Consider the following 288,358-nt stretch of genomic DNA (forward strand, 5'->3'; position numbering starts at 1 on the left):
GCTGTAAATCATAACATATCCATGTATTTCACTACAAATCAACTGTTTTGACTCAAGAAAATCACTGTTGCATAATTTTCAAATGGGAATTACAAGCTTTCAGTCAGCACAGTGGTCTAAAATAGCTAGGTGTCCAGAAACATATCCAAAATCTCTCCAAAATTGAATAAAATGCTTTTTGTCCATTATAAAGCATATAAATGAGCCCCTTATGAGGGTTTAAGATGAAACATTGCTATCAGATTTAAAAAATAATGCAAAAACATTGTCACACAATGCGGTACAGTACCTAAATGTGTAATAATTAACTCGTGTGTATTTCTATACTCTGTACTCTCGTATGTTTTCTTGTATGGGGATGAGACAACATGAAAACAATTTTCACCCGTCCACCACGTTTTGGCAATGTTCCAGCTATGACGTCATCACTGTTGCATGCTTCACAAAAACTATTACACTTCCGTCTAACGCTTACATTACAGTGTAAAATATTTACATTATATAACACCACTAACCTATTTAAAGATACTCAATTTCAAAAATAACGTATATAACCGAAATATTTTGAACGGTAATACTTACATAGCAATGATGAAATCTCCTCTATGTTCAGTAGATAGAGACAGAGACGGTATCAATAGCCGCGTTTCCACCAAAATTACCCGGAACTTTCAGTCCCAGGAACTACTTTACCAGGAACTAAAAGGTTCCTTCAGCCAATGGTTGTCTGCGTTTCCACCGGGGTCTAAAGTACCGCGAAGATTAGGCAAATTAGCCCACTGACGTTGTCGTCGGTCCATCTGTCATATTTCTTCTGTAACCCCATACTACCACCGAAGTAGCCTACATTATTTTCTAATAACCGGGACAGCCCGGAGGGGTTTATTCCACTTATATACAACGGGTTACCAACAATGACTATATATGGTTACTTTTGTATTTATTGATTTTCATATATCCTCTCAAACACATTCATTAACAGCAGAAAACATGCACACGTTGTAAACAATTTGCTGTTTTATTACTTTCTCGTCGTCAATTCCATATAGGCTAATCGCAAAATGACAAGAATAGAACGAAAACTCGGACTTGCGTGAAAATGTAAATTAGCAGTGGTACAGCCACCGTTTGCTTTCCTTCGAAGTTACTGCTAGCCGAGCAGCGAAGTGTGCCCTCCAGATGCGAACCATGCAGCATAAATGAGTCCATAGTCTTCCTGGTCTTTTCGTGGAATTGAAAAATGGCAGTAAAATTGAGTAAAATTACGGCAGTCTGAAAAAGCTAATGGGAAGATTACTAGAATTAACCTGTTATTTTACCCGGATAAAAAGTGCGGAAGGTGATTTCCAGTTTGCTTGTACTGTATCACCAATGTTAATTATGCAGAACTACCGCATACCTCACATAACTGTATCAAACGTTTTGAGTCAATTACAACGGGCTAACAAAGAAAATCCGGAAGAAAATATTCAGCAACCGAATTAATCCGTTTGAATGTTTTGGTAGCCTACGTAATATGCTGTCCCAGCACGAATGCTTAGCATTTTATAAAACGAATACTAAAGCAAGAAAAGAACAGAAGAGCACACGTTATAATTCCAAGACGTTGACAGGCTATAACCAAAAGTAGGGTCGCCGCATAACATACAAGTTTGATTTGAAGTTATTATGAAAATAAATTGGTTTGCCGCTGCATATTTTCAAACATGGCGGGTAATGGCGGAAAATAAATACAACACAAATGCTACGAGTACTCGACCAATCAGAAATGTTCAGCGCTGAAAGCTCCACCCAAAAGGTTCCTGTACTTTCGGAAAGTACTACCCCCCGAGCAGGAACGTTTTGGGGGGTAAAACAAAGCCCCCAGAACTAAATTTAGACCCTAGTTCCTGCGGTGGAAACGCACTGAGTTCCTCAAAAGGTTCCTAGTTCCGGGGTATAGTTCCTGCGGTGGAAACGCGGCTAATGATATTGTTCTATTCGCTTCTGTTTTGCTCCAGAAAACGATGTCAGCTAGGTCTATCAGCAAACATATGGTTTAGCTATGTTCAGAAGTCCTCAATAATAATAGTATTTTCCAAGAAATTACGAAATATCCTTGAACACGTTTCGTTAGGCGCATCGTATTTGTCTGCTAACAGAGTGATTGCGTAAGTGAATGCTATGCTAAGAATATTTTCTGTTACGCTGACCTATAAAACGCTATTCCAAAAGCAGAATTAGACATGTTATACATCGTTAGAAAGCTTATACTCTCGCCTACCGAATAAATGAATTGTAAATCAAGTCAGACTGTACTAAAAAGGACGACGACGCCGTAAACAACAGGTGTGGTGTTACGCACAGCTATTTTGGAAGATACCCAGGCGTCACAGATGCGCCTATATTTCCCAAACGGATTGTCCAAGACAATATATGACCACGCAGTCTCAAAAGGGACATCTCTACACGTAAAACCAACAGTAAGGTTTTATATTTATTCAATATTTAGTCCCAGATATTGACTGTAGAATGACATGGTATAATTTTTAAAAACTTTTTCTCGTTTATTTCGTTATTCAGTGAGCAGCGTTTTCACTGCTGTATAGGCATATCTTAGTGCTATTGTCGGGTTTATCTTGCTGCTATGACGGAATACGATTTTTTAGTGGTGAAAGAATATTTTTATTAATGCCAGGATAGACAATATTGTCCATTATGTCAAGGGTGGGGGTGTTTTTTAGATGAGACTGCAGGGAGGGGGTGCGTGTTAAATGAACGACCGGAGCGACAATGGTGGGGCTGCGAAACTCCGTTTTCGGCATAGTTGTCATGTATCGTCTACTAATGAAACTGAAACAACGCGTTTCTGTTTTCATCTCACACGTTGGTTGCAGTAGCACCGAATGTTTGACTTTAGTAATCTAGGCACACGGGCGTGCCCACCACTAGGGGCAATGCGCTAAGAGGTTAACGATGGAAATTCTATCGATGTTTCTCAAGGTTAGCACATTTTTGGAATTTACAATCGATTTTGTTCACTGGATTCTTGCTATGAAAAAGAAAAAGACTTTTCTGTGATTTCTGTTGTCTGTGGATTTCCATAATGCATAGAAGGTGAGGACCCCACAAGCTTGTTTTGCCAACCCACGTTACAAAATAAGGAACCATGGTTGCTAAAACACTGGCATAAAATAGTTTATGGAGATAGAACTGTGAGATTTAATGCTTTAAAATGTTATATCATGTGACCAGATTGATTGAAGATTTTCATGTAAAAAAAAATCTAAATGAATGCAAATAAACCCACTTGACTTTATGGGTTAAGTGCATTCTAACAGCCTCTTTTTGTAGAATAAGTACTATACTATTAGAATAGGCGTTTAATAAATGAATAATAAATAAATAAATAAATAAATAAAAACTGTGGACTCGTAATATACTATACATTCATTTCCAAATTTGGAATACCCCTTGCATGACATTTTTTTCTCAGCCATGTATCTCTCTGTCACACTCTTATGCAGTGAAAGGAAGGCCATTTCTACATCCATGTCCCAGAATTTTCCTTATTTGATAAGGATAAAGTACACATTTTAAGGTTCCTATAAAAAATGGAGGAAGCAAACAACCAGAGGACTAGTCCAGTCCTCCAAGGTATGTCTGGCTCAGTAAGCATAATAGAAAAAGAATACTATTGTCAAATATGATCTATGAGAGCTGTTTAATAAAGACGTATCTCCCAGACAGTGCAGGTGACGTTTGCAATAAATTGTGCTGATTCACAATATAAATGGAAACCACAAGGAAGCTGCAGTGACTGCCGTGCATCAGCACAGAAAAAAATAACAGCAAAGGTCATAACAGAACATAAAGTGCCCACTGCAGACGAGGTGAGGGGTGGGGAGTTTCAGTAGGTGACACAGGAAACTTTTCTTTTTGCTGAGTCAAGGTTGGACATTCCTTCAGCTGAACTCATTTTAACATGCCACATACATGCACACACACACACGCACGCATGCACACACGCACACACACACACACACACACACACACACAGATAACCCACACAGAAGAGGGATGTTTAAAAAAGAGGATGTTAGTGGAAGACTGCAGACCAGTGTTGTTTTCCTAATGCGGAGGCTTCTACAGCAGCATGTACACTACTGCACTAGTGACCACAGGACTGTTCTGTGCAATATTAACCTAGAAGCTTGTGAAAAACTTAATTTAATACATTTTACATAGTATAATCGTTCAGTTTGTGCTGCTGGCTAATATGCACCATACTACAGGTTGGATGCTTGAAATGCGCTCTGGATTTTCAGCTGATTGGCTTTTTGTGAACAGACTGTGGTGTGAAAGCACACATTAACAAATTGATTTCTTTTCATTTTTATTCAAATGTATTTTTTTAAGTATTGTGTGCCAAGCCATCAACTTTCCAGCTCCTCTCTGATGCTGTAAGTGCAACGCTGCTGGGACAAACTGACTGAACGGAGGTGGGAATGCTTTTGTAATGGCATATCATTAGCCATGAAATGATTGCAATTTTACTGATTGAACAAGTCTGTCTTTACTACCAGTTTATGACTGGTTTTGATGTGAATGTGTGGTGGCCACTTGTTCAGTGAGACCTCAAGACCAGTGAGGGGGCATATGACCAGCCACGATTTCAAAAGGAAAAAAAATGACATGGGGATCCATTGATTATTGACGGGGACAAATCAGGCAAGTTTCAGTTTTGTATGTGTGTACACACAAACACACACACAGACCCCGAGTGTAGTCCGCAAGTATTTAGACTAGGGATGCAAATTTTGTGCAATTCTTTTAATCGACTGTCGACACCCGTTAATCAATTAATAATGATTAACTGATAAGCTTAAAATCTAATATATGGCATATTAAAAAATGACTCAGACTAGGCCTACCAATTAATGAGTTGTATATATCAGAGGTTTTATTAATACATGCTCAGAAAATCATTAAAACAGGATTTGCATTGTTTATTAAGGCCATAACAGCAAGAAGCAAAATTATACAAACACGGATTCACGGACTAAGAAATATGCACAGGAGAGGAGGGACTGCTGACATTTTTATTACAGGCTGGGTGAACTGCCACTGCGATGGTGACAAAAGATATTGCTGCTTATTAATATTTAACTTTGTAAAAAAACAAATGAACCGTTTTAGTAGTTTTTTTTTTTTTGTCTTTCTGACACATGTAGCCGCTAACATGGTCTAATATGAAGAACATATTGATTTATTCAACTGTATAAATTGTATCCTATTGTGAAAGTGGTAGGCTATTAATTTGACAAAATATTAGCAAGTTCCCAGCTTTGAAAAGTAGACCTTTTGATGTACAACGAACAAAGAAGTTTAGTAATGGCGTAAAATAGAACGAAGTGCCATGAGATTGCTAATAGGCTATATGCCTGAAGGCTGTAACATGAACAACACAGCCTATATGTCATTATCTAACTTACCTAAGATTTTTTGTTGAGGAATATGAGCATGTACACTATGCTCTGGGGTTAGGCTGGTGTGCAGTCTGCTGAAGGTGAGCCCTGCAGCTGAGAAGACGCTCAGATGGCACCGATGTTCCAGGAATAACGTTTCGCTAATCCTGCCAGTTCGAGTTGCGTCACAAAATTACCGAAATTGAGTTAGCCAGTGCCTTGTGTTGCTTTTTGATGGTCCATAAGACAGAGAGAGAGCGAGAGCGAACACTTTAAAGCCGAATTGTTATTTATCACACCCGGATGTGGCTTTGTCAGTAAATCTGGTTTTATGTTTGACCATAAATAATTTAACATTTCTTGGGGCTGTGAAGTTAGGGAAGTCCAGAACTCTGCTCTGTTTAAACTGTGAGGAGCAAGAGGTCATGAGCAAGTGTTTTACTGCTCTGCGCATGGCTGAGGATCAGAGCAAATTAAAGTGTAGCCATTCGCATTCCTCAAGGCTGCTCTTCCTTTCCCACCGTAACAGGGTGGATAAAAACTGAGTAGAGGGGTTTAACGCAGAGGAGATACTCATGTGCGCACATGCTTTTCTGATTATATATTTAAATCATTTTAATGAATAAATCAGTATTTCTCTTTTCAAATTTGCATTCTCGCCAGCTGGCTTATTGAACTTGTGGTGAAGAATGGGCACTTGAACATCCATGCCTGGCAATTCAACCACATAATCAGCATGGACTGGAGGATTTTTTCAAGAGCTCTAAAGATCAGTGCAATGCTACTGGGAACATTCATGGTTTCTGAATAAAATTTGAACAGAAGTCAACTGAAGACGGGGGATTTTCAGGAATACAGGGCGGCAGGGAAGTATAATGGCTAAGGAGTTGGTCTTGTAATCTAAAGGTCGTAGGTTCGATTCCCCGGTAGGACACTGCCGTTGTACCCTTGAGGAAGGTACTTAACCTGCATTGCTCCAGTATGTATCCTGCTGTATAATTGGATACAATGTAAGTCGCTCTGGATACGACTGGATCGTCTACTAAATGCCTGTAATGTAATGGAATATTTGGGGGAATGGGCTACACTGCATCTATGTACCGGCCTACCCTCACTTCAGCTCATAAGTTATAAAATTGTGAGTTGCGTGCGTCGGTCACAGCTCAGCATCCTCTTATGTCAGTTGGATTTGATTATCCACAAAAGCATATCAAGTAGTTTGGCTGTTCTTTATTAAACCTTTATATACCACCAAGGGAGTGAAAGAAAATGCATTTTTTCCTTTCACTGAATTTATTTTGATATAGTTATTTGTTTTTTCAGTATATATCTCATTGCAGTATATCTTACAATGAAGAGTTAATTAAGGAATCTCAGATTGCTTTGAAATGCATCCATCTTCAGTCACACCATGCCTGCGGAGTAAAACAGGCCTCCGCTCTGCTACAATTACTTTGTTGTGAGCAATGTCAAAGGCAATTTGCTTGATTAATTGATTGATTGATTGGTTGACTGTCACACTATAGGGTATAATTTGCTCCTCAGTTTTCCCTCTCTCGGGCAAACAATGCGTAGCAGAATTCATCATCGCAGAAATAACAGGCCCTATCATTAATCCTGAGATGCGTGAGACACCCACTGTCCAATTCTATAGGGATTTTCTGCGCAGGACGTCTGCTCTGCGCCTGAAACACTTCACCGGCTTGTTCAAGAAGGGCTTTTGTAACACTTATTTGTCTGTGCAGCAGCCTGGTTCTGGGATACAGGAGTAGGTATGAAGGGTGCTCACAGTATGTTCTTGAAGTGTAGATCAATTTAAGATAATATCAGCCTTAGATAAAGAGCAAGCTTTCAAATGCTGCAAAACTGTCCTTCCGTAAAAGCTTTTCATACTGTTTTAACTCATATGATATCCCGCATGGTTTCTTGTGCATGATTTCCTAAGCAATTTTTTCCACAGTTGTTTCTTTTCATTGCTTTCTTCCTGCTTTTGAAAAGGCAAGTGTTTCTCAATAATATGTTTTTTTTCAAGTGGAAATTTTTTATTTTATTTATTTTTTACCACTGAGGGTGAGAGAGTGAGGCGTGTTGCTTTGAGAATTTTCTCTGTTGCTGGAACTTGTTCTTCTTTAATATGTGTGAGAAAACCAGCTTCAATGTGGTTGAGTGATCACTGCCTCTTCTTAGCTACAGGAAACAAAACCACTCTCTGACTACAGGGAACAAAACCACTCTCTGACTACAGGGAACAAAACCACTCTCCGACTACAGGGAACAAAATCACTTTCCAACTACAGGAAACAAAACCACTTTATGACTACAGGAAAACAAATACACTCTCTGACTACAGGGGACAAAACCACTCTCCAACTACAGGAAACAAATATTATTTCTTTGGTTTGCCTTATCATGAGAATTTTAAAATAATATAGTCCTTGATCATACCACAACTTAAGAATGCAGGATGTAGGAAAAAAATAAGCATTTGGTGTGTAAGGATAACAGAACTACAATTCCATACATTCCTCAGGAAATACTTCTACTTCATTTCAAAAGGCGTCAGACACTGCCCCAGATGCGATTTCCAGCACTGTAATTCTATACTGTGCGACGAAAATGTGTAGCTAGCAAAAAAAAAAAAAAAACATAAAAGGGGGCAAAAATGTGCTCCGCTCTCTCTCTACTTGCCACTCTCTTGTCTCACTCTTCCCACTCTTGTGTCTCCCTCTCGCATGCATCAAACACACCAGGAAGAACCTGCAAGGCCTGCTCAACCGAGCGACGCAAGCTCGCATACCCTCGACTTTCGGCCGCGGAACAACAGGCAATGTGTCCTGAGGCTACAGGAACGCTGACGGTGCTCCTTTAACACTAGAGGCGTTTGAACTTTAAAATGGAAATTACTTTAACACTTCAAATGTAATACCCTCCTCCCTCGACTTTTCCTAAATAGTTGGGCTTAAAATAACTGCGTTGTTAGAATTCAAAAAAATAATTTGAGTAATACAGGCATTTTGTGCCATTTGAATTACGCTATTCAGCAACAATTATTTGATATGAATTGCTGGGTCAAGCAATACCAAAACTAAATTTGCACATATTATCACACAAAATTAATTCCCTGCAATAGTTTGGTGAACCACGGGGCATCAGGCTTGGCGGTCTAAGGTAGTAAAAAAAATGTGTAAAAAAAAGTACCCTAAAGAAAGCCATGCATCACTATGAATCCTGCAGTGTCCAAGGTATACATGACTGCCCTGGTGTGGATGCAGCAATGAGGACGTTGTGGGCAACTTAGCTTCTCATGTACAAGGTAAAAGGGAGTAAAGCCAATGCTAGCATGGTTTGTTGTATTATATTATATTATCTGACCTGATGCAGTGTTCATACCACTCAATGCCCCTGTCAAATAATGCTTTTGCTATTTCACCTTTCAAGGTACGTTTGAGTCGCTCCACTGCTTCGTCACATTGAGGATGATTTGCTGATATCCAGAGCTTGCTGATTCCAAGATAGGCGCAGAGACTCTTCACTAAACCTGATTCAAATTGCCTCTGGTCTGAATGCAAGGCTTCAGGGACACCATATTGCCGAATGCAGCTGTTTGGTCTCTGTGAGACTCTTTGATTATGCCATGTTCTAGCAGCTTATGAACCTCAGCCAGAACTTTACAGGTGTGGCATCCCTGGTTCTGATTCTGTGTTCCACCAAGAGACTGTTCTGTTGACACTTTTCATGGGGGGACAAATGGGCACCATCAGTGCTTTCCGGAGGCTGAACCTGTTGTGAATCCGCAGTGGTGGTGGTTCCCACAATGTTTAATAGCACATGTCCAGTAATTTCAGCCTTAACAAGCTGTGTGGCCAGGGCTGATGGCTTTATCACTTGTACTGCCGCCAAACCGTTTTGTACTGTAGTAAGTATTCTTACTATAGCCAGACCAGGCTCACCTCGATACAGTTCTAAGAGGCCCACATATTAAATCAGAATCAGAATCAGAATCAGAATCAGGTTCTATTGCCAAGTAGGTCTACACATACGAGGAATTTGTTTTGGTCTGGTGATGCATACCAGTGAACATAAAATAAAATAAATAAAATGAAATAAAATAAAATAAACATGCAATAACATAACATAAACATAACATAAACATAGTGCAAACGGTAAACAGTAAACAATAAACAATAGTGCAAGGGGATAAAGTGTTGGAATAAGTACAGGTGCTGTCTGTTTGGTGTCCGTGGGGGTCAGGATAGCAGACAGTGTCAGTGGGGGTCCCGGGCCTTGTTGATGAGGCCAGCTGCAGTCGGGAAAAAACTGTTCTTGTGTCGTGAGGTTCTGGTCCTGATGGACCGCAGCCTCCTGCCGGAGGGGAGTGTTTGAAAGAGTTTGTGTCCAGGGTGGGAGGGGTCAGCCACAATCTTTTCTGCCCGCCTCAGGGCCCTGGAGGTGTGCAAGTCCTGGAGGGATGGCAGGTTGCAGCCAGTCACCCTCTCAGCAGCGCGAATGATACGCTGCAGTCTGCCCTTGTCCTTGGCAGTGGCAGCAGTGTACCAGATGGTGATGGCAGGCCCATTCACTACTCTGTTGTCCAGTGAGGCCATTTCTGTCATTTCTGAGAGTGGGGAATACAGTCACTGAGGTAAAATTGACAGTGGTGCATTGTTGTGGAATAATGTTATGTGAATGTAACAGGGGTACACTGGTTCCATAAAATGACAAATGTCTCTGGGCCAATTAAATGCATACCCCGACATGGTGCTGTAACAGGGAGTCCCAGCCACGAATGACAGGGGAACTAGCAGACCGAGCCACCTGAAACATATGCTGCACAGTGTGCCGTCTATTCACAGCTGCACTCTAAGACAACCAAGCATATCCAGAAGATGCCCTGTTGCGGATGATTTAAAAATAAAATATTTCACTAAGGCTTGTGAGGGCAAGGCCAGAATTGACTGGCGACATGTTTCAATAAGGAGAGAAATGCTAGAGCCTGTATCCACAAGGGCACGGACCTCTCTTCCTTGGAGTGCTAGGTGGATGACGGGCATGTGAGCTACATCAGCTGGAAACTCAGGTGCACGATGGTGGACCCTCTGGATTGGATTAGCTGACATTTGGTCCGCAATGTCAGCTAAATGTAGCTTCCCTGAAGGTCCCTTTCGTACCCCCTCTGGCGCTGATCTGAGGTGTCAAAATGCACTGAGCGTGATAGGGCGCTGTTCCATCGATGGGGTGGCTCTCCCCTGAAGTAGCAGTCCCGTGGCCTGACTGACTGCCCAGAGTGCTGCCGGGGTGGTGAATACGATGGGGGCTGCCCCAGTCATGAAGACTCAACCCGGTCTGAGCAACAACAGCGGCTGTGCCTGGCTGCTGTGGAAGAACTGTGACTTGCTTTGGTTATCCTGGGGCGGGGGGGGGGGGGGGGGGCATTGAATAATGAGGAGGGGGTTAGTGAGCTGGGGTTCTCATTGAGTCACTCCTCTCACACCTCTCACAATGCAGACAACAGAAATTATGGATAATAACAAGGGCTAACTTTGGCGGGAGTGTCTTTGTTTCCACTTCTCCAAATATACCTAACAGCCATTTTTCTCTCTTATTTTGCCCTTTTCCCCATTCGGGCTCTTCCTTCAAAACTTTATGAATAGGCAAATAGTGAACTAACTGCCACTCCAATGTTAAATGGTGACCTAACTTTTTAAAATGAACCCAGTAATATACTTTCAGCATTATTATTACTCTTGTGTTGAATTAAGCTACCCACAGCTAATCAAAAGAATTCTCAAAATGTCTTCACCTCTAAGCTCAGTCATTTATATTATGGTATGGTTTTATGATTTTGTTAAAATTAACCCCCCTCTGCAGCATTTTAACGCAAGACTGAAAATGATATGCCTAAAATAAAATGGTCACTATTCTTGAGCCCATCAGACTACAAGCATAATCCTGGTTTCTTCTGAAAGGTAACCGTTGCGAGTTTCTGGATATATACCCTGGACAGGCCACAAATCTATTGCAGGGCACACACACCATTCATTCACACACTCATACAGTACTTTTGTGCAATTTAGAGTCTACAATTAGCCTACCTGCATGTCTTTGGACTGTGGGAGGAAACCATATTACCCAGAGGAAACCCACCTGGACACAGTCAGAACATGCAAACTACACACAAAGGCCCAGGCTGGATTTGAACCCAGGACCTTTTTGCTGTGAGGCGACAGTGGTACCCACTACACCATCGTGCACCATTGCACGACCGTGCAGCCATATAGATGCATGCCGAATAATGCAAAATAATAAAAGTGTTTACTGAATGAATTTAGATTCTCACCGATATAAAGTCCTTCATTGAACAGAGGGAATCTCTGCTGTTTTCACTGTCCTCCACAGAATTATTCACTGAGATGAGTGATTTCTTCTAAGGCCTCCAAATTCTGAGTCTTATGTTTAGACTTAGGCATTGCAGGGATAATTTTTTTGTTGTAAAACAACAACCTTTTCATGCATAAAGTCTCAAGAACCTTTTTTGCTGGTGCATAATGTTTTCTGCGTGTGTACTGAAAAAGTTATGGTTTGTTTACTCATGAGAAACAATGCATGTTCTTTTATGTAAGACTAACAACCTATACAGAAACATAATGATAAAATGCTTCTCATCCGTCACTATAATAGTGGGCCATTGGCTGGCTGTGTACTGGGCAGAATTGATATTGTCGTTGCAGGTCCCATTGGCTATACTGAGCAACTTTTTGCCTGGTAATGGTCAGAGAAGCTTGTAGGTGGGCTCATTTTGTTCCAGAGAGTCTATACAAACCAGAGATAACACATCTGGTGTGTATACAATGGCGAAACTGACAACAATGATCATTTCTCTGGAGAATTGCTAAGTAAACATTGGACATTCTATCAATGTTTCTCCGAGTTAGCACATTTTTTAGACTAAAAATGACAATGGATTTTGTTCACTGGATCCCTACCGTGATAACGATACCGACTTTACTGTGATTTTAGTTTTTTTGTTGATTTCCAAAACGTACAGGGTGAGGACCCCCCAAGTTTGTTTTGCCTGACCACAAATTAAGTCTGATGTTCAAAACTGCACACACAATAAAATGTTCAATTTTAAATCAGCTCTAACACAGAAGATTTTTTTTTTAATGTGGTGGAGTTCATGTGCACCCCAGTGAACTCTCATCAACTCATTAGAGTTGAATGAACACTTTCCTTTTACAGTGCACAGTACCCTGTGTGGTCTGACAAAGGCGTATCACATCACTTTGCCATTCTTTGATTTATTTAGATACTCGAAAGCTGATGTGAACTGAAAAAGCACAGCATGCAGTTGACATCAGCAGCATTGGCTTTGAATGCTCCCTCCATGCTGTTTTGGAAGTTTATGTGCTGGTATTGACAGAGCATAATGACCCACAGTCCACCGTTCAACGTCAACTTAAATAATGAACACTGACAATGAACACAGGTCTTTCTCTCTCTCTCTCATGCTGTCTGCCCAAATGAGCACACAGGCGCACTCACTCAAACACACAACAACACACGCACACACAGTGTATAAACTCTGCTTAGAAACAAAGCTTAGAAACCCTTTTCCCATCACCCTGCTGGAAATCTGAGCCCCATCTCAAACAGTACGTTAAATTCTCAAGGGAAATGCACTCTGGCAACAATCCTTGAGTGGAATCCGCTTTTTTTTTCCCCTCTTAGACCACTGGAAATGCACCATGGGATGTAATATATTTGACAGGATTTGGTGAACAATCTCATTACTTTCTGTGGCCAGTGTCAGGTTAGGTGGAGATTAAAGCTTGGGGATTGGGGACCCCAACACACTGTCCGTCTCTAACTCCATAACTAACCCTAGACTCCTTAAAAGCCCATAATTCTCTCTGACTACCCACCTGCGCCTGCCATTCTTAATGTCTTTGAGAGCCAACTGCTTGTACAGTTGCACGGACCCCAGACACTCCCTTATTATCAGGGAGGTGGGGGATTATTTTTGTTCAGAATAGACGGAGAGGGCACAGGGGGGTTGCCAGATTAAAACTTGCCTGCAGGCGGGGCCGCTGAATGAAGTTCCTTTTATAATATAAGACACCCTCAGCTCATCTCACTCACCGGTCTGATGAAGGATTTCATCTTATTTGTGATGGGAATTTACCCTTGAAACGAAAACACAAAAGTCCATTCTGAGTTGCATAATAGAACCAGGACTGATTACAAGAAAAAACTTTCTATTTCTTTAAATCCTCTTTTGATCCACTTAGGTTTTTCCTCAAGAAGATTTCTGTAAGATTTCCTGCTTCTACAAAAGCTGAATTGTTCTCCTCCCACATTAATAAAACATTGTTGACCTTCTCCTTATATACCTCTACGTGCTGGGAATGCTCCTGAGATGTTCGTATTTGCGGGCTCTGTGAAGTTATCACCCACATCATTGCTGTTCTCATGTTCCCACGCCTCCCTCAGACCTCCTCTACCCTCCATCCTCCTCCTTCTTCATTTTCCACACATCATATCCCTCGTTACCTGACTTGCCCTTACATGCTCTATCATCACCTCCCTTTCATCTCCCAGCACCTCCCCTCGAACCCTTTCCCTCAACTTTTCCTTTCTGGTGCTGGTTATGATTAAAGGGGCTCCTCCTCATCCAGCAAACCCCCCCCTTCACCTCTGAACGGCCCTGCCTTAGTCTGTCTGTCTGTCTGTCTGTCTGTCCATAACCCAAAGCGGTCTCACCATGTACATTGCTGGTCCCTGACAAATGTGTAGAGTCAGCACTCAGTCTCTCAGTTCATTGCTGTCTTCTTGTGGTGCAGAGTATCTCAGAGTTCACCTCACAAACCATCTCCATATTCATATCTGGATTGGAAAGATGTGAATATTGTGGGGGTGGGTGGGGAACAGAGGTGGATATCATGCCAGTCTGGGGAGAGAAGAGTCATCAGATTAGAGAGATTATTTAATCCAGATATGAATATTGATACAGCTGCATAATTAAATATATACAAATGAAAAACAGGAGACTGCATCTAGCTGAGGTGGGGGGAGCTCCTCACATTAATAGATAAATTCTTTTTGAAGTTGATCTAATTCAACAGAACATTTTTCACTATAGTTTCTCCCTTGGACACACAAAGCCTTTGCTATCCTCCGTCAGAGAGAGTTCACCAGTAAGTTCATCTGTCAGCAACCAAAGTGATCCATCGCGAGAGAGGTTTAAATTTCCTGTTTGCCCGTTCAAACTGCAAAAGTCACACTCTGCTGATGTAATTAAATCACATTCTCTCTTCTTAAAAAAAAACAGCAGATCGATGAAGAGAATTTCAAGAGAAACAAAAACATACATCAAGCATAATCCATGTGTAACTGGAAACTCAATTACATGAGTCAGAATGTACTTATACTGTAACAGTGCTATATCAGCATGGAAAAAACAAGTTTGGAATTTTAAGACCTATTTTGTCATAAAAAAATAAAAAAATAAATGAACGCATAAAAAAAAAAAAAATCATCCACATACTCTACACTTGGATGAATAAATATTGGACAGAGCGTAGGAGGAACTGGGTCAGTGGGTTTAATTGCACATTACAGGAATAACCCGCCGCGCTGTGCACAGGTATAATAATCACAATAACAATCCAGGCCTTTTAGAATATTCCGGCTGTTTTTTAGGTTTGAGATCTTCACAAGCGCACCCGCGGCTCTCAGCCCGTACGCTTCCACGCTTGTGAACACTGTGTTCCGCGCCGATCAGGCCCGCGTGGGCCATCGCCGCCCGCAGAGCAGCGCTAACGGGAGGAAATCGAACTCCTGACTATTGCAGTTGCGCTTCGGCGTTTTCCCATGAGGGAAGCTCAGAACATCTGGCTGCAGGCCACTGGATTCATGTTTGCTTCTGCAGTTCATAACATTTGTTTTGTGCTTTTTTTTTTTTTTTTTTTTTTTTTTGAAGAGGAAGCCAATTATTTCCTGAATAATGAAGGGTACACAGCTGAGACAAAAAGAAAATGAAAAAAAAACTATACAATCTGCACCCCCTGCGAGAATAGAGTCAAACTGCACTATGATCATTTTTCTCTCTAACACATTTCTACCACCTGCAAATTCCTATTTAATAATTTATAGCATACCTTAATTTATATACCTTTCATACAATATTGCACCTAAACGAAAAAAAATCGGAAAGGAAGTACAATACAGTGATACTTGTCCTTGAAAATACCTATAATCATTAAAAATGACATCACTCAAAATGCTATGCTAAATGTATTAATCAATTTTTTATCAAACAGGAACTGATGCCAGTTCTATATATATTGAGGCAGTGATTGCTGCACAGAAACTAAAAACACGCCGTTCCCGCTCGTTAAACTACATATTTAGTAGACCTGAGGGTTCTATTTGATTGGTATGGGATAAAAATTACATTACATTTAAAATCCTGGTACAAGGGGCTTCTGGTTAGCTCACTTAGTAAAAGCACAGGTTTCAATGCATGAGTGAGCATCATAGAGTGTTGCTTGGAACCCTCACAGGGGTGTTGCATCATCCAAGGGGGATACATAGGAGGGATTCAGTCAGCATGGATAGTAGTGTTCATTGCTCAAGCAACTCCTGCTGGCTATCCGTGCCACACGTATGATTGGGTCTCCTTCACCCCTGCTCTCTGCATTACTTTTTTACCAAACTTATGCTGGTGTATTTATTTATTTATTTATTTATTTATTCTGTAAAGGCTTGGAAAAGTGTTGAACAGACACAGTTTGGTTACACTCTTAGTTTGTATTGCTGTCCTCTATATAATGTTTGGAGCTACAGTATTTAGAGATCTTACAGTAAGTAGAGATGGAAAAAAAAAATCATTCATATCACTATCATGATGCAAAAAAACCATTTCTGTTTGGAAGTAGCTCAGTCCAGCAACTAAGATTAGAACGCTTTAAGAGATGCTTCAATGGACTATCGAAAGTGTTACCAAAACGAGACCAGGTCAAAACCTAGCATATGGCTGGACCTAACACACTTCGTGCGGCCGACCAATGGTGTAACTTCATAACTCGGCCGACCAATGGTGTAACTTCATTACTCAGTCACTCAATCACAGACATTCACGTTTGTAGGGCTGGCCCTGCTGTTGCGGTCCAGCCAAAAAGTAAATGACAAACTCTGCAATTCCAACAGAGCTCAAATAGCCTAACACAGAGTGAAGGATGGACCTAGGAATATCAGCTCAATACTATGAGCGTGAGATGAATGAATGGCATGTATGAGAACTTGTGTCTCTGCGCATTTGGGAGTTGGGTGGATGGTGGTTAGTGGCATGTTGGTTGTGACGCATGTCTGTACATGTTATGAGCACCGTCCCTGGGTTGGTTGATCGGTCTCCCGCTATGTGCTGTGGATCTCTGCTTTCGGGGGTCCACGGCACCAGCAGCTTTCCAGTTCCATTGTTATTCTTTACTCTAATGTTTGAGCAAAAATATTAGGAATCTTCAAAAAAATAAAAACATTTTATAAATCAGTTATAATGTTTTAGTATGACCCCTTCAGTACGATTCCCTAGGATTGGGTCAATATCTAAATACTGTATCTAACAAAAAGGCTGACAAATAACCAAAGACTGTAATTTTAAAAAGTACAATACAAATACAAGTTTTGGCGTATTATACTTTGTATGATGCATTTTTGTATTGTAATTTTATAATTAACGAAACAAAGTTTTGTTTTTTAGTGACACAGGGTAGATGGATTGAGTCTGGAGCTTGCAGAAGGATAACATCAGGGAAACTGATGAGACAGACTCAAGTCTCCATTTGTTAATTACAATAATGATGATTACAGAGACTGTATCTAGGTGGGGGCTGATTGCATGACTTCAGGTTGAGAGAGAGAAAGAAAGAGAGAGAGAATGAGAGAGTGTGTGAGTGAGGGAGATATATTAATATTGGATTGGAGAGATATTGTATTAATGCAGTTAATGTTATTTTTACTTATGCATGAATGTGTGTGTGTGTTTGTGCATTGTGTCTGCAAATAACCCCTGTGACAGCTTTACCATAAACAGTAGCATATAGAAAGCAATAGTCTGCTTATAGCAGAAATGGTGACAGGCAGGTTGGGTGAACTAATGGCTTTAGCAACACAATGTACCATCCTCTGTTCAAGCAAATGAACAGGCAAGCAAGTTTGTTTCACATCAAGGGACCCCTGTCACACCCATCTGATGAAAACAGTTCCATGGCATTCCATAATAAGCTGCAACTGATGTATATATTTGACCTGTGTGATTTATCAGAGGAATATTAACAAGCCAGTTATAAATATTCATGGGGCTATTTGTGAGTGAGTGATGTGCCTGTCGCTTTCACTAAATAGCCGATGCTCAAATGCAAACGTGTCTCATGGTTTGCGTGCATGTATGCGCGCGCACGCATTTATGAGTGTATGCATGCGCCTGCGAGTACGTTTGTGTGTTCGTGAAAAACAGAAACGGCTGTTACTTTTTCTACTTAAGTCCTTTGCCCGTCCATGCTCACTTATCCAGGTCCAGGAAATTCATTTGGAAATGATTCGCGTCCTTGCCGCAGTTACAAACGGCATGCTTTGTGCGGACGCATTTCCTCCGTGTTCTTACAAAGCAGGTTTTTAGCCGCGGCGCGGGTAGATTAAGGCCAGCGGTTCTGCTGCCAAACAGGTGGAGGAGAGAGAGCGTTTGGCGCACTGAATTTTCGGCAGCCGCGTGTGGGGGGCGGAGGGGACCCGTACGGCGAAGCGAAGGACCCCACGGCGGGTGACAGCCGGAATGTTCCGCCAGGTCAGTATAGACCACGGGGGGAAGCGCTGTGACTGAATGTGACTGAATAGCAGCTGGATTTGGGACCGGTTCCCTAACAGGTGCAGCTGAATAAGAAAGTGTTCCCCTCAGCTGCGAGTTGATTGAGAGGCCATTGTGCCCACATCCTGGAGTGAAAAAATACGAAAGAAACGAGTCCATAAAAATCCCATGGCTGACTTCGCTCTGAGACGCTTATCAGAACAGGCCAGAGGGCAAGGGCCAGGAAGTGATCTCATTCTAAAATTTTCCAGATAACAGCACTTGTATTGAAATACCGATACCATGCGTGCACAAACACACACGTACATGCACACACACACATCATTTAACTCTTTCATATACACACACACTCTTTCTCTCATACACATACCCGCACACACATGTGCACACACACATTATTTAACTCCTTCATATGCACACACTCTCTCTCACACATATATACACACACACACACACACACACACACACAGGTTTATATTCATCAGATTGACATTAATGGCCAAAGACCAGTGTAGCACCCCCCCCCATTTATAAAAAACACAAAATCACAAACAAAGTGCTGCCCAAAAAAAAAAACATAAAATGTGATATTATTAAAGTGACCAACACATGCAAGGGCTTTCTTTCCTTTTTTCCCTTTAATAACAGAAAACAAGCAGGCCATCTATGGAAGAGAAACAGTTTGTGAGAGGCAAGGAGGAGCAAAAACATTTACTTAATAAATATCATACTGAGAACATAGCTACTTCAGAGCAGCAAATCTTTAAAAAAGTATCAGAAAAAAAACATTTAACTATTGTTTTCCAGATAAAAAAGGTGCCAGCCCCACTGAAGATATTGCCAGCCATTTTCCCACACACTGCTTGAGAAAATTGTGAGGTAATGGTCTGCTAATGACCATGTCTGCCACTCTGGGCAGCAGGGGAGTGTCTGAGCATGAGCAGGCAGGTCGGGCAGCAGTCATGTGACCTCATGTTCATGGTTCGTGCACTGTAGGGTCCCAGAAGCCCCTTTTACTGCGGTCAGGAACTCAAATTCAGACCAATTTTAAAAAGTATGCTCCACATATTATTAACTATTAGCAAAACTATTATTATAATTTTTTCAGTGATAGTAGTAATAATCTTCACTTGGAATCACAGGTCGTAGTATGTTTTCAGTTTTCCATTTTGAGGCATTTACTGCAGTATATTGTTCATGAATTGATCATATGGGTAATAAAAAAAATGCTCTGTGGTGCCTTTCAGAGGCGACTGCGAGGGCTGGCTTCAGATTTACTGAGCTGAAGTCTTCAAAGATCCATCGGGTCCCCAGGAGATGAAAGCAGCTCTTTAAAGCACAATAATAGTGCATGAAAGGAAGGATTTTTCAATAAGAATTCTCTGTCATGTTTAATGATCTCTTTTTCAGTGCGGCGCCAGACTCAGGGCCAAGTGATACATACCACTTTCAGATTTGAGGGCCAGTTACCGTCGTGTGAGGACAAAGAAACATCTTAACCGCTAGGCTCCTCAGAATGCTATTTTGTCCTAGCAGTCGTGGAACCTGCTGAGTGGCGGTGAGAGAATGAATCGAGGGTGAGGTCAGCCTGTTCGGAGAGGCCACACAATTCACTCACAGTGCATTAGAACACGTTTCTGTGAACAAATGATGGAGGTTAAGTGCCTCGCTTGACAGCACAACTGCAGTGTCATGTGGGAGGTGGGGGATTGGGGGTTTGGGAGCATGTGACTTGTACCCAAGCTTCAAGAACTGAAGCCTCATACAACAACTGCCAGAGTGTTTTTACTGCATTTTTACTTACATTCAATTGATATTATACGTTTAATACCGGTATCCAAGCTAACAAAGCAAATGTGTTACAAGATAAACATAAAACATTATGGCCTCTATTCATAAAGAATCTCAGGGGTCCCAGATCATAATACCAATACATAAACCAGGAGACCCTCTTGTACCCAGGACTGTGCATTTCCCAGATTAAACAGCCACCACATAGAATTCAGTAAGTAGCAAAAACCGTCTACTAAGATCTAAAAATAATTAGTAAATTATGATTTAGCTATGGTAAACAGCACAGTTACCTAGCACATAGTACTATGCCAAGTGAAAAGGTTGGCAGTTATAGTGAAAATCAAGGTAAACTATGATAAATAGATAAGTAACATGAAGAAGACTAAGAAGGAGAGGGATAAAAAATACTCTTTTTAGCAGAGTGATGTACTGCCCTTGCACAGATGCTTCAGAGACTCATCCATTTAAATGCATATGTACTTGAAAGAACTAATCAATAAACAGCAGACCTTCCAGTGAGGACAGTGTACATTGAGGATAATTAATCAACTTGTTCTCTTACTTTCCCTCATCTGACTTTTACATGACGCTTGTGTTGTCACGTGCCCTTCTTGGATTTATCTTAAATCTGTAATATCTACAATGTCTATGATGTCACAGCAGGTGAAGAGACAGAGCAAAGGTAAATGTGAAGTTGGAGGAGAGAGTGATATCCAGGGACAGTTTAATTTATTGTAGTTATTCACTCAAGGCACAACATCTGGCTAACTAAGATAGGAGAGAATCTTTGTCTGCAGCCTGCAGCTAAATCATAGAAACAAAATGACGCGAGTGGATCTCAGAATTTATGAGAAAAATATTATCTTTTTATTTTTTATTTTTTGAGAAAATGTCACAATACATTCTAAGGTAAAATATTATTCAACGCCAGGGCAGATCGCCATAGTGACACGTTTGGGAGTTTTCATGTCAACTTTTTTTCTGTGAAAAAGTGACATTTGGTATCACGTTTTATGCAATTCTGAATTCCAAAGTGCTCATAAAGTTAATCACCTCTTATGTCTTCCGTGCTAAGCTTATTTCTGAATGGAGGAAAGACTTCAGATTAAGTTTCTCAACCTTTAAAAAAGCATTTAAAATTCCCCTCATAATCGCTGATACTCTGATGTCCAGTGATGTTCAAATAAGATTTTTTTCCATCTTCTGCTATTTTAGGGATCCTTCATGGGTATGGGAAAAGTTAATGGTTGGATCTCAGTTCCTACTTAAATTCAAGAAAACTTATTTTAAGCCAATTTTATTTTCTTTTTTGTTTCCTCAAAGCCAAATTTTCAAAAGATAAACATGGATCTATAGGGGAATGAAATGCGCATAATACAGGCTTTATCCACCAAACCTAGTGAGAAGGGCACAATCATTTTGAAAGCCCTTCAGAATTTATTTGGAATTCAATAAAGAACAGTAATTTTCCCTGTCTGAACGATGAGGCTCACCACAGAGAACAAAGTGCTGGTATAATTGCTCTGGGTAGTAAACATGTCAGGAAGGCAATGTAATCATGTGTATGAGTCCTTGTGTGTGTATACTGCATGTGCATACACGATTATATATATATATATATATGTGTGTGTGTGTGTGTGAGTGTGTTCGTGTGTGGGGGCATGCAAGTGTGTATGTAGCTGTGCGGGTATCCAGAAGAGCATGGCTAAAATACAACAAGCAACCAAAAACCATGGTGACAGCCAAGTGCGCTGACTAGCTGTAGCATTGTGTCCTAACAATGCCTGACAAACTGGGCCGGTGTTTTAAAAGCAGGAAGTAGCTGAAGCAACTAAAGCAAACAGCAGCACAGTTTCCTCCTGCCCTGCCCTCATTGTTGAGTCATTAGTCATTTGGAAGCTCTCACAGCTGAACTGTCCAAACCTCAGCAGAACAAACCACCGTGTGGCTCTGCATCCATAGACACATTTAACTATTTAGGGACACAAAGGACATATGACCACATTGACTGTAATGGAGTTTTCCCCATGGTTTATCTGTATGGCACAAATTACAAACACAGCTGTTTTTTTTAGCAGAAAATGGTGGGAGAGTTCAAAAGAAGAAAATCCGAAAATTATTCACATCACAGAACCATTGTGCCACCAGTAGGTGTCAGTGGAATTGTGGGTAATTTCTCAGTTCTGTGAAATTTGAATCCTGGCAGTTCCAATTAACAGACTTTTTCAGATCACACTCCAGTGTGTCCCAAACACTCCTACTACAAGAAGGGAGGACAGGCTCCTCAGTTCATTGCAGAAACTTCAGGGGTGGCTTTTGTCATTTAGAGGCTGTTTGGGAATGAGGCTTTTCCCTCTGAGTGATTCACGCCCTTGTGATTAATGACTGTGGTCCTGTACTGGTGCCTGGACCCCCATGGGCTGTGAAATTTAACATGAAAAAACGAACAGATCTGCAAGATCAATGGAGCTGTGATGTGTTCATCCGCTGGGACAAAATGTCCTGTTGGAGGAAACTTACTCCATAAGGGACGACTGTGGTGTGTGGAGATGACAGAGTGGTCATGTGACTGAGTCCTGGACCAGTGTCCATGTCTGGACATTCCTGTTGAGTTGGCCTGCATGGTGAGACCCACAGTGCAGGTTCAACTGACTGCACATGCCTCTCAAGAACTGTTCTATGATGTCACAGTGCCCAATTCATCTCCATGGCAACAGATTATCAAATAACCCTCAAGTTCAAATCTTGCCTATGTTTGTTTGATAGGGTTTGTCCCACTTCATTCACCTCATTAGCCCTGGCTGATGTGGTGGGGTTGTGAGTCTGGTTTTGGCAGCAGCCTATCCTAAAGCTGCTCAGTTATATGGTTTCTGACTGGCAGGAACCCTGAAAGGCTGGTGTTTATGTCCTACAGCCATGTACAAACAGTGCTTCAAAGACTCATAAAAGTCTTCTCATTTTACAAGGGTTTCCTGATTGAAATGATGATTGCCATTTTGTTTATTTTTCAGACCAGACAAAATAACAACTATGGTACAAAATTGCAGCAATTTCTGTCTTTGTGAAGAAAGAATGTTAATAATCAGATTGGCCTTATCTCAAAACAAAAAACATTTTAGAGTTTCCCTTGGCAAGATTGTAGAATTCGATGAGTTTAGAGTCCATGTTTTCCCTTTCACTCACCCAAGCTGAACAAATAGCTTGGTAAAATGTCATTTTAAGGTCCTATTATCTATTGATGTATAGATTGATAAGACATTCTAAACAAGTACTGCAGTGGTCTCATTTTAATGTAGCCATTAAAAATGACTTTAGGCCTAATTTGAAGCAGAACAAGATTAAATAATTATCTGATATATAGTTAACCCTTTCAACATAAAATTATTATTCTTTCCCAAGATTGTATTTTTAGTGGGTGACAAAGTTGTAGAAATGTAATGGGATCAGCAGGATATTTCCCCACTATTTTTAGTGCTATCTAAATAATTGAAGTTTTTAAAGTAAGTATTTGACCCTAATTTGAACACAGGCCAAATATAATGTTTTACATGGTTAAAGTGTCTGAAGTTTGTGTTTGGTAAACATTTGTGATGGGTGAGTAGAGTTCTTTGCAGGAACAGCAAAGCAATTTGTCTTAATTATTGGCACTAAAAAACAGTATAAGCTGATAATATTACAAAATTCACTCTATTCAAGGCACATATGTGGAATGAATTCACATTCAAAAATGTTTCTTCCCTAATTAATATTGACACTACAAAACAATTAATTAATACTGATAACACCACTTCATGTTCATATATTTTCATGATTAATTAATTTTGACAGTACACAAAAAGATGCTCATAATGTTGCTGTTTTATTCATGGTTAATTCATACACTATGAAACAGTGAATGCCTTTTGATAGCATTCTTAAATGATAGTATGCTATTCAAGGTTAATTAACTTGACCCAGATAGGGAGCGTTCCAAACTGAGTTAGCGCTCTCCTGTGCAGAAGTTGAAGAACTGGAAAGTCTGCCCGGAGACCTCTTTCCCCTTGCCGTTAGAAACATGCATTACGGAGTTAGTCATCCGAGCTCAATGGCGGCAATTTACGGTGGCTGTGTTCAGAAGACAGGTCCCGAAAAAACAGCCGTTAGAGTTTGAGTTAGACAAGGGAAAAAACAACACTGTTAATCCAAAGACTATCAAATTATAGTTTCCCCCTGAAATAACACAGAGAGCCTCCGGGTTTGGGGGGGGGGGGGGACAGTGAATGATGTTCCGCAGTGAAGTTATTCTTTAATTTCCTCTGCGGTGTGCAATATGACGGGATGTGTCTTATAGGAAGCAGCTGGGTCAATACAGGCAGCGTATGCTGTGATAACTGGGCCCGCACTTCTTCCACACTGATGACCCCTACGGACTGTTTAAACCATCCCCTCAGATCCTTTCTCCTCCCCCCCGACGGCGACCTTTCAAACGCTGGGTCACACGGGCGGAGGAGGTGGAGGTTGGGGGGGGGGCAGTCGTTTCACACGCCTCCGCCCCGTGCGTCCCCGCGGCGACCCGCAAGCGCTTGCATCCGCTCACCTGCTGACTCACCTGAATGTGACTCTCTGAGAGAGGGCTACACACTGAGCTCTCGTGCTGAGTACAGCGGATCTGAGCGATGGATGCTAAATGGAGGCTCCCCTCTATGAAAACTGAAAGGAGGTAATTATCAAATCACTAATGAATGTTACACCTGCATACTATATAAAAGGCCTGGGAGAAACCAAAGAGCTTGGCAGAGAATTTATGTTCTCTACACAGTAAAATGTCCAGTGTTCAACTCTAACAATGTTAATTCACCTCTTAACAGATAACATTTGGTCCTACATTCTGTTAAGAGTTGAATTAACACTGTTAGAGTTTGATTAACACTGGACATTTTACTGTGTATGAGAATACAGGTACACACATACGCACACACACGCACACACACCCACACACACCACACAAATATCCACATACATGGTAAACGGTAAATGGACTGCATTTATATAGTGCTTTTATCCAAAGCGCTTTACAATTGATGCCTCTCATTCGCCAGAGCAGTTAGGGGTTAGGTGTCTTGCTCAAGGACACTTCGACACGCCCAGGGCAGGGTTTGAACCGGCAACCCTCCGACTGCCAGACAATCGGTCTTACCTCCTGAGCTATGTCGCCCCTATGCAGTGCATCCTATACATGCATCCAAGCATATAGGTATACACAACCCGATATACTTACACATGCAACCTAGTCTCAGAAGGAGGGGTGGAGGGATGTCATAACCCGTACACTGATATCTGGATATCTTTGTTTTGATTTTTGGTTTCGATGCCTGTGAAGCATGTAGTGACACTTTTCTTACTGATTTAATCTGATTTGAAATTTTACTCTGGGTGGCACAGTGGGACATTGCTTACCATCAGCCAGAGCATTCAGCTCTGAAAAGAATCCTTTGCTTTCACTCAAGGGTGACTAACGCTTTACACATGCCACACTTGTTTTTATTATTTCAATTTTTTGCCAGTTTGTCTCAGAATGGAACGCCACTTTTTGTCTCGTCTTTGTCCCTTTGGAGCCACTTACAATAGATGGAGTGAGTGCTAATGTAGCTAATGTAGCCCTTCCAGCTCAATCACCGGTGACTCATTTGCTCCCCCCCCCCCCCCACCGCTCCCCCACGACACGAACGGTTCTTTAAAGACACAGTGTGCTTTCCCTTCACCCACACAGCTTACCTGCCAGCACAGAACCCTGGACACACCGTGTGTCTGTCTGCTGGGGAGAAGCACAGAATTCAAATGTTTCTCTCTTTCTCAGACTGTTATATTCACAGCGCGTTGTGGCGTACAGACGGGAGGCAGAGGGAAGAGACGTGAGAATTGGAAGCGTTAGAACATGCCAAAAAGAATTTGAAGAACTCCCCACATCTTCTTTTTTCGTACGGGATCATCGCCTGACACCTTCGGCGTGATACCTGTCTCGCCTCCCCTCTCGACACTGCATTACACGCGTTTACAGGAAAAATATATGTGTAAAAGCAGCAGGTTGCCTTTTTTTAAAGGGTGTTAGGCTGCTAATAAACTGTTCCGTTATGACGTGTGAAACAATGGCAGCGTGATGATGTCGTATTTATAACTGGAGGCGAGGGGGCGAAGACAGCCTGCCGTGTGACGCTGATGCTCCCGTGAACTCCGACCTCCGTTTCTCTGCTCAGTAACTGGCTCTGTGGAAGCACTGGTGGAGCCTGTCGTAGTTTTTCTCACGTCTGTCCAGTACAGCTGCAACAGACATCTTCTTGGGAATCTTTGGGATTGTACTGTGCATTGTACTGAGAAATTTAGGACAGCTATCATCTATGCCCCTTTCCCTCACAGTCCAAATCCTTCCAAGTGCAATGCAGAACAGTGTCCAGCCCAAAAACAAGCAATGTAAAATCCATACCATAGAAACCACAGAAATTCTATACCCACCATAGCAACAACATTGTAACCTTGTATCTGTATCTGTTTCTGTTTGGCCCTCTTTCATGCTGCTCCTATTTTCATGTTAATTTATTCATATACTTTGTTTTAATGTGTCACTTAAGCTGTCGTCTACATCTTGTATTATTTTATTTCTTTTATGTGTGTAAAGCACTTTGTAACTTTGTTTTTGAAAAGTTCTATACAAATAAAGTTTATTATTATTTTTATTATTATTATCAGTAGTGCATCGGTCCCAGAAGCCACCAAAAAGGTTTACCCACCCTAAACCACCACAATGCTATATCCTTCCCAAAAACCACCGCAGCATTTAACAGTAATGTACCTGCAGTTCCCTTGTCATCCCAGCACCCACAACATTGCATTATGCACTTCAGTGTTACCACCACCTCAGCACCCAGCACGGTTTCTTATTAAAAACTGTACAGCTCGGTAACCGCCAATACTCTTTGCCTCTTCCCCCGGGGCCAGAATTACCTTTTAGAGGTGAACCAGGTGGTGCATTGCAACATTTATATCCTGCAGTTCCTGCCTGCTCTAATGAAAAAAGCAATATATGTTAAGATGCAGCGTCATAAAAAGGTCATATTTTACAAAATTACTTACACTGTGCATTGCCACTTTATATCCAACAAGACATGCCCAGCATTGAATGCATGGCATTGGCTGTTATTTATGTGTTTTTTAAAAATATATTACAGTTGGGCACCTTTCATTTTTTAAATCTAATATTTTACCATAAATTGTGCATATATCGTGTTGTTTTCATTTACAGGGCAGTTCTCAAAGACTCAAAGTCTCTGGCTGCGGTCCCACAAGGACAAATGAAAGGAACCATACACGGTTGTGTTAATCTCACGGTGTGGTCTTTACTGTTGCCTCCGCTGACGTCTGTAATTTATGGTCGCGAAAGAAGTCACATGCCAGATGCTACCCATGGTAGATCTGCTATGGTGTGAGTGATTTAAATGATTTGGCACTAATGCGTGCAAAAATAAATCTGTCCAAGCTCGAAATATAATGTTTTCACAGTCGTCGGGATTTTACTGAATAGCTCATAGTACGTCTTGTTGCTTAATACAAGTGCATGTTTGGACGGTTTACAAAAGCCACTCTCAAAGCATATTCCTTTATTGCAGGAGAGAGCATTGCTCTCATTCTTCTTTGTGTTTTCAGCAGATGAGACACAATGCCAAATAAAAATAAAAATCTAGAAATGCTATTTCCTTTTCAATGCCTTAAAGCCTAATAAATGAATAAAGGTAAAGAAGAAATGATGTGTTTACATGTCTTTACAGACTTAAGTGGATGGTGACACAGTGCAGGGATGGAAAAGGGCATTAATACCTACATTTACAGTCAACTAATCTGAAAAAGCAAACAGCAATAGAAGAAAAAATGATAAACACCACTATTTATTAGCATAATATCAAATAATGTTTAATATTATATTGTTCCTAATAGTCTACTCAATCCCTGAACAAAGTGACACATCAGAAACCAAAAGAAACATATTCTCTCTTGTTACATGCTTTAAATCACTTTATTAGCTATCTGTAATAACCCATTTACTCTTAGAGATTTTGGAATAAGATAGAGAGGAGCACATACACAAACTAATGCAAAAAATGTCATATATGAATCGCATGTACACTGTTTATTGAGGAGCGAAGCAGGCGCATGACCACTGGCAACACACGCTACATGAGAAACACACACTACACAATGGCGCTGCACACACAGCAGATGCTACTGCTAAGCCACCTCGCGGAGGGAAAACATCTAAAGATGAGCAGCAAGATAAACTGGTCCTTAGGGCGTTCTTTTCCAGCTGGCACGTGGAGTGTTGCGAGCGAGCTGTCGCACTGGAAAAGTGGTATTTTCCCCATGGATTTTGACTAGCCTGAGCCATTTTGTAATTTTATCTCTGGAAATGCTCCAAAGTGGGAGGAGAGCCACTGCTGGGGGGTGTCAGTCAAGATGGAGCAACGCACTGGAGTTTTGGGGCAGCTCATTGCAATTTTGGTATGCGATTCGAGGCCTCACCACCCACCTTCTCACTCAACAGCGCAAGTTGCAGCCCACCATAAAGCAAATAGAAAATTTTGGGGATTTCCATTGCAATGCACGCATGATCATAGCCTAATAAAAAGCCAATCAACAGTTTTTCAGGATCATATTCTGTCAAATTTGAATGTGATATAAATCCCACAAGCAGGAAACATGCATACTTTGTATTTAGTATTCATTGTCTTTTTTCTTTTTTTCTAATTTAAATTCCTGTATTTATTCCTGTTTTTATTTGTTTATAGCAGTTCTTATACTGCACTGTGGTCCCTAGGGTACTGTATTTCATTACTTGTCTTACATCCTTCTGTAATGAGAAGAATGACAATACAAACAACTTGAACAATCGTTTAATTAAGTGACAGTAGTTAAAATGATAGTTACAGTACTGGCACAAATTATGGATAGACTGCATTTATAAACAGTTTGATGATTAATGCCACATTTTGCAACAATTCCTCTTTTTGGCATAATAAATGTAATGTGTAATAAATGTAATATCAGCATAAAAGAAAAATGAATAAATAATAAGCATTTATGTTAAACAAGTTAATAATTACACCTTCCTATTGTATATTTATTAGTTCATACAAACATAATTGAGCTGTCCAATGTATCTTACTGCTGCAAATTTTATAATCAGCTTGAGCATGCATTTCTTTGTCCAATATCTTCGTCAAAATTGCAATGGAAGAAAATTCAAACAAATTCAAATTAATTTATCTTATTTGTGAGATTTGTTCAAAGTAAATTTTAAATAAAGTGATAGACAAACTCCCACAAAATAACATCTTGGGAGAAATGTTGGATTAGCATATCCTCATCCTCATTTTCCATTGCAGTGGTAGACTGGGGAAATTGGAAACACACAGCTCTTAAAGGGAATGAAAAGAGGTCATTTGATTGGCTATGAATGAATCCAACTGCATCACACCCACTGATAATATATTCAGCATAATCCAGCCCATTTTCCTGCTGCACCACACACTTTGAGCTGTGCACTCCTCACCTCTGGTTATGGAAATACCAACATTCACTAGCCACGCCCAGCAAACCCATGCACTGCAGCACTGACTATGGTATGTGTGTGTTGTTCGACATTGATTCCGAAAAATAGGGCTTTTAGATTGTAATCTCTCATGGGTGGAGGTCTGAGAACAGACTGGATGAGCAGGACTTTGGCATGTACAGATTTAGACACATTAAGTAGGTCTTTGCAATAAAAATGATGTAGTGTGCATGTAAACAATTTGAGTAACATTTATTTTATCGTATCTTACTGTATCTTTGCGAGGGAATTCTCCACTGTTGAAATAAACCAGTTATCTGGCTCTGAGCCCAAAGCTAAATTAATAAAAAAGATTATTCCTTCCTAAAACAATTGAGGAAAAAAATGAGAGTTTACTGTGGACTGGACAGAGGAAAATATCAGACAATAACACAGGCTTCAAGCAATCATTTAATCCAGGAAGCAGATAACTCCTCTCTCATCTGAAAATGCCATACAATGAAACTGCGTCTCTGGAGTGATCAAGCTTGCAGATGTGTTGTTTAATTACCTCCACACACACACACACACACACACACACACACACCAGCATGGGAGACACAGTACAAAGCACAAAGAACCCAAGATTCAAACTCCTGCCTTTGAGGACCAGATGGAAGAGACATTTTACACATCACACACAAATCCCCCCTTTTGAAGCTCAAAACCTGTCTCGCCTATGAAGACAGAGGATGCTCACAGCAGCCTGCGGAGGGGATATGAGGCTTGAGGTAAATGTTTAGATTTGGATGAATCCACAAGTGTCCGTTATTCACAGATGAATTGACTTTCTGTGTGGCTTTACTTTGGACACACGCTGGAATATTCTGGGAAAGGCTGCGCACTCAGGGCTCGATGCGCTCTGTGGCATAACTGGGAAAACTTCACGGCACTCCGGATGTGTTCAGGGATGAGGGGATTTCTCACACAGAGTGACTGAGGAAACACTGTCCTATTCTTTGTGCACATCTGGTCAGTTACTGAAGGTAGCCAGGATGGTCTGATGCTCTTCATTCAAACAATCTTTGTACAGCAGCTTCAGAAGTTGACTTTAAGGGTTACCATACTGGGTGGATTCCTGACCAATTGGACAATTCTTTTATGTTATTGTGCGGGGGAAAATAGCTTTGGGTGGCTTGTCATAATTGTTGTTATATTGGAAGTTTTTTTTTATGTTCCTCTTCCAGCTTTTCATTCACATTCGTTGGCACTGGTGCAGTTTGTCCCTTCTCCGTCTATTTCAATTCCAAGGATATCAATGTACCTGAAGACTGCCAATTAGTGGCTGCGTTCATCATCAGTTGGTGGCTATATCTGTACTTCACTGTTATATAAGTCAGAATGTCTTCGATCGTTGCATAATACCGAGCATGCAAACGATGATGGCCTATTACTGAATGCAACGCTGAGGTGGTGTTGACTGCCGTGTCTTACATAGGTTACACAGTTAGAGAACTTTGTAGTGGGTGGGAAAGGAGCAGCCTGTGTTTCTATGGAGCTAAACTTGTTGTTTGTGTTCACTAGCATGCTTGTGTACGAGTTATTCTGGCTGTCATAATGAACACGAAAACATTTAATTGGATGAAAATGACTAACTGAAATGCTTGTGCATGTGTCTGTTGTGTGCATTATAAGTAATATATATTTACACATACAAGTCAAATGCTGAAGAGAAAACTTAAGTCAACTAGCCCCAGAACAAACAAGAGCTGAAGATGGCTGCAGTACAGGCCTGGCAGAGCATCACCAGAGAAGATACTCAACTCCAGGTAATGTCTATGGGTCACAGTCTTCAAGCAGTCATTGCATGAAAAGGATATGCAACAAAGTACTGAGTATGACTACATTAATTTACATTATATTATTATGTCTCAAACGTTATGGTGCCCTGAAATCAGGGGACTATGCATAAACAGTGCTCTAATTGGTGAAAAATATTAATGCTATAAATTGAATTGCATTAACTCTAAGAAGTGGTATCACCTGGTAGGCTCTTACAATGCGGCATAATTGATCATTAATGGTTTAACATAGGTGCATTTCATTGTGTTTTGAGTTCTTTTATTTCACTTTTATCTCTGCTAAATTATACAAAATATAGCTAGTGTTAGACGTGTAACAATGTTTTTGTTACAAGCTTGCCTATATAGCTGTATTTGTGCTATAAAATGTTTAAGCTAACCATTATAAACTGTTCATTTTTAATCACGGGCAAGTTGAATTGTTAAGGTTAATCCAAGTTTGGGTTGATAGGATACAAGACCCTACCAGAGATGAAGCAGCTGACACCAGTGATTTCAATTGTCTGTTTGAAAGCAAGTGTAACTTTATTCTTTTTTGGGGAGTTAGTGATATAGGGACCCACTCCAAAACTTTTGCTTCCCTATTGTGTCACCCCTCCTCTGCCCTTGATAAAACACATTCACTAGCACATGCAATGAATGAAGGTTGTTATATCCTATTATACTGGGATATCCTTTTTTTCTTTCATTCAACAGGGGTGAATATATTGGCTCAATTGCTCTGAAATTCAAAACCGCTCCCTACTCACAGCATGTGCATACTTTCCATTGCCATGATGTACTGTAGCTGTAACACTGCTGTGTTGGCTCAAAGTCACTGCAACATTCATGGACGGTGCGTTGCATAGGCGCATTGTAAATAAGTAACTACGGATCCACCGAGAGGATGTCACTGATATATCTGATATTCAGTTTGGTGATTTGTCATCCCCTCCAGGCAGACAAATCTCCCGTTCGCACGGGAATTCGGCGACAGGAGAACCACGCCTCCGAAACTTTTCTATTTTTATTGATTCGATAGCAGAGGTGACCTTTCTGAGGATTGCATTATTTATAGCGCCACCTCTGACAGGAGCGTCGCGTGGCTGACGGCAGTACCTGTGGCGTCGACTGTGACCAAACAAATGAGGACGAACGCAGAGCAGAGCAGGCACGATATTTCACACACAACTGGACTCAAGCAGCATCTGGCCTTACCTGTCACTTTTACTTTGTCTTAACTGTGATGGTGGCTTAACTGGCCAAACTTTGAATTGGAATGAAGTAATAATGAATTAATTAAAATGTTTAATTACATAATATCAACATAAGACTTGGACAAATTACTATTCCGGGAGTGAATAACATTATTTTTTTTAGAAAAATGACAATGACATCCGCACACACACACACACACACACACACAAAAGCATAATGTGCCCAAAGCAAAATCTAAAATTACTCTTACGATACCAGATGAAGCAGGAAGGAAGATATAGCCCACAATGCTCACTCGCACAATGAAAATGTTCTTCCAGTAATGCAGAGTGTAGTAATGCTATTACAGTGCATTTAACTAATAACCAAACCACTGTACAGCATATAAACATTTTCCATAGATCAAACCGACATGGTCAGGTCCACAACAGCTGTTAACAGGGGCATGCATTATGCTTTTCGACAGAAAGAAAAAATCAGATGAGAGGACAACAGATTCCCATGGCAACATATTAGTCAAAAATTTCACAAAATATGGGACAAGTATAATGCCCTGCTGTACTGCATACTAAACAAAACACAATTGCAACTGTCAAACAGTGAGTAAAATATTCAAGTAAAAAAAAAAAAATTATATATATATATATATATATATATATATATATATATATATATATAATAAATTTGTGCCCAACATGGGGGAACATATTCAAATCCCACCACATCTACAGTTTGTCCCAAACATTGTAGAGGGCTATTTATTTGAGTTCCATAATGTTCGTGACAGAGTTTTTTTTTTTTTTTTAATTGGCTCTGTATGCCACAATTTTAGATTTGTAATTGAACAATTCACGTGTGGTTAAAGTGCAGATACTCCGCTTTTATTAAAGGGTGTTTTATACATTTTGGTTTTACCATGCAGACATTACGGCACTTTTTAAACACTCTGGAAAATTCTTGACTGGCCCAGTCAGTCAACCAATCTGTATCCAAAGCCGCGTTTCCACCGCAGGAACTATACCCCGGAACTAGGAACCTTTTGAGGAACTCAGTGCGTTTCCACCGCAGGAACTAGGGTCTAAATTTAGTTCTGGGGGCTTTGTTTTACCCCCCAAAACGTTCCTGCTCGGGGGGTAGTACTTTCCGAAAGTACAGGAACCTTTTGGGTGGAGCTTGCAGCGCTGAACATTTCTGATTGGTCGAGTACTCGTAGCATTTGTGTTGTATTTATTTTCCGCCATTACCCGCCATGTTTGAAAATATTCAGCGGCAAACCAATTTATTTTCATAATAACTTCAAATCAAACTTGTATATTATGCGGCGCAGTAGCCTACTTTTGGTTATAGCCTGTCAACGTCTTGGAATTATAACGTGTGCTCTTCTGTTCTTTTCTTGCTTTAGTATTCGTTTTATAAAATGCTAAGCATTCGTTCTGGGACAGCATATTACGTAGGCTACCAAAACATTCAAACGGATTCATTCGGTTGCTGAATATTTTCTTCCGGATTTTCTTTGTTAGCCCGTTGTAATTGACTCAAAACGTTTGATACAGTTATGTGAGGTATGCGGTAGTTCTGCATAATTAACATTGGTGATACAGTACAAGCAAACTGGAAATCACCTTCCGCACTTTTTATCCGGGTAAAATAACAGGTTAATTCTAGTAATCTTCCCTTTAGCTTTTTCAGACTGCCGTAATTTTACTCAATTTTACTGCCATTTTTCAATTCCACGAAAAGACCAGGAAGACTATGGACTAATTTATGGTGCATGGTTCGCATCTGGAGGGCACACTTCGCTGCTCGGCTAGCAGTAACTTCGAAGGAAAGCAAACGGTGGCTGTACCACTACTAATTTACATTTTCACGCAAGTCCGAGTTTTCGTTCTATTCTTGTCATTTTGCGATTAGCCTATATGGAATTGACGACGAGAAAGTAATAAAACAGCAAATTGTTTACAACGTGTGCATGTTTTCTGCTGTTACTGAATGTGTTTGAGAGGATATATGAAAATCAATAGGCTAAATACAAAAGTAACCATATATAGTCATTGTTGGTAACCCGTTGTATATAAGTGGAATAAACCCCTCCGGGCTGTCCCGGTTATTAGAAAATAATGTAGGCTACGTCGGTGGTAGTATGGGGTTACAGAAGAAATCATATGACAGATGGACCGACGACAACGTCAGTGGGCTAATTTGCCTAATCTTCGCGGTACTTTAGACCCCGGTGGAAACGCAGACAACCATTGGCTGAAGGAACATTTTAGTTCCTGGTAAAGTAGTTCCTGGGACTGAAAGTTCCGGGTAATTTTGGTGGAAACGCGGCTCAAGTGAACATGCTTTTCATATGCTGAGGAGAAAACTTAAGGCAACTAGCACCTGAAACAAGCAGGAGCTGAAGATGGCTGCAGTACAGGCCTGCCAGAACTTATTTATTTTAGGGTATTTACATCCATACATGGTCTATATAGGAATTATAGCCCTTTTTTACAAATAGTTCCCCCATTTTAGGGTACCAAAAGTAATTGTACAAACAAACATTATCTGGTGGGACTATATATATATATCAAGGGCTGCAATTCCTACATGTTTCACCAGATATGGATGTATATATGGATTTCTTGCAGTCATGTTCTTTGAAGATTCATATTTTGCTTGTGCAGTGAAGTATGCAATGCCCTCGTTTGTAGTACCCTGTGTCCAGCAATATCCCTCATTTCAGTAGTTATTGTGCTAAGTGTGAATTAACACCATGGAGGAGTTTGCTATGTGTGGAAATGACTGCCCTTGCATTGAGCTTAATAAAAGTACATCTCTTGCTTCTAAAAGAGCATGTCATTTTGAAAATGAAATAACTACAGTAAGCGAGAAAAAGAGCTGTACAGTTCCTTCTAAACTGTTGCAGTACGTGATAATTTGATAATTTGAATAATGTCGATGATGAAGTTAAACTAGCTTGCATTTTTGTGCAATGAGCAGTTTCTACCACACTATAGCATTTGCAACAAAAAACTGAATTAGTTAAACAAGACTTCCTTGGTTAGCTAAACATGATTTTTTTAATTGGCTGAATAAGAATTTTGGCATTTTATGAACAAACAAAAATCTCTTGCAGCATGGTGTTGCCATGATATTTTCAACTTTCTCAACATATCATTTTTACAGTGTTGAGACTCCTCTGTGTTCATGCCTGTGCAAGCTGAATTGGTGGACTGTGGTGTAAAAAGAAGCACTGGCTGAACATTGTGTTTCAGATGAAAGGGCATGCTTCCTCTATTGATGCACTCTCAGAAATAAAAGTAGAGGTACATTTTGTTCTTTAGTTTACAAGTATACCCTGGAAGTACAAGAACAGTGTTATATCTGGGTACTGATATGTACTTTGTACAAGCCAGAGAAGGTACAAATTAAGTATGTATTGCTGGCTAAGCACACAATTTTATGTGCTCATATGGTGCCAACCCAGTGATAAGCATTTGTACCTTTGTAGGCATTTTTCCATATCTTAGTAGTAGATGCTGTAGCAACCAACACAAATAGGGCATTCCAAATTGGGAGAAAAAAGGAGTATCATTTTAAAAAGAAGTGATGAGAGAGTTCCTGGATGAGATCATTCCCTTCTTTCATCAGAGGGGTTGAGGGCTAAGGGTCAGAGGTCAGAGTCAAAGGGTTAGGGGTTGAAGGGCTGGAAGTTAGGGCTCAAAGGTGAGAAGCAGACAAATGCCTCCATTTAAATAAGGAGACTCCACGCAGGTGACATCATGTGCCTATCGGGGAGACATTTTGCGTCTGCAGGGGAAATAGTGTGTGAGCAAAGTCTGTGTGGAGGAAAAGTTTTTTTTCTCTGGGGGAGGGGGAAGGGAGTGAGTCTGTGAGAGGGGGTATGTGCAGAACGAATGTTTTTTTTTTTAATGAAGAAAATACCAAAACACAAATAAAACATTGCGCTGCAAGAGGATTAGAGGATGGGGGAAATTTCTGAGAACACAGAAAATTACTTTATTAAAAATAATTTGTTTAAAAAAAGCATACAGCATTATTAGTTTTCTTATTCAGTATAGCCCCCCAGCTCTCTGTAATACTGTAACTAAAAGAATGTACACTAACACTGTGGAACAGAGAGGATTAAACCCTGGTACTGAAAGAGGACAGGAGACCTTGGGAAAGCCTGTAGTCGAGGATCATGATGTAAAATGACTTCCTGCTAAAGTATCCCAGCCAGCTGTCTTCGAGGTATCAACAGTGAGGTCGAGAAATCTGATAGCTTACAGAGACCCCTTCGCCCAGCCTGGTCTTCCAAAAGCCTCCTTGGAGAGAATCGAGGCCCTCTCGGAGACCACCCCAACCCCCACCCATCCACCCGCCTACCTCAGGGCCAGCCGCACACCTGCTTTCACTCAAGCCCGCGTGCTTTGAAGTGGACGTGCGGAGGACCGTTCCCCTGCGACGGCAGGCGGGCCCTGAGCCCCCTGTGTTTAGGCAGATTGTCTGAACTGCCCTTATGAAAACAGAGTGTGGATCTGAGCGCGTGCAATAGCCCTAATGGCCCCCGTGCTCCTCATAACGGGAGCTAAACAAATGCCCCGCTCTCTGATCCCGAACATGCTCCAGGGTCAGGTCATTAGTTAAAGGATTAACTGGGGATACACTGGATTTTTGGGATTTATAGGAAAGGAAACTGTTTCCAAAACACATCAGGATTCATCTCATCTTTAAGACCATAGTGACATCTGAAGAAGAAAAGTTTATTTTCCATGAGAAAATAAATAATCCGAAACAAGACAAGTAAAACTGACCTGTGGTTAGTGGCTATGTTGTTTTTTAATGCACATAAAGCTGATCAGAAATTTTTTATGTGCTTAATTCTGCACGTTGTGGCCTCTGTATGATACAAACTCACAGACCTGTGAAACTGACGGTCGTTTTCACAACTGACACAATTCAGAGAGGAGACCAGACCCGAGGAAGACAAATCATGATTCTGAGCAAGTAAGTGTGCAGTATGCCAGTTGGGGAGATTAAAGATATCACTTCTCCCTGAATCTGTTCCTCCCGGATGTAGTTCACGGGTTACAGTTGTGTCCTGTTAATGTGGCTCTTTTTAGCTCTCATAAATGTCAAATAGAAAGGACAAATTAATAAATGAATAAATCAACATTGTAAGTATATAGGTAAATGTGTGGGTAACTGTGGAAAGCATACCACTGCATAACTCATATGTATATATAATGTAAATGATTTCTGTAGTTTTCACGGCAATATTACTGTATAGTGATCACATCTTTACTATGGAACCTGTATACTGCATTCAGGTAAACATTTCATGGAGGGTGAAATTTACAGTAAATATATTGTTGCTGTAAATCATATATTTACAGCAAAAAATATATTTTGACTACCTATTTGACTGTCAAAGTTTTTCCAGTCGCACAAACCTAACTTTGCTGTCTTTAATTGCATTTGCAATTGCATTTTGTTTCCATTTGATGTGTGCAAAAGTCATGACATAATACAAATTCAAACACAAAAATCCAGTTTGCTTTTTAATTTTTTATGTCCTTTATCTGACAATTTGGAAATTTAAATGCAAAGTCTGTTTGACTTCTCTATTTCCATACCATACACAACACAACTCTAATACTATAATAATTAAAATGCAAATGTGAGCCAAATCTGTATGTCTGAAATAACATTTTCTTCTTGTAACCACATGATTGATGGCAAAACGAAAATGATAATTCAATTGATCATCTTAATTTCCTTGTCTGAAGGCCAACAAACTTCTCATGGTACAAGGCTGGCATAAATTAAAATCCACGGTAGTTATGCCATTTGTAATTTAGCCTTCATGTTGTCACACATCTACCCAGACAAAATTCTAATTATAATGCCAACCCTCCATTAAGTCACATTTTCATTTTCAAATTCATAAGACTTGTCAGTCAAAGGACAGGGGCATCACAGGGCTGGTTCAGATCCTACCAAGATGTCCCCCTTATAGACCAAAGATGGGTAGATTGTTTTTTTTTTGTTTTTTTATTGCGTATCATTAGGGGTTTGCATGTTCTCCCTGAGTTTGCATGAGTTTTCTACTGGTACTCCAGTTTCCACCCACGTCCAAAAACATGCAGGTTAGGCTAATTGGAGACTCTAAATTGTGGATGTGAGTAAATGGTGTTTGTGCAATGGATTCATGACCTGTCCAGGGTGTATTCCTCCCTCTCACCCAATGCATGCTGGGATATACTCCTACCCCCTGTGACCCTGACCATGAGTGGGTTAGATAATGGACAGATATAATTAGTCCTAAATATATATATATATATATATATATATATATATATAAATAATGATTTAGCTGCTACCAAGTTACTGTAAAAGAAATACTGCAAAATGCAAAGTAACTTGCTGGCAGCAATTACTTGGTAAGTTGCTTTAATACACTGTACGGTACCCATCTAAGAACTGTAATAGTTATAATTTTCACTGTTATTAGTATCTCACTGCACATATGTAGTTTGAATTGATTTATGATGCTTTGACAATATGTACGTATGTATTTCCTGCCAATAAAGCAATTTGAATTTGAATTTGAATTTGAATTTGAGAGATAGAGAGAGAGAGAGAAAATGAGTCAATAGGTGTCACTGAAGCTTAAAGTCATGGCTAGACAGTATGCATTTCCGTCCAAACTATGCAAAGCCATTATTAGGGCAAATCTGCGAATGCATGCAGTATCAGGATGGGTTTAAAGCCAGGGCTGTGTAACTGGGCTCAGTGCAGGGGAAGGCTAACCACATATAGAATCAGCCACATAGCCATCGTTATTTACAGAATCCACAATGCAAACATTTTTGAGATACCGCCCACAATCTTGGCCATTAAAGTGTTTCATGTCTTCTGTATTTTATTTTATTTTTTGTTTTCTTTTTTGGGACAGGGCATTCTGTGTCCTATAACTTACAATCAAATGCAAGTATTACTTAACAAACACAGTTTTATCTGTTTCATTTTGATAATGCCCCTTCTTCGCAAACTTACATAGAACTCATTTCTATTTGTAGGTCAAAGTTAAGGAAACATTTTTATTCAATCCATAATTGTTATTCCTGGAAGAGAATGTAAATTTCGCTGCCTATCATCTTAGTGTGGAAAGTTCCAGTAGAATCATTGCAGAGATGTGGTTGCAGATCTGGCCTTGTAACCTGAAGAACATAGGTTCAAATCTCTTGGGGCGGGGGGGGAGGGGGGGTATGGGGGGGTGCGGTTGTTGCACCCTTCAGCAAGGTCGAGCTGAATATGTTCAATAAATATCCCGCTGTGAACATGGATAACATAAAAAAGTGAGCTGTGTAAGTTGCTATGGATAAGCGCTTCTGCCAAGCAAATAAATAATGTAATGTAATCTGCTGCAGACCGTGTTTCTGAGGGAACCAAGATAAAGATGCACACATACTGTCTATCAGCCTCCCCAGAAAGACATGGCTAAATCCACACATCTGGTTCAGGCTCTGTGCAGGAAATAAAACTTAATAAGTTGTCCACTATTCACCAAAAGATAACTCTCAAAAGCTTTAACTGTGTACTGGCAATATGTGTCCACAAATATGACTATCCGTTGCCTTTTGAACATGAAGTAAAAAATAATAAAATCAGTGTGTAAAAAATGGCTACTCATGAGTTTTCCTCCATATAACCTTGAATATGACTGTATAAATGCATTGCATGTAGGCTACTTATAAACTGCACATCCATATTTTTGGGAGAAGGAGTTTGTGCTATTGGATTTATGCTTGGTGATGCTTTGTACAGATATCATGGATAGCCATATTTTTTCAAAGACCTGGGCAGTTTCCTCTCTGACGACTGCAGCATCGAAGGGGAGATACAAAACCGGATCAAACAGGCATCATCTTCATTTGGCAGACTCAGGAGAAGGGTCTTTCAAAATAAAGACCTCAACCTCCACACCACTTGGCAGTTGTCATCACGATACTCCTCTACAGCTGTGAGACGTGGACCCTGTACAGTCGCCACCTCAGGATGCTTGAGGCCTTCCATATCAGATGTCTACAATGCATCCTGAGGATAACCTGGCGTGAACGAGTGCCCCATAATGAAATACACCGCAAGACCAACTGCATCAGTATGGAGGCTACCGTCACCCAGCACCAACTTCGCTGGCTCCGTCACGTCATCAGGATGCCGAAAGAGCGCTTACCACGTAGAGTGCTGTATGGCCAGTTGCAACTTGGCCGTCGCTCGGCAGGGGGCCAGAAAAAGCGATATGAAGACCAACTGAAAGTTGTCCTGAGAAAGTGCGGCCTGAACCCGACCCAGCTGGAGGACACTGCCGCTCAACGCTCCATCTGGCGGCAGCTCTGCCAACACGGAGTGCATAAGCTCGAGGAGGACCGAGGTGATCGACGGACCAGGAAACGTCTAAAGAGACATGAAGCCAGTACCGCATCCACAGTCAGTGCTTTCACCTGTTCTGTTTGTGGCAGACAGTGTGGATTGCGGATTGGGCTCCACAGCCACAAGAAGACTCACAAGTAGCACAGGCAGGATTGTCATCGTCTGACACGACGAACAACCTAAAGGAAAAGGACAGATATCACATATTGCTCTCTCTCTCTCTCTCTCTATCTCTCACCTGCCCACCATTACATTCGGTGCACAGAAAGTGTATGCAGAAGTATGCAGTTGCCACAACGATGGTGAGGAGGCATCTCTAGTCCAAATGATAATATTCACCCTCTGCTGTGGTGAGGTCGCTGGGTTCACAGCAGAGCAGGTGAAAGAGATACTGGTGAGAGGCGGGTAGGGGAGGGGGCAGGAGAGCAATGGTGGTGGGTGGTGTCTTGCGAATACTGTCAACTAGGAACCCAGCTCAGTGATGATGTAACACAAACTGTCCCAGGGTGCCTACACGAATTAAATTATCATGGTGTAATTAGCGGTAATTACACTTCTTGATGACTGCATATCCTTTAAATAATTTCTAGCATGCAAAGACAACAGGAAGGAAAAAACAAGATGCACTATAATTATCCAAGGAAGTAGGAGAAAAATCATGTTTGTTTTTGTCATAGGGAGTTTTTTTTTCTTCAGGGATTCTTCATTTATGCTCAGTCTACATTGATTAAAAAGTGAATGAGTACCTTTAAAACTTGGCCGGAATGGGTGGATGGAATGTGACACTGGGAACAGTCTGCTTCAATAAATACAGGCCACTGTTTAATTAGCAATTAAAGGTGTACGTTATGAATGGGAACTTACATGGTCAAATATACACATTGGGCCTTGTCCACGAAACATGTGGATGATCAAATTTGGTCGTTAACTGTGCTTATGAACTGAGCTGTGTTTTGTCTTTTTTTTTTTTCTTATCAAAATTTGTTCTTTGGTAAGATCAAAATCTACATGTGTTTGGAAACATGCGTAAAGGCATACACAGAGGATGATTCAATTTAAATTATAGTAAAAATAGTCAATTTCAATTTGCTATTCATGTTGTTATAGCTTGGAGCAATCTGATTTTATTTCTGAGGAAATTTTGAAAAATACATTTTCAAACATGTAATTAGATCCCTTCCCTGTAAATAATCTGGGGGGAAAAAATCCAAACATCCAAACACTAGCACTTGAGAAACAGGGATCCCAGGGTTACATTCCTGTACTTTCTGTTTCATAGTGATACAGCAAACTCAGCATATTATTCTAGAGCCCCCATCAATCATTGATTAGAAGAGTCTGTGCATGCATTAAGACAGTAATCTTTATGAACCGGAGAAAAGTCTGCTTCTTTTGGTTTCCCAGCCAAGGTTTAAATGCAGCTCGTGAAATTCAGACAGCAACAGAAGGTTTTGGGTGGGGCTGAGCAAGTGGTGTGATGTGGATGCCCATCCCTAGAACTAAAAGGGCACCATTGATGGAGCCCTTAAGGATAGCCCTCCATTATATCCCCATATCGATATTTATCCCCATGCCAAGCAGTGCCATGATCCAAATGTGTGCAGGACAGTATGGAGGCAGTAGTACAAGAGGTGGTACAAATGGACCACACACCTTAAGAAGCAGTACTGTAGTTACCTCTTCCCTGAGGCACTGCCTTACTTGTGAGGTATCCCTTAAATAGGAGACTTTGGAAAGGAATATTTTTGTAATGGAAATGAAAGACATTTTAGAATGTTCCAGATACAAAAATAGTATACTCCTTAGCAGTGGTGTACACTTGACATTTGAAGTATGACGCATGTACACTGAGCACGTGTAGATAGCCCTTTTATTCTGTGTGGGTCTCAGCAGCTAAAGTTCCTTAATCATTTATGAGCAGCAAGTCATGTGCAAATTCTAGAAAATTAGAACCCACTTGAGGAATCATCTTTCAGAACTGTAGACTTGCAGAATGTAATTAGCAAGCAAAGACTCAGAGCCTGCTATAGTCCTTGTTTCTCCACCTCCTCCCCCTCTCTCTCTCTCGCACACGCATGAATTATCCCTGCCACGGACACGCATGATCTCTCTCTGTCTCTCTCTCACATACACACACACACACACACACCCTCGCATATGCATTATCTCTCTTACCGACAGATTATCTCCATGTCGCTCTTTCGTCCTCTGTCAAATTCCATGTATATCACTCTGTAGCAGAAACGCAGGGTTTTTATTACAGCACAAGTTGTACATGGAGATAAAGGTACAATCTGCAGTTCCCTCTCACGTTGGTTCGCCTTTTTTTCTTCCTCTGGAAGCTTCTTCCCTCCGCAGCGATTTATGTCTTGTGCTCCCAGGCTGCTCCTGTCCCCATTCTTATAAACGGCAATTTCCCACAACCCATTGTCTTTGCTTCAGATAAAGGGAAAATGCCACACAAACAAAACTTCCTGAAATCCATTCTTATTCGGAAATTTAAGACCGTTTGCCGAGGTGGAGGATTGAATTCCACACAAAGATATAAGTATCTGGTGTTTAAGCTTGCAGTATTCTAATAGATAGAAATGTGCAAGGTAAAAAATGAAAAAAGCAAAGAAAATACACCCAATTTCAAAGAATTCAGTTCGGCCATGATGAAAGAAACCACTGTTATGCCATGTTATCTGTCTTTCACTTTGAGTGTCAGTTTCTGGGTCTCTTGGCGGATATAAAGGTATAAAATAACCAGGTGAATGACTGGGGAGCCCAACCCTAAAGTATTTACCAACTGCAGCCTTATAATCTGCAGCTGGAAACCCACTGTTGGTGTCTTTAAAGCCCTGACCCATCAAGAACTGCTATCCCCACTATTTCCAATGAATGACTTTACAGAGACTTGGGAATTTCATTTTATTCAGTTTCAGGTATTATACAGGGAAAATTGAAATAGAAAAAAAAAAAAATGTAGTGTGTGCACTGTCATCACTGAGTTGGTCACCTAATAATCGTGCAACCTATCACGTGTAGTTAATGTTTGAAATCTGTGTTAGTGCAAGTATTCATATGAGATACTTTTTTTGTGGGATGCCATTTATATGCTCCTGTTGCTTTAGTAGGGGCTGCTGGGTGGGTTATTCTGTTAAAAGCACTGTTCCAGTGCATGTGTGGTTAGTCATTGCTCACTAGTGACCCCCACTGGTAGATCAGCCACCAGTTGAGTTGCATATGGCATCTCATCCTCCAGCTTATGTCTGTGTGTTTCTGACTCTGGTGTGATAAGCATTGTTGGTGCTACATGCTTCAGAGGAGACTATATGTGTACTTGTCTGTGCTCTTCGGTATGAACAACGGAGGTTGCAGAAGCGAACATAATATATCACAATATATAGGGCATTTCGAATCAGGGGGAAAATGGGGAAAATATTTTTTAAAACCTGCATTTCTACAGCCAGGGCAACCAGGTTGAACAGACCCCACCCTTGACCATGACCGGGGAGAACCAGAGGGCTTAGAAGAGCCTAAAGGCCAGGCCTGAGGCACAGGGAATCACCGCAGAAGCTTGGAAGTGGATGTGGAAGTGGAAGCAGCACTGGCATGCCCTGCGCACTCCTGGCATGCGTGTAGCTGTGGAAATATTTCAAGGGTGAATCTAGGCACCCAACATCTATTATCAAATGTTTTTCAACTGTCTCATTTAAAGGGGAACTCCAGCCAAATGCCATCATTTAATTTGTGGATCCTTTCCTTATCTATCTCATTGCCTCTTTAAATTTGTCTCACGTAGCTATTTAGCCCAAAACAAAGAAGGAAAAAAATGATGTATCCTGTATATAACACCTCCAATTTCTCCCATTGCAAATCAAAGATTCAGAAAATGTAATGGAGGCTGCAGTTCAGATTAACCTAAACCAAGACTCTAAACCATCAGTTATGCCTTTCTCCCATTCAAAAACACCTCCATTCACCTAAATGACAATACAATACAAAAAAACAAACAAAAAAAAAACTAAAAAACATTCATTTGTGACACATGAAATACAGTTCACACCAATTATTCTAAGGATAACATGGTATGAAGAGGGATTAGGCTGAATATTATTTGCAAATGTGTGTACTGCATCGTGATTCGTAAAAGAGACAAGTTTTTCACTATCCTCGAACAAATATCTTTCAGATTGTGTTAAGTAAATCCGTAAAAGCATTAACTCGCTTCACAAAGGTGTGTCAATAAAAAGTTCAAAGGTCTGGTTTATTTTAATGGTGAATTATGGTGACCAAAGCAACAGCATGTGTCTTTGACTTGTTTTAATGGTGTTTTTGATAACAACGGATGTCTATGACTATGGAGATATTGGCTAGGCTATATCTAATTTCCACATACATTTCCTTGTTTTACTGGCAGAATTCAACCCAATAAATATTTTAATGTTCACTTATTTTATCTTTTAAAGATTATGTTTAATAAACTCTAGACTTATTTTGCTAATGCTGAAATGATTCAGTGTATTCCCTTGTAACTGTTACAGCATAGACACGGGGTAAAATACTGATACAATACTTTCATCTTTTGAAATAAGGGTCTGGCATGGTTGCATCAGTTGCAGACAGACTCTTATCTTGTGTAGAAAAAGCACAGCAATGCCATTTATCATCACTGTTGAGTGTTGATACAGTTCAGTACTACTAAATGAAGGTATTATACCTGGCAACCTTTGGTGGCAAACCCATAGATCACTGGGGTGAACGCATCCAGTTATGGCACATGCAGTGCATTGATATTAATCATTATCGGAAGAGGGTTCTGGATAGAGGCTACACTGAAGCAGGAAATAAACCAGGTCTATCGTGAAGCGGCCATTTTAATATGTTCATCATTTGACACTGAAGGTATCACCATAATAAGAATGCCTGTATGTGAACATTCACCAACAGTGAACCTGTGGATGGAATCCATCTGGACCTACCTTTGAAGGCAACATTGATCCAGATTATGAGCAGTCCCGCCAAGGTGAAGTCTATATATGCTGGTGGTGATAGTGGAGATGCTGTAATAATAATAATATTAGAACCTATAGCTAATGTAGCCTCCACTGATAAAAATAGGTTCACTCTCTGGCCCTCTTACACTGCCAGTGGCAGCTCCACCCTCTCCACACACAGTGCTCTTATTGTTTTCCGTTCACTGCAGCCCTTGAGCTGGGACCAACGGGGATTACCCTCCCGCCAGGCTGACATGAGGCCATGACTTCATACTGCACACTGCAGCTCCCCCAGTCACATATGTCATTCCCCACCATGAAGAATCCAATTCCTGGCACATGCACGCACACATGCACTGTGCACACACTGTGGGCACACACATAAACACACATGCACACACTCTCTTTCCCTGTGAGCTTAATGTGGAATGAATCTGCCTATCTATCCTCATCAACTCTCCAACCCTGTTAATACCCTGTCTAGGACCTAGCACAATCGTACATTATTGATCATTCTGTGTGCCAGACCGCATGCCATGTTGTTTACGATTAAACCATAAATGCCCTTGTAAATGTAAATACATCACGTAAATTTCACTTCACTGAATGATATCTTAGGTCTTAGTTCCCCCAGCCACAAGGATGAGAAAAGTGAAAGTGAGAAAAACTCACTTTCCCACCACTAGCTACCACATTCTTCAAAATATTCTCTTCTTTGGATGTTTTTTTTGGTCAATATTGCTTCACTTACATTCCATCAAGGAGTTTTCAGACTGAACCCACTACAAAACAAGCTGCATTACCATAACGTATAAATGTCATCTGAGCCTGTTGTACTAATATACAATATGAATTTCAAATAACTAGTAAGGAACAGGGCTACCTTTTGCCTTAAGAACAGGTTCTGTCTTTCTTGGAATGCTGTCATTTTGAACTGTGTCTAGTGGGATATTGAACAATTCTTCAATAAGGAAAGCCTCAGTTCATTGAGGGATGAAGAAGGTGGAAATTTAATGTGCACTCTGCCTTCCTGAACTTTTCCATAAATGTTCAATACTGTTTCGATCTGGTGATTGTTGAGGATGTGGAAGGCATTGGACCTCATCCTGTTGTTCATGTATGGAATATACGGACATCATAATGGAACAGTATTTGCACATAAGGTGCACCTGGTTTTATACAATGGCTTCATATTCCTTGGCCATTACGCAGCCATGCAGAGAAATCACCAGACTCAATGACTCCCACGAGATGGCTGCTCACACCATGACAGATCCACCGCCATGTTTAACACTTGGCAACAGTCAGTGTGGGACGATGGCTTCCTTTGGATTTCTCCAAATGTAAACCCATCCAGATGTAGGAAAAAGATCTAGGAAACGACAACCACAGACCATAATGCTTTTTCCATTGTTCAGGGGTCCATGTTTTTGCTCCTAATACCAAATTAAGCATCTCTGTACATTAGCCTTGGACATTAGTTGTCTGCATGGTGGCGCTGCAAAAAAGTAAGAAAGAAATTCACTTTTTTTTGTCTCTTTAAACTGTGAATGTAGACTACAACAACCCTGCTATAATAAAGCAATGAGGCAAGAGAGGTCACGGTATATTGCCAATATAGTCACGGCTAAACAGTGTTGTTAGGCATGAGGTGTGTTGGGGTTGTGGAAATTTTTGAACATTAATTTGGAGTCACGTCAGAAAAACATTTGGGAACCCCTAGTTCAGAAAATATACTGTTAAATGTTTGTCCAACCTTGTCAATGAGATTTTACTTGCAACCACTGATCACACTTTACTGATGTAGTTGGTTCGTGTTTTCCATGTGTTGTCATACTTTTCGAAACTGTACTCCTTTGAGGTTATTGTGACTGATGCACCTGCAATTCAGGCTGTGACTATTTGACCACTTTGGAATTATATTGGTTGCCTCATGTTGCTTTAGAAACCTACATATGAAAAACTGTTGATTGTCAGAACTCTTCTAAAACTGACCCATACTGCTAATTTGCTTTCAATTTAATATGACTCATCATTGTGGCTGTCTCTGTACTGTAATTGTGATTTGGCTACTTCAAAGTTAAAGTCATTTTTAATGTGGTGTTTCCATTAAGTTGTCCAGACCAACCCTGAGCGAGTTGCAAGCATAAACACTCTAGGCAATTGTTGAATGCCACCACCATCCCTTGGCCTCACAATATAGTTGTATTTTATTATTATTTTTTTGAGATTTAAGTCAGAGCATTCTTGTTTAGGGCCACCACGACCTAGGGCCAGCTCTGGTCCTGCCTCTCTCAGGGATACTGGGGCAGATTAATGTACTGGGGCACTTGCATACAGGGGGCACTGTCCACAAAATAATAAAACAGGAGTCCTCCATTACAGGACACTATCTAACATAAAGTTATTTTTTGTGTGTGCGTGCGTGTGTGCGTCTGTGTGTGTTTGTGTGTGTGTGTGTGCTTGCGTGTGTGTGTGCATGCGAGTATGTGTGTGTGTGTGTGTGCATGTGTGTGTATGTGTGTGCATGTGTGTGTGTGTGTGTGTGTGTGTGTGTGCACATTAGCAGAATAAAAGTAAACTCCTATAAAAGAGGCCTCAAAAAGAGAATATCTGCATGGAACCTTGCAAGAAATTAGACATGGATGAGATACTCTCATGAGATGTCCTTTCAAAGACCAGGGATTATGATAATTATTGTCTTCTCAGTGTTTTAGAACTTAGTTACAATGCTTTTTTTGTGTCACTTTAAATGCCGCCCAAAATCCCCGTTAGCCACAGATTAGCTCATGTGAGAGGAATGCACTTTTTGGTGCCTTTTCATCACAAGCCACAACCATAAAAGAAATTGAATAACAGCAGTGTTCGCACATCTTTTTTTATTTACATTATCTTATCTCAGGGAGCAAGAGGGAGAGAGAAAGGTTGAGAGGGAGATAGAGGGAGGGAGAGAGAGAGAGAGAGAGAGGGAGAGAATGGTTGTGCAAATATATATTGTGGTTCATTATTACACACCTCATGTGGTAGCATGATCCTCAAAACAAATGTTTGGCTTGTAAGAATCAAAGGTGCAAAGAGACACACACACAGCTCTCTAGCTTAAATGGCTTGTGGCCACTTCACAGCCTAATATTTGTTCAGGAAAACATTACAACAGACAGAGGGATCTCTGGTATGTATCTATGTGTGTGTGTGTGTGTGTGGGATTGGAGTATGTGAGTGTAAAGAGTTTGTTACTGAGTGTATGTGTGTTGGGGGCAGCATGGCTCTGTTACTGTATTTGCGACAGGGTGTGTGACGCGTGTCTGACAGGGTGTGAGCCTGCACACTCATGCACAGCTGGCTTCTGGATTCAGCAGATTTGCCACCCCATTGGCAGCGAGGCAGGCGTCCCCCTGCCAATGCAATGGGAGTCTCCCACGGTTGCCTGTCGTAATGCTTCCTATAAATCAACATGCGTGGGAGTGTGACAGCACCCTACGTGTGGCGAGCCAGAGTCAAACCAGGACTGCGCTGTGTACATTCAAGCTGGCTGTCAATTCACATCCCGGGAAAAAGTCAAACAATCTATGACTGATCACCACAAACACATGCAGGCATAACAAGCACTACGCAAGTCATAGACACCCTTTATTTCATGTTTCAGGATTAAGGATGTCACAATGTGGTAAAAAAAAAAAAAAAAATTATATATTTTAAAAAGGTAACAGTGGTAGGCAAATTAAAAATTTACTCAGACATACAAAGTACAGTAAGTCATTAATGAAAACTCACAAAAGTTTTGCCTGCCGTTAAAAGTATTGATATCAAAATGAGGCCAAGTTACAACAAACAATACTGGCTATCTTATATAAATCTTACATGAATCAAACAAGCTGCATTCCAAAGCAATACTACCAAAAGTACCCTAAATTATTTAATGTAACTTGTATTCTTCCATCTTGCCTGAAGAGAATGGGATAGATGGGTAAAGGAGGAAGGAAAGTTGGACAAAAAAGAAGTTGATATTTTATAGGGTAAAAAGGATCAAAAACACTTATTTTATTAGATACAAATATATACATGATGCATTAGAAATATATATTTCAGATACATTTCACACTCTTACAACCTGACAGAAAACTTTAACGGCCATCAACATTTTCACAATACATTTTGGATATTATATATAACAGAGCTCATCATACCAACCGATTTGTCAGCTATTTTATGCAAAAACAAGAAATTTGTAAGTTATTTAATGCTCCACCCAAAACAATCGGGGGTGAGCTGGTGCAGCAGTGGACTGGTCAAGACTTTGAATCATACAAATCTACAATTTCTATAGATTTGACACGATGACTCTCCTGAACTTCTCCCATTTTCTATGGCTCCGTCTAGTTCCTGTTTAATCACTGTATATTTCATGTAATTATATAATAAAATGTAATTTAATAAAATAATAAAAACCTTTCCGCAACGTGCTGTTTTCCTGCGGCGGTGCCCCTGTTGGCTTCTGAGACTGGAAACAGCGCAGGCACTTGGGCTGATAGCCCTCTTGTAAATCTGCCCAAGTAGGCAGGGCACAGCAGTGCCACTACTGTTGATTTGCTCCCCGCTGGAAACGGTAGGCAGGCTTTTTCCACGAGGGCCTCCCCGCCCGCAAGTATTGATTTAGACGGCACTTCCTGTGGACACTTCCTGTGATCATCTCCTCAGAGCTTCAGCGAATGAAACCATTCGAAGAAATGACAATCAATCGAAATTTAGTTGTTATTGCACCATTTACGGTCATATGGCCAAACAAGACTTGCCACAAGACATTTTACAGACAGAATATACAATAATAATAATAAATACATTTCAGCCACTCATGGGAGAAATTGGTCAAACTATTCCCTAACCTTTCATTAAAATACAATTGAGTTTTACTCCTGTAAAATAGCTGGACCCTACATATTCCACAAATGTCCAGTATAAACACTCATCGCCAAGTCTGCACTTAGTTATCTTCAATGATGCTTTCAGCGTGCAGCCTCTGCCAGTCCTAGTGTTTACAGAAAGAAAAAAAAAACAGTAAATAAATGAATTTAATATGCAACCCCTGTTCTGTTTTCTGGTCTAATGACACCGGCAGAGAAGCTGTTTAATATTGCCGGCGTGTGGACACGCCACCAAGTCGGCCCCAACAAATTCCCACAGCAAATTATGCTCACTTGTGATCTCAATAAATTGATGTCAGAGAGCAGGAAGGAATTTGTGTTGTGTGAATGGAAAATAATGCACTAATGTGGCACGCTGGCTTGGCGCCAGATTAGGAACGGAGCGATCCCAAAGCAGGCCTCTGCCACGAACAGGGTGGCGCTTCTGTTTTTAGTTGTTCGTGTCCCACATGTCGATTATACTATGCGAATGGCGGTGCCCTGCGGCATCCTGGGATCTAAAAATTTGTTCATTCAGGAGAGCGCCGAGGTGACAGCAGAAATGGTCACGACTCACTTTTATGAATTTGACCACCTGTGATTCGGATAGAAGAGGTTTTGTTTTTGATGTGTTTTTGATGTGATGGAAAAGACTGTCCCATTGTTTTATGCTCTGATGAACACTTTTTTCCCATGACTCAGGCACATTTGATCCTCTTCTTTCCATTCCGTTTTTTTAATTCCTCTTTAGCTATGCCATTATAAGCAAAGGTTTATTAAAATATTAAAGCCTGCCTTGAATTCACGTAGACATTGAAGCTGTTATTTCTTTTTCCAGTACCTTTCATTCGTGTCAAAAGTTTTCTTTAGGACTGACGCAACGGCACGGCACCCTGATCCAAAAAAGGCCATTGTGGGTTTTCGGTTTTCGTTCTGACCAATCGATGAATGTATTATAATGCAAATCAAGGTTCTTGATTGGTCGATTTGCTGAATCAGGTGTTTTATTTCTGGACTAGAACAAAATCCTGCAGCCACATTGGAACTTTTCAGATAAGATTCTACAATATGCATTTGGCCATACATAATGTATTGGGAACTGCCCTTGTAACTGAGAGGTTGCAGGTTTGATTCCTAGGTGAGACACTGCCACTGCACCTTTATGCAATATATTTTACCTTAATTGTGGTCTGAATAAAAAGCAGTTTTCTTAAAGGCCTGCTAATATGCCAGCAGCACAAAACAACATAACTCCATGAATGTGAATCTAAGCAACAAGCCCGGTAGATGACAAGATTTATTACAGCACTTCCATGAATCACACCTCATTAAACTATGAGAGAGGGGACACACTCTGAAAACTCAACACTTTGAAAGCTCAGCATAGGTTTTTATGTTGTTTCAGCAGCTACTTTTCAAAAGAGCAAACAGACAAAAAAGCAAACAGGTGTTTTAAATCTGTTCTAACAGGCTATAATGCTGATTGCTAACATAGTTAAGCATAAATGATAATCATAATAAAATTAAAACAAGGCATCACCCAAGGAAAAAATGCATATTTTTTTCTGGAAAATTTATTCTGTCATATGTGAAAATACTATTAATATCAACATTAATAATAATAATTATACTATTTTTTATATTTATTATAATGCTTTCCCTGAATAGCATGTTGTCAGATTAACTCATAGATTAAGTCAGAGAATCCGTACCACAATACGCGCAAAGCAATGCAGAGAGAGAGAGTGTGTGTGTGTATGCAGCTGGTGTTGAGGGAGCGTTAACGGTGTTTTTCTCCCTCAGCGCTCCTAGGTGGCGCTGTTGAGCCGCGCTCGGATAAAGCCGGAGAGAGATAACCCCTCCTCCGGGGTCAGTTTACCTTAGCCGCCGGCTCATTGTGCGGCGGGTGTTGTTGTTGTGCTGCCGGGGGCCTGGGAGTGGGTCTTTCCCAGGGCCCGGGCCGCGGGGCCGAAGGCTCGGCCGTAGCGCAGGGCCGCTTCCTCCCATTCACGGCGGGGGCAGCTTCCTTCCTCTGCCCAAACAATCGCTCTGCGAGAAGCAGCCTCGCGGCGGCCCCGCTGCCATCCTCCCGCGCGCACTACCAGGGCAGGGAGGGCAGCCTGCTAAAACAGAGGCTCCCACATCGCCCCCCTTTTCTATTCTGGAAAAACAAAAATAGATTACAACATTTCCCATTTCTATTTCCACGTTACGTTAATGGTGGCACGTTTGAAATTAAATTAATCTGGATTTCAGAAGGAGTCATGTTTCTGCTAATGCTATAATGCATGCACTGAACACATGACTCGTATAGATCTGTAGTACGTAAGCGTGGGTTTGGGGGGTTTGGGGGGTTTTTTGGGGGGGGAGGGGGGAGTTTTTCCTTGCTATTCTCTGTCTGCTGCTCCGTTTCTGTCTGAGACTGACAGCACAGGTACGGCATATAACCCCTTTACTGTGGATACTTCACGGAGGCCTCTAAAACCACGTCACCATCAAAGGCCGGCAAATTGGTGCTCTCACTTATCTGTTCCTGCCAGCTGTACCCTCTGTAAACCTTGACTCAGCCTGGGCCACAGCTGCTTCTCTGCTTCTTAAAATAAAGAAGAATTTTTTTTTTTCTTTTACAGAAAACAATATAGACAGAGAAGAGTTTGCTTTGATCTGCATCAAGCCCATCTCTATGAATTTGAGTGTTCAAGAGTGTCCTACGCTTTTAAAATTCAACTGGTGAACTCACAAGCCTTTTGCTGAGTTCAGAAATAGCTTTCCTTCAAAAAAGGAAAATCTTTTTTTGTAATAAAGTAGAATGATTTACTTTCATTTTCCTTGCTTTTTTCTGCCTTGATAATATCCAGGCCAACACAACTTCCTGATTCTAATTATACCTCTGTGAAGAAAACAATTGTATTTGGTGAAGGATGTATGAGATAGACAGTGTTCTACGATACTGGCAGAGCTGCACGCTCAAATACACACGTGCAAGGGTACATACACACAAATACACACAAAAAGGACATACACACCACAAGCTCAGGTGCATGCACAAAAATGCAAACGGCCAGACACACACACACACACACACAAATACACATGCAAAAGACATACACAAATATGGTCTCACACACACATAGGTGTATACACAAACACACGGCCACGCACAAACATACACTAAAATACCCTCACACATGCATGCGGTCAAACACTCACACGCACACACAGACACACAGTTAAATAAAGAGGACATTCTGGCTCTTCTGAAGGACATTCTGTTACCACCACCACGGCATTCAGCAAGAGACTAAGAAAATAAAATCAAAGCAGGAATATTTTTATTGCAACACGGTCTATTATTTCCATGCATGCTGGTTTTGTACGCTCGGCCACTGATGGGGAATTCCTGGGGAGTATAAGGGGAGTGGAACCAGTTTGATATCTCACGCACACTGACACCCCTCAGGAAAACAGTTATGCATTTTGCATATTTATGAGTCATTCAAATGTACAGTTCTTTGGAAATTATTGCATGCAGGGATACGGTTGGAGTTGAGGAACGTAAAGGCTTAAAATGGCTGCTCAGAGATGAAGAGGAGTCTGAGTGAAACTGAGAAATAGGAAGGAGGAGAAGGTCTGAGGGGTGCCTGACCTCGGTCTCAAAATGGCTCAGGGCTGCGTCCCAAAACCCTAAAATCACATCCTTCCTTTGCTCCTTCCTTCCTTCCTTCTTTCCATCATCACCCGATCTATGAAAATGACACACAATCCACCAGCGTGGCCTCTGCAATCCACTGGTCAGTCGAAATCGAGATATTGGGCACCCCTGTATTGTAGTATGTTTCACGTCCATAACAGCTGTTTCTTGTAGGACATTTTATACACTAGTTTACAGTCTAGCATCCTTCACACGGGGTAGTGATTTGCCAAAATACTGCCAAAAATATGAAGGGGACATTAACTTTAGTCAATTGATTATTTATTTTCTGTCACTCACCTATGCCACTTGCCTAAACATGTGAATACATTCTGACAAAGTGCAAATGAGTGATGTGGTGTTTAGCAGAGACGTTTTAGGCACCATGGCATTTTTGTGCTGATAGGAAATCCTTGGACGGCTGAAATGAAGGCTTCTGCACAGGCCTTCCAGGAGTTCCCTTAGAGGAACCGTTGTCATTGACGAGCTTTAAATGTATTGCTGCTGAAGGCATGAAGTTAATTAAGAGAGTGCGATTATCGCATCTGTCACATTTCCAAGAGGCTATGAAAGGGGAAAAAAAAGTATTTATTCAATTTTCTGTGACCAACTTTGAGGATTAAAACTATATATTTTAAAATTCTGCAGTGCATTTTTTTTTAGTAAGAACATACTTTTCTTTAGATAGAATCTATATTGTCTTCACCGCTTCAAATTTAAGTTAGTTTCACTTTTTTACTTTTTGTGTTTTTGGCCAATCTATCGCTGCACATGTTATTTAAACTGTGACATACATACAAATATACATACATACATACAGTACAGTACTGACACACTAAAGTGCAGTACTGGCACACTTAATAGAATAATAAAATAATATTCATGCAAGCAAAACCATCTTTTTTGCCTTGTATACTTTATTTCATATAATTGATGACGATATAATGTCAGTGGTCAAGAAGATAACTGTTCCAAATGCATTTTTACAGACGAAAATGCTTCCAAGAAACAACAGAAGAAAGGGCACAGATAAAGAGTAGAGAAGAGTAAGCACAGTGTTTTCATAATGTGTGCCAGTACTGTACCCACGTATGGACGTATGTGCTTACATACATACGTATGAACATACAAACATGCATGCAGACATTGTTTAACCACTTAGTCCAAGTCAGGATCTCAGTGGCTACAGTGCAAGCAGAGCAGCCCAGACGTCTATCTTCCCAACAACTTCCTCCAACTCATCTCGGACAATCCCCAGGCGATCCCCGGCCATCTGGGAGATATAATCCCTCCCGTGGGTCTGCCCCTGGGTCTCCTCCCTGCTGGACGTGCCTGGTACACCTCCAAAGGGAGGCACCTTATCAGATATCCGAACCACTTCAGCCGACTCCTCTCGACGCGGAGGAGCAGCAGCTCTACTCTGAGGTCCTCCCGGAGAGCTCGGCTCCTCACCCTGTTAAGGAGAAACCCCATTTTGGCTGCTTGTATTCGAAATCTCACTCTTTTGGTTCCTACCTGCTGCTTGTGATCATATGTGAGAGTAGGAACAAAGATAGACTGGTAATTTAAGATATTTGCCTATTGGCTCAGCTCCTTCTTCGCCATCGCCGTCCGATACAATGACTGCATTACTGCGGCCACTGATATCCTGTCCATGAATCCCACGAACAGGTGAGGAGGCAACACACACTCACACAAATACACACCTATACCAATAAAATAAAAATAAATCATTGTTGGTAATGTGATGATTATTGACAAAGGTTTTTAAAACTTGCTGAAAAAGACTGAGTCTCTAGCAGCAGGGGTGGTACAGTAAGGTTTATATTCCTCCGTGGAGTTGTTCTCGACTGGAGTGGTTGAGGGTCTTTTTACTTAACCTTGGTTTGAGTCGGGTTATATTTCCTTGCAACCACCTCATTAATCATTGTTTACACACACACACACACACACACACACATGCGCATACACGTACACACAGACACACACACACACAATTACAAAAATTTGATACCTGTAAACACACAGTATCTCACCCACCCAAACCCCACCCCCGTGCAGAAGAAAAATAAAATAAATAAAATAAAATTACCAGAAGTGATCCATAGTGGACAACCATAAGCACTTTGGAGGTAATGCGGGGGGTACAAGCACACAGTTCTCCTGGCTCTTCTCCTGCAAGCACTGCATAGGCACACACAGGTATAGGTTTACTGTTACCAGTAATTCATAGCAACTTCACAACAGCACCATTACACTTTGTTTTAAGCAGTCATTGAAATGCTGAGGTACGGCTTTAGTCGGTTTTGTGCTTTTCTACACCAGAGAGAGGCAGAATAAAATAAATTCAGAAGTGGAGGAATGTATTTGATGTGTATGTGTATGTTGCAGGTGTGGGTTGCTAGGTCTGCTTTGGTATGTCTGAAACAGTCTGAATCATAAAATACACTCTCTGGGTGAGAATACTTATGGCGTTCAATGATTTATTTCACCTTCAGGAAAAAAATAGTTATGCTGTTTTGATAAAAAATGTTGAAATGAATACCAGATGTTGCAAAAAAAAAATCTATAGGTTAAAGAGGGATTGGATTGACGAGGTATTGTATCGTAGACGTCTAAATATATTCTTCCTGGGTTGATTCAGAGGCGGCAGCAGAGCTGACCCAGGAGAGGGGAAAATATTACTCCTGAGCGGGGTTCTCTTGTGTTCGGTGAATTCATGAAGTTGACATACTGTAATGTCTCCTTTTCTCCCACAGAGCTGAGGCGCGCCGATTTTCTGGATGTCAAGTCTGTTCGCATAAACACGCCACGATTACTTACTACACAGGAAAACACTCCTGTAGGAATCCATAATTAAACTATGCTGAAACACGGTACGCCTCCAAAATCGGCAGCCGTAAATTTTTCGGAAATCTCCCCCATCTAGACACACATCTGGCTTGCACATATACTATGAGGCTTGTATTAAGGGTCTCTCTCTCTCCCTCTCTGTCTCTCTGAGCTACATAAACGCAGACTGCTAGCTTTACTTACTATACTTTTTACTATTCTTCTGTACCTGCAGGGTGCACCAGTCCAGGAGCTCAACTTGCTTGAAACTCAAAGGCTGTAAGTTCCTGGACACTGAAATTTCACGAGCACTTATTGAACCCGAATGAGGGATGAACGGGGCCGCATAAAGGCGTGATCAATCAGCCATGTGAGGCATCCTGATAATAGCAGCTGACGAGGCAGTTCACAGCGGCAATGATATTGTTTAATTTTATTTGATGAGCATATATTAATACGAGAACTGATGTGAGTGAAGAGGTGACTCATTGAAAGATAAGAATAGAGGCCCCCTCCATCTCTCTCTCTCTCTTGTTAAAGTAGATTTGATTTGCAAAGTCATCAGTCTGGTTTCAGAAAAGGCGCCCACACATCACAGTCACTCTCTCTCTCGCCTTCCCCTTATCTTAAACTTCTGGTGCTGACGGGCATTTGTTCCACAGATTTTAATAACCCTTTGAGACTCCTAATCTATTTGAGTTCTACTTTCACTCTCATACGGAAGGCTCCGGATGTGTAGAGAAATGTATTTACTGTTTATGGGTGAGCCAATAAGACGGTGAGCCTCTGCTTACTGTAACGTCTGGTCTTGTATAAATACAATATGAAAACATCGAATGTCAAACGCTTATACAATCCCTGCTGTTCTCTCTCTGTCCTTCTATCTCTTCTGCAGTTTGATCTGACGTGCCTAATATCTGCCTTGCCTGGTGTAGGTGAGAAATAACATCAGAGAGAAATAACAGCCACTGTGATGTTGCAGTAGTGATGGAGAGAGGCTTCATGCACTTCAAAATGGGTGGAACTATCATGTGCTGTACAATCACTGATATGAACACAGCATTTTGCTATGAAACAAAAACAAAAACATTTACTTATCATGTACAATACCATGAAGATGCATCATTAATAGTAAAGTGTCTGACACATTGTATGTAATTGACCTCAGTTTTGATTGGGTTTTTTACACTACTTTTGACTTTCCCCTTATAGTGTCCCAGAGGGCATCCTGTCCTGAGTTTGGCGCTAGGACCTCATTAGCCAACAATCGTGCAGCTAAAACAAAAACCATCCATCTTGTAGTACACGTTAAATACATATTTGTGACAGCGTGTTTCAGATACATGTGAATGTGCAGGCCATGTAGTCTGGTGACAGGTTCGGTTTAGTGTTTTTGGGGGCACCGTCGAGTCATGGCATGGGGCCCTCCGTTCTCCGGCCCTCCCTTTGATCAGATGTGTTTACACAGTCTGATTCGGTGAGACAACGTAACCGGGCCTGCCTGGAACCCAGGGTAAATATCACAGAACAAGAAACAGGGCTCTCCTGTGTTCCACCGCCCAGCCCGCGTGCCAATGCAAATCAAGCCCTCAGTACCTGATAGAAATAGTGCTCTGTTCTTTTCCTGTGTGGAGCTAGGGCTGTGGTTCAGAGCGTGTCAGGGACTCTGTTATTCCACGTGAGTCCACTGACCCTCTTTCTCTGTCCTTCTCTCCTTTTTTCTTACTTTTTTGTTAGTGTCTTATACATATAATCATGCAAGGTTGTATTTGTATGGTTTTCTGTCGTGACTCGATAAAGGTGTGTTGAAGTAAATTATCTCGCTCACTTCCTTCTCTCTGTTTATATAACAAGGCTTTGGCTGGAATACAGCGATGCCACCAGGAAGTGATGCACAGTGTTAGCGGAGGGCTAACATTTCAGGCTATTGATCCATTTATTTTGGAAAAACCTCATCCCGCAATGCTGGGGATCTGTTGTAATTTGTTATGAGTTATACAATCTCCGTCAAACCCAATACTTGACATCTGCTTGTTATCAGAGCTCTGGGGTGGGATTGTGGGGGCTAACAACCAGTGGAATTTGAGTGAATGTAAGCACTGCCAGCTTGTATGTACATATTAATAAAATAATAGTAAATGGGAAGTAGAGAAAGTAACAAAATTGTGGATCTATTTCCTGGATGTTTGTTTCTATGCCAGACTGCTCCCTCACTGGACTGTCAAAGGCTAAATGGTGGGCAGTGGCACACCTTATTATGCATCTGCATGACTGGCTGCAGGTACCAAGAACCGACAGACGACAATTGCACAACTGTCTCACTCTACGACCTTCAATCCATGCACTGCTTTTCGTTTTCTCCTTAAAACAGGCAACCAGTTCAGACCAAAGGAAGCAGGTGAGGTCATGTCATCAGAAAGACAGGGGGAATTCTCAATGCCTAATTTGTTTTTAATACATACGTGTCAGTGCAGTATCTTTGCAGATGGAAATGGCTTTTAAAATCCGGAAGAGTCGGAGAGGATAACAGACAGGAGTATTTATCGATGAGAACGCATTGAGTGTGAAAGCACTGCTAGCGGTGGGTAATGTTCTCGCAGCAATCCATACCTCACAGAGGTGTCAGACTCCAGACAGACTTAAAGGGCCACTGTGTCTGCTGGATTCTTGTGTGTTTCAGCACTTAAGTGCTTAACTGAAGGCTTTGATTGGTTAAGAAGTTCATAACTTATTGCTAAGGCCTACATTGGCTGCTAACTGAAATGAAACCACAGAAACCTGCAGACATTATGTTTCTCAAGGACTGGCCTCTTACATTGAAAATGATTCATACATTCATTATAAACAACATAATCTTACTGTCTTCTGTACAGATTTAGTGAACATTCTATCATGTTCAACACCTACATCACAACTTGACCTGATGCTTTCCTGACTTCCAGACCTCCTTGAAAGTATCAGTTCCAAAAAAAGAGAGGGAGAAGGAGAGGGGGAGGAGGTTTTGGGTGGGAGAGTAAGGGGTGTTCCACTGAAAACAGGGGAATAGGGGTCAATGCATCAATCAAGGAGCGCCTAGGGCTGATGTCACCCCCTGTCATTTCCGCCCCCAACCATCCCCGAATTAAGCTGTCAGGGTGCTGCGTGCTCTCCAACCTGGTATTACCGTGGTGGCAACGGCTCGTGGCTAGAGGAGCTCTAATTGGCTTGTTACTTTGCTATGGCAAACCTGTTCCAAGTGGCTGAAAAGGCCTGGGCTTGTTTTGAATGATGGGGAGGGGGTGGGGGGTGGGGGAGGCCAATCAGTGTTGGACAGAACGGTGTTTGAATGGCCTTTTCAATGTGCTACAGCAGCAATTACCTGCTCCCCCTTCCCACCCCCCTCCCCACTCTCCGTTCACTTCCTGCCAGAAGATTTTCTGAATCATTCCCGAGCTGTTTTGGGGAGTTCGCCACCTTGGCTGTTTAATCTGCGGAGAATGGGTCCAGGAGAGGAATGTGTTGACCATCAGCCTAGCGTGTGTGAAAATGGCATGTGACCAGGTGTGGCCTGCTGTCACCGGGAGACTGGTTCAGGAAGGTCAGGTGGGAGTGATTACAATACATATCACACACAGAATTTCATCCTCCCGTTTCGACTGACCGTCAAAGTCAGGGCATAACGAGTATGTGTGTGCCAGATTAGACTGTTGCAGAGGACTTTTCAAAATGACTTGCGCCCCTCCACCCAGACCATTTGGTGTTGGTTTGGTGTTGAAACTGTGAAAGAATAACACCACCTCCTCCTCCTCCTGCTATGTCTTGTAGTCCATTCCAAATTCCCACATCCGTTCAGTTCCTGCCCTGGCGTCTGTGGCGAACGTTGCGTGTTTGATATTCAGCGTGCGCTCCTACTTCCCTTCTCTTTCCTCTCCATACAGCCCCTGCCCCTCCACAGCCCAGCAGGTAGCAGAATAATGTCGTTTATTTTCTTTTATTCGCTTCCCCTCTATTTCTTTTTTTTTTTTTTTCTCCTCTTTGAATTGAAGACTGTTAATCCAATCCCCCTCTCCCTCTCTCTCTCTCTCTCTCTCTCTCTCTTTCTCTCTCTCCCTTTCTCTCTCTCTATCTCTCACTCCAAGAAAGAATTTTGGTCATTCCAGCCGCATTTCCTTTAAAAGCCTCTCCGTTGGGAGGCTTGTCAGGGGGCTGTATTACTTTTCATTATCTGATTGCTAAGACTCGCCGCTTTCTCTTGTGAAGGTTTAAAGAGCGCAGACAATTTGAACGGGACTGCAGTGTTTGTTTACCTTGAAACATCCATACTTATCCCCATTTATTCCGTGCATATACAGCAAGCTTTTTCTCTCGCCTTATCGAGTGCAAATAATTCTTCTGTGAGAGCTTCACAGTGCCGCTAAGCAAATAAAGCCCGAACAAATGTCAACGCATAAAAACAAAAGGTAGAAAAGCAACACATAACATAGAAAATACAACCCTGTGATTAATAAGTTGTTTACTCCTGACAGCATTGCCTGAGCTGACCCCTCAATATACACACCGCTAAGCTCCTTGGATCCTAGGGCCACAGAGTTTTCAGGCTTGCAGTCGGCCTTTTTTTCTCTGAATTTTTAATGCTTTTTATAATGAAGTGATCTGAGAACTCCAGAGCTCCCTGCTAACAAATGACACTCACTCTTCCATCAAAGGTTTTGAGTTCTCGTGCACTTATGAGCAAGTAGCGGTGCGGTATCTCTTCCTCTCTGTACAAAGTGAAATGCTCACACCGTTAATATAACCCTAACATGATGATGATACGACTCCGAGAGGGATCAAATGTACTCTCAGAATAAAACGTGCTTTAACTGAGTTGACTTAATACTGAACGTTTTTGCTGTGCAGTCTGGAGGAACAGGTCAATTCACAGGCCTGCTGAGTGGAACGCTAACCCTACAAGCTCTACCTGTCACCACAACCAGGGTCATCCTTTACCCGAAGGTAGCGCAGCATGAATCTCTGGGTATAACAGCCAAGTCGGGGCGTAACAATGCTGCCAGCGACGAGTGCTCCAGGTTGTTTTCGTTCATGCGTCCGGATGCGTTTCTCCAGGTGTTCGGTGGCACGCGGTGCGCCACGAGGGCTGTTGAAAGCGCTGACACTGTAATTACTCCACAGAAACCTAAGGGCTCCCTCTGTGTGTGGGGCGTAATTGCAGTTAATTAGGCCGCGGCGGTTTGAGCTGGGTGGCGCTGTCACAGGTGGGAACAAGGGGCCTGTAGGATTGTCGTGCCCGGTTTCCTTCTAGCGTGTCACTTAAAGTCAGCCTCCCCTCCCCTCCCCTCGCACCCGCCCTTTCAAAAATAAATAAAATAAAACCGATGAAATATTGGGGCTACTATGTTTAACCGAATACCAATCAAAGATTCCTTTGTTACCCGATACGGTCATTTGCAAGACGGGGCCATCGGTTACGTGTAACAATGATACGTTTTCATTGGAAATGTTTATAGAATGAAAAGATTGCACACTGCTTCTGGAAATGATGACATCATGCCTAAGCAACCAGGCGCAAAGTACTTTAGTGCATCAAGCTGACTGGTGGAAACTTGACTCGTGCCAGTTCATCAGAACAAATTAGGCTTTTAGTATCATTCCGGGAGGGCATATTACATCTACCCTCCCAGCCCCAATGGGTTTCCCCACTGAGTCTGTGTGGGAAGGGGCAAAATTAGCACTCCAGAAGAGTAGCATTGATTTTTAAAAATGTTTTCATGGTGTGCTTTCTTTCATTTTTGAATTCTCCACAACGGCTAACAAATTGCGAATGATTTCAAGATGTTCTTCAGTCACTCAAATTGCATTGAAAATGCATCAATCCTATCTGAATACGATTATTTCCGTTCTTTCTTTTAGTTTGAGTTGTACAGCTCTAGTTTTCAGCTGGCCTTCCTTATCAACACTCCAAATGTTTGTTTCCTTTTTTCACTGAATAATCACGGAGTGAAACAGATGTTGTGAAGTGAAGGCCTTAAAACATCACTGTGTAAAAAGCATGGTACTACCCAACCCCTAAGGGTCGTTTTAACTGACATCACAATTATACGTGAACAATAGTTTCAGTGCTATTGCCCTTCCCTTTGACTTCCTGCTCACCATGACAGTAACGTTACCAGTACCCACCTAGACAGACACTTGGAAGAGGCCTCAATCAATTGTTCCAGTATTTCTGAGGAACAATGAGAAGCAGCTGCTGTACATAGCAAACAGGTTTTATGAAATTCCATGTCAATATTTCAGTTATGTATCTTGCTAACTTAGTTTGCCAGACAGTACATTGAGTACATTTCGATTGTGAATTTAACATTTTAGCTACATAGCTAGGTAATTAATATTAGGCCTAACATTTCTTGCCAATAGTTAGTCAAACCATATCATCAAGCTAGTCAGTTAGATGCATGACATGAAAATAAAATCAAATGAAGCCAGCTGGCTTAATTTATGAACAAACCCAGCTCCTGTTTGAACCTGCCGTAGCAGTCCTGTATCTTGACAGAAGGATAAAACACTCTAAAATATCTATTATAAAAGGAAAAGGAAATGCAATTGGTATTTCAGAAGAAAACAAATGGGTCAAACACTGAAATATGTAAACAATCAATGCTATTTTCAATTTTACATGAGTGCATTTATGAATCAGTTGGCTCCTGATTGGCTATGTACATGTCTATTACAGCTATTATAGTCTACTATGGTAATCTGTTCATTTATTGTTAAACCTTTCAATTATATACATCTTTTGAAGCAGGACAAACAAAGCACTATCAAGCAAAGGAACATGAAAATACTATAGGAATAAGCACGTTCTCACAAATAATGGATAAAATAAACTACAGCTCAATCAGTAATGTAATAATACAGCTAATACCCTAACTAAATAATTATAGTAAATAATAATCAGAGAGATAGAGATAAACAAAAAGATACGGAGTTAAAAATAGATGCTGTATGTGCTGCCCCAGTGTTCTTTACTTTAAATTTGAAAATTACAACTAGAGATGAAAGCAGCCAGATAAAAAAGAAGTTTATTGGAACTTTGAACATAAAATATAAGAGATTTGCACAGATGACTGAATTGAACGTGTTGACTTGCTATGTTTTGTTTGTTTTGTTTTGCAATAAAAGTTTTCTGTTTGAGCATGCCAGAGATGAGATCGCATGCAGGGTTGATTCAGTGGTAAAGGAAAACCACAACATAGAAGTGAAAAAATGTCTGTGTTTCTGCAATCTAATGCTACACGCCCAGAACCCCCCCAGCCCCCCCTTATCTCCCATTCCATCAGGGAGTCCTCCCACCCTCATTTGCACACCATGGAAAACACATGAATCACTGTCTGGATTCCTCGCGGTTATCAGGGCCCAGCAGAAGCTCGTAGAACAGACCGGGCGATACGCTCATTGGGGTTAATGTCATCAAAGCGCCAGACCGACACACGCACCCCTGCTTTACAGTGCCCCCAGAGCCCGGCTCGTCCTCCAGCCAGAATCAGGACGAGGGAAAGACGGCCGCTGTCTCTCTCTCTCTCTCTCTCTCTCTCTCTCCATAGCTCTCTCTCTCTCTTTCTCGCTCTCAGAATGTTGGCAAGGCAATGGAACACTAACAAGTCCCTCTCTGAGGGCTGTCTATCAGGAAAAAAAACCCTGGCTGGCCCTGGTTTATTGCCTTTGCTGGATGTGTCGATTCCAGCGAACGCCCCAAACTGATCGACTATGTGCTGTTCCCAGCTCTGTCATTGAGAGCACGCCGCGCGTCGTCACAGGTGAGCGGTGTAATTTGGATGCATCGGCTCTCTGGGCCACGGGCATTTGTCTTCATTAAAATGTGGGAAAGGTTTTTTGAGAGAGAGGGGGAAAGAGAGAGAGGAAAGCAGAGGGAGAAAGAGAAAAGAAAAAAAAGACGCGGGGAGAAAGCGAGATAGCGATCAGACGAGTGCACCTTTGTTAGTTCAGATCCTTATCGATCTTGGGGCCTGAGCTGAGCATGTGGTGTTGCAACATAGCACAGCTAATTCTGAGCGAGGGAGGCTTAGTCAGTCCACTCGCAGGTCCACAGACCCCTGCCTCGCATCCAAGCCTACACCTAGAGAGAGAAGCATGAGAATAAAGAAAACGAGTTTCTGAGCCACTCAGTCAGTAAAGGCTCTCACCACAAGCATATTCTGGGCCCTACAGAGTGGCTCAGTCAGTAAAGGCTCTAAACACAAGCATATTCAGGGCCCTACTGGGTCTGTAAATGTTGTCAACACAAGCATATTGTGGCCCATACAGAGTGACTCAGTCAGTAAAGGCTGTCACCACAAGTATGTTCTGGGCCATACAGACTGGGTCAGTCAGGGTCAACATGACCAGAGCTTGAGCATTATAATCACAGGTTTAACCCCAGCCTCTGGAATGAGGAAGCCAGGGAGCTACCTCAGCAGGATATGTTTGGCCAGGAGTAAGGTGGGATTAGGTCGTTAGAACCACTGACTCTTTGGGTTCTCCCACTGCAGTAATTTCCCAAGGCACACACCCACAGGCACACAGGCTACCAGGTGGTACAGTGGTAACCTGAGACCTCATGTTAACACACGGGAGGGTACAAATCGAGGAACATTTCAAGGTGCTTGCCCGATTTTTGCTGCTGATCCAGCAGGAATTGCAGGAGCACTGCGGGGGACTGTGAGTGTATTACCAGGGTAATTACGGACAGTGCATCGATTTCCAGTCGCGTGCATTGTTGTCTCAGCGTCAGAGTGAGAGAGGCAGAGCAACAGGGGAGACTAATAAAGGCTGGCAGGTGCAGGCACACTCACCACGGGGGAAAGAGGGGACGACCGGCAGCCCTGCCTAAGGTTAATCAAGACCCACTCGCTCGGTCTGGGGTCTCCCCAATTTGGATGCAACCTTAAATTCAGTTAAACAAAAAGAAGTGTGTGTTCTGAGCCTAGGGGACTCACAGCATTGTTCTATGTTCGGTATTGTATATTCAAGTCAGGCTCAAATGGTAACTATCCTATCTATCCTGGTATAAATCCTTGCAGGGTAATTTCATGTCAAGGCTGTTTTTCAACCACAGGTTTTCCCTATTGTATCTCAGATTTTACATTTATTTTAGTCCTAAAGTCATTCAAGTAAAACTTGCATGTGGGAAAAAAATTAATTAATTGATCTCTTACGGACTTTTGGCTGGATGTTAATTTTTGAGTGACGGATGCTAGGTGTACTTTTATGATTTCATATGCCTTTAATATCAGTCTAACCAAACATATTTTTAAAGAAATAATTTCATGCTGTTAGTAATGCATAGTATGTGTTTTTATCTTGAATTGGACAGTGATGCACTGGTTTGTCTGTCAACCATTTTTAAAATCTAATGACTAATCATTGAAAGTCATCACAGGCCCTCAGGCTTCTCTAAATCATTCTGCTTTGATGAATGCTGATAAATTCTGTATTAAAAACACATATTCACACAAAAAAATCCATTTCCATTATTTGGAATAATATTGTATATTCACAACGGTCAAAGAAAGGATGAAAAAAGCATAGCTGTATTTAAATTAAAGAAACAATAGATTCCTCCCATGTCCAAGCAAAAGTGTAAAATTAACCAGACAACAAAGGACTCTGTATTTATTCAAATTTAAACAATTACTTCAGGCGTTCAAGAAAAACATAGTGTAATTACATCACCAACGATGCTGTATGTCCCCTGGGACTGTTGTACCCAGTTTATTGAGAGCAATATGACTATGAATTACAAATCAGAAGGCGGATGGAGACATGGATGGAGTAAAAAAGTAGGAGTGAATCAGAGGAAGCTAATTAACCTCATCTATCTCTCTCTCTCTCACTCACTCACTCTCATACACACATGCATGCATGCACACATACACATGCACAAATAAAATAATTTTAGAAAAACAAAAACAATATATTGATTTGAAAATATCTTCATCGGTTATAGATATTCTGCTGAAATTTTAGTGGTATCTCTATCTCTATTCCTCCAGTCTGAGTGTTTTTATACAGAATACAGGTATCTCTATTCTACCAGTTTGAGTGTTTTTATACAGTGTGGAGGTATCTCTATTACTCCAGTCTGAGTGTTTTTATACAGTGTGCAGGTATCTTACACACTTCCTTCACTTTATAGCCATAATGAGGCACCACAGCCAGGCTTCGGTTCGGGAGCCGCCACACAGCCTATCTGTCACCACGCATGACATCCGCATAGCTGCAGTCAATAGCCTTTCATCTAATTAATAGGCATTTACCAAGCGGGGATTAATCATGCACAGTGAGGGCCAGCAAAGTCTGCAAAGGTCACATGTGTATAATGAAGATTAACATTGACGCCACATTGATTGGCATGTGGGAAAAAAAGGTCATATTGTGGCACAGGAAGTTACTGTAATACGCTTGTAAAGAGGACATGAGATAATGGCAGGGGTTGTTGCACTGTGCATGAAATCAAAAGGGAATTCAGGGATTTAAAAAAAAACACCCAATTGGGCGGCTCGGCACTTGAAATCCGTTTCACGAGGGCTTCCGGTATCAAGTGGTTTTTTAATGTTCTTTTTTTTTCTTCAACGCAATCATGGCTCGTTTTTCACACTAATCACCGTGTCAGTATTACTGAGGAGGCGAGCTGTAACGTTACAAAGAGCTTCCTGCGAAGCAACAAATGTAAGAATCCTTCCATTATTGGACCAGCTGCTTTTGGCATTGGAGAGGGGAAGGGCTGGCTTCAGCTCCTCTCTGTCTCCGAAGCGCAATTAGAGGCCAGAAATGCCTGCTTTACGTGCTACTGCCCCCGGAACCTGTAATCACCGCATCCCGACATTGTTCGGGCTGTCTCTCTCTGCCTCACTTTCTCTCTTTATTTCTCTCTCTCTGTCTTTGGGTCAGTGCCTTATGTCACGCTCGCTCTCTTTGCGGGTTCAATATTTGTACAAATGTAAAAAATGTTTGTTTTGCACGTCATACAAAGAGTAATGATTTATTCTACATCTTAATTGGACAGTTGGTTAATGGCAAATACACTCTGTGGAAATCTGGACAGGGCGGAGTTGTTGTTGTTAGCCTCGCTGGAAATCACATAGTGCAGTTGGGGAGGGGAGACTAAAATCAGCACTGTCTGATGTAGGTCACAGCCATCTGGATCAATTGCATTTACTTTGAGCTGATGTCTAATCGTAATTGTAACCCCCTTCCTCTCTCTGTCGTTCTCTCCAACATCCAGTCTTTTATACTGTATCTCCATGAATAGGGAAAGGCACAGCTGGGACTACTGGAGACACCCAGTGCCTGTCAATCACCGGTAGCTTAGGCGAGTCATCATGTCAGAATGGCAAGCAGTCAACAGGAGGCTGACCACACTCACAGGGTGAACGGTGATAATTTCTATTATAGTGCCACAAAAAAACCTTAAGAAAACAAATAAAGCAATGATAGTATATTACTAATAATGAGCAAATGGTGGAAAACATACAGCAATAAATCCCCAAAGGGTCTCTCCTGATGCTCCTTGCTAAGGGTCTTTCCTTGCCCACAGACTTCCTTTTCTGAGATGACTTGAGGGCTTAAAAAAATTACCTAAAAAATTCCCTAAAACATGCACAACAAAAAACACATTTTCTCACCAACACATATAACCCAAAAATACACAAACAGGCTCTAATCCCTTTACAAGTATACCACAATTACATTAATTTTAAAATCATTTTTCCCTTCATAAAAAACAAAGTGAAAGCATAAAACACCACATGCTGTGCAGTGCACTTATTTGCCGAAACGTAAGCAGACACACATGTGAGTATGACTAAATTGTTTGTGTTTGAGGGTGAAGTGTAAAATGCAAAACAAGGATTTTGCATAGCTTACTCTGAGATGCAAAGTAGCGTGTGAACCCACTAAAATGTGTGTAAACAGCTTGCTAATGTATAACAGTAAAATGAATAAAGTTTTCTTTTTGGCTGGACCGCAACAGCGGGGCCAGCCCTACAAATGTGAATGTCTGTGACTGACTGAGTGAGTGAGTGATGAAGTTACACCATTGGTCGGGGGAGTTATGAAGTCACACCATTAGTCGGCCAGATCACTTGTGTTAAGTCCAGCCATATATATATTGGGTTTTAACCTCGTCTTGTTGTAAATGTAAACCCACGGAGGTTTTCATCTTCATTTACTTTGGAGCGTTGATTAAAGAAACAGACAACTGTTATCCATGATATTAATGAGCATGAAAGAACAGACAAGGTTTGGCCATATTTACAATTCCCCTTACGAAGACACTCACTTTCTCATAGCGAGCTGGACGGTGAACACTTGGGTGGAGAAGTAATATCACAATCAGGTCTCCATCACACATTATACGCATTAAGTAATGTATATTCATATGATACATTCATGTACTAAATTTAATTATATAATAACATTTATAGCACTATGTATGACTGATTCATATTGCCGCTAGTTGGCTTTGGCAGAGCCCTGATTCCCTATTCTGAAGATTCCTTACAGTTACATTAGCTGATAATGTATATAAAACCCAGATGGTCCCATCACTTGCTTGTGGGCCATAGATTAACATACCTTGAATTTGATTAAAATAATTTGGTTCGTCCTACATGAAAGAAATTTGTTGAACCAATTGCATGCAGGCAGTGTTTAAGTACAATGTAATATCCTTCTATCCATCCATCTGGTTTCAAAACCATTTACTTATGGTTAGGGTAGTGAGGAGCTGGGGATCCCAGCAGACATTGGGTAAAAGGCAGGAATGCAATATGGACAGGTCACCAGTCCATCAGAGGGCCCACACACCATTCACTCACACATGTATACCCCAAGGACAATTTAGCCTCTTCAGTTAACCTAATGCCTCCTATGCACTAGACGGCTTCTAGACAACTAAAGTCTGACGCTCTCTCACATTTAACAGCAATCAGTCCTAAATCACAGGTTTTTAGTCCTAGAGGTGCACACTTTTTAAGATCCTGCAAAGACTGGGAATCATGCAGCTTCACACATTAAATGTTTCCAACAGAATTATTTTGGAGATTTTTTCTGTCGACCCTCCTCTTACTGTCAGGAAAGCAATACCTATGCTGATGTCAGACAAAAGTTCTGTCTGTACGGGATCAGTTTTAGATTTATCAGTGTAATTCACATGTGTAATGACTATGTCAGTGGACATGCAAATAATAATTTTGGCTGAAAACCCTACTGTTTTTCTGATAACTCTGAGGTCCTTTGATAATCCTATTACCGTCCGGGCTCACGTGCGAATTACAACTATTTTACATACATATTTATAATACTTCCCATTTCCATTACCATCTCACACAAATCGTGAGTCGTGACGGGGGCACGCACTGACTGGGGTAAGACTGGAAAGATTTTATTACAACTCCTAAGACTGTGAAATCGCTTATCATTTTGTCAAGTGTAAGGCTGACATAACCTGCACGTCTTTGGACTCTGAGAGGAAACCGGAGTACCCAGAGGAAACCCACATAGACATGAGAGAACATGCATACTCCACGCAGAAGGGTCCTCGGCACTGCTCACTATGCCGCCCTCCAACTTAATGTTGTTAAGAGTATTGTCAGATTCCTAGCTTATAGAACACGGTGAATTCTTTAAGCAATAAAAATACATGTTGAGGCTCTCATCTAAAGCACACACACAAAGCTAGGGTGTTATGATATATCCTCTCCTGATAGCTTTTATTAGCTGTCTGAACAATAAGCTATTCAGCATGGCCACGCCATACCACAGGGGCATTTGTATCTTGTGGATTTAAAGACTGAATGCTTAATGTGTGCCATTCAATTGAAGAAATCAATTGAAAGTCTTCTTTTCATGCGGTTGTTGAACACATTAAGGAATTTACATTCTTGGTACACACTGCTGCCTTGTCACAAGGTAGAGATATCCTTTGCCTGAGCAATGGTATTTCTATACTGGATATTCTTCAGCATTATTATTTATAATAAATATCACCTTATAAAAAGTAAATCAGCCATTCTGCTGGGGACATTTAATTGCAAAGATAAATTACCTCCCGGCCTCCATATTTGTTCTCCTTAAAAAGAGGCTAAGGCAACACACCTTTTGATAGCAATATGTCTACTTTTGAGACCTTAGATAAACCAGATAAGCCAGTCCTGGCTATAAATTAACCTAGCCCCCATTTCACCTCAGCACCCAGGTTCTGGTTCAGCATCTGTGGTCACTGCTTTGCGACATATTTATGACTGTATGACCGTCGAGGGGAAGGTCAGTTTAAGTGTAGAGGGTGTTTTTAATTACTTTTTGTTGCAGAGATGTGTTTTCTTCTGTTTTGTGTATAAGTAGTAAGGCTACTTTTGTAAGTGAGTGTATGATGCCTATGTGTCATATATGGTTTGTATAGTTAATAAGCAAATGAATCTTAAATCCATTTAATCCATTGGTGGATTACTCAATTTCACTATTAGAATATCTTATCAACATATTTGCTGCTTTAAATTTTGATCATTTATTAAAAAAATAAAAATAAATAATAATCTAAACTGTGTAATATGTTAATGTATGTACATTATTTATGCGTCTTCTGTGTGCTTGTTCCCTTGGGATATCTTTCCAAGCTCTGGATTCAGAGCTGCCACACCCAAAATTGTGAATAGAACCCTACAACAATATACAACTAAACATTACTGAGTACATACAACTTAACATGACTGTGTGCAACCACTTGCCACAATTTATCTTAGTAAATCCAACAGGGTTTTTTTTTTTTTTTTTGTGCATATATTGTAGACAAGCATTGTTTCAGTGAAGACGTAACTCAGTTCTGTGCTTAACATGGTTAATAAATGGTTATTACCAAAAAAGGACCCATTCAATAATTTTCACCTGCCTTATTTTGCTGAGAATATCGTTGGCTGTTTTATGTATTCACCCCATAGGGAGAAACAGAATGAGAAATTGTGGCTCCTGTTCTTAGACTGGCTAAAACGTACTTTATTTCTCCCCCGAGGGAACTTCCTGTGCAGTGTTGGGTACAATAATACATAACAAAATCCCACACAAGACTTTAAAAGGAAAAAAACAAAGCACGTCCTAGCACAGCTCGCAACTTGCCATTACAGTGTCTGTCCAGGGAGAGTCTGATAAAGGTTTTTTTTTTTTTTTTTTTTTTTTTTTTTAATAATTTGGTTTTGAGTAATGAGTCCAAAATAGAAGCCACTGCTCTTGGGTGACTGATCTTCAGAACACAGTGTCCAATTAATATGTCTCACAGATTATATGGGGTTAGCTCAGGTTAGGACAAATACAAATTACCAAAAAGTGCTGGGATGGGGGAACATGTAACGAGTGTCATGAAAGGGGGTGGGGGGAAGGATTTAGAATTAAATATACAGAGTGGTGGCTTGAAATCCTATGGAGAGAGAACATCAGCACTAGGATAGGAAGCACTATAACTTCCCTTCTGCATTCATGACCGTTATTCATTCAGGATTTATTGCATATCCTTATAACATGGAACAAATATAGCACATATGCCATAGCTTCGAAAAGCATCTGGATCTTCAAGAAGACCAGAAGTGCAGGGAATGCACACATATTGATACAGTTTAGCATTCATTTAAGTAACTACAGTGTGCTGAGAAGACGCAGCAAGGAATTAATTATTGCGACAAAGACCTGTTGAAAAGCGAGATCACATTAGAAAGTAGTTCTTTGATGATCTAGAAAGACTTGGTTAATTGGGATAATATCCTTGACAACAACATAAAAAGGAACACGGAATATTGTTGAAGGCCCGGAGGTGTGTTCTCCTCGATTACTAGAAGGTGCACATTAAACATAAATGAATGATTATGTTAGCGATTAATACAATTAAACCAAGCCCTGCAGCACAACACAGTATGTGCACTGCATCAGGGAACAAAGCTCTAAAGCAGGAGAACAAGACTAAAGTGGGAACAGCGGGCATCCAAAGTGGCAACCAAAAAATGGGATGACCATGATGCATCAGTTGAAAACAGTGGTCATTCTGACTGACTGTGACTCTGGGCACTGTGACTCACTGTAATGCTGTTACAGTCTAATGTACTGGGTCCCTGAAGACATAGAGCTAGATTCAGGCAGCATTTTGTCCTTGACTTTCACTATCACTGACTTATTCTGACTGTGATACAGTATAGATCACCGTGGCTCATGACCTTGGGGCAGTAGTTTATTGTGATTCACACTGACCTTGGAACAGTATGGATCAATGGCCCCCTTGCCACTGTAGGTCAAATGCCAATGAATTTAATCCCAGGAGCCCAAGTCTGGAACCAAAGCACTAGGGCTATCCTTCTTGTACCATTTCCACTGGCATCTAGCAAGGCTGTAGTAGCCCAGCTGTAACCATGGAAATGAAGCAGAATAGCATTTTCACATTTCAAATGCCAAAACAATAGCGCTGGTGCCAATGGAGATGTGCGTTTTACTTTGCTTCTCCTGATCCTGTGGGAGTTTTTGAAAGCTAAGAGCATTGCAAGCTACCAGTAGCCTGTTTCTGAGTAGCTCCGCAAAATATTTAGCAATAAATAAATAAATAAGTAAATAGGCTAAATGCTGCATGAGTCCAGTCAGTTTCATGTGCCCACCTTCAAAAGTCCAAACAGAAAAAAAAAAATTATTCATTGTCCCACCCACAAGCAATTGAATTATTTTCCAACAGTTTTACGGGTAGATTTATCTATGTGTAATGAGTTAGAGATTTGCTTTACTAGCAAACCAACAAACTATGCAAGCTACACCCGCTACATATGCTCAGACTTTACATAGCCTAACAAGCCGCAACAGTAACAGCAGTCAACGGTGGAACTTTTTCTGTAATGTCAAGAATGCAATTTTGACCAACGACTGCCAACCTCCAAGAAAATCAGCGAGAGATTGTGCCAGCTATCCTGGAGGCAGTTTATCTAATGTTACCTACTTTGCCAGTTAGTTATCATCTCTTTAAGGTAAAATAGAGTATAGCAAACATTTAACTTAGCTAGCTAGTTAATGTTTTGTGTCCTGCGGCAAAGCATAATGTGTAAGCAATAGGACTTACAGCTGTGGCCCTGACCATTGGAGAGGGTTTCAAGCGGAGCTTGATGTCCTGGATAAGCCCTATTTAAGCATAACCCAGCACAGTGGAAAGGGCACAGGAATCCTGGAACTAAGTTCAAGCACTAGGTTTGGCCCACAGTGGAAAGGGGGCTAGTGGGATTCATTCTGACCTCGGAGGAGTATAGATCACTTTGACGCATTCTGACCTTGAAACAGTAGTTTATTGTGCCTGATGACCTTGATATTGTATAGATCAGTGGTTCTCAACCTTTTTGCCTTCTGGGTCCCCCAACATAACATAAGACAGTGTCCACTTTGTTTTTCCTACCCCTTACAACGATTACTCAAGTGCTTGCTTTCAAAAACATGTGTGGCCACGTAACAGAGGAAAGAATGCTGGATAGAGCTTTATGGCCTGCCATTATGAAGTTTATTACTAATAAATAAACAGAAACAAGTGTACTATGGGGCATTGTATTATCTTATAGCAGTCTTGCTAGGTAGGGAAATTGAAGTAGTGGTACTGTGAGCTTAAGCATAAGGTGGGCCTCATGTACTGATTTTTTTGTGTAGAGAGAGAGAACTTGTACACCAGCTAATAGTAGTCGTATATGGTTAAATTTAAATGAGCCATATATGCAGGAACTTCAGTCAGCAAGTCCATTCATTGACCCACAGCATGCTATTTTGGCATGTTTCACAGCATGAAATGTGACATTGAAGATAGACCATGGGATAAAAGACAGCTACATAAATCTAGAAAAAAACCTGCCAAAAAAAAGACTTAAAAAATATACATATATAGTTTCTTTGTTTTTTTTTTTTTTGCGGGCTTGCTAGCAGTGGCCAGTGAAGGCTCCACCACTACCACCAACCACCAAGCTAAGATAAAGCATAACGCTAGCCCCATGTGCCACTGTCTAACTTTGATGCAACAGAGGTAAGTAAATAAGTAGGCTACACATGCTAGACCAAGTGAAGATGCAAAAGTTAAAAAAAAAAAAATAAATAAATACATTTCTGAGCTCCGACTTTTCCGACTTCCTGATTGGTGACGTCACATTAAGATAAATGGCAGCATTTGTAGTTCGTGCTAAGAAAGAAAAATGGTGTATTTAGGTTTTTCATGCATTTTCATTTGGGTGTGTGATTATGTGATATACGTTAGTATCGTTTATGTTTCCCATTCATTATAGCAAAATGTGAAATGTAAAAGTTACGATATCCATCAGCAACTTTTTTCGCTAGCCAGCTTAGCTAGAAAACGTTATTTTGCTCAGAAATAAATGCTGCAAATGATATAACGAAACACCTGACAGTGATACCATATTTACATTTCAGTACTACTGCAGCCTAACTAGTTTCGCGGTTTCACTCTATTTACTCATTTAATATACTCCTTAACAATAAAATAAAGCAGCATTTTCTGTGGGAATCCATGTTTTCTCGAGTAAAACAGCGTGAACGCAGTTTTTCATTGTCTGGGCATATTGTTCAGAAGAAGGGAGCTGCCCTGTCGTCTGACAATGTAAACAGGCTTGTCTGTTTAAGCAACTGGCTCGGTGCAAAGAAATAGAAGTATAGCCTAACTGTTGTATCCAAAGAAATGGAAGTATAGCCTAACTGCAATATTCTAGTTTGAGTCCTAGATCTGTATTATACTCCATTTCCACTGTTTCCTGCTCACTTTATTTATTGTTTGTTTTATTTTATCATCCTGTTTTGATCCCACATAGTAGAAAGGGATGTTTTTGTGAGCCTTTATTTTCCCTATGTGAGGTTGGACACAATTACGTTGTGTGATTTGCTTTAGAAGTGTGAGGGATCCAGGGAATGATCTTTGAGTAATGGAAAATTTAGCTGACCAATGTACCTGTTGTACTGTTTCTGTTGTTGCGATGCATTGAGGTCCATTGTTTTGTGTTAATGCTTAAAAAAAAATGGGATGTTTTAGTGAACCTTTATAAGCGTAAAGTTGGACACACTACATTGTGTGAGTACTCATATTACTAAGTAATGTTAAATTTAGCAGGTCAATGTGCCCATCTGTTGTTGCCTGATGGGCTTGAGTTTGCCATGTTATGATTTGAGCATATTTTGTTATGCTAAATGCAGTACCTTTGAGGGTTTCTGGACAATCTTTGTCATTGTTTTGGGTTGTTAATTGATTTCCTATTATAAATAAACATACATTTGCATAAAGCAAGCATATTTGTCCACTCCCATGTTGATAAGAGTATTAAACACTTGAAAAATATCCCTTTAAGGTACATTTTGAACAGATAAAAAATGTGCGATTAATCGCGATTAACTATGGCCAATCGTGATGAATCGTGATTAAATATTTTAATCGATTGACAGCCCTAATATATATATATATATTTTAATCGATTGGCAGCCCTAATATATATATGTATATATATATATACAGAATTTCCAGTTCTAATAAATATATATAAAGATCAGTTAATCAGTTAAACAAAATACAAAAGGCATGCACAGAACCAAATCTGTTGTTACCTACTGTACATATTGGTTCAATGGAGCAGTGTATCCTCCTTCTCCTCTGTGTTTAACTCCCTTCGGAGCTGAACTAAGCTCTCACAGAATGGGGAATTCATTGTTTCCTCTTCTTCATTGATGTTCATGTGCCATCGTACAGCAAAAGAACACCAAAAATAAGTGCCAACCACACAGAGCAGCCTACATTCCACCATGCCCCCCACCAACTCAGACCACAATTAATGGAGCTTGGCTTCCGGATACGGACCTGACTATACGTGGTTCGGCTCAGGCCTAGTGGTGACCTATATGGAACGTTCATCCTTCTGTCCTTCAACTACCACCGTTAACAATGAGCATAGTCTGCTGTACAAACATGTTCCTGGTTGAACGTTTCCTATGTAATAAGTTGCTCTGTGTGACTGCTAAATGAGCATAATGTATTGCACAGTGCAGACCGCTGTGACTCACTGTGATCCTAGAGAAGGACTGCTATACACCATAGAGGGCTATGATGATACTTATCACTCCGTCTGCCTACACTTACACGACACAATAGTTCTAAAGTGTCTCTCGAATGAAAGCGGAGGGAGAGGCCTTTGTCAAGACGCTGGTGTCATTATCCCACCCCCTGCAGCTCAGAACCCAGGAGCTGAGCTCCATTCATTATTGATGTGTGTTTAGATGCACAGTGTTGCTGATATCTGCTCTCATGTTTGCTCAGCTCACACACGTACACTCACACACACACACACATGCACACATACGCATACACATACATGCACACACACATACGCATACACACATGCACACACACATACATACTCACACACATGTGCATACACACACATACACACATGCACATGCATGCACGTGCTCACGTACAATAATGCACCTATTGCATGCATGCACACCAGTACATGCAACAGAAATGTATTCTCTCATGGTGTTACTGATTTCTGCTCTCATGTCTCTGCTCAGCTCACATACATGCACACACACACACACAATCACCTGCGCATACACACACACACACCCATGCAGCTGCAGGCTGAAATACACAGAGAACAAAGATCTCTTTATTCAGAATTGGGAAGAGTACAGCTGAAATAAATAAATATAAATAAATAAATAAATAAACAATGTGGTTCTCTTTTGTCTCCCGCCTCAATAGAATGGCACAGCTCCAGAGCTGTTATGCACATTAGTGTGACACTAAACGAAAATTCATTATCATCATTAAATATACAGCTGAAAAGGTAACTGAAGTGATTATTCATAAAGCAATATTTTTACTGGCATATTGTTTCAGCCTTTTTAAGCGCAAACCAAACCTCCCCCATTCATTTTGCTCCTCTGGAAATTGGAAGTTATAAATGCACCACAAGAGAGACTTTTTGCCATTTGTCATCCTAAGATGCAGGCCGTAAGATGCAAGGAAAGAAATCCCATTCCGTAAATGATTGATGAAATTAGTGTTTGTATATTTATAAGTGTTTGTATATTTATAAAGCCTCCCAAACACTTTAAGAACAACTAAAAAATGGAGCAGAAAACTCTGAGGAGCCATAAAATGCAAAATAAAAAGAATTAATATTTTAACAAAACATCTGTTATTTCATTGTGTTCTTTTTTTCACAGTGCAGCAACACATTAGCATTTCAAATCTTTCTGAGTGACAAATATGGCAGTTTTTAAAAAAGGTTTTCTTCTTCAACAGCATGGCTGAGTAAGAAAAACAAAGAGCAGCAGAGACTTAGCAGATTTTAAACAATGCAGTAGGAGACTGTAGGGAATGCACTTCTAATATTTATAGAATAGCCAGGATAGATAATTAAAATGTGTCCATTTTAAAAATCCTCACAGTGGCACCAATTATGTAGGCGTAGCAGTATAACCGCAATCCATCTCATAAAATTACTATTATCTAAAAAGTATAACCGTAAATTTGGAACTTCAGTTAACAATTAAAATTACCTATATTAATGGGCAAACAATTAAATCAAAGATTTAATAAATAACCTGAAGGATGGAAAATTCTTGGAGAGACTAATTTGACTCAAGCAACATCAAAACAGACACCAGGTTTAATAACATAATTTATTAAACAAACATACAAAATACAGAACGTACACTGATTAACTGGGAAGTATGAGAAGGTAGGGGAATTTGTATGAGTATGTGTGTGCGTATGTGTATATGCGTGCATGTGTCTGTGCACATGTGTCCTTTGAACAAAGGACAGACAAATTAGGCGTGTGGATCACTTCATGTAGTGGTATCAATGTGGCTGAGTAACCTGATTGGCTAGTGAATATTGCTCCCAGCAGTGCCAAAGAGGAGAGCTTAATTTCACTCACCAGCAATACAAGTAGCTAATAGCAGTTTATTCACCAACCTCCAACGATATTAAGATTGTTAGATTGTTAGTTAGAGTTTGAATTTTAGAGTTAGCTGGAAGGAAAGAGAGAGACCATGTGCATGGTTGCACTATGTAGCTATAGACGGTGAACCGTTTCAAATAATTACACAGCAAACAGATATCATTGTTCTCAAATTAGGGGGGGGGGGAATCCAAATATAAGCACACAGAACCACATTAAACTCAGTTATGACTAAGCTACCACCTGGCATGTTTAGTCAGTCTCACTGAGTTCCTTCCACGAGTGTAGCTATCTCTGGTGGTCGTTACTGGGTCCTTGGAAGAAGGAATTTGCAAGTGTGTGATGCAGGGATCCATGCAGGCTGGGGTCCATTGCAGTATGATCTGTCATCTCCAGTTGGTTTAAAGATTTTATGCTTGGAAAGGTTTGTTTGCTGCTTGGAAAAAGTTTGTTTTGCTGTGGGTTCCACGCTAGATCCCATGTGGGTAAGCAAGCAAAAATGGCAGTGCCTAATTACTATAAAGAGTGACTTTATCTGTTTGTTCAAATAAGTTTCTGTGGCGATAACAGCAGTAGGCACTCTGCGAGCCTTGGAATTTAGGTCGCACCTGACTAATCAGAAACACCTGTGATGCCATTCGTCCCCAATATAATGACGCCCTGAAAGGGGAGCTATTTATCAAAAGTGCTGTAATTTCTGCATGGTGAAACCAAAATGTATAACAATGCCCTTAAATGAAAGCGGAGGATGTGCACTTTACCCAAACTTTAACTGTTTGATTACAGATGTACAATTGTGGAGATACAGAGCCAAATCAAAAAAAAAAAAAATCTTTGTCCAAAACATTATGGTGCTCACTGTATATATAAATATAGTTTCAGATAGGCGCATTAAAAGTAAAAGAAAAAAGAACACTAGGGGCACAAGTGGTGTAAAATGAACAAAGAAGATACATTTTGACATATGGAAGAACGTGTGTGCACATATTGTAGCACATAATACATATATGACTACCCTGGTTACTGACAGTTTACCTATGAGTATCTGTTTCAGTGTTTCTCAGTGTTCAGCCAGGATGTTGTTTCCTTTGGATTGATGTTAAATTTCAAAGTGAGGGCGCAGTTTTGTGGGTTATGAATCCTAAGAGAAATAAATTAATTTGAAAACAAACAGAGCGGCAATGCAAACAAGTGAGAAAATGAATGTGGAGCCAACAAGGCTATCTGCTTGCTCGTTCAGTTTCTGGTTCCAGAAATGAGGTTTTTAATGACTGGTAATCCCCCCGATGGAGTCCAACAAAACAACATGTGTTTAAGCATATTTATTTTTTTCAAAGACCATAGAAGAACAAGACCCAAAGAGAAAGGAAATAAACAAAATATCTCTCAGAAGGTTTTGTGTAAGTCAACTGGCACAAATAGCATGGGCCAAAAAAAGCTTCTCACATCTAACATCAATTGTCCTTTCATCGTGTCTCTGTGTCTTCGGGGTCTGAAACACCAGTGAATTTCAAATCCGGTACATTTATACAATAATGTGCTCTCTTTCTCTGGCAGACCGCTTAAAATTCCACCAATAACCTCAGCCACAGCTGCTCAAAAATCCCAGCCTTATTTGCTTTTTATTTGTGCTGGAATTGGCTTATAAACCTGGAGACGGATGAACATTGGACATACACACACACACACACACACACACACACACAGACACATCTACCGCCTCCCACCATTCTCTCTTTCCTTCTCATTCTGTCACTCTCCAACACCTCACGATACAGAGAATGGTTTTTATTATAGTTAAATTTAAGGAGTGTGAAATTTCTAATGAAGAGGAAATCTGATGTCCCTTTCTCCTGCCTGTTATTTCTTCCTTTTTGGTTCTCTTCTTGGGAAAGACAATGAATACATGGCTGAGCCTTTCTGTGCTGTGGCAGAGAAATTTGTATGAGAGTAAAGATTAAAACTAGGCGCATGGGGCCTACAGATAGGCAGCACTTCAGAGTTTTATCCATTAAGACTTCCAGGACTTTCACCTCCTCTGAAGCTTTCCTGTCACAAAAAGTCATTTAAATATGTTAAATAATCGAAGCTTTAATGAAAAATAGCACAATAGTTTCTTGTTTGAATCTTTTGCCCCTGAGAACTGGTTGGATTCAGTTACATGAAATCACAGAATCAATGTATTATTTTTTTCAAAACTGGACTTGTATATGACTGTTCAATATTAGATATTTGAGGTTGCCTTCCACAGCTTAAAGGTGGGGGGCTGGGGGCCACCTCCATAGCCGCCTCCCTGGGCACACTTACATACTGTCCAACCAGAATGCTTTATGAGTGCAATGACAGCGTGCTTGAGAAATGTGGCTCATGCTAAGGTTGTGGTCGTGAGAAGGAGTGGGTGGTCCTGTTTTGTTAATGCCAGGGCTAGCCAATCCCGATGAATGTAGAGGCAGGTGTCTTCATTTAGTTAGTCTCTTTTTTAGCGTGCCAGCTTGCAGCAGATGTTTTAATGGTGGGGATTAATCTGTGATGTTATTTATACTGACACCAGGGACTGAATAAGGGGGTGTTAATCATCAGGTTAATGTAAAATACTTGCAGTTTGCCAAAGAAAAGGGAGAGGGAATGAACACACTGATAAATGTTGGCTGATGAAATTGTATTGCTCCTGTCTTCTGTGCGAGAGAGAAAGAGATAAATATTTCGGAAGAGATATGTGGTTTCCAGTTTGACTGACACAAGTGGCAGTGCGGTGAGCTGGCTAGGAAACAATATTACTGATGACGATATCAAAGATTTAGATCACTGAATATGTTGATATGAATATGACAGTGCAGACACACACACACACACACACACACACACACAGCCCCTACATTGTAAGGACCAGTGCTGAATTTTGTCCTTTCTCTCCCGCATCATCACTGGGCCCGCGAACGCTGCTGCTTCTGAGATAATTACAGCTCCATTGTTTGAATTACAGACACTAATGAAAATGATGGAGGGAGAGAGAGTCTGTTTTCTGGGACTCAGCCGGAGAAAGGAGCCACGCTCGTGCGCACCGTTACCACGCTACAATCGCGCGCCTTTGAGTCCTGAAGGCGTTTGACTCAAAAATTAATTTCCAAGGTTGAAATGTCGCTCCGCTCCTCTCGGTACATCGCTCAGATAAGTCGAATTAACACTTTTCCCTTAACACTATTATATTAGCTTGCTGTCAGCATAAATCATAACTGCAATATAAGATAAAAATGAAAGTTAAGGAGAAATGTTCTTTTAATTCCAGGCTTCACTCCTGTGCCTCATTTTTCATTGTAAATGGATTTTTGCTCACTTCAGTTTGTTGAGAGACATGCATTTAAATTCCTCTGTGATTTAAAAAAAAAAAATTGATTCTAGCTGAATGCAAGTTTGTCTTGTCGCCATCTATGCTGTGCACACTTTTAAATATTAGATTTGTTACTACTTATTTATTCATCACATATGTATCAATCTGATTAGTCATCAAAAACAAGATATAGCCACAGGGCCTTTCACATGTACCCAATAACAGTTGATGAAGTTTTTTTTTTTTTTTTTCAAAAATATGTGTATGTATATACATTAATGCAAGCATGGACAGAGGTTCACCATGATGACTGACTGATTTACATTGGAAAATTTATCAGTCATCGCATTTGGGGAATTGCAGTTTCACTCAGAAAAAAAAAATACCATTACCTCTTGTGCCTCATTGTTTTATTATAGTTGGGTTGTTCTGATGCTCGACATGTAGTAGCCTACATTCACACATTTTAAAGAGACAAAGAATTACAATTTAAAAAAATAATAATAATAAATATATATATATTTTCCACCTAAATTTTCAGGTGACCCCATCCTCAAATTAAGTGACCCCACATGGGGTCGAGACCCACAGTTTGGGTCTCCAAGTGTATATGATGGCCATAGAGTCTGGAAAAAGGGCTACTTTTTTATTCACACAGTATTAACTATTTACTTATTACACATGGACTGCATTGTGATGCAGATGATACAGGTATAATCTGCTGTGGTCATAATCATTTTGCAGTGATCAACTTTTTTTTTCGCTCTCTTCCTCAGATTATCATGTCAAAACATTGATGAAGCAGTTCAAGAGTATGGAGTGAATATATCTCTTCCTCTGTCTCTCTCCCACTCACTCCCTCACTCACATGTTCACACAAATGCGCACATCTGAGTTTTTCAAAAATCGAAATGCTCACAGCAATTTATTATCAAAATATTTGGTAACACTTTTCTTGAACCATAAGCCCAGCATAGTTTATCTTGGGCAGTTTTCTCACCTGTAATTCAGTCATCCCTCAGCAAGAGGGCGATACAGCCTTCTTGTCTGTAAATTATCACATTTTCCCTCCCCAGCAATCTACATCAATTGCCACTAATTAAGCACAAAGGATGACAGAGAGCAATGTTCCCACCCAGCCAAACTGCTTTCAGTGCACAGAACCTCCAACATTTTTATACAGCTGGGTGGTAAGGTCCCTCCCATTAGCTGAGAAAACTTATGCTCATTGTTCATTTTAAATGAACTCTCCATTGTTTGAAATGAAAAGACCACAGTGTTTTGATTGCTTGTTGTTTTGGAGTGGGCACTGTTCATAAAGTGAGTTGCTTTAGGCGCCACACTGGACTTGGAATAAAAAAACTTCTCCAGCAAAGGCTCTGTAAACTTGTGATGTTGGAAAAAAAAAACAAAAAAAACAAAACACCTTCCTTCATCACTTCAGATTGCAATACGTTCTTGCTGTCATCGTTCCCATGGAAACTGAATAAAATAGAGCATGTTCACAAGTTTTGCAGCTACCCCCCTTCCCCCCAGATCCCTTCACCAAGTATCATTTTTATGTGTTTTAATTATGACTGTAGTTGCGTGACAGCAGTGACTGTTTTTTCCGCTTTCTCCTCCCTCCTTACTTCTTCCCGCTTTCTAAAGACGAAGAGCTTGGTGTGACACCCTTTGAGGAGCAGTGCACACTTGATGCCTAATAACACCCTGTCAGGAAACATATGCTCCCTGCTAAGGCGTGAGAGAGAGAGGACACTCACACACTCCCACACGCACGCACGGGCACGCACACACATGCACACAGACGTTCTCCTGTTTTTATCTAAGCAGGACGGACAGTGTGCATGGGGTGGAGTGGGGGAGATCCGCTGGCTTGCTTCAATCAATATTTGTCCTTAAATGTCACAAGCAGATACATTTGGTTTTGTTTGTATCCAGGCAAGTCAACTGAGAACTCAGTTCTCATTTGCAGAGATGACCTGGGGAATGGAAATGGGCAGGAAATGCAATGGATTGTATAGCCAATCAGATGTAAGAGATGATTAGATGGCCAGATGAAAATTGTTATTATGGGAGCTTGCTCAGGGCACCAGGCTTAACGCCCATGCACTTTCAAAAAAAATGTCAAGTGATCGTTAATGTCCACAGTGAGTCTGGACCTCGGTTTGTTGTCATCTTATCTGAAGGCAATACAAGCGTTCCTTTTTGTTTTCTCTCAGACAAATTGTGAAAAGTCAATTGAGGTGACCGCTGATTTTGTCCATCTCGGCAGTGAAGGAAAGAAACACTTAATTGTCAATCTTAAAGCCAAATGTTGATTGAATGCAGACCATCAATTCCTCTTTAACGTCATCAGCAAGGCTTTGAGAGGCTGTAAAGTTGTTATATAAAATAATTATGTGAACACAATGAACATAATGTATGTTGATTAAGACCACAGGCAAGGGTATGTGTAAGGGTATGGGTAATGATTGGGCGAGGGACCCTTTCCTATACAGTTTTTCAGCGGTGAGATTTAAATGAGCATTATCCAGGCTCTAAGGAACTTGTGGCTGAAAAAAATCTGCATGCTTATGTTATGCTTTCTGACTAATTGAATCAAATTAATTTCCATCACGGTATGGCTCCCGATCAGCGCTAATATACATATTGCATACGTACAATATTCATGAGAAACTATTTATTTATAAGATAACTTTCTGTTACATACTGCGGCTAGTTTGCAAGCTTGTAATGTGCTCTGGGTTTTCAGTTAATTACCTCTTCATTAACTGTTTCTGTAAACTACTCACTCACAAAAGCAGGATAGGGCTACCAATAGGAAATGACTGAACAGAGGTGGGAAACCTATTGGAGTGACATGCCATTGGCCAATAAGTTATTTTATTGAACTGCTGCATCATAACCTCTAGTCTATGATTGGTTTCTAAAATGTGATGTGAATGTGGGGCAGGCACTATGACCAGCTGCAGTCCTAAGAAGAGAAAATGTCAATTAATTAATTTCTTTTTTAATTGGGAGACAAAACATTTCTTACTATTGCAAGGAACGTTTCCCCCTACCAAATACACTTCCTCCCCCAGCTACTCATTATAAAATTATTATTTCAATGCATTTTTAGTTTAAGGTTGGCATAGTGGCACAACCCAGGATCTTCAGCAACGAACTATGTCTAGGCTATATGGTTTATCTTCAACTGTGCAGGTCCTAGAGAACCTTGCACCTACAATTTTTGGAGAGTCACGTTTGATTTAAGAAACAGCCCCAGTTGGTGTTTATTCCATATAATGAATAAAACATATGTTTATTTATATAATAAATAAATAAATAAATAAATATTCTGGGGGAGAGCTATTGATTTAGAATGGGCAGATTATAGTGGATAAGTGTTTCAGATCAAAGGATGCAAACAGCCGCGCTGTATCCAAACAGAGGAGGTTTATTGACTTGGGGTGCGGCGGGAGAGGTGATCCGGATAAACAGTTAATGTAGACTGTGGGCAGTGAGGTATCGAGCCGCACCTCACCCAAGCAGAGAGGGAGCCTTATTAGTCTGGCCGTGGCCCCTGCTCTCCTGATGACTTTGAAGAGCTCTTCACTTGGAGCCTAGGCTTATTGCATTACACGCAGTTTTGACAGAAGAAAGGAGGGTGGGTGGCATTAGCGTGACTAAGTGCGAAAAGAAGTGTGAAAAGAAGACTGAGAAATCAGGTTGCCATGAGATTTTTGTATTCAGAAACCTCCTTCCTGTCTGAAAAACTGAAAGGGGAGCACGGTCTAAAAATGTATGCCATGGATATAAAGTCTGAAAAAGATGTCTGAGAGCAGGGAAATGCGATTTATGCGTGGAGCGCTTGAGAAGTTGTTGCCAAGCAAAAATTTTTTAATAAAAATAAAAAATAATAGACAAAAATTTCATGAAATAGATTTCTAGGCTTTTAGATGGTCATTTTTAGACACGGTGATAATGAAAAAGCAACAGTTCACTCGAGTTCATTTCCCCAATCGCTCTCGCTGGGTGTAATTCATGTATTTGTTTGTATTGTGCGTTAATGAAGACGACAGGCAGCCCGAGGGTGTATTCTGTTCCTCCTCTGGCATGTTGAAAGGAGGGGGAGGTGATAACGGACATGCTGATGTGGCCAATGGTATGGTTCCATAAGTACTGGACACTCAGTTTTCCTCAGTAACAATAATGCAGATTTACCAGTAATACAAATGTCCATCTCAGTCTTATGTTGTACATTATTAGCACTAACCAATTTTCACTTGGGCGGCCAAGGTGCACGAGCACACAGTGCTTTGTTCAAGAGAACAGCAGGGCCGCCCCACCCCATATACCTCCTCACCCCATCAGAACCCCCTAGACTCTAGTGCCTCTACCTTGACTCACCTTATGCAAATGACTCTCGGTGCTGCAAAAAGACCACAGTGAGATCCAGGCAGCAAAAAGCATGAATGGGAATGTATTTGAAACATGTGCATTTGAAATATGTATTGGTATGCATGTATTGCTGATGCAACACAGCTCATCCGTTTTTGTATGGTTTACGTCTTGCGCAGGAAACAATACCGCCAACATTTCGATTGTAGCTCATAAAGATGTTTATTTGGTAGGTATTTGTGTTTTGCATCAAATACAGTACTTTTCAGTAGTATTTTTGCCCGTCCCTGCATGAGAGAATACATTTCTGTTGCATGAGCAAGTGTGCATGCATTCAATATGTGCATTATTGTACATGTATGCGGTATGTGCATGTGTGTGTGTATGCACATGTTACATTACATTACATTACAGGCATTAGCAGACGCTCTTATCCAGAGCGCTTACACACTTTTTACATAGCATTTTTTCATTGTATCTTTATACAGTGGATATATACTGAGCAATTTCGGTTAAGTACTGCTCAAGGGTACAACGGCAGTGTCCTACCCGGGAATCGAACCTGCGACCTTTCGGTTACAAGTCTAGTTCCTTACCCACTGTGCTACACTCCGTCCTATGTGTGTGCGTGTGTGTGTGTTTGTGTGTGAGCACGGATGAGTGTGTGTGTGTGTGTGTGAGCTGAGGAGAGACATGAGAGCAGATATCAGTAACACCACGCATCTAAACACACATCAATAATGAATGGAGCTCAGCTCCTGGGTTCTGAGCTGCAGGGGGTGGGATAATGACACCAGCGTCTGGACAAAGGCCTCTCCCTCCGCTTTCACTGGAGAGACACTTTAGAACTTTGCAGCTATTTAATGTTTAATGTGTACTTAAGCTAAAGAATGCTAATTTGTGTGGCCTGTCACCAATTTTCCCCTTTCACTCGCGCCGAAATCACAAAGCTCATTTCCCCAAGGTCGTACTTATCCCCCTTGCTACAGCTGGGTGCCATTATATCCAGGAAGTCGAGGGGACGTATTTTTGGGGTGACTGAAAGAGCCAGAGGCTGATTCATCCTTCAAGGCAGAACCCCACTGGCTGGTCCCCATCTGGGGTCCCCTCCCTCACCCCCTGGTGATACCCATCCATGAACCCCCCGCTGAATCTGGGCTGTGAAGATGATCCAAAGATGAGAGAAAGAAAGAGACAAAAGGAGGAACGAAGCCAAGAAAAAGAAAGCCAAAGGAAAGGCCATCAAACCTGTCTCCTGTCTCGCTGGGGGGAGGGAGGATATCCGGCCCCCCCGAGTCAATCTGGCTATCACGCGCCCCGCAGCTTTCCCCGCATCTGACGCACGTGTCTCCATGGTGACCCACGCCACCAGGTGGAAAATCCAGGTTCGGAAAGTAAAAGACCTCCCCAGTACTTTGTTCCAATCACCTGGATTTGCTAATTAGCACAATTCATCAGCCAGGAGGTAGAACTAATTAGGGAAATCAGCTGGCTGAGTTAATGGGTAAAAGAAACACATGGTAGGCCATTTACTTTCTGACCCCTGGACATTTCACCTCTGCATGCCGCATGGCATCATGGGACATGCGTATAAACCAGGGCATAGACTAGCTAAGCAGACAAAAATGGACGGTACGTGCATTCGGTAGTGATGGCTCAGTGTCCTGCGTTGCTGTGTCAGTCAGTGACTCAGGGGTGGCGCTCTTGTGCAGTGATGGCTTCTTCTCCATTCATGGCGGACCAACGTTGTGTGGTTCTGAAAATCTCAGCAGACCACACCCATACTTTAAACCCAGAGCACAAGCATATGCTGTTGAACAGATGTTTTGAATCCCTGCGTGCATTTGAACGGGTACAAAAATCATTTGTTCCTTCCTCATTTAAACAACTGAATAAGTGAAATGCTCTCTATGTTCATATCCCCCTCTCAACAGCATACTAGGTATGTATTGACTGTTACGCACTTTAAATGCAATCACACAGACTTTGCACATTTAGCCTTGATGATACCTTATGAGGACATAACTGGATAAGATGACAATTAATATGTTATGATAATTTACTTAATTGTCTTTTCAAGTAATTGTCTATTGTTTGTGTTTATTTGTCTATAATTGTGACTATTATGAAATATAATGCAAGCTGTGATGCACAGCAATTTTATGGGTACAATAGACAATAAAGATCTATCTGTCCGTCTGTCTATCTATCTATCTATCTACATCTAAAACTGTGAGTCAGGAGACCACTGTAGCATCATTGGAGGTGGAGGCGGATCGTGAGACGACATTTAAAAAATGGCTTACTGTACAGCATAAAGCACACTTCCCATTGTCCCTTTCACACCAATTACATGAAACACTACCCCTGTCAAATGTACTGCAGTTAGAGTGCAGATAGTTGTTTTGACATTGTGTTTTTAAAAAGTCAGTTTCTCACTTGAACACAGTATGTCAAGCTGGAATTTAACGGTGGGCTGCGTGTGTATCACAGAAAATGGCTTGGCTTATTAAGCGGGTCTAAGCGGACTTTGTTTGGAAAACGCTGGTTTTGAGGGGCAGGTTTGGCACAGAAACAGCCTGACATGGACTCTAAGGTGAGGGCAGTGTGCTCTCATGTCCTTGAGAAAGGTTATCTAAGGTATTTTCAGCAGACAAACAGCAGCTACAGAGGCGTGAAATATAAGTATCTCTGGGGTCTCAACAAAGTGAACATGGTAGATTATATGTTATGAATAAGGCAAAGTAATGCATGGCCGGGTAATCCAGCGCATTCCGGGGTTAAATAGCTCATCGCTCGGTTACCGTTTCGCTCGTCTTGTCTCGGGCACCTGGTGAAGGAAGAGCGCCCGGCCTGTGCATTATGCAAATGCGTTGCCACGACAGCCGTACCTGCTGATGTGATTAGCCATCGGAGACGGGGACCCGCGGCGGAGCCGGTGGGGGAATTATCTCCTTTATCTTACCGTTTCATTAGCGTAACAGCCTCAGTCATCAGGGCATGGGGGGCGGGGGTGGGGGTGACGGGCGTGTGCAGGGTTGATGGGGGATAACTGCATATGAACGATGGTTGCTGGGGGGTGGGGGGGGGGGGGTAGCCTAATAAACTCCTACCCAGGAGACGGAAAGGAAGATGAAGACGTTTGTGTTGGTCGCCTGGGATTTGGCCTTGAAATGTTCTCTCCTTATCAATAATTCAGCTAGCAGCCTTCCCTAAAGATGACGAGAACCAAACACACAGACACACACACACACACATACACAGACACTACATCCAGCACACACAGATCCTGCAGTTTATGCCCATACACACACACACACATACACAAATAATTTTAAAAATTGTTTTTTAGCACAGGTTTAAGAAGAAAACACTACAGCAGTGCGGTTGAATATCCTCCGTAACGCACTGACTCTTAAAGATTTCACAGCGTTTACCCCGTTTAGAGGTGCTCGGAAACATCTGCATGACGCTCTCAGCAATGACTAGACAGGTGCAATTGCTCTCTCGGATTGGGGGGGGGGTATCGGTATCTAGCCTCGCTCCTCCATCTGTTCTCTCTTCAACATAGTTTTCATTTTGCTGGGAGAAACTCAGTGTAATCCCTGTTCTTTATGCTGTATCTCCTGCTCTTTGTCCCTGAGCGCGAAGGATTCACAGTGCAGGCACACCTAGCCGTGCGTGGCAGTGAGAGCTCTACTGTAATCACCTGTGAGCTGCTGAGGTGATGAGACGTTGCCCTTGATAATGTCAGCCTCCAAGAACTTAGCTGAATGCTAAAAGTGCTTAAATATGGAGTCTAACCTGTATGATCGATCAATCGGAAAGATAATCAATAAAAACATAATGATTATACAATAAATCAAGCATAATCAAAATTCCATTTTTCACACAAAATGATGTGGTGGCCAACACCCCAGGAACAGACCCAAATATGAATCATAAAAAAAATGTATTTAAATTGCAATAAATTAAGTTGAGATTCAATGTAGTTTAATCAGGCTCCGAACCAAAGGCATTTCTCAGAATTGCCTGAGGAATGTGTCCGTAGAACAGACTGACACCATCGCACATGACCCTCTCGCTTTAGCAACACTGTGCTGAAGGAGCCAGATTGGAGCTTTGGGCGTCATTAAAGTGTTTCAACACCATTGATCACAATTCATCAAGCGCTAGCAGTGTTAGCGGGTCACTGGTCTGAGAGGCTCGCTAAATAACAAGGCAAAAATGGGCAGAAGACCGGAATAAGGATTTCACTTTCACTGCAAATGTCACTGCTGCTGTGAATGAAAGGCTCTATTCAAGATTTTTAATGATGAAAGATTTCAGGCAAATTGCTGCAAAAAAAAAAAAAAATTAAAAATACAATGTTCATAGTAGACAGGGCTAGAGATTAATCTGAGCAGCGTTGTGCAATAAAGCTCAAATAATATATTTTAGCAAAGTTATTTACTGAGATACCTTTCCCGGGCTGGACATCTGTTAATATTATAGCCAGATAGGCAGGCTGTATTTCAGTATGAGATGCTATTTACTTGCTTTATTGAGATATTGTTTCAGACCGCCAAGATTTTTGCAAAACTGAAGGAGCTCCAAGCAAAAAAAAAAAGTCCACAAAAAAACAACACACAAATAAATAAATAATCAAAAAGGTGTACTTTCTTCAAAGAGGAAAAAAAGAGAGAAAAACATTCCACTGCTGGGAAAGGGAGTGACAGGGAACACGATATCCCGTGATTTTGGTACCATACAGGAAATCAAAATGTCAGCCGCTGATGCAAGAACATTTGTGTGCGGGGATGACAGGTTCTGTCCCTGACAGAAATAGGGAGGGCTGGGAGAGAGTGAAGTGAACAGGTGAATCTATCGGTATTTACCTGGTTATTTGAACGGGCCGTTCCTATTTCTGAAGCTGCCGTTTGGCAAAAGCCAAGGTATGACATTAAACAGGACTGCTGGAAGTAGACCATCTATGGAGCCACCAGTGCTGCAGTGGCTAGTAGCTAAAAACACATAGGGCCAGATGTGCTAAGCCTTTAGCGACTAGTTCCAGGTGCAGACATTAAGCATTCTTCCCCAGAAACATGCGTTATATGTATCAAACAGGCGGATGGGGCTGGAACCACAGTATGCGTGTCATCTGCGTCATCACAAGGTGCACGTCTTTCCTTAATGCATCTTTCCGGCCTTTTATGTAATGGTAATATCAACCCTGCTAACATGCATTAGTCTGCCTGGTGTAGTTTTCATTTGAAATAGAATTTTAGGTTGAGCAATAGGTTAACATGGAAACCCAACATTGTTGCAATTTTCATGTTTGTTGCAATCGCATCACATTTTTTTGGTTTGTTCGCATTCGCTGTCTGTCACCATTTGGCAACACACTTGAATGCAAGGCAGACTGACATTTGCCCATGACTTTTGAATTATAGCAGATTATATGAGATTTCATACAAAATTGCTCTTGAATTGTTGCAGATTATATGAGATTTTGTAGAAAATTTGTTTTCAATTCTGGGCATTATCCAAATGTCACATTTCAAACCATATTCCTCAGTGCCCGGATAATTTAGCTGTAATGGATAAAGTAAGATTATTCTGTAAGTAGTAAGAGGTAAGGATGGCGGATAAGTAGACATCAAGGTCATGGGCTTTTCCGCTCCAGACTGTCAATCACACTGCTCCTGGTCCAGGCCCAGACTCTGCAACCATATAAAGGGCTTCATATTTTTACAACATGGAAGCACGAAAACTGCTCTGCCATGGATTCAAAAGGCTTTTTACAAGCCCATGGAAAGGCAATGGGTGACATCACAGTCACTTTATCCATACTGTTCTTTAGAGTCTATGTTTTATCTGACTACCTAATTCAGATTCTGCATGCAAATAAAGCATTGTGTCACGTTCACATGATCCTGGCAGATTGTTTTTCGTATGCAAACAATAAATACATGTGCAAATAAAAAATAAAAAGCCTACGGAAATAAGTGTACAATAGGGACAGAGCAGGATATTGACATTAGCGGCTGATCTCTCCCCAGCAGCAGAGCTGGGCTAACACCTGGAGCAGAGATACGCTCCCTTCGGGCTGCTGTAATTTTACACTGGAGGAACATTGATCACATGTATAATTAAAGCTAACACTGAGCGGAGCTGCTCCCGGAACCCAGGGCCATCTAAGGCATCATTAGCTCATCCAACATGCTGAACAGAGAGGGAGAGAGAGCGAGAGAGAGAGAGAGAGAGAGCGAGAAAATCCATTTGAATCTGAGAGGACACAAAAAGGGAGAGAGAGAAAGTGGCAACATGTGAGACGAAGAGAAAGCCAGAGGGGCGGAGAGAAGAGGGAGAAGAGGGAGAAAGAGCCACGTAACAGGCTTCTTAATTGTTTCCTCATTCATTATGGATGTGCTGTGAGCCTTTCCTTCTTTGGCGGTAATTCCAGTTTGCCTCCAAAGGGGATCGGCTACTTAAAGAAGCCAGTGCCCACTTTCTCATTGACCCCGCTGTGTTGCTGTAACCTTGTGGACAGGTTAGAGACTCAGAGCAGGAGAACACATGATCTTTTGTATCACGCCCGAGTGTTATTTTTTTTCCAGTAACGTACACGGAGGAACAGCTTAGACCTAAGGGAAATATGCGCTGCCATCTCTCATGTTACAGCCATATACCGCATGCAGGCAAACCTGCAATTCTTCCAGATTTCAATAAAACAGAGGTGTTATGTGAGAGCAAATCATTTTCCAGGAGGTTTTATATGATTTGTGGGTGTGTCGAAGCAGAGGCTGAAAATTTCCTTACTTTATGGGAGACTCCACACACACATACACACACACCCACACACACATCCAGTATGTGTGTGGAATCATATACATATACACTTTCCTTCCTTTCTGTCCATGCACAGCAGCTAGTACTGGCTTTATAGCATGGAACCACAAAAGCAAAGTACCTCAAAATGTGAATAAAACGAGTAAAAGCAAAACAACGACTGGACACAGTACAATCGGATTTGTTCTCGAGGCCAAATGGTCCAGTTTGTCCTAGAGCTTACACAATGCCAATCAGTTACTCACTTTCTGAGGGAGAAGTCATGAGGAGGCACATATTCTTGCCGTGGTCCCATCAAATGGGCTGTAAAACGACTGCTATCTGTCCCCAGATGCCGCTTATTTTGAATTTGAACCGTGTCCAGAGCCGAAGCAGGAGTGCTCAGTTTCTGGTTCCGTCCTGACAGGGCAGAGCGCGCCTAAATTACACACAGCGCTCAGGTGCCAGGTCAGGCGCCGGAGGTGGCCAGCCATCCTCGGTGGCAGATGTGCCTCTCTGCTGGTCCCCACCGTAGGGCGACGCGCGGCGCGTACCGTGGAAACTGGTCCCCCGTGCGACAGATGAGCGCGCGCGTGCACCCACGGGGCTTCAGAATGTCACCTCTGCATTGATATCAGGGAGGATATTTTTTTACAAAATGGCTTCTCAAAAGCATGGAACAGTTTGCCAGGTCACGCAGTAGAGGCAGAGCCCCCAGGCTGTTCTAAAGCCATCCTTGATGCAGTGAAGAATACCCTCTAGACCGGGGCAACTCAACTGGTGGTCCGGCAGCCAGATGTGGCCCTCCGTATATGCACTCCTGGTCCTTTTCATCTTCGAGAAATAAAACGGTACTATTCAGATGGGGTCTTCTCGTGTGCAGGTACCTGTGGCATTTAGACGGCGAAGAGGCAAATTGTTTCTCAATAGCCGGAGGAATGGAAGATGGGCATTCGCCCAAAATGCATTTTCCAGAGAAGATAAAGACACAGGGCCATTCATTTCTGCTCACAATTGATTCGCGGAGGGACGGCGGGGTGGTAAATAATATAAATGGCACAATCACCCCAGATGTGGCAGAGGTGATGAACGCGATTACAATTGAAAGTCGTTTTTATGAGAACGGACTGCCGCCAGCAGACCCCCCCCCCCGCCCCCCTTCCCCATTCCCTCGCTGTGCCTTCGTCCAGCTTAGCGCAGTAAGCACCCGTCTATCGGGGCGTTTCTCAGAAGCGCCGCCGTCGTCACGGCAGCATGCCCATCCGTCCCCCGTAGCGACGGGTCTCATTTTCTCCGCCAGGGACATTCCGGAGGCAAATGTGCTGGGAATGTGATGATCAATAATAATGTTCTTGCAGCCATGGCCTTGAAGGAGAAAAGAGACACTCAAAAAAAAAAAAAAAAAAAAAAGAAGACGCAGAACAGCAATTAAAACAGGTCTACCACAAAACCATGAGTTATCACTAATTGTACCCCGGGCAAAACGTTTAAAGCAACAGTATAAAATCAACGACGAGCAACAAAATTATATTATTTTCTGATTCAGCCTCATAATTCTTTTGTGGTTTGCTTTTTAGACCCTGTAAAGATAGTTATCGGAGTGCTGGGAAGAGTCTGATGGTGCCTGAAATCTACTGAGGTTAGCACGATTATCAAGAAAGGAAGTGTGGTTCATCCCTCTTAAATAATAGTGCCTTTTAAACATACATTTAAGAGCATCCTCACCTATCTATTTGAGTTTGTTCACTTTTGCATTTGTCTTTCCATTAATTTATTTCTTCATAAGGTTTAACTGAAAAAGCCTGATTTTGTTCATCCATTTTCATGAGCCTTTTTTTCCCACAGGAAGTCACTTGTTCTCTCTCAGTTCGGCAATTTACTGCGATGACCTCGGACCTTCCCACCCTCCCATCCCTCCCAACAAAGCTACACTCAGCTGCATTGACAAAAGATGACATGTCATTTCCTAAATCATAACGTGATTGGCTGGGATATTTCTTCCATTATAATTAGTTTTTTTTCTTTCTCTCTCTATCCAGACATAAAAGCAATCACTGTAATGCAACAGTTTATCCATACAAAAACTATCTGCAGATGCCAGCAACCAAGCTCTTGTTTTGTCTTTTTTTATTTATTTATTCTTTTACTTAAAGCTACAAAAATCAGGTAGTCCTTATCCCAGAGATGGATAATTGGTGTGTTTATGTGACAGCGAATCATTTTGTTATTCCAACCTATAAGACAATACAGAGCTTGTCAATGAAATATACTTATGTAAATAGTATTGTTTGCTAAAAGAAATTATGCTAATTCTTTAATTTTTTCTCAGTGCCGAGCTTATATATATAGTTAAATGCAAAGATATTTGGACAGTTGTGTCAAATTGTTTGTACTATTCAAATTTGTATTTCAAATTAAACAATGACTATCAGGGAAAATTCACCATGTCTACATTTATTGCACATGTTTTTATTTAAACAGACAATGAACTACAGTTATATAACAACAATGCCATTCAATGAGTCATAATTAACCTATTTCACCTAAGTCAGAATAAGTATTGGGACAAATTAATGACTGACAACTGATGACTGCTTCAAGTCTGCGACTCACGGAGATCACTAGGTTCATGATGTGATCCTTTGAGCTGCTCTGCCTAGCTTTTACCACTGCCCCTTTCAGTTCCTGGGTGTTTGCTAGGGTTTTGGACAAAGTTTCCGTTTGAGCAAATGAAAGGTGTGGCCTCCTGAAAGTGAAAATGAGTTTATGATGACATGTCTATTAAGAATTAAGAAAATGTTAACAAACACCATGGAACTGCAAGTCCCATCTCTGTCAGTGCTCTGTGCTTCAGATTATGATGTCACAGGGGAATTCACAGTCTTTGCATTTGCGTCATTTGTTTCTTCCATAATCCAAAAAGTTTGCATTTATTAGCATCCAGGAAGGACCATGCACTAATGGGGCCACTTCTGCAGGGCAGTTGGAAGCTATGAAGCATAGTCTAAGGCAGAGTCAGGCACAGTCTGAAACAAGAGGCACAAAATGTGTCAGACACAGAGAGGTTCAGATTAGGTAAAGTGGTACAGGGAAATATATAATTTTTTAAAATTCATTACGCCACATATTAAGGAAATGAGGAAAACAAATTTAGTTCCAGTTTTTTCTGGTTGCTATAATAAATGAAGTTTTAGCATTATTTTATTTTATTTTATCGTCAGTAGCTGAGCCTGCATGGGAAAACAATCTGGACTCTTGGGAAACAGCATGCACAGATTTGTGGGGTGGAAGACAGAATTACAGCATGAACTTCCATTCCAGAGGATTAGAAACACTCATCTTTATTCTCTTTGCTTCCAATGCCAAGTAATGATAGCTTGAACCCACAGGGACAGGAACCACCACAAACACTGTGTTAGCCTGATTAGCTTTACCACATCCACTTTTCTCTATGTCTCACAGTCTCTGAAGACTAGAGCTGGAATCCCATGCCCTTTCGCCCGTTCTTATTTTCCTTCATTCTCTTTTCATCCTCCTCTTCTACTCCCTAGGTGATATTTTTTATTTTACTTACTTACCTTTGCCGTTCTCCTCATAGTCCCTCATGATTATCCAACCTATGATCACTCCAATATGTAGTATAGGAATGTTTTGGCTAGAAAATAGAACTGGAAAAACTAATCATGATGTGTTACCTAAGCTCACCTTTCTTTATAGACGTATAAATAAGCAATGTTGCGTCATCAGTTTACATCCAACAAACCATCACTTGAAGCAGACTTGATGTCTGTGTACTGTGGAAAACATGCATCAGACTGAAGACAGGAGGTCTGTCAGTCAGGGGCTGATGGGTATTACCTCCTCCTGGTCTGGAGGTTTAATGATATATAAGTGTGTGTCTGCTCACACAAACAGGAAAACCATGGTCAACTACTGGAGCGCCACACAAGACGAACAGCAACGCGTTTGACTCAAGGTAACTAAGGCAAGAGTTCACATCTGCCCGTTTCTTCACAGACACACACATAAGCACATACGCACACCCACGCTCACACACAGACACAAATACATATGTACGCTCAAGGGATGGTGCCGAATACAAATACCATAGCAGTGCCAGTGATTATGATGGTAAACATCATGGATTTTGGGGATTTTTTTACGTCTTCAGGGTTACGCTCATTTTCTGTCAGTTTATGCCATGCCTACCACCGGTTTTTAATCGAAATACAAATACAAATAATTTTGTTTGTTGAACAAATACAGATACAAATTGAGGCATCTCCCTCCACCCCTAATACGCGTACATGTACACCCACGCTCAGACACAGAGACACAAACACACAGACATGCACAGGCTGCAGCACACGTGCAAGTCCACACCCCGTCTCTGCAAACCTACTCCCATATGTATGAAGGAGTGTCTCTCCCTGAGGTGTTCATTGACCAGTACAGACGTGGGCTACTTCTTCCTGTTAGCTACTATGTGCTTTTGATTCACTGTTACCAGAGGAGAGTTCCTACGCAATGTTATTTCCGTTGCTTTTTCTTTGTTTGTTTGTTTATAAATGTCTTTTTTCTATTTCTTAAAGAACCTCCTTTCTCCTGTGGAAGTGTTTTTCAAAAACATAGTACACTTGTTGTTGTACAAATCAACAGGCATGTAATGCATTAAGATCAATCTGTCCTTTCCCTACCATGCTCAACACATCTTTATTTTGATGGAACTTTCCGGCATGAAGTCCAGGGTTCTGCAATCCTGGTTTTTGAGAGCCTTCCGACTATATTTTTTGTTACCCAGCACTTAATTGAGCTATTAGAGTAGTTAATGTAATTTTGTTGATGACCAATTTTTTTTATTTTTTTATTTGGTAATTAGGCCATTTTCATTTAAGCATTCTACCACTGCAGTATGCTTGCCCACTCCACTTAACACTAGACCTACTGTATATTCTCCACGCAGCCCGAGCAGCCTCCCTCTCCTCCGTCTTATTACTTCTGGACCTATCGGCAGCCTTCGACACAGTCGACCACCCCACCCTCCTGTCCTCCCTATCTGCAATGGGGATCTGTGGCACAGTCCTCAATTGGATTGAGTCTTACCTCTCAGATCGCTCCTTCCAGGTAGCCTGGGCTGGTAAAGTATCTGCGCCACACCCCCTCATCACCGGAGTCCCACAGGGCTCGGTCCTTGGTCCTCTCCTCTTCTCTCTCTACACCCAGTCCCTTGGCCCTGTCATCACAGCTCATGGTATGTCTTACCATTGCTATGCTGATGACACACAACTGTTTCTCTCCTTCCCACCCTCTGACACACAGGTCTCAGCCCGCATCACTGCCTGCCTGAGTGATATTCAGAGCTGGATGGTCCGCCACCATCTCAAGCTCAATCCAGGTAAGACAGAGCTCATTTATATTCCGGCTCTTAACTCCCCTCTCTCTGATCTCTCTATCTCCCTAGGTAATACCATCCTCACACTATCACCTCAACTAGAAACCTTGGCGTGGTGATGGACAACAGACTGTCCCTCACCGAGCACATTTCAGCAGTGACACGTTCATGCAGGTTCTTCCTGTATAACATCCGGAGGATCCGCCCCTTCCTCACAACTTACTCGACCCAACTCCTCGTCCAGGCAGTGGTCCTGTCCCGCCTGGACTACTGTAACTCCCTGCTTGCTGGCCTCCCAGCATCATCTATCAGACCCCTGCAACTCATCCAGAACGCAGCAGCGCGTCTGGTCTTCAACCTCCCCAGACATTCCCACGTTACCCCCTGCTCACCACCCTCCACTGGCTCCCCGTGATGGCTCGCATCAAATTTAAAACATTAGTGCTTGCCTTCAAAGCAGCCAGGGGGTCAGCCCCTCCCTATCTACGTCAACTCATCAGACCCTACACCCCAGCTAGACCTCTCCGTTCTGCTGCCACATGTCGCCTGGTCCCTGCCCCGGCTCGCACCAGCACCCGGTCACGCCTCCTGTCTGTTCTAGCCCCACGGTGGTGGAATGACCTTCCTGTGCAAGTCAGAACAGCAGAGACCCTGGCCGTCTTCAAACGTAGACTGAAGACTCACCTCTTCAAGCTACATCTCACCTCATCACCCCCCACTACCCTCTAACATTTTTTTCTAAAAAAAAAAAAAAAAAAAAAAAAAAAAAAAAGGGTGTACAATTCACACTTTTTGCAAAGTTATACCTATTGTAGCTCTCTTGCAGGAATGTTGTAAAGCGCTTGTCTCTGAGTTTTGTAATGCACTTGTTGTAAGTCGCTCTGGATAAGAGCGTCTGCTAAGAACCTATAATGTAATGTAATGTAATGTATATTAGTCTAATGCATAGTGGCCATGTGTTACTTTTAAACTTTTACATTATAACCAATGCACTTAGTCCATGCAGTACTTTCTACTGCAAAAATAATGCACTTTTTGTGTTTAGGCATGTTACAAGACATTTTGGAAGATGAAAGCTGTGTATGTAAAAACACATAACTTTAAAAAAAAACTCCAGTATGTCACTGCACATACAAGATTTCTTTCTATGTTTGAATAAATGCCATATTTCAACAAAATCATGGGCATTAATATGGAGTTGGTCCACCCTTTGCTGCTATAACAACCTCCACTCCTCTGGGAATGCTTTATACTAGATGTTTGAGCGTTCCTGCGAGGATTTGCTTCCATTCAGCCATACTGTCATGGTTGTCATACTGAGACAGGAAAGGGCCTTCCCCAAAGTGTTGGGGAAGCATAGCATAATCTAGAATGTGATTGTATGCTGTAGAATTATGATTTTCCTTCACTGGAACTAAGGGGCCTAGCCAAATCCATAAAAACAACCTCAGGGGTGCCCAGATACTTTTAGTGATGTAGTGTATCTCCATCCAAATGCTGAAGCATCGCCAATACTTCTTGCACATACATTCACTTTTGTGCCATGAAATACACTCTCATGCAAAGTAAAGTGTACAGTGTACTATATGATGGCCTCAGCAAAGATAATCTGAATTGTAGCCAAGAAGGTCTCTGCAAAATTAGCTTTATACCATTTCAGTTGACTCCAAACTGGAAAAGGTTGGGCCTGGCTATGATACTGTAAACCAGTGTGAATTATCATATAGGTTAGTTTCACGCATTGTCAACAAAAGGCCTTTGTATTGATTTTTTTTTAATGTTTTTGCTGACTATTTAACTATGGCAGATTTTTAAGGCCACATATTTAGGAAAAGTCAGGAATGGAGAAACACATTGTTTTAACGGCTTATTAGAAATGTTTTACCCAAAATGCCTAATGACTTGGGGTGGCATTCTAGTGTTAACTGATAGTGATGAAAACAGGGGATTGCATTTCATATGCAGATGACACTGGAAGACTGTAGATCCACAGTTGACTAGAGAAGTAAATATTATGTGATGACCTTGGGACAGGCCTTCGCCCTACCACATTGCAACTTTTTCACTTCATAATGCAAATGGTTATGTTAATTTAAACGTAATATTTGGAAATATAGTTCAAGGAAAGTCATACTAGTGGCAGTGTGTTGCTAAAGAAGCTGAAAAGAAGTGTTTTGTAAAAGCCTAGTCTCATGTGATTCCCCCCACCCCCCACCCCTTTGTGTACATACCCCACAGACAGGTATCTCAAATTCCTGTCTAATCAAGCACAGGAGCAGTAAGCTCTAGTTTAATAACCACTCGTATTTAATACCTGCTGCCACCGTAGTTCTTGTTCTAGTCATTTAGACCTAATGTAATTCACAGATGGTGCCTTCAAAAAACAGATACCTGGGTGAGGTCTGTTATTTGAAAGCTTTTTTTCTTTTTTCTCTTTATTTATAAGTCTTCAGTTACTTTCTGGCATATTTTCCTGTACAGCTGTTTTAGATATTTTGCTGTTTTGGTTATTTAGTCACATCTTTTTGAAGACTGGGAAGAAATAAACAAATAATGTCACAGGAATCTAAACCTGCAGATGAATTCATTTCAAAACTTTCATCTCCTTGCCTTAATCCTCACTTTTTTGCTTATTTTCTTTTCTTCAGAGCTGTATTTGACAATTGGTTTGTACTTTCAGCCGACTCCTGGAGACAGACACTATTTAAAGCCTCTCCCACCATGTACCGCTCTACATAATTAAACAAACGATATAATTGAATGTTGCATTTAGAGCAAATGCATTCGAATTCAAACTTTCACCTAAACTGTGTTTTTTTAAGTTTCAGATTGCAGGGTGCTATCACACAGTTTCTTTCAGTCAGCGGTCATATTTGAGTCATACTATTGATTTCATGGATATAAAACTGTATATTTCAAATAAGTTGGATAAACTTTGAAGAGTCCAGAATATCTGCAATTCTGCGGATTAAGCCCCACCCTACTGTGATTTTAGGAGTCATGTCACAAATATTCAATACCCTAACATATGTAGTAAGTGTTTGGAATGTCCAATCCTTTATCCAGATCATGCCGCTGGGCAAATTTCATGCCCAGAAATGTACTGTTCCATTGTGTTTATCCCCTTTGTAACTACTCCATAGTTATCATAAGCTTACTACTCCATAGTTAGCATAAGCATACTTCCTCTCCATGTACATTGCAGCAGAAACATAATTACAAAGTCGTGAAATTAGCTGTAATCAGCAGATGTAGACATACTTACATACAAGTTTTCATGAATATAAACGAGGCTATGAAACAAGATGAACAAGAATGCACTTTTCTGTGGATTAATTTCCAAGAAAGGATCTCATTTTTGCATTAGATAATCCCTTTTTCCATTAGAGGATCACTTTTTCCTTGGGAGGTTCTCTTTTTTTTTTACATTGGGTGATGTCTTTTTCTTGAGAGAACATCTGTTTTGCATTGGATAATCTTTTCATCAGTTGTGTACTGTCAATGTGTCACGGCTCTGTGAGTAAAGCACCGTCGTGACATAGGTCAAGTAACACCCCTCTCACACAAAAAACCTGGGTTTGACACGGAATATTGAGCACGGATTCAACCAACGCTTGATCCATTCACACCACATTGTCACAGGTAAGTACCAGGTCCTCACCGTTCACACAAGTGAAAATTTACTTCTGTAAACATTTCATCCTGCTAATATAGCTTGACAGCCACCTGGCTAGCGAATACAATGTAGTTTAACCCAGTATGATAAAGGTGCAGTATGTAAGTTTGTTTTAGAATACTTTTGTTCATATTTGGTTAAATTTCCTACACATCCTGACATATATCAATAAATTAAAACTTACAAGAAAAAATCCAGTCTCTCTGACTGCCACAGGTTCTGCTACTCCAAATTTCACTGTGCCTCAATCTTACCAACCAATCAGGAGAGCTCTCTGCAAGGAGACCAATCAGGACAGCTCTCTGAAAGGAGGCTTCCCTGCCTGTCAATCCTGTTGCACAGCGCTGTCAGGGCAGGCAGGGTGGGGCTACACAGATAAGAACAGAGCAGGGATGCTGCGAGGGTGTGCAATCGCTAGCTAGTAGAAAAACTAAACAAGACTGGCAGAGAAAAATCTGCCAAAATTACCAGTTCTGAATTTGCCAACACTAATGTATACTGATTTTTTTTAAAAAATTAAAAAAAACACTACCCACCACTACCTAGCCAGCAATACTGCATCAAACTCAATCATTTTTGGCAATAATATCGTGCTTGCTACAATCTATAACTGTAAATAAAAATGTTCATTGTTTACATTTATGATGATGAAATGTTTTCTTTTCTACCTGCGAATGAGATATGATGCGCTGCACTCCTCTACGTTTTTTTCAGCACTTTTGTCCTCTCTCTCCAGTACTCAGATGCCAGTCAGCACACATGTATGTGTATGGAGGGAGAGCTGAGGGGAGGGGGTGGAACTTTTCCCCCGAAATCTAGCTCTCTATCGCTTGTTTCTGTACACGTAGATACTGCACCATTAACTCCTGGATAGCCCAATGTGCTCCAAATCCTGCAAATGCTTTGTAATAGCTATGTCTCAAAACATTTTAAGTAAAATATTGCTTGTTATTGAATATTCATTGTTACATATGAACCTGTGACAACTGAGCAGTCTTGTTTTGGTGTGAATCTAGCTAGAGAAAATGAAAATTCCTGAGGAGTTTGGTTCTAATCTGACTTTACATGAATTTGGCTTCCATCATTCATATAAAAGATTTGGAACATTGTTTCAGCAGTTGTAAGACTTGGAGCGCTGATTCAGGAGTGAGTAAAACACATGACATGATGGAACGTCGGTCAGTTAACCTTGCTGCTTAGAGTATTCCGTGCCCCATAATCAATTTCTTACCCAAACTGCGCCATGTTGTGTCTGACACACGCAAATCCCAGGTCTTTAGCAGTGTCATAGACGTACGTTGATAACGTGGGTTGACTTTTTTACACCAATGTCAAAAAGGGGTTTTACCCGGGTTACTGCATCTAACGCAATGTAAAATGCCAGGCACTGTCATAGCGACCACGCCTGCTGCCCCTGTGCCCAGACAGGCTCTGTCCTAGTCTGATTTAAAAATTAATAAGCTATTTTTTGTGTGAGGTTTGACTGTAATGTTGATGGCTACAAGGTGAATAGACAAACCCCCAACAACCTTGAGTAGCCAATATCCCACATCATCATGGAGCTCCTTACCATCTATTGCACTCGTCAAATCATGTCTAGTTTAACCCAAATACAACCTATCCCTCCAGGGCTCACCAATGTGAATTGTATCATGATCAATACATGTAGCAGCAATGGCAGTAACTTCCTTTGCTAACTCGCTTCATTTTAAAATGAAGAGGAAAATATCTGAGCAGTGTTTAAAAAAGACAACCAAAACGAAATTCGCAGCAGAATAAAATGAAGGTACTGGAAATATTATCACTCACTAAATCAGGTTGGAGTGAGTAGTATGTGGTTAATTTCTCAAGATGACAAGTAAAAAGTCTCTCAGTGGTGCCCAAAAACACAACAACAAAAAAACATTACCTGAACAAGCCAAAGCTAAAATACAAATATAAAGTCATTATTCCTATCAATTACAGGCAGAGAAGCCACTGCATGAACTAATGAAGCACCGTCACTGGTAGCTTGTCTGTACCTCCACTGCAGTGGGTTGTCCTCTGAGTTTCCTAGTTAATCTCTTTCTGTAACACATTGAGGTCAGAAATTAAGGAGAATAAAACAGGCTCAATTTAAGATCTTGCTGAGCTGCTGTATTTTATGCACCACTCCCTTCTGCCCAATTTTGCTGATGTTGCCAGGGCATTTAAGCTTTTCTTTAACAGTTCCTGTGACTGTGACTTCTGCAGAGAGATCATGTTCAGAACTAAAATGAATCAAGAACTAGGCTACATCAGTACAACCACTGTATTTCAAGACAGACTGTCAAGGTAGTCAGTAGGCTAGTCAGTAGGCTATCACAGTAAGGCTAGCGAGTTGGATCTACAACCTGTGTTTAGAAAATTTACACAAAGAATTGCAAGGCAAGGCAGCTCCTCAGCCTACTGGTGTAGACAAGTACCAACACAGGAGGACAGAAGTGGAAGTAGACAGATTTTATTTATAGCTATATTTACCTTGATTGTATTGCTTAGCCATCTATTTTAGTTGGCTAATATCAAGACAAAAATTGGATCTATGCTGTAGCCATGGCCTACATTTTTCTGTTATGTGATACGCCGATTACTGTTGGTGCTGCTGAAATATATATATATATATATAGGGGATAAGCTATATATATTTATAGGTGGGAACTGCGCCACCTCAGTGATGCCAGGGTGGAGGAATTTGGGGAATGAACGTCAGCTGCCTACATTAAACATAAAATATTTATGACCAAAAAAATATGCAGACACCTCTTGGTCTGGGGCTGTTTTTCATGGTTTGGGCTTGGACCCATAGTTCCAGTGAAGGCAAAACTTAATGCCACAGCATACAATCAGATTTGAAACAATTCTGTGCTTCCCCAACAGTTTGAGAAAGCCCTTTCCTGTTTCAATATGACAATGTCCCCGAGCCTATAGAAATGGTTTTGTCGAGAACGGTGTGTAAGAACTTAACTGGCCTGCACAGAGCCCTGACCTCAACACCTCATTTGAGACGTTATATGTCAGGTGTCCACATGCTTTTGACCATATAGTGTACCTAGCCACTTTAAGGGCAAAACAAATTCAGCCAAATAATACTTAAGTTAACAAGTTTGCTACTCTGTAAAGCGTCTTTGTGACAGTTCTCTGTGAAAAGTGCTGTACAAATAAAATTGAATTGTATTGATAAAATTTTGGATGAATGTGAAGTGTATGCATTATGCTCATAGGGCCCGAATCACAACTCTGAACATTCATGCTTTAGCATATTTGACTTATGTCAAAGTTACATGTGATTTATAAGCAGGTATTCAAACCTTCCTTGTGCACCTGCTTATCTCAGATATTTGGCAGGCCTGTCCTTTGCTCACCCTGGAAAATGTAAATTTACTCTGGTTAACCACATGCCCACGGGTCCACAAAAATACTGACACTGGAATTCCATTTTCAGTGCATTGAGACTTTAATTATGACAAACTATTAAATTAAAGCATCTGTGAAATCAAAAGTGTGTGCATTTGTTGGGAAATATCCGTATAAGTTGTCATTATAGAGCTGAAAATAGTCCCCTTTCTATTACAAATATTTCCTGTATGTACTGATTCAGAGCTCATATTTCATTTCTATTTGATCACTGTGAAGGGGGTGCATTCTTCTGGCTCTCCCCATTTAAGGCTTGTCGGCTGAAATGAGGGGAAAATTGATCATTTATATAATGAAGCTGCGAGACGCCTCAGAAAACGTGTTTATCTCCCGTCACTTTACATTTTGAATGCAAAATTTGGTGAAATAGTCCTCAAATTATTGTCAGATGAGCTGTAATCTCGCAACACCGGGTGGCTGCTTTACAGAACCACTTTGGAGAGCTACTTTGCAAAACTGCAGCAGGCTGTGACACGTCTATATAAATGTACTATATAAATATATTACCCATGTAAGCATTCTACAGTAAGATTCTACAGTATCCAAAAAACAACTCATCACCATTTGGCTCTGTACCCCAAAATTTTAGCATTATAATTCAACAAATCTAATGTGGTGGAAGTGCAGATTCTCAGCTTTTAGATTTTGGTCTCACTATGTAGAAATTACAGCACGTTTCATGCATAGCCACCCACTTCAGGGCACCATAATGTTTGGGACACAGCTGTTTCTGATTAGTCAGGTGTGTTCAATTGCTTCCTTAGTGCGGTTACAAGAGCGCTTTCAGCGTATTGGCTTGGTTTTGGGCGTTTGATTGCTTTGGAGTCTGTTATCGGTGTTTATCAACATGAGGAGCAGAGTTGTGCCAACGGAAGTCAAAGAATCCATTATGAAGCTGAGAAATTAGAAAAAATCAGTCAGAGACATGGGCCAACCCTTAGGCTTACCAAAATCAACTGTTTGGAACGTCAGTAAGTAGAAAGAAAGCATTGCTGAGCTGAGTAATTGTAAAGGGCATGGTAGGTCAAGAAATACCTCTACAGTTGATGACCGAAAATTCTCACCATAATGAAGAAAAACCCTGAACACCTGTCCAACAGAGCAGAAACACTCTTTAGGAGGCAGATATAGGTGTGTCAGTGACTACTGTGTACAGAAGACTGCATGATGAGAAATATACAATAGTTTACATACATAGTATAGTTATATGTATACTGTAGATCTTACTATGTAGAAAATAAGAAAAAAATAGCCAAATGAGAATTGCTCAATGGCAAGTCTAGCTAAAGATGTAGTAGCTTCCTACCTTACCACCTGGCTTTCATCTTGCAATTAAAATAATGTTAAACATGCTTTCTTGGTAGTGGGCATTAGGTGACAGAACATGATTTAATGATGAAGTGCATTTCATTTTCTTTTAAACAATTATACCTTACAATTGTACATTTTCATTGTTTTTGGGTTATTTATAGTTTACTGAAACATTGGTTAAACTGTTTCCTTTCTTTATCTTAGCATTTTTCAGGCAGAATCATGTAATTCTATGGGGTTCTAAAGGGTTAATTATGTAAATTGACTACATTTGAATAATTTCACAGGTCATTATAATGGTCAAACTAATTTCTTGGCTTTTGTTTCTGTACTGAGCAAATACTGGTTCAATAGTACAAGTGATTAAGATGATTGAAGCAAAAAAAAAAAACACAAGTCTGTAAACTAAGTGCTTTTGATTAAATCCCAGCTTGTGATATCCTTGCATAGTGATTAAATCAATGGCAATTACATAGCTCGGGATTGTTTGGTGTGATTTCAATCTAAAAAATTGTTGTTTTAGGACCTCTGTGAGGACAAAAATAAGCGGTTTTTTTAAATTGTGAACCCCACCCAACCCAACATTATGTTCATAAAAATACAGATAAAGTTCATTGGAAGGAAGAAAATTCATTTGAAAATATAATTCTTCATTTAAGAAGCACTGTCATCTCGAGGGCATAGATACACAAATGAATGTAAATTTCTGCACAGCTAAAATTATAATACAGCTTTGGACTGAACAAAGAAAAACAAAAAGAAAAAACCTCACAATTCCACAGGGTAATTTCCATGTGTCCCTTTGTATCAGGGGTTTGCATCACTGATCCTAGGAATCCACAGGATCTCTGCTTTAAGGGGTTTCCTCACTCTGGGGATTACTTCACAAATCCTTTTGATCCAATGATGAGAAAACAAGGACAGCTTTCCATTGTTATTCCATTGTTTCGTCATGCAGCCATCACACATGAATCCCAAGGTCTTCCGCTGGTAGCTGTGAGAATGGGCACGATGAAATAATCCTACATGATGTGGTTTTGGAACACTAAACAGCCCATTGGATTTCAAGTGTCACATAAAATATCCTTCCTTCCCTTGCTCAGAACTTTTTGTTTGGTTGCTATTTGTTTACAACCAATCCCTTTTTAACTTTTAGATGAAAATAGTGAGGTTCAAAATGCTTTTAGCACTTGAATAATTGGTGATGCCACTTATTTCCTGACCATTTTACCTCTGATCATATGTTCACATTTATTGCTACATGTAACTAACCTCTTGAACAATATTGTGTTATAACAGAGAGAGAGACCTAACTCTCCGCTGTCTTACAGGCAAGCTGAACCACTCTCCACAATGGGTATCGTTGATGGCATTTAAATACAGAAACCCTGTGACCAGGAATCTGAGATGTGTGGCTTGAGTGGTTAAATGTGCTTACTGTGGGGACGGTGAATGTGTTGACTGACCGAGCGGTTTTGACCCAAGCCGGCTCTGCGAGCCTGGTTTCCTAGCAATCGAAACTCTATTACCCTGGCCTGTGGTTTTGTGGGTGAGACCTCTCTCAGTTAGAGCTTGTGAATCTAACTCATAGGGCAGGTGGAAGTCACACCCCCACCCCCACAGCCCCTACCCCAACCAGACATCCCTGGCTAAGTCTGAAAGTACAGCTAAAAAACATTTTATCAATAATTTCAATGCTGAAATTCTGTATTTGAGTGCTAGCAGGCTGTAGGAAAAGAACCCAATTTATTGCTTTGCTTGACATTTTCCAGACGGTGTTGAAATCAGCTGTCAGTCAATAGAGTTTAACAACGCTAACACGGGTTTCATAGCGGCCGCTCTCTCGCTGCACCGGGTTTATGGCAGGTCGATCAGATGTCTGGGCTTTTTTTCCGCACCTGTAAATACATATTGTATCAATTTTCCACGGCGACAGGGCTGTAAGTCACTGAATTACGGCTGTCATCAATATAAACTCCCCTGTCAAAGGCCATTGGCATTTCCATAAAACTGCATCTAGCAGCAATTCTGCTGCATTCAATAATTCAGATTGCAGCCGCCCGTGAGCGGGCCCAGGGGCGCAGAGGACGCGCAGTCGGCATTGTGGGATATTGCCGCGCTCCGCTGGCCGTGTTTGGGGTTCCAGGTTAATGACCTCACTCGCTGTGAGGCGCGCTCCGCAGTTCCGAATGTGCGGATTTCTGGGATGGGGGAATCGGTAAGTACCCCTCAGGAAAGGAATATGATGAGCAGCCGCATGATAGAAAGCAAAACCTGAAAACGGGTCATGCTGTGTAATGTAGGCCCACCCTAGGTAATGTGACTTTGACTGAGACTTGAGGGAGTGAATAAGCAAATAAGTGTGTGAGTAAGTATGCAAGTGGGAAAGTAAGTACATGAGAAAGAGAAAGTAAGAAAATGAGTAAAACTAGAGAAACAAGAATGTTAGTAAGGTCATAAGTGAGTCAGTAAAAGAGTAACTGGCTGACAGAATGAGTATGTAAGTCAGTCAATCAGTAAGAAATAGATCAATTCCACTTGAACAAGTCAATGCTCTCTCCCCCTTTCTCTCTCGCTCTCTCAAGCTGGGTCAATGTGCCTGTCTCTCTCTTCCCATTTCTATCAGCCTGATGCAGAAAAAAATGTTTCTTTCCTGCCCCCTGCTTGCAGCAGTTAAGAGCTATTACCATTATTAAACTGTACCGTGCTGTTCTCTCTGAGGAACAGAGCAAATGCCCTTGTCTGATGCCACTTATATCCATTAAGTTTAGAGGCTTACATGTTCCCCAATGTGTATTCATATCCAGCATGTCTTGTGTTACTCACGAAAGAATTAATTTGTGTAATGCATAGCAGGTTTAATAAATTGAATGAATTAGGAACCGTTATGCCTTGCCAAAAAAGAGCATATACATCTTATGATGCAAAATCTGGAAACAATAAGTTTTTTTTATTTTTTTTATTGCATACTCTCTCATTTATGAGGCAGTTTTTTATTTTATTTTTATGTCATTTCCCAGACTCATGAATTTAAAGCGCATAGGAGGGAAACGTCCTTGCAGCAGAGCAAGGCCAGCTCAAATATTTATTTATTAATAGATGTATTTCTATCACATTTAATCGTGGAAAGTATTAGTGTGGCTACCATGAATTGTGTAGGCAACGAAATGTACACAACTTTATCTGCAGTCCTGAAGCTTTTGGAGTTTTACTACAGGTATCCAAGAGCAAGACCACTCCCACTCTGCTGTTACCCACTGTTATGGAGAGTTAAGCCTGATGAGGAGAAGAAAAAAAACATAACATTCCAATTAGTCTCAACAACCCTTATGCTGCACCTACTTCCCTGCTATAACACTGGTCTCAGTATTTATCCCGCATAAACATTGTTATGCCTATTCATAATGAAAGCCTGTGCTAAGTGTAAAGTAATTTCATATGAATTTCAGCAGCATTTATGTGTTATGGGTATGAAATCGAAGCACGATCTTCCACAATGAATCTTCCTTAGTGTCCGGAATCAAAGGGTCGTACATTCACCTGGGTTCAAAAAAAGATTCATTTTGGCCCAACGGGAAAAAAGAAGAATGAAAGAAGAAAAAAAGCATAATCCTACAGACAGACAGTCACCTTGTGGTGATACTGCTGGGGGGGGGGGGTGCCCGTGCAAAATAAATGAGAAGGATATTTTTAAACCATTGGAATTCAGAGATGAATTGATCTGATTCCTGCGAGCCACGTCGCTGCTTGTTAATCTTCCTTTGATTCACTCTGCCTCGCCAGTAGAACAGTATGAATTTTTCATCTGTCGGGAATCAAGCCCCTGTTATGGCACCGCAAAGTATTCTTCAGCGTAATAGGCTCTCATCGACTCCGGCGTTCGCGCGCAGCCCTGTGTCTCCCCGAGTGTTTGAACAGATTCGAGTGCCCGTTTCCATAACAAGGCATCGGTAATGAGCACAATGTCTCTCCAGCTGTGACATCTCTGAGCCGAACAAACAGGGCGACCCGCGGAGAACACGCTCTTTCGATGACCAGCGTCAGCGCTCTCAATCAGTTTTTTTTGCAGGAACACTTAATGAATTAGGAATTTATGCTTGGCCCTCAGACTGATTCAAAGACGGTTGTTAACTAACAAACACACGTATGCTCTTTCTTTATAGGAAATGCGTTTGCCTATCCATAATAGATTCCTTGGATCACAGTTTGCACTGTATTACTTTATGCAGCCAGATGTTTGCTGAAGCCAGTCGGGGTAGCACCTTTTACCCAAATTGGTAGAATGGCAGTGCCCCACATAGGATTGAATCCTGCAACCTTGAAATTGGTGACAAGCCTAGTTCTACTCTGCAAGCTTTCTAGTTGTGTTTTACTGAGTCTGTTTTTCCTTAGGTTTGACTGGTTTTGACTTTGAATTTGCAAGGTAGTCTGGTTTGTTTCATTTGCAAGCCACAATATGTCTGAGAAGGTTGTGGGAGCCTGTGGTATGACAGTGAGAAGCAAGCAGACAGCAAAGGAGATATTTTCAAATATAAAATGGGTAGAAAGGGCCAGGGGTGTATTTGTCACCCCAGTCGCATTTTGAACATGCAAGGTGCCCTTCTGCCATCTGTATCTCCAAATATGTTGTCATTTGTCATCCAAAAAAGTGGTCATTTTTTTCTTGGCAGTCTTTTACAGACAGAGACTGTACATATTTGAGTCTGTTTCAGGTTGTGCTCCATATACTCTTCTGGGTCCTGTATTTTTATGCAGTTTTGTGTAAACACTTTGCTGCTGCAATTTGTCTACACTGCGATGTGCTTGACAATCATTATTTAATAAGATTATTATTATTATTTTTGTTTTTGTTGTTGTTGTTATAGTTGTTCCACGTTATCCTGTATCATCACACTACCATGGACACAAACACTGTCCATCATGTCCGTTACAATAAAAGCTCACAATGGGTCAGCCCCATGTGATTGCAGGGCTGGCCAGAGGTGAGTGGTGGGTGGGGGCATGTTTAAACTGATCAGATCCGATGGCCAAACCCTCAGAAGGAGAGCCAGGAGACATGGGGGGGGGGGGGGGTGCAAGCATAATATGGCCCTGGGTGAGCGAGGCAGGGACAGCTGCTCGCATCACGGCAGTGAAGTCATGTGCCCACTGCTGGGCCAGAGGCACTGCACCGTGCCAGGGACCCCGCACGCCACACAATAGAGACGGGCAGAGAACAGCAGCCTCTCAGAACAGCAGGTCTCCTGAAGACAGATTCCCAGCTGCTTTAGTTCCTGCCCTGTCTCTGTCCCTGCTGTTGTGAAGGTCAGAAAAGGAATTCTACCACTTCATCACTGCTCCCAGAAAGTGGAGGACAGAGGAAAAGGCCATTTTTTAAGGACGGAATGTATTAGCAGTTTTAGAAGTTTTTTTTTTTACTGGAAATCTCTCTCTCTCTCTCTCTCTCTAATTCAAATGAGCTTTATTGGCATGATGTATACATATATATATATATATATATATATATATGCCAAAGCATGAGTACACAAACAGAATAAACATATAAACAGAATACATCTTGTGTGTGCATGTGTGTGATATTTGTGTATATCAGCATGTGTAATGTCATATGTAAATTAGGTGAAACAGTGCATATTTAACAATAATTAAGAAAAGTATACAAAAATAATTATAAAAAAGGAGATTATCTCTCTCTCTCTCTCTCTTTCTCTCTAGGAGCAAGGTTTCTGTTCATGAGATATGTCTCATCAACAATATCAACCCATATCAACAAGGCAAGGAGGAAAATAACACATTCAGGTGTTTCTGCATATTGCTTATTAAAATGAGCACCACAAGCCATTTCTTCTATTTTATGGCCAAAACTTCCACATTTCAGAGACATTATGTACCAAAGAAGACACACGATATACAGATAAATGCTTGCTCAGGCATCTTCTTTGAACTCTGCAAATGGAATTCAGCTGAATTTCATTTGAGTCCTGTACAGTGTCAACAAGTGCCAGATTGCTTTCCGGAGTTCCATTATAACATGACTAGGTACTGAGAAGTAAACAGTCACAAGCGCTATTGGTGGTGGAAGCCAAACCATTTCATGTATGTCCAACAGGTAACACGTCTAATACCTTGTTCAAAAGAGGGTCTCGTCAAAATCAGTATTTAATATCTTGGTACTCAATTTAAGAACAATTCATCTCTTTTAAGTGTCATATATAGTACTTTGCCAACAATAAAGAATGTATAGTACCACATCCCAACAAGTGATGGCACATGGATATATCTAAATTAAAACTAAAATAAATGTAAAAGCTTCACTCGAATCATAAATAACATAAACCTTTTCCCTAGGGGACACCGTGGTGTCATCATCAAAAAACCTTGGAGTGGTGATGGACAACAGACTGTCCCTCTCCCAGAACATCACGGCGGTGAGTCGAACGTGCAGGTTCTTCCTGTACAACATCCGGAGAATCCGCCCCTTCCTCACCACCTACGCAACCTAGCTCCTGGTTCAAGTGATGGTCCTGTCCCGCCTGGACTACTGCAACTCGGTGCTGGCTGGTCTGCCAGCATCCGCCATCAGACCCCTGCAGCTCATCCAGAATGCTGCAGCGTGTCTGGTCTACAACCTCCCCAGACATTCCCATGTCACCCCCCTGCTCACTGACCTCCACTGGCTGCCTGTTATGGCTGGCATCAAATTTAAGACCTTGGTGCTTGCATACCAGGCAGCTAAGGGGTCAGCACCAGGATGCATCCAGAGGATCATCAGACCCTACACACTAGCCAGACCTCTCCGTTCTGCCACCTCTGGACGCTTGGCACCTCCCCCTCTTCGTGTCTGTACTTCCCGCTCGCGTCTGCTGTCTGTCCTGGCCCCTCACTGGTGGAATGACCTCCCCGTGGCAGTCAGAACAGCAGAGAATCTGATTAACTTCAAACGTAGACTAAAGACTCATCTCTTCAGGCTGCACCTCTCCCCACCCCTCCCTAGCCTATAGTTTAGCTCAATGTACCTAGTTAGGCTAATACGATCACGTTAGTTTTTTTTTGGCAGGATTGTTTTTGTTTGATTCTGATTAGGCAAATGTGATTTCAGTGCTAGTTTGTACTTGGCAGGATTGTTTGTTTGTTTGCTGAACAGGTTACCCTACAGGGTTGGATTCCTGATCTATGTGGTCACTTCTGGCACTACTATCTTTACTTCACTCTAGTGTGTTTCTTTTGCACCTCTGCACCTTGAACTAATGCACTTGTTGTACGTCGCTCTGGATAAGAGCGTCTGCTCTTATCCTGTAATGTAATGTAACCTACAGCTATATCTTAATGTGTTTCCATTTTTCAGAATTATCCAGTTCAAAACACACCTACTTTGACTTAAATTATAAAAATATGAGTTGTATCCCAATGACATCATCACTTCAAATGGTCTTTTACAGACACAGTCAAAATTCTGTGTTTTGGCGAATATAATTCAGGTAGAATCAATTATTCAGACTGTAAGGCAGAACATACTGTACGAAGTTGTGTTTTTCAGGGTCAGTTCCCCTTTAAGCTGTTAGGGAGACAGCCTGTGGCAATGGTAGAGGGGATGTGATCATGGAGAGCTTTTGTTTCCTGGAAGAAAGCTGTCCTGTTCACTTTGCATGACATTTACCTTTCCCCCTCTTCTCCTGCTGTCTCACTCCCTCCCTTCCACCGCTTTAAAAATAAACTAGAGTGAAGAAGAAAAGACCATTTCCAACCCTCCACCCCCCATTCCCCTCCCCTCACAGAATAAGCATGAGTAACCTTTTGAATTACCATGCCCCTCTTCAACACTCCCACTCAGAACAGTGATGTCAGGTCTGGAAAGTGGTTAAGAATAATTCATGTAATTGGATAATTATAAGTTTGCTTGGTGCCGCCACCCTTGAGGAATAGTGGCCAGCACGGTTGAGCTGGGATGGCATGTACGCCATCTGCTATCTTAGGCTGATTAAGTTGTCAGGTCTGCTAGCCGTACAGTACTAGGAGCCTGACCGCATTGTTCATAAGCTCACGGTACGATGAGCCTGAACAGGTGGACACTAATGGGAGGTACACCTACCCAGCTTCTGGGGATGCGCCTTGCTAATAAGCTAATTCTAATCACTAACGGGCTAATTCTTTGCAAATTTTGATGAATCATAATCTTGTGCAGGCAGAGCTCGAATTGCAGGTGGCAATTCAAGCTAAATCAAGTGCTGACCTACTGTACAACTCAACACTGCCCAAAAGTTGCTCAAACCAATCAGATGATAGTATTGTTCGTGGAAAATGATCTCGGATACATATCTTTTCAGACACAGAGATAGAGCTTTGAGATTGAGTGAGCTTGTACTGTGTATGGTATACAACATAAATAAAACATTTAAATGAATGAAATGCAGACCCTGGGAGGAATGTATAAAAAGCTGCTGTGTTCTGACATCAGCACGTATTCTGTTTGTGTGTAAACTGCCTTGTCTCTAGCCTCTTGAAGATGCTGAGATTGGTGTTTGTGTCTTATCCTCCCCTGGCTTGTCTGACAAAATGTATTTGTCTCTATAAATATTTGAAAGCCATTTTAATACAGAAAAAAACAAAAAAAACTCAATTCTTGTTGTTCGAAATATGTTTATTTGCAGGCATGAGCTACGCAGGACATCAAAGCAGATCACAGATCTGAGGCATCCTCAGAAATCCAACAGTGTGTGCGTGTATGAAAAGAGAGGGCTGTATGCATGTGGTGTAGTTGAGAGCAAGTACAGGAACTGTGGACTAGAGGAAGACAGCCATTAGATATCCACTGATCCCCTGATGAACTACAGTTTTTTTTTAATTTATGTTTTCCACATTGAAGTCAATCGAGAAGTTGTCCCTTTGTCATTGCTTTGAGAATTCCCTGACACCCGACATCGTGTTGACGTCTTCCGTGTCTGGGAGCCGCACAAACCGATGAGTCGGCGTGTTCTGCGCCTGCTTAAATTTCCATAAGAACAGCTCGGAAATCTCAAATCAAATCTCCGCTCATCCCTAGCCCATTTCTGCAGGAAGGAAGCTCGTGCTCACGCTAACTCACCGCCCTGAAAGGCGGGTAATAAACATGGCTGCCGGATTATGGCCAGTGGAGGGCGGCCATGATGGGGTAGGTAGAGTGAAAGGGCACGGGGACAGGAATGCCATCAAAGATGAAACGAATGTCAGGAGGAAGAGGAAAAGGAAGATTAAAGCCTTGATGTGTGTGTGATAGAGAGAGAGAGAGTGTGTGTGCATATAATGTGAGAGAGTTTGTACATGTGTATGTGCATTTTTTTGTGTGTATACGGGAGGGAGGATGTGCATTTGTATGTGTGTATTATATGTCGGCAAGGATGTGGACGTAAGAGAGAGAGTGTGTGTATATGTGTACATACTGTATATGTGTGGTGTGCGCGTGTGTGTGCAAGCGTTTGACTGTTTGTACAGAGTATATGTCTACTGAAACACCATACAGGAGCCCAATGATTAGACTTTTGCCTGTTAAGTCTCCTCAAGAGCAGTGGGACTGCATTCCGCATTATTTCTTTAACAGGCTAAAGAGAAATTCATCAGTCCTATGTGCAGATGCACAGCAGATGTGCAATTTGAACTGCGTAAAATGGGTGCCTCATCACAATACTGCTCAAATCGAACACAAAAACTGCTGGTGACTAACAGTGATCAGACAAATGTACCATTCTTACGCAAACGTTACATACGATATGTTTCATACAGGGGACACATGTCATGGAACCTGTCTACTTCTTATCTTTTTGGTTTTCGGAACAATAAGATGCTGATCCTGCTCTATGTGCCATCAATGTGTCATACATTAACAGGTAATAAAGCTGGCCCAAAGCCCCATATGACAATATGACAAAACCACCGTGCTATGTTGGTCAACAGAAAAAATAAGCCGTTTATCAACTTTTTTGGGGGGGGGTGATCATTTTATGATATTTTTTTCATATGTGTGTCTCATATGAAGAGGCCTGGTTTGGCTCAGAAAGCTCAGAATCGGTGGGAAGGACACAAGCGTAGACACCAAGCTTCCAGGAGTGCAACAGCAGAAATGGGTGCAGCTTGGTTCACAGCTAAGTGGTACTCTTATGTGTTCTAGAAAAACCCACTCTGCAGGTACAAACCAGGCTTGCACAGGTGTGTGTGTGTGTGTGTGTGGGGGGGGGGGGGGGGGGGGGGGGTGAGTCCTGTTTTACTGCATAGGCAATTAAACACTGTATTATATTCTGTGAGGAATTACACTTAACTAAAAAAGTCATTATACGATTTTATCTTCAGGGTCACAGGTTACATTATGTCATTTACTTATGTAATTAGATCATGAATAAGTCCCTTTTGACTGCAAAAAAATATATGCTACTGATAATACTTACAATAATTTTGTACATAGCTTCTGAAATTACGTAGCTAAATTATTTGGGTTTAGGTGTAATTAGGTTTACTAGTATCAGTCTTACAAATATGAACTATAATTCTTCACACTGCCATCACTCTCGGGAATTCATGTGGCTCGCAGATTTGATGTTTCCCAGCGATCAGGCTTTCTTTACCTAGGTCCGGTACGGCTCCGTCTCTCCTCCTCGGCAAAGCGGGGTGCCGTTACTCAGACATCCCTACGTGCTTGGGGAGGGCGTTTGTTTGTGTTGCTGTGATCTCCATCCCGGCCCATTGCAACTGCCCTCGGAGCAAACTGGCTCCATGCCTCCAGAGACAGACAGAATAACAATGGAGGCCAGTCACGAATGAGCCATTAACAACCTACGCCTCTCTCCTCTCCTCCTTCTCCTCCTCCTCTTGCCGCAGCCGAGTAAATAAACCGTTCCTACTTCAGCACCTGAGCTGTTTCCCTCAACAGTCCTCCTGGTGATGGCAGAAGTTTAAGTCAACAGATGTGCAAAGAAAAAGCGTAATGCGTTCTTACGGTGTCTTTGAGGCATTGTATCAGTGCTTTTTGGAGTGGTACGGCTGCAACCTCGCACGCATCAGTTGGGAACCATAATACATCGAGGGAACCATCAAAGAGTGTGAGAAGAATGTCCTTGACCGCTCTATGTCCTGTTCCGAGCGGCCATTGATCAGAGCGGTCGATAGCCGATCGATGTCATTTCTAGTGGGCCCCGCGTGCTCCTGACCCCGTGGCTTCCAGGTACCTTGAGTGCTTCGCTTGGAGCTGAACTCAAAAAGGGTCTGAAAGTCTTTGGAACGGATCGATCACGCTCAGTGCCTTTGATCCGAGTAATGGCAAAAAAAAAAAGAAACAAAAAACATTTTAAGTGTGAAGTTTTATAAGAGGGAGAGAGGAGGCAAAGGCACACATCTCACTACCTGCTACGCTCTCCCCAAAGTATTGTTCTAGATGAAATAAATTGGACACTATCACAGTGCATTCCAGCTACAGAAGAAAACACACAAAAGCTCTTTCAAAATCTCGCTTCTATTGATTTGTTTTTCTGAGCTCTAGTCCTTTTTAAATAGTGCTGTTAACTTTTTTTCTGAAGATAAATGTAAAGGGGTTGGGATCCCAGAGGGGACACTGCTGTTAAGTAATGTGCCTCAATACCTTTAGATAAAAACTGTGGGGTGTAAAGCAGCAAATAAATGGAGAGTCATGTAAAATAAGGTCTACAGTATGTCAGCCATGTTATATGCTTCTGCTAAGAAAATACTGCTACTACTACAATTTACACCATAACCACTACTACTTCTGCTACTACAACTACTATGGCTAGTACTATTATTAATAAAAAGTAGAAGAAGAAGAAGAAGAAGAAGAAGGTTTCTTGGAGGTAAGTCATGATTAAAGATCTTCCACTACAGCACATGGGGGGCCGAGGGGTGGTGTGTGTGGGGGGGTGGTGTGGGGGGGATCTGACACAATGCTCTCTCTCATTAGTTTCCTGATGTACCCAGAGTGGAACGCCATGGTTTCAACACAGCGATCCAGATGTTCAGAGTCAGCTCATCTCCCCTTCCTGTGCAGGCAAGCAGACTCCCCACAAACCAGCCCGAGTCTCTCTCTCTCTCTTTCACACACACACACACACACGCACACACACACATACACACACCCACGCATACACACACACACACACACATAAATGTGAAATGTGTCTCTCTCCACCCACACTCAATTACCACTGCAAACCACAGATGGTTGAAAAGGCCAAGACAAATGTGTTTGTTTTTTCTTCTTTTTTCTTCTCTCAAGAAACTTGCCATCTTTCAGCGGTTTCCTTGACAATTGCAACAATCCAGCTCACAGAATATGGGATGTAGAGAAAATTTGCTGCAAATGTTCAAAGTGAACAGATAAATCCTTCCATTCAACTCCCAAGACATCACATTAAGTTTCCATGAAAAACTTCCATGTGTGACTCTTTAGTTCCACAACGTTATCTGTTATCAATTAAACAGTTTCTAGTTGCAATAAAACACTGTCTGTGCATTATATTCTGCAGAGAATTATACTCAACTAAAAAGGTCGTTATATGATTAGACTTGAGGATCACAGGTTACATTATGTCATTTACTTTACATTTACTGTAATTAGTCCATAAATACTCTCCATAAGTAGTATTTAAATAGTCCATAAGTCCCTTTTGACTGCAAAAAAATATATGCTTCTGATGAACAATAACGTTGAACTTGAGCTTCTGAAATTAAGTAGCTAAATTGTTTGGCTTTAGGTGTAGTTAGGTTTATTATTAGCAGCCTTACTAATATGAGTCATAAATCTTTTTTTGTGTCGCAGTGCCATCACTCAGTAATTCACGTGGCTCACTGATTTGAGACTCTTTTTTTATATATACACTACACATTTCTTTACACATGCTTTTATAAAGAATTCATTATCATCTGTTCATGCGGGTATTTTTAGACTGTACAATGCACTGTAGTCCTTCGTTTTGTACACAGTACAAAATGGAGTGTCAGCCAGGTGAGGACTACATGAAATTTGTTTAATTTCTCGAACCCAGCAGTTTTCACCGTTTAACACCAGCACCCGGCACTCTGAATACCAAACACAAGTGTTTCAACAGTTAAAACACCTCAACTTACCCAACACGCAAAATATATTTGTTTTATTTTATTTTTTCATTTTGGTAATTATTATCAAATATATTAATTATCAATGAAATCACTAGACTAGAAAGATATGTCATCCGTGAACATTCCAAAAAAAAAAAACTGAGGCTCTATTAAATGAAAATGGGAAAACCTGTGAGTGAAGCAGAGGCTAAGCCTTGCAGCCTCCCACCTGTCTTGCTCCACCCTAGTACCTCCTCTACTCCGCCTTTATAAACACCCAACATTTCATATGATGACACTACAGGGAGGCATAACTTGAAACAACCTAACCCTGCACCATCATCAACATAAGAATGATATATGATAATAACACCATTATAATAATAATCACAACATAATTTCATAAATGGCTCCTGCATTCCAGCCCCTAATTTTCCATGGCGTGCAGCAGGGATTGATTGCATATACTGCATAAGTAGCCCCCCCCCCCCCCCCCAAAAAAAAAAACATAATTGTCCATCAATTAATTTCTGTAGTTTCTGAAAAAAAATCAGTGAACGAAGTTCATTGTTCACTGTTATTTATTCATTTTAATTTTTTACTACTACCACTACCAGTCCTACTACTGGCACTTTAGTATTTTGTAGTATTTTAGCTGTACTACTGGACCAAGCCAAATATTGTTTGTAACTGTATATCTAGATTGGAATAAAAATCAGTTAATGTAATTAAAAAATGTAATTCAGTTTTAAAATATAGCTGAATGCTTGTAGTCTTATAACTTATAAAATGATAACATGCTGGCCAATAGTAAATGGGCAACCATTAAAGAGGCCTCTTTGTCTCTTTAAACTGAGGCTTCTGGAAAGAGGGAGTACCTTGGCCTCTGGAGGAGGTTGAGGTTTCTCTTTACTGCTTGCACACTTACTGCAGTCGGCAGGCGCTCTTCAGAGTCAGCGTCTGCCTAAACGCAGATAATTGACTTTGACTTGGCACAACAGCGTGTTCACATGTTAGGTAGGGAGTCAGTAATGCATTGCAGCTTTGGAATTTCCAGAGGATTCTGGAGTTAGATTGGATGTAAACAATAGCACATTTCAGTGCGTGCTAAAGCACTTTCTGGAGTGACTAATTTGGGAGAATGGGAAAGTATGAGATGTTATTCTTTCAGACGCCACTAAATTGGGGGAAAAAATTGTGTGCAATAGTTTGAAAGCTGTAATCAAGATGACATTCTCTTGGTCAAGACAGGAATGTGAATGTTTAAGTGCACTTGAGAAAGTGCTAAGTGTCACGCAGGGCTCATGCTGTGATTGTGAAGAAAAAAATAATAAAAATAACAAAATTCATATTAAAGCCTTTGGACAAATTAGTGTAAAATTTACAACAAGGGGATGTGACACACGTCTAAAATAATGGCTAGAGTTTGTGGTAAAAGCCAAATTAAGAAAGAAAGAGTAACAGGGGGAAGAAAATGGTGCTGTGTATATATGTTTTTTTATGGGAACTTTCTTCTCTCAACTGGTTCAAATTTGTACAGTAAACATGCATAAAAAATACATTTTAAAAATCTCTTGTGTTTAGCATTGTGATGTGCATCGATTCTGTCTTCATTGCAACTTCTCATAGTTATACTTAAGTTTGTGCATTTGTGTTTGTGCATTTTCCAAAAGTTTCCAGTATCGTTGATCATAGGTCAACTGAAAATGCTAAAACGTTCTCAGTGCAAACTATTAAGGCATAAGGGGAACTAACTTGCATCACCTGGTAAAACTGCACTAAACCAAGAGAAAGGGTTTTCTCTGCAAGCTTATCTGCTTAGCCTTGGGCTTGAGGAGGATCGTTCACTTTGTCTAAAACTGAAGAGGAAAATATTGATGTTCAGTGTTAACAATCTGTCTAAACAGATGGTTTATTAATTGATTCTGCTGTGATGGATGTAGCTCAAGGGAGCAAATGCAGTTTTCCCATGAGGCATTGGAACCAACATCTTTCTGCATGTTCCCATTGGGGAAGTCCCATTCCCCAACCCTTATGTTACAGGGCTGACCCAGCAGTTCACATTGGGGTTGAGCTGGTTTTGATCATTTGCATGCTGACTGCTATTGAATTTCCAGGTAAAACATCTCAGAACCACTAGACTGTCACAAATGATCACAAAACTAGTCACTAAGCCTGGGTTACTTCCCGCTTTTCTGCTTTTGTTCTGTGCGTGTGCATGTGCGTATGTGTGCATGTGTGTGTGCATGTGCATGCTCATGTGCGTGTGCATGTGTGTGTGTGTGTGTGTGTGAGCATGCATGTGCATGTCTTCATCCCAGGAGAAATCACAGCTGAAGCGCTGAGCTTTGCAAAGACAAAAGGAAAGAGAAAGAATGAGCTTTCTTTAATTTACTGCCACAGCACAGCTGAGGAACTCCTGATAAGAGAACTGCCGGCTCTTCGCGAACAAGCACCCAACAGAAGAGAGAATAACCAGCGACATCCTTTTCTTTTTCTGTTCTTCAGAAACACCACCATTTTAAAAATCATTAATTACCTCAGAAGCGAACGCGCTCCCACACATTCCCGCTGCGGAGAGAAGTCGCACGCGCTCATTCCTCAGCACCGCTGCTCGCACTCCCCCCCCCCACCCCGCGATGCTGATTTAGCGGACCGCACGCTGCCTCGCCTCGCCGTGCCGAACAGCAGGTGAGCATCTGGGCCCGCCTCCCCCAGCCGTCCCACGGGACCGCCGGACCGCCCCGGCCGCACGGCGACGGGGGGGGGGGTGCTCGCACGCTCGTCCTGCCCGTCCCTCTGTTCGGAGACAGGCGCGGCAGCGTCAAACGCCACAAAGCGCGGACCAAGCAGATGTCCCTCGCCCCCAGTGTGCAGGCACTCCTTTACACTTCATAAAAATGTTTTTATTTTTGTTTTATTTATTTATTTTTTTGCTAAAGGACGCAAGTTACAGTTTTGACTTTCATCTCGTTTCTTATTTTTATTTTTTTTGCTTTTTGGTCCACTATTCCTTTTCTTAAAACGGGACAAAAGGAACTCTAAGCGTTCTATTAATCCTAAAGTCTGGCACTCAGGACAGGAAGGATTAATTACCACGGCTGTTTCCTGAGGAGAAACCCTTGTGTCTTAAACTGAGTAAAATCAATAGCGGACTGAACTCCCACCCATCCCACTTCCTGTACTGATTAACATCGGCCCATGCAGCACACAGTCGCGATAGAGCTTCCACAAAAACTCAAACCGAGCAGCAGCTTAACCCGTTAATGTGGGCGCCACGCAGCGCTCAGCTACAGAGGAGCTGCGACCGAATCTACCCGGCAACGGCTTAACCCGCTAGCCTCAGCTCATACAACACACTGTTAGAGAGCAGCTCCAATGAGAGCTTCTGTTAAACTATGGCTTGTAGAGTCATAAGCAACTTCGGGAAGACAGTAATGTGGTCTGTCATAAAGGTTGGTTCAGAGTGCGCCATTTGAATGGGGGGAGATTTGTAAAACATATATAACAGGAGCTCAGAAACGGCATTGTGGCTTGGGTTAGGGTCGGAGCAGGGGGGTGGTTGGGGTGGGCGGGGGGGGGGGGGGGTCATAAGCCTCTTGTAGTGATAGAATGATAACACAGCTCCCAGCTGTTTCCCATCAAGCTCACAGCTGATTGATGAAGTGATTAGCACCCCTTATATAATCCCAGTTCACTGCCCAGGTGGGTGGGCACATATTGTTGTTGTTATTTAGCTAATAGCTAATTTTTTTAATTCTGTTTTTTAAATCTGCATTGATTTTGCGGGTTAGTATGTTTTAGCATCATTTTAGCATATTTCTGGCACTGCTTTCCTGTATTGTTAATGTTTGGCAGGCCACAGAGTTCATTCCAGTGTGTGTTCAAGTCAAGCCTAAAGGAGACTTTTTAATGTATCCTCCTGAGACACGGCAGATTTTTTTTTATTGTAATTTTTTGACATACTACAAGTGTCTCGAATGACAAAAATATGTTGCAGTGAAAATGTATTAATAAAAAACTAAAACTAAATATAAAATATCTAAATATATAATAATATATAAATATTATGTATTTTATTTTTATAGATTTTCCCTCATGGTGTAGGTTTAAGCAAAGTAGAATATATGGTTCTGGAGATTAAGACAATAGACCATTGTCCCCCACAGGGAGCAAAAATGGATATGCATCTCAGTTTAGCCTTTAATGTAACTGAAGATTGAAAATGTGGGTCTTCACTGATAATGTATTCCTTGGGGAAGCATGTCTTTATATTATATGTAAGATTTGTCTTATGTAAAAAAGTTGTCACACAGACAGTTTACTTAAATATAGAATATGACAAGATTATCAAGTTTCTTGGAGGCATGCCAGTGCATTTCCAACTTCCAAATATTCTTCTGAAAATCTATAGAATAATATATTTAATAAGTGTGAAAACATGTTTTGTCAAGGGATGGGTTTAAAATTTTATAAATGAATGTATTTAGAAATGTTTATTTATCTACAGCATCAATTCCGACCTATAGCCTGTGCCCCATAGGTCGGAGTGGACCATATGTGTGTGTACTGCAGGTGTGCCGCCAAATCAATCTCAAAAAGTTGGATTCATAATGAAAATGATTTAATGAAAAGCATTTTAAATTAAAGAGATACGCATCAAACACAATTTTATCTTGTGCTCAATATGTTTAAAATTCATATTAAAGAGGAATACTCGTGGCTTGAGCATGATGTAACATTATGGCACATGGATATGAGCCCAACGGACGTGTGCCTGAGCCTAAACAAATGGAACGGACACGTTTGCTGTGCTTGATTGCTAAATCGAAATGGATCAGAAATGAAACAGAAAGAAAACATGAATGTCATTGTGGTGATTTAAGTTGTTTAAATGGGCTGGGTGGAAAATATTCTGAATAGGGCAGTTGTGTTTAGATTAAAAATACTAGATATATATATACGTGCTATGAGCCTGGCCCCCTCCTGCCCGCCAGTAGCAATGGGTTTGCTGTAAATTGTATGCAAACTACAGTACCTTATAGTACAGTGAAATAATGGTAGTCCATATACTGTCATGCAGGCAAGAAGGCAGGCTTGCTATCTGTCTACTTCAATTCAATTGCTCACAGCTCCAAAAAAAAAAAAATGCCATTGAGAATTAGGGATCCAATGCCTGAAATTGAAAACTTGTGACTTCATTTCACCTGAGAACTGTTAACTTGGGACCCAGTAATTAATTGCTCCCAATTAATTTTTTGAAACTTCATTTTAATACAGCAGTAGGGGTTTAATAACTCATCTATCTACAGAAATAAACAAAAAATAAATAATAATAATAATAATAAAATAGCTAAGGCTGGTCAAAAAAGGCTTCATTCCCCATGGAACCCACAGTTGCTAGATGGCGCATGATATCTCTGCCCAATATTGAGGAACTTGCAGTAACTTGCTATTCCCTCACTTGTTGCGGAGAAAACCCCAATCAATCATTTGTTTTGAAGGCTCCACATACAGAGCCCTGGGTGGAGTGCACAGGAATATCAAACATTCAGTTACCCCAAGACTTGAAACACAGCAGACATCTGTACGCAAAAACTCCAGGTCTGTTAGCCGTGAAACCCTGCTGTTATTTTATTTCTTTTTTGTTTTTCCTGGCCACACATTTAACATCTTTTTTTAACCTCCCACATTTCCTACAAATTGGAGCCATAGCACAATAATCAAAACCTTTGGGAAAAAAATGGTTTTAAAAAGCCAGGAAGGAAAAGGACAAATATACAGATCGTGCTGTAGGACTCGTCTGCTAACAGTGGTGAAAACCACATCTGTGTTCAGAGGCTGGCAGCATCTGTGGAAACGTGCCACACTTTTCCTGCCTGAAAATAACTGACAGACACTTGAGTTATTAATGACGAGAGGGACTGAAACAGGAACTCAGTGTACTCTCCTGCTTCTGGCCATGTCCAAACAAGTTGCGTAGAAGTTTGATTTCATTTGGACACAGCCTATATCCCTCCAGCTCTGTGACATCACCGATAATGTCACATCTCCATTGTGACATAACAGGACATGTGATGTGCAGGGAGTTGCACCTGTCCTAGTCCTCTCCTCTCCCTGGCTTATACATTTCTGTGCTACAGTTACAGATGCATTTAACTCCGTTGAGTATATAGAAATTACATTTTGAGCAGTTCAAGATTTTCAGATTTCATATTCCACATTGGCTAAAATATTGCATATACTGTACAAAAATGCATTGACAACACACATAGATGCATGGACAAACACACAAACTATATATAGTATATACATACACATACACACAATCACACACACACACACACAATCACGAAACACCTTGTAGCTTCTCCATGGAAAAATAATTCTGGAAATCTGGGCATGCTGCATATGTAGTTATTGCCATCTATGATTCACATGAGTGAATTTGAGCATTTAAAATTTTTTTTTTACATATAACCTAATATTTATTGCAGTAGTACAGTGGAAATGTATTATTATGTACAATTTGTCTTTGTAGCTGTCCAAAGACTGAAATATTCACTGTATGCTTACAACATTAAATTATTATTTTCTTACAGGGCTACTGTACTTATATAACACATACAGGTGTTTACCAAGACATGCTTGGAATTTATTGTGTACATATGAAGATAGCTGAGTATTTACCGGGTGTTTACTGAAGTAATTAAGGTTTAAATGCCAGAGGGTACGGAATTGGAGCTTTAACAGGCAACCACAACACCTGTTAAATCCAAATGGGCTCTTTGATTGCGCTCATATGCCTTCCCTTCAGATCACCTGGGCTTGTCCTTAATGTTAGGGCAAAAAAAGACATTCTGAAAAAAAAGCCATTAGCTGGTTAATGCCGTTTTTTTTTTCCTGAAAAAAGAAAAAATATCACCCGGTGTGTGAGACCGGAGGTGTCTGTCTGCCTCCATCCCTGTTCTGTCTCAGAGCCAACCCTCACACTCAAAAGCTTTGTCACATAAGGATGCTGTGATGACTAACAATAATCAGCCCTGGCGAATCGAACGAGAAAAGATGGCAAACCTCATATAGTTACCGAAAATAAATCAGATTTATGTATTCATTTTAAACATATGTTGCCTTGCATTCACTGTCTTCACTTAATATGATCAAATGAAGGCTTAGACAGCAGGACACCTTGCAGTGCATGGTCAGTCTGTTCACTGTGTTTGTAATTAACCACCTGCTGACTGATCACTGTTTTGTTGGGAGGGGCATCTAATCTTGGGATAGCGCGCTATTGGCTAGATGGGTGTAGCAAAGGCAGGCTCTCAGTCTAGACCACGTTCTAAATCTGTCCTCACTGTCTGCTCCCTCTTTGCATCTGTGTGTAAAACGACCATTTTAAAACAAGAATAATAAATAAATAAAAACATTTCAAAATCCCGCATCACAACTATATCAGGAAGTTTTTTAGCTTTTTGTTTTGTTTTTTCAGAAAGTTGTATGGAACAGTTTGCTAGTGTAGGTCATGAAGCGGATGCAAAGGCCCTTGAGGTGTCAGAGTTGATATAGTGCTATACTCCGTAGACTATAGGTACGTGACAAACCTAGACGGGCTGAATGTCCTGTTCTTATCATTATGTGTTGTTATGTTCTCATGTTCTCACCTCAAAGTTGCCCCCCTCTGGCATGTGTACAGCAAGAGAATTTCCCAGCAAAAAAAAACTACGCCTGGGGGCTCTGTGCTTTCCTGTCTTTTTTCCCCTCCTCAAATGTTTTCTTGCCTGCTCATGAAACGTCTTGGCCCGGGTCCCGTTATCTGCTGTCTCATGTAGCAGGCTCTGTGACAGAGAGCAGATACGCTGGGTGGCGCCTCTTTGAGACCCGCGCGACGGAGGCGGTTGGCGGACCGCGCGTGAATTCGCTACGCGCTGCAGATTCCAGACGTCGCGAAAGAAAAGAAGAAACAGGACACGGCGAGCACTTGACCTTTCGACGGAAACATGTCCGACACCCACTGGGAGACCTGCTCAGTCCCACACCTCCCCGAGGTCACAGAGACAGAAGATCTTGAGCATTCATGCATGACTATGACCCTTATACACCCGGCTATTATGTTCAGGAGACACATATTGACAGACTAGCACTGTTTGTATGTTATGAAGCCCCAATAATAATAATAATAATAATATGACAAAGAAGAAGAAGAAGAATAGGATTACAGCTTAACGGCTTAATGATGGCAACACAGAACCTTGTTGTAACTGACAAATAATAAAATAACCAACTAGTGGAAATCCAATGTGCCATATATACCAAAGAACATAATGTGCAACACTAGACTGTTTTAGGTTAAACAGCACAAAACCAAAAGAACTATGTCATATCACACTAACCAATGAACAGAAGCATCTACCATTGAAGGAGAAAAACAGGCATATTTCTGTCATTAAACAAGAAAATTTTATAACAGTAGAACACCAGTATTACATTAAATTGCAGCTTGTCATCACATGTTCCAATGAAGTAAGATGTCCATCTTCAAAACCATGTCAATGACGAACATATCTGAACACGTGAAAGTTTTGTTTGGGACTCCAACATTTACAGTGATTTAATGAAATTTCTTGTGGAGGACTAACTACAGCCAATGTTTAACAAAATGTCATTTATTTACGCAACAATTTGAATTTTGAAATGTTGTCAATGGTAAACCCGATCTTAAGGAATGTGATTTTTGTATTTATTCAATTTTGACTGGACAGTAATTTAGTCATGTTTCTCGCCTCTACTGTGAAATGGTTGAGTGCAAGATGTAGTACAAGCTAGTGTCAGATCACATTTGGTGGCTGAATTTGGATGTAGAAAATACAGCGTGTTTAATACATTTCATTTGTGGATTAATGAATTTTAGATGGACTAGTGTGTGTGTGTGGGGGTTTGTGTGTGTGTGTGCATTAGGACAGAGGGAGTATAATACATGCATAATTTGTGGAATTTGGAGTAAACAATGCACCTCATATCTCAGATGTAGCAAGCATGCTTTTAAAATACCATCTATTCTTCCCTCCCTCTTTTCCCCTACATTTGGCCTTTTGTCTTGAGGGAGCAACACATCCTTGAAAGTACAATTACCCCTCTTATGCACGCCATGGCGACGAGGCATGCGGTTTCTCATTAGGGGAGCCTGAAATGGATTCGCTGGACCAAATCAAGGCAAGGAGGTGTTCATTAGCAGGGGTTCCGTGTTGCTATTATTGCATTAGCTAAACTGACCATTAAATGAGCTTGCGGTTCTTCCATCTGGCCACGCTAATTGCGGAAGAGAAAGGGACCGTCCCAAGTCTGCCCGCTGCCTCAGATGGACAAGCAGACAGAAGGCCACCTTGAGCCCGGCTGCGCTCGAAACGGCTTGCGATGCTTATCTGGTGCGTGAAGAACGAGTGCGCACGCTTCCCCGCTATGCACGGGCGAGGAACAAACAAAATGTGGCAGTTGATTTTCAAAACTTTCCCTCTCTCTTCCCATCTGTACCTGCAGCTGCATCCCTCTGCTCATCCGTAGCGGTACCAAGCGCATCACAAACATCACGCATCTGGATGTTTTTTTTTTTTTTCCCTTCCCCCATTTTTTTTTTGCTATGTTGAAATAAAAATGCAGATTCAGAATACTGAGATTAGAATGGTGGATTTATTCTGGACAATCAATCCAGGGCTTCAAAGAGTCGGGAGTGTTTGGCCAAAGAAATGTTTAACGTTGTCTTAAACGCACTTTGATCAACGCTGTTGCGGAGGGTGAAGCTGCTCTTCATCGAGTCGGTACGCTGAGGTTTTACCAGTTTGGGAGATGTTGCTTGTCTCAGCATGTTGCTCGCTGTAATACCCTCTGCTGCAGTGATGTTAATTATCTAAGGAAACAGAGGTGAAGTGTTATGCCTTTGAATAGTGCATTTTGGCAGGATAGAGAGAATAAGAAGTTTTACTAAATACTAACCAGTAGGGAGATGCCTCACAGCGTCATGTGTAAGCTGAGCTGAGCTACATCACCAGGTCAGGGCCGGTCCTCAGCTGAACTGAGCTACATGACCAGGTCAGGGCTGGTCCTGCACTAAGCTACATGACCAGGTCAGGGCTGGTCCTGCACTGAACTACATGACCAGGTCCGGGCTGGTCCTGCACTGAGCTACATTACCAGGTCCGGGCTGGTCCTGCACTGAGCTACATGACCTAGTCGGGGCTGGTCCTGCACTGAACTACATGACCAGGTCCAGGCTGGTCCTGCACTGAGCTACATGACCAGGTCAGGGCTGGTCCTGCACTGAGCTACATCACCAGGTCAGGGCTGGTCCTGCACTGAGCTACATGACCAGGTCAGGGCTGGTCCTGCACTGAGCTACATGACCAGGTCAGGGCTGGTCCTGCACTGAGCTACATCACCAGGTCAGGGCTGGTCCTGCACTGAGCTACATCACCAGGTCAGGGCTGGTCCTGCAAGCTACTACCAGTCAGCTGGTCTGCTGAGCCATGACCAGGTCAGGGCTGGTCCTGCACTGAGCTACATGACCAGGTCAGGGCTGGTCCTGCACTGAGCTACTACCAGTCAGTGTCCAGAGTCAAGGGCTGGTCCTGCACTGAGCTACATGACCAGGTCAGGGCTGGTCCTGCACTGAGCTACATCACCAGGTCAGGGCTGGTCCTGCACTGAGCTACATGACCAGGTCAGGGCTGGTCCTGCACTGAGCTACATCACCAGGTCAGGGCTGGTCCTGCACTGAGCTACATCACCAGGTCAGGGCTGGTCCTGCACTGAGCTACATCACCAGGTCAGGGCTGGTCCTGCACTGAGCTACATGACCAGGTCAGGGCTGGTCCTGCACTGAGCTACATGACCAGGTCAGGGCTGGTCCTGCACTGAGCTACATGACCAGGTCAGGGCTGGTCCTGCACTGAGCTACATGACCAGGTCAGGGCTGGTCCTGCACTGAGCTACATGACCAGGTCAGGGCTGGTCCTGCATTGAGCTACATCACCAGGTCAGGGCTGGTCCTGAGTTGAGCTACATCACCAACATGCTTCCCTGTACCATACATATAGCATAGAAACATGTTTCCAGTCACAGAAGCTTTTCTTGGCGCATTTATGTGATGAATACCTTCCCTGTCTGTTTTGTATAAAAATGGTGTATGTTATATGCTTTTAAATGGGTTCTCGTAGGTGACTGCCATCAGCTAGACTATCTTTAAAAGTGGAAAAGGTATTTGAGAAATTTTTCTGAAACTGGGTCAAGGAATGAATCAGGGTTCTCTGTGTTACATACACTTTTCAAGATAGGCATTTTCATGAAAGAAAGAAATTAATTCTGTGAAATAAATTGGATTTAGTGAAATGGCCAAATGTTTCCATAATACTAGGTTGGTTCTGTGATACACAAGGCCACCCAGACTGCTCATGAGTACCTACCGCATATCAAAGTAATGCAAGCACTAAGTCTCACCGTTCATCACCAGACACTTAAATCACACAATTACATACGCGAGAAAGTTGAAGATGTCACTCTAGATTAGTAGGTGTCAGAAACATGATTAGTGGTTGAACTAAATATTCAAATTGAATCACATATCAATGACAAGGTTTAAATAATCATTTCAGTCTTTTGAAAATTTGCTTTTAGCACACGTCAGATTTGAAGAATTTTATTCTCATCAGTAGTCAACCATCAACTTGCAGCAGCGGTGAACTTAAGTTGCACGCCCTTCACGTTAAGAGAATGTTACAGTCTGCTTCCCAGTGCCTGGTTATGCTCCAGACTGTTTTGACATGAAGCACTTAACTAAAGAGTATTCACATAACAGGATCAAGTGCAGTCAATGCGATTAAAACAGGACCGGCAGCATCCTGTGCAGTAAAATAGATATGCAGCTATGGGAATATGACTAGCCCGCGTTTTTATTTCAATGAAATGGAAATGAATGATGCGTTAGGCCCACAACATTGGCTAGTTTAAAAGGTCCCCTGTAGAGATTACTAACTGAGCCCTGTATCATATTCTGATCAATACGTTTTAATAACTGCAGTCACCCACACCTCATCAGGTCTGACTTTCACTGAAGCCTGGATTTAAACCACATGACAATTATACTCACAAAATGGACTCTTCAACATTGTATTATTTACAATTTAGATTCTCAATTGGTACAATGCAACTGATTTCTACAGTCTCAGTAATAAAAGGGGTATCAGTTTATTGTACACAAATACAAGCTACAAAGTTATCCATTTACACCGTGATTGTGGTGCTACAGGAGTTAAAGTGTTTATTTTTAAAGGTGGTTTCTTGGATAGTGATCAGCCTGAAGTGTTATTCGATGTCTGTGTTGTCCTCTATCCAGCAATCAATTACACCATTCTGGTCCTATCCAAGTACCAATCAGCTCAAGGGTATCAACAACTTCAACCTGTTAAAAACCAAAACTACATTTCCCTGCACTATTGCCTCAAGATATTTTCCTTCAAATCTGTTTGTTGTGGATACCTCATGGGTTGAATTATCAAACAGTTTTTGGGTGAGGTGTGATTTCTCTCAAAGGATGGATGGGTTTTCTGTCGCTCAAATTTGTGTTGTAGGGAAAAGTGGTTTGGAAACCTTGTGTGCACATTTGGGTGTGTGTGTGTGCGTGCATACGTGTTTGTGAGTACATTTGTGTGTGTGTGCGTGTGTGTGTGTGTGCCAGACCTTCACTTATGGAATTTGTCCTTCACTTATCAAACAGATAATGGTGTTGCTTTTTATCACTCAAACAGAATATTTTTCAATTATTTTCAGGCTGCGATCTTGAAAACAAACAATGTGTTCAAAGTAAAAGATTTAAAGTTTTGAATGAATGAATTTAGGCTGGCAGTGTATGCCACAGTTGCTGTATTCATCCTCGCCATCTCTTCTGTGTCCTTCCTACTTCCTGTCCCCTCAGGATATTGATGTTCCTGGGCACTGGCTGCTTGCTAGCCCAGGACCCCATGTCCGGCAGCCCGTTACCTTCACCATCGCCGCGCACAGCCCGCCGTGTCCGAGCCCTCCCGCCGTCCCGAGAGGTCGCCTCGTGTTCTCTCCGTCTCCTCATCTGTCAAACCGTTCCCAAATCCAGGCCCTCGCAGGCTCGGTCTGTACCCAGTCTAGCGGCCATCGATTGTTTACCGTAACAGACGCAGAACATACTGCGCCGCCTCTCAGAGTTCGCTAGCAGACGGAGATAAGTCTGAGGGGGAAAAAAAAAGGAAATCTGCACAGCATTCTCGTAATATTGATCCAATTCCTTTTTTTCGTTTCCGTCGCACCAAAATAGATCCGGCAGGCAGATTGATGCCGACGCCTCGATAGGACCGAGGTCGTCCTGGCTCGCGAGCGCCGTTCCCCCGACCAACTGCGCGCCCGTCAAGCAGATGAATAATTGACTCGCGGAGTGGACCCCGCGCGGCACGGCTCTGTCAACACCGGCTATTTCTAGAGCGGAGCCGGCGCTTTCCTGGCTCGAGAGTAGCGTTTTCTCACCATAGCCGCGACGTCGCGGACAAGCTGTGATAACATTAAGTGTTAGCGGGCCTGTTTCTCCGGGGGGGGAGGGGGGGGGCGGGGCGGTGCCTGAGTGGTGTGAAGTCGCTTTGACTTTCTTCAGTACTGATCCAAGATCAGCTCCAGGAACAGAGATAGAATGACTTAAATGGCACCTAAAAGATAATGGGGGGCGGCACGGAAAGGCATGGAGAAAAAAAAATAAGATAAAAACTAGGGACGAGAAAAAGCTTGACGCAGCAATGTGGCTTCTTAATTAAAGGTTTTATCACGCAAACCTGCCAGGACAGCAAAATGGAATTAACGAGGCTGTGAGATCATCAAGGAAGCAAGCTAACAGGACAGCGGACACGTTTTTTTTATTGTTCCCCAAAACACGTTACTCGCGATCCTGTAAATCAGACACAAAAGACCATGTTTTTTTTACACGTGAAATATAAAAATTTTATCATTTCCTACATCTAAAAATGTTCCTCGGGAGAGGGTCCTCGTGGTTAATTAGTTGGATGGAAACACTGGTGGTGGCAGTGGCTTGTCAGCGGATTGCGGATCACCTATCATCCCTGAAAGACGATAAGTTTTGTCGCCTAGAAGACGTTCAGAGGACTGTGGGAAGATGATGAATTCTGCACCATCCTGACTTAATGACGCAGCCAGAGTTGGCGTGGGGGGCTCATTTTCAGCGCCGTTTGCCAGAGAAAACCTGGCAGCCTGTCCGGTGCCTGCGGAGCTGGGCACTCACACTAGGTTTAGACCGCAGGATCAGAGACTCTCCTGAGGCGTGATTGGGGCTATCCTACCTGCCATTGAGAACTGAAGTACAGCTGAGCACTGCTGTAATGGAAGCAGCTGCTCTATTATTATTATTATTATTATTATTATTATTATTATTATTATTATTATTATTATTATTATTATTATTGTTGTTGTTGTTGTTATTAAAACACAAATAGTAGACAACACGACATTGAACACGTAGTACTACTGTCCATAAGCCATCCACCTTATTTCAGTACACAGTAATTTTGTGAATTCATAAAATACTGTAAAATATGTTCAGATGGAATAGAGGAAGACAGCGGGTTCCTCCTTGAAAAAACAGGTAATAAACCCCAGGGTATATTGTCTGTTGGCCACAGAGGTAGACATGTTTTGACTTCACAGTGATGGAGTGTGGAGCCCAACACTGTAGGTGTCTGCCTCTATCAAAAGAACAAAAAAACAGACATGTGAAACACGCATAGAATGCCTGCTCTCTGACGCACAGTTTCCACAGGGTATTTACTGTGCTGTACTGTGTGTGTGTGTGTGTGTGTGTGACAGAGAGAGAGAGAAAGAGACAGAGAGAGAGAGAGGAGAGTGTGTGTGAAAGTGTGTGTGGTGAGTCTCTCTGGTGAGTGTGTGGCTTCTCTCTCCCTCATAAAATGGCTGGAGGCATTGCGGGGTGTTTGTCCCAGTGGAGCTTCCGGGAAATTGGGAATTCCCCCTTATCCTCCCTTTGGGATTGAAACACATCCCCATAGCTGGTCCACACTAGGTGACTTTCACAGCGGTGCCTGTGCGTCTGGTGTGTGTGTTTGCATTGGGGAGGGTGCAGGGGGATGGATCCCAGGACAGTGGCATTTCCTTCCTGACATCGATGTGCCGAAGCGAGTCGTCAGCCGGATGAGAAGATTGAGGTGTCGGACACTAACGTTACTCAGGGAGTGTGCATGAGGGTCAGGAGAGGGCAGGACGCTGGGGGCTTGAAGGTGAGATATGAAAGGGAAGAGTGTTTGTATTTGTTTCCTGGAGTACCCCGGAGACAACCAACACCGGAATACGATTGGAGCGCTGGTTGGAGCCTGTTGCCAGTGTCCCTGTCGCTTGCTGACAGACGCGACTTTCTGATTCCAGCAGCTGACAGCTGATCTAGCTGATCAATTTGCACTGGGTAAGAGATTTGGAAATGTAGAGGAGGGAGGGGCATACCTACAAGGATCAGAGCATAGGCCTGAGTCATGATTCCCTCACGTTGAGAGGAAGTAACGAGACAAGAGAGAAGGAGCATTACATGATCTCACACTGTTTTAAGGGCAGAGGGGGAGGTGTAATGGCATCACCTCAGTGTATTTTAAAGAGAGAGGAAATTATTTTAATGGTACTATCTAGTTTTTAAGGGAGAGAGAGATGGAGGTGGTGTAATGGTAGTGGTATTTTAAAGAGAGGAAATGTTTTGTAAGGGTACTTCACATTGTTTAAGCAGGAGAGAGGTTGAGGGGGGCAAAATTGCTCAGACTGGGCAAGTATCTATTAGTACAAAGCAGAACCGAGTTACTGAGTGGGATGCTGGGATACGTGGATAAGTGGGAGCACAGCAGGTGATTGAGTTGGTCTGACAAAGCCTGAGGTGGCAGTAGATCCTCACCTTGCCTTCCTCTTCTAGTTTAAACCACAGCTCAAGCAACATGCTTTTCATTTCAGTGAAGGAGGACAAAGAAGGTGCTTTTTTCTTTCTTTTCCTCTACCTACTGTATCCCCCCCCCACTACTTCCTCCCTCCATCAACCCCACTCCCCTCACCACACACACACACACACTCCAGGCCGCGCTTATCAGGAACCAGGATGACGTTCAGACCGTTACAAAAATAAACGCCGCCGGTGAATGCAGAAATTCCACCAACCCGGGGCTCTATTCCAGAAGGTTTCATTCGGAGTTAGTGGGACACGGCGTGTGTTTCAAATTTCCACCTTTATTTATTTATGATTCTCTCAAAAAGGGGGTTCAGACACACTTCTCAGCTTTGTGCAATCAACTATGTGGTTTATACGGGTTTATGTCGGCTCTGGGTTTTCGAGGCCCATCATTAAGGCAGTCTTTTTACATCTACTCTGCCTACATGGCCTCCCTCCCTCCCAGCCCAGCCTGCTCCCACTCGTAAGGAAGAGTGGGTCATTTCTCACTCCACTGTACCTCTGGGGTTGGTGTCACCTTCCCACCCGACGTTCCCCTGCGTCTGCAATTTTAAATTCAACAAATCAAGAGTTGCAGGAACCGTAAAAATGTAAGTATTGAATCACCGGTTGATAGTAACTTATGACTTCTCCCGTTCTTAACTTGCACACATGCGGGGAAAGAGTGAACACTCCCTATTCACATATTTATATATACAGTATATACTCTTAGAGCCCCTTAATTAGGTATGCCTGCTCATTAACAAAAATAGCCTGTTCCCCCAAACACCGAATCGTGACTGCAACTCAATATATAAAGCATGCAGAAGAGGTTCAATTGCTGTTCAGACCAACGTTAGAATGGGTGATTGAAGTGACTTTTACTGTGGTATGATTGTTAGTGCCAAACGTGGTGGTTCCAGCATCTCGGAAATTGCTACCCTCCTGGGATTTTCTGCACTACAGGCTGTTCTGGAGGCAAAAGGTGGTCCTACACAGTACTACATAGGTAAACCTAAATGGCCACTGAGTGTATATATATTGTGTGTGTGTGTGGGTGTGTGAGAGAGAGTGTGTGCGTGCGTGTGTGTGTGTGTGTCTTTCAAATTCAGGACTCCCGCCAACCAACAGAAAAGTACATCTACACTCTATAAATCTAATGTAATCTGTACCCTCTAAATCAGGCTCTTAAGAACTATGTGAACTCTTAAGGCTATGCAAGGACCTGACTTAACAGTAAAGGACTTATACCTGAGTCAAAAGCAGCACTGCAATCTGTCTTGAGATTCTCATTACTTGTTCAGAATCAATATGCTGCATTATGAAATGACTTTCTCATTACTTTAACTCAGTCGATATGCTGTATCACAATCTGACATTCTCGGTACCTGCACAAAGTCAATGTGCTATACTGTAATTTCACCTTATCCAGGCTTATATTAAGTCAAGCCGACATTCTTCTGGAAAATAAATAAATTATACTAATGCTGTAACTGTAATGTATTTGATATTGTGCGTAGAAGCTGGGGGATTTTTAGGAATCTATTCAAGCATAAAAAGCAGCGAGGACTGATCCCACAACCAGTAACAGTCTTTTGTAAGGATATCAGGATACAGGGTATATTCTTCACCTCAATGCTGTCTCCTCATACTAGGGTTTGACCTTCTCCCACAGTAACACACCCAACACATGGACACTTTCACCTCCTTTCTCCATCCTACTTCTATCCAACAACAGGGGCAGAGAGAAAGGAGAGACACATTATTCTTGCAAGGTTGGGACATTATGTTAACGGTGGTGATAAGGACATCAGGGGATTAACTGCTCAACCCCAATGAGAAGACCAATAAGGACAGGCTGGAGAGAGAGAGTTCAATCTCATAGCTGGTACAGTGCCATTGTGAGTTCATTATGACCTCATTAAGTACTGCTCATTATTGCACAGAAAGGTGCTTGAGTCAAGATAATTATTTTTTATCCTCGTTTTGGTTGTTTTCAAAGTGCATCTGGAGATGTTTGCTAAGATGAGGGGTTATTTTGTTCTAAAGTTAAATTTTCAGTAAGTGGTTAAGAAAATAATTTTAAACAGAAAAGTTGAAAATTGAAATCACCATACTGCAGAATTGCATTTAAACTTACATATAACAGAAAAGCTGCATTGTTATGTGTCAAATAGACTAAACTAGACTTCTACCTCACAGTGATGTCACAACACATCTGACAGGATCCCTGACACTTCTCATTGTTTTAACGTTGCTATATTCTTGCCACAGCATTGGCTCTGGCTCTTGCTGCGAGTTGAATTTTGGCTCTGATCCATGTAAAGAGGTGCTGGTGCTTTTAAAAAGTGGGGGGGTCAAAGAGACAAACTGAGGGATACCAGCTCCCTGCCAATCACCCCCCCCCCCCCCCTCCCCCTCGAAACTTGCCTGCCCTGAATCACACAGATGGGGGGGTCAACCGGAAAACATGTCCTAAAATGACATCATAATTAGTGTGTGCAGGTGCGAGGCAGCGTTCAGCTGCCACATTCCCTCTCCTCACACACAAATCACGCGCTTTATCCTTTCTGTTCTTTTACCGCTTCAAACACCAGCGTGGACATCTGATATCACTCACTTTTTTATTTCCAGCAACTCCGACTTCAAAGCACAGAATCGATGAGAATCCTCATCCCGTTGACTCTGAGGTTAAGTTATACAAATTGTCTGATAAAATATGCAGCGGCCTGCCTGGCAGCGGAATATTACAGGCTAGCCCGGGAATATTTACATTTTTTACTGCTTTACCGCAAAGGGACAAAATGTTTTTCATTTTAAGATCTCAGGACAGGACTCCCATTTGCGAACGGTTTAAATCAACCTGAAAGGAATTTCATGTCAAAGCTGTAAAATGCATTTAATATCCTGAAACAGATCTGCAGGATAAGAACTCTCTTTTATTTGAGCTTAGTGAACCGATGACTGCATCCAGCAGGGTAGCAGGAGCCTGGCTACGGTATCACAGACACACACACAGAAACACACACACACACACAGATAACACAGTAACTGTACACATTTCAACTCATGAGCACACATGCTACACACAAGACCAAATTTGTACAAACATGAGCAAAAGCACAGGAACAGGCACACACACGCACACACAAGCTAATGCACGCACACACATCTATACACACCCATAAACATAGTCATACATATTCAGGCATACTAGCACAATGCAGTTACACACCAACAAACTTTGAGCCACTGCGCTGCAAAACGTTTAATAAATAAGTTCTATGCATCAGCCATTATGTTTCTTCAAATCGATTCATATCATTGTGGATGGCCACTAGACAAAAATGCCCATTCTGTTTGCAGCATAGGATTCTGATTTCACTAACTAGTCGTTTAATTTCCTACACATTATTGAAAAGTGTTCGCTATATTCTGTAGTCGCCCCCACCGAGTCAGCGCACAGCAGGCAGCGGGCTGAGAGCTGACCATTCCCGGCTATCACTCAGGCAAACTCTCGCATCGAGAAGGAGGTGCGGGAGCTAGCGAGACACAAGCCTGGTGTGGCAGCTGGATTTCTTTCAAAACCTCGCAACCTATACATCAAAATCAAGCTTAGAACCTGTAGTATTTAGCTGTATGTGTTAATTTCCTCCATTAAAAAAAAAAAAAAAACCCAGTCGAAATATTGAAAAAACCGACGTTTTACCTTGTATTTCAGTCAATATTCATCCGATTAAGATGTAACATGCTGGATGTATCAGTCATAGATTGGCTATAATAAACACGAGATCCATTCACGGTATCAGTTGCCACCAAGGGAAACTATGAGGACATCAGATGGTTTGCAGTCTATCCAAACTTAGTTTAGAAAAAAAAATAAAAATAAATAAAAATAAAACAGGCAAAAAAAGTTAATGTAGGCCATTACTGTTATGTAATTACTGTTGTAATTCACGTTTCCCTGGCGAACTGCAGTAATGTTAACACATCAAGACATGCGGCATCATTGAAATTTAAGATTATTCCCTTCAACTGAAAGATATGTCTCTATATATCTTTACTGTAAATAGTTTCTATTTCCAATGTAAAACAGAATTTTTTGATTTCTAAAACATTTTTTTCTGTTTCTGATTGTTCAATATACCCCAGTTAAAGGGGGGGGGGAGGGGCGGGTTCAGACAGTTCATAAAACTTAGTTTAGTTAATAAGAGAAAAAAAAAAAGAGAGACAGATGAAAAGTACAGTATGAGGATGTGGAAATATATTTCATAATTAATTATATGGCATTGCATTGCCAATGAATATTAGGTTAGAAAATACAACATTTGCCTGATTTTACGTGACTTCCTGTATAAACCACGCCCACTTCCAGTCTTCTATTCGAATACAGATACAGATACAGATAATTTTGTTGGTTGAACAGATACAGATACAGATACAGATACAGATACAGATACAGATAATGAGGTCTCTGCACACCCCTAGTAACTTTTCCTTGGAACATAACAATAAATGTGTTGATATAAAATTTTGAAAATCTTGAAAACAATGGGTATCCATATGTCAGCAATGGTCCTTGATTACTTATGAAGTACCTCTCATTTGTGACAGCGAAGCATTTACATAAAAATTTGCATTGAATCTTAAAGACTTTTACACCAGAGGAGGCCTAAAGACACCAAATCTTACTTTGCATTTACGCCAGAAAAGGCCGCAAGGCTCACTCTGAATCTTACAGTGCTATTACCAATAGACAACGGAAAGTGGTCCTGATAGAAAATAAATATAGAGAAATATAGAGATAGAGGATTTTCCACGAGAGTTCCCACAGAAATATGCTGTGACAGCAGAGATGGTTTTCCATCTGATCAGTGCCGACTTTAAACCACACCTGTCTGCAAGCCTGTTTTTTTGCACACTATGTGAAATCTTGAGTTTGCCTCTTCAGCTTAATGTTATGTTTCCTTCCATTACTCCTGAGCTCCTAAAACTCCCTTCAGTCATCGTATGATTTATGGATATATATCTCTCGCGCCAGCGCCTTCTTTCTGCATCTGATACAGCTCTTACACCTTTCTCTCGCCTCTCTTCTATCATCACCTTTGGTAATGGCAGGGAATAGACGTCTGTGAGGTGCATTAGCACAGTGGATCCGCTTCCATGGTGCCGTTTCAAACCTGAGCAACACTTTAGAAATGCACAATATTGATTTAAAAATCTTGGCAGAGAGAGAAAATATTCGCACTATATGGCCCTCTCAGAGTTTCTGTCCCCCTGCTGTTTGCTCATGTGCTACCATTCCACAGTAGCAAGCCCCGCTGTGCATGCACACACACACACACGCACGCACGCACGCACACACACACACACACACACACACAGATGCCCCCATGCACAGGAACACGCACCAATATACACAAACCTGCACAAATAAACCAAATGAGAGTATTTTACAGAATAATTTGAACAAAACAAAATTTCATTTTGAAAGTACAGCCCATTATTATTTTCACAATATGGTTCTTTACGAAAGTTTGGTTTTGGTTTTCCTTACTTTGTTCTAACCTTTTTTCATACCTACCTACCTAAGCATAGACAAGTAACCTTGTCATCCTTAACTCCTTGAGCCGTATGGTGTTTTTGACTTTTTTGTTCACAATTTTATTAAACCTCATCATCGGTCTGATTATTTGGAAACATTCTTGAGCCTACCACCTCAAAGAATTTATGCAGGATGATATGTTATTGGTTATTTTCATATTTAATGTTGAAAATCGTAATCATGAGTTAATTGATTTTATGAACCTGATTAATTACGAGACTGATTATTCTTTTGCACCACTGATGACACATGTGGCAATATATATGTATATCCCCTTCATTCCTTGGTGCCTTTGAGGATTAAGATGGACATGTTTTAATTATCTATCTTCACTATTCTATAATTAGTAGAAGTATTTCCCCCTACAACAAGATGTCACAATCGCTTATGCCAGAAGGTGATCATCTGTGAGTGACTATTGTAAGGAGGCTCCTGTAGCAGTTTTACACAATTAGGTAGCTAAAACGCAGTTCAATGAAAGGTAAACATGCTCAGCTTTATGAAGATATTTTTTTCTAATGGCAGGATGGCCTAACATAGCTACTGTACATCATCTAAAACCGAAGGAAGATAGCATGGAATTTGAAATGATTCAGTGTTGTGGCAGTTTTAGCTATGATGAAAATGATGTGGCTTTGGTGCTTCTAGTTTGCCTGTGTCATGCGCACTATGCTGACACAATAATACAACATGCAGTGTGAAATTACAGTACGATACTGTACGGTAAAGGAGAATTTACAACATTTTTTTTTTATTGCACACTGAAAGAATATGTATCATTCCATGCCAAACTGCCAACCATGGCAACCAGGCACGAATAAACACTGTGCATGAAGAGCCACAGAGCCAAACACTGTGCATGCATGCACATATGTACACAAATAAACCCACACACAAACACATTCACACAGACACACATGCTCACACACATACAGGCATTTCTGTTCTTCGTCATTCAAATCACAAACCAAACCATCAAGATCCACTCTTAAGGCTCTGTAAATACTTTCATGAAAGCCATAACCATTGCTGTTAACAGAACGCACTTCAGTGAAAACAATGACTGGTGTTGGTGGTGTGTAACCAATACCACGGAGGTCCAATGAGACAGAGATAGATTTTTTACTGTACAGTGCTACCAGTAGCTTCCCTCTAGGGCATAATTTTTAAAGACTGTAACAGTTACATTCTTCACAGTATTGAACAGATAATCAATATAAATGCATCTAGATGTGAATCCAATTTCCTCTTAATCTAATGGATAATTGCTGCCCACGCTAGTCTCCTGTGAAAGCAGGAGCTGTCATCATAGGGAGCAGGATATTAGCTTCCGATTAGCCCTTTAACCACGGTTCTGAGACGGTCTCGAACATGGACACGCCGTATCGCGCTTCAGAGAAGCAGTGAGGGAAGAGAAGAGAGCGCAAAAGAAAAATGAAAAATGGAGGGAACATGGATAATGGATGTGGCAGAGAGAGGTTTCGTGTGAGGTGTCTGTTCTGAGCTCTCTCGCCATTAGCCATCATGCAGATCCTCCTATTCGGCTTCAGTTCCTGTTCCAAATGCGTGTTGGCCAGCATGGCCATTGCTGTAGTGTGAGGAGTCTATGGTAGGTGGGTAGGACGGAGGCAGGCATTGGGGGAAGAGGATGGGGTATGGGCCTCCTTCCATATGGGGCAGTAAAGTATGGGAATTCTCCACTGCCCTCTGCATCAGGGGCTAGCCAGCTCGACTGTTATTTTTTTGCGGCTCCCCTCACAGCAGTCGTCAAGGGTCTGACCTCTGACCTCTGACCTTTATAACCCTCATGGTCTTATGCAGCATGTTGTGTGGTGCTGAAATCCTTCTTGAAAGTAGTCCCTTTACACTGTGAGCTGTGAGCATTTACTGATATTTCAGTAAAAATGTTCATCACTGACTACTATATATTTACAAGGATATAAATTTGTCTTTAAAATTTTGACTTTAAAAATAAAGTTGTAGTATACAAGAGAGCAGCTTTATGATCAATTTGTTACACTTGTATCCTAAAGGTTGAGGTTTATATTTCCAGAGATGTGAAAATACATTTATCTACCTAAGGGTGTCTAATAATCGCATAAGCAATGTGATGTATAACCATTGGCTCCTAGAGTGAACTCATTCAAAGTGAAGGCTATAAATTACACATTTGGGTGATATGCATATGATCGAGATGAGCCTATTTCTGAGTCTTCAATTCATTCAGCTTCAGAAAATGCATCCCCTCTGTCTCTATATGCTCTAATAGCAGTTGTGTCATCAATATAAAAAATAATTGTATGAAATTATCTCTCTCACACACATGAAATTCTAATACTCTGTAAAATCATTGTAATTCTGGTACAGAGATGATTCTGGTTCTCCTGCTCCGTGAGGTGACTCTGTGTGATTCTGGTTCGCCTATTGTCGAGGTTTCTCCGTGTAATTCTGGTTTTCCTATTCTGCGAGGTGACTGTAAATCTGGTTCTCCTGTTGTGTGAGGTGACTGTGACGTCCTTAAGCCCAGCAGTCCATCTCCTTCAGAGTCCCCATCGACTATGCCCTTCACCCGAGTGGAAGTCTGGTCCAGATCGATTCTCCCCCTATTACAGTGTCCCTCTATTCATCACTGTGCCCCATGAGAACGGTCCCGCATGCAGAGGAGGAACCGGCGGCTCGATTGTACATAGCAAACGTAAGCTGTTTAATTTTCTCTCGATGAGACCACCGGCCGAATGACTAAAGGTGGACGCAAAGTCATTCTGGTGTATCTCAGGTCATCACCTTCCTCGGTTTCCCCTGCCGTTCTCAGCAGCCTCCCTCGTCTGTAGGAGTCAGGTTTTTTTTTTTCCTCCTGACTCCTGTGAATAGCACGCGGACCAAACGCATTGACCTCGCTCGATCGCTTAAAAACCCAGATCAGAGACGCGGGCTGCGGCGATCCTAACGGGCTCTCGACCTCGACTTTGATTTCACACAAGCGACTGAAACCAGCTCGGGGTCGAGAGCTGGGCATTTCCAAACCTGCCGAAAAGAGTTCTTCTCGCCGCACTTAGAAACCCGGCACACTCCAAGAGCAGACTGAGAAGGTGCTGCACCCACGTACACAGATTTAAAACGGCTGCTCGTCTGTCATCAAGTCTCTATTGGAATTAGAGCGCTGCTTTTCCGTCAAAATGACCCGCAAGTAGTGACAGCTATCTTTGGCTGCTTTTGCAAACCATCATATTTTGTTCTAGCCCTTATTTCTTTCAAATACTGTTGATTTCCCCACTTTGTATTCTGTAGCAATAGTGGTAAGAATGTCAAAAAACAAACATAATAAAACATTTTTTTCAAGGTTTTCCTTCCAGAGTAAATGTGGCATGACACAAATCCCTGTGCGCAACCCGGCAAAAAAATCGTATATTCTCTTGCTGACAGGTCCGCACTAAGCAAGCACAGATGGTCAGTATTTCATGTGTTTGAAATATGTACCAGCAGCTATGTACTTTTAAAGTTATTTGGGTTGCTCACCTCCTTTTTGTATGGCTTATACCTCAGTGCCACCTGCAAAGCAACCCACTCCTCCACCATTTTTTATGTTTTCTCCGCCATTTTGGAATGCCCAATCATATTTGAACAGTGCTCATTGCCACGGGCTCAGCTATTGATTTCAGAGAGTCCAGACAAGCATGCGCTGTCTTCAAAAGAACGTGATATCAGTCATTGCTCCTTATAACACCACATTGTGCTTGCAGTTATGAGTCTGCAGAAGACACTTCTTTTTCGATTTAAGTAGTGGACTTGCATGTGTCCAGTCGAATAGTGGTCACTGGTGCACAATGAATGCTGCAATCCCAGTCAACTGGGTGATGCTAGAGCCAATTGCCTGTCACCCTGTGGAGCTGCTGGCCACAGTTAACACTGGCACAGGACAGATTCGCTGGGGTTCATCCACGTACTAGAAAATGTGCTTTAACAGGATGAGCCACCCATTAGCCCTGCCTCTATTGCTTGCATCATTTAATCATATTAAGTCACACAGAAAAATAAACATTCAGTATTATGAAAATGCAGGTACAGGCCTATTTATCATGACATTAAAATAAGATTTGAGTTGAGAAATATTTCTACTGAATTGCAAAACCTGGGATTTATGTTTTTAATGCAGTGCACAGCAACAACAACAGAAAGATAATCTCATTTCATGTTCTACATGTTTCAGTCCAGACTGTGAATTTATAAAGAAAAGAAACACCTAAATAAAAGCTGAGCATCTGCACACAAAGAATTTGAGAATCTGATTTATTGACAAAAATGAATTAATATGATAATAATGTCAGTTTGTTTAGAAAGCAGATGAAAATGGATAAAACACAAAAAAATGTGCTTGGCCGGTGTTTTTAAAGTGCAGATTGCTGAAAGCTAGCCCCAACCTCTCAATACCCCCCTCACCACCTACTCAGAATTACTTGTCCCCCAGTGCCAGAGTAGTGCCATTGGCTCTTGTTCACTGCACCTAAATGCATGTTTGGAAATGCCAACCATGCAGATAAAATATTGGCAGTGTAAGCTCATTTTGCTGAGAGCACTTTGACTGGGCAATGTAAAAAAAGGCAGACGATGCCTTGCACATTAGACGCACTCAGTCGCTGCAGGCACAGTGAAACGAAAAGCTTGTATACTCTGGTTTTGCGAAAAATTACTCCCTGTTGTCTACCAGCAAATAAACATGATCTAATTTTCCTAAAGCATGTTTTTAGAATTTTAAGGGTCACAATAAACTTTATCTGATATGAACTGTGGTTTTGGATGTGCTCGGGACGTTTTGCCATTACTCAGAAAGTACCAGAAAGAAAAGCAAGAGATTCATGGAACACAAAAAGTTGGGGGACGGTCATATCCGAAATGATGATTGACATTCAGCAATTTAAAACAAGAACTGGGAATTAAATTCATAATTTAAACAAAGACTTGGCAATTGAGGCATTGTAGTATGACGCATGCTCAACAAGTACAAAACGTGCCTGTAGCTAAAAGCAAAACCTCTATGGATAGGCTCTTGTAACTGCCGTCATTTTGATCTAAATCCAATAACAACTTTTACATGATCTCAGGGTGAGTTCTTTTAGAAACCCAACATTTATTTCCTTTTACATCTGTCTCAATGCAAGGATAACAGGACTCATTAACAAATGTTTTAACACAGATGAGAGCTTCAGGAATAAGCAGTGACAGGTTTTGTTAGCCAGCTAATTGGGGCCATTTTCAGAGCAGGGAATGAAAATATGAACATTGTTTTTTTTAAAAAGACAAGACCCTCCCATGATTCTAATCAATATTTTTTTCTTGTATGTGTCTAGCTTACCAAGGTAGTCATAACAGGATCCTCTAATGTTGTGACTGGCTCCCATGGTATTTCAGAAAAGACTGCTGCTAGAAGCTATATTATAATAAATGATGCCCTGCTCTCCACCCATCTCCCATCAGTATTGGCTCATGCCATGGCTGTTCTCCCAGGATCACTTACTCATTAAAATAGCATCACTAGAATTTATAATTAGTCATCAAACTAACCCAGCCCACCCCCAAGCCCCGTCCCTGTCTCATCTTGTTATTTTTATCTGTGAAATTGATTTCCCACACACGTACACGCAGCACACAAGCACACATTTCTCTTTCCCTCTTTCATCTTCTGTCCTTAGGCTGCTTCCACCTTGCACATGCACGTCTGAAAGCATTGACGTTACTGAAAGGAAACAAGCATGTTTATTGGGGTAGATTTGGGTTTATTATAAATCCTTTATTTGGAAATTTAAGGCGAAATCATATCCAAGGGCACCCAGGATGTGAATATGCCCGATTATGCAGTGGACACACTGTAGGGCAGGTATTGCTGAAGTAAAAAAAAAAAAAAAAACAGTTTTTTTTTTTGTGATTCTCATGCAATTTAATAAATAGATACCTAGTAATGGCCCACCCTACACCCTGTTCATTTTAAGGCACTGTCTCATACCTTATACAAAGTGATAAATGAACTGGCACAGACACTACCATTGATTTAATACTAAACTAAAAAAACATACTATTTTTACTTTTTCTGATAAATGTGCAAAAAGAAAAAAATCAATGTGAAGTTTCTCGAGCAAGCATGGGGCAGTAATATATTGCCCTCCATAACAAATGGAACAGAACACCCATTTCCAAAGGAACAGAACACCCATTGCCAAAGGAACAGAACACCCATTGCCAAAGGAACAGAACACCCATTTCCAAAGGAACAGAACAACCTTTCCATAGGAACAGAACACCCGATGCAAAGGAACATGCTTACTAAGCCCCAAGTTCATTTAAACACCCTGTACAGTCAAAGTCATAATTTGAATGTTGCCAAAGACAATAAATAAATACTATCATCCTGAAAGCGAAAAGGTCCCTCTAATTTATAGCGGTCTTTGAAAATCTTGTTCAGGACATCATAAACAAGGCGGTTCACATTAGAAAATGTGACCAATCAAGCAGTGATGGAAAACAAGGTCATTGTGAGGGGACGGTAGGGTACCTGCTTGTCACACTACCTGACTGCACCACAGGGACTGTGCAGGCATCATGGCTTGCTATCTTTTCACACTTTCTCCAATGTTCACCGAAAAATGCAGTGTTAACAAAATTTCACCTGCATGAGGTAACCTTATTTGTACAGCTCATTTCAAACAGGAATGCTTCAGTAATTTGAAGCAGAAGAGGATGCCCTATGACCTTTGCCACCACCAAATGTGATGTGTAAAATTTTCTTTAATTCTGTGGACTGGACGTGAGACTCACAGGTAAGGATCTTTGATCATTTAGCTTATGTTTCTAGTTCTTTCATCTTGACTGCCATGTTTTTGTAATCAGAGCTCGACTGGCAAAAATTTAGTGTAAATTCACAGCGGTGCTGAATTAAGACATGTCCTACTCAATTTGGCTACTTCCATGATTAGAGACTGGTGCACAGCTGCAACACAGTTGTAAAGAGGGCCATTTAAGAGGAGTGAATTACCTGTGAGAAATATGACAGGCACAGTATATAACATTTGAAGAGAAGCGGTGTTTAGAGTCACATCTTGTTGCCAGAAGGTTGCAGGAGTCAGACATTAAAGAGTTGCTGTGTCATTTAGCATGGTAACTGCTGAATTCAAAATTTAAAAAGTGCATTAAAAGTGCTGGAAGGTTCAAGAGTCCTGAGTCCGTTGCAAAAGGTCTCACGGATTCATCTGAAATGAAAAGTCAATGGCTGCATCGTACATCGCAAAACCTGCCATGTTGACAGGTTGATCTTCTGTGAAATTATGGAATGCATTTAATCAGAATTGTGTTCACATGTTAACATGATGCTCCTATTACGTGTACATGTAACGTGAATCTGCATCTGCTGCTTGGATAATTTTGAGTATTATCATTAACATTGAATTATTCTCTCTGATTTTCAGAGAAATGAGATGCCTGACTCCCAGGCTTTATTGTTCCACTTATAGTCAGTCTCCCATTTATTTCTCACTGTTTGTTCTTCAAATGCCCTTTGATGCTTCCCTCACCACATTCACGTCTAGACACCCTATCCTGTGGGACCCTGTAAGGTTGGGGGATTGGCTCAAGTGCAGGACAAATCCCTAAGACCACCATCAACCCCAGATGCTGCCCCCCACCAATCTCCACCTGCAGAATTCCAAATTAAAACAGGCTTTTTAAAAAGCATCACAAAATGAATCAGACAAGGAGATTTGATGGGTGGTGCTTCCTTACTACTCTTTCAGATTGAGAGACCTGGGGGTGTCGATTTGTGTCTAGGTGCTTGCGTGTGTGTGTGTGTGTCCGTGCGTGTGTGTGTTTGTGCGTGCGTGCTTTTGTATGTGTGTGTGTCCACGTGTGTGTGTGTGTTTGTGTGCGTGCTTTGCATACAGCATCTCCCGGGGGCAAATTGATCCAGACAGATCACATGGATGCAGTCATACCGCACTCCTGTGCCTTCAAAATAAATGAAACCATAACCAAGTATTATTTAAGTCCAGAAATTAAATAAAATCATACTGAAGGCTGCAGATAAATTCAATTATGCACACAAATAAAAAAAACGGACAGACAGTTGAGAGATGGTGAAATTAACTAATATAAATATGGATACCACCATAAATAGACACGTTTATCACAAACACTGTAAACATGCATAAGTGATATGCACATTTGAACCCTAAACAAATAGAAGATATCCTTACACAGGTACTAAGAAAGCAGATAAACAAAACATCCAGAGGGTCGATACATCAGCAGACCAAAGCACTGGCCCCGCCTGTGAGATAACAGCACGGAAAGCCCACGGGATATTGTGGATGACTGGGACTTCAGGCGAAGGGAGATTCCTGGCAGTAGATACAGACACAAACATACACACACACACATGCACATACACGCAAACGTACACACGCGCACACACACATACAGTACAGTACACACAAATGCACACAAACACACACACACACATATATTCACATACACGCGCAAACGCACACATACACACAATTGTACACACGTACACACGTACACACACACACACACACACACACACACCTCCCTAGTTTTCTTATTAAGCTCCTGTTCTGAACCTGGCTCTGCCCCTCCATGGTTGGTGGAGCCCAGATGATGAGAGTTAATTATATCCTGAGCGAGGGGGAAAGGAGCCCATTGGGGAGGCGGTAGTTAAGTGCCCTGGAAACTGCTTTAATTTCACACACATTTATTATTGCCAATTCCAAACCCACCACTGGCATAATGAATATTAGGGCTATTATAATAATCAGGGGAAAAAAGGTGTTATGAATAGGATTGCAAGTCCTGTGATTAGTCAAAGACTTTGTGGTGTTGGCTGCAAGTGTCGTTGTTATGACACCTTTTTATTTCTCCCTTTTTTTTCATTTTCCGGTCAGATACCATTATCTGGGGTGAGTCCTCATACATATGCTATGCTATAATTATATATGCTATAACTGGAATAGCACTTGTTTATAGAAAGCAATTTGACAATCACACTCATACATGCTATAGATACTGTACTGCACCTACAGAAACAAAAAATCAGTAATAGGAGCATAATCCTGGATAGAAAATAATTCCTTACATTTATCTTCCAGTAAGATGCCACAAACTCACTGAAGAAGTTTGTTTCTTCTTTGAACCTCCATACTCACGCTTCCCGATACGCTAGTCCTTGTTATTCCTAAGCAGTGTAACACACGGTTGTCCACAGTGTTTTGGCCTGTGAGACGTTTCCTACCTTGTGCAGCAGTACTTCTGTCTACACTCTCAAAAAGGATGTGATAATATCCAACTCATTTTTGTGTTAGTATTTTTCAGACCTGGGTCAAAAACGTATTTTGTTTTGGATTCAAATACTTTTCTACACTTTACTGATCTTGTCTGGTTTATTGGAACCAATGAAACACTCTCAAAAAGTGCAAACCCCGCCTTCTGGTCATATTGGCAGGCTTAATTACACCAGGCGAGATCAATCGAGCACAGATAAGTATTTGGATCCAAAACAAATACGTATTTGACCCAGGTCTGGTACATTTTTTTGTCTTACAAATTAGGGCTGGGACGATATGGTTTACAATCACACATGGACTCAGCAGACATAACAACAGCTTTCTGATGTACTCACGTTTAGGTCATAACCATGACTAAGCATTTTTTATTTTATTTTATTTTATTTTAGAAAGAGACAATATTTGGTTTCAGACAGGACCTGAATTTGTTTAGTCTATCCTGCCTTACTGAACACCCTTATGGTACGTAGGGACAGATACGCTTAGCCATATCCATGCATCTGTGTTGATTGTCAGAATTCAGAAACTGATGCTTAGAGTTTGGAGTGACTGGTGTGCAACAGATTTATTTATGCATGAAAAAAATGTTATCTTGCTTATCAATTTCACGATAATTATTGATTAATTAATAAGTGGTCCCAGCCTTATTACAAATATGCAATGTGTTACATGTAGGGAGTGTTGTCCTTTAGACTTGAATGTATGCCTAATTCTCTGTACCACACTCTCACACATCCTCTCTCTTTTCTTAATGAAAATCAGTTCTATGCTTTATCTGTGCAACAAACTTTTACGTGTATTGCTAAGGCATGGGGGGAACAACTTGGAACAAAGCTAGACACATCATTTTATCTTGGGTAGTTTTCTCACTTGCAATTCAGTCATCCCTCAGTAAGAGGTCGATAGAGCCTGCTTGTCAGTGAAATATCGCATTGCACCTCCCCAGTAATCTACATCAATTGGCTCTTATCAAGTACAGACAATGACTTACAGGGGTATTCCCACACTGTCTCCTGCAGCTATCAGCGCACAGAATCTCAGACATGCAGCAGACATTTTTGTATTGTTGGCCAGTAACCTTTTGTTCCCTTAAGTAACAGGATGTAAATCTAACAAGTGCGGTTATATTACCTGCACAAAAATTGTTAAATAACACTAGGCATACATAAAAAGTTTGCAGTGGTGTGGGCTTGTAACAAATGGAAGATTGGACTAGATGAACTCAGATTATATAAAAATGCAAGGTTTAAACTTTGTGATTAAAGTTGTGTGTAGCATTCGGTCTGTCAGAGAGGCAGATAGGTCGGATAGGCTGGTGGAGAGGCACACGCACCTGGGCTGCGTTAGCTAAGCGGCCCAGGCGCTTAAAGGTGTGCTGCTCTCCACAGTTTGGGGCCGAGACCGGGAGCTCACACCGAGAGCCCAGTTATGATTTTCGTTTCGTTTATTTGTGGAATTGATTTTGAGCACTGAAATGAAAGGAATCCTCAGCTGGTATTGCTGGAGGAGCTCGACCTGGCCAGGAAGGCGGGTCAGCTACAGGCGGCACACGGGGAAGTGGTCGCGCCGTTTTACTTTCTTTTGTCTTTGTTGTTTTCATTTATTGTTTTAGTTTATTGTTTTTGCCTGGAACCCGTGAGGGGGAGGGGTGAAGAGGGTCTATTATTTGATTTCATGTTTGTGTGGGTACGCTCTCTCTCTCTCCTTGAGACAGACAACGGTGTTCCCCGGCACTGCCGCATCTCTCTCCCAGGGGTGTCACGATGGTTTATGACATTGTGATATTGAATGAACTGCATTTGGCATCAAGCCTATGGGGGTTTCATTGAATGATTTCAACATGTTACTTGCATTATCTTTTCTTTATGTGAGTCAGCAGCCGGTGGAACATACTTTCACCAGCCTTTGGACAGGGAACACCCCACCATCTCTTACATGCATCATTTAAGCTAGCTTCAGACCATGACTTGATGTTTCATATTTGCAAATGCTGTTCTGTTGTTGTTGTTTTGTGCTGGTGTGGATGTCTTCCAGGCTGTAAAATAGATTGACTCCATGGCGTGTGGTGTACCAAGAGGTTACTGCTACTCAAAGTCCTTATTATGTTAGACATTCTGTCCATTTCTCAGGCCTTCCCCTCTTCATAAACAAATTGCTTTCAGTTCGAGTCACAGGTGATCGCTAATTCAATAACTAATCAGGATATGATTGTCACAATCCAAAGCTAGCAGCGACCCCACAGAGATTTGAATGATAATGCACGGTGAAATCATATTGGTCCTAGATAAACTGGTGTCCCTAAAAATGACAAATAAAAAAATCACAAGTGGAGTCAATGTAACTGTGTGTGTGTGTGTGTGCCATAGGTCTGGTGTGTCGCTGTGATTCTCACCTTGTGAGTGTTTTAAGCTTGTGACTTTGAGTGCATATTTATCTAAGCTGAGTTGCCTCATTGGCTTGTTGAAGAATATTTTTAGATTTTTGTCATTTATATGCAGAACAGAATACCAGGCTTCTGGGTGTTCTGTGTAGGAGCAGGTCTGACTTAACCTCTCTCATTTTGGAGAATAAAATATGTTCTTAACGTCTCTGGGAACTAATTCACTAGTGTAGCTTTCCCTGTTTCACCTGTGGCAAGGTAGCTGATCGCTAGGTTTCACAAGCTCGGCTTGCAATGCTCCCACAGAAGTGTATCCTTCTTCAACTGTCAAAAAGCCTGTTCAGTCACATGCAGAGCTGTGGCTATATTTGCCTGTTTTTACTTGGATAGTCATAAAACAATATTAGATGGGTATTATGGAAGTCAAATTTAATAAATATTTAAGAGCTCATGTCATCTCTTTCTCTCTCTCTCTCTCTCTCTCTCTCTCTCTCTGTTTACAGCATCACAACAGCACTGAAATAACAGCATTACAGCAGCACTGAGTTTACAGCGATGCAGTCTAACATGGAGCAGAGTCCACAAGTGATTTTATCGCGTCTCTCATTAATATGGGTCTGCCGAGAGGAGGGGAATGCACAGAGCAGGTGCAATCTTCTGCTCTTCCAGCTGCCGGAAAACGAGGCTCATTTTTGGGGAGCCGGGGCTATTTTTTGTCCCACTTCAGGGGTGTGCGGGGCCTGAAGTGCACCCTGCTGGACAAGAGCGAGAGGAAAACACTGTTCAGCTGTTCCTCTGCAAATGTGTATAATTTGCGCATCCACTCACAGGCCTTAAGCAACCAGGCGCAGTTCTTTTGTTTTGCTCCTTCTACAGTTTCTGACTTTCAGTAGGACTGAACAGTATATTGGAAAAAACTGTACGCATATAAATGAAATCACACATAGTTGTATCACGCACGGACTGTTTGTCATTAGATCCTTGTCATTAGAGTATAAAGGGTTTGATATCTGATAGGCCTTTTCTTCCTGCACTAATAGTGAGTATTTCTGGATGAACGCGTCAGCAAAATGCCTGAAATATAAGTGTAGAATGGAAATGTTAGTGAATCACTCCGGATTGACAAGGATAGGCTTACAATATAAAGTTACCTACAACCATTTATTAATGTGGTGGTTTGACGATAATTAACTCTTTCGTCCTTAGGAGTTGTGTTCCTGTAAATATAAATAACCAAAGGGGCATTGGGTCACTAGTATCGTTTCACTCTCTACGATTCACACGGGACACAAACTAAGATATTTGCATTTTTTAATGTATGCATTTGTCCACATAGCCAAGTAGCTGCACCCAGCAAGAAACATTTTATGTGAAAGATTATGTTTTTTGGGAAAATTAAGCTCTGGATCTAGAGTGGTTGTAAAACCTCTGGAGGGCTATTAAATACTTCTGGCCACTTTTCTAATCCATTAGAGCTGACGGGCTATTTGTTATAACGCCCCCAGCCCCTTGTTTTATTTGTTCAGTAGTATAAACTTCACCAAACAAGCAACATGAACTCCCATGATGCTTTGAGATGTTGATGGTCCTTTACTATTTGCATACTCCCTAAGCAAGAGTTGACAGAGGAAGAAAAAAAAGCTGAAATACCACTGATTTGTTGGAACCTCTTGGATTTTTTCCTCCTTTTTATAAAACCTCTCAAACATGATTACGTTCTTGACCTTGAAATTCTGATTAAACGCAAGCGCTAAAAACAACTTTTTTCAAATGCGGTAGCTTTTCACGGTAGCCCGGCACTCCCAGTAAATAAAAAAGGAACGGCGGCGTAGCTCACGGCCCGAGGTTTATCGGAAATGGCCGCTCTTCCATTTCCGGGCCCGTGAAGTGGTTAGCGTGGTGTGCGGAATGTTCTGGATGCATGGACCGTTTCGAAGCCGCAGGACGGCCTGAAACCACTGTGCACATTCTCCCGCAGACATGATTGTTTTAATGGCTGACAATAATAAACAGACTGCGCTGGGACCGCGGCGCTTGTGGTTCCCTGCAGCCTGTTTGTCTTTCGTGATGGATGGGCCCTTCTGCCTTCATGTCCTTCATCTTGCCTTTTATTTTTGTGTTCCGCACACGGGCGTGTGTATGTGTGTGTCATATTTTCCACATGTGCGATTCCCTTTCTCTCTTCCTCTCTCTCTCTCTCTCTCTCTCTCTCTCTCTCCCTCGCTTCCTGAATGTTAAATACAATTTGGAATTCAGAGAAGAGTAAAATAAATACTGGGGTTTTTTTTTTTCTTTCTCAAATGATTCAACCATCATTTCGCATTGCACTGAGAATGTTATGGAGGCTTACATTTGTACCCTGTGACTTTAATTATCACCTTGTCAAATGCTTAATGAGTATGCAGGGCTTGAGCTGATTTGAATTGCAACCAGGAAAAAAAAAAGAAAAAAAGTGTCAGCTGGAAGATGTAACATTCAGCTGATTCTACTTTTATTTCTGTTGTGCTCCCTTCTTCTCTGTTCATTCTCGGAGCTGATCCTGTCTGCTTAGGGGTCACACACCAGGATGGCTACGATGCGGCAGTGTCTTCGATCTGCTACTGCTCTCCCACCTTCGTAAATCAGGTTAAGGACATGCTCAGAACACAGGGAAAAATGTCAAAATTCAATCTGGAAGCCATTTTTTGGTGGAGGCTTGGGAAAGTGTTGACAGTAAGAGAGGAGCAATGTACAATTTGGCATTGAGAGCTAAAATCAAGAGGCCAGCCCTTTGTTCCTTTCATCTCCAAAAAATGTGATAGGGCAGTTCTAACCCATTCTGCCCCAATTGTGAGAGGCCTTAAAATGAGTCCAATTAGGTCACTAACCAGGCATGTCCCTGGCATCCATACCGCTGGTACCGTAAGTGTGGTTCTCAGACTGTAAGGTCAGTGTTGTGGTCCTCAGACAGTAAGATCAGAGTATTATGAGATCTCTCAGAGTCTGGCTTCCTGAGTGCTGAAACAAATTTCCAGCTAAAGTCGAGTTCAGAGATGAAAATTAGGACCTCAACATCTGCCTCAGTATGTGACTTCACATTCTAAAGCTTCAGTTAGAGTGGGATTCGTCCTGTTGGCTGGAAACTTCGGTCTTTAACTCAGCAGGCTAGAGGGATGTGGTTCGAACCTCACAGCAGACCTTGCCCCCATCCAGCGAAACCACTTGTGATACACAACGTGCAATAATGTATGACCACGCAATGTTTTCTTCTTGAAAAAACTCCTCTTTCTGTTAGATTGCCCTATCGGTGGAAGCCCACCAGCCGAAGTCGTAAGTGATGAGAGTGTCACAGCATGGGGCCTGTAGAGAGGCTATACAGCTGAATCCACAGGAGGATTTCTGACAAAGAACATTATAGCACAGCAGTACAACTCTGCTGCTCTCTGAAATCTCTCTGAAAACATGCACACGCAAGAACGCATACACATACAGATGCACATACACAGGAATACACACACACACACGCAAATGCTCGCATGCACATGTTCGTACACGGAGTCTTTGTGCACACAGCCCATAGCATATGTACAGTATAAACTGAAATAAATAATCAATCAGGAGCAGAGGACAGGAAGTGTTTAGTGAGTTCTCGGTGCCCAGGAAAAGGTCAGGTGTTATTTTTGTAGCTGTGATGTACCTTCAGGCTGTTCCCATGGAGCTCTGCAGAAGGAAATTGGCCACGTGCCTTGTGGTGTGTTCAGCCCCAGATTTAAAGAGCACTGATTCTCATGAGCATGTGGCTGATTTGATTAAATCCCAGCTAAATTTAAAAATAATTTTTTCATTCATCTCCATATGTCTTTAAAGGGTCTAGGTGGGTTTCAGTCTCAGGATAATGAACAGACACTGTACAAAATCAAATAGGACGCAAGTCCCTCTAACACCAATGTGGATCTTATTCAGGCATACAAGTAGACAATTACAGGAACACATGTCGGATTTGTTAAAGCTTGTGCATGGGTGGAGCAGTAGTTCCTCCATGTGAAATCAAACGACCGACATTCGAAAGTTCAGATAGAAAGTGTTTCATCTTACTGCCACATTAAAGGTATGCCCAACCGTCATGGGGCAGGAATTCCAGTCACACCAGACCCCATTCCATATCACAGGGCCCCCCCTCACTTTCCCTCACACAAGAATTTGAACCTTCAACCGTTTGGTTATAGAATCAGTTCCACAAGATCTGCTGTGCGTTGCTGCCTCAGCAACCTAAAGGATAGTCTACCTACAGTATATTTCAGCTTGGAGATGTGTGATCATTTCCATGTGAGAGAAGTGTCTAGATAAAGGGGTAAAGGAGCGTGGTATAGAAGTGTTCATCTCAACTGTTCAGCGAGGGGAAAGATGATTGTCTTGGCATATTAAGCGTGTGTTTTGCAGTGAAACAAATCTCAGTGTTTCCACTTGTGTTGTCAGCAAGGGGCACGTCAGCCAGCCACCTGGCACGCAGGGAAAAAAAGAAAAAGAAAAACTTTCCATTCTCCTGATATTTTTCTTTACTTAATCCATGATGTTCTGATTAAATGAGAATTTTACTAATCTAGAAAACTCACCATCTCTCTGTGTCTGTGTCGCATTCTTTTTCTCTCATGTGTGTCTGCTCTCTCTCTCTCTCTCTCTCTCTTTGATGCGGTCCATATCTGTCAGGGGGAGTAATCTTCAAATGTACAGTGGAATGGCTGACACCCTTGGGTGAGGGTGGGGGGGGGGGCATGACAGGACTGCACATCAGAATGTTGAAAGTAAATCCGACCCTGATAAAATACTTTCGCTCCAACTAGAGTGCGTTTGGTCCCTATTACACTCGTTTAAATGCTGTAAGGGTTGATTTAACGTTGAGGATTGTGCTGTGCGCCGCCTGACCTGTGCGTTTATGCAAATGAGTCAGTGACGGATCCGGTTGCCAGAACCGGCGCTCCCACGCCGGGGAGGCTTACCCAAACGGCAGTGTGATAAACCGGATTCACTGGATAAAGCGGGCAATCCCATCCAATGTCATACTCTGAATAGCACTGCTGTCCCATCCACTTCACAAAAATGCCCTTGTCATGACTCAGCAGGCTGGACCAGGACAGTGAGAAGAGCGTGTCTGACTGCTGCACCCCTCCCCCCCCCCTGCTCCATGCCCACCCACCCCTCCATCTCCCAACCCCGCCCTCTGGTTCCCACCCAAACTCCCTCCATTTCCTCCCAGTGATACCAATCAACAGAACCAAAGAGCTAAGAACATTCTTTTCCCATGATTCTAAAGTGCCACTAAAGAGGGCCCCTGACAGCCAATCACAGGCAAGGATTGTCTGGAAAAGAAATATTTTACTTGTAAACTTCGGTTTAGTTGATAACAGTCTATATTTTACTATAACATTCTATAATTGATGGGACAATTTAACTGGGCATATGTACTAAAATAAAAATCTAAGATGAAGGGGGCATGTGTGTACCCCATGGGATGCATTTGAAATAGCGGGCAGGTAGAAGTGCAGGTAAATACTCAATTGTAGCAAAATGACAATTCACTCCACCTTTTTTTCCCCGCCATTTTGTAAGTGCGTGCACGCAGAATAAAGTTAGATATTTTATTCATTCACAGTTCTTGTCGTAAATGGACTGCTTTTCCAGGAAACTGAAGGGGGCATGTGCTTCCTCAAACGTAATGGGCATGACACCACTGGGGGGTGCCAGGCTCTGTGACTGGCACTTATACACAGACAAGACAAAAGAAGGGCAAGCTTGCCAGGAACAACGGTTGGAATTTTCCTGGACATTGTTCAGAAAGACTTGCCGGGAGCGTGTGCATGTGCGTGTGTGTGTGTGTGTGTGAAAGACAGCAAGATGTGCTTGCTGTTTCTTTGTGCGTTCTTGTATGTAATGAGCTTTTTGTGTCACTGTCTGTCACTGTAGGTGCCCACGAGGGTGCATATTGTGTGTGAACGTGTGCTTGCATGCTTGTATGCATGAATGTGTTTTTATAGAATTCTTGCCACTCGTTTCTGTATAGAGCACCACTGTAAGCATGTGCATAGAGGGATACAGTCTCATGCACTCTAGCTGAAGGACAAATGCAGCTCCAAATCACAGAAGAGGTAAAAGCAGAGTGAATAACATGATTGGTACTCTCGCTTCAGTGAAGCAACACACACGGAACACGCGTCAGCTGTAGGATTAGGATGCTGTTCAGTTATTAGCAACAGCCTAGCTTTACATTTTTTTTCTGCAATTCCAGTGAATTTTCCTCTGCCATTTGGAGTTTGTGTGTACTGTGCAAGTTTCTTGTTTTGCATATGCGCTTGTTAAATTTGTGTATGTGCGTGAACGTCTGCATGTTTACACTATTTATTGGGACTGTTGCATCATTTTTACCTCTTGTGCTATGAAAGATCAGCGCTGTGAAGTCGGGCCCTAAAATAACCTCTTTTGCACATTTGTGATGAATAGTGCATGATGGGTAAGGATGACTGAGCAATGAAAGCAGTGTTGATGCTGTGTCTTATTTCTTCTCCTAACAGTCTGTGCTGTTTAACTGGGTGGGTGAGGGGGGGAAGCAGATAGCATGTGAGCCTTTGTAAAGGCCATGCATTATTCACAGGATGCATAAATGTTGTAAGCAGTGTGGGGCTGAGATGGTGAGTCTGGAGGAGAAACGCTCCTAACTGGACCTCTCAGTATGATTGCTGTGGACACTGCGCCCTTAACCTTTCTCCAGGTGGGAGCTGTTGCCTGGAGCCTAGCACACTAGAACATTAATGAATAAACTAATACACTAAGAATAATCCACGATGAGGGTTTTAACACTGTACAGGGGAAGAACTCGTTAATGCACACCTCCAAGTGAATTATTCCAATTACACCATGGCCGTTTGCCAAAGATTAAAATAAAAGGATGGGTCGTTGATATTTTGGGGCAATTTGCCAGAGAAATATAAACTTTTTTTGCTGGCACTAACTACTTACAAATTTGTTTACTACTGTTTCAGTGTGTTGCTATGGCTACATAGGTTTGTTAGCTGGCCAGGCAGCCTGTGAATTTGGAAAGCTGATTAAACTTGACCTGAATTAGTTGTACATTAGATGGTTTTTTCTGTCAATCAGAATCAACGCTTCACCCAGACCATGGTGTTTATTAATTTTATTATTTTGTTTTTCATGATTAGGATACATGTGGATTTTCTAATGTGAAAAATGATACTTGAGCATGTCACATTATGTAACTGTGTCTCCTTTTAATACTAAGCCAAGTGTTTCTGGCGGTTTATGGTAAATGTCATATTGTGTAACTGTCCGAATGTAAATCCAAACAACAAAAGTCACTAAATATTAAATTCTATTTTAAAACTGTTTTAATTACTGACAAGATTTTGTGGGGGTGCATAACTATATACTGAAATATGGATAAGAAATTATTTATAGAAATATTTTTTTTTTTTGTGTAAATTTACAACCAGAGAGGAAGATCATAAAACATTAAGAGATATCTTACGATATGCATATAATTAAATTAGATCAAATTTAAACATCAAACTCATGAATGTTGCTTCAAAATACATTATTGTGATTTCATACTAACTCAAACAATGCATGCTGTGAAATCAGAGGTAACACTCAGATGAACCTTTTATAATGCATGTTTTACTATTTTCTCCCTCTGAAAATATTATCTTTCATCAGCCCACATGCAGCCACACATAAAATCAACTGCAGTACATCCATTAAAAATGATATAGAATATAACTAAAAGAACATCAAGGACTTCTTTCTTTTTTCTATTTGAGTCCTCATTTTTCTAGCAAAAAATGTTCACTTCTTCTTAAATTCACCCTGACATACTTGGAACTGGATAACTCTTGTCCTGAGCACTGCAGAGAGGGGAATTATTCTGTAATTTAAGAATGACCTAAATTCCGTGGAAGATGATGGTGAGAGTTTGTCAAAAAATTAGTCATGTCTATAGGCAGATCAGATTTTAGTAAGGGAGTATTGTACTTCCACATTTTCATTTAAATTCCGCAAAATAATGCAAATAGACTGGTCATGTCAGTGGGTGCATGGTGAGTAATGTTTGCTAAAACCTTAAACCTGCCTCCAAGATATGCCATGTCTATTCACAGATCAGATTTCAGTAACAGAGTATTGTACTTCTACATTTTCATTTAAATTCTGCAAAATAATTCAAATAGACTGGTCATGCATGGGGAGTAATGTTTGCTAAATCCTTAAATTCACCTCCAAGATATGTAGTCACCTTCCATATTTAAAAGGAGAATGCTATGGCTGGCTGACTCTGACAGTGACTGTAGATTCACGTATGTAGTCCATGAGTCCACAGCCTTGGAAGATACTGGGGAAATATGGTCAAAAACAGAGAGACCTGAGCAATATGGTCAGTAATAGAGATCTGAGCAATGCCATCAGTAAGAGAGAGACCCGGGCAATACGGTCAGTAAGAGAGACCAGAGCAATACGGTCAGTAAGAGATACCTGAACAATATGGTCAGTAATAGAGACCTGGGGAATACGGTCAGTAAGAGAGAGAGAGCTGGGTAATACATTCAGCGAGATACCAGAGAAAAATGGTCAGCAAAAGAGAGAGACAACAACAATGTGATCAACAAGAGAAAGACCAATGAACCATGGTTAGCAAGAGAGACAACAGCAATATGGTCAGCATATGTGAGCGAGCTCTTAACAGTTACACAGATTGTTTTTGATCAGTAATCCACCCAAGGCCATAAAGACACTATAAAAACCTAATGGGTTTGGTGAGAACAAATAAAAAAGACAGAAAATCAATGCTTGCAAGAAATAACTTTCCCCTGGTCACAGTGAAATATTTGACACTGACATGCGGGTGGGAAAAGAGAGAAAGAAAGCATGAATAACAGAGCCGGAGAGCTGGGTAACAAGGTAGAAAATGAATGTAGATTAAATGAGACTGCAATATTCTGTGTTTTATGCATGGCGAAATATGAGGCTTCATTTGACCGTTTTCAAAGGGCTAAATGAGAAGTTTATTACACGCTGAATTGCATAGAGCGTAGGACAATTTTCGTGTTTGTTTGATGTACCCTAAAACACTGTTGGATTTTATCAGAAGGCAGTGATAAGCTAAACAAAAATGAACAAAATCTTCACTACAATCTGAAGATGGCATTGATACCCAGCAGTTAATATAAGCAACCCCCACCTCTGTGTCTTTTGATCATCATGATTCGAGAGTATGTGACACCCTCTTTTATTGACTAAATCTCATTAACTGATTGTGATTATTGATATATGAGATATATGTGATTTTCACCTGTAAGACAAAACATAAGGGTAATGCTGAATGTAAATGCTTTTACAGGGAGGTATATTTAAATGTGAATCATCAGCTAGTTGATTGTGACAATCAACTTTGCTTCAATCAATCAGCAAATTTTCTGTGCGTTTATTGGAAGAGTTCATACTGTTTTATTGCATAGTATGCAGATGGTCACGTTGTAATCCTGCTGAGTTCATTTACTCTGGTAATAAGCAATTACTGACAAGTTCATAAGAACTAACTGGCAAGATTGTTCGCTCCACAGACCAAAGCATTTTCTGGTGTGGGGGAGGGGGGGGGGGGGGGGGCTATATCTAATATTTGTAGTTAATGCAATGAGATTCTGTCCATAGGTACTGTTGTGTACAAATATGCAGGAATTATTCTTTAGGAAGTTTCAGTTTTCATAGTGCGCTTTGCAGGGAAACATTCTGAGTCCAAATGTTAGCATCTGAGATATGAAGAGAAAAATAATCCAGCAAGAACAAAGTTGTTTTTCTTCAGTCTCCTGTCTTCCAACTCTTGGATATGTTGCTAAAAACTCTGTAAAGGAATAAATTCCACTTTCATTACTGCTGAAAAAGATTAATGCAAAAATGCATTGAAAAGATGTTAAAGGTGCAGAGAAGTTAATTAGAAGAAGCGCACTAATTAACACTTTGAAAAATTTCCAAAAATAGGTGTAAATTCACAGGGTTGAAATTCTCTTGCGATTTGTGTATGTGGGGAAGGAAGCATCTCTAGTGTGAATCGATGAGAGGAGTTTTATGTGATGCTGCATGCTTATAGAAATCTCATTGTATAAATAATATATTATTACATGAAATGTTTTCAGTGTGGCTAGTTAGATGAGTCAAATGAAGCATGGTGACACATTTTCAGGATCTTGAAAGAAGATTTTAGTGAATTGACTGTGGTAGGATTACATCGCATAATACAGCAGTTAGGAGGCTAGACGCTTTACCCAGTAGGTCACGGGTTTGAATCCCTAATGGAGGCTGATTTTCTACCCTGGGTTTCAACCTTTAATACTTCATGTGATACTCAAACTCAAACAGTTTACATAACATGTAAATTGAAAGTATTTGATGCCTCTGAATTATGGAGTAAATAGATAAATAATGTAATGTAAAGAGAAGGCACTACTTCAGATGCATACACCACTCAGCAGAGTTAAGGTAATACCCCTGAATGGTTCCAAAATTACTCTCAGAAAAGTCAATCCCAGCTGTTACCCCATCTTCATAGGGATGATGTTCTCTGCACATGAAGAAAACATCAAAAAAGTCCGATCAAATATATTTAGATTAAGGGGCGCCAATGGGATTTGGAGTTGCGTTATAAAATGTTACGAATTAATATTAATGATTTATGGTCAGCATCCCGGTTATATCGGCCAGCTCCATGCAGTTAATTTCATGTTTCTCGCTCTTAAAACCATTTGCAAGTATGATTAATTTTAAAATGAGGCTTTATGATTTATTTATAAAGTCATTTATATTAATAACCTATGGGCTATCGAAAACATCAGCGCTGACAGGGATGGCTTTGGGTTTGCAGGCTGATGAGTCTCTGAGGCCTCCCTGGAGAAGAGAGGGAAGATGAGCCGTCTTAAACCTGCCACCTGGGGGATCCCTGCTGCAACTGAAAGGTACAAGGGTAATTTATACTCTTTATTTATATATTTTTTAAATGTCTATATTCATTTGTTTATTTAAGTCTGCCGCGGATACCATGCGATGGTGTGCTGGGGGTACGGGGAGGCGGGTTCGTGATTAGCTCGCCAGTTAGGAGCTCTCGGGGGTGTTCCGGGAAGGTCACCCGTTGGTAAACATGGAAACTGAGACCCTTCCAAAGGTGAAATGGGTAAACTGACACCAGCCCCCTATCGTGAGCATCTTTAACCTGTGGAGGTGACCGGGAGAGATGAATGTTACAGTGTACCACCATGTCTCTGCACAGTAAAACCATACTGTACTGTACAACTATGTCACTGCACTGTACCCTGTCACAGCACTGTACCACCTTGACACTGCACTGTACCTTATCACAATACTGTGCTACCACGTGACCATACTCTGCCCTGTCACAGCACTGTACCACCTTGACACTGCACTGTACCTTATCACAATACTGTGCTACCACGTGACCATACTCTGCCCTGTCACAATACTGTACTACCATGCCATCTTATTATACCACTGTGCTATTCCACTGCACTGAACAGTACAAGCCTGTAAGATACATATTCCCAATGGCTGTCTCACATAGGCGTACTGTACAGTGCTGCTGTTAATGTGGGCTGTAATTAAACATTCATAGAAAATGTTTCTTGATTTTTCCTGAATAATTAGGAAATGGTGATTTTTTTTAGATCATAAAATGTTTATGCCTAGTAGTACTTGACTTATTGTTGGATATCCTGTCCTGATATCAGCTATCAAAGGAGCAGAGGATAATGGCAAAGTGCACCTCCCAGGGGACCTCTCCTGAGGAGTCAGGCTTGTGCTGGAACTGGTGCTGGTGCGCCTGAAATTGACAGAAACAGAAACGGGCACCGGAAAAATGGCCAAGCGAGAGGGACACTGCGCCGTAAGAGACGTGCTTTGGCTCATTCGTGTCATTTACAGATCCCACAGTGCTTATCTCAAAGAGGCGGTTTTACCCGGGCATCCTGGCAACAACAAAAAAAAAAGCCAGATCTGGCTCTGAGTCTGGGCATTTAATCAATTTCCAGTTCAGCTGGCTGAATAAGGCACTCTCTGATTCAGCTGCTTGATGGTAAGCACTTAAAAATGTTTTGCCCTCTTTGAAGAATGAAATTTACAGCAAGTTCCAACATTTTTGACACCCTTGATAAACATGAGCAAAGAAGGCTGCATAAATCAAACAACACAGGTAATGAGCTATATCTCTGCTGAAAAACTGAAAATTGTTTTTTTAAACAAGACATAATAAAAAAGGATAGGTGCCAAAATTATTGGCTCTCTTGTGTCCAGTGTACACTCTCCTCCTTCACAAAGATAACACTACTAAGTCGTTCTATTATAACATAGTGTTAGTATATATAATATATATATGAGTAGTGATTATATTAGTGTGGGGAGCTTTTACCATTAATATAATAAAATGCAATTCTTCTTCTTCTTCTTCATATAATAATAATAATAATTATTATTATTATTATTATTATTATTATTATCAGTTGTACATTGTTATGTCAGGAATTGACTGTCTGGTGGGTAGGTGCTAAAACCTTGTTTTAAAAACAAACAAAAACTACTCTCTGGTTGAATGTTAATGGTGACATATAGTGGCAAAATATAGAATGTGACATATTAAATATGACATTGCGTCCCCCTATTCCATACAGTTCCATTCTAAGTTAACTAAGGAGCGGCAGTGCTTCAGGACCTCTGACAGCCCGGATGTGTCATCAATTCCCAGGGTTTTCACCAGATCGTCTTTGCCATTTTATTTCTTCATCCGTACGAGCTCTAACCCCCCAATCCCCTCAGCTCAGTCTCTGTGAATTTGCCTGTTTCTGCATGCCAGGGGCCCCCGAGGGCCCGCCATTTTTAATCATCTCCTGGTAAAAGTCAGAACTAGCCGAGCTCTCTGGAGCTCTCCCTGACGTTTATTTAAGCCAGCACACATTTCCTCCACTGGGGCCAGAGGTCTTCCGAGGCAGAGGCAGAGAAACAGGCACATCCACCCTTCAGAGACTGCATCCATCGTGAAAGCCCCCGGTATTGCTGTCTTTGCACCATCTAGTGATCAAATAATTACAAAAATATAATAATAATAATAATAATAATAATAATAATAATAATAATTTAGACTTTTAGTCCTCTGTTCTCTGTGGACTGAAATAAAACGTATGTCAAATCTACCAGCCTATTTTTTGTTCAAATGATAATAAAAAATAATAATGAATTGTGAAATCTGTACAGAAATCTGTGGGCCATATGGTCTTGAAAGATTGCGGGCTGCCCTGGCAGCTAGTACTTGCTTTTCAAAGCAAGGCATTCTGGGAAGGCGCTGAGATGCATTCTTCTCTAAGCAAACCGATGGTGTCATCACATTATTTCCTTTGTTTGCTCAGCAGTCACCCTTATCTGGGACTGACTTCCATAGCTTATATGAAATTATAGGTCGCGACAGAATATGTACAATTTGGTTAAACACTGGCGTCCGCATTTGGTGTAACTAAACACCAGAAGCCCAACATGTTAAAGGGGAACTTCAGCCACTGTAATCTTCATAATAGTGTTCAGCCAAACAACACAATTATCATTCCACCTGTGGCTCAGCAGCACCCTGATAGAAGATATTCACAGGAGTGTGGGGTCACGGGAGTGTGCGGGGGCAAGCAGTGGGCAAAGGGGTGCATTGGTTATCCTTAGAAAAGCGGGGAATGATTTATCCCCCAGAGCTCACCCCTGAAGCCCCGCCTCCTGGTCTCCCTGCCTCCTATCAAACCCCATTCTGTCATGCCTGAGTGAGAACGCGTTTGGTGGCGGTGAGCAGAGTGGTCCGGGGGAAGGCGGGGCCAGGGCTACGCCTGCGTGCCGCTACATCGCCGGGACGACCGGGAGCGAGCTCAGGGCGCCAGATGGCACCAGCACGCTCCGAAGGAACGCGCGGCTATTTTTAAACGTGCGAGAGTCAGGTCGGGTGGGAAAGGAGGACGAGAAGAAAAAAGAGAAAAAGGAAAGGTTATACTTTATCGCAATTAAGCCACACAACAGATGTTTTTATTCAAATGGAGTGACAAAAAAAAAAACTTTAAATAAATGAGTTCCTGAGTTCCAGATCAAGCTGTGTTCATCTGACCTCGGAACAGACATGATGCCATCTGTGATCCGATTGGATGTTTATGCAAGTAGCTGTTTTCTCAAAGTTACTTTGAGCCATATCCTCCTGAAGGTCTTGGCAGAGCCAACTATTCATTTAAAGTTACTTATTCTATTCCCCTGTTGTATCATAGTTGGATGGCTTGCACTTTGTCATAATCACTGTTGTTCTTGTTGTTTGTTAAAAAAAAATATTCAATAGAGTTCACTAAGAAAAGATTATAGAATGAGCTTGCACATTTGATTCCCAAGTATGACACATGACGAAAATGCACTGGAATGATCTGATGTGATCCCTTTTTTTACTGAACCTGTTTCAGTTTGCACAGAATTGTTCTAGTCATACTGGTCCTAATGGTAGTTAACAATGCTATGCCCAGACTAATACTCACACAACAGTCAACTTAATTAAAATGAAAATCCACTGACTTTTGTAGTTAACGTACTGTATGTCCAACCTCAAGTGTCAGCACCAGTGAAGAGTGTCATAATTCTTACAAGAAACAAGAGTGAAGTGTGTTCTTGGCCTTACAGATGTGTTCATGTGAGCAGAAGAGAGGGAGAGAGAGAGAGAGAGAGAGATGAAAATGAAAAAGCAACAAAAAAAATCCATTAAAATGAAGCCAAACTAGGCAGTGTATTTACAGACATGTAAATAGCTGTGAATGTGGCTACACCCTCCACTTACACCCGCGGTACGCTTTCCATTAGCAGGCTCGCGGTGCTGGGGGTGCAGCGGTAAGTACAGTTTCACGTGTTACTGAGTGGTAATGAGTACACCCCCTGCCGTGGACCACCACTCAACTGTATCAGTCCCCGTTTCTAATGGTGCTCATATCTCCCCGTTAATAATGGCGCTCGCTCTGGGCCTGTTTCTATCAGGGCTGATGCCTGGCCTGTTTCTAACAGCTTACGCTGGCCGTGTTTAAAATGGCCCTGTTTGTGGTCACGCTGGCTTTGTTTTTGACTGGCCCGTTTTGACCCTGTTTTCTAATCCGCATTCTGCTGTTTCTATTGATGTGCGTACTAGCTCTGTTTATAATGGCGTGTTTATTTACTTGTTTTATATGGCACTTCAAGTGACAGTTCTTGCGGAAGGAAATTAACAGTAATGTGCAACGCGAAACTAATTAAAACAATAAGACCACTAGAAAAGCATCAGACCTTATAGCTATCCGTGACATCATCTTTAAATCTGAGACACCTAGAGTCTTATCCCAGCCTTACTAGATTACTGCAGTTATGATGTTTCCCTCAAGATACATGGACTCTGTCATGCGATTGAATCCTATGGCCATCAGTTGCAGACCCCAGACCGCATTTTAACTTTGTACATTGGATTAGCATGACAACATAGGACTTCTGCAGCTGCCTATGTCCACAGGGGCTGAAAAAACATTAGTGCTGTTTGAAGATTGTGAGTTTGAAAGAGGCCGTTTCCAATAACGTCTTCCAAATGCATAATTCTGCTTTAATGGACTTATTAATAATTTGTAATAGCAGGATACTTTCAAAGCTCAAACGGCTTGGGTTATTGGCTTTTTTACAAGAAGAGAAAAAAAAAATCATTAAAGAAAAATGTTGGCGTGCCTGTATACTTTTAAAATGTCATAAGAACCCCTGCAGTGAGAACTGGAGCATTCAACTGTTTTTTTTTTTTTCTTTCCTTTCCTTTCCTTTCTTTGTTTTCTTTTCAGCGTTGGCTGTTTAAAAGATGCCGGGGCGGAGATAGCGGCTCGTCTCAATGGGCAGAGGCAGGAACGCGGGCGCCTGGGAGAGTCCTTGTGCTTCTGCACACTGAGCCCCATTGACTCGGGCCGGTTACTGAGCGCGTCGAGCAGCTCGCTGTCTGCGCCGCTGTTACCTTAGCCCTCGCACCGTATGGGCGTGAACAAAAGAGCTCCCACACACGGAGCTTCGCGCCAGAGATTTCACCGGTTCTCAGCAGATTTGCAGAGGGAGAGGGACAGAGAGAGGGAGGGAGGGAGGGAGGGAGAAAGAGAGAGAGAGAGAGAAGGAGAGAGAGAGAGAGAGAAGGAGAGAGAGACAGAGAGAGAGAGAGAGAACATGAGCTCTTAAACATTTGACTTGCATAATATCTAATAATATTTCCTGAATAGTCAAGTGAGAGAGAGAGAGAGAGAGAGAGAGAAAGGGAGAGATTTAAATTGGGACATTCAAAAACAGAAATAACAGAACTAAGAACAACCAGCAACAGAGAGAGAGGGAGAAGGCTAAAAATCAATTTTCCATTTCCCGAAACGTATTTTACTGTTTCCGTTTCCAATTTTATAATTACAATGTTCCTTAGTTAAGATGTTTACGGTACTTGTTTGGCGACATTTACTATATGTATTTCATGCCAGTAAATCACGTTGAATGGAGTTTAATTGAATTGAACTGACTTTAATTGAATTGAATTCACTAAGAGTGCCAGGGACAGAGACAGAGGCAGCGAAACAGAGCTGAGTATTTTAGTGCCTGCCACAGCCTGAAGACAGTGAGTGATTCACATACACACACACACACGCACCCACACATGCATACATTCATGCACATGTGCACGCACAGATGTATGCATGCAAACACACACACATGTCCTCTCTCTCTCTCATGAACATACACACATTCACTCTCACATACACACACGTAAACACACAAAGACACATACGCACACATGTACATACAGACACACGAACAGACCGACACATGAGCATACACACACATTCACGGTCACACACACGTACACACACACACACACACACACACACACCTGTGATTCCTGAAGCCTCCTGTCTGGATTAGGGCTAACAATGGTTGTCTTTATACCCAAGGTCAGTAGAATGAAAACCGTCTGAGAATACTGAGAAACCCAACATCAATATAAACTTTTTGCTTCTTTAAAGTTTAAAACGACATCATCAATCACATTCAGTCAGTAGATGCAAGTCTGATGAGCGTGCCAGTCACAAAGTCATATGTTCTTGATAATTGTATTAGTTTTGAGACGATTGCTGGTTATTACCAAGATGTCCTACTAAAATCAATTGCACACCTGTTTCCATATGATTACAGAACAATTAACCTTAAGAAACCAGGAAAAAAAGCTTTTGTTTTTTGTCATTTCTTATCAGATTGAGAATATGTCACTCTGATTACACCTGTTCATGTAGATAGAGCATCTCTAATTTTTTCTTCTCAAGAAATATTACAATATTATGCTGTTTTGAAGAAATAAAATCGTTCCCCCTTTTCAGATATTTTTGTATGAAAGTATGCTATGAATATGCTACTTTTTGCTGCATATTCTGTGTTTTCAGATCACAATGCAGTGCACCTCAACTTAAGTTTTACTTATTTGATTTATTTCTGGGTGGGGGCAGAGTTCTGTTTAAATTACAACTACTACTACTACAATAATAATAATAATAATAATAATAATAATAATAATCATCATCATCATCATCATCATTATCAGCATTATCATCATCATCATTATCATCACTATTGTCATTATCATCATGTTATCTAGCTCAGACTGTACAGCTGTACTGTGTTTGTGAGAGCTCTCATAAAGGCACCTGCACAGTATTTACACCCTGGCTTGAAAGCAAATACTGTAGATGTGACATCATGGGGTATTTCATACACAGCTAAAATCCACTCTGAGCCTCAGCAGCGGAGTCTCTCAGCTCCCCCATTTCCTTCCCGGGCTTGGCTTCCATTTAATGACGCTGTGACAGACATTCATGGAAATTATAATACATTCTGATTAGACAAAAAACATCACTGTCGCAGCAGTTCCTCCACAACAGCCTTCTATATTCAACACGGAGAATTTAAACCACCCAATTACCAGCCGATTTGTCTTGATAAATGACAGCGAGTGTTTAATAAGATGTACTCAGAGGGGAAATGTTTTACTTCTGTGTCGATTCGGCGGTGAATAACGGTGAATAATACAGCACTGTATCTCATTTATCCAGCGGAGAGGAGAAACCTCACGGACACGTCTTGTTTCCCAGAGTATGGAGCTCTGCTTTTTGCTGCCTCGTTGCCGTCATGTCCCTGTCAATGGTTCTCCCCAAGCCACTTTGCTGTGGCTCTGAAACTCTCCCAGAAACAAACTGTACTGCTACGGATATGACAAGTGCTACTATCACTACCACTATTACTACTACTGCCACTGCTATTACTACTACTACAATTACTACTACTGCTATTACTACCACCATTATTACTACAGATACTAGTGCTATTACTACTACTACTGCCTCTACTACCACTACTGCTAGTACTAGTACAACTACTGCTATTACTACTACTGCTACTACTAGTGCTACTACTACTGCTACTACTGCTGCTACTACTACTACTACTGCTACTATCACTACCACTATTACTGCTACTGCTATTACTACTACTGCTGCTGTTGCTACTACTACTACTACTGTACTACTACTGCTACCGATATGACAAGTGCTACTATCACTACCACTTTTACTACTATTACTGCTACAACTACTGCTGCTGCTACTACTACTACTACTACTGATACTACAACTACTACTGATATAACAAGTGGTACTATCATTACCACTATTACAACTACTACTACTGCTACTGCTACTACTACTACTGGTACTGCTGCTGCTACTACTACTACTACTACTACTACTACTGTTGGTGCTGCTGCTGTTAATAATAATAATAAAAAATATTTAAAATAATAATAATAATATTAACACAAAATATAGACTAATATATCATCATTGTCAACATCATCATAAAAGCTATGTTTCCACTGAATTTCCATTGGCTGCTGGGAGTCTTTGGGCTGAAGACTAATGTTAAGTTTGAAAGCACCTGATAAATGCAAAAGCCATTATGCTTATGCTCAGTCCAGATTCAGCGATAATGGAATCAGGCTTGTGATGGCTATTACAGGGGCTAAACAGTGCTGTGTGTTCTGTGCCGCTCATTAAAGAAATGAAGTCAGTCCTTCAAAGAAGCACTTTCACAAACCCCTCTTGGCAGGGATGAGGACCTCCTCTAATGTCTAATGTCACGAGGCATGAGTTCAAGTGCTCCTTCAAGTACAATAACAGAAAGAAAGAACTCCTCACACACAAATACATTCCCTAAACATACAATAATGCACACACGCACACCACACTCACAAATACACAGACATAGTGACATATGCACACACACACACACACAAATACACAGAGACACAGTCAAACATTAACATTCACACGCACGTGCACAAGAATGAATACCCTCTGTTGTGAAACAGCGGGAAATAAAAGCGTTAAGGTCTCGTTACGATATAAACTCTACCCCTGCTGTCCTTCTGTCAGTGCAGACTGCGTGAAACAGCTGTGGCTGCTTGCTACTGCCAAATCCAGGCTTCAACAGCCCCAGAGCAGGAGGGATATATGGGTTTGCACGCAGCGCTTTTAATGCAGCACTGAACCAACGCTTATTCGATGCTCTATAACTGGTTCAGAATATGACCAACCATCGACACCATCACATTTAAAAAATCTAATTAGAATTTCAGTCTGTTTATTTACATAAAAAGGGGGCCGGTGAGGTGATTGCCGTTTTTTTTTTGTCTGCGGTTTGTCAAACGGTTCCAACTGCGTGTGGGGTCAGGGGACTAGAGCGAATACAGAACCTGCGGGGATTACACAGAGGCTTATCCGACATGATGCAGCAGGCCCTAGCCTCTCGCTGCTCTGATTTGCCAAAATAAAGTCTCGCTACCCAAAATGCAGGGATAACATTCCTCATTCCGAACACACCCACCTACCGCCTTCCACCCACAGTCACCACCAGCATTCCTTCATGATGTCGCCGCTCAGCTGAACATCAGACGCATTAGATCTCACCAGCATTCTATTAGGGAGGCAATGGAGTATACCATCGCTATAGAAACTAAGGAAACATATGGGCTTTAATTAGCTGTTGCTTTGTCACTGAGGAATGCAAAAGCCAGACAAAAATGCTGGATGACTATAATTTAAAAGAAAAAAATCAATAATAATAATAATCAGTTGATCAAACAGTAGCTCTTAATTTCCAAGAAAAAAAAAATAATCCCCTAAAACATCCTCCTACCTGGCCAAATGAACTCACTGACCTGGAGATGCAGCAAATCAGGAAGAAGGTAAGGAGTCTGGATCTCAGATGACTGTCTGGCAGCACAGGTGTCCATGGGTTTGTGCCCTATTTGCACTGAATGCATTCAGGAAATAAAGTTCCATTCAATGGCGGATTTAACTCACTTAACTCAGAATGGCTCCCTGGAACATTCCACAAGCTCATTACAAAGATGTTGGAATTTTTCTTCCAGCCTTCTGTTCGGACTCCCAAATATGAACAGGTCCGGAAATATTTTTTATTTTATTTATTTAATTTTTTTTAAGTTGGGGAAGGGATGCTGACTGCACAGTTCAGAGAACGATGTGCTTTTCTTACCTACCGTAACACTGTTGAGAACTTTCCTGAGATAGAGAGCAGAATCCTAGGGGGTCATGTGGTCGTGCAGAACTGACAGAGGCTGTAAGAGATTTTCTGAATACTGTAATTATCGAATGACGGACTGCCAGCATGCAGTGCTGTTCTGGAGCTTACTTTTACATGATTTCTTTTTGGAATTTCTGAAGAACCTTTCACTTATTCTTGGAACAGGCATCATAATCACCGTTATTATCCTGCCTCCGCCATCTTTGGTATTTGGGTTAAATTGCCATGGCAACTAAATCAGGAGCTGCTGGATGTAGATGGTTTCCCAGGCCTTTGGGCTACACTCAAAGGTGCCTGCCAGCTTCAGAACTCAGCTGCTTACTGTGCACGTACACGCTTGCATGTACGCACATACACACCACGCACACAGAAACATACATGCACACACGCACACACGCAATCACACACTCAGAAACACTACACACACACATATGCATACACACATAAACACACACACATATTTATACACTCACACACACACACAACACACACAAATATTCACAGACATGCAAACACACACACACACATGCATGCACACACGCATAAACACACATATATGCATACATACACATAAACACGTGTATACACGCACACGCACACACTGATACTCTGTATGGTGAAATACCCTGAAGATATAAAATAAAAATAAAATGAAATAAAACAAAAGCATTCCTAAGTGCCCAAATGCTCACAAACCGAAAGCTTTTGGAGATCCAAGCTGTTGGAAATCGCAGCTTTTTGAGAGTTGAAAGGTTGAAAGAAACTGAATAAAATACTGAATTTCAAGGGGATCTATACAAGTTTTGAAATTCTGATTCAATCCACAGCATTCAGTTTTATAACCGTACATACAATTTCAAATTATGAAATACAAATTCAGTTTAACTAAATTAAAATTCAGTTGTCTGTTGGCACAAGATGTACACCATAGGTATGAAAAATGACTACATTGACTATGACTCTGTAGTGTGATCTCCTAACAGTCTTAATTGTCTCCAAGACAGACCTGCTGGGGCTATCCTTACACTCCTGTAAGAGTTTAAGTCAAGCTGATATACACTTCATATAGAGATTGATATGATGCATTACAGTCATAATGTGCTATTTAGTTTGCTTTCAGAATCGCGCGTTTGCTCTGCTCATTTTCAGAATGAGTGAGGTTATTTTGGAAGGAAAAGTTAAGATGATAGTTACTTGAGTTTTTTGAGAAATTTTCAGACTCCCCCTTAAGCTGTTACCTTAACCTGCTAAAGCACATTTCTTTACAGATATAAATTGCTACACCCCACTCCTCCCTCGAGTCTGATATTTCCAGACTTCTCCTATTTCTACCTCTTCTCTGTTTTAATTAGTCTTTTGTCCCTTTATCTTTTACGCACAAACGGGGTCAACTGCTTTGTGGCCAGGTTTGCTCACGTCCCCAGGCTCCAAACCCAAGATCAAATTCATCACGTGTTCAAAACGGAACGCGCACTGTGTCCTAAGAAAAGTTACTCAAAGGCATGTCTGTTGCATGGAAATGTATTCTACTGAATAGGTGAAAAGTTGGTGACCACTACGATTCTGTCATCGGGTCAAATTTTTACCCCTTCGTGGTCAAAATCATGTTAAAATCATGGATCTCCAATGGACCGGACTGGGGCCGTTCTCTTCATGTTCCTACGGCTGCGAGGCTGGTTCTAAGTGTACCGTGATTTAGAAGGAGCCACGGAAGGGGAGAAGCTGCGTTTATATCACGTCCTGTTCTAACGTTATTACTGCGATAAACACAATGAAGGGCGCTAAATCTGCGGGGGAGACAAAGTGTCCTGTCCGGCCGACGGGCCCCTGGCCGCATTAAAAGCCCGCGTTCGTCACCGCCGCCGGAGCCGGGCTCACACATCACATGCCAATCAGTTTGAGCGGAAGCATATGTACGCGTACCCAAAAGTCTTTATCACCAGGCGCACGGCAAAATCTACGCCTCACATGCGCGGCAAATCGATGCACTTGTCACGTTATAATCATCTTTATGAGTACCCTGGCATCGTTCAAACGCCGTTCCCTTTGCAGATTCCATTAGCCATGTTTTATGAGCGGGGCCTATCGGCTCAACCCAGCCTCTCCGAACCCCAGCCAGGTAACCCAGCCGGTCTCTATTGCGGAACCGAACAGCGCAGGGGCTCCAAGTAGGAACGTGTAATTAGCAGAGACTGTTAATCATCTCATTTGTAAACATACGTCGATTTAAACCGGGAGCAAACAACTCGAAAGTTACGCAAACACAAGGTTAAATAAGGATGAGCTCGTTTGCCTAAATTCTGGGCAATTACGCTGAACATGATGCTATTTCCATTTCCATGAGTCCACGGGGATATGATAATATACTGTATGGAAATATTTTGAAAGGCACACCACAGCTCAGCATAGTGCATTTATGCTTTCAAGAGATTCTTAATTATTCCTTTTATATAATGCTAACCAAGCCCAAGTGGGATTCCAATCAATAGTCATCTCCCTTTAGCCTGACTGAGAGGAACAGAGAAGAAAGAGGCAAATTTCTGAATTTAATTTTTTGTATTTTTGACACAATTTTTGTTGATTGTCTCAGTACTCCAGCACATTGGATTTGAAAGGAGACAATGGGCATGATGTTCCATACACCTCCAGAAACTATTGCTGCATTTCACCATTTCCTGTTTCACTAGGGTGCACATATATGGTTGCACACATGTAAAATACTTTTGTCATCCATAAAAACCAAAGAGCTTTCTTCTCAAAAGAGACAAATGGTTGTTGACCTACACAATTCAGATAACAGATAATTAAAAAAAAAATACATATACAGATGAAAATACCACTAAGCACAGTCAGCACAATAATCAAAAAGGAAGGAAGTGGATACATGTGCATATTTCCCACATGCACAGCGAGGAAGGTGGTGAGGGAGTTCTTTGGAAGGATTGCATGAACATTGCATGAGAGAAACCCATACATTGAAATGCCTGAACATCCAAAATAAATTTTCATCATGTGCTGTGGTCAAATGAGACCAAAATTGAACTTCTTTGGCCATGCACACCATTGCCATATTTGCCAACAATAGACAAAAAGCCTACATACAAGGAAACGCACCACGGAAATGCCTTGTGGCTCTTTTGCTGTCCTGGGGCTCTTGTTAAGATGAATGGCATAATGCATTCCATTAGCGTCAGGAGGTTGAAACTTGCCTGTGGACCTTTCAACAAGACAATGGCTCCAAACGAACAGCAAAACCAAAATAAAATGGTTGCGGGAAAACACAATCAATGCAATGGCCATCTCAGTCTCTGGACCAGAACTCGGTTTAAAATCTATTTTTAAAAGGTATGAATTAAAGAGGGCAGTCCATAAGCACAAATCAAAGAATATCAAGAATCTAAGAAATTTTGTGCATGGCGGAGGGGTTCAAGAGTCCTCCAAAAGTGTTCTCCAGCCTTGTTAGACATTACAGGAAGAGGCACAGTGCTGTTATGCTTTCCAGAGAGGCTTCAGCAAATATTAATCACAGCAGTGCCAATAATTTTGAAAGCAATGTTTTGTTGCAAATTATGCAAACTTCTTTGTGCTGGAAAAAATTATTGTGTTAAAATTAAAGGCATACATATCTCCTATATGTTTGAGCCCAAAACATGATATGTGCCATAATGTTTGGGAGAAAGACATTTTTCTTCTTGATTTGGCTCTGTACTTCAATATTTTAGATGCGTAATGAAACAAATCACCCGTGGTTAAAATGCACATGCTCTGCTTTCAAGTTTTTTTCATATACGTAGGTTTTGCCATGTAGAAATTATAGTATTTTCTTTTTAATACAAAGTGTTTCAGTTTTTTCGGACAGGCGTTTGGGGATTTTTCTTCATTATGGTGAGAATTATTCTGTCATTAACTGTGAAGGTCTTCTTTGGCCTACCAGGCCCTTTGTGATTACTGAGCTCGCCAGTACTCTCTTTCTTAATGATATATATCATCATCAAGAGCTACTTAATCTTAAATACTTAATTACCTCAATATCATCAGCATCATGATAATCATAATTGTATTCATTATCATTATCATCATCACCATCCGTCCCCACCCAGGCACCACCCAAACAGATGCCAATCCTCAGGAAAAAGGATTATTGGTAGCCACCCTGTAAACATGCTTTAAAAAAAAAGGCCTACAAATGTGTAATCCCCTTCTTTAGATTAAAAAAATAAATAAAAAAACAAGGACATGGCAGTCATATTTTAAAGCTAACATAAAATGCAACCCGTGTGACTTTTAAAAGTGGGTGACTTTAAGGATCCATAATTCTGCACCTTGGAGAGAGTTCCTAAATTAAACAGGAAAAAAAGAGTGGGCTTCTGCCCCAGCACTCATTACTCATGTTAACAGGAAGCAGTGAAGGGAACAGACAGTGTGTGTGTGTGTGTGTGTGTGTGTGTGTGTGTGTGTGTGTGTGTGTGTGTGTGTGTGTGTGCGTGCGTGCGTGTGTGTGTGTGTGTGTGTGTGTGAGTGTGTGTGTGTGTGTGTGTGCGTGCGTGTGTGTGTGTGTGCGCGTGCGTGTGTGTGCGTGTGCATGCGCGTGCGTGTGTGTGTGTGAGTGTATGTGTGTGTGTGTGCATGCGTGCGTGAGTGTGAGCGTGTGTGTGTGTGTATGAGTGAGTGTGCGTGCATGCCTGTGTGTGTGTGTGCGTGCGTGCGTGAGTGTGAGCGTGTGTGTGTGTTTGTACGCACAGTATATTAAGGTTTTGGTATTTTATCTCTTCATGATGGTGATAGATGACTGTTTGTGTGCATGTTCACGTGTGCATCTATCTGCACAGTGCTTTTATATGTATGCTGCAGCATGTGCTCTTAAAGCATTTGTGTGCTAGCAATGAGTGCCCACTCACAGCACACAGGTAGGAGGTCAATTGCAGGGTCGCCCTGGCAACAGTCACTGATCATGATCAAAATTTTTAGCCTGAGAGAAGGATTTTCAGATCGTGATATCAATGATACCACATTGTGTTGCATTACGATTTCTAAGGAGTGCTGAGTATCTTAGCCTGCTAGTTTATGATATTAAAAGGGCTTGTGTTGAGAAGCATACAGGCTCCGTTTAAAAAAACTAAGACAGGCTGGCAGCATTGCTGGGTCAGAGGCTAATGCTGCGCTTAATGTAATTAAGTCCAGAAGACTGAGCTCTGAGCTAGCTTAGATACCCAGCCCAGGGTCCAGAATGATGTTACCCCTAGGGTCCTGTGGTTCTCCTTCAATCATTACTGCTCTCTGAGCCCAAGGGAAACCAGGGTCTAATTGGTGTTCTGAGATGGTAATTATGCAAACGGTAATGTTAGGATTACACAAAGATGTGGCCCTCAGGGTCGCAGATAGAAAGTGAGAGTTAATGAAGGAAGTCAGACTCACTGTCTCAGGAGAATGCACCGGTGCTGGCAAGGGTCAGAGGTCATAGGTCAGGGATTGTTTGCAGGAAACAGGAGTATTTCTTTTTTCTGAAATGAACCAGAAGTTAGCAGAGGCAAATATTTACAAACAGTAGCAGTTTGCCCTTGCAGGAGAGACACGCTGCAATCACAAGCTCAGACTCATTGCTTACGCATGCTCTTAAGTGCACTTCTGATGTGCACTTATTGCGCCATGCCTTCGTGGCCTTCTGGACAAGAGTATCTGTCAATCGAAAATAATTAAGTGAATGCCAGAGCAGAGATATAAACGTTATGACCAAATCTTTATAACTACACATTGGATCATTTCCTCCTCTGCTTTATTGCACTGCGGCAGATAGCCTGCTGTTAATCCTACAGTGTTTACGTACTCTGCTTCTGTGCATGCTCTCCTGTAGTACTTGACATAAGAACAGAAACAGATGCATCCAGTTACTGGGAAGTGAATCACATTTCAGCTGCACCATTTGTGCGCTTGCAGATGCACAGATCAAGAATGACAGCTTTCTGTTCACATAAAGTGTTTTATTTGCGTCAAAAAGCGGATTGAATACCTTGCTTAAGAGTAATATTTCTGCTGCACCACACCATTCAGGCCTGAAATTTTTCACTTATGGGGGCACAGTTCGCTGACTGATGCTGCGTACACACCCCCCCACTCCCACCACCCCCCCCCCCCCTCTCCGCCCCCGCACCCTCCCAGCCAAGCAGTTCTTCAGTCTGGTGATTCTGTGAACTTAGGATTGTGGGGGGTGTTGGTCTACCACAGCTTTTAAATCATTACCTCAGATGATCACATGATTACTTCACTGAGCTGAAGACCAAAATCCCCAGCCAAAGAAACTGAAAGCGCTCTTATCCAGGCTCCGGAGAGTGACATCACCTTCTGTACGCCTTCTGTTCAGTTGGGTGTTTCTGAACTTCCTTAACTGCACTGGCAATTTTCTGCCATTACGTTCCCAGCTGGCAGTGATGGAGCTGAGATAACTCTTGTCATTTGTCATCTTGCCGTGTTTTATATATATATGTTTTATTAAACAAGCGTGCATTTGCACATACACACATAATGCAATGTGCCCACACAAGAGTCAAATTCTAGGATTGTGTGCAATTTAGCGCTTAATGGTTTTCTTCTCTGCATACTATGTTGATAAACAAAGTCTCATAATCAGCGGTGCAAGAGTGATAACAGAAAGGTATTCTGCAATTGTTCATGTGGCAACATCTTTGCTTGACCTTCTCATTGAACTGGTTCTCTTGAACATTTACAATGTATTAATTTAGCAGACACTCTTATCCAGAGTAGCTTGTACAGCATGAAGCATGATGATGACGGACATAACGGGAGATATGGATGGAGGATTTTGCATTCTGGCACAAAATGGCAGGTGCAACATAAAGATAGTAGGTGAATTCTAACCTCTTGTACATTGAGATCCTGAGATAAAAGGCATTAAATTAAAGCAATGCATTATTATTATTATTATTATTATTATTATTATTATTATTATTAGCATCCGCAGCAGCAGAAGTAGCAGCTGCAGTAGTGATAGTCATAGGAGAAGTAAATGATAGCAGTACAGACTGTAAATGATGGGCTGCAGATGGTGTTTCTGGTATTGGTTGTGATTTCAGGCCTGAGGTTCTGTCTTCTAGGATTTACTGATTTTGGCTTTGATCATCATAAAAATAATGAAACAGGCTGTGGTCTGTGTTTGTGTGCATCTGTGCGTGTGTGTGAGTGTGTGTGTTTGTGTGTGTGTGTGTGTGTGTATTCAACCCTTGGCATCTGTGTTCTTCTTCTCTAAACCCCAGCCTTTGATCCTGCTCTGCCAAAAGCTTATTTACTGACCTAAGAGATCAGTTTGCTCAGCAAACAATTGCTGTTGATATGTTTCCTGATTTGAATCTGTGGTTCTGGAGGGCCGAGTGGGAGGGAGCATGCACTCCAACTGGTCTGCACTGGAAGGGGAGAGACGGCAAGCACCAGGTCCCACAAACCTGACAGTGATTAACCCCCAAACCTCAGAATCTGAATGAAATGGTCAGCTAGTAACACACAGAGTTAGACATGTGCATTCGGAGAGCTGATGGAAAAAAGACTGGCTTATCCGTCCGGAGAGGAATATTTTCAGAGCGATAGAGCGCCACATTATGCAGTGTCTGCTGCTGGCGAGAGTGGTGACACATGATACACAAAAAGATTCATAAAAAAGAATAAGTGAATAAGAAGTCAGTGGTAGTAATCATGGGCTTCAAAATGTGACAAAATGTATTTAAAGTGTTTATTTTTTACTTATTTACTTTAAGGGGCTTTAACATTTAAGATTTGTCAAGATATGTCAAGTTGCAAAAATGTTGATAACTTTTTATAATGTCCTTTTTTTACTAATGCTTCAAATATTTGAAGGTCTTACAAATATTAAGCTAAATATAAAAATAATATCTAATCTTAATTTTGTCTTTTAAAAGTACATTTCTACAGCACTGGTTCATAGGTCAAATATGCATTGGTTGGGGAGGTGGGTTCAATCAATGGCTTTTTTAAGGAAGAGGAATGATGTTCCATCAAATTTGAGGAAGATACCATACACAAATATGCATGCACACACACACACACACACACCTTAAGTGCTTGGAAGCAGTAAAATGCTATGGGCACTAAATTTATTTATATTACTCACACACTGTTGCACAAATGGAAGATATTAGCTGTGAGAAAAAGTAAAAGAGACAGAGAGAGAGAGAGAGAGAGAGAGTGAGAGAGAGAACAAATCATTCAGAATTGCTGCTCAATTTTAGTTAAGTCCTTCATTATTGTTGTTGGTAAAATGTTTACATTGATTGCATTTACAACCTTATATATCTACAAAGCTGTTATGCAATTTGTGCATGTACGTCAATCTGGGCGAGCCAAATACTGCTATGCACATTAATATTGTGTGTTTTTCGTTCTTAAGCACCTTTGAGTCTGAATTTCGATAGGGTTCTGTGAGTGGAAGAAGCAATTTTCAAGCTAAGTAGATCCGTCAAGGGCGAGTATAATAATTGTCATGGTCATTTTAGAAAAAGATATTTTAGCTGCTATGGAAGTCTAATAATAGCTTATAAAGGCTGACAAATTATCTGGCTGTGATCATTTGTTGCTGCATTTTATTTTTCCTGTCTTGTCAAGCAAAAACATTATTTTTGAAGAGACTTGATGATTAAATAAAATAATTTGTTTATTCTTTGCCGTTCCTTCACAATTGAAGGTATAATTTATTTGATGCATGATATCTGGAATTCATTTGAACACATAACACAGCCATCATTTCATGTCTATAATGTTGCAAGAATACTCAGTTAGAAATATATTTTAGCTGGTCCATTTGGTAATAACGGTTTGCACCGCACAGCTTGAGGATTTCCTTGACATAGACATATAAACACACATGAATATGCACGTATACACACCCATGCACACACACATACACACATAACACACACAGGTGGGAGAAGTGATTGGGACCAGGGATGTGTGCGCTTCATCCAGAAGAGCAGACTGATAGTGTGGGTTGCCAGACATGCCCTCTGTTGTGTGTTCCTAACCCTCAACCCACACGTCTCCCCCCCTCAGGTCATCTCCAGGAGCCGAGAGATGAAAGCTACTTTCTCTGAGGAAAGTGCATTTCGGTGCCCTTCAACAATGCTTTTCACTGTTCGCGCCCGCTGACTGAAACTCAACCTCAGCCATCGTGTCATCCTCAGCACTCTACTCAAACCTTTTACCAGAGGGTGGGGGGATAAAGAAAAGAGGCTCTATTGTTCATTAATTTTCAGATGTTTTTTTTGGCTGGACCGCAACAGCAGGGCCAGCCCTACTAACGCGAATGTCTGTGAGTAACTGACCATTGGTCGGCCGAGTTATGAAGTTACACCATTGGTCGCCCGGATCACGTGTGTTAGGTCCAGCCATATACTAAGTTTTAACCTGGTCTTGTTTTTGTATTACTCTGGGAGAAGTGAATACTGTCTTTTTTTCCCCCAGTATTTTTTGATACTTTACATATGTATTTATGTGTTATATAGTTTTACTTTTATTTATTTAGTTAGAAAGAGAGAGAGAGAGAGGAGGGGGGCAGGGGCTGGGTTTTATATTTTCTTATTTATGAAGAACTGTATAATTCATGCCACGCCAATAAAGTCTCTCCAAATCGCAATTTGGCGTGTTTTTACAGTGTTTCTACAAAATGGTGCAGAATGGTGATTATACAGTAAGCCAAGAGAGACCAGGAGGGTATTTGATAAAGCTGGCTTACTCTGAGTCATCTGGCTCCATTTAACAAGAGAACCAAATTTGGTCTTATTTGTTTCACAATATTCTGCTCCACCTAATTAAAGCTAGGCTTGGTCAATTGAGCTCAGTGCACTTGTCTGTTAAAAGCATTGATACTGATCATCACCTGAGGAAAGTGAGGAGAGTAAATGCAAATGCAAAGTGTACCACTGAAGATATCCTAGCTGTCAGTGTTTGCATCTTATTGATGTTTTTACACACAGATATATTTACGTGTGTTGTGTGAAATAACTGACACTGATACAACCTCACATCATCGCCATCATGATCATCATGATTATTGTGAAAATCATCAGTATCATCTTCGTCATCAAAATTGCCAAAATCATGATGACAATCATCAACATTGTAACGATCATAATTATCCTCATCATTATTGTCATATTCACCACCATTTATTTCATCATCATTATTATTGCGTTTTATAATCCTTTTGAATTCTTTTTCATTTTTCTGAACTGGCTCACAGCTTGCACATTAAAGTGGAATTCTGTTAGACAGCTGATGTTTACAGGTGATGTTTCAACTGGACTAAGGGGCAGGATGCTAGTGTTATACCTGGGAACTAAGACTGCTAGTCTGAACTGGCTGATTTGACTGTAAATCCACTGTGCCACACTCCTGATTCTCAGTTGCACAGATCTAGAGCCAGCCCAAAGACCATTTAAGCCAATGGGAAACCAAGCATCCATTTTTCAGCCAATAGGAAATCAAGCAGCCAATGTTTCAGCCAAACAAGAAGCCAAAATGCACAGCTAAGCCGAAAGGAAACCAAACCTAATACTAGATCCAATAAGAAACTAAGAACCAATATTTAAGCCAACTTCAAAAGGCCTGCATTTATCAGGAATTAGAGGACCAAACCACCTTACATTAGCCAATAAGAGACCACAAGCTGGCCTCCTCCTCTTCCCCAGAGTACGTGTGAGAGTCAGGTTCCCCGGCTTTGATTAGCTCTGTTTACATACAGCGCTTAGCGTCACACAAGCCCCCGGTGAGCAGAGCACCCGCTAATGGATCGCTAAAGCCAACGCATTCAATCAACCCGATAAAAATCTGCTAAAATAAGCAAGAGTGGAAAAACTCCATGAGGCAGAACCCATTGAAGAGAGGGATATCAGTGGCGCAGAGATCAGGGAACACAATACGCTGATAAGAAATTTTTTCCAGAAGCCAACGGAACAACTGACAAATTGTTACCTACCACAAAAAAGACACCGCGAGATTAATGGAGCTCAAGTTTTAAATGTGTTTGTTTGTTTGTTTGGTTCTCAGGCATATAAAGTTGAGCTGTGCATCAGGATATGCCAATGAATAAAGGCACTGTGAAGCATTTTAATGAGCATTACATTTTTTTAATACATTATTAATTATGTATAATTACATTTTCATCAATAACTCTTTCCCCCTTAGAATTAATTTCCAGTTTTGACTGAATCCAGAAATGGGGTGGGAGGCAAGGGGAAGGGGTAAAAAATTTTTTTTTTTTTTAAATTCTTAAACAGAAGTGGAATGTTCTACATCATAGCAAACAGCAGGATGCCAGGGAGTGCCCTCCTCCTTCCTGTCTGTCTCTGGCTTTAAAATCAGCGCCCGCCGCGCGGGGCTGAAAACAAGGGAGGACGTGAACGTCCTGACACCAGCGCGGGTCCTCCTCCAGTCAACCGCCGGGATGCCACGCCGTGCCGGGATCCCATTCCTCACTCCGCTAATCCCGCCTAATCCCCAAGCATCCCCGCCAAAAAAAAAACAAAATCCCGCAATGCTACAGGAATGCGAGGGCCTCGCTGCGGAAAAGAGAAGCAGAAACACATTTCCTTTGCTTTCTTTTCTGTTCAGGTAGGGGAGGAATGCCAGTAAGACAATATTGAAATAAGTCACCGACTGTACTTTCTGTTTTGTTTTGTTTTGTTTTGTTTTTGCAGACAACTTGAGCTAAATGAGCTTAAGTTTTCACCAAGACGATTTTTGTTTTATTTATTTTGTTTCGGTGATTTGGAGATAGACATGGGAGGACTATGCATAAGAGAGCTTGTAATTCCTACAAGGATCACCTGATACGGATGTAAACACCCTAAAATTATCGCTGACAGTCTGCACTTTAGACTAACATTCATTGTTTCACTTCCAATGCGTTTGAGTGCAGAGCCAAAACAACAAAAATTGTGTCACTTTCCAAATACTGACAGACCGCACTGTCTAGCTATATCTCTCCCACACACACACACGCATAATTTTACTTTTTTTAAGGCCAGTGTACAAATAAATATTCAGCATTTACACTTGAGTCCCTACTTTCCTCCCTTCAGTACTAACGTGCAAATTTGAGATGAAAAGAAACACTGTGCAGTAATAAACACAGAAGCAAAGCTATTTGCTGGGCATAGAGATGCATTCTGGCACCTAAAACTTTATGGTGTTGCCACTTTAAAAAGTTGTTTTTTTTTATGATTTCACAGGGTCCGCCCTACATTTCTGAAACAGAAGTAAAGACACAATTTTCTGTGAAGAATTTAATAAACACACAGAGACCATATGTGGCTATGGTAGAAATGGTGTGAATCACGCTATTCCTACCAAACACGCGGTGTTCACACATAATGTTGTTGCTACATTGTCACTTTTTTAGATTGCAGTATTTGAAAAAAGATATTTTTGGACTGAAATTCTTTTTTAATATTGTGTGTTAAAAGGCAGTATCTGCTAGAATACATAAACTAATGGGGAAATGCTATTCAAAACAATATCACTGATTTTTTATTATTTTTTTATTTAAAAAAATATATTAAACAATGACCTCATTTTATTTTGTTTCATAATAATTTTTTGTCCATCTCTGTACGCATATACATAATTGTAAATTGAATCAAGGAATTAATGCCAGGGACAAGATGAATATCCCTTAAAACTCACACATTTCCTGAATATCCCCTTACATATTGGTTAAAGTCAGATACTCTCTCCCCCATCTGATTCACATAGAACACATTAGCATCAAGCTTTCAAATATGATGGACACCACCCTCCTCTCTGTGGGGGTCCTTAACTAGAAAGAATTAATCTCTCTGGGATGCAAAAGAAAATAAAAAAGATGAAAGCCTAATATAAAACAATAAGATCGTACATACAGCTGCACCTCATGGGAGAAGTAGAGACAAGATACAGATTTTCTGAGATGGAAAAGAAATCTGACATTTTCATGGTGTCCCCAAGAAAAATGCTTTGGTGACAAACTATTTGTTAATTAAGTACACAGGGACACGGAGAGAAACAGAGAGATGCTGGGATAAGCCAGTGGGGATGATTAATATCAAAGATAAAAAAGTTTTTTCTAATGTGAAAAAAAAATCATTACGTAATTTTTTTATTTTTGCCAGACCAATGGAATATTGTTTGGCAGGCAGTGAAAGGGTTGCCATGCTGACAAAACAGATGGAGGAAAAGAGGAAAATGTTAGAGCATCCCATAAATGCTTAATGCAAAAGCAGAGTATTTCACCACTGTTTACAGGGGAGCCATCTGAGGGTAGGGGTTAGGACAAATTCCCTCAAAAAATGTATTAGATAATGGTACATCTATTAATGGACATATAGTGTATAGCATATTTGGTATTTATTCCGGTAAGGAAACTACATTTCTTTCTCAAAAAGCAATAATGGGAATGGAAGAAAGAATCATATCTGCATTACCTGATGTATACCCCTCACACGTTCATTGTAGTAAACACTTATCCCTCTCTAACATTGTCGGAAATTGTACATTTTTTATCAATTACTGTACTGTTTATATAAGTGTCCATGGAATGATGTTATGACACCCACACTTCCCATAATGGTACATTTTTCCCCGAAAACAAATGAGTAAAAAGCCTTGTCGCTTACATCTCTCATCCACGTCCTGGCTGCATTTAACGGTCCTCAGGACTAATGCATGTACACATCTAACACCACAACCGCAAACTCAACCGCAAACTACAAAGTTTAACTCTCACTCCTCAATGTGTAATTATTCCCCCTGCTTCCAACAGGAGCGTGAAGGAGTTTGAGTAGTGTAAGTTGTCTTCTTCCTTATTTGAGTTTTTGAAATATGTAAATAAAAATAAAATAGATAGAGCTATTAGGACTGCAAGCAACACTGTTGGCATGACCAAGAGCTACAGTGTACCAAATATATTATGCGATAATGGCACGCAAATCCTTGGTGATGTTAGCCACCCATTACTCGCAAAAGTAAACTATGCAATAAAAGGAGATGGAAGATTGGCAGACTACTGCAGCTCAAAATATGAAAAAAATGCTTTATGATGAGAATTAAACTAGTGTTATGTTGATGTGGTATTTTTACATTTTTGTGTTTTGCATTGTTTGTTGTGATTGTTTTTAAAGCATGGAAATGGCAACCAAATACATTTCCCTGAAATGTGATAATAAAATGCCACTTGACTTGACTTGAAAATGAGGCATTCTTTTATGGGGAGGGAAACGACACGAGCAGGAGATGGACATGCTCCTCTGGCAACCATCACAGACATTTCTCATGTATGATTAAATATAGAGACCACACTGGTTTCCCATGTTAAGTGTGTGTGTGTGTGTGTGTGTGTGTGTGGGAGGTGGGCGTTATAGACAAGTGGACTTTTATGATAAGCACTTTGCATATCGTGCCTTGATGGGAATGTATTGTAAGCCTCTCTGGACCGCTGTGTGCTAAATAAACAAAAATTCACATTGTCAGCGGTTTTGTGGTCACTGAAAATACGTTCATGCATGAAAAGTAAATTACAAAAATATAACTACTGCTTAAATGTGCCACTGAAATTTCAGCATAAATTGACAATGTGGCAAGATGAGACATCTCAAACTGTAACACTGAGAGAGGCTCAGATCTAAAACTCTGACGGAAAGAGAGGCTCAGATAATTGGTCAGTTCAATCTAACCCATGGGCCTGAAACATCAGTCCTGGACAGCTTTTGTTTTTTAGAGTGTTTTAGCTATTTATTTTAACTGCTTTATTTTAGTCACTGATTGGCTGAAGGGTCCACACACCTTGTTTCCAAGTGAACGGAAAAGGCAAAAGCTCGCAGGCTTCCAGGATTCCATATCAGCAAACACGGAGCGATTAAAAAGACAACTGAACATCTGTGGCAGATCAGCCCCTTTCTTCTGTCAGACAGCACATAACCGCGCACCTCGCTGCAACCGAACCGTTTTAACGTGATCCGTGAGACGCGTCTGCACAGCGAGACGGTTACTTTTTTATCGTCTGATTTTGAAGTCGTGTCACGCTGAGGTAAGGGTGAGAAAGTGCGAGAGGAACGAGAGCCAGACAAGACGCCACCTTTCCTTTCTCGCCGTCGCAGACTGCGCGCGCCGTTGTGACAGCTCCCGGCTTCAGGTGTAATTGAAATAACACAACTGGCATGCCTGCGACTTCACAAAAGGTAACGGGGAAACGAGAGCGAATCGGGCGGGGAAGAAATGAGCGGACGCTCTGTCTTTTTGTGTTGTGCCTCTGTCAGCGGATGAAGTCTGGTGGCACCGCTTAATTTGCCATCTGCATTAATCTGCCAACTTTATCTGAAAGCAATTTCAGGCGACGTTCAGTTTGTGTCAGCGTTCAGTTGCACTCACACAGCACAGAGCTTCGGAGGCTTAGAAGCTCTTTACACTTAAAACAAATCATTTGCACTGCAAACAGTTTCTGAATTGCCATGCTATAGAAATGGAGAGACTCCCCCATCCCTCTCTGAGTATACTTTGTATAAGTATAAATAGGCTGAAAGAACATGAACAGTATGATTTGTGACATAAAACGATACTGACATTGAACTTGCAATGGAAAAAGTTGAATTTGACTTAAAATGCCATCACATTTCCTGAATCCCAGACGTCTGCCTCAACGACACTTAAAGTAAAAATAAGCAATCAGATCTTAGCAGTATCTGAATAAATGAACAAAACCAAAAAAAAAAAAAGACTTACTGACAAACCATACTTCATCTGAAAACAAACGAACAAATATACAGACAAATAAACAGATAAATAAATAAATAGAGTGGAATAACTTCAGGGTGAACTCCGGGAATAAAAAAATTCATAAATAACTTTCCATATCCGTTTCCAATAGATGCTTTTCATCTGTTCCATTTCAGTTTTTTTTTTGTGGATAAGTGTGGATGTATCCAAGTACTTTATGTACTTATAAAATTATAAAGTTATCGCCCGCAGGAAGGTGGAAACCAATGTACTTTATAGTATGGGTGTTAGTCAGTAGAAGAAATTTTCAAAGCAAATAAATAAAATATGCCAACTGTGAAAACAGCCTTTTTTATATTAACTGCTGAGATACAGAAATGATAAAAGCTATAGATTTTTACTATTTTTATTTTTGCCCTACCGCAGGATAGACTCATTTTCAAATGAGGAAGTTCTGGAAAACTGAATAAGTGTATAAAAGTAGATATGACAGTGTGACTGTTAAAATAAAGAGGTAGAGGTAGACAAGAATTCCCTTCTTCTTTCACGTCACATCACACCACAGCACTGAAACAGGACACTTCCTTCTGCTGCACAGCTCCCGTGGAAACATAGAATGTTCCGTGTGTGCATACACTGTACTGTTTTACTATCAGATTAATCGTTTTTAAACCTTGGTGCGCACAAGTTCATAGTATATACTGTAACTCTGACATTAACTGTTTCCTGAAATTAACAGGCTCTTTTTGATTTTTGGAGAAGAGCAAAAACACAGCGGCTTTAGCTGCTGTGCTTGAGATCTGTGATCCCACGATTCATTTATTGTATGGAACTATTTAACAGATTTTAATTTAGTTTTGTGAGAACAAAGTTATGGACAATGGGATTTAAAGGATTGCATAGTGTTGACTTTACTGCAAACCTGTAAATCCTCTACTCTCTCTCTCTCTCTCTCTCTCACTCTCACACAGCTACTGCCTTTATTACACAAAGAGTTTTCCACAGTCACTTGAAGTATAAGCCTATTTCTCCTTTTTACCACTTTTTACTCATAAACATCCAGAGGGCTTAATTTGTACACCGTTTAATCGAGAACTACTTCTTTTAACCAAAGTATGCTAACTCTGTATATCCCAACAAAGTTGATAAAACTTGAGTGGTGGTGGCGTGAAGTTCACAGAACACAACTGTTTGTTGTAGTTTCAATATGGCAGCTTGTTAGCAATATCCTTTATGTAAGCACACAACAGCTTTGAAATTCATGGTTGAGATATTAACGGGTATTTTTTTCTACGACATAAATTACACCCATCAATAACTACCAACAGTCGCATTCCGTGAACCTCACCACCTTTCAAGTTTCATACTAGTCCGCCTGCACTTTTTTTCGCAAAAATTACTCATTTGAAGGCCGTATTTGTAGTTTACAACCACATCCACATCACATATATGTGACTATTGTGGCATTCAGGAGCAACACCTTTATATCTTTTTTTTCCAAATCTGTTGCTGCAACCTTCAGCCACAACAGTTTCTCACAATTACAAAAGGAAACATAATTTGAGAGCTTATTATTATGGGTATAGTTGCAACTCCACAATAAATCTCAGAATGACTCAATTTCCCAGAGTGAAATATACAGTAACTGGACACAGGGCATTGTGGGAAAGGGGTGGAGTAAATGGGTGGGCAGAGGAGACCCTTTCTGAAGCCAGTCTGAAGACTGGAGGAGCCAGACTGGTCCCTGAAACCTCAGGGGAGGGAGGGGTTTCTGTGGCCTGGCTCATTCGCATCCTCATTGTTTGCTTCGCATTTTCTTCCATTGTTCATGATCCGCCAATTCTGCCAGAACAAAATAAACACATCCACAAAACCCCAATTTTCCACACGCATGCACAAACACTCGTGGGCATACACCCACATGCACACTTGCAACCACATGCACACACACCCCTTTCATACAGGACACACAATTATGCTCACACTAAAGCACAAATGCACATACCTGCATCCCAAATGTATACTCATATGCACATTATGAAAATACACACAAACTGAAACTCTCATGGCAGTGGAACCTGATGACACAGATTTTGACCAAATCAGTCACAGACTTCATGTTAATTTGCTACACAGTGGCTTGCCTGTGTGGGTGGTGTCATGTTTTAGGTGCAATGCCTCCTGTCAAAGGCAAACCGGACAACAGCCACAACACCTGACAGTTCACCCTGGTGATTGGCTGCCAAGGAATCTGGACGGCTTTGGTTTAAGCTCAGCCCACCTTGTGGGCTCTACCCTCTGAGAAAAAGCATACAATTATGAGGATCTCCTTTAAAATGTGGTTTCAACATGGCGCAAGAATGGTTGAACTCTGAATCACATATTGCAGCAAGTTTGATGGAGAGAACTTGACTACAATGGTACCAGCAGTGCTTTGCATTCAATACTCAGTGACTGTTCTAACACTTACTACTTATTGAATCTCTCTCTCTCTCTGGTTTTCTCATTCTCTTTTGCATTCCCTCTTTCGTTTTCTCTTTGTCTCACAGAAACACTGAATACAATCATCCGGTGTGAATGCAACCACAAGAGGCTGGACATGTCCGTTTTTTGGCAAACTGAACGATGTATGATCTAAAGCCAACCTGTTAATACTCTGCTAAAAAGATTTAACATGCTAGTCCCACCCAGCCCACCCGTCCACTATGCACTGGGTCACTGGCCTCCAGCTTCAAGTGTCCCAAATCCCACGATCCCTGCAGCTATGTCTTTCTTTAATGCATATATGATTCTATTCCTATTTTTATTCTTTCCTCAGTTTCCTGGCTGCAGTCGCACACAATGTGTGCTTTAGAATCCTGCTGCTCAAGCCATTTCAGGGTAGGTTGTTTCATGAGTGTTACAGTGTACCTGCATCCAGAACAGTAGGTTAAAATAACCATCCAAAGCAACAGAAATCAAACTCACCCAAATGATCTGAGAGAAAGTCTTGTGGCAACCACAGGGGCAGTGTGGAAGTTAGAACTGATGACAACTGAAGATGTATTTTTGGTGTCACGCAAATGCCTTATATCTTCAGAAGAAATTAATTCTCAGGGGGAAAAAAACTGTCATTCTATTCTTATTCCCATTTATTGGCACATATTTATGGTTTAGTCGCATGAGGTTCTCAACTGACATTATAAGCTGTTGAGTTAAGTGACGGTTCCAGTTCAGAGAACTGGATGACAGTTTTGAAAGTGTGTAAAAGATGTGTGTGTGTGTGTGCGTGTGTGTGTGTGTGTGTGTGTGTGTGCGTGTGTGTGCGTGTGTGCGTCTGTTTAAATTCAGTACTTAGATAGTCCCAGAGGAGGAGAGCTTTGTTTTAATATGCTCAGGGCTAAACACATACTTTAAAATTTGTGAAATGCATGAGGCTACTGGGGTCCGGAACAGACCAGAACACTGAAAAATAATCACACGTTTCCCAGAATTCTTTGTTTGATTTGGTAATCTCAGTTCATGTTTTCGTTTCCCCTCAGAGCACAGATAACAATGAGACAAAAACACATAATTTGAAAGAAATAACAAGAGATACTTTTGATTTCCTGACCTCCACTTTTACCCCTCACAATGTGTCTCTACCCACATCAAAACTGCCAATAGCACAATCCTGTAATCCTGCAAGACATAGCTCAAATCAGATTACATCTAATCAATCAGAATTTAAGATAAAAATCAAGAAGTGTAATTCATTTTGAATCCATTTTAAGCCTTTTATTTTCCTTATTTCCTGTCATTTGGAAGGCTTGTCTCCGTGAGTACATCCCATCATTACAACATCCTCAGTTAATTCTACAGAGTGCAGACCAGCAGCAGTGCTCTCCTCATAAACAAGCATCTGCTTGTCAGTGCTTTTTTTCTAGCCCACTGCCTACAGTCTTAGAGGAGTACACTTAAAAAATAAAAAACCTCTTTGACCAAAACCCTCCCTCCCTCCCTCCCTGGAAGATGCTAAGGCCAGTGATGTGCTGTCCTGTTAGGCTGCCAGCCTTATTCAGCACTGACACAGACAGGATTCGATAGCAGACTATGGGGCACACCCACATATAGCAAGATAAGCAAATAAAATATATATATTTCTATTTTTATCTTTCTTTTTTGTAGTAGTTAAGTTCTGCTTCTTATGGAAGACCATGCTATGTGCATTTGGTTCAGAGAGCAATATGTCATGCATGGAGTTATAAGGCATAGAGCTTGACTATAAGTTAAAGAGTATAGCTTGTACTATGAGTAGGCGTGGCTACCTACTGTGAGTGAGAGGGTACAGGTTTATACCAACGTTGTCTAATCTAATCACAAAAGGGCAAATGTGGGTGCAGGTTTTTGTTTTAACACAGCAGTACGACACCTAATTCAGTGAATGGACTAATTATGGTCTTTAATCATGTAGAATGATTAGTAGAATCGAATGTCTTTGTACTGGGCTAAAACAAAAACCTGCATCCACATTGGCTCTTTTTGGATAAGATTGGACACCCGTGATTTATACTGTGAGCAAGTGGGTGTGGCTATACTGTGAATGTTTGCACATAGCATTCTATTATGATTTAGGAGGTGTGGCTGTCTAGTGTGAGTGACAGTGTGTGGCATTCTTCTGTGAGTGAGAAGGTGTGTACTGTGAGTGACAGTGCATGGCATTCTCCTGTGAGTGAGAGGGTGTGTGTACTGTGAGTGACAGTGCATGGCATTCTCCTGTGAGTGAGAGGGTGTGTGTACTGTGAGTGACAGTGCATGGCATTCTCCTGTGAGTGAGAGGGTGTGTGTACTGTGAGTGACAGTGCATGGCATTCTCCTGTGAGTGAGAGGGTGTGTGTACTGTGAGTGACAGTGTGTGGCATTCTCCTGTGAGTGAGAGGGTGTATGTACTGTGACTGACAGTGCATGGCATTCTCCTGTGAGTGAGAGGGTGTGTGTACTGTGAGTGACAGTTCATGGCATTCCCCTGTGAGTGAACATTACTCAGGGAACATCTTCCATTTCAAAGTATGTCTTTCATGCAGAAAATGGCATTGTTTAAGATAACAAATCTATGTGTATGTACTGTCACCTAATGGTTTGAGGATTGGACGACTGAAGTTACCCCTATCTTATGGTTTTCTCAGTCACCCGATCAGAGCCCAAAAAAAAAGGCTTTCTACCAAAGAATCTTCACCCAAAAAACAATTGAGCTGTCAGCGATGTACCTAACACTACCCACTTAAAAAATAAGGCGTGAGAAAGATGTTTACACATAATTTGCAGGAAATTCCAAAGTAAAATGGTGTCAGTTGGCAGATTACCACACAGATACCCAGCGCTTTCACAAAGACACTGACAAACTCATCGCATTAAAAAAACGCCCAATCCCACAAACCCAAGACGTTAAAAACCTGACAGAATCGGGCATGACCCCGAGCTGATGAGTGTTTACTGTGTGATTAAGATTTTGATGCGACAGCAGATGTCGAATAAAAAAAAGAATGTGTGTGCAAATGCATGGAATTACGAATCACGACACAAACAGCCTCAAGACAACCGTGAAAACAGCGGTGTCAATTACAGAAGCATTACTGTACTTCAGTTTTACAATGTAAATACAATAAATTCAATGTGGCTTTTAAAAGCCTGCAAGTAGATGGATGTTTTGTCTTTGGTTATTAATGGAGCGTGGAATACATATTTAAATTAATAGGGTATTAAAACCAAATCTTTACACTTTCTTTTGGAATAATCCTTTGTACTTTTTAGCGTGCTGTGAGATACAGCCTTTGCAACCAGTGTTTATTTATTTCTCTTAGTTTTTTTTTTAAGTCATAAAAGATAGCGTCACATCCCTAGCGGTTGAGTTTAGCTTGGCATCCCACTTGAGTGACAGGTCTGTTCTGTGATTTCGTAAAAACACCCCCCCCCCCACAACCCCCACCTCTCCCCACGGGCTCCGTCAAAGGCATGTCAGAACGCAGACATCAGTCTCTCCTCTGCTTCATCCACATATTACATTTCAGTAAACTTTTGTTCGCGCTCACTTCGCTTCTGTGCGGGAGTTGGTTTTTGCCTCGCGTAGTTCATCGCACAGGTACTATTGTAATGATAACATCGTTCTTCGCAAGACGTTAGTTCAAAGCCCCTCTCGCAGCGCAGACAGCTGTGCCGTTTGTGCAAAGTTTCCACAGACTCGGTTGCTGTTTATTTAAAGCAATTGATTTTCAGTTTATTTTAACTGCCTCCCGGTCAATAAGCCGTGTAGTCATGGCGTTCCTAATAGGAGTGGTAGGAGGCAGACGGCTCTCCGAGGGTACTTTCTGAGGACAAAACAATGAAAATGGCTCCACTTTTCCGATGCACGACTGTGCTTCCCATCTGTGCACAGACATCTGTAACCTGCGGGGACATCTTGCATCTCCGTGGCTTCTGAGAATGTGTGTGGTCCCATCACTTTCTTTTTCTCATCTTTCTCTCTCTTCATCCCTCTCTCTCTCTTATTATCTTCCCATCTGTGTCTCCTCTGTCTGTATTTTTATGTCACATTGTCACACAATTAAATATGAGCTTAACTGGTGCAAAAATACAAGAGCTTTCTGCCAAAAAACTTTACAATGACATATAGCACTTTAAATGTTTTTTCCTGTTTAATGTTAAACTAAACACCGCTCTTCTTAATCTTAAACACAACAATCCAGGATTTTTTCCTTCTCCAAGTAACGCTTAATGTTTTATGCGTTGATTATTTAGTATGATGTGGAATGCTAAGCAAAGACGTGCCTTGGCCCATACCTCTCCTGCCCACACAGTTACCCCTCTCTGTTTTCAGTCATTTCTGCACATGCTAATCTCTGTGGCATGGCTGTGGCCAATGAGCCGGCACTTAATCAGGCCCTGTGTCTCCTCTGCATTTCTGAAAGTTACATTTTGTCTAAGAATTTTGTTTTCTGGTAAGCAGTGTGATAAATGTGATACAGCTGATGCGTGTTGTGTTTAATGGTAGACACAGAGCTTTCTTTTTTGAATATACATCATCAACGGATAATGGCCTTGTTCTGCATTGCATGCACTACTTCCTGCTCTCTCTCTCTCTCTCTCTCTCTCAGCATCTGTGTGTGTGTGTGTGTATGTGTGTATGCTCATGGGGATGGAGTTGTAGCAAAGCAGTACGGTTAATAAAAAAGCAACACATTATACAAAGATGCTTACATCATTCAGAACCACTGTCTCACAAGATACATTAGACCAACAGGGATTCTGACTGAAGTATTTTAAAATACACAACTCAGGTCAATATCAGGACCGATCCACTTGACAGCGAATCCATCTCAGCTATGCTAGTTAGACCAGGGGCTGCTCCATCCAGCATTGCCCACTGATGTCCACAGGGCCAGAGGAAAGACAAGGTGAGTCACAGCACTTCTTGCTATGACAACCACTCACTATGGAAACGGCCAGTTTTCACCCTGAAGGGGAAAATGATGCTAATCACCACCCACACCTCCCCCCCTTCCTCCCTGATGTTTCACCATAGTGATGCTGACATGCACACTTTACTCTTTCAGTGCTGGGTAAAACACTAACCTTGTTTAGACTTAAACCCAATACAGCTGACAAATCAGATTTTGAAAATGTGCTGCATACCCAATTGCATGTTTTTTGCTTGGAATGGAGTACAGGCGTGTGTGTTTTTTCTGATTTAATTGTTCTGGTTTAATTCTCAAAATGGCCGTACATACCAGTGCTGGTTCATTCCTATATATACCTCAATAAAACATTTTCATAAAGGGTATTTGTGCAGTCTGCGGCTATAGCTTGTGGGTTTTAAAAAAAATGTACGAACAAATAAATACCGGGCTAATTAAATAATTAAGTGCAGAAGTTGGCATGAGATTCCAAAACAAATCAGCTCTCGTTCTGCATCCTTGAATAAGACCAAGATCACCTTTTCTGCAGGGAGATTGACTTAGCCATGCATGCAACCTGATGATCAGCTCTGCGAAACCCTGTCCAGCCTCCTGCACGTTTATTGCGGGATATTAATCATCCGTGTAGTTTTGGCAATATTAGAAGCATTCCGGAATGAGTACAACATCCAATCCAATGTGGGCTGGATCCAACCCAAAAAACCTCCAGAGGTGGTTCAGATCGGATCTGGACAAATTCGGTCCATGTGTCATTTTTCTCTGTGTTCAAAACCGCAATCGTAAAATGTGACACGTATCAGATTTGTCAGGAAATTAGACGCAGGTCCCCTAAAAGACAAGTTTAAACAGGGCCTATGAGCCCCGCTCATCTGCTCCACAAGAAGCTCACAGCAGAGGGGGGTTAAATTAATCAATTTCACCTTTAATTGGTTCCTCTTAAGAAGCCTTGTAATGCATAACAAGATGGTGAGATCTTTGTAATTCTAATTAAAGCTCAAGACCACAGTGTGTGCATCTGGGCGTGCTCAAACCTGAGATGCCAGTTGCCAGAGCCAGAGTTTCAATCTGTTGACGCGTGTGATCGATAAGACAGCAAATCTTCTGTTTATCTGCCACCAGAATACCGATGTGTAGCCTGGAAACCTGTTTTATTATTATTTTTACAGAGCCCCGGCTGTACAAGAATGTAATTTATAATCTTATAAACTCCTTTGACAACCACGTAAACAACGCCAACTGATTTTGACGGAGAGTGGTTGTCCGGGGCATTGTATCAACGGAGTGGCTCTTTCAGAGAAGGTGATTACCAGCTGCCGTTACAGTGCACCTTTGTTGCTGAGTGAGAAGATGGTTTCGCTAAAATTATTTGAGTTTCAAAAAGAGGCCAGTTATCTGTCCAAATGATCACCATAAAGACTGAAAGGATTGTCGCACGGTTGGCCGCGCGTGCGGCGTGAAATAAAGGCCTTACCAAGGTCGTCCTCAGCGTCACGGAAGTGGAGGGAGAGCCAGCGCATCGGTAACGAGGGGGCCTGAGGTGTGGTGTCAGATTGCTGTCGTGAGACTGTGCCAACAGTGACCCAAAGGCTAGGCTGGGTTCAGATGAGTTAACAGAGAGCTGCTCATCTGCGTGGATCATTCGGCTTTAATGGGCCTCCACAGATACTTGTGGACTGTAGAGCGTGAAACCTTGCAGCCAGCACTTTTCATTGATGTAATTTGATATTTATTTATTTATATATTCCATTTGCATATGCAGTGATCCACATATTCGTCTCAGCTTCAATTTCATGCAACCTTTCAGTAGCTACTTTACATATTTTGACTCACGATGGAACATATACAATTACACAGAAACAACCATAATTTAATCCACTAATAAATAATATTTATTAATAAATAAGAAAACAAAAAGTAAAATGTCTTCATGGGTCTATAAGAAGAGAGACAATAATATCGACATCATTGCTTTATTAACCATTCAATAATAACGGCCCATAGGTTTAACACACAGCTTTTCAGTCGACCCTGTCTGGCCCCAGACAGAGCGCGCTCAATGAAGTCAGCCGCAAAGTGAATATTGAACGAGGGGACCTGCTATTAGCATGTGAAGAGTTTTCCCACGTGTAGCCCACTTAATGGAATATAAAACATTCAACTGAAGCTATGAATCTTCCGGAAAAGGATGGCATGATACACTTATCCGCTGCAGCAGATTGTTTACAATGAGGCTGCTGTGCATTCTGTGTGTACACATCGACAGCCAAAAATACACGCACAGACATACATACACACGGGCATGCAGACACAAGCACATATATGCATGCACATGCATGCAAGCACATGCAATCTTGAATGCCAGTCACAGTTGATGGTGATGACACACATACACAAGCATTCAGACACACACAAAATGACCTGTACACCGTGACAGCACAAAAACACAAACGCTTCTTTGGAGTAAAGATCGGGTTATGCACGATATCTTATTTGAACCAGTATTTCGGTTGATACACTGAATAAACTAATTAGTAATTAGACTTATACATAGACGCACTCAATTTTGGATATGCTCCCATTGCACCATATTACCTTATTGTTCAGTCGTACTATCGCCTCAGCACAGATACCTTCTCAGCACCATCTTGGTTCCAGGTTCTCCCACATTCCAATTATGATGAAATCCCACTCACCACTGACATCGCAAACGGTATCCTCATTACCCTGCCTTTATTATGGCTTTAATTCCCTTGAACGAGGCTGCATACAGGATCAGAAGGTGTCGACCCAACAACCGCGAACCGGTCTAATGAACACTGCTCTGGTAACAGGTCACATGTTTGTTTGTCCCCAGACTCTTAACCTAATCTAATCAAGTGTTTCGCCCACACGCGTATGCACACACACAAACACACAGCATGCACACACACACACACACATACACATATGCACTCTCGCATACAAATACACACACGTGTCCACACATGTAAACAAACACATACACACACACACAGACAAACACACAGGTGCTTATACATACAAACATACTATATGAGTTTATAAGCATGTCTGTTTGTTTGCATGTATGGAGATGGTTGTGTGTGTTTGTGTCCATATGTACAAATATATGCATATGCTTACACAAATGTGCAAGCACACACACACATGCACACGCCCACAGGTTTCAGTGAGTGCGAGACTCTCATTTTCACAGCTAGATCTGATGCATTTGAGGGTGTTTATTGTCGATCTAATCGTGAATGTATCACACACACGAGATACGTGATATAGAGCTGGTTTTGGCGACAGGAATACACAGCGTAGAGTACAACAGCCCAGACATAGTCCTCTGTTAGTTTCAATAAAGTTGCAAAATGGTGAAACATAAGCACAGGGTTGAGGGGGAACCCATAAGGGCAACGGGAATGGAACATCTGGAATATTTTTCATTGACGACGTGAAAATCCTGGTGATAATTTATCAGACCGAATGACTGGACAAGTTTAATTCTTCCGCAGAAATCCGATTGCGTGTTCCCCCTCCTTTATGGGCTATTGCCCTTATTCGTTTTTAATAAAAGAGATCATTACATTTCACTCTGGCTCTCTTTTTGGCTGTTCTACATCACTGACCTGCAAGGTGATTTTAATGACAAAGTTCCTCAAAATGTCATTCTGAAAATGAGAAGTGAAGGTCAATAACTTTTATCCCTAATCTGAACCACTCATATATGAATGACCAGACCCAGACCCACAGGATTTACGATCCATAATATGGAATATACAGAATCAATATAATAAGAAACACAGGTTGTAAACTGGCTGCTTTGAAAATATGTCAAGGTGTCTTTGACGTAGACAAGGTAATACCGCCATTCATCCTTTTTTTAATCACAGAATTGAATCCAACGCTCTTTAGAAAGCATCTCATAAGTCACAGTAGCGTTTGGTTTGGCTCGCGCACCCAAATGGCCTTGCTCGGCGATGCGTGCTCCTTTCGCCCAAACGGAAAAGCGGAACTTCATGATTTACAGCGAAACTGTATTGAGAGCGTTAGCTTTTTGTTTAAATCAGACAGAGAGCCGTGCATGAGCAGAGCCAGGCCCGGAGTAGCCAGAGCCTCCAGACGCTGTCATCGCCAGCCAGACGCTGCATCAGAGAGAGTGGGCCGATAATTCCGGAGCTGGAACGCGAGCGGTATTAACCGCCCCGAAAACCACCCGGGGAATAAGAGGTGCCGGCCTGATGAAGTGTCAGAGCCGTATTTCTGCCACTAAACTCCGGCTTGTGGTTTTCATTTCGAGCTCTGAGAAACTGCTAAGTGCTACCAAATGCTATGTCTGAGGCCTGTAATTCAGCCTCTGCCTGGGTCCTTTCTGCGGCGCTGGGCGACGGCGGTGGAGGGGGCTGGAGGGAGGCGGGGAAGGGGGGAGGGGGGAAGGGGGGGGGGGCTAGAGGGGGCACAGCAGAAGGAAACCGGCCTCGATGTGGCGTGCGGTTTCACCGGCGGTTTGGAGTGGCACAGGATCACACACGAGCCAGCGAACGGCAAATGGCTTATCCTCGCTGCGTTCGCCGAGCGTGAGAGCGCGCTCTGGTTGGACTGCGTCCACCGCCGCCACATCACATCGAATGCATGCGCTGCCGCCGCAAGACTTGATTTAAAAAAGGGATAAATAACGGCAGCTGCTGCATAATCGTGAGCACGCCCGTAGTTATGAACATGCCAAGGGGGCTTTCAGCAGGAAATCTCTTGCCTTGTCTGATATTTAAAGGCATACTATGCAGGATTTATACCTCGAACATATTATAAAATAATCATGTTCAAACTTATCTATGATGCACTGGCAGTCCCTGTCATTGCACACATTTACTGAATCCATGCTCCTCTGCCTGTATTTCTTCTTCAAAAATGTGTTCAGGACGTTTTTGGGCGTGATGCTCTTTTCTGTGTGGGGAAGGGAGGGCGTGGCTACAGAGCCTGTGTGGTGGGATTAGGTTCCAGCAGAGCGCTTGTAGTTAGCAAATGGCGGAGGTGAGGACGCACAAATACAGTGAAGCAAAACGACGAATCGACATGGCTCATTCAAAAACCGGAGTCAACATAGGAATTGATTTTCCCCTATGGCGACAGCTGCAGTTCACAAAGTGAATGAGAAGCAATATACGGAGTTGCCGTGTTTTCTGTTGGTCCTGTAAGCAATGTTACTTCTATCTTTGATTGTAAACACAGGACCACAGCACGGCTAAAAAATCATGCATATTATGCCTTTAAACAAAGGAGTAGGCCCACACAATAAAAACCATTTTGGGCTTGGTATGGGGGGCTGTGCTTTGCTATCAATCATAACACCCCCGCCCCCACCCCCACCCCCAACCCCACCGCTACCTCTGCACCCTCCTGCTTGGATGGAGTAGATTTGCCAGGAATACAGTCAGAGTTCTTATTATTGCCGTTTCAGTCGTTTGCCTCGTAGAGGACTGGCAGGAGCAGGGCTCAGGGGGGACGTGCAGCTATGCCCCTCGGGTCTGCGTCTCAGTCCCCGGCAGGGAGGAATGTCATCATTACTGAAGGAGAGGCACGGCCCTGGAGGCGGGGCCCCCAGCTGCTGCCTCTACGCAGCCGTATCAGTAAGAGCGCCGCGCGCTCCTGCAGCAGGGTTCCTCGCCCTTCAGCTTGGCGGTGCTAATTGCTTGTCTTGTACAGAGTGGCTGGCGGTTCAAAACCCTGTTTCTACCGCGCTCCATATTGAGCGACAGCACTGAAAACCTGCGCAAACTCATCAGTGACCGGCAACATTTTTACTGTCCTCCGCTCAACTGTCGAGATGTTCCAATATATAATATTAAAGGCTTCAGGTTGCTCTCCTCTCATGGCCCACAGTGAGGATGTCACATGACTCCGCAGATGCACGCGCACTGTGAGCTGAAGGGAAGTAGTTTCAGGGAAAGAATTATCCCCACCTGGGACTCACAACCCACTTATTACAAACCTGGATCTTTTCCCATAGGCTTTCACTGCATGCAGTCCATACCTTTATACTCAACACATCAGTCATTGTACAGTAATCACTGTAATTCAGGATCAGATCAGTACCTTTATTTCTGTAATCGATCCTGAGTTGTTATGCCAATTTTTTAAATAATCTGCCATGAATTTAGATCTGTATTGATACACTTAAACCTATTGTCAGTATAGATCTGTAAATTACTTCAGATTTTCACATACACAGCGGAGTCTGCTGTCAGAACTAATCTGTAATACAGGTGCACCTAGACAGAAACATATTGAGTGTTAAATCATCGCTGATATAATACATTTTATAAGATAGAGAAAATATTTTATCCCTTTTGGATGCACATAAACTGTTATAGTTGAATTAACAGTGAGCATTTTGTTGTGTGCACTTCACCTTCACACAGATAACGGGTTTTAACAGAATTTAGAGAGAAGCAGAGATTAAAAAGATGCCGTGTTAGTTTATGGGACGAGCAGGGCCTGCAAGGCAAATGGAAATAAACAGCTCAAGCATCCCATCTCTCCAGCAATTCCAAGTGACTGGCATGTAAATAATTTTGCTGGAATACGTATTCGAGCTAAATGCAATTGACTCTGTGCTTTCCAAAGCGTAAATTTGTCCTTTTAAATTCAGGCTGTTACTCTCCTTACGTTTTATATTCAACCACTGCATTTATGCGTAGCACATTGGTACACACCATATGTACGTACCGTAGAATGGACAGCATAGAACACATAGAGAATTCCAGTTCTGTGCTTCTAAAACTGTACCTTTAAGGAAATTAATCACTACCCCTGTATTTTATTGCCTATTTTATGTCAAAAATGAAATAAAAAGAGAAGATTAATTTATCAAATTTATTTTAACGCTTTAACGCTCAAAGACAAAGGTCTGACTGAATGTGAAGAACTGAACTGCTTGCTGAACCAGAGTGGAATGTGCATACTTCTCTTCTTTGTGCACAATGCCACATAATCTATCAGCGTGTTTAATGCTGACAGGTTAACAGCCCACACATTCTCTAACACAGAAAAAGAAAAATGTGAAAAATCTGCACCAGCTCTGCACCATCTACAGCATTCTTGCTACTCCACACTGCTGCTCTCAGGTCCAGAGCTGTGACTGCTACTCCACACTGCTGCTCTCAGGTCCAGAGCTCTGACTGCTACTCCACACTGCTGCTCTCAGGTCCAGAGCTGTGACTGCTGCTCCACACTGCTGCTCTCAGGTCCAGAGCTCTGACTGCTCCTCCACACTGCTGCTCTCAGGTCCAGAGATGTGACTGCTACTCCACACTGCTGCTCTCAGGTCCAGAGCTCTGGCTGCTACTCCACACTGCTCCTCTCAGGTCCAGAGTCCAGCTCTCTGGCCACTCACCCCAGATACACATTCTTTGGCCATGATTTTGCATATCGAGATACCAGGGTAAATTTAGACTACCTGTATCTTAGAGACACATAACCATATTTTCCAGTTCCCTATGGCTAATGAGGAGAAATACCTGCAGTGTTTATACCAGGGAGAAATCACATATCGTTCAGCAGTGCAGACCCTGGGGTATTGATAGCCCTAAACATGAATATTATTGTGCCCCCAAAGTGCATCAACATAAATCACTAAATCACATAAAAATAAATAAAAACTTGAATTGCGTGGCCCAGGGATGGTTGGGGTCCTAACCAACTGCATAGTGTTTATGCCAGCGGCAGGCTCTGCGGTTCAAAATCGCTAAAAACAATAAAAATATGCAACTTCACCAGCCCAGAGGAATAATCTTAAATAAAGTTGGATTACTTTGCATCTTGGGCAAGCCTGGTACCCACGTGCTGTGGATTGCTAAGATGGCAAAGTCTAACTTTATGAGATTATGTGGCGTTGAATGTTGTTAGTTAGACAAAATAGTCTGACAGTCTGGATCACCTGTGTGTCACACACCAAGCATGACACCCCGGGGAAGGAGATGCGGCAGTACCGGGCAACACCTTTGTTTGTTGCATGGAGAGATAGAGCTCACCCACACAAACACAAAATCAAATAAACGGACAACTTCACCATTCCCCCTCACGGGTTCCGGGCAAAAACAATAAACTGAAACAACAAGCTAAAATAACAAAGACAAAAGAAATTAGAACAGAGCAGCAACTTTTCAGTTCCCTGCTCCGTAGATGACCCGCCTTCCCGGCCAGGTCCAGCTCCTCCAGCATCCCAGCTGAGGATTACATTTCTTTTTCTCTAGCGCTCAAAAATAAAACAAAACGAAAATCATAACTAGCTCCCGGTCTCGGCCCCGAACTGTGGAGAGCAGCACACCTTTAAGCACCTGGGCTGATTAGCAAACGCAGCCCAGGTGCGTGTGCTCTCTCTCCCCCAGCCGGCACAGCCGAAACCAATCCGCCTCTCCGGCAGACCAACGGCTACACTGTGCTACAGCGGAACTGAATTCCATCTTTGATAAGATATGTGTATTCAGGAATATTTTATTAATTTACTTGCGGTCTTTGATTCCACTGATCCATGTTCATTGTCAGGTGACTGTTCCCTGGTGGCTTCACTCACTGTTCAGCAGCTTAGACATTGGTCATCGTCACAATCTACTGTCATTGGTTTAGGACGTTTGGTAGTGTTTTTGCATTGAAAATCCCCAAGCAAGGAGAGGGAAGTTTGAGCAAGAATACAGAGATGTTCGCGAGAGCGTGGGATGGATCTGAACGCACGCACATACTCGCCAAGCGAGAGAACCACAAATTTGCACGAGAGCAGTGTACATTTGAGGGTACAGATTTGTGTGAGAGCACCGTAAATTTGAGGGCGCACATATATTTTTGCATGAGAGAAAAGGAAAATATCCATGAGAGCTGAAGGAATCGTGCTCTCGCATTTAATTACTCTCCTCTGGACAATTGGCAGTAAAATAACACCATATTCAGCAATACTGCAGTTTATTTCTGACATCAAACAAAGGCTAGTTTTTGATCTTTGAAAATTCAAAGGCCATGTTCCTCTCCAGAAAGGGGAAGTAAAATTTTAGCTTATGAAAAGGGGTGCAAGCTGAGAAATGACCCTCTTGCTATGCTCTCTCTTTATATCTTCCTGTCTCATGGATCAAACAGATTAGTAGCTAATTTCCAAAGCAGTTTTCTGACCACCTCTTCCTCCCTCCCCCTGCTTTGTGTATGTGTGTATATTACATAAGTTTAAAAAGTTCAACAATGAAAATGGAAAGAAAGAAAAACTTCCTTTCTGTCTGTCATTAATGGTTATTAGTGTCTATTAATCACACATGCACACCTGCGCACACACACACACACACACACACACACACACACCGTGTATTTATATTTAATCTTGACAATGCAGAAAATGCAGTGGAGTCAGGTATCACTCCTGACAAAATTTATTGTCTGTTTTATTTCAATATTGAGTTTGGATCCAAGTCTGACTGGGTCAGTGAAGCGAGGCTGAATGTGATGTGCTCTAAAATGATTAAAAAATAATCATTCCACGTAATGAATATTCAACCCATGCTAATCCCTCACATTATACTGAAGGCAGGAAAGGTATAATTAATTACAGGCAGGCTGGTGTCTTTCAGAATTGAATGCCAAGCCAAGCTGCCAATAAATACTTGTACAATGATTATACACCTTATTAAAATGGTGCGATAAACATAAAATAACATAGCAAATTTAAGAGCGGTGCTCCATATTCAAGGCATCACGCTGTAATTTAATAAAGTTGGGAATATCATCATTCTAAAAATAATTTTCCTCCTCCTTACCCAATTACAGTTGCTGATAGTTGTGTTGACAGTTTACCAGACCAAAAACAATTATTTCAGAGAGTTACTGACTGATTCCGCCTAGTTTGTTAGGGAAACCTGTTGCATGGTTGATTTAACTCCAAAGGATTAATGGATGCCTGTGAGAGTTTGCTTTACCAAGGAAGGAAAAAGGGAATCAGGTGGAAAAAGTAGAACAGAGAAAATGAGGAAAGGCACAAAATGGAGGTTGTAACCCCCTAGCCTCTGTGGAGTCTCACTGCTGTTTAAACACCAAGAGTGGGAGGACCCCAGTGAGCCCTGCTCATATCTACTTACAGCATGTTTAATCACACTTCCCCAGGCCCTCGGAATTCACAGCAATACTGTTTGGGTTTCACCGTGCGCCTTTTGAACGAGAGGGCTAGGGATAGGGAAATGTGCATTTGTATGCAAGTGTGTGTGTGTGTGTGCTTATCATTGACCACAATGGTCAGCCAAGTGTATGTTTGTGCACCCCATGAGAGTGTGTGTGTGTGTGTGTAGTTCCTGACTCTATAAACACCTAAAAGCAATCACAGCAGTGGTGTTGTAGTGACCTGTACTGTAAGGGAGCAAGGGCAACTGTAGAGACCCACATTTGGAGGAGACAAAGGGACAAGCAAATGGCCACTGTCCCGGTCTACCACACACACCTCAGGTACCATGAATTCAGGAGACATTTCTTGGCTTGCAACCCGGTTTCAGGGGCTTGCCAAGATAAAGAGGTGGATTTAGAGCGATGGTTATTGTTGCAATTTTTTATTAATATTTATGGCAAACATCTGCGTTTGCAACATCAAACCTCAGCGGGGATGTCCGCCGCTGGAATTGAACCATTCTTCAGCGTTTGCTTCTGTGATTGTGGGAGCCCAAGCTCTGCCAAGTCCACTGCATCAGGGTCTCACAAAGCTCTACTCGCCATTTCCAGGGGCTGCAAATGCACCCCACCCGCCAGGTGCACTCATGAAAAAAACACACACCTGCCCTCCAGTCCTGCGACAGGTCGCGACCTCTGCTTTAAGGCTCAGAATTTAGACGAGGCAATGAATCATCACTATTCTTAATACACGTGGACCCAGATGTACACACACACACACGCACACGCACATGCGCACACACACATACACACACACACACACGCACAAACACACACACTCAAATGCACACTCACACACGCACACTCACGCTCACACACACACACATACGCACGCTCACACACACACGCACATACGCACCTACACACTCACACACACAGGCAGGCAGTCCCCTCTCTGGTTTGAGTGAGAGTGGTTGACGCACACGCACACGCACACACACACACACACATACGCACCTACACACATTCACACACACACAGGCAGGCAGTCCCCTCTCTGGTTTGAGTGAGAGTGGTTGACGCGCACGCACACACACACTCACACACCCGCGTGTTTCCTGAGGTTTTCTCCGCTTTGCACTGCTGACTCCACTGCGCCCCAGCTCTCTCTGGGGGCTGCACCCCTCGTGATCCCTGTTTGTGTTCCTGCAGCAGAGAGCTTTCTGAGCCCCACATGCTGAGCTCCAGAGACCGCAGTCAGAGCGCATAACGAGGCTAATAAACTCAGCAGGGTTAAGTACTAGCCAGTGATTTGGGCTGTGATTGGCCTGACCGGCTCTCAAATCATTTTTGAGAAAACTTGCAGCATGGACTGTTTGATCCATTATTAGAGTGTTTAAATCCTCAGTGGACAGCCTTTACCAGGGCAAGCATAAATGAAGACAAGACTGAAGGCAAAAATGACAGCTACACTTTAACCTCATGTACACTGTTTCATTTCAAATCCAATGTCCTGGAATAAAGAGCCGAAATAACTAAAACTGTGTTATTGTCCAAATATGACTGCGCCACAGACGGGCGACAAATTAAAAAAAACACCTGCATAAATGAGTGGAGAAACATAAGGAATGCAGATTCTTCCATGCTGGTGTACTGCATGATACAATTAAGCAATTAACATGCTATCGTGCTCTCTGGCATGTATAAAAATGCTGAACAAATGCTTGATTTTGGATCAAGGACTAGGTGACTTTGAAGGAGCGGTCATTATTGGCGCACGTATGGCAGGAGCTTCATTCACAAAGACTGCTCAGCTGGCTAGTGTTTCAATAGGAACCGTGACTAAAGTGACATCTGTATTTAGATCTATCACTAAATTACTGCCAAAGTTGCACAGAACTGTATCTATGGGTAGGACTTAAACCTGGCAGAACATCACAATTTGACCAATACAGGAAACCCACCAATTGACAGTAAAAATGTGATTTGGTAGTTTTACAATAGAAAATGTCGCTCCAATCTCAATCTAGTCTATTAACAAGGCCATTTCGTAGTTTTCGGATGTACCCCTTTTCACAGAGCTCAAATGACGGATTAACGTACAGGCCATCTGAGCATGTGCCCAGGGGCCCATGACAAAAAGGGGCCCATCCAAAAAACAAAATAAATATAAGCCAATGACAGTACACAATAATAGCATTCAGTTGAATGTAAATTTGTTTTGATTTATGGTGAGGGATATAAAGTGATCAGTTAATAAGGGCCTAGGTGGCAGGCACAAGTGACTACTTGGATTGAATTAGCTTTAACTTGCTTGGCAAGCTTAGCTACGGGTTGACGGAGCGGTCAAGCCAAATGCAAAGGACATGAAATGGAGCCATTCTTCAAAATGTGACGTCAATTTAGAGCTTTTATTTTAAGTACACTCAAGATAGCACCAGCGTGGAAGAGCCTAAGGTAACCGTTAGCCACAGCACTAGTGATGGGAAACTTGTTCTTTTTTCCTGATTCATTTGCGAACGATTCTGATAACATGCATTTAGAGATGTGCAAGTTGGAAGTCCAGTATATGGAAAAAGCCTTTGAAGTATTTGGAATAGAATTTTGAAATTTTGATTTGATGCAACTCTTTAAGAATATGAATTAATTTAAAATTAAATTGAGAAATATAAAATTAGAAGTGATTGTGCTTGTGTGCTTGTGTAGTTTTACGTGTATTTTTATTTTTCACGCCCATTCATTTTTAAAAGCTCCCTGTAATTCTGAATGTTTAATAGAGCTAATCATGGTACAGCAAAAAATTGTGGTTATTACTAATTGTTTTATTTATTTTTTTAATTCTCATTATTAAATCAAATCAAGTGGTTTACAATATTTAGGTGAAATATTCAGTGTAATGATTATGTTAGGGAGAGATCACTCAACATAATACTGCAGTGCTTCAAAACGAAACTCAAAATGTTGCCTGACATCAGTGAGTATCCGCTTCTGATTGGTGTAGGGTCGATGACGAACAGGCACGGCTTGGCGACTCTGTGAGCGGCAAGTGTTGACTCCAGCTGGCTAAGGAAGGGAAGTTGTGTGAAGGCAAGTGAAGGAGACACTGTGGTGGAAAGAAAAGCCTAATGAAACAGTTGAAAGGAAATGCAATAAGCATACAACTATCAAAATAGTCATTAAGCTGAATTGAATTAATTTGGAGCCGTTGGTGGATTAGAGGTAGAGAGGCCAACTCAGAATTGGCAGGTTGGTGGTTCGATCCGCAGTTTGGCCAGATGGGTGTATTCCAGTTGTGGGCTAGCAACAGGAGGGTGGCTGGTTCTACATCTACAGTGCCTACCAGCACTGCTGAAGTACCCTACTGCAAGGCACTAAACCCATACCTTTACTGTGACTGACCCTGCACTCTAACCTCTCTGATGATACAGTGCATGAATGGGGGGGTTACTATGGTAAATGGACTGCATTTATATAGCGCTTTTATCCAAAGCGCTTTACAATTGATGCCTCTCATTCGCCAGAGCAGTTAGGGGTTAGGTGTCTTGCTCAAGGACACTTCGACACGCACAGGGCGGGGTTTTGAACCGACAACCCTCGGACTACCAGACAATCGGTCTTACCTCCTGACCTATAAATATAGGGAGCACATGTATGTGTGTATCTACAAGATACAATGTGGGGGGGAACAAATTCAATTTACCTTGTATTAATCCACTATGAAGTATAAATCTTAATCTTAAATGCAGGACAATAAATGATTTAATTATTTTCAGTACTTTTATTTCTGTGTATTTTGGTGTACTGAACTTAAAATGTCTTTAAAAAAATGTATGTTTTACTATGTCAAAACTTGAAATCATCTGAAGCCACCATTTTCTTCTCAGATTTTTTTAGTAAAGTAAACTAATCCAAGTTTGCAGTGTGACTGACTAAGAGAGAGATAGGGTTGCCAGATGTAGAATCTGTCAAAACTGGACAACATTCACAACTGGAAGCTTAATCACAAACAAGGTTGCGAGATGTAAGAACCGATGGTGAGGGGGGGCTGAGAGCGAGAGAGAGGGGGGGGGGGGCTGAGAGAGAGAGAGAGAGAGATGAAACTGAGAAGCTGAGGAAACAGATGATTGAGTGGGATTGATATTGTGGCTTTGGCAGGATGAAATGCCTGTCAGTCTAGCTGAAACATAATTCATTTAGGGTGATTTAAATTTTAAAGAAAACATTTTTTTTACTGTGTACATGACCACACATTCTGTGAGGTTGTTGGAAGGATACAGAAAATGTTACTGTTTGATAATATTTATGGTTTTGAGCTATGTTGTTTACAAAAATGTGTAGTCACTACCCAAGGTATAAACAGACATTAGTTCCCACCTCATATCAGTAACAGGATAAACACACATGCAAACATATATCAGTACACACGCACATACACATACACACGCACACACATATGTTTGTGTGTGTGTGTGTGTGTGTGTGCGCACGCGCGCCTGTGCGTCTGTGAGTGAAAGATGGAAAACATGTTCATATTTTTCAAATATCTTGAAGCCTGAAATAATTAATGTTCCCATTAAAAACATAAAGACAACCCATTTTGTAAATAAGCTGAAATCAATTAAAGTACCTCATGGGCTTCATTAAAACTCTGAATCTTGAGCCAAACGAAGCAGGTTTATTACAAGAGTGATTAATATGACAAATTAATCTTCAGTGATATTAAGAATACATTGTGGAAAAGTGGAACGAGTCTTTTCAAGTGAACAACACAATTAAGTTTTTAATAATCTACATTAATTTAATACGCGACTGTGAAAGTACAAAATTCAAACTGAAGGGTTGCATTAGTTATCAGTTTAATTAGAAAAGCTACAATTCAGAATGCACAATTCAAGCGTTTAGCATATGTTTTTATCCAAAACCAGTTACAAAAGTTTCACTTAACATGGCGTGAAAGCAACCACTAGAGCTAAAGATAAGAACGGCTACAATCAAATCGAGGCCATCATTGAGATAAATGCCAGAAGACCTGCAAAACAGGGAAATATTTAGTTTTAGCTGATGCGAAACGCTGGGCTTTCAGTCTTGTGGAAAATAGCCAGTGATCCCGCCTTCCCGGCAGAGAGCGGACGGTCGTCGCACTGCCGAGGGATGAGAGCAGAGAAGAGCCAGAGCCCTGGAGAGTGGCTACTGGGTCCCAAAAGGTACAGGACAGTCGCTTAGCAGAGGAGGGCCACGAGGGATGTGGGTGATGTGTGTGGTGTAATCTGTGTCTGGAAGTAGGCTGGGGCAGTACCTCTCACCGCTTGGTATGCCAGTGCAATTGACTTAAATTAGATACAGATGGATACTGGAAGCCAGTGAAGTAGGGGAAGTATGTGATAGTTGCTATGGCATGATGACACAGGCCAGTAACATTAGTATCCATTGGTCCAGAAGAGCCATTTACTGGGAGGGAGAGAAGCTCGGTCTCCCTTGTGTTCAGGTGGTTGGTGGACATCCAGAGTGCAAAATTAGTAAGGTTTGCCAGAATATGAGTATCAGTGGGGAGAAATGAGGAAGAGTCAGGTGTCATCAGTATAACATTGATATGACTGATATGATGAGCAACGATCAGAAATTTAGTTTAGAGAGAAGGGGAGAGGACTGAGGAGAGGAGAAGGGGAGAGGACTGCAATGCTTCACAAAAAAGTTTGGTTGAAATATCTGCTTTTGTTGTAGATAATCAGCATATCAAAAATGTATCCAAGTATAGCGTCCCCAAGTGGTTATATTTCATGAAATTTGCTTTTTACCCCTTAGGCCCCATAGCAAAGAAGGGTACCAAGTTTGGCATCAAAACATCCAAGCATTGCAGAGATATGGCTCACTTCCTGTTTGGCACCTTCACCTTCAAATTGTTTTCTATACAGCCGCCATATTGTTTGGCCTTGCAGCTATCGCTAATTAAATTTTGGTCACTGTACTCTCAAGATGATGCCTGCCAAATTTTGTGGTCATCAGTCAAACACTCTAGGAGGAGATGTCTTATAAAGGTTTTTTTAAATGTAAAATGGCAGAAAAAATGGTGCACATTATGACTTGTGCATGAGGAGAGACATAATGTGAGGTAGGATTCAAGTTTCAAAATGGGCAGGATTATAAATAATTTGAATATAGTGGATATTCAAGTGACAGTTATATCACCATCAAGTGGCTAGTTTGTGCAAAAAATCACTCTGTGGCCATATGGACATACTCTTTATGAATGAACCAAGTTTCATTGGTCCTGGGAACAGAGGAAAATTTCTGTTGTTTGATCTCTTTCCACAGTAGTTGCAATACAAGATGTGTGTGACACAAAAAGTTACAGATATATGTGATTTTTCATGAATTTCTGAATTTAAAAAATAAAAATAAAAGTTTGACCAAATTATGTCAAACCCTCTTGGTGTCATTAGCATCCATTTGTATTAGCTTACTGTGGCCATACTGTTAGACCTAGTAACTATCTTTAGCAAATTTTGGTCAAAGTGCTAAACTTCACAAAAATCCACCATGCAGTTCTATGGGCTGCCATAGACATTCATGGCAGAAACTACAATAAAAGAGAATAATTCTGACAATTACAATAGGTGCCTAAGCACCATTGGTGCTTGTCCCCTAATAATAAGCTTCATATTTTTATTCTGATTCAGAAATTATAACTTACATCTACACAGATAAAATCCAGTGTTAACACTGACACAGTATATTTGATTTGTATTGATCTCATATAAACGATATTAGAATTAAATTAACACGGAACAATTAAAGGTGCTAACATACATGCACTCTCAGAGAAAAACACACAAAAATAAATAGGCTCCCCATAGCCCTCCAGTGTTCCGAACAGAGCCATTTACAGTGACTGTTCTGTCCAGTAAGAAGGGAGAACTGACCTACAGAAAGAAAGTGACTGTGAAATTCCCCGCCCATGATTCTGTGACCCCACCCACTTATGACAACATTGGCCAGTATGCATGACCTCCCCAGATGACACCATTACCAATGCTGCTTATGACGGATGTGTCCTCCATTGTCTTATTTTTCCAGCTGGGCGCCCGCTTCTCTTACTTGTGTACTGAATGCTTTTTGGCTGAAAGACTTTGGCTTTTACACCCCCGCCCCCAAGTCCTTTTTCAATACAAATCTAAAGAAAACAAACAGGGGGAAAAAACGTTTTAAAAACCTTATCACCCTGCTACGACTCGTAAGTGCCACTCGGGGTATGTTTTGGCATGTTTGCATATGTAGCTTTTTTTCCAGCCTGGTAGTGAGGTGGTTTTTTTTTTTGTTTTTTTCCAAAGCTGCCAACTATGAGCTCAACTCTCACCCTGTTCCTGTCATTTTTGACATCATCAGCTGGTTTAAAGTTCAAATCCAAAAATGAGAGTGGCACTTCTGTTGCGCTCAAGAACAAGGCGCTTTTTCCTACTTCGAGTTCTTTTTGTTTTTCTCCAAATTTGGAATCCTTGTATTTGTAGCCCTTCCTCATTGGCTCCTGTCCTCCATCAATTCAGGAAAGCACAGATCTTCATACTTAATTTACTGTAGAGTAATACACTACCACTGCCTGACCAACCAGTGTAGTCGCTCTTGCACAAGGAGACAAGGATTGCAACCCTCCTTCCCCAGGTGATGGCATGCAATTTACCCCACCACAAAATCTGTAATGGCACGGTCAGGATTTGATACCAGACCACGGGGTGTATTCATACACTGGGACCCTCAGCAGATTTTAGCAGGAATCTTATCAGGATAAGCCACCCCGCTGCCCTGCGAACAAGGTCATCCAGCACATCTACTAATATAAATAAATGTAAGGGGTGCTCACTGGAGGGAAAACAGTTCATATCAGAAAACAGGTGTTGTTTTGTGCGCATAAGTGCTGCAGCATTGTGAGAGGTTTCAATGCTAGGAGAGGGCAGCACATTGAGCCCTGCAGCTGGCGTGCTTTTCATAGACAAGTTTCCAGAAGCACCAAGACTGAGTGCTGGGTAAGAACATGGCTGAACCTACCAGAAATAACACCGATTTAACTGTCACCATCACTGTCCCCATCTGGCAACATCAGAGCATCCTCAGAGTCCATGCAGCATTCTGAAATAGGTTCAAATGAGCAAAACGGGATTTATATATAGTGCACACCATAATTATTGCCACCCTCAATTAATATGAAGAGAAATACTTGATAGCATTCACTTTATTGTCTAATAGCAATACGCATATTGTGATACTGTTACTATATTCTGAAAAAGACATGAGTCGCAGTTATTAGCACCTCTGCATTTAGTTCTTTGCGTACCCTCCCTGTATCAAGATAACAGGACTGAGTCTTCCCAAATGTTGTTCGATGAGGTGGGAGAACACATAGCAAGGAATATGAGATCATTTGCCATCGGAAGCAGAACAACCCCACAGCATTGCATATCTACCATCATACTTCACAGTGAGGATTAAGTTCTTTTCTGCATGAACATTATGTCTTTTTAAACCAAACACACTTCTGGCATTTCTGGCCAAAAAGTTATTTTTTCTCAAATGCAAAAGAAGTATGAGAATATTACATTTTGAATGACTTGCAAATCACAGTAACCAGGAAATTCTGATCTGTGGATTTAGATGACAGTAGCATTGGCAAATATCCGATTTCTATCGGATTCATTTTTGCATATGTATGTGGCCCAAAACAGATTTGAAAATATCTTATTCCATGTGCTTTTACCTGTTGACAGGTTCATAATACATGTCCAATCTGTGCCACATGTGTGCAAAATATCGTAATTGGGCCACTTTTTCCAGGCGGTGTGTAAACGTAGCCTAAGAGAGTTTGGCATGTACATAACTTCATATTTATTTATTTTTCACAATGTACAGGTACTGCTTAATTTCATATCTGGAATGGCTAAGGTTGCTATCTGGATTACCCAAGAGAGTAAGGGTTGGGTCTATAGACCCAGTTCAGGTGTTTTTATATTTTCATATGTACATGTATTGCTAAAATGAGTGTTTTGTAGAGGGGTGGGGGGGGGGTTGTGTGTAGCACAGGAAGAGAGAGGTTTGCTTTTCTTCTCTTTCTGTTTAGAAACGTTCATGTTTTGTAGGTATTATGAACTGATCGTTGCATTGTACTGCTGGCGGTAGTTTAATAAAGGGAGTTTTCAAATTCAGTTCAATTCATATTTATACCACAGTGAAACAGTCATGATATGTAGATACATCTACATCATAGATAGATTATTTCTCAGCTCTCCTAAAAGTGAATCTGGCGCAATGTAGCCTGCTTTGCAGTCTAATGTGTCTAATGCAGCAGCCTAATCAAGTCATTTAATGCATTGTTAAACACATTAAAGAAGGGTTGTTTCACAATACCTTTCGTTAATGTACCGAGTAAAAGGTTTACAGGGTTACTGGGAAATTAGGCATTGACAGTTAGACTGATTAGATGCTATAAAATGGTTTTTCCTTTCTGTTCTCTCCTTGTTTCAGTTCTGCCCCCCTCCCTATTATTTCATTGCAGATTGACAAACCTTACTCACTTACTCTTGTCTTTGTAGGTTTCATATTCTTAAGTACCTATAATTGGCCCAGAGTGAGTTTTTAAATCGGTGTTTCCATAATTACCAGTTTTTTCCCCTTTTTGAAATGAATAGAGCTATTTAGCAAAATAGGAAACAGCTGGTCTGTTGATTTCCCTCATCCGTTATGACTATCACCCCTTTTTCAATCTGAGAATCATGCTCAAACAGGCCTCCATGTACATGCAGATTAGTGGTCACTGTGATACTCTTACTGAGGGCAGCAGTGTGGAGTAGCAGTCAGAGCACTGGACCTGAGAGCAGCAGTGTGGAGCAGCAGTCAGAGCTCTGGACCTGAGAGCAGCAGTGTGGAGTAGCAGTCAGAGCTCTGGGCCTGAGAGCAGCAGTGTGGAGCAGCAGTCAGAGCTCTGGACCTGAGAGCAGCAGTGTGGAGTAGCAGTCAGAGCTCTGGACCTGAGCACATGTGGAGTAGCAGTCAGAACTCTGGACTGAGAGCCAGTGAGTAGCAGTCAGAGCTCTGGACCTGAGAGCAGCAGTGTGGAGTAGCAGTCACAGCTCTGGACCTGAGAGCAGCAGTGTGGAGTAGCAGTCAGAGCTCTGGACCTGAGAGCAGCAGTGTGGAGTAGCAGTCAGAGCTCTGGACCTGATAGGAGCAGTTTGGAGCAGCAGTCAGAGCTCTGGACCTGAGAGCAGCAGTGTGGAGTAGCAGTCAGAGCTCTGGACCTGAGAGCAGCAGTGTGGAGTAGCAGTCAGAGCTCTGGACCTGAGAGCAGCAGTGTGGAGTAGCAGTCAGAGCTCTGGACCTGAGAGCAGCAGTGTGGAGTAGCAGTCAGAGCACTGGACCTGAGAGCAGCAGTGTGGAGTAGCAGTCAGATCTCTGGACTATTGAGTGTGTAACTGGCAGTAGCTCAGCAGCACAAGGGCTTAACGGAGTGTGTTAGAGGTTTTTTATTATTATTACAGTTTTTAGTGCATGATTTTGATTGTCCAAGACAGTTTTTGTGTGGGTTGAAAGATATCTAAGATTTTTAGAGGAGTCTCTGATGACCTGCTGACTTTTACAATGGCAGATATTGGGCATCCAGGGGTTCAAGTGTACAGTACATACACCTTTTTGCTTTTTAATTGCCACTGTTTACTGCTTTTAGCATGTTATTATGCTCTTTTTATCCCATCTACTTTAGTCATGATTGCGCTTTTGTGTGCTTTGTGTTTTATGCAGAGAGGGGTCATGACCTTGAGGTGGGAGGGAGTAAATATCACAGTATCTGGGAGTCTGTGGCCCAAAGTGACCACGGGAACGCAATTATGTCCATTTTAATGGCTGTAACAACCACACGCTGGGGATTAATGGGACCACACAGAGGTCTATGACAGTCGCGCCATTAATAAGCAAACACTCTCTCCTAATGTGATAATTATAAATAATAAACCATTGCAGAACGAGCCCCGCTAAAACACTCTGCGCGCGACCTTGAGTTGCGGCCCATCCGAAAGATCCATTAACAAGATTAAGCGACCAAAAACATCGGAAAGGTCTAACCGGTTTTCCAGCTGTCGAAACTGTCAAAGAATCGAACAAATTGTCAAACGTGTAAGTTTCAATGTCAAAAAGCCTAACACATAAACATGTTACCGGTCAGGAGTGAAGTGTGATTATTACCGAGCTTGTGACTCCTGAGGCTGAAGGTTTGATTTCCTTTTGGGGCTCCGCCATTGTACCCCTTGAGCAAAGAAAGATCTTAACCTGAATTGCATCCCGAAGATTATCCGGTTGTATAAACGGATAGCGTGTAAACAATATACTATAAGCTGCCTAAGTCACTGTGGATTACAGCTAAATGTCTTAATGTCAGTGTAGAATGTAAGCAGATATATTCAAAGGTTGTTTGATCTCATCAGCTGAAGAAGAGATATAACTTTGAAGTAAGAGGTTCGCTGGGTTCATGAATACAGTTTATATATTTGATTTAGCAATGTTTTAAAATAGTTTTTCAGCCGCTGAAATTTGTTTGGCGCCTTTCAGTGTGAGGTGCATGTGGAAATAGTGGAGCGAACCTAATCACATTAGGTGCTACGTCGTCTTTGATCAGTGTGGTATCGATTGATGTATGAATTTGTCTGCAACTCACCTGATTCATTATATATTATATATATCTTATCCGCCTTCACAATAACACTCGCACAAATATGAGTTCACATCAGTCAAAATATCGTCAATGTATCAATGACATATGATATTATTAGGAATGGTTTATGAAACTCATACAATGGACTGCATTCAATGGACTGCGTTCCCATATTTATGGACCCCTACCCATAAATACAGTATGGTATAGCATGTCATGCGTGTCCAGTTTTTCCTGCTTCTCCTACACGTATACATACACACACACACACACACACACACACACAAATGCCCGTTTGTCAGCGCTTTCCAGAAGGTTTACATTGGTCTCCATTGCTGGAACATCATTCGGTTTCCAGCGTGTTCGAGTCACGCCCTGTACGCGTCAGCTGTCCGCATGGAGGTGATGGATAAAGACATCAAAGCCCAGTGGTGCCAGGTGTCGGGGACCATGCCGCTCAAGGTACCAGAGTGACGGTTTCATTATGGCCATGGAGAGAGAAGCAATAAGCAGAGTCAGACATCCTCTTCAGAAATGACAACCACACTCCATCACTGTCTCGTTGGCAATCAGTGTGTGTGTGTGTGTGTGTGCGTGTGTGTGTGTGTGTGTGTGTGTGTGGTGGGGGGGGGGGGTATTATAGGCTGGATGGCTTTTGTGTTTGGGCCCTCAAACTATAACATGTGACATCAATCTTCAACAAAGTCATTCATAGAGGAGCCTTGTGGGTTCATTGCTTTGGCAAAAGCTGGTGTTGGGTGAATTGCATCCTGGGATTTTCACAGGCTGAAAAAGAGGTCAGAGGATTGGAAGTTGATATTGGAGGTTGATATAATCAGTTATCAGTTGATATATTGATATTCAAAATATTTTCAGTATATTTACTACTACAACACAAGTAGGGGCAAAAACACATATACTCAAGCTGTCCAGTACAATCCTATATAAAGCTCCTGTCAGATATCAATCTTGGCAATTCCAATTTACTTTTAGAGCTAACCTATACAGAGATCAGAGATGGGTGGCTACATCAACAATGTCTGCATGCCATAAGAGGTTTAAGAGTTGGCCTCTCAAAACCGCCTCTTCTTAAACAAATGCTTAACAAAACTTATTAAACAAAGCATCCTGTCGTGACGTTGACACATTTGACACGTCTCTAATGACTCTCCTTTAATAGGCCCACGGTGGAGGTCATTTGCATTTATTACAGTATGGACTGCCCCTAAGCAGCAGTGATGGATGCAGAGTAGACGTGAAGGCCAGCCCTGCTGAACTGAGCGCGGAGGTGAGCAGGAAGGAGCCGGGGGGGGTCACATGTCATTTGTAAGAGCGTGTCTGTGATGTCGGGTAATTAGTTTCGTCTTCGCTGAGTTGTTTACCAGAAACAAAGGCTGATTAAAGCCAAAGGAGCATTCCTGTAATGCCACCCTTCATCAAAGCGTGAGCACACTGAGACCCTGCAGCGTACTCTCCATGAGCAAAATGATCCCATAACAGAACGGTTTTGCCTGGCATGTCCTCCAGGAGAGCATTTTCCCTTTGATTAATGGTGAGCTTTGAACTAGCCTCTTCCTCTGTGTGTGTGTGCGTGTGTGTGCATGTGTGTGTGTGTGTTTGTGTGCATGCGCGTGTGTGTGGGCGTGCGTTTGAGTGTGTGTGTGCCTTTGTATGCACATATGTGTGTGCGTGTGTGTTTGTGTGTGTGTGCATGCATGTTTGTGTGCATGCGTGTGTGTGTGTGTGTGTTTGTGTGCATGCGCGCGCGTGTGTGTGTGTGTGTGCATGCGTGTGTGTGTCTGGGGTCATGAGTGCATGTGTATGTCTACATGCGAGAGTACTGCTGTTCTCCAGTGGATGCTCCGGTTGGGAAGGGCTTGAGCCCCAGTACACTGTGGAAATAATGTTTTATATTATGGAAATGGAGAAAGCCGGTGCATGCAGGCATAAGTTCTCCCAGGGTGGCTGGTCCCAGCCTGTGCACTTATGTACGCACTCTGAACAAGCCAAAATGGAGGATGTAAAGAAGAAGCATAACACTAGGGAAAAAAGCAATGTTGCAGGATATTAAACCATGAGGAACCATGCAAGGGCTGTGGCCAGTGTGGTGCCAGCACTAGCTGAGAGCTAACTCTGGCTTTCAGACATTACATGTTTTTGATATTCATACTAATACAGTAAAATCCACTTAGTTGGATAACAGATTATTGCATAATTCTGGTATTTGCACAGAATTGTCGAATGCCGAACCATTTCCCATCCATACCATTGTAGAGATTACATTATTTGCATAAACCATTATCGCATATTTCAGATATTTGCATCAATTGATGACCAATTATATCAGATAAACATCTAGAAAATATGTTAAAAGTCAGTTGATGCGACATAAATAAACTGACAATTGCCCTATGAAGACACAAAACCTCCATCGTTTACAAAGGTAGGTGGATTCTATTGAAAATCATGGCCATCAGCACTCTCAGGTCATTTGTGCATTATTTTATGCAATTATGCGGACTCTCCTGAAGTTAATTTATCATGTTTATGATTGCACATAAACTTGAAATGCAGTGTCATTCTGCATCCGGTCAGTCAGTATCTTGATTACTGTCATCTCACGGACACTGAAAAAGCTTATATCAATTCAGCTAACAGACATGGCAGCTGCCAGTTACATCATGTGCAATGGTCAAACATAGGCAAATACAGTACTCATCTGGGCTCCTCTGTCTAATTGACTCAGTCAGATAATCGTATAAAATTAGCTGACAAATGGGTTGGGCAATTAAGCGGATTCTACTCTATCAGCTTCAAGAGTTCCACCTTCAATGGAAGGGAAAGGGACGTACTTTTACTGTTCAACCAGTGGAGAGGAGATAGTACAGGAAACATACTTAATGAACAAAGATGTATTTTCAAATGGAAAAATGTTTATGATACATAAATACTAACTTCCAGGTAGTTCTTTGGACACACCACACCTAACTGATTGCAGTTTGCTGTCATCAATCTGTGGGCTAAACATGTGTTTGTTGCTACCTGCAACCTCTTCCATTGGAGCCTGGAGCCTGTGTCGTTTGGATGCAGTTTAACAACGTAGGAATCCATGTAAGCCTTCAAACCATCAATGTGCAACATTAACTTGCTACTGCCATTGGAAAACAGGCAGCTACAGACTGCAGAGCAAACCATGCTAACACATTTTTATAATTCCTTTTCACATTATTTCTCTTGTACAGTCAAATTGTACAGAAAAAGAGCAACGTTATGTTAACAAGCCGGTTCGTCTCAGAGAATGGCTCCGCTTAAAGAACAGAACTGAGCTGAGTGATCATATCTGGCAGGGTGTATATTTATTATATGAGAGCTGGTAGGAATCATGTGGTGTGCTCAAAGTGAACACCACTTGATTTTCATGAATACACAAATGACTCGTTTTCAGTGAGCATGCACCACTGAGTTTGAAATATCTTGTTTTGTGCCCGATTGTTTTCATTGAAATGGCTGTTTTCAAGAATTTGTTTCTAGTCTATACAGAAGCTGGAGCAAATTCTGATATAAATGATTAGCATTTGTCGTGAAAAATACCCTTGATTATTTTGTGTTCTTAATAAAGAAACATTATATTTGAATAGTTGGAATGCATCCAATTTGGTTTTGCTGAGAGTTTCATTAGCATAATTTTGAAAACAAACTTTTTGAATACAAGAACGTGATTGCTTTGTTTTACTTAATGGGAAACTTCAAAACAAAAACCTTTCTGTGGAAAACACAAATATTAATTAAGTATTATTTATAATTAATTGCAATCATTTTTCATTCTTGACAGGCAATGCATTTGCCAAACTGATACAATTAGGAATGGGCAATGGTGAGAGCTTATAATTTTGCACATTATCTATTTTTAATACTGGATATTAAGTAAAGCTGTTCCTTGATGAAAGGTAGATTGCATCTCATCTGGGGTTTAAGCATTTACAGTAATGTTTGATTTTTATTATTACAAGCCTAACTCTAAAACAATTACCCCACCTTGCAGCCCCATTCATTATGCTACATTATTGTGTTATTGTCATATTTGTCCTTTTCACACTGTCTCCTACCTTGGTTCTAGTTTATCTGGCCTGAGTTGTTGACCTCTGTTTTCCTCTACAGTCTTCCAGGAGTGGGAAGGGACTTCCTGTTTGGCCTTATCAGTTTGAACCACAACCCTCATGGCTGCTCCTGCGCCATGGCGCTCATGCGATGCTCCTCCAATCAGCATCCAGATGCTGTGTGGAAGAGCGGCGCATAAATAAGGACCTTAAAAGGACCTCGCTGACCTCGTAAAGGTCTCCCTCTATATCAGCTTCTGTAGGATGTCAAGGTCTTCAGGTGGAAAATTCATCTACTAGAAAACATCTTAACTCTGATGCTGTTTGAGCGATTGTGCATCAGTGCAGTTCCTGACATTTGACCCATTGGATGATATGGCTGAACACTGTACCCACGGTTTCTCGAAAACAAACATGGTCTGGACATCCTGCAGTTGTTTCAATTTTAGATATTTTGTCTGCACAAGTAGCATGCCAAGACTATTAAAATCTGTCAGATTTATTCGTTTCATATCCCATTGTTTTTTTGAACAAAAACATGTGAAGAGCTGACTTTCTGGGCATGGGGAACTATATCCTGCTCTCAAAATTCCACCCATCAAAGGACTACAGTACAGTTAGTGCTAGAGCACTATATGTAATGCTGATTGCTTTGATTGAGTTGTTAAAAAAGAAATAAATTAAACATTTTTGTTAGCTTAAAAGCTCAATTATGTGCCATTTGTACACACTGTAGAATTTACATTACTGGGAGCCAAGTAATGCTAGGCCACAGTTGCTAGGCAACAAATGGACTAGTCAGCCAAGCAGCTGCTTAAAGTATGAATTAGATTTATTAATATGCGCTTTATTAAGCACATTAAGCTGTTTATTAACAGGTTATTGGATTGTGTAACAAAAAATCCAATTAACTCAACTGCTCTAGGAGTGCCTAGAAGAGCAAATCATGGTCGATTTTAATCAAATAAACACGGTCCTGGTCCAGTCACAGACTCACCTAACAGCTTATTTATTTATTTATTTATTTATTTATTTATTTTAAGGAAGGGGTTAATGAACCTTCAGCTCAAACTAGTGTTTCCTTCATGTTCCAACTGACTCAGAAATATTTTAAATGTAGCGGAACATTCAACCTATTGATTAGGCCCCTGGTGCTTTGAAGCAATCTCCTTAACGAGTGAGGCTAGACATCGCTGTCCATCACTGACTTATTTGAACCCAGGGAATGATTTTTCTCAGTGATTGAACAGTGATTGGTTAAAATTGGTGTAACATTGAATTCTCCTCCTACTTTAAGTTTCATGAATGACTCAGACAATGGAAGTGAGGACAATGGAGAACACATGAATAAAAAATCAACCTGCACTCTATCTCAAATCACATTTGTCAGAAGCATCTGAGCACTGTAAATTTACTCAATTAATTTATATTAACAGATTAGCCTAACTTATCTCCTTACAAATGGGCAAAGTGAGTGTGGGGCTAAAATAATAATTTAAAGAAGAAAAGGACTTTTTGGTACTTTTTTCTCTTATCTACTGATCTACTTCTTTTTTTTTTTTTGATGTGTCAGTTTACAGAGATTGATTGAGAGTGGATACATCTCCTGTCAGGTAATCACTGAGAATACTGAATCAGCAAAAATACCGTATCTCACCAAGCTCCTTCAATGGGCCTCATCATCTCTGTCAGTGAACCTAGACCGCACATGCCCATGTGTTCTAAAAGATAAGCACCAGGGAAGGAAATAAAAAAGGCAAGGAAGAGAACTAGAGTGGGAATTTTCAGAATCACATCTAAAATTCAGAAATTCTAAAATCTTTTTTTGAACCCCCATTACAACTGTCACTGTAATAACTTCCTGTTAATGTAATAAACTGTTAACGTAATAACAATTTGCAGTTCATAATTTATTGATCCTGCTAATGCAGTAAATTTCCCATTAACATAATAATGGTTGCCTACCATTAATGTAATAACTTTTTTCCTGATAACATAATAATTATTACTTTAGTAGAGTGTATTACATTAACAGCTGAAAGCTGAATATTTTAGTTTTCCAAAATGTAATAACTCAAGTGATAATGTAATGACAGTCCAAATTTGATACAAAACTGTCATCTATTCACAGATTTAGAGTTCCTTTGATGAGATATCTGAAAGAAAGCCATGTGCATGGAAAATGTGTTTGGTGATATCTCACATATTGCTTGAGTTCTAGATTATATTAGAGCAAACACAACATTTATTCATTCAATTATTTTCTTCACACAAACTTTTATGCCTTCTTTATTGCATATTCTTTACAGAATTGAAAATAAAAAAGTGAATGAGAAATCAGAATACAACAAGAAATGGTCTCATAACAAAGTAAGAAAGGTGTCTGTCTTAAAGATATATTACACCTGCCATAAAATCAACAGCCATATGGGAAATTCTTGGTTCCTACAAAAAATATAAAATAGGATAAATGAAGAATGCTCACCAAAAGGGGTGATGGCTAGGGCAATACATCAGTCAAAAAGAGAACGATAGTCACACACTCATCTCTCATATGTGTGACAATTTCTGTACGACAACCACCTCAGAGGCCCCTGAGTGTGCAATCATTTGACACTTTTTGGTTCCTGCAAACATTATGGTGCCCTGAAACGGGGGGCTATAATAATAATAATAATAATAATAATAATAATAATAATAATAATAATAATAATAATAATAATAATACACTTTATTTGTATAGCACTTTTCAAAAACAAAGTTACACAGTGCTTTACACACATAAAAGAAATAAAATAATATAAGATGTAGATGACAGCTTAAAGTACACATTAATACAAAGTTATGAATAAATGAACATGAAAATAGGAGCAGCAGTATGTATAAAAAGTGTTCTCATTTCTACATGGTGAAACCAAAATGTATAAATATACCCTTTAATAAAATCTGAGGAGCTGCACATTAACCTTTACCTGTTTGGTTGTGAAGTAAAATTGTGGAGTACAGAGTCAAATCAAGAAAAAAAATATGTATTTGTCTCAGACTGTGTAGTTGTATAGAGTGAGTATACAGTATGTTTGGTCAAAGTGTTGTCCAGAGAGGGTTCACCGTAAGCCAGCAGGGTCTCCTCACCAGGTTGCTAAACGACATGTCCTCTGGTCAACTGGGAGAGAAAATAACAAAAATTACAATAAAAATGTTTGTGTATTTTTTCCGCACGCTTGTGTGTATATTTTCCTTACGCTTGTTTTCTTTTATAGAGCATATCCAAATATGCAGGCTGCGCAAATTCGGGTCACCTGTCACAACTGGGGGAAAAAAGTTAGCGTTGATTGAATCAACCACCCAGAAGTTTTCCGTGAACGGGAGTAAAACCCGTACAGAGTGTCCCAGATAAACCACCTCAAGGCGAGTGGCGACGGGACGTGGGTTTTATTGGGAGGTAAATGTTTTCACTTACCCCCCGAGGACAGAATAATCTCCTGCGTTTCCACATCATTCCAGGGTAAATAATCGAACGTGTAAGAAATGTCTGTCAGTAAACAGCCTATTTTAGTGTATCCATCACACAAAGACCGTGTAAACACAGGAGGGCCATTTTCTAAAAACAGAATGTCTGAGATTCAAAATAAAACCAGACCAAATTACTACTTTGTTGCACGATAAGGGACTTTCAACAGCGAGATTATTTTCCCCTATTTCAATACACAAGATAATATGTAAAGCTATCAAATTTAAAAAATAAGATTGCTCATCTCTTGGTATGTTGTCCCAGAGACGGAAAAGGGGAAAAGATTATTTTTCTCGTCTTCCAGTAAGGTTTAAGCGTATGATGACATGTCTTCTTTGACCTTAACCCCAAACTTCATTTTGGCATAATTCATCAGGCATGGGCCTGGGCAGGAACCGTGCCTTAACTTTATTTATTGCATTCCACCCACCACCCCCAACATCAAGCGAAACACAATCCCCACCTCCACGCTTCCCAAAGGGGCTGCTGGCAATGAATGCTGGATCCCACGTGATTAATTGCTTAAACTCCCAACAACCGAGGCTCATCCCCTCCCTCTGCCTTACACACTTTGACAGTCATGTTAAGTTTTGAAATTACGAGGCTTTCTTACGACTTGCCACCAGCGAGCTCTTCGTAACACATAATAGATTATTCTGAGAAAGGGTTTTCACCCCTCAGTTAGGGTATAAATTACACTTCATCGTTTATACAGATTCGTTTTTTTGTTTTGCTCAAACGGGAACAGAAAAGTAATTTACCATCCACGTATAGGATGGTGGTATGTGCATCCATTCTTTCTTTCTGTTTCAGATTAACCAGGAAAAAATGATCTTTTCTTGGCATATGGCTATGTTTATTTCAGTTGAGTACCTTCAATGTAGTGATGGGAGATTCATGAAACTTAAAGTAGGAGGAAATATCAATGTTTCACTCATTTTAACCAATCACTGTTCAGTTGTTGAGCAAAATCATTCTCTGGGTTCAAACAAGACAGTGATGGACAGCTATGTGTAGCCCCACCCATTAGGAGATTGCTAAAAAGCACCAGGGGCTTAATCAATGGGTTGAATGTTCCACTACATTACCATCTCATTTGAACAACAAATTAATTTCGAACTTTTGCCATGTTATGCAACATTAGCTTTGCAAGGTCGATGCACCAGATTAAAGTACCTAGTTGGCCACAATATAAATATAATTTCAATATCATAAAAATATCAGTTATCATTGAGTTTCATTCTACCACCTTCTCAGCCATCGTACCTGGACAGTTCTCTAACCAGAGGTTCAGTTCAGTCAGGTTTCCATTTTTTAAATATTTAAATAAGATACTGGTGCTCCTGAACATCACCCAGGATTAATTTAAATTCTGATCGAACAGTCTGGAGGAGGAAAAGAAAGCGGATTGGCTGAACAGAAAAGGTCCAGAGCCTTCGCGAGTGTGAAAAAGTACGCGAAACATTTTGTGTTATTTCTACTGATTAAAAAAAGAGCTTTTGAAAACGAGCACTCTGTTTTAATTGGGCGGAAGGTAACTGCGCTTAGGTCATAAATCAGGTTTTCAGCAGGCTGCACCATTTAGGTCACAGAACTCCACAGAAGTGCGCCGGAGCAACCTGAGATGCCAAAACATTAACACAAATAATACAGGGCACTGCTAATTTATACTCACACATAAACAAGACTTAGTGTAGAAATATATAGAGATGTCACTGGTATAAATATGTGAGACAAAACTGGGGTAAAATGTTTTTTTTCTATTTTAACTGATCTTTATCTCTTCTTTTTATTGCTTTCAGTCAGTTTTTTATTTAAGTTGTGAGGTCGTAAATCAAAAGATTATCTGTTGAATGATAGGAACATATTTTAATTTTTCTTCACATGAATAAAAGCTTGACTCCCTTATTTTTTTCTTTTCTTCCAGATGTGTATTTCAGTCAGTTTCCCTTCATTCTGTTAAGATTTTTTTGTTCTATTTTAAAATACAGTAATTTTCACACAATAATTTTGGATTTTCTTAATGCAGCCAGCATTGTATTAATGTAACCAGATGATTAATTTTGTCCTGATCTGACATTTTTTTTTTTTTGCCAGAAAATATGAAAAGCTTGCAGGTGAGTTTCTGATCCGGAAAGTGAAAATTTGAAGGGCCGAAGGTGGAGGATTTACGATAATCCCTCAGCTTCAACACCAAATTAAAATGGATCAAGATTTACTAGATAGTTTAAACCCATTTAGAATTTGTTTTGGGGCAGAGGCTTGTAATCAATCAAACAAACCTGGGCTGAGCAAGGCGTCCATCTTCATACCTCTCCCTGCCAATTCCGCAGAGGGAGAAGGAAGGTTGGACTCGGATAAACACATGAGCTTGCAGTCTGCCACCCCGTGCTTCCTGTCCAATCGAACAGTTCTCCTGACCTTTGACGTTTCCCATCATGCCTTGTGTGTGCTTTCTTGTTTCAGCTGACTAACCTACCAGAATAAAAGTAAAAGTTAATATTACATCAGAAATAAAGACACGCATACACATACACACAAACACAAAAATGACACACTTTTGTGTTGCAGGTGCAGGATGTTTTTGTTATATAATTCAATGAAGATGCAAAAACCTCAGCCCCCTAGGGACTCTCCACAGGTTCTTGTTCACCGCAGTATAACTGCATTGTAGCTGACCAATTTTGGCGCATATGGGTGTAATCTGTTGAACTCATCCAGCCAATTTGTTTCATAAAAATGCTAAATGCAAGCTAATATCAGCAGTTTTCGGAGCATTTCGTACAATGTAAGAATAAATCTGTCAATTGCATTTCATGAACGCATCTTGTAAAGCTTGTGCTTGTAACATGCTAGAGAAACTGGAAATGTGTACTTGTGAACACTTTAACAATGTGTTCTGGGAGAATAGATCCTGAATGACGAATATTATGCAATTGTCCAAACCAATGATTCTCCATATAAAAGCAAATTTCAAATGAAATACTATTTTGTGATTGTTGCGTGTGAGTGTTGGCCATAATAATTCAGAGTTAAAAGATACATGCTCTCATCACAGAAATATTAAGGGAAAGGGTTTTGACAAGTAAAAATTGCCCACTTCATGACGGCATCTGCAACTTAATAGCAATTTACAGCAGCAAGGCCTACTGTGTTAGCCAAGCCTTTTTTCCAACCCACTGTAATTTATCCCTTAAAAATAAATAATATTTGTAAACCTAATCGATTGATTGATAATTGCCCTCGTCATCTCTGTGTCATCAATTGTCTGACTCCTCTGGGACCACATATTTCTTTAGGTTCCTTAAAATTTTCTTTGTGTGCATCTTCAGACTGCACATACTTCTGCCTAAGCTGTTTTGCAGAGGGATTTCCGTGTCATAGATGAAGTGCCTCTTGAGAAATGCACATAATTTGGGGCTACCCAGTTTTTTAGTGGAATGTTCCTACTCACATTCTTTGGACAAATCACGGGTGAAATCTGTCCACCACTCAAAGTTATCTTGTGCCCTGCTGACAGCTAATTCTCCCTAGTTCTCGGTCTCTGTACAAGACCATTGTTGATGTTTGTTTTATTGTAAATGTCAATCTCTTGCTGTTTTGTGTGCATGTATAAATTGCAAAGTGTGCAGAATATATTGAATCTGTCTGTGTGCAGTGTACCAAGCAGATACTAGTGCACTCCAAAGGCTTCTTTACATCATTGACATGCTTGATATTCCTTCTCTTTTCCTTCTTCTCGATAATATAGGAAAACAAATGGCTTTTTTGAGTGTCACAATTGTTTGTTGCTTGTTTGATTTGTCAGGTGAGTGTGCTAACCCAGAGTCTATGGGGACCCCATAAGGATATTTCTTGTAATGAATGTATAAATCCCTGTGGGTCACATGCTTTTACGAAGAAAAAAGAAATTGTAACCTTAGACATAACTTAGGTACAGTATAAGCATGGTGCAACCCCTTTCACAATCCACAACCATCATTACAGCTTATGTCAAGTGCTATAATACTACCCTAAAGTTTATCAAAAGATATTCAAAATAAATTTTTTATCAAGTAAAAATTGAGGTGGGTTTATGCCAAATAGTTTAAGTAAAGGCCATTTCTAATTTCTCTCTGACCAGTGCCTTACCATAAGGCACTGGTCAGAAAGATAATTGGGAGGAGTCTGCTTCATAAATAAACAGACAGACAAACTTACAGGCACATTTTCCAACAAGAGGGTATTTTGAAGTTTAACTGTAGTTGTTTGTGAGATTAAATTAACACATTACTTCACATTAAGTGACATACTGTAATTCCCCTGAGATGTAGGAGCCCAAGGGTGATACAGGATTTCACTTCTTCGTTTTGTTACTGTTTGCATCATTCATCAATGTAATCGTTTTGGCTTTTTTTTTTTTTTCTTTGTTAGATTTGCCTCCAGCAGGTTTTGATCTTTATCTGATTAATCCGAGCGGCATAAACAAGGAAACAAACTTAAATTATAATTGCATTACGCATGCTCACATTACAGGTAATGGTTGAGTGGCTTGGCTCTTTGGATATACAGCCAGAGACAGCCATTTTCTCCACCAGCCCTCCCAGGAAACAACCTAAAACAACAACATGTTTGTTCGAAGTGTGGGAGAGAAGAGGGCTCTGAACCCTGGTGGATAATAAAGAGCGGAACTTTTCTCCGCTGTGCCTAATTGACTTTTCCTCCTTGTGTTGCCTCAAAGGAAATTTCCGTCCGTACCGTGTTGAAGTTAGTGGACCCCACACCCACTCGCCTCTATTTCCATCTGTCCCAGGGTGCACTGGGAGGGCATCAGACGCTCCTATAACAGATGCGTGTGCATGCACCCTTTCCAATCACTCAGCTCCTGCCTGGCCGCTTCGCCTGGATAAATATGCAGGAGTTTGGCCCCTCACACTCTAAGAGGAGAGGATGGGGGAGGGATAGGCGAGATAGAGGAGGCAGGTGAGAAGGAAGAGGGGGATCTAATAAAAGTGTTTATCCTCCTCTCCCTCCCTACTTTCCATCCAATGCATATAAATACACACAACCGTATACACTAGGTCACTCACATCTCTGGTCTGGTCACAACGAATGAATTTGAATGTGGTCATCATGCAATAAATGGCTCTGTTCTGTATGTGTCTAGTAAAAGAAACATCTAATTCTGAGAGTGTCTAGCTTCGTGTGTCTGTCTATGTATGTGTGTATACATGTTTGTGTGTGTGTGTGGAGAGAGAGAGAGAGAGAGAGAGAGAGAGAGAGAGAGCATGCACTCAACATAGTGGTAGTAGTAATATTAGTAGTAACAATAGCAGTACTAGCAGTTGTAGCAGCAGTAGTAGCAACAGCAATATCAGTAGTAGAGACGATGTATGTGGGAAAAAAAAAACATAAAATCATAAAATCAGACAGCGAGTGAAAGAGGTCAGTGGCAGTAGTAGTATTAACAGCAGCAGTAGTGATATAAGTTGCGGTAGCACAAGTAGCCATAGCAAGATGAATTTCAGTGGTTGCAGAGGTTAGCATTAGCAGTGACAGGTAGAACGGGACTTTGATGGCTACTCTTTGAGTTGTTGAAATGTCAACAGAGCAGAAGTTGGTTTTTTTTTTTACAAAAACTTCTCCCGGGGATATGAGCGCAGAGATATTTTGTTTCCCCTGCAGCTGGTCATGATCGTTTTGATTGCGCACAGAACGGTGCTGTGTGACACTTCGCTCCCATTTGAAGTGGAAGGCAGACAGGAAACGAGTTGTAAATTATACCCAGAGCCATTGCCAGATTGCCAAGAAAAACACCAGTGCGCACCGGGGAAGTGCAGGTGTCTCCGTACCTACGGGGAGATACACGGGATCCGGTGAGAACTGCACCGCAGTGGAGGAAAAGCAGAGGAAGTTTAAGTCCCTCTTCAGCTGCTGTTCTATGCCTTTTTGGTCTCCGGAATGCCCCAGAGAAGGGCAGGAATTTTTGTTTCATATCTGCATCACCCAATTCTCCCCAAACAAAACAAAAGTTTGTTTGCTATAAAAAACGGGAAAGGGTGAAGGATACTCAGAGGATCGACAGGCCACTGATAAACTTTTTTTGAACAGAAAGTCACAAGACCAAAAAAATCCCTTGACAAATGAAATTCTGGTGTAGGTTTTTGGGGCACCAACCGGCTGCTACCCTCAGCTAATGACAGGTCATAAATTATTGACCAATCATATGATAGGAATAAAATATCTCCTGACAAGATTAAAAAATAGCAAATAAACAATGCTAATAAGTTAGTGTTTCGAACCTGGGCTAAAGCATTCATTGACAGTCAATCATAACTGGGAGGCCAAATTTTGGAGATAGAATACTGATTATAATGAATTCTTCAGCTGTATAAAGACTTCAAAAAGTGACCATTTCTGTGAAAGATGTGTCACGTAAAAGCCTGAATTATCCCTTAAAACCATTTGCAAATAACAAACCCATTTGCCAGTTCCAGTGAAGACTCCATTTACTGAAAGCCCACATGAGAAAATCAGAAAAGACAATAAAATACAGCTCTTTTATGCTTCATCTGTTAATAATAAAAAGGTTGCTCACAGTATTTAATTGTACTCATTTGAAGCATAGCTAAAGCTGAAGTTACAGGAGTAGGAGGCGATACCCTGTAGACGGAGAGATTTTAATCGTCAGAGGAGGAATGTTGGTTCGGTGGGTGGGACATTTTATTAGTGAGCGGAGAACGGGGGAGTGCAGAACATCTGGCTCGTTGTCGACTGGGTAGGCCTCGAATCAGCACTCGGGGAATGGCAAAAGGGATGCACTCCCATCTCCGGAGTTAACATCTCGCCCGGGACAGCACCACCCGGCCAGGAAATTTAAAAATTCACTCCGCAAACATGATAATGGCCTTTTCTCTTAACGTTCTTCCATTTGTACCATTAGACGGAATAGTCCAAATGAAATTGGATTCGTTACCCCCTACTCCACACCAATCAAAAGTTTAATCGAATTCGGCTGGTTAGTTTGTAGTTAGTTATAGAGAAATTATCAAATTCATTTTCTTGTACACATGTTTACTAGTGTGAACACCTTTTCAGTCTCCAGTTGGTATTCCAGTCTAACTTACTCCAGTTAACTTTACAAAAGTAACATTTAACCCAATGTGTGTTTTCTATTGACAATTCTGCATGTTTCGTGAGCTCTTTTGGGAATTGTGTTGTGCTCTGGCAAATTATGTCCCAGGTTTACACTGCTTCCACTGCATATGAATGAATGAATGAATGAATGAATCATTGCATTTATATAGCACTTTTTCGAACACTCAAAGTGCTTTATAGTGATGAGTGGGTACTCACCTCACCCACTACCTATATACCAATATAGTGCATGCTGTGACATACTCTATTCTACACACTGGGCCATGAGATAGGATGTGAATAAAGTCAGAGAACAACATCACAGTCTCATTAAGGAAGAAGCTGCTGTAAAGAATATGATCACCCTTGGGCTTTTTTCCCAGAGTGTTCGTGATCACAGTTAGCTGGTCTTCTTATTATTATCTGTTCAGACTGGTAATTAATGTCTCTGTCAGAACAGGTGTGCTGCTGTTTCCCTCACACTTTGATCTTCAGCCAGGCTCATGTGAATTTTCCTTGAGAGGGACAGATTCTCTCCCTGGGGGCAGCACTATTGCATCTTGACTCGTGATGTTGTGTCTGCACCGTAGACCAGATATATTGTTTGTACGGCCTGAATTCAATCAACATTTTTCCTTAATTCGAACTCATGATTAAATGCCGTTTTGTTCTTCTCTGACATTTTGGCAAGGTTCATGTTCACCAAGATTACCTCGCCACACCATATTTCTGAATATAACAGCAGTTTACTTTTGAATTTAACTAGGTAACTTGACCATGCAGAGCAATGCCGATTGAATCATTGCCTGTATGAGAACTGCTACTGCAAATAGCACCTGCGTTTTTTTTTGGGGTTTTTTTTTTTAATTCACTGAAAGGTGTAGAACAGTGCTGAGCCAGCCTCTTTCATACATTTCTGCACTGCTACCAGCTGCTCCTACTCTTGCTGGACATCAGACGCCAAACAACAGGCAGTCGCAGAGGGAATATTATTTCTGTTCTCTGTACAAATGTACACTGCGCTGGGTATTAATCATCAGCTCATGTACGGCGTTAAAACATCAGTATCTGTGCTGGATATTCGGCGGTACATCACGCGTCTGTTAGCCCAGCGCTACCCAGCGATAAGCTGTAGGGGAGCACGCACTTCGAAGAGCGCACAGCTCTTGTTTAAATATTAAATAACGAGCAGGTTAATGACCCCAGCGTGCCGCTAATTAAAACAGCGAGGTAATTACAGTGGCTCTTCGGGGTCCCTAAAAGCAAATCTCTGCACAGGGCTTTGAACCAGTTCAGGTTCAGAGCTACTGCCCCGAGAAGAAAAGACGTCAGGTTTCGGGAAGCAATGAAGACGGCCAGAGGCTGGTGGGTGGGTGGCCCCGCTAAAGCCCTGGTTCAGCACACGGATGTGTCTCACGGTTTAGCGTTGAATTCTGACTGTCCCAGTGCTGACCACAAGCAGTAATAAGCATGCATTTGGAGTGCATTTAACTCTGAAAGAGACTGTATGAGTCCAATAGGGGTCACATGCACTCTGTCAGTGAAATCCATCCATCCATCCATCATATATACCCGCTTATCCTGGGCAGAGTTGCGGGGGATGCTGGAGCCTACCCCAGCGTGCATTGGCCGAGAGGCAGGAATACACCCTGGACAGGCCGCCAATCTGCCCGCAGGGCACACACACCATTCACTCACACATGTCAATGAAATATAACTCTGATTTAACACTGAACCTTTAACCCCTGGGCACACTGGCATTATCTGGTGGGGGAGAGAGCGGGAGTTTTCATCAGAGCGCTCTGCCTTGTGTCATTGTGCCTCAGCGACTCCTCCTTTCTGCCAGGGGCGATGCAGGATCCTCGCACCGTTGGCGCATAGAACGCACTCCCGCGCAACGACTGCGCAGCTGCAGAGCTGAGCAGCACGCAGATTAGAGGGCGGCAATGGGCCTGCTGGTCGGCAGTTCCCACAACTGTCACAGAACTTCACGGATACAGTGAGACGGGTCTACAGATACGGCATTAAATATCAGCCGCTAAAAAAGTATGAGAGACTGAAAAATGGGCCTCAAAGAAAGAAAATAAGGGACATGTCTTGTGCATGTATGAGGTCATACATGCACATGCAAAAGAATGTATGTATGAGGCATGTATGAGTTCATACGTGCAGATGAGCAGCACAGGAGGCAGCAGGCATCTGTATGAAATGAAGACGGCGTATGGCAAGCAGAAAGGGACAGGAAAAGGAACTCATACTCAGGCCAGAAAGTCTGGCTCCATGACTATGTGGCAACTGTTAAATAAAGGAAATCGTTTCACAAATGCTCCTGAATGACTTCATGCAAAACTGATGAAGTCTCTGAGTTGCCAAAAAAAAATTTATTTCAAGCTGTGTGTTTGTAGCGTGGTTAGTCATCTGCGGAAGTGTGTGTGTGCGCCTATTTGTGTCTGTGTCTGTCTCTGTGTGTCCATATGTTGGTGTGAGTTTGTTCATGTATGTGTGTGTGCATGTGTGTGTGTGCGTGCGTGCCTGTGTGCATGTGTGGTGTGTTTGTGTGTGCATGTGTGTCTCTGTATGTCTCTGTGTGTCCATATGTTGGCGTGAGTTTGTTTGTGTGTTTGTGTATGACCGTCGATGTGTATGTGTGTGTGCGTGTGTGTGTGTGCATGCGTGTGTGCGTGTGTGGTGTGTTTGTGTGTGCGCATGTGTGTCTGTCTGTCTCTGTGTGTCCATATGTTGGTGTGAGTTTGTTTGTGTATGCACGTCAATGTGTATGTGTGTGTGCATGTGTGTGTGTGTGTGTGTGTCTGTGTGTGTGTGCGTGTGTGTGTGCGTGCGTGCGCACCATCCTTTGTCCCGAACTGCCAACTTATACTTCTTCACGCCTACAATGCGATGTTTTCAATTTACTCAGCAATTCCAGCCGATCGTTCCATCTCTTCTGAGGAGGATCTGCGCCGCAGCTCATCAATCAGGCGGGGGGGAAATCTCGCTTCCTTCAGACGGAGACTTAGCCGTAATTAAAGAGCAGCTCCGCTCGCAAACTGCTCCCCGACCGCCACCGCGCTTAATGGCCTCTCCCCGCCTGAAACGGGGAAGAAGAAAAACCGAAATAGAAATCCCCCCCATCTGCATCACGCCACATAAAACGCGCGCGGGCTCGCGTTAGCCGCGGGCGTGCGACGAGAGCCTCGTGCTGGCGGCTTCGCCCCTCTGCGTAGCCGGGCTGCGAAAGCCGTAGCCGCCGCTTGAGTGACGGGAATCGCGGCTGAGACGAGGCGTTTGTCTGCCCGCCGCAGTCGGCGCGGACGGGGGGGAGCGGCGGCGCCTGCCGCTTTCTTCGGCTCCTCGGATTTAACGGAATAGGAAATAATGTACGCGCTTGGCGAATTACGCCCTTGGAAATCAGCGGCGCTGTGGAGCGCTGGGGCCCCGGTTTGTGAAAGGCAGCGGTTGCTGAGCTGTGTGGGCCGTGAAAGGGGCTTAGGTTAGCCGCGAGATGCTCGCTTTACGCTTGACGTGTTTGAAAACACAGGCTGTAGCCCCCTTTCCACAGACATTTATGCTAATTAAATTAAACGCTGCCCTGGTGACTGTATACGCAAGTGGTTTGGTGCATATATATTTTTAAAAAAAGATTTTCCATGGACATATTGACATTACAGTAAGTGATTTTTTACCCCCATCAACTTATGATGTCATCACAAAAGTATTCCATATGGTTCTCAGCCCTTTTACAGACTCTGCCTTGGGTAGGTTTCACCATTACCTCATAGTTTGGTGATACTAAACTGTAGACAGAATTTTAATTTGGGAAAATAGCTTCCCGAAAACTCTTCAGCTCTGGTCCTAGAGGGACCACATGGTCTTGCTGTCTTGTTTTGTCCTCAAAATCAATTTTAGACCCAAAAAACCAGGTGAGGTGAGTTATCCGTAAGGTGAATTTGAGGTGGATAGGCAAGTCAAACTAATGCATAAAAAAATCAGATACACAAGTTAGTTGTTTTTTGTTTACTTTGATTTCCTTTGAGGTGGGCAAGTTCAATGATCAAAAAAAATTATTTAAAAAAAGGATGCTTGCATTGACGAAACAATTCTTGAAATGGTTTCAGTCACTTGCTGGCATTTTATTAGAGTGTCAAAATTAAGTGAAATATTTATTGTATAAGTATAGTGATTCTGTCATCAAGCATTCAAAATGTCATTCGGGTGATCCTCCTCTTAAAGGGACGGGTGGGCTGGCACTGCAGTGTGAGCTGCAGAAGGCCATGTTGAAACCTTAACCACAAGAAGGGCTTTACCCTGTACTTTGTTAAAAAAGCTACAAATGTATGCACGTATGCTAACCACCGGTAAGCGAGTCAAACATTAAAGTGATTCAAATCAGGGTGAATCAAATGTTGCCGTTCCTGTGTCTCCTCTCTCTTTACGCTCAAATCATCAAAAAGGAAAGACTAAGAATATAACTAAAAGCAGAAGCGCGCCTTTCAGGGAAAGGAGATCAAAGGCGTATGTTGAGAAAAGAAAAGAAAACCAAAGAAGAAGAAAAAAGATGTGAAGTCATAGCAATTCAGTGAGAGCCAAATACAACAGCATGTAAAGAGGCCCTTGGCCAGAGTATAGTATCTCTATCACAGACATCATCAACTACAATTCATGAAATGCAGCGTTTCCCCCGCACAGCCTATTAAGCTATTTATGGCAGTGATACGTCTTGTGATTTATGCTTTCAGTGTTCACTTTGAACAGCCCTTCCCCTCCACCCTCCACCCCCCACCCCCCCCACCCTCCAGCCCCATCCCGCTGAATTGCCAAAAAGACACCGGGGCTGTCTGGTTATGAGCACGGCGGAATCACACACACCCTTGAAAACGCTCTTTGAAGGCCCCGCAAAGAGCCTCCATTTAAAATGTCAGCAGCAGCCGCCGAGTCTTCGGTGCTGTGTTCCCTCCCCGCACGACCCCCCCCCCCCCTCTCTCCCCGCCCGCGCCTTCCCGCTGCCTTCCCCGCCGCGGTCTGGCCGCGCTGGCTTCCGGTGGCACGACGCCGCTCCTCCACCTCGCCGCCTCGCCGCGGGCCAGCCCGGCTTTTCAAGGGCCGAGAACAACCATGCTGAGAACCAAGAAAAGAGCCCGTCTGAAAGGAATAATGGAGAAAAGAAAAAGAGGAAAAAGGCCCAGGTTTTTACAGGCTTGGACTAAACATTGATTTATATTCTATTTTGGATTTTTTTTTTTTTTTTTTGCTTCCTTGTTCGCTTTATTTCTTATTTGTTCGCCGCAGTTTTGTTATTATTAATGTTTTATTTTTATTTTTTTCCCTGGCCGGGGCCTTTCTGCGTGGAGTTTGCGTGTTCTCTCCATGTCCACGTGGGTCTCCTCCGGGTACTTCGGTTTCCTCCCACTGTCCAAAGACACGCAGGTTGAGAGAGTCTAAATTGCCCATAGGTATGAGTGTGTGTGTTAGTGGTGTGTGTGCCCTGCAATGGACTGGTGAACTGTCCAGGGTGTATTCCTGCCTCTCGCCCAATGCATGCTGGGATAGGCTCTAGCACCCTCTATGACCCTGACCAGGAATAAGCGGGTATAGATAATGGATGGATTGGTTATCACAGCAGTGGCAACAGCTATCTGGCAACAACCTGCAGTTAATGTATCAATGACCCATGTTAGAGATGTTAACATAAGAATGTGAATGTAGAGTGATTTTGTCCCTGTTCTTGTCATTACAGTATATTATGTCACATAAGCCATGTCCAAAACCCACTAACATTAGCACTGAGATAAAAATACACAGCTAGTTAAATATCAAATATCAATCAATTAAATATCAACACATTAGCAAGCTGCAGTTGCTATTATTACAAGACTGGTTATTTATTTCTGGCTATGTATACAGAGGAATCTGTAATGATATTATACATATTTCAACCAGCAGATTTCAAAATTGACCACCACAGAAATGTCTCATATAAAAGAGATAGCAAAACTTTGCTTGTCAAATGTGAACTAGAATATTATATACCAGTTCAACATTTATAACTGATAGCAACTACTGCTGTACCATGTAATCTGCTCAAAGAGTTATTTTATTCCTTTAAACAGAAATTTTGCATCAGTATAAAGTGAATCACTGTACAATAACATTATCATACTGTCTGCGCAATTCTGTTGTTTGTGGTCACACATACCATGAGCTGCACATTGATAAGAATACTAGAACCAGATGTGTTTTGGAACGGTTTCTTATGAATAGAACCAAACTGTCCCATTCTGAAAAGGTAATGCAAAAACTTAAGTGCCCTTTCCAGTATGGGTATGGTTCAGTTTGGAGCTAGTGGTTGGCGTTACAGTTGCTTTCAGGGACACAAATCTTTTGACTCCATTCCCTAAAAGGATTCCGGTTCACTGGTTCACTGCTCTTGTACAGACTCCCACGAACAAAGACAAGAATCGTGCAGCGATTGGTTCCAACTTCACTCTCAGTCTCGTTCACTGACCACAGTTTCTAGGGAATGAGAACGAGAGTCATGCAGTGACAGGTTCCGACCTCAGACTGTAGTTCCTAGCAAAAGAAATGTCACCTACAGTCCTTCGTACAAAGACTACAGGTGAGTCTCTTTCTTTCACCAAAAAGATTTGTTCAAAAAGAAACCACTATTTGGAACCTAGACGGAAAAATCATACAAGAAAAGTACCTGTTCCAGGTAGCAGTATAGAACAAGACGTGGGGTTTGAATAACATTCCAGAGCACAAACATACTTTGCCAGCCCAAAAGAGGTTTATTCCGACACAAGAAGCATATGACAGACAGTTTATTGGAGTGGTCTGTATTTCTCATGGAGCTTTTTTCACATTTGAACTTTCGCTCCATGCTTTAATTCCTGCCTTCAGGATGGAGCAGTTTGGCTATACATTGAGTCAGATGAACAGTATTTACAGAGGGCTAAATCTCCTTTAGGACATAAAAGAACTAACTGATCCCTGACCTTCTTCAATGCTCCAGTGGAGAGAAAGATAGATTGAGTGAGAGAGAGAAAGAGAGAAGGCTATCAATCGCGCTCGTAAACCCTGCCTACGGCTTCAGCAGGCTGAGCATATTTCTCCAGCCGGGCAGATGGGGGAGATCAAGGAGGAGCTGTGTATTAGACAGAGTGGAACTGTGGGAGGCAGGCTGTCCGTGCCCAGTGATGTTCAGCTCCTCCAACTAATGGCATCCAAGAAGCCAGGAAAATGAAAAATCTCCCAAAGTAAACTTTCCCATCAAAGGTCAACGATCAGGAGACAGGCGAGCGCGACAGAGCCGACACTCGCTGCGCCAGCGCCCGTGTTTTTAGAGACAGGCGCTTTTCCACAGCCGGTCACATGGTCGAGCCGGTTTATTGCGCTCCGAACATGGAGTCACACTTAAACTGAAAGATTATCCAAAAACGCAGCTATGCTCTTGAGGGCCGTGACTGTGAATCTGAGTGGAAATTGCCGTACATAAACGGCTGTGTTTAATCAGATGGAGCTGAGCCTCCAGAGTAATAACGTGATCGATTATGGAGATGAACCGCATGAAACTCAGCTGCAATACTCTCTCTCTCTCTCTGTCTCTCTGTCTCTCTGTCTCTCTCTCTCTCTCTGTCTCTCTCTCTCTCTCTCTCTTCTTCCTTCTGTATAGGGAGCAGAAATTGGTAAACAAACAGTGCTGTTGACTTCGATTTTCCATGCAGGCTTGCTCTCCATGTGTGGTTGGGCTCACAGTGGATAAAGAAATGAAGCATAGCTGAACTCCTGCATTAGCCTGGGCCTTTGGGGACCCTTGTGCCCAAAGCATTCAAAGCAGATAAACTCCTGAGTGTGTGTGTCTGTGAGTGTGTTTATGAGTGTGTGTGTGTGTGTGTGTGTGTGTGTGTGTGTGTACATGCAGTTGTGTGCATGAGAATGCATTTTGTTGTGTTTTTGTGTTTGTATCCATTTGTATGCAGTTGGGTAATTTTTTGTATATGAAAATGCATATGGTAATGTCTGTGTCTGCATTAATCTGCATGTGTGTGTGTGTGTATGTGTGTGTGTAGCCATGGGTATGAAGTCTCAAGATCACAACACCGGAAAAATCAAAGCCTGTGTGTGGCATGTATATTACTTTGTGAGACTCATTATGTGGCTGCAACTGACTTTGCACCTCATCACACACGCATGCGCACGCACACACACACACAGACACACACGCACACACACACAGAGACACACACACACAGACACACGCACACACACACACACACATGCGCACGCTCACACACGCACACACACACACACACACAGACACACACACACACACACACGCTGCATGTCAGTGGTCCACGCACGTGGTTAATTTGTGCGTAGCTCTTTTTCCCTTCATGCTGCTCTCTGTATTAATGCAGTATATCGCCGCTCAAGCGGTCCCCGAGGACCGGCGGCCCGCGCGCCTTTCCACTCCAGTCACCGCCAGCGCGCTGAAATAAATCGCCCGCACTCTCAAAGGGGAGCGGCGCTGGTGCGGCGTGAACCAAAACCTGAAATGCTGTTGATATAGCTGGAGACTCACCGGGGAGTGTGTGTGTGTGTACATGTGTGTGTACGCGCGTGTTTGTGTGAGGTGGGTTGGGGGGTGTACAGGCCTGACCTCTACGTGTCCTAGCTATGCGGAGCCCACACTGAAAGTCAACCCTCACCCATTACATTACATTACAGGCATTTAGCAGACGCTCTTATCCAGAGCGACTTACAGGACTTTTACATAGCATTTACATCGCATCCATTTATATGGCTGGATGTATACTGAAGCAACGCGGGTTAAGCACCTGCTCATTACCCATTGTACTACACTGCCGACCCGACTGTCTCTGCCTGTGTGTCCTCCCATGGGTCTCTAGAACCTTCAGCGCCTCAGAATCCTGTACTTCACCTCATCACTTCTTCCCTCCAGCATAGGCCTTTGTGCTTGGGTCCTGTGATTAGAAAAGCTTTTTATTATCAAATTACTGCATAATGGAGCATTACTTGATCATTATAGCATAAATATTCAGCATTGTCGTGCAGTCTTTTTCAATTTCCTCCACAAATTGATATTTTAATGAACTTTTAACAATCGCAAAAACTAGCGATTATAACTGGACCGATAACAGTGAACCTTGTCAATGTGCTCCTCAGCAAAATACATAAGAGCTGCATTGTGGAAATAGGATGTTATGGACCAGTGGACCAATGGGGATAAGTACAATGAAAAAAGTGGTGTATGCTGTTTGGGACTGTTTGGTGTAAAGGCACAAGCCATACAGAAATGAGTCAAGCAGACTGAGCGTAAATGTGTAGACTGTGTGCGATACTTTTTATTTTAATGTTGAGACAGGCATAACAGAGCCTGTGGAAGCAGAGCTCCAAACAGGCGAACAACAGACGAACAATAAGTGTCTGCTCCTTGTTCCGGGGACGTATGCATGGACTAGCAGGGCCTAGAAATGCATATGATGAAATAACATGAATAAATATATAAAAATATAACAACTCACAACGCAAGGAAACACTACCGTTGCTGAGCTGAACCAAGCCGCACGCCACGCCGGAAAGAGAGAAGGCTTGCCATGCCGCCCCCCCTGGCGAGGTCAGAAGTCGGGTGATATACGTCCTCACCCACCCGACCTTCCCTTCATCGTACCTGTCAGCCAAGCATTCAATCTGTTCCAGTTCATACAGCGGGACGCAGGGGCCCTCCCCCTTCCACCATCACTAAATCACGGGGAGGGGAAAGTTCACCCAGCGGATTGGCTTTGAAGCTTTAAACTGTAAACACGCAGGTTTTGGCTTCGGGGTCTAAAAAGCGTAAATAACCTGAGCTCAGCTCCGGGTCGTGAATCTGTTGACGCCCTGTATTTAGCTTCGGAGTCAAAAACATAAACGGCATGCGCACGGCTTCAGCCTAAAACCACAAACACCCTGAGCTCAGTATCACTGTCTCGTACACAAACCCTTGACTCGCCCCAGAAAAAAAAAAAAAACAAACTCTGATATGAAAAATGAGTGCGGTGTAGGTCACCCTGGGAAATTCCCTAAACAAACTAATAATGCAATGTAATTATTATTCTGAGTAAACCCTAACCTCTAGCTATCAATCTATTTCACTCTCCCCCCTTTTTCCCTGTTTGCCATTTTATTTTATTTGACCCGGTTGGCAGCTGTCAGGGCAAAGAATCAGAACAGTTAGAACAGCGAGGTCGTAATGTACAGTCAGCAGTTACACGACTGCGGCTATTGACCCCGGAATTATATATATTTTTAAAGAGTGTGTTGTTGCCATGACTACGGAGCCATTTAAAGAGGGAGTCCAGTCGAGCAAGATCGCGCCCCATGTACTCTGTTTCTGAGTATGAAAGGTCAGTCCCCTGGGGATTTGTAAGGTGTGATTTATGTGGCGGTGCGGTGTACTGTGTTAGGGAACTAATTTTGCAGGTTGTTTCCTGTTAGCTGGCGCATGTAGCACCCAAGCTGGATGTACTTAACCCGGACTGCCTCAGGTAGTAAGGCCTGGTTGGGCGTATTTGTCGTAAACTCAAAAGATATCAAGATATCAACCCAGAGTACCGAGACTTTACAGCATGCCTTGCTGTACAAATTAGTACTAAATAAAATAAAAAGAATTTAAAAATATTTTTCATTCAATATAACAGTGATCAATATATTAAGAACGATTTCAAAAGACTCTTTACAAAACATACCAACAGACTACACAGTTGACACTTGTATTGCCTTCTCCAAATTCAGTGACCTGCAACTCTGGTCCTGGAGAGCAAGGGGAGGAGCCTTCGTTGTTACTCGGCATTTAATTGATCAGATAAAATGTCATGTTACGACAAATTCACTTTGCCCAGTTTTCTTTGGTCTGAATCGCTCGCTGACTGTGAGGTGAAAACGAACATCGGCAGGCCCTGCAGCTCGCCAGACACTTTTCCTTCCGATCGCCAACTGGCTTGGTCCCTGGGAACTGCGGCCACCCCGCTGTTGACACGACTGTTCCTTTAAATGAGGGAAATGAGCAGCCAGCGAGGGTGTTCTGTCTCAGTCGGCCTGCGTGTTATTTTCTGCACAGGCTTCATGGGAGCAGCAGCAGAGAGACCGACTCTTCCGCACGCGGTCGCAGCTCTGCTCCGCTCCGCTCCGCTAATTGCCAGCCAGTGTAATTAGTCCCGCTGTCCCACGGCCTACGCGTCTCCTCCCTGGCACCTCCTCCGCACTCTGTCATCTCAGAAAGACGGAAGGAGCCCCCCCCCCAAAAAAAGAGATTGGTTCGTTTGACCGGGCCATTTATAATAAGCCGCCCCAGTGGAGACGGGGGAGGGGGGGGGGGTGCGACCTAAGACATTATCGTGACACAGTGATAATGATGTTTCCACTCAGGAGGAGGAAAGGACCAGCGTGAGAAACAAGGGAGAGCCATTATCCTACTCCACTGAATGAATGTCAGAGATTATGTCAGCACTTCCGAAAAGATGAATGCCACGAGGACAGACAGATTGGCAGGGGCTGTGTGTCATTACAACTGCTCTGCAGTGCGACTCTATCTGCTCTCCCATCGTAATGGTGGCTCGGCTGTAACAGCGCTCCCAAAAATTCAGTCTGTTATGAATGCACCGCGGTAAAATAATTTCAAAGTAAAAGTCAGTCATCGGGAGGATAGCTGTTCACCTTTCCATATTACCTTTTTTCAGTTTTATCATCTTTTTATCTGTGGACCTGGGGGGGTCAATGGTGCACACCAGTCCCTCCTACTGTCTACTGCATTGCTGTCTTTGGTCGTCTTAATTTGAGAGAAACAGAAAAAGGGGTCCAAAAAAACCCCCCTTTCTTAACAGAGCAGAGTTGGCAGATGACTCAGCGCAGTGAACGTGGCTGTCAGCTGGCCCCTTTCCCGAGAGGGAAAGAGCGAACAAATGTCTCAATCAGGGGCGAGCGCGCCGCGCGGTGTCCAAGGTCACCTCGCCACAGCCCCCCCTGCAGGTAATGAAGCGTACGGCAGCCGCTCGCCGCGCCCCGGATGGCCCGCCTGGCGGCGCTCGGCGGCTGTTCCCTGCGCCGTTTCCGCCTGACCCCGGACCAGACGCGATTACATCGCGCTCGCTCGATCTGCCGGGGCCCGCTGTACATCACGGCAATAAAGCGCGCGGAGCCCAGCCACCTCTAGATCCCGCCGCCCCTAATGCGCACGGCCATCTGTGACCGCGGCTCTCAGACTTAATGTAATGCCATAACACAATCTAATAACCCGGCGGAGCAGAAGGCTCAGCTTGCTTTCGCACCCGGCCCTTCTTCGTTCGACTCCCGCCGCGCGAGCGAGCGCGCGCGCACGCGGCGCGCGGCCGCGGACAGCGATTAGCCGACAGATCCCTCCGGTGACCCTGAAGTTTGTTTAGAAGTTAGCCGCTATCGACGCCGGCCTGCGCGGCGCTTGCGCTGCAAGCTAAGGTGGCGCTATCGATCGAAGCCTCGCTCGTCTGCGGATCAATTGAGGACAAAATAAACTTGATTTCGGTGGCCAAGGCCAAATCTACCGCTTTTTAAAAGAATGTGGGCAGAGGCTCAAATTGGCCTGGAAACTATTTGTACAGGAGACACGGGTTTGAATCCCATGTGGGAATTTTAGGTTTCTTTTACATAGCAATAATTAAGTCTTTAAAAAATGTGCTTATCTCGTTTGGAAAATTGTCAACATTTATGGATAAGGGATGCACCGATTGATTGGCCAATGATCGGCATCAGCCGATAATACTGCATATCAGCCATCGATTATGTCCTGTCAATCAAAAGGGAAAAATGTCTATTGTTTATTTGTAATCCAAGGGTTGGTTTTCATTTGCCTGTCGAGTACAAAGTAATAGCACTTTGATTTCCATATTCAGTGTTTCCCCTATAATTGCACAGACCAGGTGGGTTGCCAGGCCAACAAAATATTTTCTTTTTTTAAATGCAGGAAAAAAAAAATCAATAATCAATTGTCTTGGGAGCCCCTGCTGGGGCACTGTTCCAAAATATGAGTCAACCTCTCTGTTGTTGCCTGGGAACGTGATGCGATAAGAGTGTCACTGCGGTGTTCTGTGTTGCTGCCGGTCCCACTGAACTGATCAGTCCCTTTACTTATCCCTGCTGAGCAGAGTGAAAGTAAGTTTCAGATATTTCATATTTTCTCGTAGAACCGCACTGTCAACCTAACGTTTCCACATTGTGGGTGAACGGTGTCTTAAGTGAATGTATAGCTGTTACCCCTAGCAGCACTTTCGACATAAGCAACGGCGGAAGGTTTGATCTAAATGCATTGAGAACACAGGCCATAGCTTTTTTTTCCGGAATGGTATTTCTCGATATTATTGTCTCGCCATGGTAACTCATTTCATATGCTTGCAGGCCAGACACGTTTGCCTGCAAGTTTTAGGATTTGTCACTTTCATCTTAGAAAGACGGTTCCTTAATCGCAATGTTGTATTTTGGTTTTATTCCTTTCTGTAGTATTCAGAATATATATATAGATATTATACAATGTGAGCAACAATTTGAGTTTTTTTTGCTTTGCTCTACTATCCAGAATTTAAAAACGGGTCATTAGATCAATGAAGCAATTCCGCTGTGATCAGGGTTAAGTTGGAAATGCAAGGTAACATCCCTTCATTATCTGAAATTCATGGGGCTTTAATGAGCGAACGACTCTTAATTGAAAGAGGGGAGGATGATGAACTTTGCAATTCTTGCACTCTGCAAGCCAAGACTTGCCTAGACCAAATTCAAATCAGTAGACTGTGAAGTCTAAAAAAAAAGAAAACAAAGAAAGTGCTAGTACTGCATGGATTTATTTCTTTGTTTTTTTTTTTTTTGTTATTTGGCTTTGCAGCCACCTCTTCCAAGAGCACACGCTTGGAATTCAGTAAAGATTCTGTGCCTATGATAGAACTGCAGGACAGCTGATGGACAAACCTACATCCCCAGAGACTTCCCCGTCTCCATAACGTACCACCTTTTCACCAGGGCTCTTTGCGGGTTATGAGAAATGCATTCATACCTGTCCGTTCTCATCATCAAAGTGGATGCTTCTTTACAGGTAAGGGGACCTGCCTTCCTCCTTTCATACTGGTTCCAAAATTCTCGCGCTCTATCCTACTTTCATCACATACTGACAGCCCACAGTGAAATCAAGATGTTCTATCTCTCTCTCTCTCTCTCTCTCTCTCTCTCTCTCTCTCTCTCTCTCTCTCTCTCTCTCTCTCTCTCTCTCTCTCTCTCTCTCTCTCTCTCTCTCTCTCTCTCTCTCTCTCTGTCTCTCTCTCTGTCTCTCTTTCTCTCTCTCCTCTGTAATGCATATATACAGACCCCATCACAGTGTACTCACACTAATTAGGGCCTCGTCATTTGCCGACCTTGAGAGCTGACCAGACACCCGAGACAAGGGACATCTTGTTAATGATGCCATACATTTTTATTTTAATGAGTTTCTCATTTTTCACATTTCACAAGGTCTTCTGAAATCCCACAGTAACACCCAGCCCGGCCAGGTGAAGGCCAGGCCAAGGTGCTGCACGTAATGCTCTCAAAACATTCCCAAAATGGTGTCCCTATCATTGGTCCCATGGGAGGAGGCTATACATTTCCTGCTCCTGTGTCATTCCTTTGTTGGTATGTGCACACAGCTCCCCACCCCCCACCCCCACAGCTGCCCATAGTACTGAAAAACTTCTCTACCCAGCCAAGCCTCGTTCCAGTGCAATGATTATGTATGGCATAGGCGGCTTACAATCCGAAAATGCAAGTTTGTTATTAATTCTATTCTCTGTCGTCTATTTGAAATGAGTGGGAGATAACGTGGGGGGGGCGCAATGTATAAAAGGTGCTGTAATTTTAAAATAAAGTTACCTCCGTATTTACAAAGTCATCTCCAAATCATATTTCATGCTCCAAAACACTGGAAAATTATATTGTTTCATTGTAATATATATATATATATATATATTACAAGTTATTATATTTCCCAGGAAGATAGGTGTCAGCATTACTGCCACTCCCTGATAACAGTATGAGGTCATCTTCTTGTGTTTAAACATGGTGAATGGGTGGGGGGTCATTGACCATTGACATTTCCTCCATACAGAATGTTCCATCATCTTTCATATCCTTCTGCCTGCACTTGTTTACTGCCCTCTTCAATTCAACACAAAATTCAGATCAGATTCAAGTCTGGAAACTGAGGTGGCCATTGCAAAACAATTATTTTGTGATAAGTTAACTGTTTCTTTGATGCATTAAGCAATGCTTAGGATGATGGGGGGGTTGATGATTTTTTGTGGGGTTGATACATATATCAGTGAGTACAGCCCTCTGAATACTGCACTGTTCCCCTCAGTGAGCACTCCCCTCTCTTTTCCCTGTGTACCACGGGATCGAGATAGACTAATAATAAAAACAAGCAGACCTTGGGGAGGGGCGGTTGTGGGGGGGGCTTTATACTGGATTTGAAATGAGGCAATCTGTGCCGTTTACATACCACTGAGGTACTGGATTGGCACCATTTCATGGGTCAGCAAGGTTGAAGGAATTAGATTTGGGGCTTGGATGGGTGTTGGGGGGAGGGATGCTTGGTCCATGATGGTGGGGGAGGTGCACTTGGAGATGGCGAGGGAGAAAAAATACATTTTCACAGACCCTGCTCTTCAGGGCATTGTCCTCAGAAACAGCGCCCCCTACAGCAACTGCTGAAGCATTGTAATGGAAATTTTTTAGCAGTCTACTATCCCAAGGTACCATTTGAATGACAAATCCATCAACAATACCACATGAGATTCATTGAGGAAACATTCAAAAAATGCATTAAAAATGCAATTTTTCTTTCTTTAATGAGGTTACACACAAAATACTGCGTGCAGTGTCTTTTAAAACATGTTTTAACTGGATTCAAAGAGGAAATTATAAAGCGGGTATCATTCACAATCAACTGAGGATACCTCTGTACAAACATTAAACATAGCCTTGGCCAGCTTATATGCCTCATACCTGCGCTGATAGACCCAGTGATAACATATGAGAGAGTGCAATGGAACCAGAGTCCACCATTACTCCAGAACCCACACACACAGCACCGCACAAAACTCCAGTGTCAACACGTAGACAGCACCTGGAGAAACACTGGCCTGAAGTTTATACAAAGCACCACAGTTCTACACCTCGGGACTTGGGTTCCAATCTCCCCCGGGGATTGCACCACTTTCTCTCTTCTTCCACTGCTTCCTACTTTAAACAAGACCATTTAATTGAGGACTTCTCTAATATTTTTTTAAAAGGAAAAAAAATCCTCAGTTTGCTCCTGAAAACATTTCAGCACAGAGCAAAATGTCACATCATACTTACCAATAAAGGTCGCTCGCTCTAATTGGCATTGTTGCCATTAACGCATGTTCAAATACCCAAACCGCTGACCACAGCGGCATTCTCTTTTATATTCTCAACCTGTTCCAGGGAATTAGGGATTCGTTATTCAGATATGAGTAGCACTTGATTCACTGTCTATTGACTCTCCTTCCACGCCAGCCTTCGTGACCTTTAGACCGTCCTCTAGTCTTTTCTCTGTGTCACTGCCGCCGCACTGACAGTAATCACTCTCCTTCTCCATCCCTTGATTAGCAGTAATCATGGGATGTAACCCGCTACCGCTATGAATCACCAGGTGGAGCTCCGGGTAAATGCACATCAGTCATGACTGACATAAAAGGAGAAAACACATGTTTTGAGGAATGAAAGCTCGTTCTGTTAGTCTCTCGGCGTTGTAGACTCATTGCAGGATTCCCCGCCTCGTCTGGATCGCCGGTCGCCACTCGGGCTTCAACTCCTCGGTGTTATTAGAGAGACGGAGGTGAGAGAAGAACGAGAGGAGACAGAGAGAAGAGGAAAGAGAGAAAGGGGAGAGAAGAGCATGCCGATTTTGTCGTACGGCGTTAGTGCATGACGGCAGGGAGTCTAAGAGTTAAAGACGGAGAAGCATGCACAGTAAAATGTCCAGTGTTAATTCAATTTCAACAGCGTTAATTCAACTATTAACAGATAACATACGGTTCCACGTTCCAAAGTTGAATTAAAGCTGGACATTTTAATATGTGGAGAAATAAGATTGCTGAAAAGATAGAGCGTTAAATAGAACTGTAAAAAAGATAACATTATATACAGAGACAGATAGAGAGAGAGAGAGAGGTTCAGCTGCTCCTGTGGCCCTGAGCTGTTTCCCACCACCATCCCTCTCCTCCTTTCTCTCGCTTTCTCTCCGTAAACAAATTTCTGCAATTAAGTGGACTTTAATAGTCTGTCTCTGTCTCCTGGGCATCAGCGCAGTTACAATCTTTTTTCTTCATCTTCCTCAAGATTTCTTAATCATCTCCCTGGTCTTGTGTGGGAACTGGAGGGCTCTCAGGAAAGCCGTCGCCGCCACACTTTCACACGCCAGGGCGAAGAGGACGGAGACCTCTCCAGTCTGACGCGTGCCCAACGCGCAATGCAAACAAAAAAAAATAATTGCAGGGACGCCGGAACGGGCGCTGGAACGAGGGTCCAGACTGAAAGTCGAGCCGTGCGTTAGCTAACCCTAACCCAACACATTTACTTACCCTAACCCTAACCCAACACACAATTCATGCATATCGCCTCATGGGTGGTGTAATGTAGGGCTGCAGAGACAGGTCCTGGAACTTGGATGTTCAGATCTCAGGTGGGCGATACAGCCGCTTTCCTTTAAGCCAAGGTGCTCGACTCGAATCGTTTCAGCAAACGCCAGTGCTATGAAAAACATTTTTACTTTTCCTTTTTTAAGAGAACATTTTATAAAGGACTTTTTAAAATTCCCAGAGTGACTGCCAAGCGAACGAGCAATGCAGCTGTTCAGTTTGCGTTCCATTTGATTCTGTGGGTGGTGCACATTTTTAGCGCTATGATGGACTCCCATTGACAGTTACTCCCAGGTCACCTCTCCTGTAGTCTCTCAGTTTGAACCATTCTCAGTGATCTTTTCATTCTTCAGGATTCCAAGACTTTCTGGATTTCATATTTCACATATAATTTCATGCTACCTTTATAAACTGCTTTTGATTTTTTTTTTTAAACTATCAACATGATGAAGTGCGTAATATTATTAATGTTGCGAAAATTGAGTTTCATGAGCCCAAAATGGCTATCATATGACTTTTTGCCATACGATAGCTATGTTATAAACATGAATTTTAACCAATCATTGTGTTTTGCTGTGGAGGGAATTTCATTGTTTATAGGCATAAAAAATGACACAGTTCACACCAGTGTGATGCACAATACAAGCGTTAGTTTTCATTGGGCGTGTCTCGTTAGAATGGCGCGTAATGCCATTTCACAACGTGAAACCAAACTCTGAGCTTACCGTGAGATCAGCAGCTGTCATCGCTGGAAATTAAATCAATATTGCGAAAGGTATGCCTCCAGTGAGATGAAGTAAGATTATCGATGCTGAGCGAGCGCTGTTCTCGTTGAAATGTGCGGAATGGAAATGAAGCCTCTCAAATCCGCCATAATTCAGCTTTGTGTCTGAGAGGGTTTACGGCGGGGTCACAGGCCTCAAGAGGAAAGGAGCCATTTTAATATCAGAAAAAGAGGTACAATAACATTGAATCTGGAATTGAGCTCTTTCCCAGGCTGACACAGGCTTGGTGCAGCTCATGGCAGTTCAGCTGGAAAAAGTGCAAAAAATATAATACATTATAACTAGCTCAAGCTTAATAACTGCATTATAAGTTGCTTAAAAAAACGACTTATGTACAAATGACATTTCAGTATACACAAGTGCTGAGGATTTCAATATGCTATATATTGTGTACGACATCGTAATCATGCTACAACTTGTGAGGGATTTTGCTCTGGCACTCATCAATTACACATTGACAGTCAGACTGTGCCTGGAGGAACAGCTTGAAAGTCATTATTCGAACATTTACAGAACAAAGTTCAGAACAGCTGTAAATGTACATGTAAATGCATGAAAGTGTGTAGTCCTCTGGAAAGGCTGCTATCCTATGTATGTTGTTTTCTGTCAGTCATGCCTGTGCATCCAAGCAAGTTACTTATGAAAAGCTCAACAGCAGACCTTGTGGACAGGAGGGCCACGCCTAATTCCGCACAGTTGATCAAGCGCACCGGTATAAACGCTCTTTCTGTCTCTGCAAGCTCTGCATCCCACTCCTCTGGCCCTTCCTCTGCCTCCACTGGGATGTTCGGCCCTGCTGCAGACACTGGCGCTTTCATCCTGCGCTGGCCGCCGTCCTATTTTACATGTAACTGATTAAAAACGACCGGGCTTTGGTGTGGCCCTCCGTTCGCGAAGCCTGAATCGTTTCCAGAAATACCCTGATGCGTAAGAGGACGACACGCGAAAATGCGAGCTATTCCGATTTGCCCTGAGCAAGGGCATCTGCTAAGCACGTGGTAATGGAATCCCAGAAATAGAAATGTTGGGTAGTAATGGGGGAAAAAAAAAAAAGCTGAGAACAGCAGCCGTGTCATCCTGACACGCGAGACGTGACTGACACAGGGATTTCAGGCCTGTGAAGCTTGTCTCATCAGTACAGCGGGACTGATATGTTCCTTCAGCATTTCTCACAGGGGGGGGGGGGCATAGGCATTGTTCTACAACACATTGTTTCTCTTGTAATTTTCAGATAAACTTACAGGTTTTTCAGCGTCTGCAGTGGATGTGTGTGTTTGTGTGTGTGTGCGTATGGTGTATGTGCGTGTGCGCGTGCATCCGTGCGTGCATGAATGCAAGCATGCGTGCATGTGTGTGTGTCTATGCACCTTTGTGTGAATATGCATGTATACACATGTTTTATGTATTAAGGAAGCCTTTGTGTTTGATGTTTCTTTGAGATGATCAGAAGAAATGGGCTTTCTGTTTCTTTTTTTTTTTTTTGCAAAGAGAAAAATGAACATCTGCTCGCCTGACAGATGTTTTGAGATGAGGGAATTGCACTGGAAAATTATATTATGTGCGATTTTGAAAAAAGGAAAAAATACTCACACATATGCACGGACACGCACACACACACGCACACGCACACGCACACGCACACGCACACAAACACACATGAACACAAATGCACACACGCACTTGCTTAGATACGCAGTTGAGCTTTTCAATACAGTAACAAGAGTAGGAATCTGTGTCCTTTCTGCTTTGCGTTAGATATGGACGGGTTCTCATAACAAATGGCGGTTGAGAGTGAGGTCACTTTCTGTCCTGAATATTAGCATCACCCATCCAGGTGCTGACAGAGACCGTGAAACAGGACTGCCTGCCTTCCTATCTTCTTTATTTCTGCATTTGGGACGATCTATATCAGTAACAGGAGTTTCCAGTGGATGCGATTTTCAAAGAAAGCTACGTAAGTACTAAGATCTATGGCAATAGAAAGGGTGCTGGTACAGATAGCCAGGTAGCTAAGCTGCCATAGATTTAGTCTGGCTAGTCAGCCTGTTTTTAAGCCTGCTAGATTTACAGTTACAGCTAACTAGCCTTCAGAATGTATTCTTAGATGTACTGTAAGTTCCCAAACGTGAATTGACAGCTTATATGTTCCAGAGTGTAAAATTAGGTTTGATTGTAAGCCGTGAGAGACCACTAGGCCCTCCGGAAGCCGAGAGACAGGATTAACCAATCGAAAAGGGTCCGCCGTTGGTGTTATCCGGTTAATACGCGGCACGGATAGCACCTCGCGCAGCTTAGAGGATCTGAGGAAGATGCTCTCCCGTAACATCCATGTTCTGCCAGGCAGGATATTTGGGGTGGTGGGAGGGAGGGAGGCCCGGGGGGGGGCAGTCACAAAAGACAGAGCCGTGTTAGGCCCCGCCCACGCCTGTCGATAACTGGTCCTGGCGCGGTGACGGAGCCCAGCTGTGAGGGCGTCGGAGAGGAACGGGTTTCCCTCTGTGCCTCCGCGAAGCCTCCCAACCCCCCGCGTCACCGCCGCCGAGCAGCTGAGAGACGGCGGCGCGCTCGCTCGCGTCGGCCCGCGGAGCGACTGACAGAACGCCGCCGCCGGAGGAGGAGGAGGAGGAGGAGGAGGACGCGTTCCTCAGCGCCCGTCGCTCCTGATCCCATTTCGCGCGGGCCCCGGGGGCGGAGGAACCCGCCGGAAAAAAACCCTCGCCGAAACCCGCAAAAACGAAATCCGAGAGCCCGCGTATCAAGCCGAGCCGAACGTCTTAATTAAACAGTCGGGCTCTCCGCGGAAACATATGTTCGCGAAGATGAAAAGACACCGGCAAGCGCGTCAGGTTCCTCAGCCCCCGCGCGTGCGGAGAGGGGTGCGGCAGCAGCAGCTCGCTGTTTAATAGGTAATGAACTGCAATTACTTGAAGTACGTGGTGGGATATCGCTTTACAGTGTAATTTTAATGTGCCGAAATTAGAGAACGCAGCACGTTAATGACATTCAACCACCCATGTTATGGATTGAATGTAAAAGATTAGCGGGTTGTGAATTCTGAATCAATACACTAAGACCGGATCATTAGTCACTGCGTGTTATCCTCCGCTCGCCTGTTATATATGCATTCCATAGTCTCCGATATTAATTAGAGCGCAGCGCTACTGGGCCTCTGTCTCACCTGCACAGCTCACAGCTCTCCGTCTCGTGCTCATTTTCCCTCTGATTGTTACTTAAGCCAGGAGAGCAGTGGCGTAATGAGGAACTCAGGTCCTTAATTATCCAAAAGAGCGGGAGCTTTGGCAATTACACGCACCTAACTTACTGTGCGCAGTGCCTGGTCCGGCATACACCCACTCGCACAGAGCAAACACACACACACTTACATGCACACGCACACCCACTCACACAGAGCAAACACACGGACACACACACCCTCGCACAAACACACACTCACATAGACACACATTCACACACACGCGCACACCTGCTCACACAGACACACACAATCACACACGCACTCACACAGACACACACAAACATACACACACACAGACACACACACACACATGCATACGTGCACACACGCATACACATGCACCGCACACACATGCTCACGTTACACACACACACACACACACGTGCATACCCACGGACACACACACACACACACACAGAGTACACGTGCCACGGGCAAACTCTGGGCCAGAAGGTGTGAATAGTGGGTAATGGCTTGTGTCAGAGGCTTGGCTGCAGCTCATTAGACTCACACAGAGAGATAATCTGATCTGATGTCTGTTTTGCAGAAGGGCCCCGGCTCCTGACCCCCCAGAGCCCAGAGGGACTGGGGCACACCCCATCACTCCCGCACAGTGCACACGCCCTTTCACTCTTTCTCTCTCCTCTCACTTTCTTTCTTTCCGCAGTCTCCCTCAAAAGTTTCCAGCCTTCATTCCACAGGATTTCACATTACATTACATCTCTCTCTCTCTCTCTCTCTCTCTCTCTCTCTCTCTCTCTCTCTCTCTCTCTCTCTCTCTCTTTCTCACACACACATATACATGTACAGCGCATGCACACACACACACACTCACATACGCAAACATGCGCAGCGCATGCACACACACACCCACACGCTCTCTCTCTCTCACACACACTCACACACGCATGCACAGCGCATGCACACACACACTCACACACATACAAACATGCACAGTGTATGCACACACACACACACACACACACACACATACTCACACACACGCAAACATGCGCAGCGTATTCACATATTCTCTCTGGTTATATGCAGGATGTATTAAATGAAATGTGCACTAATGTAATTCACAGTAGTGCCTGGGGGTTTCATGCCTTCATGCACAAGATTCCAATTTGATGACAAAGAATGTATATTTTTATAAAAAGGGACCTTTATACTTGTCTGAGAAAATAATTTGTATGCCTTTATGGAAAATGTGGTATTATCATTTTTGAGATTGTTTCAGATGGGTTCATTAATGGGATATGGTTAATAAAATAAAACGGACTATTAGGGCAAAGAGCTTCTGCAAATATTGAGAGAGAAAATTGAGAGGACTGCTTTTCATCTTTTTGTTTTTCCTGTCTTCTCTTTCTTTTTGGGGAAAAGAGAAGAAACCGCTTTATTCACACAGTCAGCGTTTTCTGCATCTGACAAATTATGGGGCTGCTTTCTCTCTTACTGCTCCTCCATTTCACATGTCCCCTCAGCAACACACAGGCTTCTCATGGAAACTAGGATTCTGTATGTGCGTGCATGCACGTGTGTGTGTGTGTGTGTGTATGCATGTGCATGCACGTGTGTGTGTGTGTGTGTGTGTGTGTGTGTGTGTGCATGTGTTGTGTGTAGTGTGCGTGTGTGCATGCACATGCAGGTGTGTGTGTGTGTGTGTGTGTGTGTGCATGCACGTGTGTGTGTGTGTGTGTGTGTGTATGCATGTGCATGCACGTGTGTGTGTAGTGTGTGTGTGTGTGTGTGTGGTGCACGTGTGTGGTATGTGTGTGGTGTGTTGCATGCACATGCGTGTGAGTGTGGTGTTGTGTATGCTGGTGCTGTGGTGTGTGTGTGTTGCAGTCAATGTATAAATGTTTAGTCAATTCTGTTACCCTTATGCAGATGTGTGTGTGTGTGTGTGTGTGTGTGTGTGTGTGTGAGACAGAGTGTATATGTTGTGTGTGTGTGTGTGAGAGAGAGACAGAGTGTATATGTGTGCGTGTGTGTGTGTGTGTGTGTGTGAGAGAGAGAGAGAGTGTGTGTGTGCGTGTGTGCGTGCATATATGCATGTGATTGGAGGGGAGTGTAAGGAGATTGGAGGGTAATAGCTGTCAGAGTCCCGAGGGAATATCTGCCCCTAAATATCAGCTGCACCGCTTAGTTTTCCTGGCTGGGGAAAGAGAAGAGACAGGAGAAACAGACTGCACTCTTTTCACACAGGGAAGCATTTATCATTCCCAGTGGCTGCCATCAGTGTGCGCGCATGTATGAGGGAGAGAGACAAAGAGGGCAAGTGTTTGCATAGCATGTGGATTGCCCCTAGCAAGGGAGAATTTACTCAGAGATTACTACACTGCTTTGATAATTAAATTACAATTATAATTCTACCTCCTACTCACCCATTACTGTAAGTCTATTGCTTGTTAACACTGTAACCCTACAAACTGTAAAGTTTGCAGACGTGCACAATCTACGAAAAACCACTCCGTGTAGGATGCATTTTATTCTGGGAATACGTAACGGACTGTATAGCAGTGGTAACCAGCCCTGGTCCTGGACAGCTAGCTTATGTCAGCAACTTAAAATCAGAAACAAATTCAAGGTGTGGGGATAGTGGCCTGTGTAACTGGCAGGCTTTAATATGCCAGTTAAGCTCGGAACACCAGCGCCTCATCCAGGGCCGAGGTGGAATAGAGACAGGCAAGTGGGGTTAATGGGTTTTTTTACGGCATTATTTTAAGCGCAGATGATTCGTGCAGTAAGAATGAGCACGCCCATCTTCCCGGGCTTGGGCAGGGTTGGGAACATCAGGTAAAGCCAGGTGGCAGACTTGCCCTACACGGGCACGGAGGCGGGGCAGAGGATTCTAGCAAATCCAGACGACAATCTACGTCACGGCGGAGACAAGACAGTGTCAGAAGAACCTGTTGCTACCGTCAGTCTTCTCCATCGATGGGCCAACAAGCTCCTTATTTGAATAAGTATTCAAATTAAGCCTGGGGGCAGTATCGCATGGTCTGATTTGCAGTGATTCAGTCTTTTGTCTTACAATGAAAATAAAGTGCTCTAATAACAGAAACCTTTAAGTTCCTTAAACGTTGTTGAAGCACGGCGAGTAAGCGTGACTCATATTGTCATTACGCCCTTTTCATTAGATCACCTTTTCATTTTTATAGAAAATAAAACTAAGAGATTTTGTGCAGGCCAAAACACATTGACTTCTCTGCATGGACTTTTCCTCACACTCAAAGAGCTTTAAAGTGATGGGATGGGGCTCCCCTCAACCACCACCAATGTATGTACAGTAGATGCATTACAGTATATGCTGTATATAAGACAAGGACAAGGGCTGATATACAGTATATACTGCTCCTGGTTGGCTAGTCCAACTAAGACTCTGGAACAGGGCGTGCCAGCATTGTGTGAGGTCGATCGGACCCAAACGGCTGTAGCAGGGCGTAGGGAGGCGGGGCGGGTCTGAGGTGTGATTGTCCTCAGCTGCGCTGGTTAACGAGGCAGCTGCCTACTGCCTGCATCACCTGCGCAGGACAGGAGAGTTTCGGGAAGAAGAAAAAGAAAAATCTCGGTCAAAATGTGTCCAGAGAAAAAAGATAAACACAGAGGAACGGATGCGGCGGGAAAAAAAAAAGTGGGGAAAAAGATGAAACAGAGTCATGATTGAGTGCACGGTTGTTTAAAAGGTCTGCCTTCGGGCTTCTTTTAAAAATATCAGTTGCTTCTTCATCTCTTCAAACCGGAGGCAGAAAGTTGCGGAGCTAAGGAGCGGTGCTCCCGGGCTCTTTATCGCCCCATAATCTTAATTTAGTGCCGGGCTCTAAAAAACCGGCCACAGGCTGCCAATCACCATCAAAGAGGGTAAGAAGGCGTCTATTCAATCCACAAAGAAGGAGGGCACCTCGTAAGCAAGCAAAAGCATTTTAAAATCGATCCCGAATTTGACAAAAAGCCAGCACCCTGCAGTAGAATGATGTTTTTTCCATCCAGTGGAGTGAAGTTTGACAAAAAAATGTGGTTTTAAAAAAGTGTAAGGTACATAAATTGAAATAACATAATAATAATCCTCATCATCATCATTAACACTGCTATCCAATGTTCTTCATCCATTGGTGAACCATTTCCCAGAACTGGGATGTGAATTGTGGGATGATGAAGGACCAGATGTCTGTGCAGTCGCCGAGACAGGTAAACAGCCAGACGTGTGTTTGGACAATCAGTGGCCGTAGGAATCAATCACCTTAATTGCCATCATCCCTTCCGTAATTTACCACAGCCATTAGGCCAGGCCGGTCCCGAATCAAGGTTGCGGCCAACCTCTTGCGGGGAGCAAATCTAATTCGTCCGCAGTTTCGACCTAGCCAATAGCGCTCTGCCCCCTCGCTGGCCTCTGCGGCAGGCGGGCCCATAATAACCGAGCCATTTCCTCTGAACCCCCGACTAAATATTTCAAGGTTATCATCATCATCTCATTCGCAGAGAACGGATTTCAAAAACGCTCAAGGAGGAAAGGAGATAGAAACAGAAGAAGACGCGGATCCGCACAAATGGGTTCCTTCTCATATTTTGTGTTTTTTTTCTCTCTCTCTCTCCTTTTTTTTTCTATTTTACGACGTCCCAGATTTGATAGTGCGACTTGTATACGTGCAATCTTTTTGATCCGTGGAGATATTTCCCGAAGGCTCAGACGAGGAAGGCCGACAGAGAGCCGGAACGTCGCGCTGCGATGTGCACAGCTATCAAAGGACCCTTGTTTCTTTTTTGTGTGTATTTTTGAGGACAAATTTTGATACTAATTGGATACATTAAGTATGATTCACTTTCAAGGGGCCAATTATTTATTCTTCGTTCTTGGAGCAAAATCATAAAAGAAAAAGGCCACTTTTGTCTTTTTACAACCACCCCCACTCTGCAAGTCCTCCCCCCCCCCCCCCCCCCCCCGCCAAAAAAATAGCCACTCTATTTGCTTTTTCAGAACATTCCTGTTGTGCAGAATGAAAAGGCAAAAAATGACTCACTCTCACCTGCTGCGTGGAAGCCATTTTCAGACATAAACATTTAAGAGTAAATCCCACAAAGGCATTCGGGAAAGAAACAAAAATAATAATAATAAATTGTCCTGCCAGGGGACATTCTCTTTACAGGGATTGTAATGGGTTTTGTTGTCCCTTCTTTATATTTGTTTAATACCTTAATTTTCACTTCACCTTATCAGTATGGCACAGTGATGCCGACCAAAACACTTTTTGATTTGTTGCCATTGTGCCAGGGCATGGTACGACATCTACAGTTTTTGTAATTGTACCTGACTTAATTAAGTTATGAATGCAACGAAAGCGGTTAACAACTAGACTGCTAACATGTAAAATGTTATAGTGTTAGGCAAAATATTTTCTGAATAAATGACCAAAATCCAAAAACTGTTATATTTATGGCACGTTCCCTAACTCTAGCATGCTGATGATGTCTCCTTTTAGGAATGACCATGTTGATCTTGATGTTGAGCTGGAAAGTTAACAACCGCTTTTCACAGATGTAAAAAAAAAAAACTGGCGCAATTACCTTTGCAACAATGGCCATCCAGTCATGAAAAATTAGCTGTAGCAGGTCATATGCATAAATTTCAATTTTCTCCTCCCATATTTTTGTGGTCCAACATCAGACCACCCTAATATGCATTAACCCAAACATGCAAATTTTAGGGATGCCGCATTTCTGTCATTTGTACCAGCGCAAACCTTCAATGTATCTTAGTAAATATGGAAAGACGCTATTCGTCTCATTAGCATTTATAAAAGCCCCGCAGATACTTAATAAATATGGCCCTGGATCTCTGTCCCAGCCCCTCACACTCTAAAAAGTGGCCCTATATCTCTGACCCAGCCTCTCACACTCTAAAGAGTGGCCCTATATCTCTGATCCAGCCTCTCACACTCTAAAGAGTGGCCTATATCTGACCCAGCTCTCACACTCTAAAGTGGCCCTATATCTCTGACCAGCTCTCCACTCTAAGAGGGCCTATATCTCTCCCAGCCCTCACACTCTAAAGAGTGGCCCATATCTCTGACCCAGCCTCTCACACTCTAAAGAGTGCCTATATCTCTGACCAGCCTCTCACACTCTAAAAGTGGCCATATATCTCTGACCACTCTCACACTCAAAGAGTGCCTAATCTCTGTCCCAGCCCCTCACACTTTAAAGAGTGGCCCTATATCTCTGACCCAGCCTCTCACACTCTAAAGAGTGGCCCTATATCTCTGACCCAGCCTCTCACACTCTAAAGAGTGGCCCTATATCTCTGACCCAGCCTCTCACACTCTAAAGAGTGGCCCTATATCTCTGACCCAGCCTCTCACACTCTAAAGAGTGGCCCTATATCTCTGACCCAGCCTCTCACACTCTGAAGTGTGGCCCTATATCCCTGACCCAGCCTCTCACACTCTACAGAGTGGCCCTAAATCTCTGACCCAGCTCTCACACTAAGTGGCCTATATCCACCAGCTCTCACACTCTACAGAGTGGCCCTAAATCTCTGACCCAGCCTCTCACCTCTAAAGAGTGACCCTATATCTCTGACCAGCCTCTCACACTTAAAGAGTGCCCATATCCCTGACCCAGCCTCTCACACTCTACAGAGTGGCCCTATATCTCTGACCCAGCCTCTCACACTCTAAAGAGTGGCCCTATATCCCTGACCCAGCCTCTCACACTCTAAAGAGTGACCCTATATCTCTGACTCAGTCTCTCACACTCTAAAGAGTGGCCTATATCTCTGACCCAGCTCTCACACTCTAAGAGTGGCCTATATCTCTGACCAGCTCTCACACTCTAAAGAGTGGCCCTATATCTCTGACCCAGCCTCTCACACTCTAAAGAGTGGCCCTATATCTCTGACCCAGCCTCTCACACTCTAAAGAGTGGCCCTATATCTCTGACCCAGCCTCTCACACTCTAAAGAGTGGCCCGGTATCTCTGTGGAGACACTGTGTCTGGTGTTGTAAATCAGTAGACTTGTTTGAAAAAATCTATACTTTTCTCTCCTCAGCATAAAATAGTATTATTGGTTCAAATCATTAAGCCAATTATGAGGAATGATATACACAGTGTCTACACAGTAAAATTTGTTAAATCACTGTTAAATAAACTCTGAGAACTGTTCACCCTGGTAGAGAATGTTGAGAGTATATGATCACTATTACTCATATGATCTGTTAAAGTTAAACAACTACTGAACATTTTGCTATGTACTATAGCCCCACCCATTTTATGGTACATAAAGCCTCATTCTCCAATGCCAACAAGTTGGGTCAGATTCTTGTCATGTTAATCATCCACCAGGTTAAAATTGCTAGAATAAATCGTTGTCAGTGCATTTGATGCCTGGTGTGTTCAGCTGTTACTTCTGTATGGCCTATAACCAACACCACCCGCAGCACCAATATCGGAACCACTCAAGGAGAGAACTCTCTCTGTAAAACTTTTTCAGTTTCCATAGCAAGGGCTATATGTAGCTAGATAATTATTCAGATTCAATTGGTATTCCTCTTTTAGGATTTTCTAGTATCTAGGCCAGGGGAATCTGAATTATTTCTATTCTGGTTTCAAAGAGTATAAAGAGCTAATAAGGTACAAAATATATTTCAAGCCATTCAGAGAACAGCTTTTGCAGCTAAAGTTTTGAACGCTAACTAATCTGACAGGTTCTTAAAATGGCCACATATAAAAAATAAAATAGAAGGATAAAATCCATGGCTATTTGACCAGAAATCATTATATTCAAGTCTGTATTTTAAATCATTCGAAATGTTTTTTTTTGTTTTTTTTGGTATGAAAGTTTTGGGACAGTTTCTATGCATAGCGCATTAGCCAACTGAAAGACCGAAGATTAATGTTATGCACCTTCTAAAACTCTCAAATTCTTTCAAGTTATTTCTTTCCGATACCCACGCCATTGGTAGTAGTCTGACAGTCCACTTACTTATTTAAAAAATCCCTGAAAGATTTCTACTGCTTCTACATAAATATGATATTTCATGAATGAATAAATTTCATCCATGATCAAGGACAGGGCTTAGAAGGGAATGTGGACGTATTTTGCTGATGGAGATGCATTTTAAAGAAGAGGGAAGAGCACAGCCTGAAACACATGCTCATTCAGAAAGGGGTCAAAATGACAAATTACCTGTGTGCATTTTCATTGCTTTATGCATCTGAATATTTATTTATTTATTTATTTATTCATTCGTTTCTTCATTTGTTTGTTCATTCATTTGTTCGTTCATTCCTTCATTCATCAGAGGTCATTTAAGTAAAGGATCTCACCCCATTAAAAAGGTACAACAGTTCACTACCTGGCTTTCAGATTTGGATTTGCATTCATAGTACCTTTTTGTCAGAAAGAGAGAGGGCGATAAAGAGAGAAGGCATGAAGAGAAAGAAAAAAAGAAAGAGCATTTCATTAGAATCTATTTCACGCTTATGTAAGTTGAGTCCAAAGAGGCCATATTGGCATTTTCCCAGAAGCGAGTGTTTGAGGCTGGTGCGTGTCAGAAAGCTTGCCCGTCTCCCTCAGCCATGCCCATGTGCCCACACACAATCACCAGGCTACTCTGAGGCTGATTGATCTCTTTTCAGAAGTAGTCAATCAATCCATATTTATTTTTGCAAAGCAAAAACTTGTACAAACAGGTTGTCACCGAGTGCTTCACAACGGACAATTTCCAGAGGGAATTTAAAAGAACTGAAAACCCCAAATTGAATCAAAAAAATTGAAAATTATTCCTCCGCTCTTGAAGGCAATCAAGCTGACCGCCTAGTCTTGACTAACAGAGTGGTTTATATAGGCTGTTCCCGCAGGGCGGCCATATGTCACGAGAGAAAGCTCCGGACTGCCAGAGCGCTTTAGCTTTCAAACAAACCCGCGATGGACTATGACCATATATTACAGGCAGAAAAGACCTGAAGGTGCACAGTGGGCACTACGTTTGCCTACGCATGAAACATTTAGAGATTTACAGTAACAAACAAAGCCATTGAGCCACAGGGTGCAGACACAAAGAGAACAGGGACAAACCAAAACAACAAAAATAGGATGATAAAAATTGTAAAGAGGAATAAGAAAGGAAAATAAAAAATGTAATAATATCAATAAATTATAAATATAAATATTTATACTGTGGGGTGACCATTAAGAAAAGAGTTACACTTAAAAACTTTGCTGATGAGGTCAATTACGAAGCTCAGGCCAGCTGTTTAAAGTGGCAGAGCCAAAAGCTGCTTGCACACGATCAGCATTAAAATGCTCAACACGGGTTCAAACCATTAAATTCCTATAGATGTAGTTTTGATGTCCAACTTAGCACAGAGCTTAAAATTAATGCTGAATTGCAATCTTCAAAGTTGATATCGTTTCAGCTGGTTTGAAGCTGATCTTCAGTAGTGCATCCAATCACATCACAAGCCAGGATTTTCAGTTTTCTGAACCAACGGTTTTCCTGGATGGATGACGTCAAGTTTCAAAAGCTGGCAGCACTTCATTCTTCTCATGTGTTGTCACTGTCTTGCTTGGAGTTGATTGCAGCGTTTGATTCTCGTCATGTGAATGCAGCTTCATAGTTGGCCTCTCCAAAAGAACATTAGGGAATTTCCAAAATATGCATGTGAACATGCATCCAGAGAGCAGTTACCTGTCCCAGACTAAAGCAATCCAAAGCGAGGTCTTTAGCCATTATACATTTTTAATATAAAAAAGTCCCCAGGTAGAATCAGCAATGAGCCTCAACAAGAACATGGGACTGTAATGAACTGTTCATGAGCTCCATTGGAAATGATCTTATTTGATCAAGCCCCACACAATCTGATTGGTGGCAATTTAATAAATAGTCAGCACAAGAGAATGGTTGATTTTATGAGTGTAGCCACAGTGTGGGGTAAGGTCTGGGGAGGGGGGATTGTGTATTATGACTTCCATTCATGCATGAGGAACTGTCAGTAATATCATGAGATAAGTCACTAATAATCAGACAAGTCAAAGGAATACGCTGACTGTGGTCATGCTTTACAATCCCAGGGATTTTATTTCAAGTCAGAACTATAACCGCAAAGTGGCTCAATGAATTTCTGTAAAGATACAGGAGATTTCTGTAACTATATATGAGATTAATTTTCAACAGGTGAAATCCGGCTTTAAAAAAACTGTGTCGAATGCAGACGGCGGAAAGGCTTTCGAGCCCCCTCGACGAGGTTTGGTTCATCAGAGCCCGTTTTGTTCAGCCACGCGCGAAAAGCGGAAAGGCTGGTCCCGGGTTCAAAAGGGTACCCCCAGGACAACGGCGCTGTCAGGCCTGAATTTAATTAGCATTTAAGAAATTTCTGGGGTTTTTTTTTTATTCCGCAGAAATCTGATAATAAAAGCAGGGTCTCTCTGGTTTCCAGCCAATGAGCCAGGGGGGCTGAGTTCACACTGCGAACACGTCTGGGGTCGCTCTGAGGTCACACCGCGCCACTGTGACCTGCAGGCTCCTGGCACACATCCTGCGCTGGCTCTCTTATCGTGGGGCCCTCGGATATTCAGGGATGGGCAAAAACACACTGAGATGTCAATTGTTACAAAACACAAAATGTACCTATGAACTAAAATCAAAACAGGTGTGGAGGTGTAATATGCCTGTAATGTAATAGCGTAAATCATGCAAAAAAAAGTGTTATTAAAAATGAACTACATCCCTGCAAATACATATTTCTAGTAAATGTATGTTAAATACTAGCCTTTCCTACAGATATGTTCTTACAATAAGGGCAGTATTTCACATACATTTACTTGAAGTGTGTAATTGCAGGCATGTAGTTCATTTTTAATTTTGACACTTTTTTGCACAATTTGTGCTGTTACACCTACACACCTGTTTTGGTTTTAGTTAATAGGTCCTTTTTGTATTTTGTTACAAGAAAAAAGCATTTATGCTGCAAAAGCTTTTATCCAGTATGTTAACTGTCATAGTGCCTCAGATCAGAACATCTGGACAGTCATAATCTGAGTCAGGCATTTTCTTAGGCGATTAGCAGAGCAGAGGTCACTCTCCCTCTCTAACAGATGCGCTCAGTCTCATTAACTCAGCTTGGCTCAGTAGTGCCCCAGGGCCCCACTCTGTGACCCTGGTAAATTTGACATCTCCCAAAAAAAAAGATCTCATCTCCTCCACAACTCAGAGTTGGGGGGGTTAGCGGAGGGTGCAACACAATACACTGTAAAATAAAATAAAAACTTCAGTTAACTGAAATGATTTGATGACACATATTTCCTAAGTGACTTTTAAAATATTCTTTAAATGAGTTGTAACAACTCATTCCCGAGCATTTCATATTTCAACTCATATTTCAGAAAGGCAAAAATTTGAAATTATGCAGCACAGTGCTTGTTTAAGGAGAAAATAAATACAGTGACACAGATGCACACATGGACAAATATAAGCTACAGGCACACACAAATGGGAATCCAAATTGAATATAGACATTCAGAAGAAACAGTCTGTTTCATTGCAGTGTGCACGCGAGTGTAATTCTGACGGCTGGCAGGTTCCAGATGCTGCTGATTGGAAGCTGGCACATCAACGGGCAGCGGACTGGCATGCCCAGATGCCATACTGGAGCCCTAAGCCCGAAAGCTGCTCCCCCTCACAGGGGGGACAGGAGTTGTGATTCACCATATCACAGACTCTCCTCCTCACCTCCTCTACTACTGCCACAGGCTGGGCTGAGTGACACTGAAATAGAGTGGGCCAGGAGCAGAGAGGACAAGGATCAAAAATGGGAGACCAGGGCTACCACACACTGAAATGAGCCTCTAAGCCAATCTCCAGACCAGGACTCCTATGAATCAGGGTCCAGAGGCTGAGAGAGAGCGACAGGGGTAGGGAGAGAGAGAAAGAGAAGGAGGAAAGAGGACAGAGGGAGAGAGTGTGGATGTTTGACAATCCCTTTTTTTTACATGTTTGCACTCAGCATTTGGTTTCATCAAATCTTTTACCAAATAAGCCAGTCAATTATTCTTGGAACAAAAAAAAAAGAAAAGCCAAGAAATACATTTAAATAGTAAAAATAAATAAAAAAGTAAAATAAAATCTCAGAAATTGAGAGAAAGACAGATTGAGAGAGAGGCAGATGGACATAGCAGAGATGTGAGATGATGCACTGGGTCTCTCTCTCAATTCAATTCAATTCAATATGGTCTGTAAAGCTTTGGCAACACATATTTCAATATATGTGTTGCCAAAGCTTTACAAAGCATATAACAATGTATATAAACTACAGTGCAATGTCAGGAATTATTTTTTTTTAAAAACACCTAACAAATACATGCAAACACACATCTCTTTCTTCCAAGTACTGATTTAAGTTCTGATCTGTCCCCTGAGGATCTGATGAGCAGAACTCCTCTGAGTATGAGTTTCCAGAACACCTGCTCAAAGGGGCACTGAGGGACTACTCGCATCTTTACTTATCTGTTACACAGAGCATAACAAGGAGTTTCTCTTTGTTGTTTGTTCTTTACTTTACCAATTTCAGTCACAGCAATTAGATAAACATTTCACCAGTAGTGCCTCCATCTCAGTATACTAAGGGGTGAGGGATTTATATGGGCTCTCTTATATAGGTGGTTGTATTTACAACACTTGTTTAGCATTGGAATGAGACCTTGAGCACTGCTCGGACCAGGCATTGCTGAAGACACTTTCTGGCCATGTCAATAGGACATGAAGGTATAGGATGCCTCTCACATACCTCAGTTATCGCTAGCCTGTAGTCAAATGGGATCAGGAGAAACACCTACAGTATTACCTATCACTCACCTCAGGTATAGTTAGTCTACAGCCAGGTGTGATTGGCAGAAACGCCTATCACTCACCTCAGGTATAGCTAACCTACAGTCAGGTGTGATTGGCAGAAACGCCTATCACTCACCTCAGGTATAGCTAACCTACAGTCAGGTGGGACTGACTTTCATCTGTAGCCAGAGGCTGAGTAGCTCTCCTCAGCCACAGAGAGGTGTCCGAAGGTCACTGAGGGCAAACGAGGGGTCAGAACCCTTGGCTCAGGTATTTTTGGGTTGGATGTGACCTCCCCTCCTGAGGGAAGATCCTCTTTGTCCCGTCCTTCCTTCCTCAGAAGAAGACGGTCTTTTAATAGAGCGTTCCCTGCTGTGTGCGAGGAGACAGAAGCAGGCGGGTGGGTAATGGCGAGCGGTCACTTGGAGGTCAGAGTCACATTTTAAGATTGGGGAGATAACAGGCAGGGGGAGCACTGCAGAAGCACCCATTGCATTGCAGCTGTGACAACACTGAAACCAGAACAGGACAGGAAGGAACATGCCACTGATATTTATCCTTCCATTAAATGTGCTGTAATCCTACTCTATGGAAATTGAATATGCTGAACTACATGGTATATTATCAATAATGCCTGAGCGAATTAGTATTTGGACATCTTTTTGTGAAATATGGCAATATTTGATATTTCAATATGTTTTGAATATATTTCATTTGCATTAATGGCCACCCATCCCCTCACCAAGTTTTGACATCTGAATGTTCATTTACCATTCATATGGTTCCTTTCCATAAGAAGGCCTGATTGTTGAAGAAACTTCTGTAAGATCAAAAGACACCTACTTAAGCTTAATGCAAAGAATCTGATAAATGGAACTGTTTGAGTTTACACGGACACAAAATGGCCGTTGGCCATTCATAATGGCGTGCTTCAACTCCATGGTAGTGTGCCTGTATGTGCAGCATTTCCCTGCTTTGCCATTGAGAGGGGACCTCAGCCAGTTTCCTCCAGGTGGCCAGGGGTGTGACATGTTTATGCTGCATGAGCTTGCGCTCCCTCTCAATTTTTTACAGAAGTATGCTTGACCTTCCATTCAGATGTTAATATGTGACAGAAGAGACGCCCAAGGGACCCGGGAACCTGAGATAGATGGATAGAGAGAGGGGGGGGGAGGGGGGGAGGCAGAGAGTAAGAGTGAGTGAGTTGTTTCGAGTGACAGTATTGTTATTGTTGATTTACATTTTATGTAAATGGAAGCTTGTAAATGAGTAAGACTGCATAACTCATAATACCCCAGCGAGCTATTCACTCACCATCTCCAGAAAAGAACTTTACATTGTGTCTCCACTTCCCTCTTTAAATATCATGAATATGAACAAATCAACCTTTTTTTTCTGTGCAGTCTCTCAAATTATGTTGTGATCTTGACAATCTCTGCTATTGTTAGGAAATTTAAAAATTAAGTTTTTGTAATTATTTGTATTTTTCCAAATATTAAGTACTATATTATTATAAAATTTCATATGATACTGCACTCAAACTTAAGTGCATAATCACTGAATAAAGTGATAATCAATTAGTCTTTTTTTAAAGAGGGTTGCATATCCTTAAACTAATTTCAAATAATTCAATCTGTTATATGTGTTTGCTTTACATTATATTTATTCAAATGGTATTTTGTTAGAGCTATCTGTGACCTGCGAAATTAAGACACTTAATTGTCATTCGCAGAGCGATGTACAAGCTAAATATAGCTGCCTTCCATTGTCAAATGTTTCACACTGAAGAAAGCTTGACACTGAAACGCCTGTGATTAATCCTCAATTAAAAAGTAATCACAAATGAGAATTTAAGGAATGCTTTGGCGTGCAGATCCTTCTTTTTTTCTTGATTGTATTACTATAAGATGTTTAATTTGTGTTATTTCCATTTCTGACTTTTCATTTATCTTAATTTTATGCATTGCTGAATTATTATCACCTTATTTTAGGAATATTATTATTATTATTATTATTATTATTATTATTATTATTATTATTACACAGAACTTACTTACTCTCCACTGCAGACTGAGAATGGCTTTCCCCTCAAAACATTGTCAAAGGGTCAAGAGGTTAAAGAGTTTAATTGGTCATTTACTTTCACTCTGGAAATCAAGACAAGGCCGAGTTCATTGATCGTGAACCGACCGAGAGGGACTGGAACGTGTTCATTAAGCTTAATGCACCTCAAACCCTTCCATCATGCTTCCTCCAATCAGAAAAGTCTGAAATAACCCCCCCACTTCAATCTTTGACCACCCCCCCCCCAATCAATAGCAGCAAAGTAATTGAGGGGATATTATGAAAAATGTTCACAAAATGGTTTCCTCTTCAATACATGCCAGGTTTGAGCATCAAGAAGGCCAAAGACACAATCATGTTAGTGGGAGTCCAGCTGATTCTGCTCTGAGACGAGGCGCGGGGCTACGTCCAGCCTAATTTCCCTTCATCAAATTTACATGTCTCCCACAAACGCAAGGGCCAATTGGCCTTGCCCTTCCTGGCCTGTCGCGTCCCTCCCACCCCTTCGTCCGTCTCCAAAAAAGCACCCCCCGGGAGCATTTGCCATCTCTTTTTTCTTTTTTGTCCCTATGCCAATCACTGCCATCTCCCCATCTTTTCATGAGCACGTGTGCGCATTTGAACACGCAAAGGTTAAATATAATTGCTGCTTCTTTTTCGCTCTTTCCCGCTTTCTCTTTTTAGTTTTTTCTTTAACAGTGAACTGTGTAATCTGTGAAAGATGTGCAGGGAAGCAGATTTTTTTCCAGCCTTCCACAGAAGTGCTGATTACAGCGTGTACAAATGACCCCGGTTTCCTGAGGGACTGACACAGTCCTCTTAATGATCCTATCAATAACCACGATCTCAACGTTCCCTTATGGAAGCAATAAAAACTAAGCGCCAAGATAAAGTATTTATGAGAATTTAGATTTGATAGAAATGGCTCAGAAGACGTATTCCCAGCTCGTATAAATATGTAAAGTGCAGTTAACAGATGAGGAATGTCCTTTTCAACCCACAAGAAGTGCGTGTGCAAACAATCTTCTGTTTGTGGTGGTAAAACAAAACAGAAGAAATACATTAAATAGTAAACCTAAGGGAATATTCCCCGTTATACAATAAAATCTATAATTCCAATATAATTGCAAGAAAATGTGCAATTATCTTAAATATTTTCTGGATTTCTACTCGGCGTTCACTATGACATGGCTTCAGCGCTATTCACACTGGCAGAACTTCTGATTTTAATAGGCACCAAATTTCGATGCACATTTGCATTTTAAATTGCAGATAATGATAATTCCTTATACATCCAACTCTGATTAAGTGCACACAGGATTAAGAGTATGGTCCACTGCTCTCCCGTACTTATGTTTCTGATCAAATGCAGAGCGCTAAACCAATGGAACAGGGAATCTATAGAACCAATCCCCCCTGGCTACTAACCACTATTCTGCTGGTAACTAGCTCTCGCTATCCAAGCCTGAAAATAGGGCATTTTTCACTAGATGCGTTATGCAAATATGCTGATTTTTACAGCCTATACTTTATCATTTTGAAATCCTTCGTAATACGCAAACATAATATTATTCCTTAATGCTATATTAGATCATAATAAAGGGAGCATGTAAAGTAGTATTCCACGATGATGCACATTCAAGCACAAATATGATCATATATTTTTAAGGGATCGTGTAAGTGGAGAGCTATGGCAAAGCTCTGGATAGCTTGCTCGGTAAAAGCACAAAGATCCTGTTTTCTTTTCCTTTTACGTCAAATATTAACACTTTTCCCTTCCATAAGCATCTGCATATTAGCGTTTCATCGCAGCCCCCGACAAAACATCACACATCGTGACATCCGGGCCACGGCAAGCAGGCTAACCGCGCGAACGCAGACATCCTGTTGTTTTTCCGAGGGTGTTTCTCCTTCTCTTTTTTCTTCCTTTTTTCCCCCTTTTTCTATTTTGTTTGCGCACGCGGGAAAGCGGTGCAAACGCTCTCACCCTTTTAATTAAGGTGAGAAATCAAGTGCTAAATCCAATTTTCGGCGCGGCTCTACGGTGTGAGGCGCCGCCGAAACAGCGGCGGACTTGCCCTCCAGGTTCCCGCCGAGCTATAAACGGCGCTAAGAATATGCGGCGAAGTGTCTCACGTTTTAATTAACTCCCCCGTTCTCTTCGGAGAGAGAGAGAGAGAGAGAGAGAGAGAGAGAGAGAGAGAGAGAGAGAGAGAGAAAAATTAAGCGTTTAGAGCCTGTTTCTTTTATGAAAAATGGAAAATAACTTAATTATGTTGTAGCGCTATTCTGGTATTATTTAGACACCGTGAAATTGTCCTTGGCTATTTTCTTGGTTCCTTGGTTCTTAGTGAGCATACATAACTAGAGCTGGTTCTAGTATTTAAGTGATCTGGCTTAATAGGGATTTTACTTACTGGTCTGGGGATGTTGTTAGCCAGGTCCAGCCAGCACTGTGTCTGAGTTGGATACATTCATATGGTTAATGTTTTTTTCTGATATTGTATAAGAGCTTCTTACAAATGAATGTGAAGTCATTTTACAGAGTCCATTTCCTGTGACACAGATTCTCTGGATTTCACTTTGGGGAAGATAATGACCTACAGTAGTAATTGAAAGATTCTGGCTTCTAGTAGAGATTGAGAAGAACAGCGGACCCAAACTGCAGCTGAGCAGATCTCCACCTACCTCCCTCCCATGTTATCAAAGTGGCAACATGCATACAATGAGATCCACATTTATTGGCCCTCCTGATGAAATTTAGATAAAAAGGCCATATAACACAGATAATGAGCTATATGTCACGCTCAAACATATTGACACACTGTTATTCTAACACCATTATTCTTTTAAAAATATTTCTGAGAAATACTGAATATAGGTGTCAAAATTATTGGAACCCCAAAAGATTAATTTAAATAAAATTAAACTATGTTAAATCTGCAGTACAGTTCCACTTATTTAATTTCATCTCAGGTGTAAGGATAAGTATTGTGGCCTCCATCACTTCATATAAAAAAGGGGTAACATGCGTGCAAAATACCTCAGTTTCCTGTCAGGTGGTTGTTGACCTATACAAATCAGGCGATGAATACAAAAACACATAGTTAAACAAACCACTAAGCACCGATAAGGCAGTAATCAAAACATGTCACACTGGCTTGCAACAGCTGCAAACTTGCCATGAAGAGGATACAAGTGCATGATGTCGCCATGCACAGAGAGGGAAATGGTGAAGGAGTGAACGAAGAGCCCAGGCTTTACCCAGTTCAAAAGCTGCAGATCTTGGGGGGTCACCAAGTGTGAAAATCAACCATAAAAGGCCAGCTCCACACCTACAGGCTCTTATAATGGGCTCCACAAAGAAAGCCTTTACTGAGAGCAAGCAATAAATTCAGGCATCGGGACTTGTGGACATCTGCCAGATGTTTTGGGAATTATCAGTGGAAAAGGCTGCTGTTGTCAGGTGAGACCAAAATTGAAACACTTGGCCATGTACACCGTCGGCATATTTGGCATCAAAAGGATGCACACAAGGGAAAGTACTCCATGTCTACCATCAAATATGTGCTGGGTAACTGATGGTTTGGGGCTGTTTTGCAGCCAGTGGTCCAGGAGTTTTTGTTAAGAGCATAATGAATTCCACCAGGTATCAGGACATTTTTGCCAAAAATGTTCATGCCAGGAAGCTGAGACTTAGACATAGGTGGAGCTTTTGCAATTATTTCAGCAATGGTGTTATTCGCTTTTTTACAGTCACTTTTGTGCATTTTTCTGAAGGTTTCCAGTAATTCTGGACTGCAGCAACAACCAAATGGAAAGAAACAATCCAAATAGAATGGATGCCTCCTGTGTATATCGCTTTAAATGATTTTTAGATTAATCCAAACTAGTAAAGCCTGTGGACGTGATGCACAATGCACTCATAACCTGTGTATAAAATACAGACCACATTCATTGTAACTTGACAAGACCAATTAGGTAAATTAACATTTTTACATTATTAATGCCATTAACAGAGAAAATGTTAGCATCAATTAACTTCATTAAATAAAAGTAGCCTAGAACACTAGATGGTTACATCTAGAAACATTAACTTGAATGCTATCTTAGCTAGTAACTGTGTATTATAAGTCATACAATTAATGATTACCAAGTGCTTAAGCTAACATAACTTCACAGACATGCATTGTTTCTCCTACAATTGCATAAATTTTGGATTGTTAGCAAAACAAAAAAATAATCATAGCTGTCCCTGTAGTTGCAGTGGCTGGACAGAGCAGTGGTAAGAAAGAGTTTGCAGTCCGGCCATCTCCAGCTATCATGGTGACGTAGGCATTTTCATGGTGTATTCTTCAGTGGAAATGTTTCAGGCCCGTGATTATGACATCACTTCCAATGACAGAATAACAGCTGTCATGTCTTCATTTACACAGCTATATATATATATATATATATATATATATATGTTATGACAGACTCAGTGTTTGGCATCAATTGAGAGAAAATCTCACCACTGCAGAACGACAACCGTAAACAACAACAGAGGAATCGAATCGGCGGGCCATGTCATACCACTCCTCCATACACAGCAATCAAATGTTTGTTTTAAGGCAAGAGTAGGTGGCACAGTGTGACTAGGCTGACTTTGCTCCAGGATAACTGTGTACGAATGTAAACACTGTTTCCACCATGCGGAGCAGATCTATTCCCACTCCGGGGCCCTTCCGCCTCTTTTGTTATTTTCCAGCTTTATTTAGACTTGCTCAACACTCAGATCATTGAACCGCAGTTGGTTGCTGTGATATTATCGTCAGAATATGCACTTTATATAAAATGTGCAGTTTTTTTCCAATCGCATTGATCAAACGCAACAAAGAATCATAAAACAGAAAACTGGTGAAACAGTGATAATAAGGGATTTTACGCTCTCCTCAGTGATCTGAGGTCTCAGTGGTAGCAGATGACATACCAAACTAATTATGAGGTTATGAAAACAGGGGAAGGCTGGGTGTGAAGCTATTCCCAGAATTGCAGAGGTGGGCTGATTTCTTTTCTTTATTTCCAACTAATTAGAATCCCACTAATGCAATATCATGTGTCAATTCATGAGGCCAAAGGCTAGCTGCCAGGTTTGCCAGGGCAGGCAGTAGTACATGATATGTCATTAGAGCTTTTAAGAGTAATTGTATTAAACGTGGCAATTACCTTCCCAGTGCAACAAAGGGACATTACCTAACTGGCAGTGTAGTATAATGGATAGGGACCTGGGCTGGTAACCTAAAGGTTGCAGGTGCAAGTAGGTCACTGCTGTTGTGCCCTAGAGCAAGGTACGTGAATTGCTTGAAGTCTGAAATGCTTGAGATTACAGTACTGCGCAAAAGCAGAGACCCTCTGATTGTTTATTCAATTTCCATTCAAATCAGCCATTCATCTCAATAAAGTGTTTCAGTGTACGACAATAATGCAGGGAAAATACTGTCCGTCCAATCAACAAACAAGTTACAGCTGTGTCCTCCCAGCAAATGTTACTTCCAAAAGTGTCAATTAAGTTATGGATCGATGAGTCTAAATTTAAGATTTTCAGAAGAACAACTGTCGACAACCATCAGTCAAGCATGATGGAGAATCAGTGTAAGTTTGGGGTTGTATATCAACACCTGCAGTTGGTGACTTGATTTTGATTGAAGACATCATGAATGCTGATAAATACAAACAAACAAATATCTCATGCAATACCCTCTGGATAATGTTTGATTGGGAGTAAATTAATTCTGCAGCAAAATAATGATCCCCAAGCACACTGCTAAGACACTGCTGGTGTTCTCAGAACAATTGACTGGTCACCTCAGAATCCAGACCTCAATATCACCGAATGTGTTTGGGATTACTCAGAGCAAGAAAAGCAGACAATATAACTAACTTCGATGGCTGAACTTTGGAGGTGCTTACAGAAAACATGGAAAAAAATTCCTGCAGAAAAAAAAGAAACTTGTACTCAATAGCTGTTTTCATTGAAAAATAAATAAAAGAGATCTCTGATTTTTTGCACAGTACTGTATATCCAGCTGTATAAATTGATACCATGTAAAAAGCTGCTTAAGAGTGTCTGCCGAATGACAGTAATGTAATGTAACATTTACAGATTCAACGCAAAATATATTGTCTTTTATAGTATATAAAAGACACAGTACTGCTAGTTCTAAGACAGCTGTTACCTGAAATTCTGCTGCTACTGCTACTACTATGTTACTATTACTATGAGTTGTAATAGTTAGTATTTATTGTAATTATCCATTGCATATGCATCTCGGCATTTTTATATTCCACAAAAATTCAATTTAAAGAAACAGTTGATGTGTTTCCAAATTAGGCATAAATCATATTTAATTGGACCTCATGCTGCTTACAAACAGGCTTTGACACCAAACACCTTTGCACAACACCTTTGTTATTTTTATAACATCTATGTCAGAAAACATTTTAAGTAACATATTATTCATTGTTGAATATGTATTGCTGTTGCATATTTACCTGTGACAACTGAGCAATCCTCTTCTTCTGAACCTAGCTAGTGAAAATAAAGATTATTTGAGTTGTTGGGTTCTAATATACCATTACACAAGTATGGTTTCCATCATTTATATTAACAATTCGGAATATCGTTTCTGCATGAGGGCAGTTGAAAGCCTTGGAGCACCGATTGGAGCAGGAAAACACATGACAACATTGAGGGTTCGTCAGATAACTGTGCTGCGTAGAGCAACCCATGTTACCCTTTTCATACCAAAGCCGAGCCATGTCGAACCCACATTAGTCCCAGGTCATATAACATGGGTTCACACCAAAATGGACAATGCGGGTTTTACCTGGGTCGTTGCTTCAGTGTGAAAGGGATACTGTACAACAGTGTGTGGCGTGAATTTTTCATCTGCAGTTCCCCTGAAGACTCAAGCAGGATTAGAGCCTAAAATAACAAGCACGGATAAAAAATCAATATGTCCTGAGCATTGGTTCATTGTTTATTGTTTCATATTGTGTTACACTGTACTGTATGAATGGCGTTAAGGCAAGTAACGATAGATTGTATCTGCACATCACACACTTCAATCAAGCTACAGAGCTGTGATTGGCACCTCCTCTGACTGGGATGACATGGCAGTATCTTAAGCTAAATCTGAATCGAAATCTGCTGTTCTCTTTATGTTTGGACAGCGAGTTAAGAAACCAGAGATAACACATTTTGCCGGGCTGAAGCATGAATAAAAACCCAAGATCAGGGAGATTGGCTCGCCACCATAAACCCTGTAGACATATAGAGGGAGATGATGGAGATAATAATTTACAAGCTTTCCAGGGGGGTATCTTGGTTGACTTGTTATTTATTCATAGTTATCCATATCTGGAGTAATTTCATATGTTTTTCCTCCAGTTATCAATTAGGAATTGTAGTGTTTCAACCCCCTTAGAAAGCAGATGGATACATGCCAATGCAATTGGGCCAGCCAGCTTTTATAACACTACCAGTAGCTTGTAAAACACAGATGCTAGCGGCTACATATCAACGGGACTATGACCTTAATGATCTTAATACTTAAGTGCTGTCATATTAAGAGTGACATTGGCACCTCTGCAGCCCAAAGACAGACAGGTAAACACATCTGATGGAGGAATCAACAAAAGGACTGTGATGGTTTTGCGTCCATTAAATTGTTCCAAGTATCAGAAAGAAATGAAATAACAATTCACAAACCATTGCAGAGACAAATATTTAGATTCCATTTAAACTCCAGTAGCTGTTTTACTTTAATAAAAAGAATTAATTAAAAAAAGATCCAATTCTATGAATTGAGATAAGTTGGTCCAAGAAATATTAAATGGGTCCATGTGTGGGTCATTCAACCAATCTTCTTCATTTCAAAGCATGCACCATTACTTGTGTGCCAAATTATAATGAATTTTCTGTAAAAAAAAAAAGGTTTCCAATTAATGTTACTGAGTCAAACACATCTGAGCAAAACCAGCCTTTTACTTAATTTCTATATTTGGAGATAACCTGACACATGATTTTGGATTTTGGAAGAAATGCGCGCAGACAACAAATAACAGCCCAGACTCAAATTTAAACTAATACAGCAGGGAAGAAAAATATTGGTGTGACTCTCACTGTCTTATGAAGACTGCTGTGATATCCAAACCACCATGTTTCGTAACTAAAAACATACCTTTGTGCTAGAGAACTGCACTCCCTAACTATTTGGGTGTGGTTGTGCAGGTACTTTATTTGCATCAGTACTTCAGGTGAATCAGTCATTAATCAGACGGGAATAGCTTTCACAGATGTTGTGCAATAAGCAACAGGAACTGTTTTTTCTTTGTGGACCTACCTCTGACTCAACACAAGGCTCACTTGATCTTTTGGCTCAACCTGACTGTGACAATGCAGCTTGTGCTGTGACGTTACCCATTATTGAATCCTAGCCAGCGCCAGCACTTGTCGGGATGTTGGGATGCCAGTTTCACAGACTGTTGCATAACAGCAACGTGTGGGTTCAGTAGGCTTGGTAGGCACAGGGCCTTGCTGCCTACACAATTAAGCACTACATTGATTGTGCATCTCGGGTGGCTAACTGGCCAGGCTGGTCAGCAGGGTTCTCCCTGTCTTCTTGTGTTAGAGGCGGAGTCCACGTTTAATTGGGTGCCTACAGGTTTGAGGAAATGTTTTCCTGCAATTCACCATGATTGTATGGTGGACTGATGACTGGTCAGAGAAGGAAGCAGTGACTTGCAGGAAGCACTTTGAAGTTGTGTAGCTTGCCTGTCTGTGCTCTCTGAAATTGATAGTGCAATGTTGCAGTGATGAGAGGGCTCACTTGATATATTGGGTGTATTGCTTTTGCTTTCCTTTTTTGTCTGTTTTTGGATTTCTTCTTGGTATTGTGGTGTCATAGGTATTCCAATATGCAGATAGGTTTGCTGTGTAGTGGTATTTACTTTTGACAATAATAACTGTTGATCTGTCCAGGCAAATTTTCTCTTATTTTTATTATTTTGGACTTTGTGATTGTAAATGGGCCTTCTGTGCCTTCTTGGTGGAATCACACTTTTGTGTTCTTGAGAGTAGATAAGATTGTCTGCTAACTTAATATAATGCCATTTAATGGTATACCAAATCTGGAGAAAGAAGGAAATCAGATATAGAAATTATCTCCAAACAAAAAGTGCCTGTAAACCTTCATTGTACCCAGACAAATTATGATTTTTTGATTGATTTGGGAGAGAAAGCATAATAGTTGAAACGGTGTGTCGGGAATTTTCCAGTGCAAAGAAGTTCAGGAACGCATGGTACATGTCAGTGCACCCCACCCTTAATGTAACAGGAAATGTAGCACCCAAAATGTAGAAGAGACAAAGACTCTTGTGTTTTCAAGTCCTGGCTTGACACAGTGCTTATTATACCATAGGCCAAAGGTTCCCAAACTATGGCCCAGGGGCCAATATTAGCTTTAGTTTGGCTGTGAAACAAAAAATAAAAAACGTCATCTTGAATGAAAATGATGTTAATGGGGGAAAAATGTTCAACCTTATTGTACTGATTCAAAACATATTTCTTTAAATAAGTGATACAGGACAGGGCAGAAATTTGGGTTTGGGCATGCCTGGTTTTGACAGCAGGCAAAATGACTAACCAAGATGATTTGTCTGTCCTCCTCATCAAACACGATTTCACCCAGATATAACAATTCCCCCATTGTAGAGAATGGGCTCCAAAGGTTTAGTGGAATGTGCAGCGCAGATTAATCTAAAATGACAGTTTAAACCTGTACTATGACCTAAATACATGTATGTCAAAACAGTTCGTCTTCACCATTGAGTATTTTTACAATTAAAAAGATACATTCTTTCACTAAAATGATGAGTAGGAATTGAATTCTAATGACATCTTCATTTCAGATAGTTGGAACTATTAAACCTATTAAGCTATTTTTTTTACGTATAGGTGAAATTTACCCATTGGGTACAAAAGGTGTGAACCCCTGCTTCCATATGTAATCTAATTTACTTTTCTTTTTTTTTCTAGAAACTCTCCCACCACATTTTAAAACAATAACCATAGGGGAAAATTCAAATATGTAGCTTCATAATAATTCCCATAGATAAAAGACTGCTCGGTTCTCAGCCACTCTGTAGTCAAGGTGCTGTGACAAACAGACTCTCATACTGCCGAGTTTAATTGTCAGTTTTTAGTACATTACTGTAATTACAGTAGAGAAGGAACAGCACTTACGGCTTTCTTACCATTTACTGTAGCTCTACCATGGTGGGTTGCCACTGCTGTACTCTTTTACATGTAATTAGACCACTTTAAACTCAAAGAGCAATTAACTCACTCTTTTTTCAGGGAAAATCCTTTTGACCAGATGAAACTGATTCAGTACATAACATTTTAAAACCATCATATGCACTTCTCAAAGTATTGTACTTCTGTATGAAATTGAAAGGAAGACCATGAGAGGCTTGGATTAGGTCATCTGACAGAATTGTAAGGGCAGACTTGAGTAGATGGGAGCCATCTTGACAGAAAGCGAGAGAGAGAAAATGACATTAACGACAATAGAGGCAGAGTCACTTCCACATATGACAGTCTCAGGCAGGTGAAAAAGAGAACAGAATGAACCCTGGCTTCAAGCTTAGTCCAATTACAATGTTCCCAAACAAGCTTTTAGGAGAGCAGTCACCAGTTGAACCAATCACCATTAAATAGAATAATAGTAGCAAAGGGCAGCATATGAGAAATCATAGATGGTGAAATTATTTTAAACTTTCTTGCATGTTACCGATATTCATTCATTTTCTGTGCTCTGTGTATGCGTGTGTGTGTGTGTGCGTGTGCATGCATGTGTGTGATTCTGCGTGTGTGTGCATATGGGTGTGTGTGTGTGTGTGTGTGTGTCAGCATGCGTGCATGGTGGAGATTATTTGAAATTAAGTTGGTACTTTTTTCTCCAAGCCATTTTGGCTTGACTATGGCAGTGATGTTGAAAACCACCATTCAGAACTACATAAACTAGACAGTTATGTTATGTTAGAGACATTAATTCAGTTGGGTAGCTGTTGAGATAAGAGCCAGTGGAGTGGGTGGGTCAGTGCAGTGAATTCTGGCCATCAGGGTGGTGCGTCATAGATTCAGTCAGTGGGTTTACATGATGCTTAAAAAAGTCGAATTATTGCTTTAGTCCGGCTAAAACTGGACTTTTAAAAATCAAGTAAACACCTTAGTACGACTGAAATCGTACTAATTTGAATTTTTCAAAGTCGGACTAACATACCTAGATAATGCGGTTGGGGGTCGATTTACTACGGCGTGTATACGCTTCAATCGGCCTGAAACTGGACTAGGAATTCTGCGCATGTTCCCCAATTTACATAGCAACTACTGTGGCTAAGCGGAATCAATAATGTTTCAGAAAATATATAACTTTAAAAGATTTAATTAAATCTTTTACTGGGACTTCGGCCGTTTATTGAGGGTGTGACAGAAAATTTTGGTGCCACTGACCGAATGTTTTTTCACATTTACCGTTCGATTGAGCAAGTAGGCTACCATTCAAAGTACATTTTTATGGGTTAGTGCTGTCCGATTGTGCTAGCTACTTCACATTAACCTTGTAAGGGGATCAATAAAGGCTAACAGTGCAGTACCACTTAATTATTGTCACTTCTATCACCACTGTAATGAACTTAAAAAAAAAAGGTGACAAACGACCTTTTCTGTGAGAAATGCATTGTCGAGCTCACGCGCATACGCTGCTGGCGATATTCTAAAGCTCCATTTTGCCCTCCCTAGTATCATGGCAAAAAAATCATATTTCTGGACAGACTAGGAGACCGACTTCATGCTATCACAACTAAAGGAGTTAAATATCCTAAAATGCATGGATGGAAGAAAAACGCAGAATGACGAACTATTCAAAAAAGTTGCGACAAAATTGGAGAAAGCAGGATTTATAAGAAGCTTTAATCAGACACACCTCTGTCAATAATTTGATTCTTTCCAAGTCATGTATATTGGGACAACGACAATAATCCAATTAAATCTCATTTTCGGCCAAATCAAGCTATCACAGCTTGATTTCAACTGTGCATGTAAACGTACTGAGTCATTACTGGCAAAATCTGCTGTAATTAGTGGGATGCCCCTGTCTCTGTGAGCTACAGTATACTGATTGCTTTGGTCAGTCATAGACTGTGCAGCTTCAACTTGGTGAACTATGGAGCAGAGGGGTATAGCATGCTTTTGAGAGACAAATGATAATAACTTACTGTATATCGCACCTTTCATGTAATTGTTGTACATAAAAGTGCTTCACAGCTTAACTGAATATACAAGAGCACAAGCATTTCTGGTGATGAAGAAAGAGCTTTCTTTTTTAAATTTGGCTCCCAATATGGGGCACCGCATATCCGATTCCCGCCCATAATTTGGAGTGGCCAATCGTCTGCTACAGCAGCCACACACACACATACGCAAACCCCACTTTTAATTCGGGAGAGTGTAGACATCCACAGCTCCTCTCTGAAACACGTGGTGTCGCCAGCTGCTTCTTTTCACACCGCAGACCACGCAGTGCATGCCGGGAAAAAAAGGAGCACAGATATTCTTGTCGTTGGAGCGTGTCGGTCCCCTTGGGTTCCAGCCCGTCTCCTCATTACACATCCCGTTCACAGAAGTCAAGTATCTCGCTTACGGGATCCGAGAGGGAGGAGACAGAAAGTGTAAAAAAAAAAAACCCTCTCCTTCCCGAAAAAAAATAAAATAAAAAAAATAGTGACGACACACTTCTGCAAGGGCTGTCGGAGTGTGTAATCAATCATCCACCTCTCCCGACCGAGTTGCACCACAGCGGAGAGATGTCGGTGTGAAACTATGCCGCTCGCGCTGCTATATATACATAAATCTGAGGCTGGTTCAGACAGCTTCGCACTTACCTCCACAGGCTGTCCTCCCCGCACGTTCGGAAACGAACACGGCGTTAAAAAAAACGACCCCGGCGCACGCACTCTCCATTCCATAATTCTGTGAGACGAGGCTGGAAGGGAAATACTGCAGATTTATTTACAAATGTATTTATTTTATATGCCCTTTTAACTGCGCTTAAAAAAATTTCTTTCAACCAGAAAAGGTGCAGGCATGTTTGTTTGTTTATTTAGTTGTTTATTTTTTTGAGCAAAAAGCACCTTATGTGGTAGATATTTTACATGCACAGAAACATCTGAAAACAGATATGTGGGTCCAGTACGCCGCAAGGTTTAAAAATTCTTATGGGATTTTGACTGAATAGAGTAAGTCAATATATTATTGTTTATGACTTATCCTGATAGTATTTGTAGTATAAGCAGTAGTTTTTGTAGTACAAACTCAATTTCATACAAACAGAAAATTTTGTCTTTTTTCCCACAAAATAAAATTTGCCAAAAAGAACGTGCCTTTCCTAAAACATAAATCAAGTCTTTCATGATCATCTAACCAAAAGAAGTTAACACAAATAGATGACATTTTACTAACCAATGCATTTCTTATCTCATCATATAAAGGGCAGTAAAACAAGATATGTGGGCATGTCTATATGTGTGTGTGTGTGTGTGCAGGAGTATGATACATTTTAAATACTTGCTTCTCATTTCTAATTTTCATACATTTCCTGTATTTTTTTGCATAAAACCTTACCTGTTTCTACCTGCCATGGAGCTGGCACAGTTCCCAATCATTTGTAAGACAAAACAGCACAAATACAGAGCGATGGGTGATACCCGATACACATTTAAATGAAGGGGATATTTTTACTTGAGTGTCCCAAGAGCACAATCTGCCTGTGTGTTACGCTCTAGGGGACTGAGTATACAGAGAATACAGAGAGAGGATGAGGCAAATGAAAAGGAAGAGAGGGAAAGTAGAGAATGGGAGAGAGCCAAAGACACATGGATGTACAAAGATATTCAAAGTGAAAGAGCATGGGGGGGAGAGAGAGGGCAAAATGAAGAAGGAAGGAAGATGTGGCTGAAGTAGAGAGAGAGTACTTCAAAGGAGTGATGGGTTGATAAGCTGGTTTATTAGATATCTTGTTAAAAAGAAATATCTCTGAATGTTCTCCAGATATTCAGCACCAGTTTATACTCCGTTTATTTATTCTCTGATTTCAGTTAAACTGTCGATTAGTAAAATGCTGATTTGGCTCATTTCCTTCACCATAGTGAACTACCAGCATCCTGTGTTACCGGCAGAGGCTGTTCACTGCGAGCAAATAGAGTCATGACACAGGCAAAGCAGCGGGGAGTAACATGCCCTTCAGAATCATCCCCCGCCCCCTGGGCTGTCCCCTGCAGAACAGCTAGCTGCAGTCAGCCCTGGCAGGGCCTTTAGCCTTTTGCGAAGCAGACAATCAACCTTACAGTATAATTCAGCATTATCTAGTTTCACATGTGTAATAGTAAATATGCAATATAGAATACACTAAAACCCTGGTTTTTAACTGGGGGTCCACAGAATCCTGCAGGTCCTTGAAGGTACTGTACCTGGTCAGCTGGCACGTGCACAGGCAGAGTTCACAATCCTAATAAAACCTTTACGTCGCCCTTTTAAATTTATGATGGGGTCCCCTGGATCAGGAACGGTTGAAAACCCCTGCACTATAACATAGTATTGGACCAAGGCTTTAGATCAGGGCTTTAGAGACTATGCGGTCTGCTGGTTTCTGTGGCAACTCAGCACTTGATCTGTGAACTGAAGTGGTTGGCGGTTGGTTCTCGGGCCTGAACCGGCTGTTGATTTCGAGGTGGAAGTAGACCCCAGCAGACAGGCTACCTCCCCGGAGCCAGGGCAGCAGCAGACAGCACACGGTGACCTCAGGGCTGTTCTCCCTCCCCGGGTACAGACAGTAACCGTGACATCAGATTGAGAAGATATCCCTGCGCCATCGTAAATGAGTTACATCTGCACTTCTTTCATCAGTGCTCTTAATTCCGTTCTTCATATTCTTTTTTTTTTTTTTTTTTTGTCTTTTAAGAGGTTTTCAAAACCTCCATTACCCGTGTCGTTTTCTGTCGGGTGCAATATCTGCGCAGACCTTTGCCTAATCAGGGAAGAAGATTACGGTTTTATGAAAGTCGGCAGTGATTAAAATCATATATGCGGCACTTTGGCAAGTGTCCATGCTTTTAATAAACCCCCCGAATGACAGCCCTACGGAATGCCATAAACGACATCTTAAAGGGGAGGATTTCCAAGCTTTATATGAAACTCAATAAAACCCCGTAGACTAATTACACCCCCAGATTCAGCGAATGCCTGTCTCCAATTACAGTCCCTGATCATCACACAGAACTAAATATCACTGCTCCAGCTCTTTTTCAATATGCTTTAAAGAGTAGCTCTACCCAAAAATCATACATTGTCTGTTTTGCGCTACGATTAAATGGCTTGACCTGTGTTCCGTGTGTCTAAACCAAATCTTTCATCAGCATTTGGAAAAAAAAAACACTTGAAGTGATGACTTAATTGGGATATAACTCTTTTTATTGTTTAGTTGAATATAGTAATCTTTAGGCTTGGAGAATACAGTATCATGTTGAGGAATAATTTTTGTCCTCTTTATTTCAAAAGTCACATAATTAAATGTGACATTTTTAAAGACATAGGTGAATGTAGAGAGTACTGTAGTATGTTCTATTTGTTGTTTTAATCCATTTTCTAGAATGGGTGAAAGGGGAGGCATTATTTCAAGTTACGTCATTACTTTGGGTGGGGTTGACACCCGACATGTGACCAGCATGATCGTTCTTGGATAGAGTACCCCTTTATAAGACATTTAAAAAATTTTAATAAGCACACCCAGATACCGTGTTGCAGTGTAAGGCTCTAGGTGGACAAACACAGGCAGCTAGCATATCCTTTTTGAGTATGGATTTCTGTATTGTCTGCCATGGCTTTGTTTCTTATTGCTAACTGTGATGTGCCCATGATGGACCGATAATGACCAGGTTCTTATTGCTTGGTAACTGCAATACTGTTCATCTGTTGCAACATAACTACCTCTCACATTCACATGAGTATAGCCTGCCCAAAAGAGATAATGGAATGTTTTAAAAAATATTATTTACATACTATCATGTATGATTATATCTTTCTCTCTGCAAGCTGTTCCTTTGGGTCATTTCATGAAAGGACAATTAGTTTCTTGAATGCACTGCATTGGACCAAGAATGACTGATTGATTGATTGATTTAATGATTTGTTGGCTGATTGATAAATTTATCGAATAATTGCTTTAACTTCTGCTGCATGGTACTTTAACAGTAGACAGCTCTGTTATACCTCTCAGTCCATAATATTTATATGTCTGTATCTATTCCCTTTCACATTTCACATTTCCATATTCTTCTACCCATAAGGTGGGTATAAATAGCTTACTGCTCAGAGCATTTTTCGACGATGAAGTTTATATGACTAGCTACAAAAGCAGGTGGAGGACGACAGCCACTCCCTGGCCCCCCAACAGTCTTCTCCCTCCCAATCCCCCTCCTCCTGTTTTACAGCTCTAATTGAAGTCATTTAATAATTTCCAAACTATTTTTGCCTTGAGCACGTACAGCACATAAATCCTTCACTTGGTACATGTGCTTAAATTGCACTTAACATTCTTTTGTGCTACTCAATCATATCTCTCTCTCTCTCTCTTTCTCTCTCTCTCTCTCTCTCTCTCTCCCTCTCTCTAAATTCTCTCTCTCTGTCATGAGACGGGGAAAGATTTGCAATGTTGAAAGACATGCCAAAATATTGAAGGCAACATTGACAAGCTGGCCGACATTGCCGGAGGGACAGTAAGGAGATGGGTATGTCTGGGGGGGTATGGGGGGGGGGGGGGTTGGAAGACTCCATCTGCTTCCCGTGCAGTCATGCAGAAG

The sequence above is a fragment of the Anguilla rostrata genome, chromosome 3 (genome assembly GCF_018555375.3).
Source record: "Anguilla rostrata isolate EN2019 chromosome 3, ASM1855537v3, whole genome shotgun sequence".
Taxonomy (NCBI): domain Eukaryota; kingdom Metazoa; phylum Chordata; class Actinopteri; order Anguilliformes; family Anguillidae; genus Anguilla; species Anguilla rostrata.